Source organism: Homo sapiens, chromosome 6, assembly GCF_000001405.40.
Source record: "Homo sapiens chromosome 6, GRCh38.p14 Primary Assembly".
NCBI lineage: Eukaryota > Metazoa > Chordata > Mammalia > Primates > Hominidae > Homo > Homo sapiens.
Genome location: NC_000006.12, coordinates 18941013 through 19229370, shown reverse-complemented (window position 1 = coordinate 19229370; position 288358 = coordinate 18941013). Strand labels below are relative to the sequence as shown.

At 37.4% G+C, this 288358-nt stretch overlaps 2 long non-coding RNA genes and 1 pseudogene across 2 annotated transcripts; 1 reads left to right on the top strand and 2 right to left on the bottom strand.

Moving 5' to 3' along the window:
• The first annotated feature begins 48890 nt into the window (after positions 1-48890).
• LOC101928519 (uncharacterized) lies at positions 48891-160828 on the top strand. The gene is made up of 11 exons (NR_110860.1): positions 48891-49219; positions 50906-50971; positions 53449-53538; positions 77586-77745; positions 83685-83760; positions 102728-102934; positions 129630-129780; positions 130963-131079; positions 141300-141443; positions 143000-143210; positions 160248-160828. It is a non-coding gene; the product is annotated as an uncharacterized LOC101928519 (long non-coding RNA).
• On the bottom strand, positions 85176-85718 carry RPL21P61 (ribosomal protein L21 pseudogene 61; annotated as a pseudogene).
• On the bottom strand, positions 133098-252258 carry LOC105374958 (uncharacterized). Its single transcript, XR_001744010.1, has 5 exons — positions 252193-252258; positions 208581-208750; positions 203584-203745; positions 142459-142523; positions 133098-133286 (listed from the first exon to the last, which is right to left on the bottom strand). It is a non-coding gene; the product is annotated as an uncharacterized LOC105374958 (long non-coding RNA).
• Positions 252259-288358: the final 36100 nt, after the last annotated feature.

Sequence of the window (288358 nt, the reverse complement as noted above, 5' to 3'; positions counted from 1 at the left end):
ATATAAAGTAATAGATTATTATGTACAAATAGCAAGGAGTTAGAATATATAATGGGAAAATATTTAAAACAGCAAAACAATACCTCTAGAAATACACGTAATAAAAGTGTAGAAACCAACATGAAGAAAAATTAAAACACTTCCCAAATGTGAAAACAAAGATGGGCTTTTTAGTAAATGATGTTGGTATTACACATCTGGAAAAAAAAAATGGTGGAATCTACACCTCACACTAAACATCAGGAATAATTCCAAATAAACACATTTCTTTATTAAAATTAAGAAAAGTTTTTAAAATAGTAGGAAAAATAGGAAAATCCATACATAAATCTGAAGTGGGGGATTCCCTTTTAACCAACAACTCAAAACCTAAATGATAAAAGATGACATAAGAAAACAGAAAAGAAACTTCTTCAAGCAAAAATGAAAAAGAAAAACCAACACAACAATAACATAATGAATAAAGAGACGAATATACATGGGGCAGGGAATAATTGCAATTTCTACCACAGACACAGGAATACTTTTTCCTAATATATAAATAGCTTCCCCAAATTAACAGTAAAAGATAATTGTATAGAAAAAAAAAAAAAGAAATAGATTGAATGGACAGCTCAAACATATAAAAAAAGATGAGGTTCACTTTTAATACAGTAAAACCACGTAGATATACCATTCTTCATCTATCAGGTTAATTCAGATACCACAGTTTAGAAGGCCCCTTTGGTGATGCTGAGGGACATAGGCATTGTCCTACAGTGCTGATAGAAGCATGCATTGCCAGGGAGCTTTCCCACCACTGTCCTGGGAGATATTGATCACCTCAGCCCTCTGGCAGCTAGATGGATCCCGATCAATTTACAGCTCCTACGCTTCTTGCCTTTGGCCATAAGTCATCTTTTATACAGCTCTAAATCTTTTCAAGTTTATCCCATGGGTTATTTGATGGTTGCATTTCCTATGAGTTTTATGATGTGAAAAAGCTTGGGAAAACCTGTAATAGTCAATTTGATATTACCTATCAAAATTATGAATTTGTATAACTTTTGACCCATTTCCAATTTGGGAATTAATCCTGCAGCTATACCTGCACATGTGTTAAATGAAATATATTCAAGGTTATCCCGCATGTCAGAATTTGTAACAGCGAAATACTGGAAGCAACTCAAATGTCCATTAAGAGTTTAATAAAGATTAGAAAAATTAGGATCATTCAAACAATGGAACACTATGAAGTGACACTTTAAAAAAATCCTGTGCTAGTCTGGATAGATTCCAAGTAAACTATTAATTTTTCAAAAAGGAGAGAGAACAGTATATATAATATGATAACTTTGGTCAAAAAATGGGGAGAAATAATACATATTCACATTTGCTTGCATAGTATTAGTAAGTGAAGGATACATAATTAGAAGGACTTTCCTGGGGTCAGGCAATGTGGGCTGTGAACTGGTAAATGGGGATAAGAGGTAGGATCAAGACATTTTGCTGAATATATCTCTATTTTTCAATTGTTTTAGTTTTTGAACAATATAAATGTGTCACCATACCAAAACTATTAAAACAAACAAAATGCAGCAGCATTTATTTTCAAAACAAGGAATTAGGACAAGTGGTAGAATTGGTGATAAAACCTTTTATGTCAAATGTCAGATACAAAAAAATACATACTGAATCCCTACAAGATACCCTGGTCAGGAGGTGGTAAGTGTGGTAAGTGCTCCTAAACAATTGTCTTTTCCCGCTTCCACTGGAGATGTCACACCCCACTCTGATTGTTGGTCACATCCTACTCTGATGCTTTAAGGAGACGAGAGAGCAGCTTCTTATCTGGCTGATTCACTTTCCCCCCAGTCACATTCGAAGTAGCCACAGATGGGTGGTACTCTTGACTTTTAATGAAAGCTAGCACCAATTCCTTTAGAGCAAGAAGTCGAGCCAAATCATGATACTAAGGCAATAGGGTGTGAAGATCCCAGACTCTGGGGGAGTCTGCTGGGGTTGAGTCCAGCTTCTACCTTTAGAGACTTTTTTACCTTGCTGTTTAATCTCCTCATCAGGAAAAAAGAAATTATAATATTACCTACCTCAGAGTGCTCATTAGAGTTAATCCATAGAGAGTGTTCAGAAGGGTGTGTGCCAGTTAGAAGGGGCTCTGTGTTAGTTATTATCCTTTTCGTAATGCAATTCTTGCAACTATCAATAATGTCTTACACTATTAGACCACAGACACTTGGTGCGTGATTTTTTTTTTTTTTTTTTTTTTTTTTTTACAATATTTAACCATAAGTTTATTTCAGCTAGGTTTGAAAGTTTACTTTTACTAGGGGAAAATATTCCTTCCCTCCTGTTTTGCTTGGTGATTGATGTGCATCTTCTCTCTCTCTCTCTTTTTTTATTATTATTATACTTTAAGTTTTAGAGTACATGTGCACAATGTACAGGTCTGTTACATATGTATACATGTGCCATGTTGGTGTGCTGCACCCATTAACTCGTCATTTAGCATTAGGTATATCTCCTAATGCTTTCCCTCCCCCCTCCCTCCACCCGACAACAGTCCCCAGAGTGTGATGTTCCCCTTCCTGTGTCCATGTGTTGTCATTGTTCAATTCCCACCTATGAGTGAGAACATGCGGTGTTTGGTTTTTTGTCCTTGCGACAGTTTGCTGAGAATGATGGTTTCCAGCTTCATCCATGTCCCTACAAAGGACATGAACTCTTCATTTTTTATGGCTGCGTAGTATTCCATGATGTATATGTGCCACATTTTCTTAATCCAGTCTATCGTTGTTGGACATTTGGGTTGGTTCCAAGTCTTTGCTATTGTGAATAGTGCCGCAATAAACATACATGTGCATGTGTCTTTATAGCAGCATGATTTATAATCCTTTGGGTATATACCCAGTAATGGGATGGCTGGGTCAAATGGTATTTCTAGTTCTAGATCCCTGAGGAATCGCCACACTGACTTCCACAATGGTTAAACTAGTTTACAGTCCGACCAACAGTATAAAAGTGTTCCTGTTTCTCCACATCCTCTCCAGCACCTGTTTCCTGACTTTTTAATGATTGCCGTTCTAACTGGTGTGAGATGGTATCTCATTGCAGTTTTGATTTGCATTTCTCTGATGGCCAGTGATGATGAGCATTTTTTCATGGGTTTTTTGGCTGCATAAATGTCTTTTTTGAGAAGTGTCTGTTCATATCCTTCACCCACTTTTTGATGGGGTTGTTTTTTTCTTGTAAATTTGTTTGAGTTCATTGTAGAATCTGGATATTAGCCCTTTGTGAGATGAGTAGGTTGCAAAAATTTTCTCCCATTTTGTAGGTTGCCTGTTCACTGTGACAGTAGTTTCTTTTGCTGTGCAGAAGCTCTTTAGTTTAATTAGATCCCATTTGTCAATTTTGGCTTTTGTTGCCTTTGCTTTTGGTGTTTTAGACATGAAGTCCTTGCCCATGCATATGTCCTGAATGGTTTTGCCTAGGTTTTCTTCTAGGGTTTTTATGGTTTTCAGTCTAACATGTAAGTCCTGGATCCATCTTGAATTAATTTTTGTATAAGGTGTAAGGAAGGGAACCAGTTTCAGCTTTCTACATATGGCTAGCCAGTTTTCCCAGCACCATTTATTAAATAGGGAATCCTTTCCCCATTTCTTGTTTTTGTCAGGTTTGTCAAAGATCAGATGGTTGTAGATATGTGGCAGTATTTCTGAGAGCTCTGTTCTGTTCCATTGGTCTATATCTGTTTTGGTACCAGTACCATGCTGTTTTGGTTACTGTAGCCTTGTAGTATAGTTTGAAGTCAGGTAGCGTGATGCCTCCGGCTTTGTTCTTTTGGCTTAGGATTGACTTGCTGATGCAGGCTCTTTTTTGGTTCCATATGAACTTTAAAGTAGTTTTTTCCAATCCTGTGAAGAAAGTCATTGGTAGCTTGATGGGGATGGCATTGAATCTATAAATTACCTTGGGCAGTATGGCCATTTTCACAATATTGATTCTTCCTATCCATGAGCATGGAATGTTCTTCCATTTGTTTGTATCGTCTTTTATTTCATTGAGCAGTGGTTTGTAGTTCCCCTTGAAGAGGTCCGTCACATCCCTTGTAAGTTGGATTCCTAGGTATTTTATTCCTTTGAAGCAATTGTGAATGGGAGTTCACTCATGATTTGGCTCTCTGTTTGTCTGTTATTGGTGTATAAGAATGCTTGTGATTTTTGTACATTGATTTTGTATCCTGAGACTTTGCTGAAGTTGCTTATCAGCTTATGGAGATTTTGGGCTGAGACGATGGGGTTTTCTAGATACACAATCATGTCATCTGCAAACAGGAACAATTTGACTTCCTCTTTTCCTAATTGAATACCCTTTATTTCCTTCTCCTGCCTAATTGCCCTGGCCAGAACTTCCAACACTATGTTGAATAGGAGTGGTGAGAGAGGGCATCCCTGTCTTGTGCCAGTTTTCAAAGGGAATGCTTCCAGTTTTTGCCCATTAAGTATGATATTGGCTGTGGGTTTGTCATAGATAGCTCTTATTATTTTGAGATACGTCCCATCAATACCTAATTTATTGAGAGTTTTTAGCATGAAGGGTTGTTGAATTTTGTCAAAGGCTTTTTCTGCATCTATTGAGATATTCATGTGGTTTTTGTCTTTGGTTCTGTTTATATGCTGGATTACATTTATTGATTTGCGTATGTTGAACCAGCCTTGCATCCCAGGGATGAAGCCCACTTGATCATAGTGGATAAGCTTTTTGATGTGCTGTTGGATTTGGTTTGCCAGTATTTTATTGAGGATTTTTGCATCAATGTTCATCAAGGATATTGGTCTAAAATTCTCTTTTTTGGTTGTGTCTCTGCCAGGCTTTGGTATCAGGATGATGCTGGCCTCATAAAGTGAGTTAGGGAGGATTCCCTCTTTTTCTATTGATTGGAATAGTTTCAGAAGGAATGGTACAAGCTCCTCCTTGTACCTCTGGTAGAATTTGGCTGTGAATCCATCTGGTTCTGGACTTTTTTGGTTGGTAAGCTATTGATTATTGCCACAATTTAAGATCCTGTTATTGGTCTATTCAGAGATTCAACTTCTTCCTGGTTTAGTCTTGGGAGGGTGTATGTGTTGAGGAATTTATCCATTTCTTCTAGATTTTCTAGTTTATTTGCGTAGAGGTGTTTGTAGTATTCTCTGATGGTAGTTTGTATTTCTGTGGGATCGGTGGTGATATCCCCTTTATCATTTTTTATTGCATCTATTTGATTCTTCTCTCTTTTCTTCTTTATTAGTCTTGCTAGTGGTCTATTGATTTTGTTGATCTTTTCAAAAAACCAGCTCCTGGATTCATTAATTTTTTGAAGGGTTTTTTGTGTCTCTATTTCCTTCAGTTCTGTTCTGATTTTAGTTATTTCTTGCCTTCTGCTAGCTTTTTAATGTGTTTGCTCTTGCTTTTCTAGTTCTTTTAATTGTGACATTAGGGTGTCAATTTTGGATCTTTCCTGCTTTCTCTTGTGGGCATTTAGTGCTATAAATTTCCCTCTACACACTGCTTTGAATGTGTCCCAGAGATTCTGGTATGTTGTGTCTTTGTTCTCATTGGTTTCAAAGAACATCTTTATTTCTGCCTTCATTTCTTTATGTACCCAGTAGTCATTCTGGAGCAGGTTGTTCAGTTTCCATGTAGTTGAGCGGTTTTGAGTGTCTCTTAGTCCTGAGTTCTAGTTTGATTGCACTGTGGTCTGAGAGACAGTTTGTTATAATTTCTCTTGTTTTACATTTGCTGAGGAGTGCTTTACTTCCAACTATGTGGTCAATTTTGGAATAGGTGTGGTGTGGTGCTGAAAAAAATGTATATTCTGTTGATTTGGTGTGAAGAGTTCTGTAGTTGTCTATTAGGTCTGCTTGGTGCAGAGCTGAGTTCAATTCCTGGGTATCCTTTTTAACTTTCTGTCTCATGGATCTGTGTAATGTTGACATTGGGGTGTTAAAGTCTCCCATTATTATTGTTGGGAGTCTAAGTCTCTTTGTAAGTCACTAAGGACTTGCTTTATGAATCTGGGTGCTCCTGTATTGGATGCATATATATTTAGGATAGTTAGATTTTCTTGTTGAATTGATCCCTCTACCATAATGTAATGGCCTTCTTTGTCTCTTTTGATCTTTGTTGGTTTAAAGTCTGTTTTATCAGAGACTAGGATTACAACCCCTGCCTTTTTTTGTTTTCCATTTGCTTAGTAGATCTTCCTCCATCCCTTTATTTTGAGCCTATGTGTGTCTCTGCACGTGAGATGGGTTTCCTGAATACAGTACACTGATGGATTTTGTCCCTTGATCCAATTTGCCAGTCTGTGTCTTTTAATTGGAGCATTTAGTCCATTTACATTTAAAGTTAATATTGTTATGTGTGTATTTGGTCCTGTCATTATGATGTTAGCTGGTTATTTTGCTCGTTAGTTGATGCAGTTTCTTCCTAGCATTGATGGTCTTTACATTTTGGCATGTTTTTGTAGTGGCTGGTACCGGTTGTTCCTTTCCATGTTTAGTGCTTCCTTCAGTAGCTCTTTTAGGGCAGGCCTGGTGGTGACAAAATCTCTCAGCATTTGCTTGTCTCTAAAGGATTTTATTTCTCCTTCACTTATGAAGCTTAGTTTGGCTGGATATGAAATTCTGGGTTGAAAATTCTTTTCTTTAAGAATGTTGAATATTGGTCCCCACTCTCTTCTGGCTTGTAGAGTTTCTGCTGAGAGATCTGCTTTAGTCTGATGGGCTTCCCTTTGTGGGTGACCTGACCTTTCTCTCTGGCTGCCCTTAACATTTTTTTCCTTCATTTCAACTTTGGTGAATCTGACAATTATGTGTCTTGGAGTTGCTCTTCTTGAGGAGTATCTTTGTGGCATTCTCTGTATTTCCTGAATCTGAATGTTGGCCTGCCTTGCTAGATTGGGGAAGTTCTCCTGGATAATATCCTGCAGAGTGTTTTCCAACTTGGTTCCATTCTCACCGTCACTTTCAGGTACACCAATCAGATGTAGATTTGGTCTTTTCACATAGTCCCATATTTCTTGGAGGCTTTGTTCCTGTCTTGTTATTCTTTTTTCTCTAAACTTCCCTTCTTGCTCATTTCATTCATTTCGTCTTCCATCACTGATACCCTTTCTTCCAGTTGATTGCATCGGCTCCTGAGGCTTCTGCATTCTTCACGTAGTTCTCGAGCCTTGGCTTACAGCTCCATCAGCTCCTTTAAGGACTTCTTTGCGTTGGTTATTCTAGTTATCCATTCGTCTAATTTTTTTTTCACAGTTTTTAAGTTCTTTGTCATTGGTTTGAATTTTCTCCTGTAGCTCGGAGTAGTTTGATCGTCTGAAGCTTTCTTCTCTCAGCTCGTCAAAGTCATTCTCCGTCCAGCTTTGTTCCGTTACTGGTGAGGAGCTGCGTTCCTTTGGAGGAGGAGAGGCACTCTGCTTTTTAGAGTTTCCAGTTTTTCTTCTCTGTTTTTTCCCCATCTTTGTGGTTTTATCTACTTTTGGTCTTTGATGATGGTGACGTACAGAAGGGTTTTTGGTGTGGATGTCCTTTCTGTTTGTTAGTTTTCCTTCTAACAGACAGGACCCTCAGCTGCAGGTCTGTTGAAGTTTGCTAGAGGTCCACTCCAGACCCTGTTTGCCTGGGTATCAGCAGCAGTGGCTGCAGAACAGCGGTGGCTGTAGAACAGCGGATCTTGGTGAACCGCAAATGCTGCTGCCTGATCGTTCCTCTGGAAGTTTTGTCTCAGAGGAGTACCTGGCCATGTGCGGTGTCAGTCCGCCCCTACTGGGGGGTGCCTCCCAGTTAGGCTGCTCGGGGGTCAAGGACCCACTTGAAGAGGCAGTCTGCCCATTCTCAGATCTCCAGCTGCGTGCTGGGAGACCCACCACTCTCTTCAAAGCTGTCAGACAGGGACATTTAAGTCTGCAGAGGTTACTGCTGTCTTTTTGTTTGTCTGTGCCCTGCCCCCAGAGGTGCCTACCGAGGCAGGCAGGCCTCCTTGAGCTGTGGTGGGCTCCACCCAGTTGGAGCTTCCCGGCTGCTTTGTTTACCTAATCAAGCCTGGGCAATGGCAGGCGCCCCTCCTGCAGCCTGGCTGCTGCCTTGCAGTTTGATCTCAGACTGCTTTGCTACCAATCAGTGAGACTCCGTGGGCATAGGACCCTCTGAGCCAGGTGCGGAATAAAATCTCCTGGTGTGCCATTTTTTAAGCCCGTTAGAAAAGCGCAGTATTAGGGTGGGAGTGACACGATTTTCCAGGTGCTGTCTGTCACCCCTTTCTTTGACTAGGAAAGGGAACTCCCTGACCCCTTGCGCTTCTCGAGTGAGGCAATGCCTTGGCCTGCTTCGGCTTGCACACGGTGCGCTGCACCCACTGTCCTGCTCTCACTGTCTGGCACTCTCTAGTGAGATGAACCCAGTACCTCAGATGGAAATGCAGAAATCACCCGTCTTCTGTGTTGCTCACGCTGGGAGCTGTAGACTGGAGCTGTTCCTATTCGGCCATCTTGGCTCCACCCTATCTCCGGTGCGTGACTTCTTTACCCTGCACTGTTCCTGGAGTTTTGTTGCATATAGCCCACCACTTTTTAAGTTGAACAACAATATCAAAGTTTTCTGACATCTGTTTAGTTCTCTAATTAAAAGGCCAGTGAAAAGGAAGTCTTAAGGTCACAGATTGTCTCCTAGTGCTGAATTACTACAGTGCAGTGACAAATATCACAAGCTTTGGAATCAGATAACTGGAGATTACATCCCAGCTCCATGAGTTACCTACATCTCTATGTCTCGGTTTCCTCACCTCTATTAGCTTAACACCCGGCTCACAGGGGCACTGGGAGAATAATGAGATGCTGCTTGTGCAGTGCTGTGCAAATAACTAGTAGGGGCTAATTAAGTAGATGCTATTTTTTTTCTTTCACTATGTTATCATGACCCACCTCAGAGACTTCTAGCGTGCAATAAATAAGAGGAGGAAAAAAAATGCAATCCAAAGACAAATTCCCAGAATTAATGAATAATATTGATGTGGAAGAAAGGCTGAGGTTAATTTTTTGGAAAACTTTCATCTCATCCATTGCCAGATTCCATTCCAGAGCTATAAAGGTCAAAATTGGTATCATTTTCTAACATCAGAGGTTCATTATACTCTCTCCAAACTCTATGAAACATCAATTGTGTTTTATTCCTTAGATCTTGGCTCTTAGAGGAATACTCTCGTTTTTATAAATAGTACAAGGTCACATGTTACAAAAGCCTTACAATTCACAGGGGATACTCTTGTGAGGGGCTGCAGCTGTCCCAGATTTTACTGATGAAAGCTTTGCTTCTTTCTCTCACCCCAATGCTATTTAGTGTTCATTTGATAAATTTTATTTTACTATAATAATAATTCAAATTAAGTTCAGAAATATAACCGTCTTGTTCGTTGCCTCTCTTGTTGTCTCCAAATCTCCTGGTAAAAGGCCTTTATACAATTTGCCAAAAGGCAGATATTCTTAAGCTGCCTTCCTGCTGTTTAAGTTCAGTTCCTCCAGATAAATGTAGAACTCATGATGAAAACTTTTTGAGTGGCCTATTAAGTGAAATTCTGCTGTCCTATCCACATCCCCGGAGTCCAGGCAATCCGATTATGGACTTCTGGACTATAAGGTGTTACTTTGTTTCAGTATCAATCTGTTCCAAGTCCTTGGGGAGACCACAGTGATGAGATGTTATCTCTAATGAACTTAATATTAAATAATCTACTGTACCAATGCAAGTCTCAAGTTATTAAATGTATCATGGTGGATAGACCATCTGTCATGGTATAAACTGTTTTGATCAAAAATATACGTGTGTGAGAGTTTATAACAAATTTCATAGCACAGTAGAAATAATTGTATCACAATGATAGAGATGCATAGTATATATGTAGTAGTTCCCCCTTATTCACTGGGGACACATTCTAGACCCATAGTGGATGCCTGAAATCATAGATAGTACCAAACCCTGTATATACTATGTTTTTCCTGTATATACTTACCTATGATAAAGTTTAATTTATAAATTTGGTTTAAAGTTTAATTTATAAATTTAACAATAACTAATAATAAAATAGAACAAGTCTAACAATATGCCAGCACCACTACTCTTGTGCTTAGGGGCCATTATTAAGTGAAATAAGGGTTACCAGAACAGAAGCAATGTGATTCCATGACACTCCCCTGGTAACTGAGATGGCTCCTAGGTGAGTAACAGGTGCAGAGCGTTTGTGGATATGCTGGACAAAGGGATGGTTCAAATCCCAGGTGGGATGGAGCAGATAGTATGAGATTTCTGTCATGCTCCTTAGAACGATGTGCAATTTAAAACCATATGAATTGTTTATTTCTGGAATTTTCCATTTTCTGACCACAGTTGACTGTGAGTAACTGAAACCACAGAAAGCAAAACCTTGGGTAAGAGGGGACTAGCGTATAAGTGTCATAGAAATATGCATTTGCATGTATATTGCTACAAATATATGTATATGTATAATTTCACCAGTCATCTAAAGGGATAATGACATCTCGTAGTGTAGGTATTACATATTGTCTTTACAAGTCCAAGCATAAAAATTGAAGAGGAAGATTAGTTAAAAGCTTAATTTTACTTGCCTCTCTCAGGATGTAAAAAATAATAATAATAAAATAACAATGTTATCAGATCCTGGATAACAGGCCTTCTTCACAGCGCCTTTAAAATTCTACTTCTTGACTAAGATAATGCCGCAGACAGACTTGCCGAACCAACTAATTGAATATATTAAGCAATATTAACATTAGTGATATCAGGAAGCTTGAAATGAAAGGCAGCTGAAATGTCATCTTTTCAACCAAATGTACCTTATATAAATAAGTTCTAACTTGGGTTTATTGACTCAACCCCCTGTTCTTATTGTTTCACTTATCAGGGAGTCTTGGAGGGATTTCATGTCAGGTAGAGTGAGTCATTGTGGTGACATGATAAGCCATGTATTCTGGGGTACAAATAATTGCCTCTTATTTAAATCACATGATATAATAATGTGGATTAAAATTGGTTCTGGTACCAGACTCATGAGCACTCAAACTGTGTTATTTTTATCTTGCCTTGTGCTCAATTTGGATTTTATTAAACTGAAAGCTGTCACCGTTTTTCTATAATCACACATCCTACTGCAGATGTTGTATAGTCCTTGAAAATAAAGACTGTGTTTTATACATCTTTATACTTCTTGTAGCACCTGTGTAGTGCTTTCTGTATGCAAGATTCCTAATAAATGCTTGATGAATGTATAAATGATTTATTTAGAAAATCTTTATCTAACTCATATAATTAAAGGAAAATTCTACCTAGTGCTATAACTTACTTGCAAATCAATATTTGTATTTTTTAAAAAGCATAAGATTCATGGAATAATTGGAGTCTGCTATTTTTTCATATGGCTTTGATGTAGATAATTCCCACAAGGCATACATGGAAAGATGAATTTAATTAATGTTTCTTTTTAGGTCAGATTTTCTAGAGGACTTTGCCAATGGTTAAGCATCAAATGCAAATGCTACATGATTCTTTCCTCTCAGTATTTTCCCTACTGGTCTTTATTTCGCTAAGTGGTAAATGTTCATTAGAATGTTATACTATAAAATTCAATTTTCATTTACTAGCACCACTGCAGTTTTGGGGAGGACGCAATTCACATTCTATCTTTCTCAGAACTTTAAACAAAACTTTGAGGCTATGTGTAACATTTCCCTGAAATCCACTGAAAACAAATAGACAAAGAGATGATGCCATTTTGAGTAATAACTGCTCTTAAGAAAGACAATCAATATCATCAATATCGACATAATGAGATAGGTTTGTTCAGTCCATTAGAACCTAAGAACCCTTAGGCCAAACCCATGGATTAATACTCAATGAATTGGTTCTACTTACTGTGGGGATCAGGCTTGTGCATACATGCTCTACCACTAACTTGATAAATCAGTGCTCATCATCACTGCCAACAAAACAACTCGATGCAAGCTCTACATTTGGTAAATCCATAGCCTCCACCTTATTACCTGTTTCTCAGTACCTATACCTGGTATGTAGGTATATCCAGGTATATCCAGCTATATCCAGGTATGTAGAATGCATCAAATTAACACAGGTACACAAGTCACACACTCATTTTCCTTTGCTCCCCATGCTGTACTGTTTGTTCTTCCTTATCCACTGCTCATTTCCACATCGTGGCCTTCATTCATTTTTTTTTGTGGGGTTTGAGTATTTCTTCTTTTGATTCCTTTTCCTTTCTTCACTCTCTTGTCCTGGCTAATTCCTACTCAACATTCAGATCTCACTTTAAATGTCATTTCTTCTTATTTTCTCTGATATTTTCCTTATTTATATTTGACAAGAATGCTTAAAACCATATGCATCTCCTCTGTAAAACCTCATCATTATGATAGAAATAATGGTGAGAGATTGGTTATAAATCATGTGTCTTCTCCACTAGAGTGGAAGCTCCATCACAGCAAGGACACTGTTTACTTATTTTCTCTTATATTCCCAACATATAATAAAAATTTAATTAGTATTTATTGAATAGATGAATATATATATAGATATAAAATACTTAATGCTGTTCTTATACTTTTAGGTTACTGTAGGAAATGTTGCAGTACTTAATATGCAATAATGAGAGTTTTGCTGAATGAGCACGTAATATTGTATTATGTAGCCATGGAAAAAAAGAGTTTCGAAATATGAGAAAAAAGCATAGACTGTGAAATTAAAAGAAAAAGAGCAGGATACATGATTGTACATACAATATGGCCTAATTGGTATCTACATAGAAAAACTTGGGAAGAAAATTCACTGAAATGCATAAAGCAGCATTTGGATGATGAGACTAGGGATATTTTATATTTTTAATACAGTTTTGTAGTTTCTATATTTTTTATAATTACCATAAATTGAGAAAATAAAGCTATTGGAAAAATAAACGTCTATATTATGTATTAATTCTTGGTTGAACATCTTTTTTCCAGACACTGGGCAAAAGCAAGCAGTGACAATAAAAATAGTCTGTCTGTTTGAATGTTACATCCTTATGGGAGGAAGTATACAAGAAACAGCAAACAAACAAATAAGAGAATGTCACATAGAAATAAGTGCTTTAAAGAAATAATACAGGTCATTGGGACAGAAAATGAGTGATGGCAGAATTTTAGACAGGGAGTTCATGGTGAGCTGTTCATGGCAAAAATAATAGCTAACAGTTTTTAAACAACTGCTCTGTACCAGCCAACCTAATTGTCCATTTAAACGCTTGACCTCATTTTTTTCTCACAATATTCCTAGAAGATAGGTGTTATTCTTATCCTATTTTAACACACAAGGAAGTAGAGGTTTAGAGATATCAATTAAGATTTAACAGCCAATTTGTGATCTACCTCAATGACAGTGTTTATCAGATTGTAATTATTTATTTCATTATCTGTCTTCACTATAATACTCTCTGTTTCATGACTGCTGGGGCAAAGTCTCAAAGTACTTTATATCTTAAGCACATATTCCAGAGACTGAAGCAGAATTGAATCTCAGCATATTTTTTGTTAGATGAGCAAATATATGAGTCAAAAAAGTTAAGACAAAGGAGAAAACTCATCATAAGAGAAAGGTAATATTATTCTGAAAATTTTTGAAAAAGTATACCTCATAAAGTGAGTGGAAAATTATTCTGTAATGTATCTGTTAATGTCTCAATATGATAGGGAAAAAATTTATATGAAATAATAATAGAAGTTCATAAAAAATAATAAATAGGCCAGGCGTGGTGGCTCACGCCGAGGCGGGCGGATCATGAGGTCAGGAGATCGAGACCATTCTGGTTAACACGATGAAACCCCGTCTCTACTAAAAATACAAAAAAATTAGCCAGGCATGGTGGCGGGCGCCTGTAGTCCCAGCTACTTGGGAGGCTGATGCAGGAGAATGGCGTGAACCCAGGCAGTGGAGTTTGCAGTGAGCCAAGATCGTGCCACTGCACTCCAGCCTGGGCGACAGAGCAAGACTCCATCTCAAAATAAAAATAAAAATAAAAATAATAAATAAATGAAACATTAAGGCAAATTATAGATTAAATTTTTAAAAGAGCTAGTTGATTTTTTTAAACTCTAATCTCATGACAGAGTAACTAGTTGATTTTATTAAAAACCTACACAGAAGTTTAAAAATATAGTAAGAAATTCAGAATCTTAACTAGAGGATTTCAAAGCTTTAATGAGGGAATTTAATATACCACTTTCAAACTTCATCAACCTAAGTACCTGAAATTATACAAGAGAATAGAACTTTTGAATATGTAACACAATTAATAAATTCAACATGATAGCATATAAGAACTTTATAAAAAAGAAAAGCTATAAAATTTGTAAGAGTTATCAAGAATGAAGCCATAATAAATGACGAGTCATATATTACTGTAAGAGGAGAGTGAATATTATAAAGATATCAATTCATCTGTATTAAATTTACAGGTTTAAATGTTATTCCAAATAAAACTTAAATATATTTAACTTTAGGGCTTTGAAAAAAATGACTTAAAGCCTTTCTGAAAAATAAAGTTTCAAGTAGATTAGAAAAAGCATCGCTAGAGAAGACATGAGGAGGGGATAATCATATTAGGTACTGCTATGCATTTGAACACTGTAACAATTTAATCAACAGAGCACAAAGACCAATGGAGGGAATAGAGAGAAGTATAACATGGTAGTTAAGGCCATGAATGTTGATTTATTAAAAACAAGATTTGGAGACTTCTTTTTTTCAGCTCCTTTACCTAAGCAGCTTGGAAATCATCACTCTTATCCTCACTGTCAGGCCTCTGAGCCCAAGCCTGCATGTATACATCCAGATGGCCTGAGGCAACAGAAGAACCACAAAAGAAGTGAAAATGGCCGGTTCCTGCCTTAACTGATGACATTACCTTGTGAAATTCCTTCTCCTGCACAATGAGTCTCAGAAGCTCCCCCACTGAGCACCTTGTGACTCCCGCCCCAGCCAGAGAATAACCCCCTTTAACTGTGATTTTTCCACTACCTATCCAAATCCTATAAAACTGACCCACCCCTATTTCCCTTTGCTGACTCTCTTTTCAGACTCAGCCCACTTGCACCCAAGTGAAATAAACAGCCTTGTTGCTCACACAAAGCCTGTTGGTGGACTCTCTCTGCACAGACGTGTGTGACACTTACAAGAAAAGAGCTGAACAAACTTAAAATCATGGACATTTCTTTAATTTATATATAATTGAGATCCCAGGGTAAACTGCCACCCTATAAAATCTACAGACAGGTGAATATGAGGTATCACATTCCAGATAAGCTAACCTTGGGCAAAAGCCACTGCAGCCATAAACTGGTAGAAACACTTAAATGTTAATGAATTGCTAGAGGCTGAGTCTGGATTAGCCTAAAGGTAAGAAATTCCTTGGGCACCTCACCTTAGGAGGACCACAACACTTTTACCTCTAAGAATCCCATCAGGTTCTCAAGGATTGAAGACTCATGAAAAATTCCCTCACGTCTAGCACAGGGAATGAGAAAAGTAATCATTTAAAATGCACCTAGAATGTTCTCCATAAGAAATATCTTCAAATATAGTTAACTTATCTTTGACAGAAGAACAAAAGCAAATCAATGAAGAAAAGATAATATTTTCAATAAATGGCACTGGAACAATTGGACAGCCATATGCAATGGCAACAGAATTTAGACATAGACCCTACACTTTTTACAAAAATGCCTTAAAATAGATTATAGAACTATTTATATAATACAAAACTATAACATTTCTAGAATATGACACAGAAAATATAGGTTACTTTGGATTCAGTGATGAGCTTTTAAATAAAACAAAAAACATGCATAAGAGAAAAATTGATGTTTGGCTTTATCAAAATTAAAAACTTCTCTGTGAAAGACACTGTTAAGAAAATGAAATGGCAAGCCACAGAATATGAGAAAATGTATGTAGAATACCTCACAAAAAACTTGTATCCAGAATATACAAAGAACACTTAAAAGTGAATAATAAGAAAATTAACAACTCAAAGATCTGAACAGACATCTTATCAAAAAAGATATACAGATGAAAATAAGCATATGAAAGATGCTCAACATTATATATCATCAGGGATTTGCAAATTAAAGCAACAAGAAGATACCAGTACATAACCATAAGAATGTTAAGTGCAAAAAACTAACAATACCAAATGCTGACAAGGATGTGGAGCAATAGGAACTCTCATTCATTGCTGGTGGGGATGAAAAATTATACAGCTACTGTCACTCGTGTCCGTGTAAAGAGACCACCAAACAGGCTTTGTGTGAGCAACAAGGCTGTTTATTTCACCTGGGTGCAGGCGGGCTGAGTCCCAAAACAGAGTCAGCAAAGTGTGGTGGGATTATCATTAGTTCTTATAGGTTTTGGGATAGGAGGTGGAGTTAGGAGTAATGTTTTGCAGGCAGGGGGTGGATCTCACAAAGTACATTCTCAAGGGTGGGGAGAATTACAAACAACCTTCTTAAGGGTGGGGGAGATTACAAAGAACCTTCTTAAGGGTGGGGGAGATTACAAAGTACATTGATCAGCTAGGGTGGGGCAGAAACAAATCACAATGGTGGAATGTCATCAATTAAGGCTATTTTCACTTCTTTTGTGGATCTTCAGTTGCTTCAGGCCATCTGGATGTATATGTGCAGGTCACAGGGGATATGATGGCTTAGCTTGGGCTCAGAGGCCTGACAGCTACTTTGGAAAATAGTTTGGCAGTCTTATAAAACTAAACATTGTCTTCCCATAAGATTCAACAATTGAGCTCCTTGGTATTTGCCTAAATGAGCTGAAAGCTGTCCACATAAAGTTTGCACATAACTGTTTATGGCAGTTTTATTCATAATTGTTCAAATTTGGAAGCAACCAAGATGTACCCCAGTAGGCAAGTAGGTAAATAACTGTGCTACATCCAAACAATAGAAATTTATTCAATGACTTAAAAAGAAATAAACTATCAAGCCATGACATGGGTAACATTAAATACATATTTTTAAGTGAAAAAAGTCAATCTTAACTATATGACATTATGAAAAAGGCAAAACTATGGAAGCATTAAAGAGATTTGTGGTTGTCATCATTTTGGGGGAAAGGTAAGAGAGACAGAATAGGTAGAATACAGACAATTTTCAGGACAGTAAAACTATCTTTCAGGACACTGTGATGGTGGGTATTTGGCATTGTGCATATGTCAAAAATGTTATAGAACTTTACAACACAAAGATTGAAACTTAATACAGGCAAATGAAAACAAAAATATCATTTAGGAGATCATGGGATCCCAGGAATGAATGAAGACTGACAACAGAATGCAACTGTGTTACAAGTGTATGAAACAGCCTCACTGAAAGGAGTGGGAGAAAAGGTGCTACCCTAAGTAACTGGAAATGAATAGAGTTTGTAAGACTTAAGAAAAAAGGAACTGGACAATATGAGGAGTAGCCTGCTCTACCATGGACTTCCCACAGACACTTGAGCTGGCATGAAGAGCTGCTTTGAGAGGTGGTACTCTAGCCTTTGTAGTACTCTAGCCTTTGTAGAGCCCAGACGGTTTGGTACAGAAATGTCTGCAGTGGAGCACTAGAGTGGACCAGGTATGCCCAGCCCCCAAGTCCTGCCATGTTCCTCCAGGAGACTTTGGCCAGAGGGAGACTGTTGGACCTGGACAGAGCAGGGCGGTCTTGCCCATGTAATGGAACCAATTTCATCTGAGTGTCCTCCTGGCTTCTGGCCTCTCCCAAGGCCCCAGCCAGGCCACACCCGCTGGCAAATGACGCCTAACTAGGGTGCTTCCTGGAGACCCTCATGATAGCTCTTTCACCAGCAGGTGGCGCCTGACCATTAGAGAGCTCCAGCAGAGCAGCACCCCCTCCCCATCCTCCCCCGCACAGTGTGCCCAACCCCACCCCCAGTGCAGACTCTTATACTGCTTAGCTGGCACGCACTCACCCATAACCCCCTCTCCCTGCCATGGCTTTGCTGGTGTGTGCACACAGATGAGCCTAGCATTCCCTCCCTTGCTGGTGTATATGAATGTACACAACCCAACACTGCTGCCAGCGTGACCACAATTCACTGTCCTCCCAACCCCCAAAACGTTGCTATTCAGCCATACTGCCATTGCTACCATAAACACGTGCATTGACAATGGTGATACACACAAACACACGCACAGTCACGCCACTGGCACTAACGAGTTCATGCACACCAGCAGCTCCACCTCACCACCGGTGCAAATGTGCACACAGATGCCAGCAGCTATGCCCCCACACCTGTGCCAACACTACCACCAGCATGAATGTGTGCATGGACACCAGAAATTCCTCCCAACCTCCATGCCACCACTGCAGTCATGTGCGTGGATACCAGTGGCCCTGCTCCCCCAGCACTGCCACCACTAATGGTGCAAACACATGAATGCTGGCAACTCCACCACCCCCCTCCCCCAGCAGTGTGAATGCACACACAGAGCTGGCAGATGTGGGGCAGCACCCCACCACTGCCAGGGCAACTGCAAGCATGGACACTGACAACCATGCCCCCACCTGTGCTCCACTGACAGCATCCGCACATGCAGGAAAGCTGCAGCCCCATTTCCACCAGTACCCCACCTGTATCAGTCTGTTCTCACATTGCTATAAAGAACTACCTGAGACTGGGTAATTTATAAAGAAAAGAAGTTTAATTGACTCACAGTTCTGCAGGCTGCACAGGAAGCATGGCTGGAAAGGTCTCAGGAGACTTATAATCACAGAGGAAGGCAAAGGGGAAGGAGTCATGTCTTACATGGCTGGAGAAGAAGGAAGAGAGAGAAGGGAGGTGCTACACATTTCTAAACAAACCCATCTTATGAGAACTCATTCACTCTCACAAGAATAGCAAGGGAAGTTGGCCTCCAGGATCCAATCACCTTCCACCAGGCCCCTCCTCCAACACTGGGGATTACAATTGAACATGAGATTTGGGTGGGGTCACAAAATCCAAGCCATATCACCACCCCAGCCAATGTGCATGCACCCCGCTTTGCTGCCACAGCTGCTGGCATACATCAGCGAACATGGATCCTGCTGCCACCACCCCAAAGAAGTCCTTTGGCCAGCAAAATGGCAGCACCTAAGCCCCTCCAGTGCAGTAGGTTCCTAACCTCCAGGAGCTAGAGAACAAAGCCAGGGGCTCAGTACCAGCTCCCCAGAGTTAGAGCACACACATCAGGAGTGCTGAGCTGTGCCCTGGAGCCCTAAAATCTTCCAGAAATGAACCCAGTCAACTGAACCTACCTTATACCACAATCAAACCCCCAAGATAATCAAAGATGATAAAGAAAAAAAAAAGTCAATCCATTCAGAGGAGAACAACTTCAAAGATGGGAGGAATATCACCTCACACAGATGAGAAAGAGCTAGCACAAGAACTCTGGCAACTCAAAAAGCCAGTGTCTTCTTACCTCCAAATAACTGTACTAGTTAACCAGCAATGATTTTTAACCAGACCAAAATGGCTGAAATGACAGAAATAGAATTGAGAATATGGATAGGAACAAAGACCACTGAAATCCAGGAGAAAGTTGAAACCCTATCCAAGGAATTTAAGAAATACAATAAAAATGATTTAAGAGATAAAAGAAAAAAATGGCCATTTTAGGAAAGAACAAAATGTATCTGACTGAACTATAAAAAACTCACTTCAAGAATTTCAGAGTACAATTGCAAGTATTAACAGCAGAATCGACCAAGCTGAGGAAAGAATCTCAGAGCTGGAAGACTGGTTCTTTGAAACAACTCATTAGGATTAAAAATAAATAAAGACAAATAAGAGAAATATGAGATTACATAAAGATACCAAATCTATGACTCACTGGTGTTCTTGAAAGAAAGGGAGAGAAAGCAAACAACTTGGAAAATATATTTGAGGATATCATTCATGAAAACTTCCCCAACCTAGCTAAAGAGCTTCCACACAGCAAAAGAAACCATCAACAGAGTGAACAGACAACCTACAGAATGGGAGGAAATATTCGCAAACTATGCTTCCAACAAAGGTCTAATATCCAGAACCTATAAGGAACTTTAACAAATCAACAAGCAAAAAACAACCCCATTAAAAAGTGGGTAAAGGACATGAACAGATAGTTTTCAAAAGAAAAGACACATGCAGCCAACAAACATATGAGAAAAATCTCAGTATCACTCATCGTTTGAGAAACATAAATCAAAGCTACAATGAGATACCATCTCACACCAGTCAGAATGGCTATTATCAAAAAGTCAAAAAATTACAGTTTCTGGTGAGGTTGCAAAGAAAAGGGAATGCTTATACACTGTTGGTGGGAATGTAAATTAGGTCAGCCATTGAGGAAAGCATTTTGGTGATTTCTTAACTCAAAACGGAATTACCATCCAATCCAGCAATCCTATTACTGGGTATATACCTAAAGGAATATAAATTATTCTACCATAACAACACATGCATGCCTATGTTCATCACAGCACTATTCAAAATAGCGAGTATGTGGAATCAACCTAAATTCCCATGAACAGTAGCCTGGTTGAAGAAAACATGGTACATATACTCCATGGAATACTACACAGCCATAAAAAGGAAAAAGATCATGTCCTTTGCAGAAACATTGATGCAGCTGGAGGCTATTATCCTAAGCGAACTAACACAGAAGCAGACAACCAAATATCACATGTTCTCACTTAGGAGTAGGAGCTAAACATCAAGTACACATGGACACAAAGAAGGGAACAACAGACACTGAGGCCTACTTGAGGGTGGAGCATGGGAGAAGGGTGAGAAGGGTGAGAATTGGAAAACTACCTACTAAGTATTATGCTTATTACCTCGGTTACAAAATAATCTGTACACCAAACTCCCATAACATGCAATTTACCTTTACAACAAACCTGCACACATACCTCTGAACCTAAAATAAAACTTAAAAAACATTATAGATTTACTAAAGAGAACAAATAGATTGAAATGCAGACTTCCGTATAGAGAAAATATTTGCCAATGAAAGATCACTTGACTATCCGTTATTTGGCAAGTTAACAGAGACTTTTATAAATGCAAATATGTAGTGCAAATAAAGGTATGAGGATACGGGCATCCTACATATTTTTCTTTGGAGTATACAGTAGTATATTTTGCTAAGCATCTTGGAGCTATATATTAAAAATTCAAAATTTCCTGTTTTCTCTAACAAAGGTTTATACAAAGAAATGAACAGTTGTTCTCATCTTATAAAAAACTGGAAACAATCTAAATATCCCCAAATAAAGAAATGGTTAAATGGTTTTTAGAATATTCATAATTTAGGGTGTTGAACAGCTGTTAAAATAGTATTTAGATTTTCTAAAACTCACTTTGTTTCTAATAAATAATATTTCCTCATTATAAAGAATTTAAGCAATTCAGGAAAAAGCTACAAATTTCCAAACCTCCCTCTACCCCACCATTAAGCCAAAACAAAACAGACTTTTAGGCATTATTCCAGGTATATAGATAGGCAAATAGACAAAAACAAACAAACAAACAAAAAACAAAGAAGATAACTAGATGCCTATTGGCATTATTTTTTATGTTTCTTTTTAAAAATAATTTCAACTTTCAATTATGCAGATATATGTACAAGCTTGTTACATAAGTATATTGTGTGACACTGGGGTTTGGGGTACAAATGGTCCCATCACCCACATAGTGAGCACAGTACCCAATAGGTAGTTTTTCAGCCGCTGTCCCCATCTGTCTCCACCATTCCCTACCCGTGTAGTCACCGGTGTTTATTGTTTTCATCTTTATGTTCATGTGTACCCAATGTTTAGCTCCCACTTATAAGTGAGAACATGTGATATTTGGTGTTTTTCTTCCTGTGTTAATTTGCTTAGGATAATGGCCTCCACCTGAATCCATATTGCTGGAAATGACATAATTTCATTCTATTTTACCGCTGTGTAGCATTCTATAGCATATATGTACCACATTTGCTTTATCCAATCCATTGTTGGCGGGCAAGCACCAGAGTATAATTTTCTTTTCTTTTCTATTTTTTTTTTTTTTTAGATGAGGTCTGACTTTGTCACCCAGGCAAGAGTCCCATGGCACAATCACAGCCCACTGCAGCCTTGACCTTCTGGGCTCAGATGATGTTCCCACCTCAGGTTCCCAAGTAGCTGGGACTACAGGCATGTACCACCACTCCTGGCTAAATTTTTTGAATATTTGTATGGACAGGGTTTTGCCATGTTGCCCAGACTGGTCCCAGTCTTATGGGCTCAAGTGATCCACCCACCTAAGCCTCCCAAAGTGCTGGGATTACAGGCATGAGCCACCGTGCCCGGGCATATTTTTGAAAAATGTTATTTTTGAAAAGTGACAGTACCAAGTGTTGGCCAGGATGCAGAGCAACTGGAATTCTGATATGTTGTACAAAATTGTACAAACACCTTGAGAAACAGTTCAGCAGTTTCTCAGTGAGTTAATTAACCAATACACATTTATTGTACAACCAGAAAACCCATTTAAAGGTGTTTATCAAAAAGAGGTAGAAATAAATAGATGTTTACACATAAACCAATGTGTGAATGTTCACAGCAACTTTTTTCATTGCCAAAAATCGGGAAGCAACCCAAATGTCCCTCAGATGGTAAGTGGATAGGTAGACAAATTATGGCATATCCATACAATGGAATAATATTTTGCAACAACAAAAAATCAAACGTGCATGCGGTAACTCAGGTGAATATCAAAAAAAGCACAGTGCTAAGTAAGGAAATTAGACTCAAATGCACAATATAATTATGTTTATATGACATCCAATAAAAGACAAAGCTATAAGGACAGAAAACTTCTCAGTGGTTTTCCAGCAGGATCAGGTTAGAGTGAGGATTGACTACAAAGGGGCCTTAGAAAAATTTCTGGAGTGATGGAAATATTTTATGTCTTTATCGTGGTGATAATTAAATGATGTTATTTGACAAACCCATAGAATTATATTTACCTAAAAACAAATTTTACTGTATGTAAGTTATACCCAATGAAACAAAGACAACAAAATATCAATGTACTATTTTGTTACTTAAAAAAATTATATAGTAAGTATTGAGAGAGAAGGCACTGAGAGTGGATGGAGGGAAGACACAGAAGCTGGGCTGATGGGAGAAAGCTGGCAAACCTGCATGGGGTTATTGCACACAGGGACTTGTTCCTGTCCCCCAGTGGCTCCTGGGAAATGGGTGTGTTGAACCGGCAAGGAGCAACCTGCTCCTGCCAGAGTCCTCTGGAACCCTGGCAGGAGGAGATCCCTCAACCACCACAAATACTCTTGTTGGCATGGACAGCTGCTTAGAAAAGTGGTAGGGGCAGCAAGCCAGCTGACATGAAGCCCAGAGATTCGGTGATGGAGCATCTATAGCAGAGCATGGCCAGAGATGGCCATCTCCCTAGGCTCAACTTGGTCCCACAGGAGACTTTAGCCCTAGGGAATCTGTTGGACCTGAACTCTTTGTTCTTGCCCAGCAGAGAGGGGCCAGTCCAACCTGAGCACCCTTTGGTCCGCTGGCTTCTCCCAGGTCCCCAGCCTGGCTATGCATGCTTGGAGGACAGTTTTGGATACCCTGGGAACTTACACCATAGCTTCCACTCTGGCAGACCATGCTTGACTGGTGGAGAGCTCCAGTGGGGCGGCCCTTGCAACCGCGCACCAGCCCACATGCCCCCTGTCCATACTGCAGCTTCTTCCTGGGACCAAGGAAACTTTCCACATTGCTTTGCTGGAGCATGTCTGCAGGCAAGTTTTGCATTCTTTGCCCTGACAGCAAGCGGTAATGAAGTCTGCCCCACCTCTCTCTGCCGACTGCCATTGCTGACAAAGCCTTGACAGGCACAGAGCCGGCCAGCCTTGCCCCAGCCAGTGCTCTGCCCTTGTGCTAACACTGTGCAGAGAACAGCAGATCCTCCACCGCCCCCAAGCAACCACTCCTGCTTGTGGGGCACAGAAAAAGCACCCAGACCTGCACTCACCAGTGTCCTGCCTACAAGCCAACACCACCTCCAGCATGACCATGCGCACAGTCACCAGGAGGAGCTCCCTCAACCCCCACCTAGCTGAGTGGCCTCCACCACTGTGGTGAATGCCTGCAGGGAGGCAGGTACCCTGGCACCCACTAGCAGTCTACCGCAGCTGATGCTGTGAGGATGAATTCCACTGTCACCGCACTACAAAATGCTTTGTCTGACACTGCCCTATGGGAGTGTAGTGACCAGTGGCCCAGAAGCACCTTGGGCCTGCCAGCACAGTGGATTTCTAACCTCAAGGAGCCAGAGGACAAAGTCATGGCCAAATACAAGTCCCTCAGATTTAGAACTTGCAGTCCAGAAGTTGGGAGCTGCGTGTTGGCCCCCTAAAATCTTCCAGAAAAAAAGCCATTTGGCAGAATCCACTTTATACCATAATCAAACCCTGAAGGTCATCAAATAAGATAAAAGAAAAAATTCCAAAGGTCAGCATCCTCAAAGATTGAAGGTAGATACACTCATAAACATAAGAAAGAATCAGTGCAAGAACCCTGACAACTCAAAAAGCCAGAGTGCCCTCTTTCTTTCAGATGACCACATTACCTCTCCAGCAAGGGTTCTAAACCAGGTTGAGATGGCTGAAAATAGAATTCAGAATATGGAGAGGAGCAATTGAGCTACAGAAGTACTCAATCCAAGCCAGCTAAAAACCAATCCAAGCAAGCTAAAAATTATGATAAAACAATGCATGAGCTGACAGACAAAATAGACAGTATAGAAAAGAACATAACTGACAGGACAGAGCTGAAAAACACACTACAAGAAGTTTAAAATGCATTCACAAGTATTAATAGCACAATAGACCAAATGGAGGAAAGAATCTCAGAGCTTGAAGACTGCCTTTCTGAAATAAGACTGCCAGACAAAAACAGGGAAACAAGAATGAAAAGGAAAAAATAAAACCTCTGAGAAATATAGGATTTTGTAAAGAGACCAAATCTACAACTCACTGGTGTCCCTGAAAGAGTTAGGGAGAATGGAACCAACTTGGAAAACATATTTCAGGATATCACCCATGAGAACTTCTCCAATCTAGCTAGAGAGGCCAACATTCAAATTCAGAAAATACAGAGAAACCTAGTAAGATACTCATGAGAAGATTATCCCCAAGACACATCATCATCAGATTCTCCAAGGTTGAAGTGAAATAAAAAATGTTAAAGGCAGCTTGAGAGAAAGGTCAAGTCACCTACAAAGGGAAGCCCATCAGACTAACAGTGGAACTCTCAGTAGAAACCCTACAAGCCAAAGAGATCAGGGGCCAACATTCAATATTCTTAAAGAAAAGAATTTCCAACACAGAATTTCATATCTTGCCAAACTAAGCCTCATAAGTGAAGGAGAAATAAGATCTTTTTCAGACAAGCAAATGCTGAGGGAATATGTTACCACCAGACCTGCCTTATGAAAGTTCCTGAAGGAAGAACTAAATATGGAAAGGAAAGACCATTCATCACTGGCCACTACAAAAACACAGCAAAGTACACAGACGAGTGACACTATGAAGTAATCACTAAACAACTGTGAAAAATATCCAGCTAATATCATAATGACAGGATCAAATCCATACATGTCAGTACTAACCTTGAATGTAAATAGGCTACATGACCCGATAAGAGACATAAAGTCGCATGTTGGATAAAGAACCAAGACCCATTCATATGCTGTCTTCAAGAGATTCATCTCACATGCAATGACACACATAGGTTCAAAATAAAGAGATGGAGAAAAATCTACCAAATAAATGGAAAACAGAAAAAAGCAGGGGTTGCAATTCTAGTTTCAGACAAAACAGACTTCAAACCAACAAAGATAAAAAAAGACAAAGAAGGGCATTACATAATGGTAAAGGGTTCAATTCAGGAAGGCCTAACTATCCTAAATATATATGCACCCAACACAGGAGCACTCAGATTCATAAAGCAAGTTCTTAGAGACCTTCAAAGAGACTTAGACTGCTCTGTAATACTAGTAGGAGACTTTAACACCCCACTGACAATTTTAGACAAATCATTAAGACAGAAAATTGACAAAGATATTCAGGGCCTGAACTCAGCACTGAATCAAATAGACTTGATAGACATCTACTAAACTCTCCACCCAAAAACAACAGAATATACATTCTTCTCATCACCACATGGCACATACTTTAAATTTGATCACATAATTAAATTTAAAACACTCCTTAGCAAATGCAAAATAACTGACATCATAACAAACAATTTCTCAGACAACAGTGCAATGAAATTAGAAATCAAGTCTAATAAATTCACTCCTAGCCATACGATTACATGGAAATCAATATGGTTTGGCTGTGTCCCCACCCAAATCTCATTTTGAATTGTAGCTCCCATAATTCCCACATGTTGTGGAAGGGACCTGGTGGGAAATAATTGAATCATGGGGATGGTTTCCTCCATACTGTTCTCATAATAGTGAATAACTTAAATGAGATCTGGTGGTTATATAAGGGGTTCCCCCTTTCACTTGGCTCTCATTCTCTCTTGCCTGCCACCATGTAATACATGCTTTTCACCTTCTGCCATGATTGTAATGCCTCCCCAGCCATGTGGAACTCTGAGTTCATTAAACCTCTTTTTCTTTATAAATTACTCAGTCTCATGTATGCCTTTATCAGCAGTGTGAAAACAGACTAATACAGTAAATTGGTACCAGCAGAGTGGGGCATTGCTGCAAAGATACACAAAAATGTAGAAGTGACTTTGGAACTGGATAACAGACAGAGGTTGGAACAGTTTGGAGGGCTCAGAAGATAGAAAAATGTGGAAAAGTTTGGAACTTCCTAGACTTGTTGAGTGGCTTTGACCAAAATGCTGATAGTGATATGGACAACAAGATTCAGGCTGAGGTAGTCTCAGATAGGTATGAGGAACTTGTTGGGAACTGGAGTAAAGGTCAGTCTTGCTATATAAAGAGACTGGTGACATTTTGCCCCTGCCCTAGAGATCTGTGGAATTTTGAACTTGAGAGAAATGATTTAGGGTATCTGGTGGGAGAAATTTCTCAGCAGCCAAGTGAGCAAGAGGAAGCAGAGCATAAAATGTTTGAAAAATTTGCAGCCCAATGATGTGATAGGAAAGAAAACCCCATATTCTGGGGAGAAATTCAAGCTGGCTGCAGGAATTTGTGTAAGTAATGAGAAGCCAAATATTAATTGTCAAGACAATGGGGAAAATGTCTCCAGGGCATGTCAGAGGCCTTCATGGCCGCCCTTCCCATCATGGGCCCAGAGGCATAGGAGGGAAAAATGGGCCATGGCTTCAGAGGGTGCAAGCCCAAAGCCTTGGGAGCTTCCAGGTGGTGTTGAGCCTGTGGGTGCACAGAAATCAAGAATTGAGGTTTGGAAACCTCCACCTAGATTTTAGAGGATGTATGAAAATACCTGGATGTCCAGGCAGAATTTTGCTACAGGGGTAGGACCATTAAAGATAACCTCTCCTAGGGCAGTGCAGAAGGGACATGTGGGGTTGAAGCCCCCACGCAGAGTCCCCACTGGGGGACTGCATAGTGGAGCTGTGAGAAGAGGGCTACTATCCTCCAGCCCCCAAAATGGTAGATCCACCAACAGCTTGAACCATGTGCCTGGAAAAGCTGCAGACACCTAACACCAGTCTATGAAAGCAGCCAGGAGGGAGGCTGTACCTTGCAAAGTTACAGGGGCAGAGCTGCCCAAGATCATGAGGTTCCACATCTTGCAGTAACCATAACCTGTATGTGAGACACAGAGCCAAAGGAGATCACTTTGGAACTTTAACATTTGATTGCCTCATTGAATTTCGGACTTGCATGGGGCCTTTAGCCCCTTCATTTTGGCCAATTTCTCCCATTTGAAATGGGAGTATTTATCCAATGCCTGTACCTCCATTGTATTTAGGAAGTAACTAACTTGCTTTTGATTTTACAGGCTCATAGGCGGAAGGCACTTGCCTTGTCTCAGATGAGACTTTGGACTGTGGACTTTTGAGTTAATGCTGAAATGAGTTAAGATTTGGAGAACTGTTGGGAAGGCATGATTGGTTTTGACATGTGAGGACATGAGATTTGGGAGGGGCAAGGGGGTGGAATGATATGATTTGGCTGTGTTCCCACCCAAATCTCATCTTGAATTGTAGCCCACATAATTCCCACATGTTATGGGAGGGACCTGGTGGGAGATAATTAAATCATGGGAGTGGTTTCCCACATATTGTTATCGTGGTAGTGAATAAGTCTCGTGAGATCTGATGGTTTTATAAGGGGTTTCCCCTTTCACTTGGCTCGCATACTGTCTTGCCTGCCACCATGTAAGATGTACCTTTCACCTTCTGCCATGATTCTAAGGCCTCCCCAGCCGTGTGGAACTGTGAGTCCATGAAACCTCTTTTTCTTTATAAATTACCCAGTCTTGGGTATGTCTTTATGAGCAGCATGAAAATGGACTAATACAGAAATCGAACAAGCTGCTCCTGAATAATTTTTGGGTAAATAATAAAATAAAGGTGGAAATCAAGAAGTTCTTTGAAATTAAGGGCAACAAAGATACAGCATATGAGAATCTCTGGGAGACAGCTAAGTCAGTGTTAAGAGGGAAATTTATAGCACTAAATGCCCACATCAGAAAGTTAGAAAGATCCCAAGTTAACAACCTAATATCACAACTAAAAGAACTACACAACCAAGAGCAAACAGATCCCAAAGCTAGCAAAAGACGAGAAATAATCAAAATTAAAGCTAAACTGAAGGAGATTGAGAATCAAAACACTATTCAAGAGATCAAGAAATGCAGAAGCTGTTCTTTTAAAAAAAATTACTAAAATAGATAGACCACTAGCTAGACTGAAAAAGAAGGAAATACAAGATTTTCAAATAAACACAATCAGAACTGATAAAGAGGATATTATCACTGACCTCACAGAAATAGAAAACAACCATCACATAATATTATAAACACCTCTATGTACATAAACTAGAAAATCTACAAGAAATTGATAAATTCCTGGACATACACACCCTCCCAAGACTGAACCAGGAAGAAATTTAATCCCTGAAGATACCAATAATGAGCTCTGAAATTGAGTCAGTAGTAAATAACCTGCCAATAAAAAATGCCCTGGACCAGATGGATTCATAGCCAAATTCCACCAGATGTACAAAGAAGAGCTGGTACCATTCCTGCTGAAACTATTCCAAAAAAGTGAGGAGGAAGAACTCCTCCCTACCTGATTCTATGAGGCCAGCATCATCCTGATACCAAAACCTGGCAGAGACACAACAAAAAAATAAAACTACAGGTTGATATCCTTGAGGGACATCAGTGCAAAAATTCTTAACAAAATATTCACAGACTGAATTCAGTAGCACATCAAAAAGCTTATCTACCATGATCAAGTAGGCTTTATCCCTGGGTTGTAAGGTTGGTTCAAAATATCCCCCTTAATAAATATGATTCAACATGTAAACAGAACTAAAGACACCAGATGATTATTTCAATAGACGCAGAAAAGGCTTTCAATAAAACTCAAAACTGCTTTATGTTAAAATTTCTCAATAAACTAGATATTAAAGGAACATATCTCAAAATAATCAGAGCCATCTATGACAAACCCACAGCCAATATCATATGGAATGGGCAAAAGCTGGAAGCATTCCCTTTGAAAACTGGCACAAGACAAGGATGCCCTCTCTCACCACTCCTATTCAACCTAGTATTGGAAGTCCTGGCCAGGGAAATCAGGCAACAGAAAGAAAGAAAGGGCATCCAGGTAGGAAGAAAGGAAGTCAAATGATCCCTCTTTGCAGATGGTGTGATCCTATATGTAGAAAATCCCATAGTCTTAGCCCAAAAGCTCCTTAAGCTGATAAACAACTTCAGCAAAGTCTCAGGATGCAAAATCAATGTGCAGGACACTGGCATTCCTATACACTAACAATAGTCAAGCCATGAGCCAGATCAGGAACACAATCACAGTCACAATTGTCCCCTAAAAAAATACTAAGGAATACAGCTAACCAAGGAAAACTAGAAAAAACAGTTTCAAAATTCTTATAGAACCAAAAAAGAGTCCAAATATCCAGGGCAATTCTAAGCAAAAAGAGCAAAGCTGGAAGCATCATGATACCCAGCCTCAAACTATATTACAGGGCTACAGTAATCAAAGCAGCATGGTACTGGAGCAAAAGCAGACACATAGACCAATGGAACAGACTAGAGAACCCAGAAATAATGCTGCACACTTACAACTATCTGATCTTCAACAAACGTGACAAAAACAAGCAATGGGGAAGGATTCCCTATTCAATAAATGGTGCTAGGATAACTGGCTAGCCATATACAGAAGATTGCAACTGGACTCCTTTTCTTACAACATATACTAAAATTAATTCAAGGTGGATTATAAAGACTTAAATGTAAAACCCACAGCTATAAAAATCCTGGAAAACAACCTAGACAATACCATTCTGAACATAGGAATAGGCAAAGATTTCATGATCAAGAAACCAAAAGCAACTCCAACACAGGCAAAAATTGACAAATGGGATCTAATTAAACTAAAGAGCTGCTGTACAGCAAAGGGAACTGTCAACAGAATGAACAGGCAAACTACAGAATGAGAGAAAAATTTTGCAAATTATGCATCTGACAAAGGTCTAATATCCAGTATCTATAAAGAATTTAAACAGATTTACAAAAACAACCCCATTAAAAAGTAGGCAAAGGACATGAACAGACACTTCTCAAAAGAAGACATATATGGGGCCAACAATCATGAAAAAAAACTCAACATCACTGATCATTAGAGCAATGCAAATCATCAAAACCACATGGAGATACCTCTGACACCAGTCAGAATGACTATTTTTTTTTTCTTTTTTTTTTTCCTTTTGAGATGAAGTCTCGCTCTTGTCGTCCAGGCTGGAGTGCAATGGTGCAATCTCAGCTCACTGCAACCTCCGCCTCCCAGGTTCAAGTCATTCTCCTGCGTCAGCTTCCTGAGTAGCTGGGATTACAGGTGCCTGCCACCACGTCCAGCTAATTTTTGTATTTTTAGTAGGGACGGGGTTTCACCATGTTGGTCAGGCTGGTCTCGAACTCCTGACCTCATGGTCTGCCTGCCTTGGCCTCCGAAAGTGCTGGGATTACAGGCGTGAGCCACTGTGCCCAGCCCAGAATGACTGTTATTTAAAAAGTGAAAAAATAACAGATGTGGCAAGGTTGTAGATTAAAACTTTTATACACTGTTGGTAAGAGTCTAAATTAGTCCAGTCATTGTGGAAGACAGTATGGCAGTTCCTCAGAGACCTAAAACAGAAATACCATTTGACTCCGCAATCCCATTACTTGGTATACACCCAAAGGAATATAAATCATTCTAGTATAAAGACACGTGCACACATACGTTCACTGCAGCACTATTCACAATAGCAAAGACATGAAATCAATCTAAATGCCCATCAATGGTAGACTTGATAAAGAAAATATGGTACATATACTCCATGAAATACTATGCAGCCATAAAAAAGATCATGTCCTTTGCAGTAACATGGATGGAGCTGGAGGCCATTATCCTTAGCAAACTAACACAGGAACAGAAAACCAAATACCACATGTTTTCACTTGTAAGTGGGAGCTAAACGATGAGAACACAAGGACACATAGAAGGGAACAACACACACTGGGGCCTACATGAGGGTAGGGGTTGGGAGGAGGGAGACAGTCAGGAAAAATAACTGGTGGATATTAGACTTACCACGTGAGTGATGAAATAATCTTTACAACAAACCCCTATGACACAAGTTTACCTATATAACAAACCTGCACATATACCCCTGAACTTAAGATTAAAGTTAAATAGAAAAATAAAATACTGTATAGTAAGTATAGTATTATATTTAATTTTATTAGGATTTAATTATAGAAGAAAGATAAATTGATGTGAATTTAAAAGCATGCTCAAATTCTCCTTCATTATCCTAGATCATGGATTTACCGTTTCTTAAAGAATAATTTTAGTTTAGAAAAATTTATGAAAAATTGTGAGAGACTGGAGTCAATACTGTTTTTAATCAATCTGTTTTCACTTGACACTGTACAGATTGACCTGCTGCTGTAACGATGAGAATATTAACATTTCTACCATTCTCCCCATTTTCCTCTCTTCTTGCTTCCTGGTTTTGTTAATTATTTGTTTTGTTTTATGCTGTTAATTTGTTAATTATGTGTTTTATGTCAAAGTTTCTTCTATTTACATTCTATTTCATGATAAACTGCACTCATTTTTAGTGTTAATTCTCTACTTAAGATTAATCCATGCATGCAACCCTCAAATTGTATCTGCTATATTCTTGTACTCTTAATTTCACAACTTGTTTGATTTTAGTTTTTCATTTTTTCTAACTCGACAATCAGCATATCAAAAATGGGCTGTGCGGTTGTAATTCATGAGTTTCCATAACATTTTAAAGTATCTGCCTATCGCCTTCAGACTAGAATTACATCATTGTGGAACTTAATTTTCTCTGCCACAATTTTCTTCATTTAGAGATTTGTTCATAAACCTCTGACTCCCATCATTCAGTGTGGCTGAGATTACTTTTTTCTTCTCTCTTGGAAGCTACTTAATTTTTGTGTTAGGATTTCAAGGGTATTCTTTATTTTTCCTGTAAGTTTCATACACCAAGATGTGTTTTGATGTATAGTGTGCTTAATATATAGTGTGCTCTGTCAATTTGCAAATGTAGTATTTTTTCATTTTAAGGAAATTTTTGAATACTTTTAATTGCTTTATCTTCTTAAGTTGCTAAATTTTTAAATTTACGACTGCCCAATATCTATATGTAGGCTCATTGTTTCTTTTTTTTTTCTTTTTTTTTTTTAAGACAGAGTCTTTCTGTACTGCCTAGGCTGGAGTGAAGTGGTACAATCTTAACTTACTGCAACCTCTGCCTCCAGGGCTCAAGAGATTCTCATGTCTCAGACTCCAAATTAGCTGAGATTATAGGCATGTGCCACCACGCCTGGCTAATTTTTGCATTTTTAGTAGAGATAGGGTTTCACCATATTGCCCAGGCTGTTCTTGAACTCCCGGCCTCAAGTGATCTGCCTGCCTCAGCCTCCCAAAGTGCTGGGATTACAGGCGTGAGCCACCGTGTCCAGCCTATATGTAGGATCATTCATCTGTCTTCCATTTCTATTAGTTTTTCTCTGTTGCTTTAATCTCTATATTTTTTCATGAGCTTTCACTGGGCTTATCCCAAACCATTTTCTCTTTGTAATTATCAATTGTGTATGCTGTGTGTTGTTTCCAATGTATTCTCCAATGATATTATTTATGTCCTCATTTTGTTTTCTTAGGCCTGTAACCTCCCTTCCTTTTGATTCTGGATTTATTAAATTTGTGTTCTTTAACACAAATTAAAGCTTTTAAAATAGTATAAAACATTCATAGGGAATTACATAATGTGAAGAAATCTGAGTTAATTTGCAGTCTATCTTAGAATACTTGGTTACTTATAAGGATCTCGTAAATGTTCAATAACAAGGTTCACCCCAACTAATTGAGAGGTGCACCCATTCACACAGTGGGATATCCACAGGGTTGAGATAGCTCACATGGATTGACGTGAGGCCCTGAGCTTTGACATCCTTCTGAAAGAGTCAATCCCTTGACTCCTTCCCACTTTTACTTGTTTTTCCCTAAGAGCTGTTGTCACCACTTCCTGGGAGGAGGAAGGAAGTCACAGATAAGGGTATCTTCTCAAAAGAGAATCTGTCTGGTTTGGGAGTATTGGTGAGAAAGCTGAGGTTTGAGTTGACTTGCCAGTGTAGTGCTTGTGGGTAAGGGTGGTGATTAAAGGAGCCAAGCTCTTTTGTACTGTGCCTTTCTCCCAAACTCGTAAATTTTTTTCCTTGATTTTTACTCCTTGACATTTATGGCTTTGGATCATCTTTTCATCATGAGTTGATGTAAAGGAAGTTTGTCTAAATAAACAGATTCTCACATTCTTACTTCCAAGACGTCACCATTGCACTGGATCCTGCTCTCCAGTCTGGGGGTGCCTGACTCTTTAAATACAAAGGCAAAATAAGGGAGCTGTGCAGTTCAGGTGCAAATCATTAACTCCAATGATAAACTATTAATACCTTTCTTCAACAAGTCTTTAAACCCAACACTAGAAATTTTCCTAACAACTCTATTCATTCAGTTTTTTTTTCATAAAGCTGGAGCGAGAGAGATCATTAGAAAATGATTTCCAATGTAATTTGGAGAGACACTCTGAGAAATATGCTTCATTGTACTGATACTTATAAACACTGGAAATAGTGAGCGCACTATGAGTAGTGCTCTTCCCTCCAAGAAGATGTCCTCACTTTATGTCCAGTTCACCACACCACAAGCACATTAGCCAGATGCTTTCTCAGATATAGTCTACTTTTATTGTTTTGACATGATTACTGACAAAGTACTTCTAGCTTTTAGTGTTGGGTCAAACCTAACACAGCCAGACCCATTCTTGCAGCTGTGTTTTCCCATAGTTGTGATGTTATATACTTGGGGAACGCTACATTAATACAGTCTTGTCACATAACTAGAGGTCACTGATTAATCTGCATAAAGATCCTATGGAAGTGCTGGAGCTTGAAGGTTAATCTTGCAGAAAATGAGAGAGCCCGTAAGATTAGTGGTCTCATATTGCACAGTGTAGGTACTCAATCTATAGTTTGGTAATTGATTTATTTTCCTTGTAGAACCCCACAAAGGCCTATGGCAAAACAAATAACAGGATCATTTCCCTTAATCTCACCCTAGTGTGCTTTTTTATTGGATTTAGAGAAATGAAAACAAGCCAACTTACTATTCTTGGAATAAAAAATTCACATTTTGGTTTGTTTTGCATATGTGACAAGCCAAATTTAAGAGGGCACTTATAATCAGATTTGAAGTCTGAAATAGATTTAGAGGAAGAATTATTTTGCCTACACCAATCATCCTTCTCCCCCAAACAGACTAACACAATAAAAACTGCAAATAATTGGTTGAAGTACTTTCCAGATTTCAAAGATGTAAGCAGAGTTTATTATCATCTTTAGAAAGTGTTCTTAAAATTAAATCTAATTTTGTCCAACTTCCTTCTTAGGTTATGGATTCCAGAGCTATGGAAAGGAGGGTTTTGTACCTTGTAAGCAGTAGGTCGTGAATATGCTAGTGTTGGTGAAGTGGGTTTTTAGCAATACTCTTTCCTGTCCTTCAGCCTCCTAGCCTCTTTATAACCACTTGATACCCTGCTGCTGGAATTACAAAGAGGAATTGCAGTGGTCAGCAAGATAAGGGAATGCAATTTTGGCCAGCCCCATACTGTTAACCAAGTTGAAAACGGATAGAAATGGGAGGAGAGAAGATAAGAAAAGAATTGCTTCTTCAAGGCCATTATATACAGGAATTTATCTAAGTTATGGGCTATATCCACCTGTTTCCTTGGAAAAATAAAACCTAATCTCTTTGCATTGTGCTTAGGCCTGCAAACTTCAAGAGAAAGAACTGCATCTTCCAAACAGAAAAGAGCCATGAAGGCAGGTGCTTCTCTTCACCAAATAGGAAAGGTCCAAAGTAAGCCCTAGTCTCTTGGCTGTGCCATGTTTGCTGACATCATGGTCTGTTTGTACCAGAGCAAGGCAGCATTCTGGTGGAGGTGACACAACATGAGATCTCTGAGCTGGGCCTTCATATGAACCTTAATGAGGAATAATAGGGTGAGTTGTTATTGCTATATAAAGAAAAGAATGCTTTTTCATTCACCTTAGAACTGTAGGGAGAAAAAAACTTTATGAAGACAAAAAGACTGAATACAAAAAAAGCAATTATCTTTTATTCATTTACATTCCATTTGATAAGAAAAAAATTATATGCTGTTGGGCTTGGTATCCTTTAAAACACTGAAAAATCAATCAATCAAATAAATTAGGTGCTTTGGAATTTTACAGTCAATGTCAAGAACATGCCATGAGGATTACATATGAATTCAGAGCTATTTTTTTTCTGAAGCATATTGCATTAAAAACATTTTGAAATGATTTGAAGCAATACAATACAACATAATACAAATAAATGTGGAAAGAGAAATAATAACTGGGCAGGGGCTTCATTTGGAAGGGGAAAACATCCATGCAAGGCTTGGTCCTGCTAAATTTCAAATGTGGTATCAGGGCTTGAGTTTTTAGAAGAAACATCAAATAGATTCAAGTCTGCTAAAGCCTGCAGGTGGCTTTGTTGTACAGTGTGGGGGAAAACCTTTGCTACATAGTTCTCAGTCTGAGAATTCATTATACACTCAATCATTCTCTCCTCCTCATCAGTTCTAAGGTTGGTTCCTGCATTAAAGCCCAGAGTCAATGTACCATGGACTTAGCTGTCATTGTGAATATAGTGTTTGTGCCCCTATGTTGTGTCTATCTTGCGATGCAACTACAAATAGTCCCTGACTTATCATGGTTTGACTTCAATTTTTCAAATTTAAGATGGGTTCATCAAGGCATTAAATGTATCTTCAACTTCTGATATTTTTGGCTTATGATAGGTTTATTGTAATGTGACTCCATCGTAAACAGGGAACCATCTGAATTCATTTGTATACTGATTGTCATTGGTTGACATTTTCATACATATTTAACTCGCACATTTATCACTTTCTGTTATCAGATCTTTAGCATCTAAAGATATTCATTAGATATCACATTTTTTTGTACTCTTCTAATGGCAAAGTGCAACATATATAAAGCAGAAGGTCTTTGTGATGCTGAAATATTTCACAGCTTTTCAAGAATAAACAAAAAGAATTTGGTGTAATTTTAGTGGAAATGGTATTTTAATCATACTCTAATATTTGTTAAAAATATGTTAACCCCTGTATATTACACATGAAAATTCTCTTTATTCTATATAGCATCATTTATTTATGATGTATAGTTTCTTTCTGGTAATATAGTTTATTTTATATTCACATGTTATCTACTTATTTACTATAGTCTTGTCTTAGTTTTGAATGTCATCTGGCAAACAATATCATGCATACTTGAAAAGAGATTCTAGGTTCTATAAGGACAGAGCACAGATGTTCCCTATGTTAATGAAAGTGGGGCCATTTTGGTTGTGGAAATATAAACTTCAGAAAAATAGAAAGGCAAAGACAGGAAGTCATAGTAGGGAAAGGAGGATAAGAACATCGTGGTTGAAGCCAAGAAGATGAGGACGATAATGAACATTCCCTAGAAGCAAGGATGTAGGATTGGCAAAGGATTTTAAAGAACAAGTAGCTTTCTTGATTGTTCTGCCATGTGGCAACATTGTGTAGCCCTAGGCCTTCAGTAATACCTGCTGCACGCTCATCTTTAGGCCAGTGGTACTTGGAGAATTGAAGGCATTTTCCAGTGATAAGATAGATCACGGCTTTTTCCAGTGATAAGACAGAGAGTTGGAAGGGAAGAAAGTGTTGAAGAAGTCAGTTGTGGAGACCAAGAACAGAAGCAGAATGCAAAACCAGGTAATTAGGAGAAATATAACTTCTCCACATAATTCTCAGTGATAGTAGCTGGGATGCTGGGTGTCCCATTTTATGTGAGTTTGAGATTTAAGCCAATATTTCTTACATTTTAAAGTACTTAAAAGTCTTGAGAGAACCCAAAAAGGTGATATGTAGGTTACATTATGTTATTGCAAAAGTCTAAGGAAAATTACATTCACAGGCATTAGTACAGACTTATCAATGCAGGGAGAGATTATTGTAACTAAAATGAGGCCTCAATGTACTGATCATACTAATCTGAATACAAGGCAAAGTGGGTCAGAAGGCACTGAACCCAGAGACTCTGGGAAAGAAGATTGAAGTCGGTAGTGAAACGAAAGGGAGGAGTTGTTTGTGAGGCTTCTGGGACCAATTTGTTCCTGTAAATGTTATTATGTGTTCAGCATAACTCGAAGATGTGGGAGAATTGCACCTTCTTTTTATTATTCTTCAGCCAAAACTTAAAGCACTAGTTACATGAGGGTGCGAAATAATTATTTTATGATTAAACTATGTTCATGTTAGCAAACTGCAATGGTTTGACTTTGGTGAGTCCTGCTCACCTGATAGTAGTAGCCATGCAACAGAGGAGAAGTTACTAAGCAATGTGAGCCTTAGTTTCCTCATATGCAAAATGGTATATTAACAGGCAACCCAACCAACTGTTGCTAGGATTAAATGTGAAGAGTACCTAATCAAGAGTATGGTTTAACAGTGATGTGCAATACATTTTATTAATCCCCCTTCCCTTTTCTGCAGAAGTCATCACCAAAAATTCTAAGGAAGAAGATTAGGTTAGTATCCATAGTCTCGCAGGAAATAGCTGGCTATGTCATCATTAACTCATATGGTATCAATCACAAAAGCTGGGGATGGGATGTGAGGCCAATTTAGATATGGGAGATTTAAAAAGAGTAATGATAGCGAGTGGTCAGCATGTTCTAGAATATGGCTTGACATTGGGGGTGGAAAGTCAAGAAAAGCTTGAGAGACCTTCAGGCCAAATCATCAAAGACTGTAGATCTAATGATCAGAAGTCCTAGCAAGGTGGGCACTGTGCAAATTGCTATCAGACAGGGGCTATGGGTGTTTTCTTAGGATACAGAGATTGAATGCTTAGTAAAGAAAAAAGTTGAACACATTTTGCCTTGGCAAGTCTGGTAGGAAGCTCCAGTGCCTGAAATGTATATCTCATTAGAGACTCCTCTGCTAAAAGCAGCTTTCAATCAGTTAATCAACGGAAGAAATGCATGTGGATGCTTTTTTGAGTCATTATCAGGACCAAATTTTATTATTTATCAAGACTACCTTAAGTAACCATTAGTATTGCAATGATTTTTCTTAAATCTTCAGAATTACTTTCCAAAATCATCTGTACCTGTTCCCTTATATCTGCCTCATGCCATAGTCTAGACTAAAACTGGGTTATTATGGCTCTACAAGAAGAGTGTTGTATCAAGAGTGGAACAACTCTGGTCTTCCCTTTTCACTTCACTTTCAAACTTTCTAAGCTTCTACCTGCATTGTTCCAGAAGCTTTTGGATTAGGCTTTTGGTCCTATTATTGAGATATGCCTGCCTTTGACAAGCCTCAATTTCATTGCCAATGTTATGGGATTTCTAGAGAACCAAATGGCAATAATGCACTGGCAAGTGCCTTCAAAAGTAAGAGTATTATGCAAATGGAAGGCACTTGATATGGTAGAGCTTTGAGGGCAAAATAGGTAAGTGTAACAGTGATAGTGATAGGTAAGTATTCCTTCCAGAGGCAAAAGAAAGGCCTAAGTTTCTTCTTCAGCATCTTTCTCCTTCTTTAGTTTCTGAATCTCCTTTCTGCTCTTGTGTTTACACATAAATTTGGCCATCATTAGCCCAAGATTTGTCCAGGACCCTCTGCTAGGGATGCATGTTGGTTGGTTTTGTTTTTCTCTACTTCAGTGCATGGGTAGGAAGGAATGGCGACTGTTTGAAAAACATTACTTCTCTGTAATGGCCAGTGCACTGCAGTCAGGCATCATCTTTCTTTTGATGCTCTTGGTAACTACTGAGCGTCTAGAAAGGGTGACATACATGATTGATTTTCAAGGAATCCCCAACCTGTATACAAAGAAGTATTTGACTACTTTAGAGGAAGGACTTTAGAAGCCAATGCCAACTCTTCAAAAATTTACTACCAGACCATCAACTGGAAGGTGTCCCAGATAGCATCAGAGCACCGAGATGTTGAACCAACATTGTCCTCCAAGAGGGTGGTAGAATATTACAATGTGCTCATAAAAATAAATGGTTAAATTAAACCTATGGGCAGTGACTAAAATAACTACTTCCATTATATAAATTCACCTATCGTGGGCAGATGCACCATGGCTCCTTCAAAGAGCTATTATGACCCCTGTGGACTTCAGTGTCTGAAGATAACAGGTTCTCAGAAATTTCTGACAAATTAATAATCTAACAAGTGAAAATGTTTGTATAACTTGGATCAATGGTTCCCCATTTCCCAGCGTTAGTTTAAAGGGATATTATGCTTTTGAACTATAAAAATCATGACATCCTTTTAAAGTTATCTACATATCTTACTCAATAATTAGAAAAAGCACTGAACCTGCAGTCAGAGAGAAACACAAGTCTTAAACTCTGACCTGCCTCTACTGAGACTTCAATTTCTTTATCTGCAAATTGAAATACTTGAACATTCTACTCTTCTGTATATCATATAATCTGATGCAAATACGTACAAACAAACAGATCCTGACTGATGGTCAAGGGAAAATTGGAGTCTGTTGACGGTACAGCCCAGAATTAGGTGCCAAGTTTAAAGGTATGATTCCAGTCCGTGACAGTCTCTGTAATGCGGAAGAATCTTGGAGCAAATTATGTAAACTGTTACAAGGTTGTCTTCTCTCAACCTGGTGGTAGCCTTTTATTCAACCTTCAAACATTCCTAGTACAATTTCTATATTCTGTTATTGGAGCCTGAAGGCAGCACTTATACATCCCACTGCTTCTGGCTTTCCTAAATTAAAGAGAAGTAGGGCGTGGTTTGGCTGAGATAAGGAAATGAAGAGGAGTTGAAGTTCCCTAGGGAGGAACAATGGCTGCTGTGGTGAAGATTACCAGATTAAGGAAAAAGAAATCAGAGCAGAGAAGAGAGACAGCAGTAGCTGGAGGACTACCTATGAGATTAAAGAGTGACTAAATCTGTGGCTCAGACTTTTAAAGAAATTCTATAATCCTTTCCCACCTTCCTCTCCTCCATTCCCATCCTGATCCCAACCGAAAACACTTGGAAAGGACTCATTTGGCAAACTGGCAAGGGATATTTGGGCTGCAATGGTCAGAGCATACTGGAATCTGAAATCTGCAAGGCGGAATCAGTGGAGTCATGGGATGGAGTGGGAATAGGATGCCACAGAAAGATGCTCAATCCTTGTGTTGCAGATCCTGTTTGAGAGACTCATATACTTTGCCACTTACCTCCTTTCAAAAATTATCATTTTCCTAAGTAGTAAATGTTTGCAAATATACTTAAAATAATATGACATCCCTATATTCTCCATCCAAATTCAACACATTACTATTAATGCTAATATTTTGTAATCTTGATAAACATGTTTTAAAAAATATAAAAATAAAATCTTACACACCCCATTGAAATGCCCCTCTGCATCCATCTGATTATGTTTCCTTCTCTTCCTTCTCTCTCCTCTGAAAGGCAGAGAAGTTGTCCATCTGTCAGAAGCACAGAGTCTGAGGGGGGTCAAAGGTAGCCAAATGGTGACCTGCAGGAGAGATGCCTTGACCATGGCCAAGGTTGTGGTGAGGAACCTCCAGGATAGGGAGTCTCTGGAGAACCCATAAGTGTGTCCTGGGAAAGAAAAGAAGCAATTGCACATCTGCCACATCCAGATTATGCCAATGTCCGGATCACAGTGAGACCAGAAAAGTGACACCATTTTTACCCTTACTTTTCTCCCTCCCTTTCTCCAAGATAGCACAAGTCTTTTAAATTAGGTCTCAACAGAAAACAGATGGCACTCTCAAAACAGCATAATTTGAGGAGGGTTTATTTATAAAATGACAGCTTACAAAGATGTGAGTATGGGGGAACCACCAGAGATAGCACAGTAACCGAGGGCTGGTCACAGCTGGGTAGTTCACCTTTAGGCCCAGAGATGAGGGAAGAGTGCAGTTACTAGAACTCAGAATAAACTGTTAGCCGGACATAGCCATCTGGAGGCAACCACTTGGAGAGGATGCCAGGAGAATAAACCCACGAACATCACTTTCCTAACTCCACCTGATTCCCTGCTGTGGCACCATCATGAAGCCAGAAGGCACTGGAACTCATTTACATAAATCTATACAGGTCAGCCATACATTTACATGCCAATACCATATTAGCAGCGTTACAAAGTTTTGCTCTGTGATATTTCACATTCCTTTCTAGATACTGTGCAAATTCTATTATAGCCTCTTTGACCCAAGAATTATTTACAAATAAAATTTATAAATGTTCAAATATGTAACTTTGTGGCTATCTTTAATAGTTTAATACCAATTTCATGGCATAATCCAAAAACATGGTCTCTACTATATAATTTTTTGTTATTTGTTGAGTCTTTTGCGACCCAGTACATGATTAATTAAAAACTGTTCAAGGTATGGTGGATAAGATTGTATAATCTTAGTGATTAGAGAGTTCAATATATATCCATTTATCTAGCTTATTGCTTTGTTGTTCAAATCTTGTATATTCTTACTTCTTTTTTTTCTTTTAAAAAAATTATTTTAGAGAGGAGATCTCACTCTGTCACCCAGGCTGGAGTATAGTGGCACAATCATAGCTCACTGCAGCCTCAAATTCCTGGGATCAAGCAGTCATCCCACCTCAGCCTCTCCAGTATCTGAGACTACAGCATGTAACACTATGAGGCTAAGTTTTTTATTTTTTTGTGGAGAAGATGTTTTGTATGTTGCCCAGGCTGGTCTCCAACTCCTGGCTTCAAGTGATCCTCCTACCTCAGCCTCCCAAAGTGTTTGGATTACAAGCATGAGCCACTATGCTCACCCATTTTTTTTTCTTTTTTTTTTTAGAATTTTTAGTTTTATTTGTTTCCTAATTTTTTTGTGTGAATTTGAGTCAACAGTTTTCACTTTGCATTTATTAGTTTCTCATTACAATTTTATTAATCTTTGATTTATATAAAGTTAGATTGCTATGTGCCAAAAATAACTTACATTTGCTACATAACTCTTACAATTTATTTCCATTATTATGTAATGATTATCTTTTCCTTATGTGATTTTTTTTTTCTAGAGACTTTTTTTATCTGCTATTAACATGGCTAAGCAAGCTTTATTTTTGACAATATTTTCTCAGATGTATTTTTTATCCTTTAATTTTCAAAGCATTTGTGTACTTATATCCTAAGTGTCTCATAGCATATAGCTGGATTTTATTTTATATTTTGGTCACTGGCCAAAACAACAAGCAATTTAAATCTATTTAATTTTATTGAGACTACTATATATTTGGGATGTTTAAATATTTTCCTTTGCTTTACTCTTACGCATTTTATTGGATTGACTGAACTATATTTCCTTCCTTCCTTCCTTTCACTCTTTTTGTACTGAGATAAAGTTATGCATATATGTATTCTCTTTCAATTTTCTTATGGCATTTTAAATTTAAAAGTGTTTAAAGTTAAATAATTTATCTTTAATACTCCTACAAAAACAATGACATTAGAATGCCTTAAACCTTCCATTTTCCATTTTATGATTACTATTTTTGGGTTTTATTTGTACCATACCAAAATTATTTATGTTAATTATTATGGCTTTTTAGAACCAATGCTTCCTTAGTTTGTCTCTCAGTTTCTTTGGACACTCTAGGTTCTTGATTTCATTGCCTCCTTTCATTTGAACTTTTCTCCAAATGATATTTATATTTCTGTGGTTTTTATAACAAAGGTTTGTGGATGATAAATTATCTCAATTTATTTTCCAACTTTTTTTTTTTACTTTTTGTAATAGTTTGGCTGGTGTTAAAATTTAAGTTTATAGTTATTTCTCTCAGTTTTTTGATAAATCTCATTATGCCTTTTGACTTCTTTGTTGCAAATTTGTGTTTATTATAAGGGACCTGCCACATTTCTCTGGTTGCTTTTAAAATTTCTTAAGATTTTGGTTCCTTTAGTTTTATTACTGTCTAAATGCAGAATTGTTTTTTAGCCTTTCTCAGTGTGCTTCTTCAATTTGAGAACTCATGATGTTTTTCAATGCCAAACAAATCTCAGCCATTAATGTTTTGAATAATGTGTTTGCACCATTTTTTTCCAACCACTTTTTCTGGAAAACCTATTCTTTGTATTTTAGTTATTCTCATTCTATCATCTGTATCTTTTGAGCCCTCTTTGCTGTTTATGATTATGATTATTATTAATGTTAGCTATAGTATTCTGTGTAATTTCCTCATATCTATCATCCATTTCATTAATTCTCTCTGCAATTGTCTTTCTCTTCTTTATACTTCCCATTGATTTTTATTTCAATGACTAGTAGTTCTACTTGGATATTTTATAAATCCACTTTTTCTCCATAAAATCATATTCTTCCATTATGTTTTTTATTTTCTCTTTAACCATCAAGTTCAATAGACTCATTTTCTTATTTCTTTTAGATATTCCAAGATCACAGTTCTAATTTTTCTACTTGTTTCTGCTGTCTCTTTTTCATGGAGATTTTCTATGTTAGCCTCATTCACTCTGGATTGGACCCTTATACTGGTATTTTGCTGCAGAAGCCTGAACAGATTATGACAAAGTGGAGAATTTCTAAAACAGAGATATGAATAAAATGATGCCAGAACACAGAAACATCTGGCTCGGCATTTTTTTTTTTTTTTAGAGGGGCGAATTGAACTTTAAAGTCCTGTTAATGATTTGCTTGATTTCAAACTGGTATTAAAGATACAACCAGGCCGGGTGCAGTGGCTCACGCCTGTAATCCCAGCACTTTGGGAGGCCGAGGCAGGCGGATCACGAGGTCAGGAGATCGAGACCATCCTGGCTAACACGGTGAAACCCCATCTCTACTAAAACTACAAAAAAATTAGCTGGGCGTGGTGGCGGGCGCCTGTAGTGCCAGCTGCTCAGGAGGCTGAGGCAGGAGAATGGGGTGAGCCCGGGAGGCGGAGCTTGCAGTGAGCCAAGATCACGCCACTGCACTCCAGCCTGGGTGACAGAGTGAGACTCCGTCTCAAAAAAAAGATAGAACCAGTTAATTGGGTTTTTCTTGCATTGCTATAAAGAAATACGTGAGCCTGGGTAATTTATAAACAAAAGAGGTTTAATTGGCTCGCAGTTCTGCAGGCTGTACAAGCATGGTGCCCACATTTGCTCAACTTCTGGGGAGGCTTCAAGGAGCTTTTACTTATGGTGGAAGGCAAAGTGGGAGCAGGTACATCACATGGCCAGAGTAGGAGCAAGAGAGAGAGTAGGTGGGGGGATACCACATACTTCACTTTCTAACACAAAATCTCCTGCCTTTTAAAGCAGAAATGGTAGCAGCAGCTTCAATATAAGGGTTACATCATGAGTGGTGGGAGAGTTGTCCTAGATAGAGTGCTGGATTACATTTCAGAGTCAACATTAATTAAATAATCTTCAAAGGCTCTTGCATCCCTCACTCCCATTTCCATTTGAAAATATATATATTTCTCTAAGCCTGAGCTTTCTCTTGCCACTAATTTCCCAGCACCTATGACAGAGAGCTCAATGGTTAAATGAAAGTGAATTGTAAACCAGAATTTGGGATTCCAGGACGTCCAAGGGCATAGAAAATGGCAGAAAAGAAGGCCTGCTAGGATGAGAATTTAATTCTAGAGTCGAGGCTTGGTAGTTTTAGACTTGATGGGAGGGAAGGAGATACTATCTGGGACAGTTTATAGCCTTACAAAACGAGGACTTCACGTGGAAAGCGTCTAGGAAACAGCCGCCAGGCCTCCTGCTGTTCCCTCCTGTTGATGAGCAGAGACACTTTTCAGAGACCTCACCTTAATTTCCTGCCCAGTTGGCAGCCTTTGAATTTTTCAATAAGTTTTATGTTAAATAAAGTTGTTTTCTTCCTCTTAAAAATGACAATTTTCTCATGTATGTGTTTTTGATCTGGAAAATGCTTAGAAAGCCATTAATTATTTTATATTATATTAGTTTGAAATGAAAAACAGAAAGAAGAGGCACGCAGATCTGCTACACTGATGATGTTTTGTAGCTAATTTGATTTATTGGATAGGAAGAAATGTCAGGAAAAATCTAAAGTCTTCACTTCAGCAGATATTGTCTGATGGCTCCTATTAATCTACCACCCTTACCATTTCAGAAAATAATGCATGTTTAGGGGAAAATATATATATATGTATATATATATATGCCTTAGGAGCCTGTGGCTATCTGTGTGGCTTGGCCAAGTTGGCCCAATAGTTCAACTTCACTTGACTGTCAGGTTTCAAAAACCTATTTATTGGTGCTGTTTCTTACAGTCTTAAAAAAATTTAATTAGCTGGGCATAGTGGCACGTCCCTGTAGTCTCAGCTACTCAGGAGGCTGAGGCAGGAGAATCACTTGAACCCGGGAGGCGGAGGTTGCAGTAAGCTGAGATTGTGCCACTGCACTGCAGCCTGGCAACAGAGCAAGACTCTGTCTCAAAAAAAAGAAAAAGCAAAAAAAAAAAAAAAAAAAATTTAGTTTTCTTAATGTTTCCAATTCAGCGAATAATTTACTTGTTGACAGCTATGGGTGTGGATCAAAGAAAAAAAAGTTTTTCAGAAGGACAAAATATGACACTGAAGGAGAAATGGAAGGCGTCATTTTTGTGCCCCTTACAGTCAGCTTGACATATATGTGTTGACATCTTCCACCCAGATCTCTCTCCTTTACTCTGGATTTGTATATTAAGCCACTTACTGTACACTCCATCTGCTGCTTGCACATTTGCCTTCAACTCCATACATCCAGAATTGAATTTACTGTCTCACTAACTTACTTCTTCCTCATCTGCCTTTTCTTCCTATATTCCTTAAATGAGTGAATGGCAACACCATTTAACCAAGTGCTAAAGCTAAAAACTTGGGCAACATGTTGACTTTTGTGTTGTTCTTTCTAAACCCCAAACCATAATATGATAATTTGATATCATTTCTTGGGTACCTCCTACATGGTAGGCTCTGTAGTAGGTACCATCTCAATTAATGTTAAAAACAATCCTCTGTGCAACCTATTATTGGTCCATTTTCCAGATAAGGAAGTTGAGGCACAGAGAAGTTAAATAGCATGCTCATGGTGACACAGGCAATAAGTGGCAGAGCCATATGCACTACTTTCAGCTTCCTCAACGTATCTCAAGTGGTTGCCTAGAAGTTTTCTTCTCTGTTTGACTTACTTTTTTTTTTTTTTTTTTTTGAGATGGAGTTTCACTCTTGTTGCCCAGGCTGGAGTGCAATGGCACAATATCAGCTCACTGCAACCTCCGCCTCTGGGGTTCAAGTGATTCTCCTGCCTCAGCCTCCTGAGTAGCTGGGATTATAGGCATGTGCCATCACGCCAGACTAATTTTGTATTTTTAGTAGAGACAGGGTTTCTCCATGTTGGTCAGACTGGTCTTGAACTCCTGACCTCAGGTGATCCACCTGCCTCAGCCTCCCAAAGTGCTGGGATTACAGGCATGAGGCACCACGCACAGTCGACTTACTGTTTCTCATCTTTCCGATGGGACTCAACTTAAAATGTACTTCTTCCAGGATCTCGGTCTTCCAAGTCTGGTCTGGATACCTTCCCCATCCCCAGCCCCTACATCTCATCCCCATGATCATCCTTGTCACACTCTATTTTAGCTTTGTTTAATTGTTGGCATCCACCATTATACTGTGAGTCTTGTAAGAATGAAGACTGAGCTATTTCCCTTACCATTAAATCCCTAGGCCATAGCATATAGCCCATGCTAAGTATTGGTTTAGTGAATGAATGTGAGAGTGGAAGACTAAGAAACATAAATTCTGTTGATTTCTAAATTACTGCCTATGGCCAGCCCTTTGATAGTTTCCTTTTTCTAGAACTCTTCTGTATCCTCAGAGCTGTTCCGTCTTAGCTCTCATGCATTCAACTCATTGCCAGGTTCTGGAGGCTGCTGACTTGCAGAGAGCAAATCCAAGTATTTACCAAGTTTGTTTAACAAAGCAGAATGTTTTGCTTTTTTATGTTCTATCATAAAATCTTGGAAGAGACATGACTTTCTTGTTTATCCTTTCTTCATGGTGTCATTTTATAGGATTATATAGTGTCAATGTTCAAATGGAACTTAGAAACCATTTGATTAAATCCCTCAGAGGAAAGAGAATCCCAGAAAGATATGGCAATTTACCCAAAATGCTGTTGCTAGCAAACAGTAGCCTATTTCTACTTTATTTACTCAGCTTCTCACTATTATTTTGCCTTTTGGGGGTCAGGTTGATCTCCAGCCAGGTTGGGTGGGTGGCTATACCTGAGAGCCTGGGCTCTACCGACTTGTCTCTGGAGGCACTCAAGAGGGCTCAGTGCTATGCCTCACTTCTTCAAGGTCATCCAAGACTGATTGTAAGGCAGTCTTGTTATCTGGTGTTGTAACCTCAGAGCAGCCTGCAGCATGACCAGTCACACACTGAACAGAACAACAGCCAATTCTGTCACCCGTCCAAGGATTTGTAGCTCAGCCACGACATCTGGGGAAAGTGTTTACAGAGTCCAGAGCTGGACTCACTGAAACCATGTACTCACATCTGGAGTCTAGACAGCGTGGCTCTCTCATCTGGGCTCACAGCCTTTTCACACCTCCTGCGCTTCTCTCTGACTCCTTCTTTATCCCGTTTTTCACTTTGCCAAAGCTTGTTCCCTCCCGCCATGTGCCTCTGTCTCGATTGTTTTCTTCTTTCATTTTTTTTTCTTTTTTCAAATCACATTGGGCTTAAGCTTTTCCAGATACTCCTGACAAACTTCTTAGAAACAGGTTTTCCCAACAATGAGGAGATTGTAGAGGCATGACGTCATCGTAGACAATGTCCTAGCAACGTTCTGATACAACGTTTTCTACTAACCAGCTGCATGACCTTAAAAAAGATATATCACTGGGGCTTTATTTTTCTTACCTTTAAAATGAAAAAGTTAGACTACATTTGGCGTAGTCCAAAAGTATGTTTTTTTAAAAAAGCAACAAAATCCTTTCTTCAAACAAAATTGTATAAGGAACATCAATATGGGGGAAAAATGAAGAAAAGCTTTTCTGATTAACATGCGGGAGGGGGCAGAATAACTTTTTCACCTTCAAGAATCCCTAATGAATGCTGGGAGCAATAGAGCTCCTGGCATGCACAACTGGAAAATCTTTGGCCTGGATGATCTTTGAAGTCTTTTCTATTTGGTAGGTATGGCTGAAACAATAATGCTTATCATCTATACTCTTTGTACCCTACATTCCTCAGCACCTTGCAGCTAGGTTTTGCAATGTAAATAGTTCTGGCCAATGTGGGCAGACATGATTTGTCATTATTGAATTGAGACAGTGAAAACTCATGTGATTCTTGTAAGATACAATAAATCTTTCTGAGTTTATATTCAAAGAGTTTAGCCAGTTAACTTCCTTATCCTTTGTTCTCAAACTCAACTTTCTTATTCTTCCTTGCCCCTAGTTACCATAAACAGCCTACCCGCTTCCCATCAGCTCTAATCAATAACTCACATCTGTTCCCTTGGTTACCTGTACCCATTGTTCCCCCGAAACTGCATGTCTCACATGCACCACCTCTGTACCTCACGTCCCCCTTCCCTTCTATATTTAGGAAAATATGTACAAGTAGCCAATCGGGTCAGCTCAGATTGTGCGGTCCAACCCCAGCCCATGGGGGAGTCACACAGAGATAGGGACTGCATTAAGGATAAAAAACCCCTGGTCTTCTTTGTTCTCTGTGCTCTTGCAATCTTGATTAATGCAGGTAGCACCCTTCTGCAGAAGTAAATTGCCTTGCTGAGAGAATTAAACTTTTGCCTGAGTGCTGGTTTTACTTTGTGTCACTGAGCATTTATTCCTAGAGCATTTTTATATCCAACATTCTTCATACTTCTTTCCCTTACTGCGGTGACAAAAGAGGCTGCCTCTTGCATGAGGTGTAGCTATGAGAAGATGAACTCTCTGTTAGCCTGGGTCCTTGAATGACAATGTGGAGCAGAGATGTTTATGGTGCCACTATGTAGACATACAGTATGATTGAAAAATAACCCTTTGTTGTGGGTAAGGCATTGGGATTTGGAGATTAATTTGCATGCTGAAATGAAGCCAGCCTATGTTGACTAAGGAGAAAGGTAAGAAGAATAAAATTAGGAGAACAAGATCGAACTTTCCTTCAAGTTAGGGCTTATTGAGCCATCTGTGCATTGTGGAACTATCTCTTTCTACTGGGTTATATGATTAGACAAACCAGACATTTCCCATACTGGTTTATTTAAATGAAATTCAATCAAAAAAGAGTCTCCTGAATAATAAATAGAAATGCTTTGAATATAATTCTTCAAATCTATAAAACAATTTTTAAACAAAATCCTTTCCCCAAGTAGGGGTCCATACATTTCTACAGAATCCTATACCTTGGAGATAGAATGTTAGAGCTATCAGGGCATCTTTGGAGAAGAGGGCATCAGAACAGGCTGGAGCAGAGGCTGCTTTCATATTGTAACGCAGGACTTCCTTCCTGAGGGTTTTCTGTGTTTCTTCCCACAAGGGCACTGTGCTAACTGAGGATCATTATTAGTAGGTACAAATACTCCAGCTCCTACCTGGGGATTAGTGGGAAGTAGAGGTAACTCTGAGTCGCATATTCTACAATGAATCCTGCAGGATTAAGCTCCAGTTACTCAAAGGGTTAATTGGCATATAACTGGCTGCCTTTCTTTTCCTGTTCCACTCCCTTTTTCCTTACTGTTTCCCACCGCCCCCCCTCCCCCGTGGTATCACATATCAATAAACCACTGCACATGAACCCTTATCCCATGATTTTGAGGGAACCCAAACCAAGACAAAAGCCATTTAGCCCAGTCATTCTGTCTTCCATAGGTCCAACCAGTCTCCTCCAGGAAATTTCTAAATGACATGAATTCATTGGATAAGTGATAATATCAGGTACTTGGATGGGCTTTTTTTAATGGACATCACAAAAGAGTTGAGAGTTTCTAATCAGTATTCAATTAAATCCACTATGGAATTGTAGCAGTGCCTCCTACTGGGTTTTGCTGTTAAGAGATTGCTAAAACTCATCTCCCACTTATTAAAACAAAAGTCTTAAACGAATGCATCTTGTTTTTATGCTGAATCTCCCATTTCCATTTGTTCACAAGTGCAAGAGTATTGTCACATGACCATTGCCCCTAAGGTATTCCTGGTTTATTGGGTAAAGGTTGATCAATGTTCTTGGGAGAGTGTTGGACTGTAGAACAGAAAATGCTAATGGATACAAAGAAAAGAGATTGGTGCTTCAAGGGGTGTAATGTCAAATACATTTGTGTATTGGAAGCATTTGAGGGAGTGAAATGGGAGAAATGATGCTGATGATCTCAGACTATAATATCTGATTTCAGGAGCGGCACAGCAAAAAGAACAAATTACAAGGTATGGCCACAGAAGGAAGTGGCTAAAACGAAGTGAGAACTATGGAGGAAAGATGGCAGAGAAGTATATAGCCTTCAGAGTAGGGTTGTATTTCTAATCCCTGTTAGTAATGAACTTCATGTTTCTAAATGTGCACTTAGTCTTTATATTTATTGATTTCTCAAAAAAATGTTACCACTCTCTCTTTTCTTTTCTTTTTTTTTCTGCCAATACACCCACTCCTCATCTTGGCTCCTTGTCTCCATAACTTTAGGAGTCTCATTTCCCTCTTTTCTCTTCTCATATTCTTTGCAAATATCTCTTTTTAAAATGTTGGTGCTCCATGGGTGTAAGTCCTACATTCTCAGTAGTTCTCGGTCAGCCTTTTTCTCTGGATGATTATATCTATTCTCATGGTATTAATTCCCATCTGTATGCTGACAAGTCCCAAACCAATATCTCTAGCCCAGACTTATTTTCTGAGCTCCTTCAGTTGGATACCTCAGGGGCACCTCAAACTCAATGTGTTCGAAGCAGAATTTTTCACAACTCCAACCTCCCACCTAAAACCCACAAAACACTTTCTATTTGACTTTTCTCTATCTTAATAAATGGCAACACTGGGATCCAAGCTTAATGAAGCCAGAGACTTTTATATGTTTTGTCTACTGAAATATCCCCCATAGAATGGTGCCTAAAAAAAGTATTTATTAAAAACTATTTGAATGAATGAATGCTTGACTCTTCCATCCTCTATAAAATCAACTAAAAAGTCCAGTTTAGCTCTGGCTGCTTAGTTGCTTGCCAAATTTCTGTCCACCTCATCACAGTGCAAAAATATAGGAGAAGTCCAATAATAGGAGATAAGTTTATCACATCATTATTAGTAGCAACTAAATTTCATATTGATATATATGACTTTAGATTAGGGAATAATTCATACTCTGTGACTGAAAAATGTAAATATTATGGAAAAGGGAATAATATATAATAGTGCATTTTTCAAAGGAGCATTGACTATTTCAAATATAGGATATTTTTAGTACATACATATATAACTATATATATGTTTAATGTACAAAGAAGTGACTAGAAAAAATATAGCAAAATATTAATACTGATTTTCCTTAGAATAATGGTTTTTTAAAAAATTTTTTTCTTTATACGCTTGGCTCTTTACCAAGTTGTCTACAAATATGCATGCTTCACTTTTATAACCAGAAAAAAAATCAAAATATTTATATGTAATAAAATCAAGGTTAAGCATTTGGTTCTTGTCCTTTTTTGGGGTGGGGTGGGCTGGGGACAGGATCTCACACTGTCACCCAGGCTGAAGTGCAGTAGCATGATTATGGCTCACTGCAGCCTTGACCTCCCCGGGCTCAAGTGAACCTCCTACCTCAGCCTCCCGAGTAGCTGGGACTACAGGTATGTGCCACCATGCCTGGCTAATTTTTTGTATTTTTTATAGAAATGGAGTTTTACCATATTGCCCAGGCTGGTCTTGAACTCCTGGGGTCAAGCAATCTGTCTGCCTCAGCCTCCCAAAGTGTTGGGGTTAAAAACATGAGCCACTGCATCCAGCCTCTCTTTTTTTCATATTTTAAATTTTTTCACAGTTTTATTATTCAGTTAATTTTACTGAAAATATTTTCTTTTGATTTCTAATAATGAAGTCAAATGTTTATTTTTTAATAGAACTGCAAAAAAAAATAAAATGGGTTTATGTCCTGTGTCTCATTATTTTTTAAGTACTAATATACAATGGAATATAACATTCTTTTTATTTTATGTAACTACTTACAAAAGATCTGGGCCCTAGAGGCTTCTGTAAAGAATACAGAGTCAATAGAACAATATTGTTTTTTATATTAATGAAGGTATGGGTAAAATACCCTCATCCGGAGTTTTAATTGCCATTTATAAGCTTTATGGTTCTTCGGCAAGTAAATCTATAAATTGCAAAGCAGTAGTACCCATCACAATAAGAACACATTTCTCTCTCTCCACAGATATAGAAATATGACTAAATGTGCTATTATGAATGAGGATTGTTATATACATATAACCTGCTCCGAGAAAGGACTTTTTGAAAGAGAAAGGTAAAAACATGATTATGAAAAATTTAGAAAGATTATAAATATTCCTATGTCTACAAAATATGAGTGTCCATAGCATCTTTAAATGTGACCCATGTTAAACATACATTTTGTTGTGAACTGAGAAAAGTTTATATCGTCATTTCAAATAGCTTGGATTTTAGAGAAGAACAGCACCTAGGAAGCAAAAGACCATCCTTTGTTTCATCAGGGTTCAATATTAATTCAAAAAAGTGAATGGATTCCTTTCTTGTTCTCTTCCCCAACCACCTACCAATTTAGCTATATATCTCAAGCAAGCAGAGTTTTACATAAGCCTGTTCATTGCTTCCATCATGCTTTCCAACAAACATTCAATCACTCTCCTCTCCTATTTTGGGATAAGCAGTTGTGAAATTTTGCTGAAAATTTCTTACTGTGCCTTTGAGATTAATTCCCTCTGTTAACTGAATACGGATGGAAATAATTAACCTTCCACTCGGTTTTAATAGAAAAAAAAGTAGAATTTCAGTAGCACTAACTTACTTTATAGGCTATTACTTCTATTGTCTCCATCCCATCTCTTCCCACATGTGACCATCTGGTTGGCTGAATGCAGCTGTTCATTTATGTCATTTGCGTGACTACAGGTCCAAAGAGCATAATAGGAGGTGAAGGAAATCATGCACATGTGGGAAGGGGAGAGCTGAGTTATGGATCCCAGGAGTTCTCATTTTGGATAATTTCAGAAAATGCATAGCATATCACTGCTGGGTGATGTGATTGTTAAATTGTTGTTCTGGCCTCAGAAATAGAGCCTGGGTGCAGCTATTGGTGTTTGGGAAAAGAAACATGTTTATGGTATTATATGTTCAAATGACAAGTGAGATTTAATATGCAGGAATACAATATCTCCTGCCTTTACTGCCCACCTACTCTGACCATGGGAAATGAAATGTATACAATATGGTGCTCGACGTTGAGCATCAGGTACATAATCCCACCTTCTAGGGACTCTTAAGAATGTCTCTGCCCTGATTTTTTTTTTTTTTTGAGATTGAGTCTCGCTCTGTCACCCAGACTGGAGTGCAATGGCGTGATCTCAGCTCACTGCAACCTCCCCCTCCAGGGTTCAAGCCATTCTTCTGCCTCAGCCTCCCAAGTAGCTGGGACTACAGGCATGTGCCACCATGCCCGACTAATTTTTGTATTTTTAGTAGAGACAGGGTTGTACCCCATGTTGGCCAGGCTGGTCTCAAACTCCTGATCTCAAGTGATCTGCCTTCCTCAGCCTCCCAGAGTGCTGGGATTACAGGTGTGAGCCACTGCGCCTGGCCTGCCTGTCATTCTATACCATAAGGACAGACTCTGGAGTTCAAACCCAGAAATCTGTGTTTTAACAAACTCTTCAGAAAATTCTGACACATACTCAAGTTTGAGAACCACTGGCAAAATCCTTCAGCCATTTATTCCAGGTGATGTTTCTTTCTACTATTTTAGATCCAACTATGTTGTTTTTTGATATGTGTTGTTTTTACTCTTTCATTCCTTTTTTTTTTCCAGGTATCCAACGATTTTTATTGGACAATTGAATTATTTCTAACAATTGTTTTTCTACCCTGAATAACCTCCCCCCTTGAACTTTTTTCCAGGGGTGGGGATCACTTATTTTTATATTTTTTTCATTGATATATTATATTATAGTTGTACATCTTTTTGGATATATGTGGTATTTTGATATCTGTATACAATGTGCAATGATCAATTCAGGGTAATTGGGGCATCTATCACCTCAAGCATTTATCTTTTTTTTCGGTTGAGAACGTTGCAATATTTATTTTCTAGCTATTTTGAAACATACATTAAATTATAAACTATAATTGTTCTATTGTAGTATCAAATACTAGAATTTGCTCTTTTCATTTAACTTTGTTTGACCTTTTAATCTATTTTAAACATCCCTTACATCATGGCCTCTTACTTCAACCCCCTAGAAACTCCCCAGTGTCAATTGGATAAAGTCCAATTGTCCTGTCCTGTTCTATAACACTCCACATGGTACAAGCTTCTGAAAGTAACTTATGAACTTATTTTTTTTCTTTCTTCACAATTTAATTCTCTGGTGAAATTTGTTTTCTTAATGTCTATACCATTCCTTGCACATATTTTTCATCTATGCTTTTGTTTATCCTCTTCTTCCAGGTCTAGATCATTCTTTTTTTAACCCTTCTTGTGTTTTCTTTTCTTTCTTTTTTTTTTTTTTTTTTTTTTTTTTGAGACAGAGTTTCGCTCTGTCGCCCAGGCTGGAGTGCAGTGGCGCCATCTCGGCTCACTGCAAGCTCCGCCTCCCAGGTTCACGCCATTCTCCTGCCTCAGCCTCCCGAGTAGCAAGTAGCTGGGACTACAGGCGGCTGGGACTACAGGCGCCTGCCACCATGCCCGGCTAATTTTTTTTTGTATTTTATTAGAGACGGGGTTTCACCGTGTTAGCTAGGATGGTCTCGATCTCCTGACCTCGTGATCCGCCTGCCTTGGCCTCCCAAAGTGCTGGGATTACAGGCGTGAGCCACTGCGCCTGGCCCCTTCTTGTATTTTCAAATCCCAATCACTTCTCAGTTTTCACTTCTTTCAGGAAGACTTTCCCATCACCTCATGTACTTACTTACTTACTCATATACTTACTTACTGTTCATTCCTCTCCTCTGACCACTACGTGTACCCTATCTTGTATTATGTCCCCAGGGACAAAAAAATTTGATTTGGACATCTTTGTGTCTTTTCATCCAATAGCTTATAAGGCAGACTGAAGTGTTCATAAACTGTAGTGGTCTTTGAATAATAACTCCAAAGTTTTGAAAAATAGGTAGAATGCTTATCTTCAGTGAAGCTGTTATTTAGATTTGACATATTAGTATTTACATCTTGGTCACGATTCACTATCCTAACTGGAAATTACTCTGGTGTTTTGGGATGAAGGTAACTGTGCAATGAGAGGTCATTCTTCTGTAGAAGCAGAGGAGCTCCGATGGCCAGTGGCAGTGAATAGCTCTGAGGATGGAATTATTGAACCAAGATAAGGAAAACTGGCACTGGCTTCAGTTTCTTTCAGTGTCAGAGAGTTGCAAGTCTTCTAGTGTCACAAAGATAATGTTCTGGTTTTCTGTCAGTGATACAAAAAGAACAAGGTGGGGATGTGGGAGGAGGAAGAAAATCCATCTCTCTGCTTGCCTTTGCTACTACAGCAGAAAAGTATTTTGGAAAATGAGAAAATTACATCAACTATGTAAGTCAAATGATAAACAAAGTCCTTGTTGTAAATTCCAGATAAAGTTCTGATTTGCTATATGAGGTTGGTCAAGTAACGTTATGCTCTGATACTCAGAGACTTCATCTCTCAAATGAAGATTCGAATCCCTTTTCCTTGGGATTGTAAAAATTCAAGGAGATAATGGCTGTTCCTGGATCAGAAGTTGGTCAATTAAATCCTTGCCATTCTGGGGCTAGTACTGGGACAAGGTGTGAAGTGTGGGGTGTTCATCGTACCAAGGAAAATGACTGCCTTTATTTCCTATGTCCTGCATCCCCCTTCTACTATTGGAGCTTTCAGGCCCAAAGGAACTATGAAGAGAAGAAAGTCAAATGCTCAAGCAGATATGAGGGAAATAGCATGGCTATACCTTTATTAGGAAAAATAGATGTTATCCTTGGGTTTCCCTGGATACAGAAATATAAACGTCCATTTACTTGTGGAAACTATGCTTGCATAGTATCTCTAGATTTCCCGAGTTCCTGCCATGTGCCAGGCAACATGCTAGATGCACTCACATAGATCACTTCAACCGGGTCACAGCTCCATGATGTAAGTAGCCCAAAGAAGAAGAAAAATTCAAAGAAGGATATGTTGATTTCCCAATGACCAGATAGAGAGATTTTTTACTCCGAAGATGTTGTTCTTTCTACTCTCCGAGGACGCCATTCTGAAGCCAGCATGATCTAAGAAGCCACACAGAAGAGGAGGTAAACTTATACTAACTATAAAAGTTTTGATCCAAGTGGCAGCTGCATTATTAAAGCCCCTGAGTTCCCTATTTTACTTGGGATAATCTACACAAAGCCATATCAGTTAAGAATATTGAAGGGTGGAAATGAATAAGAATGTAGCATGTCCATGCCTAGCATAAAGCTGCATACAATTTTTAAGTAATGGAGCATCCACTCCCATCTGATCTAGATTCAAGACTCACTGGCACAGATTTATCAGTCTCACAAAACACTGGTTATTTTGTGCCTTCACTACTCCATTAGGTGTGCAGTTGTCTTGGGGCATCAGAGGTGAGTCCTTAAATAGTGGTTGGTCAACTAACAGGGAAGCATGAGAATGAGTATGAGACAGGTTCCCTACTCCATGCACTGGTCCTAAGCACTTAACATGGAGTCCCTCCTGCATGCTTCATTTGGTTCACGGACTCCAGCATGACTCTGACCTTAGAACGTCATCAGATATCCTGAACCATTTATTTGTTCTTTTTCCTGCCTTGTCCTCATGGTCCTGCCAACCCTTGATATTTGTTTAAGGTTCTCATTAAAAGACATCCTTCATGCCTTTTCTCCTGCAAAGGAGCAGATTATCCTTTCTAGAAGAGATTGATGGCCTATTTTAGAAAGACCCAGTTGCTAGAAATATAGAGTGAGTTCTTTGTCCAGCTTGGAGAACAGGTGGGGCAAATCCCTGTTATTTGCTGTTGATGTTTCACCCCTCAAAAGCCTAACAAAAAGGTTTCTTGCTATAGCAATGAAAAATAAAATACAAGTGAAATTCTCAAGGCACTCCATAAGATAAGCCTTTGGCAGCATTCCCTCCTAAATTTATATTTCAACAGAGGTTATTTTTCCATATTAAAATGAACACAGGGAAATTATGAGAAGGAAGAGGAGAGGAAAAGATGGAAGAATTAGTAAAATGAATCCAAAAGGAGAAATTTACATCTCAGATTAGCAGTATATCTCTGAAATTTTGTTCTGTCAGTGCATAATTTATCTGTGCACTAATGAAGGTAAATACTTGCTACTCTAATCCTAAAATCTCAGTGTTTTAACATAGTAAAAGCAAATTTTTCCAACACATTAGCATCTCATGCATATCAGCCTTTGGAGGCTAGTAGAGGGGCTGTACTCTGTTTCACACAGTCATTTGGGAACCTAGCTCTAGCTTGTAGCTTGCCATCTTTAAGAACTCCGGTTCTCCAATTATATTCTTTGCTTTGGGCAAAATGAAAGAAAAGCACAAGTGGAGACTATTTCAGGAAGCTTCTAGGGGTCAGGACTAAAAGGGGCATACTTTCTCCAACATTCCACGGGTCAAAATTCAGACACATGGCTTCATCTGTCTGTAATGGAAGCTATAAATACAGCTGAGTTGTGTAAACACGAATTTTAAGAAGCAGGATTTGGAGAAAACCAGCATTGTTTGATAACAATTTGGGACCAGAGCTAGGAATGGCTTTCCCCACTAGTAGTATTTCTGGCTAAGAGAGGAGTGTCCAACCAAGCTTTGGGAGTCTCTTGTTAGCCTTTTTAAACATTTAAACTGCATGTGGTAAAAGTAAATTTGACCTTCTTTTGTACTGTGTACAAATTCACAAAATATACTAGTAATTAATTTTTTGAATGTAGGTGAAGAGGTTTTATGTACTAGTTTAAATTTTAAATTGATGCTGCCATGAAAACATTTCATAGGTGTCTGTATTTCTGCTGGCTTAAAATTTAAAATATATTTAAAAAATTATAATCTGTAATGTACCTGAAATAAAATTTTGAGCAGAAAATAACCCCAAAATTGGCGTGTTATTTTCTTCCAAAAGCTTTCCCTTAAGTAGAAATAGAAAGGGTTGCTGAAGGATTAGCATGGCAAGTAAAAAAAATTCTTTCAGCAAAACATACATTCTTCTATTAAAACACACATAATGGCACATACTTAATAATTGATTATAGATCAACATTTGGGTAATAGAGTTGTTGTAATTTCCCCACACTCCTCTATGTTGCCATTACAATGCACTGAAATAAAAAACATTATTAACACCAAGATAAATTACATGTGCATAGAGATATATAAGTCAGAGTTTAACTAGAAAAATACAAACCAGTTCCGGTACCTACACTTAGAGAATTGGTTATACAGGTGATGGAGGAATTTAAAATGCAAATAAGACACAATAGAGTAATCTAAGATATTTAAACAGCAGGAAACCACTCCTAGTATGAGGCTGGAGAGATAAAGGAAGGAGGTAGTGTTCCCTGGCATAGGGGCTGGGGTTACTGAGTGGAAGCCGGAAGCATAGCAGACGTGTCCTGCTGGAAGTGGCAATGCGGAGATTATGAAGGTGCTGGATATGAAAGATATGAAGGAGCTGGCCCTGTAGAGAGTACAAAACCAGTGTCTAAAAGTCTGCTGGCAGAGAAGAAGAGAAAGAAATACTGGGTTTCTTCGCTCCTTACCCCTCACCTCCCACAAGCTTCTGCCTGTGTCTACCATTGACCAAACACAGCCAAAGTGTGGCTGATAGAAAGGAAAATCCTTGGTACCTGCTCTTCCTCTGATAACACAGAAGAACAGAGAGTAAAGAGCAATGCCTCCGAAACAAGTACACCCAGGATCATCAAATGCAATGAATGCACCAAGGCAGATCATCATATGTGCTTTATATTCACCATTGATTTCTCTTATTCAGAGCAAATGAATGATGGCCTCTCTCCATGTAGCTTCTTCGAGAGTACCTACAAGTTCAGAATAATTCCAAAGCCTTCGAGTCATGTCTTTGAGTAAAACTAATGTTTGGTTTTAATAAATTGCTACCTAAGTTTCCAAAACACATGTTGGAAGTTTGACTTTTAGAATTGTGTTCTTGCTAGAAAAAAATTTAAAAAAAAACTAAAATAGTTGGGAAAATGCATCTAGAATTCACACCTAGAAGATCCTCTCCAAAAATATCCAAGAGATGAACATAGGAAGGAGATTGTGTACCTTGAGAATCTGAGTGGCAAATACTTTAAACTAAATGTCAAACTGACAGAACAGGTTGATAAACCCTGGGAATTCATTCCCCAGTCAACAAGCAAGAATTACACAAATAAATTCCCACACTTCCTACACTTCTCTAAAAATCTATAACCTTTCTTAGGAGTTAGTTCAAAATAATGTAAATAACCTCAAATATAAATAATTTGAGACACGCTGCTTTTTGAAAGGTGATAGAAATGAAACTAAAGTAGCAGAAATAAAAAGAGTTGGGCACAGGGAGAATCTCAGGGCAGTAATGAAAATGGCATATTTTCAACCCAGTAGTGCTAAACCTTATTAAAGAAATGTCTGGAAACATGTAAAATGCTTTAATCGTCCATAAAAATAATGAGAGTTCCAACAACTTTAGCCGAATGGATGTCACCAGAACTCTCTAAGGCTGGTGTCTAACGTGTATTTTGTCTGTGAAAAGCTATTATTATTTTTTTTTTTCAGAATGAATTACAGTCTAATAGAAAGAGCCAGAATTATGTAGCCCAAACAACCTAATATGAGGCTGACTTAGGTATCTACTAAATGTATGGCCTTGGAACAAAGCATTTTATCACAAGAACCCTCAGTGATTTCTTGAGTGAAAAGGAGATATTACTTCTCTTATGGTTTGTGATAGGAATTAGCAATAATGTTGTTAATGTTGGTTGTGATTATTATCTTATTTGAGCATTTGTGCATAACACAAATTGACAAGGTAGCTTCCTTTAATATTATCACTTTTCTCTTCTCATCAAGAAAGAGATTATAACTTCTTGGAGACTCCTTAAAAATGCAAACATCCTTGAGAGGAGTTACTTCTTTAAATAGTATCTGTGAATATGGTGGTTATTTTTAATACCCTTGCAAAGCTCAGTTGACAGTCACCAAAGAGCAAAATTGGGGCAGGTAGTTGGGTGGAAGGAGGACTTACAGAAAGCTTTAATTCACATTGAACATGAAATTGAGTACCTTGTTTTTGGATCCAGCTGACGATCAAGAGAAGCTCACTGTTTTACATATTAGCCTCTAACTCTGTTCTTCCTTTAGACCTAATTGAAATGCTTGTCAAAAATGCCGGCAACTAGACACCATGCCTAGGATGTTAGAGCCCAGGAATCTGTATATTTATTAGGCAAGACAATTGACTCTGATTTATGTAGCCTGAAACCTCACTTTGAAAAATCACTGCTTTACAGAAAATATGAGAAGTTGCCAGGGAGGAGGGATTGAGAGTGGTGAGTGGTCATCCCACACAGACTGCAGCTCCTTAAAAGTTTTCCTAAGCTTCTTGATTCTGCCTTATTTTGTTGCCAAACAAACAAGAATAGGCTGAGAGTAACCCAGAGGGTTTTATGGCTTGATGCCATAGCTTTGAGTTCAGGAAATCCTTTAAATGCCAGACCCTGTTGTTGAGGAGAGGGGAGTGGTATCTATGATTACGTATTTAGAATTGCATTTTGGCATGATTAAAAAAAATAGTCGTTGCAAAGTATAGTGAATTTATCAATGCAGGTAGAGGGCCAAGAACCCACATTACCAGGGAATGGACAGTCCTCATTCTGGCAGAGATGGAGGGTGGGCAGAGTAGTATGACCCTGACTCACATTTCAGAATAGTAATTGTGCTTCTCCTTTGCCACTTGACCTTGACCTTTTCTTGCCATGTTTTATTTTCTGTCTTCTGTCCACTATGTTTTCTACTCACCACATCTACCACCCTTTCTTCTTACTCATCAATGATTTGAGGTGGCCTGTGGCTAAAAAGGGCACTCGCCTACCCTATATATCCCAGCCCAAATGTTAAAGAAGTGACTTACTCCCAGGTTCTATAACGATTCTATAATGAGTAATAATGACAAAAATCATCATTGCTTTATTAATACTCCTGCCACTACTAGGAATATAAAAAGTAAATGCAAAGGTATGCAAGAAAAATGAAAATTAATTTTTAAAAATATTCTTATGGTTATCTATGTTATTTCCATTAAAAATACTTTAAAAACATATAGTTTCATTGTTACAACAGTATTTTTCAGGGCCAAGATGATGAACCATCAGTAAATTCATTCCAGATTCAAAAGGAGAACCCACTAGTAGTTTGCTCCTCCTCCTGTAACATCTTACTGTGACAGAAATAAACTCAAATTGCCAAATCGCAGAGTAAATATGCAAGCTTCCTTTGCTGGTAGAAGTCTGTGAAATGTGTTCCTCGGGCTCTTTGGATTTCTGAACATGAAATTGAGTACCTTGTTCTTGGATCCAGCTGACGATCAAGAGAAGCTCACTGTTTTACATCCTTTAGACCTAGGTGATTTATGAAGCTGATAGCAGAACTTTAGAATGAGGAAAGGGCCAAGGCTGAAGTCTTTATTTAATCTGATTTCATGGAAAGTCCCCTTTTTCTTTTGGATCATAGGTGCTGTGAAGTATAAAACTTGAGCTGTATGTCAGTTTCAGTTGAGGCAGTTTAATAATTTTACATACCATGATCAGTTTCACAACTGATTCTCTTCCTTGTTCCAAATCTGGAGAAATGATAAATTTACTGACTCTGGATCTCAGTAAATAAGAAGCAAATATAGAAAATACACCCTGAGGCATGGACTCTTCTATTAAATATATGATACTATTTGTTAAAATCCTTAAATATGGCTATTGATTTTTAAAAATTAATTGCCTTTTTTAAGAACAAATTTAGATTTACAGAAAAATTTAGATTATAGTACAGAGAGTTCCCATATTCCGTCCCCTCTCCTGCACACAGTTTCCACAGTTAACATCTTGCTTTGGAGCAGTGTATTTGTTACAATTTGTAAACCAGTATTAATACATTATTATTAACTGAAGTCTACAGTTTATTGTAAGGTTTACTCTGTGTTTTACAGTTCTATGAGTTTTGACAAATGCATAAAGACATGCATCCACTATTACAGTATCATACAGAACAGCTTATCACCCTAAAAATCTATCGTATGTCACCTACTCATTCCTCTCCACTTCCCTCTTCCTGTTTCCCTCCTGGCAACCACTGATCTTTTCATTATTCCAGAGTTTTGGCTTTTCCAGAATATCAGGCAGTTGGAATCATATAGTATGCAGTCTTTTTTGACTGGCTTATTTCATTTAGTAATGTGTATTTAAGTTTCCTCCCTGTCTTCTCATGGCCTTTTCATTTTTCACTGACTATTTTATTGTATGGATGTACCACAGTTTATTTATTTATTTTTCTACTGAAGAACATCTTAAATGCTTACAGTATTTGGAGACTACTCATAAAACTACTATAAACATTTATGAGCAGGTTCTTTTTTTTTTTTTTTGGACATAAGTTTTCAGCTTGAGTAAATCCTTGGAAGCGTAACTGCTGGATTGTATAGTAAGACTATGTAAGCTTTGTAGAAAGCTGCCAAACTGTCTTCCAAGGTGGCTCTACCATTTTTCATTCCTGCCAGCAATAAATGAGAGTTTCTGTTGTTTCACAACTTCACCATCATTTGGTGGTGGTGTTTTTGGGATTTTACTCGTTCAAATAGGTGTGCAGTGGTATCTTATTTTAATTTGCAATTCCCTGAAGACATGATGTTGAACACCTTTTAGTACACTTATTTGCCAGGCTATCTATATATATCTTCTTTGGTGAGGTGTTAGTTGAGATCTTTGGCCCATTTTTAAAATTTGACTGTTTATTTTCTTACTGCTGAGTTGTAAGGGTTCTTTGTATATTTTGAACACAAGTTCTTTATCAATTACGTGTTCTACAAATATTTTCTCCCAATGTGTGTTTTTCTTCTCATTTCCTTAACAGTGTCTTTTGCAGGGAAGAAGTTTTTATTTTTAATAAAGTCAATGTATCAGCTTTTTATTTCATGGATTCTGCTTTTGGTGTTATATTTAAAAGCTCATCACCAAACCCATGGTCACCTAGATTTCTTCTGTTATCTTTTGGTATTTTTAAAGTTTTGCAGTTTGCATTTGGATCTATGATCCATTTTCAGTAAACTGTGGAATATCTGAAATCTGTGTCTAGATTATTGTTTTATATGGAATGTCCAATTGTTCTAGAACCGTTTGTTAAATGACTATCTCTTATCCATTGAACTGCCTTTGCTCTTTTGTTAACTATGAAAGATTTGTTGAAATACTAAATTTCCCGACTCTGATTCTGAGTACGAAAGTAATTGGTTAAACCAAATACAGAAAATCTATACTGAAACATGCCTTAGCATATTAAATATTTGGTAATGTTTGTTAAGATCCTTAAACTCAAACACAGCCATTAACTTTCCTGTTTCATCAGAGACATAAATATTTCACTGTGGCTTGAGTTCTAATAATGAAGCAATCATTTATTGAGTGTGAGATGCTAAGCTCTCTCTCTCTATATATATTCATTTAATCCTCACAAAACCCATATGAGGTTTTATCAATATCCACATGGATCATATCATAGAATGGTGGCTTACAGAAGTTAAATACCTTGCCCATGGTCATCCGGCTGGTATATGGCAAAGCCAGGATGGGAAGTCACCAGGTGATTCCAGGAGCAAAGATCTTAAGCATCTTTTGATATTTTCTTCATGTTCTCCTTTAAAACTTAAGAGTTCTCACCTCGATTGGCTTCCACTTCAGGATTGTGGTGAAATGACTGCTGCAGTTCTGGGTCTCACATCTCTTCCAGGAAATTTAAAAAAGAAAATCAATGGAACTTTTTCTTAGAGAACCTCTTATACTTCCCCTTTCATTTTGGTTGTTTGTGCATTCCTAAAACAACTCCAGTGAGCTGGGGAGTGATGAAAGGTGATTGACTTTGCCATATATTGTTGATCAATTGCGGTTGAGGGAATTTAAATTATCTGTAGAAATATAAGGCCCCTTGAGCTGGGGATGGTCAGGTTTCCTTGCATGGGTTGGTGATGATGAGAAGACACCTATTTGGAAATGAGCTAGGCTCTGAGTAGAAAGCCAAGAATTTCCCTTACACCTGTTTGTATACTTTCCTAATCACATTGCACCTTCCAGCCTCATCTCCTGTGTACTTTCCTTAACTTCACGTAAATTGGATGATCACTGTTCCTAATTATGCTCTTGATAAGCCCCCTCTGTGCCTTTGCTACTTTGTAGAGGCATTATACTTTTGAGTCAAAGACAGCTGGTTTCAAATTCTAGCTCTATTCACCCAGAGTGAGTAACTTACCCTCCCCCATCCTCGGTTTACTCCATTGCAAAAATAGAAATAATAGCTATCTCATAGAGTTACAACAACTATAAATTAAAAGAAGAACTTATCACAATGTCTGTGGTGAGGAAAAATAATGATTCCTTGAAATAGCTCCTTGCTAATACCTCCTTGCTAATAGCACACAATTGTCTTCTGGCTTCATCTCCATCTTATCTTTGTCAAGACTTGAAAAACAACCAATGTATGAGAAGAGGGAAATATGGTAGTAAAAGCTTTTTTTTCTAAAAGTTTCATTTTATACATTGGAAAAATAAACTTCCATAAAGTATGTTCAGAATCCTTGCCATGAACATGGGGCAAGGAAAGGAGTCAGCCTCTTATGTTACCTTCTGTTCCTCACAAAAGTGACTCCTGTTGCCTGCAAAGCCTGAATGTCCCTCCCCTGCCATTGACATCTGGCTGATTCCTTTATTTCTTCATACAAATGTCACCTCTTCAGAGAAGATACTGCTGATCCTTCAATCTTTCAAGCTCATTAAGTCTTCTGTTATTGGTTCAGACAACACTCAGTCCTTCTCCTCTTGTAGCCCTCGCCACATGTATGATTATAGGTTCTCTTTGTCTTCTTTCCTGACTTGTGATCTCTCGAGGACCCAGATGGCTTTATCTGCTTCACTGCCATAGCCTAGTGCCTAGTATGGTCCCTGGCACACACACAGGCACTTAAACATAGCTCTTAGTGAAGTGAATGAACAATTGGAAACTGGCCTGAAAGGTGACAATTCTCAGAATCCAGAAAGCTAGATAGACTTATTCGTTTGCTGCATATGCCTGGAAAAGAGTAAGAAAAATCAGCAGAAATAAAATATTTCTAAAACAACACATAGATCTACTTATTGCTTTGTGGGAGTGTTAAAGGTCCAAACTGTTCTGTGAAAAGTAAAATGATAACTACATTGGGTAAGTTTTGTTTCCAGTTGACAGACACATTCTTGTATAAGTGTCATATCATTCTTATTGAATCAAATAATATTTTATACACGCAAAAAAATGGAGCAATAAGAAAATGGAGTATAAGAAAAAATGGAGGTAGACATGGTAAAAAAAAAAGTAATTAAAATTAAAATAAAGGATGTGAGGCAAAATTCCCTGAAATATCTTTAAAATCCCACAGAATATTAAAAAGAAAATGTTTAGAATGACTTAAACACAAATAAGATGTCTGATCTCATTAATATGTTAGTCACATTAGACAATGATTTTTTGTGTGTATATTGAAAAATAATGCATAAGATTTGTTGATTTATTTTCACTGGTTCCTGAAATACAGCATTGAAATTAAACACTTCAGATAACAACTTAAATGTTCCAAACACAGTTCATGGCAAACTTGGAAAAAACCAAATATAGTACAGTGTACCGCTGCATGAATTCTGGCATTTTTCAATTCTCCTTGAAATGGGAAGGAATATACATACTCTAAGGTGATTATCATCAAGAGATCCATGAAAGGTGATTAGTATAAAGTTTGTATTTTAAAAAGTTGAAGCCTGGGAGAAATGTATTTAGAGAATATTGATGATGGGAGGAGAATGGTGTAGAATACAGGATTGGAATTCAGATTTTCCTAGGTTTAAGTTCTAATTTCCAGTCAGCTATTTAACTGCTATTTAATCACTTTGACATTGTTTTTAAAACTACTTGATAAGGATAATAATTATAATAAAAACTCCTGTTATTTTTATTTGACTCAGAAGAATATACACCAACCATCTGACACATAAATAATGGCACAATAAATAGTGAGTTTAATTTTATTGTGTAGAATAAGAAGCCACTTCTTGTCAACAAGACAATAGGCTGCTTCCCTAACATGAAATCAAGTTCATTTCAACACTGAAGTTGAAACCACCAACAATTACAAATACTCAGGTCAAGAGCAATATGTTTGGCCAATGTCATACAAAGAAACAGCCCTTGTCTATTACAAATTGCATTTATCATAAATCTTGCTGACAACTTTGGTAAGACAGCCTCAAAAGGAAAATATTTGCAAAACTAGGAAATGCTCTGAGGGCTCAAAGGAGAAAAAGACACTACTGCCAGCAAAAATACCTGTAAGAAAGCTTTGTTCTCAGTTGAACTTTTTTTTTTCTGTCAATCTAAAAATCACCAGTTTCCTCCACCAAATGCAAAAACCAGTAGAGGAAACAGAACTGATGGATGAGTTCAAAGCCAGATTTCTTTAAGCCTGTGATGGCAGGTAGAGTCAGGGATAAAGATTGCTTCTTCAAGTGATATGATTTCTTGAACTTAATTTCACAGTCTATCAGTTACCTGAGAGACATTATTTTCTTCAGCTTGGTCAAGTCAAAAGCAAGATTTCACAGATATAAATAAAGAGAGGAAGTAATGTCTTCTTTCAGGGGAATATTATCCCCTAGAGACACGAAGCAACTTCTTATAGCTGTTTGTACCTCTGATGTTTCCCGAAAGGTTGGTTAAACCATGGAATACTTTTAATAGCTCCAGCTTCCTCATGTAGAAAAAAAAAGCCCAATAATATCTTAAATGTACAAATAAAGGACATTGCACCAGTGGATAAAATGTCACCGTAAGATTTACAATATTGGTGGTATTGTGTTATTGTTCTTAGGTATATTTTAATGCCTTTAACATACTTCTCTTGGATGATTTGGAAAACAGATCCTTTTAGCTAATAGGAACAAAATCAAAACAAATAATTTTCAGAAGCCTTCAGTGGTAGATTTGTGGATTGCATAGTATAAGAAGACTAGTGGAGGAAATTTTGATGTATTTACGTATTAATTCATTTTTATGTATTTATGTCTTCCCTTGTTCCACAGATGATTTAAGTTGCCTAAAAACAACACAATGTGATTTTTAAAAATTAAAAATAACTAAGTGAGGAAATGAGGGCAAATAAAAGAAAGAAAGAAAAGATAGACTGACAATTAGTACAAAAGCTACTGGCCATGTGGTTTGGTGTGTGTGTTGTTTTGTCTATGATGCAGAAATAATTTTCAGTGAAACAGTTGCTCAAATGGCTATGGGCCAACAGAGATTTTACTTTTCAAAGACTGAGAAGAAATAAAGTGGTCCTGACCTGTTTCCCCTGGAAAGTACTTCTTGGACCCCACCATGATGGTAGGTGGCCCAGTCTATTTGGCTGAAGTTCCTGCATTTGACAGCCTGTATAGCCACAGCTTAATCACTGGTGAAACTTTGACAGAGGAAAAAGGGTACTCTAGGTATAATGAAAGTTAAACTTTTTTCTCTGTTATTTTGTATACCCTGCATATGGTCATTACAGATAATGCTTGCCAGAAAAGCTTCACGAGCCTCCCAAGGCAAAATCATATCAGAAGGAAATAGCCTCAGCAAGAATGTAAATAGCAGCTTTTATTGTAGATAGGACCACTTGAATCTACAGAGAGGATTTCCAAGGTCATGACTGTGTAGCTTTTCTCTCTCTCTAGTTCTTACCCAGGGATCGTCTATGTCAAGAATGACAACTAGATTTTCATACTGAGTTACAACTTAGCTCAATTGTTAATTGGTAGTTGATAGCTAACACTGTACGTTGAGCAAGATTCTGTGCCTGAATCCGGCCCCAGTGGGAAAGACTAATGTGATCAATTAATGATATTGGCCAAGAGAGTGGGAATAAGAGTGGTGGCAAGTGCTTTGAGCACATCTGGTTTCAAGAGTTTTCTGTTTTTTTTAATTCTGATTATACCCCAGATTTGTAGGAAATTGACCTTATGGTACCTATATTTCTTTCCTAAGACCTTTTTAGAAAGGGTAATGATGAGTCAAGAGTTTTCTCGACTCTATATAAGGAAAGACTGATGACTTTCCTCCATTCTGTGATTGCTTCCATGTGTATTTGTTGTTGTGAACAAAGTACCAATATGAACAACAGCATATTTCATATATTGAAAAAATTATCCAATTTAGACAGAATTGATCTGGATTGCAGATGAAGAGCGAGAAATGGGATCCATATCCAGGGTTATATGTTTTCTGTCATTACATTACAGATCTTTTTCATTATATTAATTTGCTATTAAGCCAGAAATAGGCAGTTATGAACATCTTTTGCTTCTAGTGTGTAGGTGGTTTCCAATTTTAGACTCTTCCTATTATGGATGGTAGAATGATTTCAAGTCCAACATAAGTCATGTTTGTCTTCTAAGATTCTGGAGGTATTACTTAATCCTCTAGGAATATGAAAAGTATTGTGGACATTATCATGATTGAAAGGGTAAACACAGATGTGTGTTGCCAGTGAATTTTTGAGCATGAATAGTGTGAGAACATCATCGATGGAATTCCAAGAACTTAAAATGCTGTGGGAAACTGGCTCCCAAAAAGTTACACAACATCTGACATGCAATTATCCTTCCACTAATCATTTCACTAAGAGTCAGTAGTGTTCATGAGGCTAGTTGTTTGCTTAAAAATGTTTAGAGGAGAACATTTAAAACTATAATGAAATGGTAACTGTAGACTGAAATTTGTAGCTGAAGATAATGATAGAATCTGGGCAGTTACCATTATTTTCATATACAAATGTGTATAGTGTATTGATCCATGACTGGAGTCATCTGTGATGTTGTAAAAGATCATAAAACTTGCTTAGAGAGCTAAGGCTTCCCAAAATTGGTAGGTGAATTTCTTTTTACTGATGTTGAATGTATTTACATTTTTATTATTGGAATAGTAATCTGTTTGGTAGGAAGCGAGCAGGTGTCTCTGAAGAGATATCACAGTGGGAAATGTTTATGGAATTTCCATACTTGGTTTCCACCCAATAGTACATATCTCATAACATTTCAGCTAAATTAGCACATTCATTTTTGTGCTATATGGGGGGTGGGAAAGAACTAACCTTTTCTAGTTTTTGAAAATTAATCAGACATTTTTAGCTTTCATTTTCTTTTGAAATAAGAAATAAAAGTTGCAAATATGAACTTCCACCTTGGCAGGATTAAAAACTCATTCAGGCATGAAGAAAATCAATATCAAGTCAGGAGAAAAAGGAAATGAGAAGCCTCAATTATGAAGGTTTGAAATAAAACTCCCGTGCACAATGAGTCCTATCTTTTCAAGGTCATCCCTGGTAGCTGCTGATCCCTACAAAGACATGAACTTATGAATCAGGAAGTATAGTACAGCGTGGTTGAGGAAACGCTCTCCGAGGGAGAGCTTCTACATGACTGCTGTGCTTTCAGAGAATCTCATAGCCATCACTGATACCTCTAAGGCGGTATTTAGAAGATGAAAGCTTGACCTGGTACTTGAGAAAAGTCACCTGACCAGGAATATGCATTATGTTATATGAATAAGAAGTAAATTTTTATTGTGTTAAGGCATTCAGTTTGGAACTTATTAGTTTCAGCTGCTAGCATCATTTTAAATAACATGGACAATTCTTCTTATCATCTCCAGAAATTTTTCCAAAGTGTCTCAAAATAATAACAAATTGAGTAAAACGATATTCTTGCTAGGTAAAGCCAGCTTTCAAGCAAGTATTCTAGACCCCAAATCCCTCCTGTAGAGAAATTATAGACGAGCCTCCAATTCCCCCACCTGTCACGTACTTCCACTAAAGGGTTCACAGGAAAGAATATACCCACCACAAAGGTGCCATATAGAATGGGTTTCCTAGCAAATAGGACCTGGAGATATTGTTATATAATAAGAAATATATATGTGGATTCTGCCCCAGATTCCTGACACACAGAGCTCCTAAAACCCTTGTGTATAGGGGTGCTAGGATAATTTTTTGTTCTAATGTTAGGTCTTTGACCCAGGTTCCTGACACAGAGCTCCTAAGACCTTTGTAATTTTCTGAGTGATAGGAGCATCTGGCACAGAGCTCCTACATTCCTTGGAATTTCCTGGGTGAGAGGAGTATCTTTTGTTTTCTGGCTGCCAGGAAACCAACAATGTGATTAGAAGATTGGAACCTTCAGCTCCTGTCCCCCAATCCCTGGACCTCTGAGGAGAGGAGAGGGGCTGAAGGTTGAGTTGCTCACCAATGCCAGTGACTTAATCAATCATATCTATGTAATTATGCCTCCATAAAATCCCAAAATGACTAATTTCAAAGAACTTCTCGGTTAGTGAAAACATTTGCATGCCAGAAGGCGCTCGCACTCCAACTCAGCAGGTATGGAAAATCCTACACTCAAAGCTCTTCCAGACCTTGCCCTGTGTATCTCTTCATCTGGCTGTTCATCTGTATTCTTTATTATATCCTTTATTAATAAACTGGTAAACATAAAATGTTTCTCTGAGTTCTATGAGACACCACAGCAAATCAATTGAACTCAAAGGAGGGGACCATGGAGACTCCAATTTATAGCCAGTTGGTCAGAAGCATAGGTCACAAACTGGGGCATACAACTGGCATCTTAAGTTTGGGCAGTTTTTTGGGACTGAGCCCTCAATCTGTGGGATCTGATGCAATCTCCAGGTAGCTGTGACAGTGTTGAATTAAAATGGAAGACACCCAGCTGGTGTCCATTGCTTGGTGTGTGGGAAACACTCCACAGGCACCTGGTTACAGAAGTGTTAAGTGGGTGTGTGAGTAGAAAAAACACTATGTTTTTTCCTATCCATATTATATTCCCAACTCAATTTTAGGTACTGCTTTTAGTTTTCTAATAAGCGAACAAAACAATGAGCACCTTAACACTGAGCGCTACCTTAGGAAGGCTTAACTGACTTACAGGCCTAAGAAAGTCAAGATGCTTTATCTAAGGTAACAGGTTGTATATTAAGGTTCCTGGATATTTTGTTTATTTGCCTTTTTTGCATGGAGCATCAAAGCAATAAACAATTTTATGTCAGGCTAATAGTGTGGCTGGAACATGAAATTTATAGAAGTAGTAAAAGTAATGATTTATATTCTAAACCGAAAGGGTAATCACGTGATCTAAGACTGGCAGAATCAAAAGTCAAAACTGCTGTCAGTCATCTGGAAGTTTTCAAATATTCAGACATTTGGCAGTAAGTAAACAAAAGGTTTGAGTAAGTGACAATTTTTTCTTTAGCTTTTGAGAAAATTATTTTGGTATATACATTAAATATTAATTGAGATAATATATTTCACATATGCATTTTAAATTGTATAGTAATGTAGTACTACCACTATTTTAAAACCTTCGGTTATAGCTTTGGTAAGGTAGCTATTCAAAATACACTTTAAATTTTTTATTGCCTGATAGATTCTGCCCATATAAAATATCCTTCCGGAGATATGACAATAGAGTAATTTTACTGAAACATTTCCTATTTAATTTTTCCAAGAATATTCTGAACAACCATATGGAAATGTGAATTTTTCAACTAAGTAATGATTTTCTGCAGTCATTGCAAGCAAAATAGAAAAATGCAACTGTGAATCTAGACTCAGAGGTTAAAAACAAATCAGGCAGAGTCCTAAACAAATTAAGGCTGCCCTGGTTCAAGCTCTGGCATTAGTGTTCCATATGAATTTTGCTAAAACACTTGCAAGTATTAGAATTTGAGGTCAACATCTGTGGACAGGTTACATTTTCTTTAAATCCAAGATATTTTTAATTGCTCTGGGCCTGTATTATTAATAAGATCCATTGAAAGAAAAGATAGAATCCTTGAATTTATATTCTTTTTATTTTATGAGATTCCTAGACCAGAATCGTAGGATTATTATGGTAGGGGAGAATTGGGAGGTTAACTTAACGGGGTTATAGCCTTTGCATCACATAAATTATAGTACCAATAAATAGTTAACAAATATCAACCATTGGTCTTAGATGCTATTGCAGAATTCTTTTTACAGAAAGAAAACAAATTCCATATTTATGAAAAAGCTTGGCCGGGCGCGGTGGCTCACGCCTGTAATCCCAGCACTTTGGGAGGCCGAGGCGGGTGGATCATGAGGTCAGGAGATCGAGACCATCCTGGCTAACAAGGTGAAACCCCGTCTCTACTAAAAATACAAAAAATTAGCCGGGCGCGGTGGCGGGCGCCTGTAGTCCCAGCTACTGGGGAGGCTGAGGCAGGAGAATGGCGTTGAACCCGGGAAGCGGAGCTTGCAGTGAGCCGAGATTGCGCCACTGCAGTCCGCAGTCCAGCCTGGGCGACAGAGCGAGACTCCGTCTCAAAAAAAAAAAAAAAAAAAAAAAAAAAAAAAAAAAAAAAAAAGCTTACAATCTAGTTAAGTTTTGAAAAGCCAACACCTTAAGGATTGATATAAACAAAATATTAAAAAGTAAGTGTTACAGGAACGCCAAAGAAGACTGGCATTAATGGGTAATATTAACTCCAAAAAAGCTGAGTATTTGAGGTTGATCTTAAAGAGTATGATGGGTATAAATTAGTGAAGAGTAGGGAAATAGAGTTCCAGAATACAGCAGGGTAAGAACAGGGTAGAAACACTAGTGAAAATTTGCATTTACACACGTTTTCTTGTAGGTGAGAGTTTATCTCGAGAATGCAGCATCTAGGAATTGTGCTTTTTGTGCCTCTTTCAGCAGATTTTTTAGTTCATAATGTTCCTCTGGCCCTGGTTGTAAGATATTTATGCTCGACTGTGTTCATTGTTTTTTGTGAACTTATAAAAATTGCTTTTTTATTAGTCTATAAAAGCCATGTTTGGAGACAGCCTAAAATAAAAATTAATGCAACTTATCACCCTACAGCATGGAACAAGTGCCTGTTTCAGTCTCTTATTTAAGCACCACAGATGCGTTGAAACCTAATAAAAATTGTTCCCTGGCACATCAACCCTAATCAGAGAGTAAGAAGCTAAAAATCTGTGAATCGCCTACAACCAAAGGGAAGTCTTTTGAGAGCTGCATTGTTAAAACTCTGAGAACAGGCATGTTATGTCTAGAGGCATAAAATCTGGGCTTTGTGAAGAAGCAAATGTTTATCACTTAGTAAATACTCTTCCTCCTTCATCACCTTGACTTTTTAAAACAATTAGTCCTTTTAATTGTGTTATGGCTCTCTTTGGCTTTGAAATATATCTTGCTGGACAGAAAAGGAGGCTGCATTCTTTATGGTCCTGAAATAATAATTGCAAGTAGTAAGACATATGAGATGTCCTAGTTTAAGGCATGTTCAATAACTATCTCCCTATATCCATGAGGGTGAGGGTAATAGGAAATACATAAAAACGAGCCAGTTTGGAAAATCATAACAATAACAGCAATAATGATTATTATTATATTACAAACACAAACACAGCACACAGCCCTGTGGATGTGATTGTTTTCCAGTGGATAGCTTGGGCCTCCCAGTTCACTTCTGAATGTGCCCAGGGATGCTGTGCAGATGGCCAGTACTTGCAGTGTGAGCCAGCTCACTGGTACACAGAAAGCTGGAGTTTGAGAGGAGAGAGCAAAATACAAAGTGTGTGTCCTAGACTCTCCCATCTAGCCTTCTCATGAGATAGGCCAACAGCCTTCAACAGGTGATGCTTCCTTCAGTAGCCCCACCTCCCTTGGCTTCTGCCCCTGACCTGGCTCAGGAGTCTTCATGGGAACAGTGTGCCCTTGTCTTCATCAAAAGCAGCCCTGCAGGGAGGAGGCTCGGAAGGAACTGGTAAGAAAATAGCACTCTAATGCTTTTTCCTCAGGTGCTCTCCAGATACATTCTCAAGGACATATTCATCTGTGAATGCGGATTTTTATTCCTATGCCTCATTCTGTTGGAGCTGTAGAAAACTAAACTCTATCTGGTTAGTCTTTAGGAAAAGTATGCTGGCCCTCCCAGATGTGATAAGAAGCCAGTTAAAATGATCTGGGCATTAAGGCAGCCACAGTGGAAGAATTCTAGCTAAATAGATACCATCTGTACCCCCAGAGCAAGCACATCACATCCAGCTCCTGACCCGATTATCTCTGAGCTATGGCTCCTGTGGCTCGGTCCGCAAGTCCATGCCTGGGGTTCCCAGAACACAGACCAACTGGTTGTGCAATGAAGACTTTATGAGAAACTTTGTTTTCTCTTTTCCTAAGGGCCTGAAATCAGCAAGCCAAAAAGCATTTTATCCTAATATAGAAAAGAATTAGACAGCAGATGCTTCTTCACAGCAGCCTGTGTGCTGGGGATAGAAAAAAAAATGGCGTAGCCTTCTCTCTGGCAAGAGTTAGGACTGAATCATCATGGGAATGTTTGTGGTAAAATTACATTTTTCCTTTAGATAGTGGAATTATTATCACTGGGCTATAGACAGCTAGTCCAGAGTGACTTTGATGAGACATACTCTTTTTCACCACATAAAGAGTGTATCTTTGGCTCCAAGGGAACAAAATATCCGAGAATATCGTCATGGGAGGAGAGCAGATGGGAGACCCTGGAAAAAGGTTGGCTGAGATCAAGAAGGGTGGAGAGCCAGCAAAATAATGAAGAAGATTTGTTTTCTTTTTGAACTAAGGATGGGGATTCGGTCATGTCTCCATAATCGTGTGAACACAAAAGGTCATCCCAATGAACAATGTTCCCAGTGGCCTCCATGAAGCAAACTACAAAATCAATTCTATATCATCTAACCAAAGACCACCACTAGGGACTAGGATGCCTTCTTAGGCTTGATGAGTGAAAATACAATTTTGTCTAGAGGCTTATTCAGATCAGGAAGGAAAAGGAGAAAAGAGAATTATTGAGGAAGTTCCTCCAATATTGGAAAATATTGGATTTCCCCCCCCCCCCTTTTTTTTTTGACAGGGCCTCACTCTTGCCCAGGCTGGACTGCAGTGGCATGATCTGGGCTCACTGCAACCTCCGCTTCCCAGGTTCAAATGATTCTCATACCTCAGCCTCCTGAGTAGCTGGGACTATAGGCGCTTGCCATCACACCTGGCTAATTTTTGTATTTTTTGGTAGAGATGGGGTTTCACCATGTTGGTCAGACCGGTCTCGAACTCCTGGACTCAAGTGATCCTCCTGCCTTGGCCTCCCGAAGTACTGGGATTACAGATGTGAGCCACCATGCCTGGTGATTTTTTGCATTGCTAATGCTTTAGATTTTCATCTATACCTGGCAGTTGCCTAGATATCCAGCTTGACTCCTTGCTGCTAGTGTCTTCTCTCATTTAATCAGTTCTTCCAGTTGGCCTTTGTTTTATCTTTCTAAAAGATTAAATTTCCCTCGGCAATCCCTTCCCTTTGCTAGCTCCTCATGAAATATCAAAGTCTAGCTTCTTCAACCTGAACATCATCTATAAAATATGGATACTCCCTGCCTCCTCCAATCCTACCTCCCAACAGTCCTCTGATCCAAGATGACTTTCTTCTCACTATTCCTGGAAGATATCTCCTCTTGCATTTCTATGTATTCAGTTGATTATGTTGTTCTCATCAAAAATGGGCACCTCCTTATATACATCTGCTTATCCAAATCTGTCCACTCCCCAAGCCCCTCCTTCAAGATCATCTTCAGTGCTCCTCCAGATGTGTCTTGCGTATCTCTGAATTTCTATAGCATCTAATGCTTATACTTTTGTAATTTTAGCACTCCATTTAGGCTTATTCAGATTTTTTTCCAACATTATTATGTATTTGTATAGAATGTCTTCTCCATTGAAAGAAAAATCTCCTCTGTGACACGGACTGTGTCACGGACATTTTAATATCCCTCATAATACTTCAAACAGTTTAATACAAACATTTAAAATCTTTTTGTTCCCAAATCAGTCTACACGTAGCCTTTAAACCTCATTGTCAGCCTTTGGGAATGGGAAAATAAGTCCAAATGAGGCAATCCATTGGAAGCTCTTTTAATTCATCATGCTTCTATCTCTCCTCTCCCCACTAGGTTAAGAGATCAGAGTAACTTTTGAGCTAATGAGGACACTAGGTGACATCAAGCCCAAACACTTTCTGAACAAGTGGCTGGTCCTGAGAGGTGATCGAGGTCACACAACTATAAGATATAAGCAGGAACTGAAAAATCACATCTCCAGACTCATCACTTGGTATGTTTTCTCTCCTTTTGTTATATTGCTCCCCATCCTAGCTTGTCTATGGCTGGTGGGCCAGAAAATATTGGTTAATTCAATTTTAGAAAAAAAAAAAACCCAAAACTAAAGAAATGAAAACAATGCGGGAGGGAAAACAAAATGTAGGGTTGCTGTGAACAGGCTTTTAGCTTTTCAGTTAGGTTTTCAATGCTTCAGGAATCCAGGGCATGGCTGTCGATTATGGCTGTGCTTTTGTTCACTTTGATTCTGTTTTGATATTTTCTTTTTGACATTTTAGAAGTTGCTTTTGGATTGAACTAACCACATTGCTTCCACCACCAATTATGATTAATTGTCAAAAAAGAGCCACATTATGCCCTCCATACTGTTAGGTTGCTGCTTCTTTGTTCCAGATAATTCTACCTGAGATAAAGCAAAAATCACAATGCTGGACCTAATGAAAATATTGATGAAATAGTCAAAGTGACAAATGCATAAAATGTAAAAAAAAAAGAGTAGAAATTTGATGCACTTTAGAAATACTCTAAGAATCACTACATTTATGTTTTAGGATGCCAAGAGGTATTTCTAGAAGGACTAAAATTAACATATCAGTATGGTTTTATAGAATTCTAAAACAAGATTTAAAAGTACTTAATTTAGCTGTTTATCAAGGTGTTGGTCATTAAATTCCTTGATTCTCTGTTTCCCCATCAGATGAGAATTATACAACTCACATATTTGCTTTTATTATTAGAAATATATAAAAGTATGTGAAAATGTGTTTACATATTGAATATATTTTTTGTGGACTTAAAGAAGGGTTGTTTCCTGGGCTGAGACTTATTTTACTGGTTGTGTTATATTGATTTTCCATGTGCATTTGCTAGGAAGAAAATAGTATTAGGATTTTTATTTTTTAAATGTGAGGCTTACCAATCAGGCTACAAGATGGATGAATTCAACCACACAGCATATAATTTTTTATTCTTTATGCTTCTATGTTATCTTCCCTCCATTTCTCTCCATGTCCCACATTCCATCACCCCATTCTGATCACTGTCAATCACTGCACTGTTTTTTCCTTGCTCTGATCTCCTAACCAGATAGATCCACAACTGACAGGAACTTATCAGGAGAGACACAACAACTCACAACATACAAGCCATATATGAACCTGACAGCCCCTATTAGGGGTGGATGCGCACAGGATAATGATAGAGCAGTTGACAAATAACTAGCGGTTTGGCTCATTTACACTGAAGAGTTTTGCATGCTGGGGTAGTTATGTGCCCATTTATTGCACCTTCATAGGCAGTACAAATCCGATTTAGTCCACTTAACCCTTTACTGTGATTTTTGCTGAGAATGCACTTACATAGTCTCACAGTAAAAGAGATACTCAGAACTGAGCAAAAAACAAAATCAAAAACTCACTTTCTAATTTTCTTTCTCATAACTACCTTTAGGATCACTACAGATCAAATATAACTAGTGTTTCTGCAGAGCAACATTCTTTTTTCATATATGCAAAGATAATTCTGTTAACATAATAGTTACTTATAATCTAAGTAGGTCTCCGTTTCTGCTTTCAGCTTGGTGTAGTTTATAGCAGACCAGTGATAAGATCCAGGAAAAATAAATAAAACAAACATGTAGAAAATTGAAATTTAAAAATAATATGTACTATGTACAATAGCTCAAAAATTATCAAATACTTAGGAAAGACATACAAGACCTCTGCACTGAAAATTAAACACAGTATTCAGACACACTTAAAAACTTGTAAATAGAAGCATATTCCATGTTTATAGACTGAAGACTCAATATTTTATTTTTTAATTAAATTCTAAAAATATTCTCATATTTTTGAATTGAATTTTTGAATTGAATTGAATTACAATTTTGAATTGTAAAGTGTACGTTTTATGAACTATGTCCCAGTTCTGGCCATAGCGTCTTACTGATTTCAGCTGCTGATGACAACCTGCTCCCCAGAGAGGGCCATTTTATATCTTAATGGTGTCAAAATGAGGGTTTCTTCATTTGCAGTTCTGTAAAACCTACAGTCAGATGGGTAGGGTGGCAGGATCTGGTATATGCAGTAATCATATTCAAGATTAATGGCCAGGCGCGGTGGCTCACGCCTGTAATCCCAGCACTTTGGAAGGCCGAGGCGGGCAGATCACGAGGTCAGGAGATTGAGACCATCCTGGCTAACACGGTGAAATCCCGTCTCTACTAAAAATACAAAAAATTAGCCGGGCGTGGTGGCAGGTGCCTGTAGTCCCTGCTACTCAGGAGGCTGAGGCAGGAGAATGGCGTGAACCCGGGAGGCGGAGCTTGCAGTGAGCCGAGATGGCGCCACTGCACTCCAGCCTGGGCGACAGAGCGAGACTCCGTCTCAAAAAAAAAAAAAAAAAAAAAAAAAAAAAGATTAACATACTAGGGGTTGCTAAGTTGTCTGTAACCAATCATAGAAAGGGTGTGTACAGTAACACATGTAGAATGATTAATAACAGTGTAGTGAGTTAAGTAGTGTCCACTCCAAATTCATGAGACACAATTTTTTCAAGTTTTTCTAGTATTTCCAAACTAACATATATGGTTACTACAATTCCTATCAAGATGCCAATAGGTTTTGCTGCTGTTGTTGCTATTGTTGGGTTGTTGCAATGGTGGGGTAGGGGTGTGAAGATTGTCAGGCGTATTTTAACATATACATTCAAATGACAGGCTACCTTGTGGAAATACAAAGTTGGAGGACTAACACCGTCAGATATCAAGATTTGTTCCGAAGTTTCATAATTAAGACAGTGAGGTGTTGGTTCAATGACAGACCAATAGAACAGAATAGAGAATCCAGAAATGGATTCACAAATATATAGTCTCCTGGGGCATAACCAAGTGTAACTGCAATGCAGTGAAGGAAAATATTTTATTTTCAATAAATGATGTCAGTTGAGATGTATATTTATAGAGGAAGAATTAAATCATAATTTGAGGTGGCTCATAGATCTAAATGTAAAAGGCAAAACTCTAGGACCTCTAGAAGAAAAGAGAATATTTTCATGAAACTTGGGGAGAGAATGATTTTTAAAACAGGACTGAAAAAGCACTAATTATAAATAAAAGTTTGATTAAGATTAAAACAGTTTCATTAAAACACACCATTAGGAGAGTGGTAAGGCAAGCTACAGAGAGGGAGAAGACATTAGCAATGAATACACACACACAGACACACACACACACACACACACACACATATACACACACACATACAAAAGACTTATATTGGGGATACATAACAAACTCCTACCTATCAGTAACAAAAGGATATGTCAGTAGAAAAATAAGGTAAGGATTTCAACAAGCACTTCTCTAAGAAGCACATCCAAATGGCCAATAAGAATATGAAAAATATCTACCTTCATTAGTTGTCAAGGAAATTCTGACTAAAATATAAAACTCCTACGATACAACCAAATTGGCTACAATAACAAAGACTGACAATATCAACAGATTGTAAGCGTGTAGGGAAACTAGAAGCCTCACCCACTTCTAATGGGTGTGAAAATTGGTACAGCTGTTTGAAAAAGTTTGGCAGTCTCCATTAATATATATAGTATGCATAGTTTATTACCTAAATGTTTGTGCTCAACAGAAATGCATATGCATGTGTTCCCAAAATACTATTTGTAAGAGCACAAATATTAATAGATATTTAATATATTGTTGATACCTGCAATAAGATACTACACAGCAATGAGAACTGCTATCACATGAATGACATGAATAATTGCTGCACACACTACTGAGTGAAAGAAACCAGACATAGAAGAGTACACACTATATAATTCGATATATGTAAATTTCGAATACTGGCTAAACTAAACCATGTTGTTAGAAGTCATGACAGTGATTACTTTTTGGGGAATTGTGACTGGGCAGGGCATGGGGCTTCTTGGGTGCTAATGTTCCATTTCTTAGTCTGATAGTTAAAGGGGTGTGTTTGCTTTGTTCAAATACATCAAACTGAGCACTTAAGATTTTTACACTTTTCTACATGCATATTATATTTCATTAACAGCTTTCTCAAAAACAATCCAGATCACCTATTCCTTCTGCTTCTACTAATCATGTGAAGTCACTTAATGCAATTACGATTGCTCTCTAAAATTGCTCTGTAGTATCAGTGCAGTATGTAGAACCTGGTCTAAAATAATCAGGAAATTCCAACTTTAAAGATTTCATGTTGTCTTTTAAAAATCAACACACATACAATCAAGTTGTCAAGGACCCAGCTTGTCCACTGGAGATAGGAGATTCAGGCCAAGAAGAGAATTTTAATATAGTCATGCATTATCTATAACTTGTAGGTTGAATAAAGATAAGAATTAGAGTGGACTTAACTGAAAATAGCCTTGCGATAAAAACAAGTCACTTTATTTCAATGACACTCACTTCCACTGTGATTTTTATCTTGTGCTTATTTAGTTCCTAGGCCCAAACCAAGCCTTCTTGGTGTTTTTTTTTTTTCCTTTTCTTTTCATTCTTTTTTTTTTTTTTTTTTTTTTTTTTTGATTCTTCAGCTCTGCAAAGTCAATGTAACCTATGGAAATGGAATTGCCCTTTTGCACAATGTCACTGAAGACATAGTAGAGAAGGAAAGCAAGTGTGAAGCCAAAGTATTTGTGAAGTCTGAATTACCTGTTTTGAACTTGAATTTCAAAAACATTGTTTCAAGTGAATGTGATGTTATTTTGATTTACTATATTAGAAACAGCCCTTTCTTAGTTCAGTCTTGCAAGCTACTCACATAAATTAAAGCAGGATCTCATGAGGGCTGATGAGAGAGAGAGAGAGAAGACAGGTAGCTTCGTACAGGCAAGCTGAAGTATATGTTTTAAGTAAGACTTTGAGGGGACATTATTCAGTTTAATTATTAGGAATTCATGTTCACAAAAGGCAAAGCTACAAGTGTGTGGCTGGTTTATCAGAATAGGAAAGCAAAGGATTATATGGATTGAGAAAGCCAGAGAATTCAAAGATAAATAGAAAGTTATGGTTCAGGTCACATGTTATATATAGACTAGAAGCTGAAACCCAAAGAAGTTCAATTACTTGTCCAAGTTCATATAACTAGTTGGGGGTGAAACCAGGGCTATAAAAGAGATCTCTTATTTGTGATCCAATTCTTACACCACAATACTGTGCTTCCTTTTGAAGATTAGATTTTTATATCTGTAGCTTAATACACTTTAATCATATATCTTAAAATTTCCTTCTAAGTGATTGTTAGGTAAATACGTTTATTTTCAAAAGTAGCAGTATTGCCTCAGGAGGTCACCAGGAGCTTTTATTGCAGTTTTCATTGTCAGTTCTTCTGGGCTCCAGCTGAAAGCAACAGTCTCCAGACTCCTTTGCAACCCAAATTCAGAATGTGTTAAAATCCCTGGAGATCGCCTTGCCATGGGGCCCTAAAGAATTCATGTAGTCACTAACAAGAGTCCAGAAATAAATTTAGTGGCTAAAATATGGTACCTTGAGTCCCCACATAATGTGAGGCTGTGGGTTCTCTGCTAAAAATGGGGTCTCCAATGTTTGGCTCTGGAAGCTTTAGCGTGAGGAAGACCAGGGCTTGGAGGACATCTGAAGCCCTCTTGACTTTAAAAAAAATTTTTTTCCCTCTTGAATTTTAAATAGAGCTGAGCTGTGAGAATCCTTTTAAAGTTTTTGACAATTTCCTAAAATATAGTATGCACATTGCCATTGCCAGGTGATATGAGTAGAGCTCATTTCACCCAAGTCTTACATTGAAAACCAGAAAGCTAAAAGAAAACATAACTCTTTTTTTCAATTAAAAATACCAATTTGACAGATATTTTACTCACAATAGCCTGGTAACAACCTACCCAAATGGCATGTAGTCATGCATTTTCTTTCTCTCCAAGGACTAGCTATGTCTCATGATTTTCACATATATTATACAGAAGAAGAGGAAATGCTCAAAGATGATGCTTAGCTCAAGTGAGTACTCTTAATGAATGAGTGGAAGGGGAGGACCATTAAGACAACTGAAACAAGAAGAGAAGCAGGTCAGTGTGGGAGAGGGGTCCATAGACACAGCTGGTACATCATGCATCTATCCATCCAGTTAATATTTATAAAATAAACTCCATTTTCTTTCAAGAAACTCACTGTGTTACAGCAGAAATAGGTCAAAAAGGAAACAAAGAAACAGATAATTATTTACAGGTACATATCCTGGTGGATTTTTCCAGCAGACAGGTTGAAAGTACTAGCTTGGGGATGAAATAAAAATTTACAGATGTTTGTATGGGAGAGGGTAAACAAGGAGTATAATAATTCTTACAAATGGCACCAGAATTCTTTTTAAGGTGGGAATTATGTTTGTTGGGAAATAAAACTTAATTGCTTGGGGGAAAAAATCGAGGTCCTTGTTATTGGTTGGCTCCAAGGTCTCCAAGAATAGAGCTAAGCTGTTCTGTTAGATAAAAGGGTGGTATGTGTGTTTGACTGGGTGGGGAGGAGGGGAGTGCAGGATGGGGAAGACAAGAAGATTCTAGAGCACTTCTAAGAGTGGGCTCTGCAGAATTCTAGGGGTTCCTGATACTCTTTTAAAGGACCTGAGAAGTCTAAACTATTTATAAGATAATACTTTGGTGTTACTTGTTTTTACTTACGACATTGGCATTTGTACTATTGGTACAAATGCAATGGTTGGTAAAACTGCTGGTGCCTGTATGAATGAAGGTAGTGGCACTAAAAGATATTTTGTAAAGCTAATTTAATTTAAAAACATCTTTTGGCCTTGTGCAGTGGCTCACACCTGTAATCCCAGCACTTTGGGAGGCTGAAGTGGGAGAATCATTTGAGCCCAGTAGTTTGAGACTAGCCTGGGCAACATAATGAGATCCCGTCTCTACAAAAAATTTCTAAAAATTAGCAGCACATGGTGGTGCATGCCTGCAGTCCCAGCTACTCAAGAGGCTGAGGTGGGAAGATTGTTTGAGCCCAGGAAGTAGAAGCTTCAGTGATCCGTGATTATGTCACTGCACTCCAGCCTGGGAAACAGAGTAAGGTTCTGTCTCAACAGAGTCTTTCGTAAGGCAGTAAACATTGTAAATTTTATCAAATCTTTTTTTAAAAATTTTTGTAAATTATTTTATTTCTTCCTTGATGATTTAGAGGTACTATGTTCAAACCAGTACAAATATTTCATACATAATACCTGGCCATTTTCTAACCAGTTGAGTAATTTGTTGCACAATAAGCTACGTCACGTCTTTCAGCAAGAAATACATTAAATTTGAATAGTAAAGACATTACATATGAATTACAGCGCAATTAAAATTTGCTTTAAATATTGCTTTGGGGGAGAGGACACCACACTTCTACTCAATGAAGGGAAACATTTTTACAGTCCAGAGGTCTTTTATTTTTTTAACACGTACGAGGCCATGAATTCATAGGGAAGAGGTTCCAGCAGCTCAGGCTCCTTCCCATTGGTTCTCACACAGTGTGCTTCTCTGGGTGGAGCAGGCTGGCGCTTCAATTGAACCCAGGTACCTTTCTCTTCGGCGTCTTTCTTTATCTTATCATTTTCCTTCACGCGTTTCAGGAAGCCATCTCAGCTCTTAGAGTGCTTAATGTGCTCAATACGCACGTTAATCCTCTTGGCGAGAATCTTGCCCTTAACAACAACGTAAGAGCGTGCTGGGGAACATTGTAGGCTCTTCCAGTTTTGCCATGGTAACACTTGCGGGCATTCCTTTTTCAACAGTATGCATTCCCTTGATGCCTACAATGTCACCTTTCTTATAGATTCGCATATATGTGGCCAAAGGAACAACTCCGTGTTTTCTAAAAGGTCTGGAGAACATATATCGCGTGCCTCTCCTCCTTCCCTTTGTGTTCGTCATTTTGGCGAATTACTGGAAGATGGCGGTTCTGGCCAAAAGGAACCATCAAATCTTAATTCTTGAGTTTATATCTCCCTTTCCAAGTATATATCTGGGTATGGTCATATTTTCTTCACAAACTTCAGCAAAAACGATTATAACAGGTAGAATGCAGAAACAGATATGAGAATCAGCCATCTTCTATTATGCCAAACATTAAAAAGGTTTGCAAAAATAAAAACAAGGCCATAGTTCATACGTTGTGGAGCAGGTATGCCACCCGGTACAGTAGCCACAGCCACAAGTGACCATTCACATTTAAATTAACTAAGATTACAGTAAATATCTAACTCTCAGTCATACTAGCTCACTTCAAGGGCTCAGTGGCCACATCAGCACAGATTACCTTTCCATTTTCACAGAAAGTTCTACGGGCAGCATTGTTATAGAGTATATATATAAAGGTAACTTTTTATTCTGTGTTTCTAGACAAAAATGAAGTTTTTAAGAAAAAAGTGAATACTTTCATTGTAATGTGTAAAAATAAGCATTTTTCAATAAAACTTGTCTCTGTTCTGCTTTTCAAGCTCACTTCTTTTGGGCACTTGGAATCTCCAATTCCCACTGTCAGAGTTATTTCAGATCAAGGATCAGAGGAAGTAAGCATATTTATTTATTCCACAGCCCAGAAGGTGTCAACCTCAGGCTCTTCCCAAGCAATAAGGTCATCTTCAGTCAAAAGTCCCTGAATTCAAGTGGCCCTGTTGTCAGTGAAGCTGTTCTGTTGTCAGAAGGGAGAGAGAGAAGGCAAAAAATTCTTTCTAGCATGAATTCAGGTTACCTTCTCAAACCTTCTGAATGGCACATTTGCCCCCAAAGTCACAGTTCCCCCTTCTGTGTCCAAGTCTGCAATACTTATGACACACATTTCGAATAATATGGCTCTACCTCAGAGATTTAAGATTGCTAGAAACTGGGACAAGAGAATGCTGGTTAGCAGATGCCAGTGCTTTACTTTCCCAATATTTTCTCTTCCTGTGATAACAACCATCATCATTCTTTTTTTAGGAGACAGAAACCCATGCACAGAAATTTGTGTGCTGTTATTCGCAAGGTAACGATATTTGAGTGTTTACTCTCACGCTGGTGTTAATTAGTTCACAGCATATTTAAGTCTGGGAACAAGGCAAGTCAGCTAACATCTCCGAAGGACATCTTTTACACAGCTACATTATGTTCTGACAAAACTCAAGCAGCATTGCCAAGACACCAATGGTGCCTGGTAAACACGGTTTTGGCAGAGTGCAGAGGGATTTTTCTCTACTGGCAACCAGGCAAATCCAGGTTTACAAATGTGCCACTCTTGGTTAATTAGTGACAGTGCTGGCTTTTAATTTAATTTAAAGCAATGTGAGAAAAAAATAAGGAAAAAAAAGTGGGTAAGCAAGCACACTAGTCTCACTGCTGGAGAAATGAAGTTACATAAGCATGAACGATCCAGGCCCGCGAAGAGCTTGATGGATGTGGTTGCTTCTGAAACACAAGAACATCTGGCTACACTGCACAGCTGAGGGGGAAAATAAAGAAGGGTCCAAATTCACGGACACATTTCTGTCAGAGACATCGGTAAACAGATGGCACTGGTTCCAAATAAAGTCCCATAGATATGCTGAGAGGTTTTGAAAACTCATGCGCCCATAAAGGCATTCTTTTTACCCCTTTATTTCCAGCTCAGTAACTTGTCATTAGCTCCTTCCCTATGCACTATCTTCAGAGCAGCGACATTTCTGAAGGCAGAGGCAGTAGCTGTCTGAAGAGGTTCTGTACTGTACTGTATTCTCAACCAAGTCTGACGGATGTGATGAGGAAGAACCATATACCACGATCTAGGGTTTCAGTCTAGGTGGGAACCGTACTGCTGCAAGAACCAAAATGCTCCAGATAAATGAAGGGCTAATAGATAGTAATGGCCAGCATTTATTGAACACTGAGTATCAGACATTGCTTGTATTATCTCATGTAATCGTCATTAGTTTTATATAGTGGCTACTATTATAATTTAAATTTTAAGGATGAAGTTCAGATACATTGGATACCTGAAGTTATCTAAGTAGTCAGCAGCAAGCTTAAAATTCATACTCTGGTCCCTGCTGGCAAAATAATAGGTTCCTAATTACTTCTCTGCCCTGCTTATGAATATTTTGGGAGAAATCATGTACTTTTCATTTGAGGCAGACAAGTCTCAGGCAATCAGAAGGTAAGATGCATCATTCAAAGCAGTAAGTTGCTGTAGTCTTTTGAACAGGGAATCATATATTGTTTAGCAAATATGTCTAGAATCTGAAATTTAAGAGATTTTTGCTTCTTTCTGTGATCTGCTTCTGGTCCAGAAACCTCTTACACATGGAGAGGGAAGGACAGAGTGCAGCAGCTGAGACTCCTTGGAAAGCCAGCAGAAGCCTGTGTCTGCTGGAGGACCTGCAAGCCTCCCATTATTATAACCGGAACCCCACGGGTTTTGCCCATTGCCCCCACTCAGCTGAAACCAATCAGGAACAGAGTTAGTACTCCTAGGAACAGAACATATCGAAGTTCACTTGTTGCCTTTGCTGTTCTAATAGGCAATCACGAATACCCACAAACATCAATGTCATCCATGAAGACGAGATACAATAGAAATTAAAAGCATTGGCTGGGCACAGTGGCTTATGTCTGTAATCCCAGCACTTTGGGAGGCCAAGGTGGGCGGATCACGAGGTCAAGAGATTGAGACCATCCTGGCCAGCATGGTGAAACCCTGTCTCTACTAAAAATACAAAAATTAGCCAGGCGCGGTGGCGTGCGCCTGTAGTCCCAGCTGCTTGGCAGGCTGAGGCAGGAGAATCGCTTGAACCTGGGAGGTGGAGGTTGCAGTGAACTGAGATTGTGCCACTGCCCTCCAGCCTGGTGACAGAGCGAGACTCTGTCTCAAAAAAGTAAAATAAAATAAAAGCACAAATATATACAGACTTAAACACCTTGAACACAATGATCTGCAGAGAATCTATGCAAACCTACAGTTCTGAAAATCAGACCAGATGCAGGCAACTGGTGATACTGAAGCAATGCATTTTTCATTAAGCATGACTCTAATGATGTAACTTTTTCATCAACCAAAGAGAATCTGGTAATAAGGCCATCTGCAGAAAAAGACATAAAAAGGCAAAGTAGTGACTGTATTATTGCATTACTTGTGCCATACAATTTATGAGACCCAGACTTGTGGTCCAAACTGATAGTGGAAATTACATAAGGCAAACGAGGATTTTGCATATTTTCTGATTTTCTGACTTCTGAAGCAGTGCAAAAATCCATATAATAATTTGGTTCTGTTTTGACTGTTTGCATCTACATTGGTTCACTGAAGTGGTAGAAGGTGGAGAATTAAGACTCATTTTTCAGTTGACAAAATTGAATTTTAGAACTAAAAGAAAAAAATACTTTTCTTTCAAGGCTCACATTGTTATACATGTAATAATACATGTGAGGATAACAAAATGCTTTATGAATTTATGTGGTATGAACTCAGAATACTGGTTATATAGTTTTAGTATGTTTATAATTTGTTGCTTCTATCTCTGTCTTCAGATTGGGCCCAGGAGTGATTGCTGATTACTGTATAGCCCATAGTGAGCTTGATGTTGGTCTAAACCCACTTGGGTGAAAGATTATTATGGGCACCCCTTACTGCACTAATACCAGGGAAACGACATCTGCAGGGAAGTCTGACACTGGGAAAAGGGCACTCTTTTGGAATGTGAGAAGTTCATTAGCTGCAAAACATCTTAGCTCAAAATTAACCCTAGTCTGTGGAAGGGTTCTAGATGGGGTGTGACAATACCAACAGTGATAATGATAACTGATAACATTTATTGGGTGCTTGTGTATGTTCAAGGCAATGTGCTCAACCCTTTATGGACATTGTGACTTCATCACAACAACTCTATTCAAGTAGTTCTGTAATTATTCTTTATCATCTGAGAAAGCTGAGGCCCAGAGAGGTTAAAACTTGCTCAAGAACAAACATTGCCAAAAACTAAGTCAGAAAATGATAGCTTCTAGATTCAAATTCTAATGCATCTGGTGCCAGAGCCCCTAAATTTAACTCTTATTTTTGCTGAGTGTATGGGAGATCTGGAAGCAGAGCAAACATATCATTTAACATCTTCTCAGGGACGTATTTGAAAGTGGAAGGAGGCACTATTGATAATTACACCAGGACAGCACGAAGCAGGATGTAAAACCATTCTACCTAAGAAGAGAACTGACATGAGACGTGCACCTGCCTGAGAGAGGAAATGACAAGTCTGGATGCACTTGGACATTAACATATGTCAACTGCTCCCAGATTTTAATATAAAAATTTTCAAAAGAGAGACTCCCATCACCAGATAGGCAGTTCCTCTTATCTGTTTGAGATGAATATGTGCTCAAAAAGTTAGCCTCTGTTTGCCTTTGCCTAGTATTTTTTAATACCTTTCTTTTAGTTTCATGTTATGCTGTCACAAGCATTTTTAAACATCAAGGACATTTTGCTGTTAAGTATTTGTTGCCTTTCTAGTTTAGGCTGGCATTCAAGTGAGCTGTTTTATGTAGACACTAAGGCAGAATTGCAAAATCCTTGCACCCAAATGACCATTTTCAAATGGTTTGGTTTTTAAAGTCTTGGCTGTAGTGAAAATATGCTCACAGCACTTGGTTTAAACTCTTAGGGATTCCAGTATACAGGAAACTGACTTTGGGAGAAATATTAAATATAGGATTATCAATTCTGTCTGTCCTTCTCACACATTGCCTTCCCCAAGGCAATATACATGTAACAGTAGCATTTCTTTTTAAGCAAGGCTCTAGTATCATGAAACTGCTATCACATCTGACACTATGGGCCACTTCCTTCTTTTCCTGAAACTTTGCTCTGATGATTTTCTGGCACTTTCCTCCTTCCCTCTTTCCTACTCCTCCTCTGTCATTTCTGCCTTCTTTCTCAGCCCCTCTGAATGTTGCCACTGTCCCTGGGTCTCACTACTGGCTTCCTGCTTCCGTTTCTCTCAATACAATTTGTCATTTGACAATCTCATTGATTTCATGGATTCAATAAATACTTTCAGGTAATACAAGACTCCCAAATCTATATTTCTAGCTCTAGCATTCTCTCCCAAACCCTAACACTCTATCTGTCTAAAATTCTCTATCAGGATTTCAGGATATTTCCTTCTGACATCTCAAATTCAATGCGTGCATCCGAAGCAGGTCTCACACCTCTCTTCTCTCAGCAGCCCCCACCAGTGTCCCATCTATCCCAGGCATGCCTCTTCCTTTGAGTTTCCTCTTTGCACAGGAAACAACTTACCTAGCCTCACAATCTTTGCATCCCTTTTTTTTTCCTCATACAAAATAATCCAAAATAAAATCAGTTGACACATTCTCTCAGGTCTACCATTCCAATACCTCTCAAATATAATATATCACTTTCTCTATTTTTGTCTAGCCAAAGTTGCACAGAACATTACTATCTTTCACCTGAAATATGCTAAGTGTTCTCTCCTATTCTTAATTCCTCCTTTCCATTCATGCTGTGTGGTAGCAAGATTCAACCGCTTTAAAAAAACCAGATTGGAGTATGCCATTTTTTTCTTCAAATTTCTATGCATGCAAAATATCCTATTCTGTTCACATTTCTCAGGCTGGCATCTAAGATTCAGTATAGATTTGACCCCACTTCATGATTCAGATCTTAGTTGACATGACATTTCTTCTGTGAGTCCCTCTCTGAGCCCATGGGTTGTGTAGCCCTGATCTGAGCTCTCCCAGCACCATCATAACCTGCATCGTGCTTTATCGCAAACACTCATTTACCTACTTATCTTCCCTTAGTCTTTCAAGTGTCTACAAGGACGGAGAGAACAGAATGCTTAGTCACCGTTATATTCCCAGTCCTGGCCTATGGGGGGAATTCAGTAAACATTTGTCAAATTAACAAATGAATGAATCTACTCACAGTAAACAAATAAATGGACCTATTCACTCTAAAGCTCTGTGGCTCTGGACAAAGTGACTCATTCTCCCCAGTTTAGCCTTTTATCTGTCTCAATGTGGTCCTTAGCTAGTCCTACCCACCAGTCTCCACATGACTAAACTCAACCTACTTTGACAGAAGTATAAGTGAAAATGCCCCTCTCTACTATGAAGTCGTCTTTGAGTCTCCCATAAGTGACCTGTTCCACTTCAAAACTCTTACAGTATTTTCTGTGTACCTCTTTTATGGTAGTGAGTTCTTTCCACTTCACAGCATGCATATTTTAATTCCCCAGTAGATCTGTAAGCTCTCTGAAGACAGAACCTTTGTTTGATTTGTTTTTAATCACCCTAAGTACCTAGTGTAATGCCTTTTAAAAAGAAGCTCAAAAGATCAATATTTATAGATCTAATGAATCAATGCATGGTTTCAATGACCTAATGAATTTCTTATATCCACAAATAAGACACTCTCTTACTTCAAACCATCAAATCAGTATTTCTCAGAACTGTTTTATACATTTTTATTGAAACAGATTCTCCATTAGAAAAAAGTGATGTCCCCTCCCTCAGTGATTTTGAGACTCGCACTTAGCTCCACAGTAAAGACCTTGTACACACAGTTGATTTCTCTGTGTGTGCATGTGTGTATGCATGCTGTCTGTATGCAAGTGTGTATACATTTTCAAAATATAAACTACAGGCAAAAAGTACAATGATCACAGATGTACAGTTTGGTAAATTTTTATATAGTGAGTATATCCATGTAACCAGCGCTCAAATAAAGAAACAGAAACAGCACACAGAAACTCCCTCATACTCCCTTGCAGTCATTAAGTTTCCAAAGACAACCATCATCTTGACTTCTAATCATATTAATTATGTTTTTCTGCTTTTAAGCTATATGTAGATGAAATACTAAAATATGTACATTTTTGTGCACGGTCCAACATTTCATTTACAAGATTCATCCATGTTGTTGTATGCAGTTGTAGTTTGTTCATGTTCATTGATGTACAGAATTTCATTGTATCAAGATTCCATAGTTGCTTTGTCCATTCTATAGTGGATGAACGTTTTGATTGTCTCCAGTTTGGGGCTATATGGGTAATGCTGCTATGAACATTTATGTTCTTTTTGTGAACACATTCATGTGTTTCAATAGGGCATATATTTAAGAGTGGAAAAATTGAATCAAAGCATGTATAGACCAGACTTTAGAAGATACTTCTAAACAGTTTTCCAAAATGACTGTTTTGATTTATACTCAACTACAGTGTATGAGAATTCCAGTTGTTCTGTAGCTTCATCAATGCATGACAAGGTCAATTATTAATTTCATTATTCTGGTGATATGGCATGATATCATATTGTGGTTTTAATGAGCTTTTCTCTGAGAAATGAAATTGAACATCTCACATTATTGGTTATTTGCATATCTTCTGTGGCATTCAACTTTCTTTGCCCATGAGGTTTTTTCTAAAATCATTTTTTATGGGTTTGTAAGAGTTCATTTTTACATATTTTAATATTAACTTCTTAGTTAGATACAGGTATTGCAAATATCTCCTCCCAGTTTGTGGCTTGCTGTGCATTCTCTTAAAGGAGTGGACTTGTTTTTCTGCTTCACTGATATTCAAGTTCAAGGACCATACCATATAAGTGTGATTAAAGAAACATTCTTTAGCTTGACAGATCTTACTTTAAGCAAAAGCTGCCTCTCCGTGCTGCCTAAGTTAGATGATAAGGAATATGTGTCAGCCTCCATGGCAGCTGGCAAGTGTCCTAAAAGTGCTTGTTCTCTAATCCCTGTGGGAGTCAATTTTTCTGGGTTCCACAGAATCACATAACACATAGAGGATGAAGTGAACTGAAGGGGCACCTGATATAGTACATCTAAACTGGGTTCCTCTGAGTTCTAGGGTCCCTTACATGTGAAGTTTAGGACTGAGAACGGAGAATGGGATATGGGGCTTTATGCCCCTTTTCAATTTATACAGCTACACATTTGTTTGATTCATTTAAGAGGGTTGCATGAGATTTCATTTGACAAAATTGGAACCCATGCTTGAAAACCTAAATCTTATTCAACTATCTAACATGGTGTCTGTCGAACAGTGCATTTCCATGTTTAGTTGATGGGTTAAATTGAGTTGCATTTAATTGATGAGAAAACTGAGCTCTGGAGAAGTTAAACAACATAGTAACTTTATACAGTGTATCTGGCATCTCCCATCCACTACATCAGTTCACCCATTGCTTTGGCCACTTCCATGCTCTGACGACTTCCATGCTGGCTTTGTCTAGGTTTGCACAGGCACAACAGGCAAAGCCCTACATGAAGCCCATACTACATACCTCATGGTTCCTGTTCAGGGACTTCTCTGATGGCTTGTATTGAATACCTCATGGAAATGAAACAAGAGAGTTCCCTGATTTCTCTTGCAGGACGTGTGACGGGGTGTCATTGCTTGGTCACCCTGCAGTTCATGCCCCCAGGGGAGCAGGCAGATGGGCAGGTGCAGAGGCCAACCTGAGTGCTTTGGGGCTCTGGCCCCATGGTAGCATCTAGAGGTGGGTGTCTGCAACTCCCGAAGCCCAAGTGGGCATGTGTTACCAACCTCTTTTAGATTTGCCATCTGCAGATGGCATATGTATTAATCAACTCAATAGATCCTCTGCCTTATCGCAAGGGCAGGGGGCCAGTGTGACAGTCTTCTGTATCCCGAGTCCTTGCCCAGTGTACCAGAAGAATTGGATCACACACTGGAAGGATGTGTGCAAAGTTTTATTGAGTGGTGGAGGCGGCTGTCAGTGAGATGGATGGGGAGCCAGAACCGGGGGATGGAGTGGGAAAGTGGGCTTCCCCTGGAATCAGGCCACCCAGTGGCCAGACTGTTCTCTGACTTCCCCTGGCTGAACTCCCCCTTGGCCTCCAGGCATCCCTCCTCTTCTCTGTTTCTCTGCCATGTTGTTCCACTGTCTGGTCTGCTGGTCCCAACGTTCAGCCACTTGTGTGTGTGCCTGCTAAGGTCTCATGGTGGGCCAAAAGTCAACTTTTGGGGTGCAAAAACAGAAATGCCTGTCCTCATTTAGGTCCACAGGTCTTCAGGCTTGAGGGTGGGGCCTTTGCCGGGGAACCACTCACTTCTACCCAGTATTTCCCTGTCTCCTGTCTATATCAGAAACACATCTAGTACTCACCTATGCATAAGCCAGAAATGTATGGGAGTTAACATGTACAGGTATCAGGTGACAGCAGGTAAATGCTTCACTCTTTTATACGTGGGTGGATAGTACGAGACCTATTTCATAAAGCTCCTGAAGAGATCTAGTGGGATGGAATTCTAGTTATCCTCTCTGGTTGCTAGCTTAATAATGCTTCCTTGAATTGGCTTTTTTTTTTTTTTTCCTATTTCATTATCTCTTCCCTGTGTACTTGGTCCCTGCCACAGCACTCTCCAGTAAACAACCTCAACAACCTCACATGAGACATGGTCTCAGTCTGCTTTCAGAGACCCAGACTAAGACACATACCTATTAAGTTAGGAGAAGACCCAAATATTGGACTTTAGCTCTATAGATTTAAAATGCATTTTCTGCTCCTCTGGCCCAGAAGGTGTGAGCTTTGCAAAAAATTATAATGTTCTTATTTTATTATCTCTCTAAGGAACATCACACCTAGTAGTAGAATTAAGCAAACAAAAACCAGTGTCACTGGTTACTACTCACTTTTCCCCCCATGAGAGAATGCAATAACCAGTGTCTGGAAAACTTAGAAACACATGTAATATCCATGTGTATGTATACATAATATCCACCAAATGCTTTTCAGTAGAGATGATGCTATGGAAAAAGAATATATTACAGCACAAAGTGCAGATTTGGACTGCTACCATTGTGGGATTAAACCTTAAATATTCAGTCTGTGGTTAACTATGATAATTAGAGCAGAATGTACTTATTAACACAGACAAAAAAGGAATACTAAACTGAGAAGATATGAAGAACTCTTTACTGGACGTCCAAATACCACAGAGATAATCAGGAATAGACATCAATGAACATGAACCTGACTGAAAACCCAATCTGCCACATCACATGGCCAAACCATCATTATTTCAGAGAAGAGTACTCTAAAAACAAACACTTACTGTGCCCCTAACTTGTGCCAGACACTGTCTTAGTGTTTCCCTCATATACTATCACCCCCCACAGGCATCCTTTACAATGATATGAGTAATAACATAATTATAAGAATAGTAGCTCTCTATCCTCTTTTATTACATATATAGATACCAAGCACTATTTTAAACATTTAAAACCATATGTTATTTAATATTCATGGCGACCTTATGAGGTAAGCACCCTTATTACTGCTACTTTTCAGATGACAAAATTAAGGCTTACAAGACTTGCTGTCCCGTGCCTGGTGAGGGAGAGAAACAGATAATGGGCCCAGGTCTGTAACTTGAAACCTGGAGTTCTTACATTCAGATTACTTCTAGAACTTCAACGACTTTTACTTCTCACATGGACATCCAGGTATTAGTCAGCCCTGTCTCAGATCTTTCATTCTAACATATTTCAGTCACAAATCTTTGCTGCAAAAGTGTGTTCCTCATCTCCCCGATCACCTAATTGTGGGTCAGTTTTGCTATCTATTGCCCTACATTTCCTAGGAATCTCAGCTATTCTCTGGGCCACCCTATCCTCTGAGATATCACTCTCATCATTAGTACTTGGTGAAAATCTGCTCATTAACATGGGCAAATGGATTTTCTTTTCAAAAAATTTTTTAATTTTATTATTATTATACTTTAAGTTTTAGGGTACATGTGCACAATGTGCATGTTTGTTACATATGTATACATGTGCCATGTTGGTGTGCTGCACCCATTAACTCGTCATTTAGCGTTAGGTATATCTCCTAATGCTATCCCTCCCCCCTCCCCCACCCCACAACAGTCCCCAGAGTGTGATGTTCCCCTTCCTGTGTCCATGTGTTCTCATTGTTCAATTCCCACCTATGAGTGAGAACATGCAGTGTTTGGTTTTTTGTCCTTGCGATAGTTTGCTGAGAATGATGGTTTCCAGTTTCATCCACATCCCTACAAAGGACATGAACTCTTCATTTTTTATGGCTGCATAGTATTCCATGGTATATATGTGCCACATTTTCTTAATCCAGTCTGTCATTGTTGGACATTTGGGTTGGTTCCAAGTCTTTGCTATTGTGAATAGTGCCTCAATAAACATACATGTGCATGTGTCTTTATAGCAGCATGATTTATAATCCTTTGGGTATATACCCAGTAATGGGATGGCTGGGTCAAATGGTATTTCTAGTTCTAGATCCCTGAGGAATCTCCACACTGACTTCCACAATGGTTGAACTAGTTCACAGTCCCACCAACAGTGTAAAAGTGTTCCTATTTCTCCACATCCTCTCCAGCACCTCTTGTTTCCTGACTTTTTAATGATTGCCATTGTAACTGGTGTGAGGTGGTATCTCATTGTGGTTTTGATTTGCATTTCTCTGATGGCCAGTGATGATGAGCATTTTTTCATGTGTTTTTTGGCTACATAAATGTCTTCTTTTGAGAAGTGTCTGTTCATATCCTTTGCCCACTTTTTGATGGGGTTGTTTGTTTTTTTCTTGTAAATTTGTTTGAGTTCACTGTAGATTCTGGATATTGGCCCTTTGTGAGAGGAGTAGGCTGCAAAAATTTTCTCCCATTTTGTAGGTTGCCTGTTCACTCTGATGGTAGTTTCTTTTGCTGTGCAGAAGCTCTTTAGTTTAATTAGATCCCATTTCTCAATTTTGTCTTTTGTTGCCATTGCTTTTGGTGTTTTAGATATGAAGTCCTTGCCCATGCCTATGTCCTGAATGGTATTGCCTAGGTTTTCTTCTAGGGTTTTTATGATTTTAGGTCTAACATATAAGTCTTTAATCCATCTTCCATTAATTTTTGTATAAGGTGTAAGGAAGGTTTCCAGTTTCAGCTTTCTACATATGACCAGCCAGTTTTCCCAGCACCATTTATTAAATAGGGAATCCTTTCCCCATTGCTTGCTTTTCTCAGGTTTGTCAAAGATCAGATGGTTATAGATATGTGGCAGTATTTCTGAGAGCTCTGTTCTGTTCCATTGATCTATATCTCTGTTTTGGTACCAATACCATGCTGTTTTGGTTACTGTAGACTTGTAGTATAGTTTGAAGTCAGGTAGCGTGATGCCTCCAGCTTTGTTCTTTTGGCTTAGGATTGACTTGGCGATGCAGGCTCTTTTTTGGTTCCATATGAACTTTAAAGTAGTTTTTTCCAATCCTGTGAAGAAAGTCATTGGTAGCTTCATGGGGATGGCATTGAATCTATAAATTACCTTGGGCAGTATGGCCATTTTCATGATATTGATTCTTCCTACCCATGAGCATGGAATGTTCTTCCATTTGTTTGTATCCTCTTTTATTTCATTGAGCAGTGGTTTGTAGTTCTCCTTGAAGAGGTCCTTCACATCCCTTGTAAGTTGGATTCCTAGGTATTTTATTCTCTTTGAAGCAATTGTGAATGGGAGTTCACTCATGATTTGGCTCTCTGTTTGTGTGTTATTGGTGTATAAGAATGCTTGTGATTTTTGTACATTGATTTTGTATCCTGAGACTTTGCTGAAGTTGCTCATCAGCTTAAGGAGATTTTGGGCTGAGATGATGGGGTTTTCTAGATATACAATCATGTCTTCTGCAAACAGGGACAATTTGACTTCCTCTTTTCCTAATTGAATACCCTTTATTTCCTTCTCCTGCCTGATTGCCCTGGCCAGAACTTCCAACACTATGTTGAATAGGAGTGGTGAGAGAGGGCATCCCTGTCTTGTGCCAGTTTTCAAAGGGAATGCTTCCAGTTTTTGCCCATTCAGTATGATATTGGCTGTGGGTTTGTCATAGATAGCTCTTATTATTTTGAGATACGTCCCATCAATACCTAATTTATTGAGAGTTTTTAGCATGAAGGTTGTTGAATTTTGTCAAAGGCCTTTTCTGCATCTATTGAGATAATCATGTGGTTTTTGTCTTTGGTTCTGTTTATATGCTGGATTACATTTATTGATTTGTGTATGTTGAACCAGGCTTGCATCCCAGGGATGAAGGCCACTTGATCATGGTGGATAAGCTTTTTGATGTGCTGCTGGATTCGGTTTGCCAGTATTTTACTGAGGATTTTTGCATCAATGTTCATCAAGGATATTGGTCTAAAATTCTCTTTTTTTGTTGTGTCTCTGCCAGGCTTTGGTATCAGGATGATGCTAGCCTCATAAAATGAGTTAGGGAGGATTCCCTCTTTTTCTATTGATCGGAATAGTTTCAGAAGGAATGGTACCAGCTCCTCCTTGTACCTCTGGTAGAATTCGGCTATGAATCCATCTGGTCCTGGGCTTTTTTTGGTTGGTAAGCTATTGATTATTGCCACAATTTCAGAGCCTGTTATTGGTCTATTCAGAGATTCAACTTCTTCCTGGTTTAGTCTTGGGAGGGTGTATGTGTCAAGGAATTTATCCATTTCTTCTAGATTTTCTAGTTTATTGGGCAAATGGATTTTCATTCATCCTGCACAGCTAGGCTTTGAAACGTAGGCCTTTTTTTAAGGAGATTTCTTCATCCTAGAGAAACCTAATATTTACACTTGCAATCCTTTATCATTTATTTGTGCTTTAGGTCTCTCAGAATCTGCTTCCATTTTTAAGATTGCTATTGTGATGTATCATAAATAATCTCTGATGCAAAAGTTCCCTTATTTGCCAAGTAGCCATTCTCAATAATGTTATTGAGGTTATGTTCCATAGTTTTAAAAATACTCTATTTTAGGAGTCACTTCCAAGTCCCAAAGTCTCCTCTTTCTGCAAGCATATGACAGAGACACATTAAGGCACATTCTTTTATATATCACCTTTCCTAGAGCAACAAAATGCCATGATTTTTAAAATAAACTTTCTATTTTAGACTAGTTTTATGTTTACAGAAAAATGTTAAAGAGAGAACAGAGAGTTCCCACATACCCAGTACCAGAAAGATCACAGAAGTTAAAACGCTATTTACATCACATCATATGAAATGTACATACTATCAATATGACTTACCGCTGTTGATGTTGACCTTGGCCCTTTAGCTTAGACAGTGTTTCTTAGGCTTCACCTGTTAGTAAAGTCAAATATAGTATGGCACATTTGTTACGTTAATGAACCAATATTGATACTTTGATATTAACTTAAGTCCATACTTAATACAGATTTAGTTTTGTCCTTTTGCTATTCCAAAATCTCAATATCTCATACAGGCTACCACATTACATTTAATCATTTAATTGTCATGTTTTCTTTTTTTTCTTTTTCCTTTCTTTTCTTTTTTTTCTTTTTTGAGACAGAGTCTCACTCTGCCACCCAGGTTGGAATGCAATGGCATGTTCTCAGTTCATTGTAACTTACGCCTCCCAGGTTCAAGCAATTCTCCTGCCTCAGCCTCTTAAGTAGCTGGGATTACAGGGGTCCACCACCATGCCTAGCTAACTTTTTTGTGTTTTTAGTAGAGGTGGGGTTTCGCCACGTTGGTCAGACTGCTCTGGAACTCCTGACCTCGTGATCCGCCCACCTTGGCCTCCCAAAGTGCTGGGATTACAGGCGAGAGCCACCGCGCCTGGCAAATTGTCGTGTTTTCTTAGGCTCCTCTTGGCTGCTATAGTTTCTCAGACTTACATTTTTTTGATGACCTTGACAGTTTTGAGGAGTACCTGTCTGGATATTTTGTTAAATGTCCCTCAATTGGGATTTGGCTGGTGTTTCTTTTTCATGATTAGCTTAGGGTTATACATTTTAGAGAGGAAGATCACAGAAGTAAAGAGTCATTTTCATCACATCATATCAAATGTACAGACAAGCAAAATGACTTATCACTATTGATGTTGACCTTGATCATCTGTCCAAGTAGCGTTTGTCAGGTTTCTCCATTATAACATAACTGTTTTTCCCCTTTTCCATACTGTACTCTTTGGAAGGAAGTAACTGTGCATAGCCCACACTTAAGGAGTGAACAGCTATGCTCCCCTTCATGTAGGGTGGAGTATCTAAATAATTTACTTGAAATTCTTCTACATGGGTGATTTGTCTTTTCTCCCCCATTTATTGATTTATTGAATCATTTGTATCCACTCACAGACATAATACTTATTTAATACCTTGGGCTATAAATACTGCGTTTCTTATGCTCCCATTGTTCCAGGTTGACCATTGAGAGCTCCTTCTGTTGTCCTTGTAATATAACTTCATCATTATGGGTTTTTAGTTTGTTTGTTTGTTTGTTTTGCTTTTAGTACTTCTTCATTTCTGAGCAACAAAGTGCCATGATGCTTGAGGTCATTTTGTATATTTCCAGCCCCGGTGCTCAAATCAGCCATTTCTCCAAGTCCTGCTTACCTTTACTAGAGAATGGTATTAGACACCAAGATCTTGGTGCTAGGTGTGCTTGTCACTAACTCGTTTGTTTGCCTCAACTGACGGAAAAGGAAAATACATGTCTGTATACTTACCCCTATATATATACATATTTATAAATATTACTATTCATAACCATCTGTTTATTAAGCTAAACATGAGTTGATACTGAATTATCCAAATCTAACCTATTACCACATGGATCATTCTAGCTTCCTCCCCTTGCTTATCTATAGATTTCTACTCCAGCAGTGAGAAACTTGGCTACCACCATCTGCCATCCATTTACTTCACTGTTCAGTGTCAGTGTACATGTATAGCAATAACAGAATAAATAACCCATACTCCCATGCAAAACAACTTTATCATCTAAAGTATAGAGCATTGCCATGTTTTTTAAATGTATGTATGAAAAAATAATTCTTTTATTTATTTTTTATTTTTTTGAGACGGAGTCTCGCTCTGCTGCCCAGGCTAGAGTGCAGTGGTGCGATCTCAGCTCACTTCAAGCTCCGCCTCCCGGGTTCACGCCATTCTCCTGCCTCAGCCTCCTGAGTAGCTGGGACTACAGGCACCCGCCACCATGCCTGCCTAATTTTTTGTAATGAAAAAATAATTCTAAGGGGCTCTCTCCATTTTTTTACCGTTGATTTCTAAATTTTGTTCACTTTACAAGTGAAACAAAAACTACACACCAGAAAAAAAAAAACAAACAGAAATTATCTAGAAAAAGTCTTAGGAAAGAGTAAAACTGAAGCCCACAAATACAAATAGAGTTGGTACCTCAGGACTATGAGAGGAGTGAGTGCAATTTCAGATACGACTTTAACAACCCCAGCACAGGGAGCTGTGTTGCTGTCTTTGAGTACAGCACAAAGCTATCTTTGATTGACAGGCTATCTGAAAGCTGGTGGCAGGCAACAATAGCCCTTTACTTTCTTTCTTCAGTACCCCGACTTGAGAAACAACTCCAGGCTCACCTTTATCTTTGCTAAGTGAATGCAGAGGATAAAACGAGAAATTCTTTTTTTAAAAAGAAAAAAAAAGCTTTAGTTTTTAAAGCCATTTTGAGTTCACAGCAAAAACTGTATACAGAGTACACAGAGTTCCCCCATACAGCCTGCCCTCACACAAGCACAGCCTCTCCTACTATCAACATCTTGTATCACAGTCACACATTTGTTATAATTGATAAACCTACACTGACACATTGCTGTCACCCCAAATCCATAGTTTACATTAGGGTTCACTCTTGGTGTTGTACATTCTAGGGATTTTACAACTGTATAATGGCATGTACTCACCTATTCAGTATCATACAGAGCAGCTTTACTGGCCAAAAAATCCTCTGCGTCCTGCCTATGCCTCCCTTTCTCCTGCTTAATCCCTGGCAAACAGTCACCTTTTTACTACCTTCACAGTTTTATCTTTTCCAGAATGTCATATAATTGGAATTATATAGCATTTGGCTTTTTTAAGATTGGCTTCTTTCTCTTAGTAATATGCATTTACATTTCTTCCATGTGTTTTTATAGCTTATTTCCTTTTTGCAATAAATAATATTCCATCATCTGGATGTACCACAGTTTATTTATCCATTCACTACTGAAGATCGTCTTGCTTCCAAGTTTTGACAGTTACCAGTAAAGCTGCTGTAAACATCTATGTGCAGGTTTTTGTGTAGATATAAGTGTTCAGTTCATTTGGGTAAATACCAAGGAGCACAACTGCTGGATTATATGGTAAGTTTGTTTCATTTTATAAAGAAACTGCCAAACTGTCTTCCAGAGTGGCTGTACCTTTTTGTATTCCCACCTGTAATGAATGAGAGTTCCTGTTGCTCCACCTCTATCCTAAGTGTTGTCAGTGTTTTGGATTTTAGTTCTTCTATGTGTGTGGTGATAATTCATTGTTTTTTTTTTTTTAATTTGCATGATGTTTTAATGCCATGATGTTGAACATCTTTTTATATGCTTATTGCCATCTGTATATCTTTTTTGGTAAAGTGTCTGTTTATATCTTTGGCCCATTGTCTTTTGGTTGTTTGTTTCTTATTGTTGAGATTTAAGAGTTCTTTGTACAATTTGGATAAGTCTATTATCAGATATGTCTTTTGCAAATAGTTTCTCCCAATTTCAAGCTTGTCTTTTCATTCTCTTAACAGTGTCTTTTGCAGAACAGATTTTTTTTTTATTTCAATGAAGTCTAACCTTTGTTATTTCTTTAATGAATCACTTACTTGATGTTATATCTAAAACATCATTTCTAAACCAAGGTCATCTTGGTTTTCTCCTACGTTATCTTCCAGGAGTTTTATTGCTTTGCATTTTACATTTAGGTTATAGTTCATTTTTAGGTAATTTTTGTGAAGGTATAAGGTTTGTAACTGTATTCACTATTTGCCATGTGGATGTTGAGTTGTTCCAGTACCATTTGTTGGGAAGACTAGCTTTTCTCCATTGTTTTGCCTTTGCTAGTTTGTCAAAGATCAGTTGACTATATTTATGTGGATCTATTTTGGAGCTCTCTATTCTGTCCCGTAGGCCTATTTGTTTATTTTTTTGCCAGTGCCAAACTGCCTTGATTACTGTAGCTTTGTCTTGAAGTTGGATAGTGCCAGTCTCCCAACTTTGTTCTCCTTCCATATAGGCTCTGTTTTAGGCCAATTCCTTCTGAATATAGTGCAAAGGCATTTAACCATATTCTCTTTTTCTCTTTCTAGCTTTTCACGTTTCCTACAGTATTTGTCTTGGGAATAACTGACAAAATGGTATTCTGCCTTTTTTTTCTCTCAGCCTCAAGAAATTTGATATTAGAGACATTTCTCTGTTAATTCTTCTGATAGGAAGAAGCTGGTCTAACAAGGTGGGTGAGACAAAGAGACCTAGAGAGACAGAGAGATAGAGAGACCGACTTCCTGGATGCTCCTGTAGTGATTCCAGATACTTTCTTCCTGGAAGATGCCAGGCAAATGAGCTCCACTGAGCATGCGTCTTTCTTAGGCCAGACCCTCTCCTGTGACCACTAGGAATTAGATAAATAGTTGTAAACGCTGACTGGTGAAAAGTGCTTTTTGCTACATAAAGTTCAAAAATAAGGAAATATTGCAAAAAGAAGATTCCACAAAATCTGAAGTATATTTTCCTAATGTTGGTCACATAGGAAAAAATGAAAATGTAGTTTTAAAAAAACTATAAATATAATGTGTATATTGTTCTAATTAGAAAAAATGTCCTTCAAATATTTAGTAGTATTTGAAATAGACATTTTTTTTTTCATTTTACTTTAAGTTCTGGGATACATGTGCAGAATGCGCAGGTTTGTTACATAGGTACACATGTGCCATGGTGGTTTGCTGCACCTATCAACTCATCATCTAGGTTTTAAGTCCCACATGCATTAGGTATTTGTCCTAATGCTCTCCCTCCCCTTGCCCACCACCCCCAACAGGCCCCGGTGTGTGATGTTCCCTTTCCTGTGTCCATGTGTTCTCATTGTTCAGCTCCCACTTATAAGTGAGAACATGTGGTGTTTGGTTTTCTGTTCCTGTGTTAGTTTGCTGGGAATGATGGTTTCCAGCTTCATCCATGTCCCTGCAAAGGACATGAACTCATTCTTTTTTATGGCTGCATTGTATTCCACAAAATAGGCTTTAAAAAAATTTACAATGCTTGAGGCTAAAGTAGGTACTTCAAGACTGCCTTGTTACATCAATGAGATCCATTTAATAATCATATTTTAGAATACTTTAGTGAAAATATAATTTTTATTGTCATCAAATTTTTAAATATTCAACACAAGCAATTTTCATTTTTGTTAATTTTCCTAGTAAAAGTGGATACTTCAGACATATGCTTTCTTTCAATCATGGAAGCACATTCAAATTGTTTTGTTTTAGTAACATAGAATTAAGAAAGTTACTCGTATTTCATTTAAAATGAATAGTGCATTTCTGAATGCAAAGAGCTATCAATAAGAAAGGTAAGAAATGTGCTTAATTTTCTAGAATACCTGAAACAGCACAGGTATATTTACAAGGTCTCCACTAAGAATCTTGTAAGTAATATTGTTACAGGTTTTAGAAATGAAATCTTCATTTGGAAAAAGTGTCCTTAGAAAGTATTTATTTATAAGTAATGAAGAGGACTAGATAGAATCATTCTTGAAGAGCAGTAATCCACAAAACAAAACTACTTGGTACTATTTTTAAAATTGGTATAACATGCATTTTCTATTCAATAGGAGATGATTATTATTTGGAAAGTTTTGCCTCCCAGCACTTTCTGAGTCATTATCATTACATATATAAGTGTACCTTACAGAAGAAGAGAGTTCACATGATAGTTGTCATTGCTTATGTACTATTCTTGTTTCTTGTTTTTGGCCTAGTCCTTGGTCTTACCAAATTTGTTTGAAGCAACTTACTCTGGAATGCATCCTGGAAAAGTGTCTAATCCAATATTGCTCTATAGCACTACTCTTCTCTCTCAGATTAATCAAACACACCTTCACACTCTACCACAGATTTTACACAATAATAGGATTATCTTGCAATTTATCATTCAAATGGGGGCAATTTTGAACATGAAAAGGATGTGTTAAGTATTACTTTGGGACAACAGCCACGAACTGGACATGTCATATAAATGGAATATACAACATGTAGTCTTACGTTTCTGGTTTCTTTCACTTAGCATAATGCTGTCAAGGTTCATCCATATATCAGTACTTCTTTCCTTTTTCGTGCTGAGTAACATTTCATTGTATGACTAAGCGTTTTGTTTCTCCAGTCATCAGTTGTTACACACTTGGGTTGTTTCTACATTTTGGCTGTTATAAGTAATCCAGCTACGTACCAAGTGTACATATTTTTGTGCAAAGCTGTGTTTTCAATCCTGATGGTACATACTGAGGAGTATAATTCCTGAATCTTATGATCATTCTACATTTAACTTTCTGAGAAACTGCAAAAAATGTTTTCCACAGTGGCTGTATGATTTTACATGTCCACAGGCAATGTATGAGAGTTCTAACATATTTTCAGGGTCCCCAACATTTGTTCATTTGTTTAAACTATAACCTTCTCAGTAAGTATAAATTGGCATTGCATTTTGGGTTGAATTTGCATTTTCCTAATGTCCAATGATATTGAACACCTTTTCATAAGCTTATCCACCATTTGTATATTTTTATAGAAATGTCTACTCACGCCTTTTGCTCATTGTTAAAAACTTGTTTAAATTTATTTTTATTATTGAGTTGTAAGAATTCTGTATATATTCAGGATATTTGACCTTTATCAGATATATGATTTGCAAATACTTTCTTCCAGTTTTACCATTTTCACTTGCTTGATAGTATCCATTAAAGTAGAAAAAGTTTAACTTTTATTTCCTGGGTCATTTTTAAATGGTATTTTCTTAGTGGTGCCCTGGGGATTACCATGACAACTTCATTTATAACAATGTATTTTGGATTAACACCAACCTAATTTCAATAGTATACAAAAGCTTTGCTTCTATAAAGTTCTATTTCCTGTCTCTTTCATGCTGTTATTTTCACAAATTTCATCTTTTTACATTGTGTGTCCATCAACTTAGACTTACAATTTTTGATTTATGCAGTTGTCTTTTAAATCAGATACAAGAAAAAAAAGGGTTACGAACAGAATATACATTTTACTGTCATTTATGTTTACCTATGTCAGTATCTCTACTAGTGTTCTTTATTTTCTTTACGTGTATTCAAGTTACTGTCTCGTGTTCTTTCTCTTCAGCCTGAAGGACTCTTTTCAATGTTTCCTAGAGGGCAGGTCTGCTAGTAGCAAACTCTCTTCATGTTTGTTTATCTGGCAATGTCTTAATTTCTCTATTTTAAAAGAATTATTTTGCCAGATATGGTGTTCTTGATTGACACGGTTTTTGTCTCTCAGAGCTTTGAATATGTCATCCCATTTTCTTCTAGTCTCCATGGTTTCTGATGAGAAATCTGCTGTTAATTTTATTAAGCATCTCTGACATGTAATGAATCCTTTTTCTCATGCTACTTCCAATTTCCAAAATCTTTTAAAATTATCATCATGATGTCTTCTTTGAATCCATTATTTATTTGTATGTTGCTTAGTGTCTAAATATTTTGAGATATTATAGTTGTCCCCTTTTATTTCTACATTTGTTGTAAAAACCCCAAAAGCTAGTTTTGAGTACGATTTGCACAGTAAGCCAAACACTGACATATCACTGTTTAGGAGCAGAGAAAGGTTTATTTGATTTGGCTAAAGCATGAGAAGAGGAGAGGCAGACTCTCAAATCCAACATGGCTTTGAACATAACTGGTGACTTTTATGAATAAGGTAAGTATGCAGGAAGTGAGGTCCCCAGTGATCAAAGCTGCTTGCATCCCTCAGCTAATCAAACTTCTGAATGCCATCAAGGAGGTCAGCATGACCTAAGAATTACTGTTCTCTGAAAAACAAGTTCATTAATCAAGTAGGCAACTCCCAAGGGTCAGGATGTAAAGTTAATCAATTATTAGTGACTACTCTCTCTCTATGGAAATGACTAAGTGCAAGCAATCATGCATGGAAGAAGAAAAGGACAAAGAGAAGGAAAATAAGTAGAGCAAACACCTTAAGATTTTTAAAATATAGGCTCTGTTACACTTTAATTTTACTTGGCACAGAAAACATACTATGTATGGCTCTAATACTATAGAATTTCTTCAGAATCACTTTATGGTCTGGTATATAATCTATTTTTAGTAATGTTCCATGTACAATTGAAAAGAATATGTATTTTGCAGTTCCACTGCACAGTATTCTATATGTTTAAATGAAGTCAAGTATATTAATCACGTTGCCTAATCATCTGTATCATCTATATCTTTACTAATTTTGGCCTGTTAATTTTATCAGTAACTGGGAGTTGTCAGTAAAATCTTCTCCTATTTGCCTGCTTCTTTGATTTCTCTAAGAGATTTTCTTTATATATTTGGAGGCTGTATTATTGGGTAAATATAAATTTAGAATCTCATTTCTTTGTTTTAAATTCCTTATTAAATGATTGAATTTTTATCTCTATAATATCTACTGCTTTAACTTCTAATTTATCTAATATTAGCATAACTATATAACATTTAGTGTTTTGTATGGCATGTTTTTTCTGTTCTTTTACTTTCAATCTTTATGCCAGTATACTTAAAATATGTATTAAAGGTAATAAAAACTATTTTACCCCAAAATTTATCTTTTGATATATATTTGAAATGGCTGCCTCGAGGCTAGCAGACTGAGGTAGGGGAAATTTGCACCCCTAGAGAATCTTCATTAATGCAGCCATGCCATCCATTTCTATGCCTCTCTTGGATCTAGGAGAGATTGAGAGTCTGACACCTTCAAAAATCTGAAAAGAAACATTTACCATCTATTCTCTATGAGGGAGGCTTCATCTATATAACAAGTCCAACTTTGCTAGCCAAACCTCTTCCTTTCTCCCTCTCATGATCTGTCTTTCCAGTAAACCTGATTTACCCACATAACCTGTTTGGGTCCATGCTCTGAGTCCACATTTTTTTCAGTGGCCTCAGGATGGTATATAAGCTTCTGTATCTTATTTTTGGGTTGAGTCTTCATTCTGAAGACTCCCATGTAAACACATTAAATAAATTCGTATGCCTTTTCTCCTGTTAATCGACCTCATGTCAGGGATTTTTCAGTGAACCTTTAGGGGACCAATAGTCTATGGCTCCCACAGTTTCTTATAAGCAACCTATCATTGTTATTTTTATGCAGTCATTTCCTTTGTCTTTTAATTTAAATATGCTATTTACTTTTAATATAATCATTGATACATATATTTGAGTTTATATCATTTTACTGTTATCTAGCCCATTTTTCTCCTATATTAACTTATCAAGATTACCTCATTTTCTCTTTGCCCATTTTCCTCTTCTGTTAACTTACCAAGTGTGATGCCTGCAGCTTTGTTCTTCTTCAACATTGCTTTAGCTATTTGGGATTTTTTGTGGTTCCATAAAATTTTCAGGATTTTTTTTATTTATGTGAAAACTTTGGTTTTCTCATACAAGGTAAGAATTTTAGAACAGTTTATTTTCTCTTATCTATCTTCTGACTTCTGTGCTTATTTTTTGTATTTTAATTCAATGTGCATTTTAAATCCCAGGAGACATTATTTTATTATAGTTTTATACAATCTATATATACATATATGTATATGTGTATATACATATATGTGTATATACGTATATGTATATATAGATTGTATAAAACTAAAATAATGTCTCCTGGGATTTGTATGTGTATATATGTATATGTATATGTATATATATACAATCTATATATTTATTATATATTATATATACAATCTATATACACATATACATATACATATATACATACATATATACACATATACGTATATGTGTGTATATACGTATATGTATATATATAGATTGTATAAAACTATAATAAAATTCCATTGATAGGAATTTCACTGAATCTGTGCATTGCCTTGGGCAGTATGAACATTTTGACAATATTGATTCTCTCAGTCTATAAACATGAAATGTCTTTCCATTTATGTGTATTTTTTATTTTTTCATCAATGTTTTATAGTTTTCAGTGTGTAGATTTTTCACCTCCTTGGTTAAATTTCTTTCTAAGGATTTTACTATTTTGGATGCTGTTGTAAATGTGATTGTGTAGTTTGTTGTTAGTGTAGAGAAACACTAGTAATTTTTATATATTAATTTTCTATCCTGAATTAATTTATTAGTTCCAATACTTCTTTGATAGAGTACTTAGGGTTTTCTATATATATATATAATATGCCATCTGCAAACAGAGACAATTTTACCTCTTCCTTTCCAATTTGGAAGCCTTTTATTTCTTTCTTTTGCCTAATTTCTATGGCTGGGACTTCTAGTACCCTATTGGAAAAAAAAAAGGGGTGAAAGTGGGCATTCTTACCTATGTACTGATGGTAAGGGAAAAGCTTTCAGCTTTTCACCATGAATGGTAATGTTACCTCTGGTCTTGTCATATACAGCCTTTATTGTACTGAGGTACATTCCTTGCAGATCTAATTTGTTGAGTGTTTTTTATCATGAAGAATGTTGAATTTTGGCAAATGCCTTTCCTGCATCTGTTGAGATAGTCACATGATTTTTATCCTTAATGTTGTTAATGTAGTGTATGAAATTTGTTAATTTGCATATGTTGAATCTTTCTTGCATTTCAGGAATAAATCTCACTTGATCATGGCGAATGATTCTTTTATGGGTTGTTGATTTCAGTTTGTTAATATTTTATTTAGCATTTTTACATATATGTTTATCAAGAATGCTGGCTTGTAATTTTTATTTCATATTATGACCTCGTCTGGCTTTGCTATCAGGGTAATGCTGGCCTCACAAATTAAGTTTTGGGAGTATTACTTTCACTTCAATTTTTGGGAAGTTTGAGAATAATTGGTATTAATTATTCCTTAAATGTTGGGTAGAATTCAGCAGCAAAGCCATCCTGTCCTGTGCTTTTCTTTGATGAAAGACTTTTTATTACTGATTCAATCTTCTTACTTATTATTGGTTTGTTCAGATTTTCTATTTCATAATGATTCAGTCATGGTAGACTGTATGTATGCAGGAATGTGTCATTTTTTTCTAGATTATCCAGTTTGTTGGTATACAATTGTTCAGAGTAGTTTCTAATAATCCTTTGTATTTCTGTAGTATCAGTTATAAGTGTCATCTTTTTTTCTTTAAAAATATTTTAAGTTCTGGAATACATGTGCAGGACATGCAGGTTTGTTACATAGGTAAACGTGTGCCATGGTGGTTTGCTGCACCAGTCAACCCATCTCTTAGGTGTTAAGCTCAGCATGCATTAGTTTTTTATCCTGACACTCTCCCTCTCCCTGCCTCCACCTCCCAACAGGCCCCAGTATGTGTTGTTCCCCTCCCTGTGTCCATGTATTCTCACTGTTCAGCTCCCACTTATAAGTGAGAACAAACAGTGTTTGGTTCTCTGTTCCTGTGTTAGTTTGCTGTGGATGATGGCTTCCAGCTCCATCCACGTCCCTGAAAAGGACATGCTCTCATTTCTTTTTATGGATGTATAGTATTCCATGGTGTATATGTACCACATTTTCTTTATCCAGTCTATCATTGATGGGCATTTGGGTTAATTCCATGTTTTTGCTATTGTGAATAGTGCTGCAATGAACATAGTCATGCATGTAGAATGGTTTATATTCCTTTGCGAATATACCCAGTAATGGGATTGCTGGGCCAAATGGTATTTCTGGTTCTAGATCTTTGAGGAATCGCCACACTGTCTTCCACAATGGTTGAACTAATTTGCATTCCCATAAACAGTGTAAAGGAGTTCCTATTTCTTCACAGCCTTGCCGGCATCTGTTGTTTCTTGACTTTTTAATAATCACCATTCTGACTGGCATGAGATGGTATCTCATTGTGGTTTTGATTTGCATTTCTCTAATAATCAGTGATGTTGAGCTTTTTTTTCATGTTTTTTGGCCACATAAATGTCTTCTTTTGAGAAGTGTCTGTTCATGTCCTTTGCCCACTTTTTAATGGGGTTGGTTTTTTCTTGTAAATTTGTTTTAAGTTCCTTGTAGATTCTGGATATTAGACCTTTGTTAAATGGATAGATTGCAAAACTTTTCTTTGATTCTCCCATGTCTGTTCACTCTGATGATAGTTTCTTTTGCTGTGCAGAAGCTCTTTAGTTTAATTAGATCCCATTTTTCAATTTTTGCTTTTGTTGCAATTGCTTTTCATGTTTTTGTTATAAAATCTCTGCTCCTGACTATGTCCTAAATGGTATTGCCTAGATTTTCTTCTAGGGTTTTTATAGTTTTGGGTTTTACATTTAAGTCTTTAATCCATCTTGAGTTGATTTTTGTATAAGGTATAAGAAAGGGGTCCAGTTTCAATTTCCTGCATATGGCTAGCCAGTTCTCCCAGCACCACTTATCAGATAGGGAACCCTTTCCCCATTGCTTGTTTTTGTCAGGTTTGCTGAAGATAAGATAGTTGTAGATGTGTGGTCTTATTTCTGAGTTCTCTATTTTATTCCATTTTTCTATGTGTCTGTGTTTTTATGAGTACCATGCTGTTTTGGTTACTGTAGCCTTGTAGTATAGCTTGAGGTTGAGTAGCATGATGCCTCCAACTTTGTTCTTTTGCTTAGGATTGTCTTGACTAGTAGTGTATCATCTTTCATTTCTAATCTTATTTATTTGAATCTTCTCTCTTTTTCCTATTCTAGCTAAGAGTTTCTCAATTTTATCTTTTCATAAGCAAACCCAGTTTTGTTAATCTTTTTTAATACTTTTCTAGTCTCAGTTTCATTTATTTCTGCTCTGCTCATTTATTTCTTTGTTTTTTTCCTTCCTCCTTCTAATTTTGGTTTTAGTTTTTTCTTCTTTTTCTGATTCCCTGTAGTGTAATGTTAGGCTTTTTATTTAAAGTCTTTCTTTTTTATTAATGTAGGCATTTGTTGCTATAAACTTTCCTCTTAGAACTGCTTTTGCTTCATTCCATAAGTTTTGGTATGTTATGTTTCCATTTTCATTGTCTGTAGATATTTTTAAGTTTCCTTCTGAGGCCTTCTTTGACCCATTGGTTGTTCATGAGTGTGTTGTTTAATTCCCATGTGTTTGTGAATTTTCAAATATTTTATATTATTCATTTATAGTTTTATAGCATTGTGATTGGAAAATATACTTGATGTGATTTCAATATTCTTAGAAATGTATTCAAACTTGTTTGTGGCCTAACACATAATCTATCCTAGAGAATGTACCATGTGTGATTGAGAAAAATGTGTATCTGCTGCAGTTGGATAAAATGTTCTATAAATTTTTAGGTCCATTTGGTTTAATGTGAAGGTCACATCCAATTTTTTATTAATTTAATTCTGAATGATCTGTCCACTGTTGAAAGTGGGGTATTGGTAGAAATGATGTTAGCAAAATGGTGGAACAGGAATTCTTCAGCTAAACTACTCCCCCAACTCCAGCCCACACCTGTGCTATACACACACACCCACACACAGAAATCCAACTAACAAATATTCTCAGGCAAAAATACTTTTGTGAATATCCCAAACTCAGGAGTGAGGCTGAGATATCCCTTGGGAAACTAGAACTGAAAAATGCTGCATTCAAAAGATAAGAAGAATGGTTCTCTTGGGCGATGTCACCCTTCCCATAACCCAGGACAGCACTACACACAGAGGATGTGACAAAATCCATGGTTTTTACAGTGGAAGAAGTGAGTTGAAGGTGGACATTCAGCTCACCACCTTTCTGGGACCCTTTGCAAGGGGCCTATTTCTGTCTTGCCCTATAGGAAACATTGACATTACCAGCAGGAATAGATCACCTGAGGTCAATTAGAAACAAAATGCAAGGGTGGGGCTCACAGCAACCAAAGTACAGATCTTGGCTGTTGGTCTGTATTCTAGATGGCAGAGGCACCAAAACGTAGAGACTAGCTCACAGAATCATGTGGCAGAAAGCATGTTCCATAGGTTTGCCAGACTTGAGTCCCTAATCAACTCCCTCACATAGCCCCGGTGCTCTTGTTAAGCCTTATCCAGGCCAGAAGGCAACAGCAGGTCAGTGGTTATTCATGGAGGGAACATCCGGTCCCACCCACTCACGGCTGTTGAGTGGCAACTCTACATATTCTTGGTACTCTGCTTAAGCCCACTTTACACTGAGAGGCAAGCCCAAGTCCATGCATATCTGTGGAACATAACCTCTGGCCCTACCCACCCAGTGTGGGCCAAACAGCAAGCCCAGAGATGTTACCCAGCCTCAGTGCCCTGCACACAGCATTTCTCAACTTCAGATTCCAGACAATATTGCCCAGCCATGGAGACAATATTCATCCCTGCCCAATCAGAAATATTTACAGGACCTAGCCAGCAGCTGTGTGATGGCATAGTCCAGCCAGTGGTATCACCAGAACATGGAGCACAGCCAACAATACCACATGATCTCAGAGCACAAGAAGTAACCCAGCCCAACTAGAGAACCTAACACCAAGGTTTGCCTGTACAGGGTTGCTACCAGTTAGCCCATCCAAAATCCCAAGCTTGACTAAAGGGTAAAGGTCTGTAAATTCCAAAGAACACCTGCAAATGATGAAAGAGGTGGCCATCTTCTCAAATGTGCAAGCATTATGTAAGGACATAAGGATTATGAAAAATCAGGGAAATGTGACACCATCAAAAGAAATGAATAAAGTTCTAATAATCAACTCTATAAAAAATGGAGATCTATGAAAAGACTAACAATTCAAAATCCAAGGGAAATCCAAGAAAATATGGACAAAAATTAAATAAAATATACAAGGCAACTTATGAACAAAATGGTAAGTTTGACAAAGAAACAAAACAACAAAAAATTTGAAATCTTAGAGATAATAACTGAGCTGAAAAATTCAATAGAAAGTTTCAACAGGAGACATGATTAAGAATAAGGAAGAATCAGTGAGCTCTAAAATACATTTGAAATTATTCAATCATAGAAGCAGAAACAACAAAAAAAAAGAGACTAAGTAAAGAAGATCAATGGGAATTATGGAACACCATCAAGTGAATTAACCTTCGTAATAGCAATTCCTGAGGAAAATGAGAAAGACAGAGTCCTGAAAAACATATATAAGAAAATAATGGCTATCAATTTTCCAAATTTTGGGAAAGATGACACCACTTGGTTACAGAAAACTCAGAGATTACCAGTCAAATCTAACCCAAAGAGAAGTTTATGAAGACATGTCATATTAAATTATGAAAAATCAGGCAAAGAATGAATACTGAAAGCAGCAAGAGATAAAAGACATACCACAATCAAGAGAGTTCCAACATGGCTGTCAGCAGATTTGTCAGCAAAAACTCTGCAGTCCAGGAGAGAGTAGTATGACATATTCAATGTGCTAAAGCTAAAAAAAAAAAAAAAAAAAAAAAATCATCGATCAGAAATGAGGGGAAAACAACTTTCTCAGAGAAACAAAAGCTAAGGTAGTGTATCACCTCTAGGACTGCATTACAGAAATTGCTAAAGGAAGTTATTTAAGCTGAAGTGAAAGTCTGCTAATTAATAACATAAAACATATGAAAGTAAAATTCTCAATGGTACAAGTAATACATAGTCATATGCAGAATCTCTTGTACTGTGAGAGTGGTGTGTAAAGCAATTCTATCCCTACTAGGAGGGTTAAAAGATAAAACTATTTAAAAATAACTACAATAAATTTTTAAAATATAAAAATTACAAAAAAAGATAAATTTTGATATCAAAATCACGAATGGTGGGAGGGAGAAAAGGAAAGTGTAGAAATTTTGTACACTATTAAAATGAAGTTTTTATCAGCTTAAGCAGCCTGTTATAAGGTTAAGATATTTAATATAAGCTTCATTATAACTGCAAACCAAAAGCCTATAGCAATTTCACAAAATATATAAAGACAGGATTCAAGGCATATGGCCACAGAAAATCATCACACCACAAAGGAAGAAAGCAAGAGAGGAAGAAAGAAAGAAAAGACTTCAGCCGGGTGCAGTGGCTCATGCCTATAATCCCAGCACTTTGGGATGCCAAGGCGGGCAGATCACTGGAGCCCAGGAGTTCGACACCTGCCTGAGCAACATGGCAAACCCCATCTCTACCAAAAATACAAAAATTAGCCGGGTGTGGTGGTGCACACCTGTAATCCCAGGTACTTGAGTGGCTAAGGCAGGAGGATTGCTTGAACGTGGAGGTAGAGGTTGCAGTGAGCTGAGATCACACCAGTGGACTCCAGCCTGGATGACACAGAGACCCTGAAGAAAGAAGGATGAGAGAAGAAAGAAAGAAAGAAAGAAAGAAGGAAAGAAAGAAAGAAAGAAAGAAAGAAAGAAAGAAAGAAAGAAAGAGAGAGAGAGAAAGGAAAGAAAAGAAAGAAAGGGAAAGAAAAGAAAAGGAAAGGAAAGGAAGAAGGAAGCAAGGAAAAAGAAAAAGAGAAGGAAGAAGGAAGAAGAAAGAGGGAGGGAGGGAAGGAAGGAAAGAAAGGAAGGAAGGGAAAGGAAAGGAAGAAAGGAAGGGAAAAGAAAGGAAAGCAAGAAGGAAGGAAGGAAGGAAAGAAGGAAGGAAGGAAAAGAAACCACAAAACAATCAGAAGCATATTACCAACTGGCAGTAGCAAGTCCTCACCTTTAATAATTACTTTATATTTAAATGGGTTAAATTATCTAATAAAAATACAGAGTGGCTGAATGGAGTAAAAAACAAGATCTAATCATATGTTGCCTAAAAAGAGACTCAATTTTCTAGTAAGGATGCACAAAGACCGAAAGTAAAGGGATAGAAAAAGATAGTCCATGCAAATGGAAACCATAAAAGAGCAAGGATAGGTACACTTATATCAGACAAAACTCACCTTAAGTCAAAATTTTAAAAAGAGACAAAGAAGGTCACTAAATATGATAAAGGGAATAATACACCAAGAGGACATAACAATTATAAGTATATATGGACCCAACATCACAGCACCTAAATATATAAAGCTACTATTAAATAATCTGAAGAGAGAGATTACAATACTATAACAGTAGAGGGACCTCAAAATTCTACTTTTAACAATGGAAATATCATCTAGACAGAAAACTCAATAAAAAAAATTAAACTTGCATGAATTTTACAACAAATGAACCAAACAATCATAAACAAATCTTTTTATCCAACAGCAGTAGAATACATATTCTTCTCAAATGGACATGAAACATTCTGCAGATTGATCATATGCTACACCACACACACACACAAATCTTAACAAATTTAAAAGGTTTAAAATTATATTATGAATCTTTCTGGATCTCAAAAGGAATAACTCCCAAACTTATTTCATGAGGCCAACCTTAGCCTGATGGCAAAGCCAGACAAGGTCATAAAAAGAAACAAAAATTATAAGCTAGTATTCTTGATGAACATAAATACAAAAATCTTAAATAAAATAAGACATTAACAAATTGAAGTCAACGACCTATAAAAGAATCATTCATCACGATCAAGTGGGATTTATTCCTGGGATGCAAGGACAGTTCAATATATACAAGTCCATATGTGTGATATACCTCATTAACAAAATGAAAAACAAAAATTACATAATAATTACATAATTAAAAAATCTCAATAGATGCAGAAAAAGCATTTGACAAATTTTATCACCCTTTCATGATAAAAATTCTCAATAGATTTAGTATAGAGGGAATGTACTTCAATACAATAAAGGATATAAATGGCAAACCCATTGTTGTTATCATTTTCAATGAAAATTTGAAAGCTTTTCCTGTAAGATCAGCACCAAGCCAAGAATACCACTGTCACTGCTTCTCTTCAAAAGCGTACTTGAAGTCCTAGCCAGAGCAATTAGAAAAGAAAGCAAATAAAAGGCATCCAAATAGAAGAGGAAGAAATGAAATTATTTCTATTTGCTGACAACATGATTTTATATAGAGAAAATCCTACAGACTCCACAAAAAAACTGTTAGAACTGATAAAAATACAATAAAGTTGCAGGACACAAAATAAACATATAAAAATCAGTAGTTTTTCTATATACTAAAAATGAGCTATTTGAAAGGAAATTAAGGGAAAAAATCTAATTTACAATAGCAACAAAAAATTATTTTATTATTTTATTTTCAGTTCTGGGGTACATGTGTACAGGATGTGCAGGTTTGTTACATTGGTAAATGTGTACCATGTTGGTTTGCTGCACCTATCAACCCATCACCTAGGTATTAAGTCCAGCACGCATTAGCTCTTTTCCCTAATGCTCTACCCCCTTCCTTCCCCCAACAGGCCCCAGTGTGTGTTGTTCCCCTCCCTGTGTCCATGTATTCTCATTGTTCAGCTCCCACTTATAAATGAGAAGATGCAATATTTGGTTCTCTGTTCCTGTGTTAGTTTGCTGAGGAAAATGGCTTCCAGCTTTATCCATTTCCCTGCAAAGGACATGATCACATTTCTTTTTGTGGCTGCATAGTATTCCACAGTGTATATGTACCGTATTTTCTTTATCCAGTCTATCATTGATGAGCATTTGGGTTGATTTCATGTCTTTGCTATTGTGGATATGCTGCAATGAACATGTGTCTTTATAATAGAATGATTTTTATTCCTTTGTATATATACCCAGTAATGAAATTGCTGGGCCAAATGGTATTTCTGGTTCTAGATCTTTGAGGAATCACCACACGGTCTTCCACAATGGTTGAACTAATTTACATTCCCACCAATAGTGTAAAAGAGTTCCTATTTCTCCACAGCTTTGCCAGCATCTATTGTTTCTTGACTTTTTTTTTTCTTTTCTAGATAGAGTCTCACTCTGTTGCCCAGGCTGGAGTGCAGTGGTGGGATTTCAGCTCACTGCAACCTCCACCTCCTGGATTTAAGCAATTCTCTTGCCTCAGCCTCTCAAGTAGTTGGGACTACAGGCATGCACCACCACGCCCAGCTAATTTTTTTGTTTTTAGTAGAGACAGGGTTTCACTATGTTGGCCAGGCTGGTTTCAAACTCCTGGCCTCAGTCAATCCACCTGCCTTGGGCTCCCAAAGTGCTGGGATTACAGACGTAAGCCACTGCACCTGGCTGCTTCTTGACTCTTTAATAATCGCCATGCTGACTGGTGTGAGATAGTATCTCAGTGTGGTTTTGATTTGCATTTCTCTAATAATCAGTGATGTTGAGCTTTCCTTCATATGTTTGTTGGCCATATAAATGTCTTCTTTTGAGAAGTGTCTGTTCATGTCCTTTGTCCATTTTTTAATGGGTTTTTCTTTTTCTTGTAAATTTGTGTGAGTACCTTGTAGATGCTGAATATCAGACCTTTGTCACATGGATAGATGGCAAAAATTTTCTCCCATTCTGTAGGTTGTGTGATCATTCTGATGATAGTTTCTTTCGCTGTGCAGAAGCTCTTTAGTTTAATAAGATCCCATTTTTCAATTTTTGCTTTTGTTGCAATTGATTTTGGCAATTTAATCATAAAATCTTTGCCCATAACTATGTCCTGAATGGTATTGCCTAGACTTTCTTCTGGAGTTTTTACAATTTTGGGTTTTACATTTAGCTCTTTAATCCATCTTGAGTTAATTTTTATATAAGGTATATGGAAGGGGTCCAGTTTCAATTTTCTGCATATGGCTAGCCAGTTCTCCCAGCACTGCTTATCAAATAGGGAGTCCTTTCCCCATTGCTTGTTTTCATCAAGTTTGTTGAAGATCAGATGTAGCAACAAAAATTTAAATACTTAGAAGTAAATGTAACCAAGGAGATAAAAGTCCTCTATACTGAAAATTATGAAAGAGCTATGACAGAAATTGAAATGAATACAAATAAAGATATAACATGATCAAGAATAGTAAGAATTTATATTGCTGAAATGTCCATATTACCCAAAAAATCCACAGATTCAATGCAATTTCCATCAAAATTCTCATATATTTTTCACAGAAATGGAAAAATCAATTCCTAAATTTATATAGGACCACAAATGATTCTGAATACACAAAACAATGTTGAACAAAGAACAAAACAAAAAAATAAAAACTAAGCTGGAGATATCACACTCCCTGATTTTAGAACATATTATAAAGTGACTATAATCACAATAGCATGACACTGTCATAAAACAGACACATTACCCAATGAAACAAAATAAGAGCCCAAAAATCCATGCATCTATGGTCAATGGATTTTTGACAACGGTGTCAAGAACACACAATGCAGAAAGCACAGTCTCCTCAATGGTGTTGAGAAAATTGCAAATCTACATGCAGAAGAATGAAATTGGATCATTTTCTAGCACCATATAAAAATCAACTCAAAATGAATTAAAGTCTTAAATATAAGATCTGAAACTATAAAACTACTAGAAGAAAACATAAGGGGAAAGTTCTAAGACAATGGCTTTGGAAATGAGTTTTTGGAAAGCACCCCCAAAGCACAAGCAACAAAAGCAAAAGACACACACACACACATACACACGTGCATGCACACACACACACACACACACACACACAACTGGGACAGCATCAAACTAAAAAGCTTCTGAAGAGCAAAGGAAGCAACAATGTGAAGAGACAACAAACAGAATGGAAGAAAATATTTGCAAACCATACATCTGATAAGGCTTTAAAATTCAAAATATACAAGGAACTCAAAGAACTAAATAGCAAGAAAACAAATAACCCTGTTTAAAAATAAGCAGAACCTGGAGAGACATTTCTCAAAAGAAGGCATACAAATGGCCAACATGTACATGAAAAAGTGCTCAGCATTACTAATCCACAGAAAAATGCAAATTAAAACCATAATAAGATATGACCTCACAACTATTAGAATGGCTTTTATCAAAAAGAGGAATGATAACTTTTGGTAAGGATGCAGAGAAAGGGGAGTTTTTGTACATTGATGATAGGAATGTAAAGTTGTTGCAGTCATTATAGAAAATGGTATGTAGGTCTCTCAAAAAACTAAAAATAGAACTATGGGCCAGTAATCTCACTTTTGAGTATATATTAAAGAAATCTGAAGTCAATATATCAAAGAGGTTTCTGCCTTCCCAGGGTTCTTGCAGCATTATTCACATTAACCAAGATATAGAACAAAACTAGATGTCCATGGAAAAATGAATAAATAAAATGTACGTGTGTGTGTGTGTGTGTGTATATATATATATATCTACACACACACACACATATACCCGTGCTAAATGTTCATGGACACATGAATGAAGAAAACCATATGTTCTTTACTAATTTGTCCATGGACATTTAGCTTTGTGGTGTGTGTATATGTATATATACCTATGTATACATATACATATATGTACATATATACATATACATACACATATATGCACTTCGGTATATATCTGGTGAGTGTATATATGTGTATATATGTACATCTATACACACATGGACACATATGTATATGAGTGTATGTGTATATGTACAAATATGTGCACACATATATCCACACAAAGTATATCCATATATACACATATGTACCTATATGCACATACCAGATATACATATATATATAATGGAATACTACTCAGCCTTTAAAAAAGAATGAAGTTCTGTCATTTAAAACAATATGGAGAAACCCAGAAGACAATAGTCTAAGTGAAATAAGCCAGCTGCAGAAAAACCAATACTGTATGATCTTACTTTAATGTGGAATCTAAAAAAGTTGAAATCACAGAAGTAGAAAGCAGAATGATGGTTACCATAGGCTGTGGATGGGGTGGGGTGGGAGGGAGGAAATGAGGAATTGCTGATCTAAGGGTACAGAGTTTCAGACAGAACAATTTTTGAGATCTATTGTATAGCAGTGACTATAGCACATAATAATCGATTGTACATTTCAAAATAACTAAGACAGTAAATTTCAAATGTCTCACCATAAAAATGATGAGTAAGCAAGGTGAAGAATATGTTAACTAGCTTGATTTAAGCATTCCACATTGTATACATCTATCAAGAAATTAATTACATTTTACCCCACAAAGTATACAATGATTTCTCAATGAAACTCATATTAATAATAATAACAGAAAGTAGAATATTAAAGTATCCTACTATTATTTTATTATTGTCTATTTCTCCTTTCAGATCTGTTATATATTTTCATGCTTTATGTTTGATGCATATATACTTACAATGGGTAACCTCCTGAGGAATTGATCACTTTATTATAAAATGACCTTTGTCCATTTTTACAGTTTTTGACTTAAATGTCTATTTTGTCTGATGTGAGTATGCCTGTCCCTGCTCTCTTTTGATTTCCATTTGCATGGAATATCTTCTTCCATCTTTTCAATTTTGGTCTTCGTGTGTTCTTACTAGTAAAGTGAGTCATTTGCAGGCAGCTTATGGTTGGATTTTCTTTTTACATCCATTCATTCACTCTGTGTCTTTTAATTGGAGAACTTAATCTATTTAAATTTAAGAAAACTATGGATAGGTAAGAACTTACTATTGCCATTTTGATAATTGTTTTCTGGTTGTTTTGTAAATTGTTTGTTTCTTTTTTCCTCTCTTGTTGTTTTCCTTTCATGATTTTCTACAGTGGTATACTTGAAATTTTTCTCCTTATTTTTTGTGTATCTAATGTATGTTTTTGCCTTCTGGTTGCTAGGAGGGTTACTAAAATATCTTACAGTTTATATGATTATAACAGGTTATTTTAATTGGTAACAACTTAACTTTGAATTTGACTGTATGCTTATCTTTACCAGTGAATTTTATACTTTTATATGTTTTCATGTTAATTTTTCATTGGAGCTTGAAGAATTCCCTTTATTATTTCTTGTAAGGCAGGCCGAATGGTGATAATTTCCCTTAGCTTTTGTTTCTCCAGGAAAGTCTCTATCTTTCCTTCATGTTTGGAGGACAACTTTGCCAGGTAAAGTATTGTATTCTTGGTTGACACTTTCTTTCTTTCAGTACTTTAAATGTATCATCCTCTTCTCCCTGGCATGTAAGGTTTCTGTTGAGAAATATACTGATAGTCTTACGGAGGTTCCCTTGTGCATCATAAGCCTCTATTCTCTTGCTGTTTTCATAATTTCATCTTTTACTTTGAGTTTGATTATAACATATATTGGTAAAGTCTTCTTTGGATTGAAACTGCTCATTATAGGAATGCAAGTCAAAACCACAATGAGATACCATCTCGTGAATTAGAATGGCAATGATTAAAAAGTCAGGAAACAACAGATGCTGGAGAAGATGTGTAGAAATAGAAATGCTTTTACACTGTTGGTGGGAGTGTAAATTAATTCAACCATTTTGGAAGACAGTGTGGCAATTCCTCAAGAATCTAGAACCAGAAATGCCATTTAACCCAGCAGTCCTATTACTGGGTATATACCCAAAGGATTATAAATCATTCTACTATAAAGACACATGCACACGTATGTTTATTGTGGCACTATTCACAATAGCAAAGACTTGGAAACAACCCAAATGCCCATCAGTGATAGACTGGATAAAGAAAATGTGGCACATATACACCATGGAATACTATGCAGCCATAAAAATGGATGAGTTCGTGTCCATTGCAGGGACATGGATGAAGCTGGAAACTATCATTCTCAGCAAACTAACACAGGAACAGAAAACTAAACACATGTTCTCACTCATAAGTGGGAGTTGAACAATGAGAACACATGGACTCAGAGAGGGGAGCATCACACACTGGAGCCTGTCGGGGGAGGGGAGGGCTAGGTGAGGGATAGCATTAGTAGAAATACCTAATGTAGATGACGGGTTGATGGGTGCAGGAAACCATCATGGCATGTGTATACCTATGTAACAAACCTGCACGTTCTGCACATGTATCCCAGAACTTAAAGTATAATTTAAAAAATAATTAATTAATTAAAAAAAGAAATATTACTGAATCTGTAAATTGTTTTGGACAGTATGGACACATTAATGATATTGAGTCTTCCTATCCATGAGCTTGGGATGTTTTTCCATTTGTTTGTGTCTTGATTTTTTTGAGCAGTGTTTTGTAATTCTCATTGTAGAGATCTTTCATCTCCCTGGTTGGCTGTATTCCTAGAGTTTTTTGTGTGTGTATGTGTGTGGAAATTGTGAATGGAATTGCCTTCCTGATTTGGATCTCAACTCGGCTGTTGTTTGTGTGTAGGAGTGTTAGTGAGTTTTGTACATTGATTTTGGATACTGAAACTTTCCTGCAGTTGTTTATCAGCTTAAGGAGCTTTTTGTCCTAGACTATGGGGTTTTCTAGATATAGAATCATGTCATCTGCAAAGAGGGATAGTTTGACTTCCTCTCTTCCTATTTGGATGCCTCTTATTTCCTTCTCTTTCCTGATTGTTCTGGCTAGGACTTCCAATACTATGTTAAAGAGGAGTGGTGAGAGAGGGTAATCTTGTCTTATGCCAGATTTCAAGGGGACTGCTTCCAGCTTTTGCGCATTCAGTATAATGTTGGCTGTGGGTTTGCCATAGACGGCTCTTATTATTTTGAGGTATGTTCCTTCAATACCTAATTTACTGAGAGTTTTTAACAAGAAGGGATGTTAAATTTTATCAAAAGCCTTTTTAACATCTATTGAGATAATCATGTAGTTTTTGTCTTTAGTTCTGTTTATGTGATGAATCACATTTGTTGAATTGTTGATTTTAAAAATCAATAAATGTGCATCCCAGGGATGAAGCCTATCTGTTTATGGTGGAATAGCTCTTTGATGTACTGCTGGATTTGGCTGTGTATCCATCTGCTCCTCGGCCTTTTTTATGTGTCAACTATTTATTACTGATTTAATTTTGGAGCTCATTATTGGTCTGTTTGGGAATCAATTTCTTCCTGGTTCAGTCTTGAGAGGGTGTATATGTCCAAGAATTTATCAATCTCACCTAGGTTTTCTAGTTTGTGTAAATAAATTTTCTACCCCTTTATCTTTTTCTGTTGTTCCCTTTGGACTCTCATATAATGTGTATATCAGTTTGCTTTAGGATGTCCCATAAATCCCAAAGTATTTTTTTCACTAATTTTTATTCTTTTTGTTTTTCTGACTGGATAATTTGAAATGGATGATCTGTCTTCAAGTTTGCTTATTCTTTCTACTACTTCATTGTGCTGTTTCAATCTCTTTAATTTTTCAGTAGAGTTATTTTATTCTTCTGCTCTAGAATTTCTGCCCTTTTATGATTTATATCTCTCTTGAATTTCTACTTTTGTTAATACATAATTTTCCTGATTTTATTAATTGTGCTTTTTTTGTTGTCTTTTAGCTCACTGAGTTTTTAAAAGACAATTATTTTGACCTCTTTGTCAGGCAATTCATATCCACATTTTTTTGGAGTCAGCTGTTCAGCTATTTTGTTACTCTGATGGTGTCATGTTTCTTTGATTTTTTTATGTTCCTAGAAGCTTTGTGTTACTGTCTTCCTTTCATGTTTCTTGAAGACTTTCATTGCTGCAGTTGAAGGAGCAATCACATCCTCCACTCTAGCTAACTAGCTTATAAAACAAACAAACAAAAAACAAAACAAAACAAAACTTTTATCAGTCAGCCTGGCTAGAGATTCTGGAGGAGGGGGGTCTCTCAGGCCTTTTTCTTCTTCTTCTTTTTTTTTTTTTTTTTGAGACAGAATCTCACTCTGTTGTCCAGGCTGGAGTGCAGTGGCACGATCTTGGCTCACTGAAAGCTCCACCTCCTGGGTTCAAGCAATTCTTCTGCCTCAGCCTCCCTAGTAGCTGGGACTATAGGCGCGTGCCACCACCCCCTTAGCTTAGCTAATTTTTGTATTTTTAGTAGAGATGGGGTTTCATCATGTTGACTAGGATGGTCTCAATCTCTTGACCTCATATTTCCACCCACCTCGACCTCCCAAAGTGCTGGGATTACAGGCATGAGCCACTATGCCCGGACTCTCAGACCTTTATATGAATGTGCCTTTCCCATTTCTCTTGTTCTTTCTCAGTGGTGGTGGTGGTGGGGAGGTGTCTTAGAATTATGTGCTTTCTCTCAGTCCCACAAAGCAGGCTGGACTCTGAGAGCCTTTTGTTTATTTTCCTTAGGGCAGTGACCTGAAGGTTCTTGGCTGTGCACTTTCTCCTGATCCATCAGAGCTGTCTGCTAATTTATGTGTCCTATGTGTGAAAGCTCACATGCAATCTGTGGTGGTTCATGTGTGCTCTCCATGGAGGGAGCACATACATGTTGATGTCTATGGTGTGCTCAGGATGCCAGCCACATCAAGTGGTGCATGCAGAGTGCTGAGGATATATGTCAGCTTGTTGGATGTTCACAGTTGAGACACCCCATGAGACTCGCGTTTGGAGATCCAGGCAGAGTCTTCAACCCAGCCAGTAGGATCTGCAGCTTGTTGAGATTTGTGTGCCAGCTGCCACTAAGCCTCTCCTCTTGTCCCTGCTCCTAGCTGCCCCTAGATGTTTTTGCTATGCTTATTCCCTGTGTTTTGGGTGGGGTGAAACACAAGTGAGCCTCCTGGATGGCATCCCAGAAGGCTGGGGAAGCCAGGCACTCATTTGATCTCCCTTTTTCCCACTAGGAGAAATCACAGGCTGAGTGAATCTCTTTGCATTGAGCTATGCTGCGCTTGGGGAGGGATAATATGGGTAAAGTGAAGCTATTCTTACTCCCCTTAGTGTATTTATTCTTCAGTTTTTTTTTGTTTGTTTTGTTTTTGCTTCATGGAGGTGCTGGAACATTTTAACTAAATGACTGGGCTACCATAAAAGCATTGCTATCATGTGTAGTTGTTAAAATCAGTGTTTCTGGGTGGGGGTTGGGGGTGGAGGGAGAGTTGAAGGCTGAAACTTCCCCTTCTATCATCTTGACATCCCAAATAGGACCTTCACTGCAAGAAATTGGTTTCTGTCTTTCTTTTTATAATTTGTATTGTTTATCTTTTAAACATTAATTCAACAATCATCTCTCTGTTCTCTGTGTCTTAAGTGGCCTTCCCAAGTTACTTTTATCATGCCATATAGTTTATTTACTTTGCAGCATATGTGACAATGAAAATTATTTTTTGTTTTCATTGCTGTTTATTTCTTCATTATTTATTTCTGCCATTGTAATAAGGTCTTGGAAATTTTATCTATGTTGTTATTTTTGTAGCCCCCAGAACAATACGTGGCCCAGAGTAGGTGCTCTCTGAATAATTATTGAATAAATAAAATTTTCAAAGGATTCTAAAGTTTTCTTCAAAGCTCCAAAAAGTTCTAATTAGTCTATTATTTTGCTGAAATAAAATCTAATTTCTCAAATATTAGCATTTGTAATAAAAATGATGTATTCTTCAGCTTTATGTTTTGATTATATATGTAGTATAGCCAATTACATTTTATTGCAAGTCTAAAGCAGTTCTGTTATATCCCAGATCAAATAGGCTTTATGAGCCTTCCAGGGAGCTTAAACTGTATTTATTACATTGTTTCTGCATGAAAATGTGATTTTGTGATTGAAGTAACAATAATTTTTACTTTCCAACAAACTTTTACTTTGTTTACTTTTTGTTAAAAAAGTAATTTTTTACATTGATAACAGTTGACCTTTGAGTTCTGAGCAAGCATTAAACCTTTGGGTTGTAAACCACGTTTGCATTAAAAGCACACTAATACTCATGCAGCAACTATACTAAGTCTTTTTTTCAGAAGTGAGTAGGAATGTAAATGTCAAATTGGTAACTGTAGAACTATATATGAAACAAAGAAGGTATATGATATATAACTTCTGCCTTTGTTAGGTATTTGTTTCTGCTGTGGTCACTGGATTTGAGTGCAGTACCCCACAGTATTGGATAGTCATTAAGACAGTCCTTACATGGGTCTCTATAAAAACACCATTGAATAAGAAAATACTTATTGGTGCATATTTACCTATTGTTTAGAAAAAAGTTGGAATGGGTTGCATCCCACTCACTTTCTTAAAACTCATCTGAGAGATAATGTAGAAAAGGTATTACCTTCTACACCAAAATGTTTTGTTTGTATTATGTATTCATATTTTTCTTTGATATTTATTTAACTTCTTTTTGTGAGATTAATAGAGGCCATATTCTTTACTATTTAGCCAAACTATTTTTTACTTCCTTAAGTAATTATTTCATTTAAGAGGTTTAATTTTTTAAAAAATGAATAAGACTTTAACATATTTTTCTGGCCAGGAGTTAATATATAATTTACTGAAACACGAGTAATATCCAAATTTCTGTATTAATAGTCAGGAGCTCAAAGTGTTATTCCAATAGAAAATTATACATATTTGGTAGCTGTTATGGAAGAATTTAAAATACTTCTATGTCCATATATCAGCAAAACTATACATGTTTCTCTTAAATGAATTTTATTTTCCTGAAGTTTAGAAAAATAACTTCATCCTTAAAAATGTTGGAAAAGAAAGAAAATGAGTTAAAAATGTGTTGTGATATTTGAATGTTGCAAACTAAGATCTCTGTGTGTGTTTGTATATTCCTCATATTCTTGAAATACAGTTTTTGTCTTCTAAGGCTAACATTAGGCATGAAAAACTTCCCATAACAGGCTGCGTTGGTCAATGTGTCCCTGGAAGAAGGTATTTTGTATCTCAGAGGTAGCATAAGCACCATTAGATGTGGCGTTGCCATGGTAACTGCTCTCTTTTTTTAAATTGAATGGCATGGTAAGTAGTCTTATAAAACCCGCCAACCCATAACTTGCTGGTGCCCCAAGGCAGCTTTAACTTACTTAAGCGCCTTCTCTTTGTCTTTATATTTTTAATCTAAGGGATTCAGGTGTTTGACTATACCAGTTTTATGAGTCTAATATGCTTTGGAACTTAAATCCTTGGTTTGTTGACCACAGATTATTTCTAAACAGGAGCTCAATGCAGTTATCATATCAAGGAAAGAATACAAAATTTCCAGTGCAAAAAGATGAAAAGCAAACTTGTACATAAGGCCATGTCTATAAAACACAAACTGAGTAAGATGCCAATATTTGATCATCTGATTTCACCAGAACCTAACTACACATGGCAAAGCGCAAATAAATCATTATAGAAATGAGATCCACAAAAATACTGTGCTAAAATATGTCTTGGGCAACAAGTACAAATAGCTTAGTTTAAATATAAATTCTCCTGGGATGCAAGAGTCCTTTTTATTTTTTTGTTTGGACTCAAGACACACCTCTTCAAATATTTATACCCTGCTGCAGAGATGTTGCATGGAGTCAAATAAAATCTATTGTAAATTCCTCTTCCTCTACTTTGTTTCCTAGAGACACTAATTCTTTTGACTATTTTGCTAGTCATTTATGTTTAAACTGTTAATAAATCTATTTAAATTAAAAATTGAATATATAAGAATTGATAGTGCTCTGTAGGAAAATAGGGCTCTTATAATGTGTCCTATTTGTGGAAAAGAGGGCATTGTAATATTGATGAAAAGATTATTCCAACCATATTAATTTAGTATCAATAAATATTATCTTCCTACTGAGTAGCACTGTCATTTTCCAAAAGACTGTGTGGGTAAGTACAATTAGAAATAACTGTAAGTTTATAATGGGTACTAATGCTTAAGCATACCAAAGAAACCCAAGTTGAGAGTTTAGAATTTACGTTGCCCAGCTTCCTGAAAACATGTTTTTATATATTCTTTCAGTGCTTATAATTTTCTTTTTAAGAGAGGGTCTCACTCTGTCACCCAGGCCAGAGTGCAATGGTGCAGTCATAGCTCACTGCAGCCTCAAACTCCCAGGCTCAGGTGATATGCCCACCTCAACCTCCCAAGTAGCTGGGACCATAGGTGTGTGACACTACGGTTGGCTAATTTTTGTTATTTTTTTGTAGAGACAGGATCTCCCTATATTGTCTAGGCTGGTATAGAACTGGGCTCAAGTGATCCACCTACCTCGACCTCAGAAAGTGGCTTTTAAATTTTGAGGCAACTCAAATATGGATGATGATTGTTTTCTCAAATTTGCTAGCATCTTTTTATAAGGTGAATAATTTAATTTACATATAGACAATTAATAAAGACCATAGTAAAGTGGGTAATTATGGCAGCTTACTTTGCAGGAAATTCCTCTACCTAAGTCAGAAAAAGCCCACAGGAAATAAAGGTAGTGGGACAAGGAGTTAAGTATGACAATAAAATGTATCCACAGTATTTTTTTGGAAGAATCACAACTCATTGAAATCAGAGTAAAGAGAACTCCAGGGGAGAGATGTTGGGAGACACTCCTCCTTGGGTATCTTTTGTTCCTGTTTTCTTGCTGAATATGCAAAGAATTCAAGTCTCTAACGACTCTTACCTGGTCATTTTTCAGTGTTGTGTTTGTAGCAAGCAACCTTGAGGGATAAGATAATGTGTTCCTCTGGAACAAAGAGCAGGCTTGCTTACTGCTTGCTATAAAAACAGCAGGTTTCCAATCTAAGTGTTCCTTGGCTGTAAGACAAAGCCACTGCATCAACCTGGACTCTATGTTTCACCCCTATGGGACATGGGGATCAAGGGGGAACTGATGCAAAGACGCTGGTGCTTGTGTTGCTTGCTTTGCCATGATTAATAAAGTCCTTTGTCTCTGATTCAGGAGTCTTGTGTCTTCTACTAGCATTCCTGAAGCAGCAACAGGCTTACTTATTAACTTATAAGTAGGGTAAAATCCCTGACCAGATAGGAGAAAGCTGCATTAGCTTACTCCATCATCCTTTTGGGGATGGAATTAATGGACCACCAAAACTGCAACCTGATTCTTGCCAGAAAAGAGAGCTATGATTTAATTAATCTAAATCTGAAGCCATTACCTTGGTAGATGTTCCATGAACAAGTGAAACGTTTTTTAGAAGCACATTCAAAAGTTGTGTGAGTGGGAGAGGGATAATTTACTCAGAGGTATGTATTATTAGTCCCTTAAATAAGATGAGGGCTTTTTGTTCCCTTCCCAGTAGCAGAAAACTTTTAAACTAACATTATTCTGAACATTTGGAATAAAATTTTGCACCTTTGACCACTTATGTATTTACATGGTATAAAGTAATTTTGAATCCATTATAAGCAGAATCTTGGCATGATCTACAGATTTCTAGCAAAAGTGGCATTTGGGTCCTAACACTGACCTAATAACTGAGTTGTTAGGCAACTCAATTATCAAGTTAAAATGTCAAATCTATCCCTTCACAGATACCTGCTTGGGCATAACTATTTGTATTCAACTGGTAACAGACTAACTTCACTTTTGATCCTATCGGAGTAGACAGTCTGGAATGTGGTGATACTCTGTAGCTATCAAATCTGCAGGTGAGAGAAATAATATTTATGAAGATAATCTGAAGAACATGCAGTCCATCTATTTCTCTAAACAGTTATTTCTCAACCTTTTGCTTTTCAAATTGCTCACTTATGGAGCATTTTTAGACATTTTTCTCCTTATCACCTTCCTGCTCCTAGAGAAACTTGAATATCAGAGATAAGTGGTATATATATTTATGTACTGTGGCTTTTTAGAAGTCTACAAGCTATTTTAATATCTAAGATTTTCTGGCCTCCTAAGAACAAATAATCATCTGCTTTTGGATGGTATTGCCCATGTTGAGAATTCATGCTCCAAGCGCTCTGAAATCTATCCCTGGACTGATGGAATATTTCTCTGCCTACACTCCAGAGTAGGCAGACTCCCAGCAATTTCTTTTTTGCTTAACTGTCCTGTACTTTGGATTAATATGTATATTTAGTGATGCTATAAGAAATAGCACCAATAAACTACTGTAAGGCTACTGATAAATTGCTAATTGGAGGCAACATAGCATAGTGATTACAAGTTCTACCTGACTACTTGAATTTAATCTTGACATTACCACTTACTAGCTATGTAACCTTGGACCTATTATATATCATCTCTCTAAGTCTCAATTTGCTCATATGTAAAATGAGAATAATAATAGTACTCACACCATAGGATGATAAGAATTAAGGATAAAACAAACATAAACTGCCTGACCCAGAATAAATGTTCAGCAATATTAGCTCTTAGATATACATACAGTAATGCAGGGTGCTCTCCACAAATATTCTAAACGGAATGTTTTTTAGCCAGGAGTAGTGGCTTGTATCTGTAATCTCAACATTTTGGGAGGCTGAGGTGGAAGGATCACTTGATGCCAGAAGTTTGAGACCAGCCTGAACAACATAGTGAGACCCTGTCTCTCCAAAAAAAATAAAAAATAAAAAATAAAAGCTTAGAACTTAGCCTGGTGTGGTGCGGTGTATATACTGCCTGTAGTCCCAGCTACTCAAGAGGCTGAGTTGGGTGGATTGCTTGAGCCCAGGAGATTGAGGCTACAAGGCTACAGTGAGCCATGATCACACCACTGAACTCCAGCCTGGATAATAGAGCAAGCCCTATTTCAAAAACAAAAACAAAAACAAAAAAACCTAAAATCAAAAATAATGTTTTCACTTGTCATACTGAGTATGTTTACAGTGTCATACATAGTTGAGTAATAGATTTTATGTTAGGAACACTAGAAATAGACATTGAGGCTAGTGATTTATCAGTTTTCTTTCTTTGTACCATCTGAAAGTTTTAAGTCCAATTTGTCTCCTTCCGTTAGCAAGTATATAGTAATTCGTAGCATATATCATAGCATATATATATTTACTTCTGATATCTAATTATGTCCTTACTCTCATTTCCCTTTCTTGTTTACCAGATGTACAGGCCTGGATTTGAGTCCTTTATTCATTACTCATTAACTGGTTAGGTTAATCTTAGTGGGGTCCTTTTTTGTTTTTGTTTTTTTTGAGACAGAGTCTCGCTCTGTCGCCCAGGCTGGAGTGCAGTGGCACGATCTCGGCTCACTGCAAGCTCCGCCTCCCGGGTTCACGCCATTCTCCTGCCTCAGCCTCCCAAGTAGCTGGGACTACAGGCGCCCACCACCATGCCTGGCTGATTTTGTTTGTTTGTTTTTGTATTTTTAGTAGAGACGGGGTTTCACCGCGTTAGGCAGGATGGTCTCGATCTCCTGACCTCGTGATCCGCCCACCTCGGCCTCCCAATGTGCTGGGATTACAGGCGTGAGCCACTGTGCCCAGCCTCTTAGTTGTGTTCTTAAGCCTCTTTAACATCCCACTTATATAAAATAGGGTCAATAGTAGGACCTAATTAATAGGATTGTTTTGAGAAAAGTACACAGTACCTAAAAAGTAATAAGAATTCAATATATGCTAGTTACTTTTACTATTTATGTTATTTTGTCATATTTAAAAAATCTGTAAACCACTGTAAATATTTTTTTCTGTAAAAAAAAAAGAATAAATAAAAATATACTTAGAATGTTGCCATGACAGCAGTGTCTTTTCTACCAGGGTTTGGGTCTTCAGGTATTTCCTCATACTATTACTTAAGCCTTCTTGACTAGGAAAGGAAAATGAAGTTCACCCAGCACCGCTCTGGTCATCTCTGTAGACTCATCTTCAAGTCCCTAGTTGGGACACTGGCTTATGGTCTGTGGATGAATGAGAATGAGAATGAGAATTTTGCAAGTATGATGACTGCTTTAGTAGGTCAAGCCCTGGAACTAAATTTAGATCTTTAGACACTTTCCTTGAAGGTCAATGAAGCTTTGCTCATGATGCTAAGCAAAGTAACTTGTACATCCTCATGCCTGTCTCACATCTGCTAATAAAAATAGTTGTCTTTTTTAGTAGCTGACATCTAGGGCTTGTACTAATATATTTAACAATCCTCAGCCTAGATGACAGTCCTAGCTTCTTTACTTCACTTCTGTGGCCTTGAGCAGGTTATTTTATCTCCTAGGTTTGTCTTCCATAAAATGGAGATAATATTCAGACGTGCTATTGAGAAAGAAGTGAACTTATATATAAATATGTAAAGCTTGTGCCATGCCTATTGTAGATACTTTGTCAATGTAAATTTGATTCGTTTGCCTTTTCTTGGTAGGGGATCAGGGTTTTCAGGTTGATTGTCAGGTTAAGAATAGAAAAAGTAAAGCATTTCTTACTTTAAGTCCCTTATAGTGCTCATTTAGCCTGGTAAAAATAGACCTCAACACAAAGCACAAGGGCAGAATCCTCTCAACACAATAAAGAATTTCTTGCTTTTCTTTTTCAGAGGAGTTTGGCTGCACATGGATGAAATTAATGGGGGTAGATATGAATGGAGGAAGGGGAAGGGGATGTTTTTTTTTTCTCCTCCTTTAGTGTTGGTGTCACGGGGAATGCAATTTCTGAGACCCTGCGTGGTAGTCATAATTCTAAAATGATTCTCAAGGACCCATTCTTGTACAATTCCCTCCCTTTAACTGTAAGAGGAACCCTTGGATATGAAAGGACATCACTTCTGTTAAGTTACACAGCAAAAAAGATCTTGCAGATGTAATTTGGGATGCTAATGAGTTGACTCTAAGTTAATCAAAAGGGAGATGATTTGGATGGGCCCAACCTAATCACAGGAGCCCCTTAAATCTGGGTCTAGAGGTCAAAGACAAAGTTAAAGACTTGAAACATGACAGGATTTGACTTGGCACAACAACTGGAATAGAAAGGGGGCCATATGGTAAGGGTGGCCTCTAGGAGCTGAGAGCAGCCCCCCACTGACAGCTAGCAAAGTAACCAGGACCTCAGTTTTATAACTGCAAGAAACTGAATTCTGCCAAAAACGATAATGAATTTAGAAGTCAGTTTTTCCCCAGAGTCTCCAGCCAAGAACTCAGTCTGGTTGACACCATCATTTCAGACTTATGAGACCCTGAGCAGAGAAACCAGCCTTGCCACGTCCAGACTTCTTACCTATGGAAACTGTGAGATAATAAATTTGTACTGTATTAACTTGATAGGTTTGTGGTAATTTATTGCACAGAAAATAGAAAACTAATGTGCCCTGGTGCACTATATATTTACTCCTGATAATAGTTTTTCTATTAAATAAATAAATATGGCAAAAACTTAAATAGTAAAAGTAACTAGCATTTATTGAATTCTTATTACTTGTTAGGTACTGTGTACTTTCCTCAAAACAATCCTATTAATTAGGTCCTACTATTGACCCTATTTTATATAAGTGGGATGTTAAGGAGGCTTAAGAACTCAACTAAGATTAACCAGTTAATGAGTAATGAATGAAGGACTCAAATCCAGGTCTGTACATCCATGCTAAATAAGAAAGGGAAATGAGAGTAAGGACATAATTAGATATCAGGAGGAAATATATATGCTATGAGTGAATAGTTTTTATTATATTTATTGTATTTCTTTTAATAGTTTTTCTATTAAAAGAACCGTGATATAGTACGTTTTGCTTGTGCTTTAAGTCTTACCCTCAATTGCTTAGCTTATAATAGCTTACAGAGAAGCCCAAGGAAGCACCTGGGAAGAGCCTGAAACTCCATTCCACCTGTTTCAGCAGTAGCTTCATCGCTGTTAGACATTATCCTCTTGAGCTACCAGCCCTTCAGATTTAGCAACTTTATCCTACATACAGCTTGGGAATGAGGTCGTGGTAGCTCCTCATTGGCGTGGCCCTAATTCATGATTCAAACATATCAGGGTTTTCTGCAGTAGTCAGTTCAAAAGTGTGATTCTGTATGATTCATAACATGCTCATTTATTTCTTTTGGGTCTTTTAATGTTCTTATTCCTTCATTATTATTATTTGAATCCTCCTAGATTCCAAAGTCCTGGGATGAAGGACTTTTTTCTTCCTTTTGATCTTCTACAATACTTATTATTGTTTGCAAACTAGATAGTCAAATATTGATTAAAAGAACCATGATATAATAAGTTTTGCTTGTGCGTTAAGTCCTACTCTCAATTAGTAAGCATTTTCTGATCTAGCATTCACCTGAAAGATAGAAAGGAGATGGAATCTTATTAATAATAAACCACCAGAACGGAGCCAAATGACACAACAGGAGTGGAAGCTCTTCTTTCTGGCAGAGAAGAGGAAGTCCATATGCTCAGAACTGCCAAGGAGTGAGAGCAGAAATGGGCTAGGGTAGTTATCAAGGAATTAATTCACATACTGTCTATGAAACAACTGAGCCACTAATGTCTTGGCACCCCAGACCCACTTCCCCGTGTGAATCACAGCCATTTTAATCCTGTGATACAAGCAGAGAGCTGCTATTAAGGAAATGCAACAGTCTGCCAGAGGAGAACTAGAAATATAGGTGCTGATACATGAAAAAGTACAGCAGAGTCTAATGTAAACCTTCCAACAGACAAGATATTTTAAACGAAATACAGATCTGACCAAGAGGGGAAAATGATATGTTCCCAGAGTAATGGATGACATCTACATGCCAGAGTAAGTCCATCCATATTGGCTGGACCCTAAACAAACTGACTGGGCCCTTTTGATACATACTAAAGTCAGTCATGCTACAATGCACACTTTACCCATGTAGACAAAGCTTGCAGTCATCCCACTATTTCAAGGGAGAATAATAGAAAAACAGACCACAAGTTGCAGAGGCAAACCACATCAGTTACCTGCTAATATAAGTTCAACTGATATTAGGTTCTAAACTGGAAGCCAGCCATGGTGGTTCACATCTGTAATCCCAGCACTTTGGGAGGCCAAGGCGGGAGGATCACTTGAGTGCACATGAGTTCAAGACCAGCCTGGGCAACATAGCAAGACCCTGTCTATAAAAGTTTTGGGTTTTTGTTGTTGTTTTTAAATTAGCCAGGTATGGTGGTACACACTTGTAGTCCTAGCTACTTGGGAAGCTGAGATGGGACGATCACTTGAGCCCGGGAGTTTGAGGCTGCAGGGAGCTGTGATCAGTCCACTGTACTCCAGCCTGGGTGACACTCCAGCTTGTCTCTAAAAAATAAATAAAATAAAGAACCCTTCTAAACCATGTACTGTGTGATATTCATTGTAAGTGAATACCAAAAGATGGGAGCTATTTGTGAATGTTGGAACTAAGAAGGCCTAACAGATGCAGATGGAGTCATAGTATGAGCTCAAGTACAAAGATGGAAACAGCATGGCACATTGGAGACAGACTCATCCACCATATCCAAATTACTTAGTGGTTCATGAACAACTGTGAGTGGATAATCAAGAATCACCAGATACATGTGTAGAAGCAGCAACAAGGGGCCTTATAAAAAGAAACTTGATTCTGTAAAGAAATAGGTAATCAGGAAGAAAAGAAAACTTAAACATGATCATTTCAGTATTCTCAGAGAGATTTGAGAAGCCATTATATCCAGAATTGAATAAGATAAAAGAACCAGAACCGGTTCTTAGAAATGCATAAGATTGTCAAAATAAAACATTGAATAGGATAATTGAATAATAACTTGGACACAAATTGTTAAAGTTGGTGATATGAACTATTCATAAATATCTCTCCCTACCCTTATATATAAGAATGTAAAGAAAAAGACAAAGAAATTTTTAAAATGGGTGAAAATATTGAGCTGTGAATAATATTTATTAAAATAAAGTGTTCAGAAAAAAGGTAAAACATATTTGAAGATGTAACAGGAAAATTTCTTTGGGCAGAGTAAAGATTCACATCTTCAGATTTGAAAGGAGCTGTAAAGTATCTGTTTATTTCTTTATTCAACAATTATTTGAGCTCAGTATTATTTAGAATTTTGTGGTTATGAAAGTATCAAAAAGGGCTAGGTGCAGTGGCTCCTGCCTGTAATCCCAGCCCTTTGGGAGGCCGAGGCAGGCAGATCACGAGGTCAAGAGATCGAGACCATTCAGGTCAACATGGTGAAACCCCGTCTCTACTAAAAATTCAAAAATTAGCTAGCGTGGTGGCGGGCACCTGTAGTCCCAGCTACTTGGGAGGCTGAAGTAGGAGAATCACTTGAACCCTGGAGGCGGAGGTTGCAGTGAGCTGAGATTGTACCACTGCACTCCAGCCTGGTGACAGAACAAGTCTCCAAAAAAACAAAACAACAACAAAAAAAAAAAAAAAAAAAAGAAAAAGAAAAAAAGAAAAGAAAAAGAAAAGGAATTGTGTGAAAAATACGTGGTAGGCAGTGTTTTAAAATGCCTCCCAGGAATCCCACCCACTGTGTACATGCCCTATGGCATCTCTTCTTCTTAAATATAGAGAGGGTCCCCAATTCCCATACTAGGTTACGTTACATGGCAAAGATAAGGGATGTTTTCAGATAGAATTAATGTCCCCAATCAGTTTGACTTTGAGTTAATTGAAAGGGAGATTCTTCTAGGTGTGCCTGACCTCATCAAGCAAGCCCTTTAAAAAGCCTTCTTGGGCTCAGAGACGGGAAGAAGAGATTCTCTTTCTATGGCTGGCTTTGAAAAAGCAAGCTTCCATAAATTCTACAGCTTCAAGGAAGTGAATTCTGCCAAAAACGTGAGAAAGTGCGGAAGTCGATGCTTCCCTAGCCGTTTGAGAATGCAGCTTAGTAAACACCTTGATTTTAACCTTGCGAGACTCTGTGCTATGGATTCAGCTGGCCTTTCCTGGACTTCTGACCTTCACAAACTGTGATATAATAAATGAGTATTATTTTAAACAGTTAAATTTGTGGTAATTTGTTAAGCTGTAATAGAAATTTAATGTATCTACATAAATTATGGTGAAACTTCAGAACACTGTGTGTAAAAAAAAATTTCTTACAGCTTTCAAAGAAAATTTTTAAAGTTATAAAAATCAAAATAACTTTAAACTTTTCATTAACAACACCATATTCTAGAAAACAATGTAACAACTCCCTCCATGTTCTGAGAGAAAATGATTTGGAGCCAAACAATTAATAAAGTCAGAGTGAAATAAAGACATTTTCTGACATGTAGACTGTGAAAGTTCACTGTCCATATGGCATGATTTTGAGAAAGTGATAGAATATTTTTTTAAAGAATGAATTTGGCTTTCACTCTTGAAATAATCTCCTTACAGGGGTACATATGAATATGTGCCAGATATCTCACTTGGATCTGGATGACATATTTGCAATATCTTAGTATTTTAAATGCTGTTTATTGTTTTTTACATTTTTTACTGAGGTAGAATATATGTGGTCAAATGAGTGTCAAGTTCACTAATCTTTATGAGGTTTGATCAAGTTTTAAAGATGTACACACCTAAGTAATAACTACCAAGATGAAAATATATAACATTTCCAGCACCCAAAAGTAGTCTTTATGCGCCTTTCCTGTCACATCCTTCCATTCTCAAAATGGTAATCACCATTCACACTTCCTTCTCCATTCATTAGTTTTGCCAGTTCTTAAACTTCATCTAAATGTAATCCAATGGTGTGTATTATTTTGTGTCTAACTTCTGCCATTGTGAGAGTCATCCTTGTCATTGTGTTTACCAGTAGTTCATTTTCTTTTCATTGCTGTGTAATATTTCTTTACATGATATAATTTAGCCATTTTTGTTGTTGGACATTGGACTTGGTTTTGGTTCTTGGTTGTAATAAATGAATCTGTTATGGACATCCTTCCACAATATTTTGGTGGATGTGTGCACTCATTTGTGTCTGGGCAAATACCTAGGAATGGGATTGCTAGGACATAGGGTAGTAGATGTTTTTATTGTTTTTAACATTTACACTCAATTTGCAGAGGAAATATTGAAGGCTCATATATAGTTATAAGCTAATAAAAATAAGAAAATTATTGGCAATTTGAAAGCAATGTTAAGACTGAGAAGTAAGATCTATAGGGAAAGAAGTAAGACTCCAGCTTATTTCTTTACATCCACTAAGCTGTAACCAGGGTGAACTTTCAGAAGCCTTATTCTGATCATGATTTGATCAGAATTAAGTGACTTTCCCTTGATCTTAGGATAAAGGCAAAACTCCTTTATAAACCCTGCAAAGCTTCAAATGGCCAGTCGATATTTATCTTTTCTTTCTTATATCTCTGCAGTTCTTAACTTTCTCCATTTGAGTCCCACTGACACTCACCATTACTTCTCTGCCACAGGGTCTTTGCACAAGCTGTTCCTCTGCTTAGAAAGCCTTTGTTACAATTTTCCACATAGATAAATCCTACTCATTGGTCAGATTTCTTATCAAGGGTGGTCTCTTCCGAGAAACTATCCCTGACCTCCTTAATATAAATTCTCATAACTTATCTCATAATGATTTTATTTTGGGCCACACTTATTATAATTTATTTTGTTTTGTTATTATTGATCACCCTTTTCATTAAGTGGTGATTTTCACTATGGCAGGGTTTATGTCTGTTTTTACTCATTTTATTGCTAGAACCTAGTGCAGCATTTTGTCAATGTGGACACTCAATATTATTCAGCAGAAGAAAGAATCTTTTATGATTTTCAATGTTGAAATCTCAAATTGAAGGAGTAGTATCATTTAAAATTATGAAGGCAATCACTTGAAAAACTGAAAATACTGTAAATCAGAATGAAAACAGAAGAAGACTCTAGTAAGGGAACTAAATTCCTCCTTTGTAGAATGGAGTGTGCATAAGCTATCTAAAGCCCAGTACTTATAGTGACAAACACTAGAACTAAAATTAGAAATATTTAAATGTAATTGTCTCTGGGAAATGAGACTGAGGCTGAGGAATGGAGATTGGGAAGGTGAATTTCTAAGTTTTACCCTTATTTTTAATTTATTTTATTACATTTATTATAACATATATCAGAAAGATGAAACTCAAGGTCACAATACATGCCCAGTTTTAGAAAACTTTGGAAGACTGGAAGACCTAATTTGTATATCTGCTCCTGTGCCACAGACTGGGTATAAGGTATGGCACATGTAAATAGGTATTTGAGATTGCTGACAAAATTACTAGATATATGATAAGCTCAAGGCTTTTGGGATAAAGTTATGCCAATGGGAGCCACAAACTCATTTGAAGACTATCAATGGTAACAACATATTTTGGGAATTGACTTGTAAAAGGTTGAAGTTCACTGGAATTAGTTCAAGCAGTCAGGGATTAGTACAAAATTTTAACACCCTGGGTGGTCACAGCACAGGTGGTAGCAATACCAAACCAAATTAATCACATACAATGACAGAGTATCATAGAGGGGAACAAAATGTTAATCACTATATAGGTTTCAGATATAAGATCTCAAGAACTGAACTGGAGCAAATATTTCTAACCCAATTGGTGAATTCAAGCTAAGGATTAGTACTATCAGGAGAAAAATTAGTAGTAGGATGTGGGGACATGGGGTCAGGATGATCCGAATTAATTCCGGTACACTGTAACATACTGCTTCAGTGACTCCCTTTAGAAACCAGGACCTTGCCTTCTGGGCTGTATCACTGAACATCTCCAGTATGTAGTCTGTCCTCCAAGTTCCAACACAAAGCTAATTCCTTTTTTGAAGCTTTTCTGTTTCCCACAGCCAGAAACAGTTCCTCTCTCCCTTATCTCCCGAAGCATTTTTTCCAACTTTCTTACTGCATTTAGCACTTTATACTATGTATTCTGGTTCTGTATGTGCATCCCTTACTTCTTCCATTAATCTGAGAGGTCATAAAAATTACATAATTTGCATTTACCACAGGGCTTGGCCATGGACTTGCATATCATTGCTGAGAGAAGTCTCAACAGCAGCTTAAGTACTATTGAAGACCTCAAGATGACAAATTTTCTCCATCACTTCTAAGGCTGAATTGTCATATCCAATGTGCTTTATGACTATGCTTTGGTGAGTGTCACAGAATTTAGAATTTGTACTATATATATGCACTAAATATATACTATTATTTCCATTATATTATTTAAGGGAGTGGAGAAGGTTTTTGTCAGTGTTAACAAGCACTGGGCATCTTCCTATATCAAATATACGTGTTAGAATAGCAGAGGTTGGTTTTCATTAATAAGAACTGAGAAGATATTTGAATATTTGTTTTTAATAATTATAATGATTTGTGCAAGCTGCATAGCTTAAGCTAATTTCTAAGATTACATCGCTTAAATTCTTATAGAAGTTATAATATTCTCCTACAAAGACAAACTAACACTCTACATATTCATTGTCTATAAACCTAAAATAGTAATGAAATGTCTTAGGAAATAGAGACAAAATTCATGCTACATTCAAAGCAAAACATTTTCTGTGATTTTAAGCATGTGCAAAGAGATTCTTAGCAGCCTGTACATTGAAGTTGTGATTTCTAAGTTATGTTCCAAGGAATTCCTTTTCTTATTTTCTCCCAGGGCTATCTTTGTTTTTTGTATTATTATGGATTAGATTTGTTTGGAACATAAAAAAACAGAATTGATCTTCCCTCCTTGAATAATGCAGAAGATAATATATGTAGGAAACTTCTTCCAAATCATGTCTGAGTATATACCTTTGAATTTTACTTGAAAACATGTCATTCCATTCAAAACTCTGAATTAAGATGCACTATTTTTTGCTGAAGGCTATTTTAAATTAGGCTAATAAATTGCTACTCTCTGCCTTGCATGATAATGCATTACATTATCTATTGATGTACATGTATTGTTTGACTCTAATGGTGTGGAAATTAAATGTTAGACATGAGCCAGATGTTCCTATAGATGAATATGAAGTATGACTCTGGCATAGTTATGTCTAATCAGGACAGAGAGGAAGAATGCAATAACCAAACGATAATAATAACCACCCAAGAATGCCCTGATATTGGTCTCCAGTAAGAACTCACACCATGCAAGCCTAGATCCTTAGTCCCTACCTTTGAGGAGTGTTCTAAATGTCAGCAGTATTTGCACCTGTTCATGAGGAAAGCGATGTTCTTTCCTAAAATACAGAATAAAATAAAGTTGTGAATATACCACTATTTGGAGGGGTGTCCAGAGACAGTAAATATATGTCATCTTTACTTAGCAAACATGAGCAGCTTAATTTGGCACCTCCACAGGACCATGAGATTCCACGGGTCATTCCTCTGCTCTGCGCAGTTCACAGCAGGGTGGGAGGAATATGTGACTTGGGGGAAGGGAAATGGCAAACAAATAGGCCTTACGGTGAATTTTAATGAAGATTCCCTGCTGGCTTTAGCCCCATTGGGAAAAAGAAAAAAAGAAAGAAAAAGAAACCCATAATCTCCTATTTGAGGTTAAGTTACAAATGGGATAATGATTCAAATAGTAGCAACATCTCACAAGAATGAGGTGGGGTTAGGAGGGTATATAGGATGTTTGCTACTGCTGCTGCTTCTACTAGTGCTAACTAGATTACTAATAATATGTAGCTATATCTTTGAAAATAATCAGAGAGATGGTGATAGAAGACAAATACATCGCATCATCATCCACTCAGTGAGAAATGGCTTTTGCAGATTTGTGCTGATGGATCTAAGGTGTGCACCTCTGGAGGCTTTGAGGTGGCTATACTTCAGTTGTGGATAAAGAGGTGAAGAAGGACATCTATGGTGATGCTCAGTAATATCTGCGAAGAACTGTGGAGACAGACAAATAGTCAAAGGTGAGGTCAGTGCTTGCAAGTATCTTCTTTTAAAAGAGTTGCCGAATACCAAGAGGAACATCATGGGAAAAATGCAACATGAAGAAAGAGGAGAATTTATCACTGCAAGAGTTATTTCAGCTGCAAGTGTTGCTATCAATTTTTTCCCTCTCTAGTGGTTCATTTGAAATATGGGATAGTGAGGGATTCATTGCTTTGTGCATTGGAGGTTTGTTTGTGTGTTCATTTTCATTAACAGTCATATTTCCTTTCTGATTTATGTGAATTCTTTTTTTTCTTTGTTTGGCATTGTTTCTGATTTTTAGCCCTATAAACACTGATTTCTCAGGAGTAACCTAATTTCTATCTTTTTCTTTTTTATTTCCATATTATGTCACTTTACAAAAACAAAAAATTGGTGTCTTGAAAATCTTTTCCTTATTAATCATAAAGGTAAAGTAGAGTTTCTCTCTAATGTGGGTTTTGCACTCAGATGAATGTTATACCTTCTGGATCTCTCTCTCAAGCTATGTGTAAGCAGAAACCTATTGTTTTTCCATTTAACAGTATGATTGATTACATATTTAATTCATTCCTGTTGTCATCAGTTCCAGGCAAATTAAAAGTGTGTATTTCTGCCTGTCAGGATAATGGAGGCACTGGAAATAACTTTCTAGAACCCTCATATTTTGGATAAAATTGCTTTCATTCTCCTTAGCGCTGGAAGTTTCCTCTTATCATCTAATCAAATCCACTGTCATCATAGAAGTAGATTATTTGCAGAATTTCCCTTGATAGGTTGATGTTGGCATTTTTTGTGCCGGGTTATTTTGCCAAATTAAAAAAATGGATACTTTCTGTGTTAAGCACAAACTCCGTCTTGCTCTTGGATTGGCCATTTCTTCTAGACTCACACTCCTTCAGCACTGGCAGAGTAAGTGGATGGTGGGCCCAGGACAAAAGGCAAAAGGAGGCCACTTTGCCCAGCATTTGCCTCCTCAAAGAGAGTCACTGGCAGAATCTAGACTAATTCACTAGTTATTTTATTGGGGTTGAAGGCTGAAGCCCTAATTGCCCTTGTGCTCTAGACAATTACTTCCTTTGAGGTCCTGAAGGAGAAGATGACCATGGCAGGATAGGATGGGAACCCAGGATCCTGAGTGATGTTCGGATATTAAGTATTGTATAGCTAGAGTAGTATTTGAGTAAAGAACATAAATTTGAGAGTTAGGCTCAAAATGGAGTCACATCGTTATCACTTACTAGCTGTGTGGTCATGGTCAAGTTGTTTATACTCAGTCAACCTCAGCTTTCTCATCTGTCCAATATATGTGATTATAGTTACTACTTTATAGCAGTGGTGTATTAAATGAGATACTCTATATAAAAATGTTCAGCTCAGGGCCCAGTACAAGGTACACCCTCAATACACATTATCTGCTATTAGTAGAACATTAATAATAATCATAATACCATTAGTGAAAGTTAGAAAGAAGGATTAATTTTAAAAATTCAGTCAGACACTTGGGCTGTTTGGGACAGTCAGATAAAATCAAGCATCGACAAACTCCCTCTTCTACTTTATTTTCCATGTCAGATTTATCATGATCCCTGTGAAATAGGCACCACATGTTTTATTAGGTGATCATGACCATTCAGTATTTACTTTGGGTTTAGTTGGAACAGACTTAATATTTTTGGAAAATTAATTTTTATTTTTCAACCCCACTGTAACTGGTCAGTACCTTTCAGTTAAATCAATAAAATTAATCAGGTATGTAATCTAATGATATAGAGGCTGCATGATAAATACAAGCATTTTTCCTAAATCCAACAAATCTTGGTAAATTGCAGTCTTGCAATGTAATTGGGAAATTGAGGGTAACATATGAAATAATAGTGCAAAAATAAAAACTATGCCATGTACAAGAACTTTGCCTTTAAGACTATTTTGGGATGTACCTTTCCAACTATGTCTTGTTTTTTTGTTACTGTTTTTCTATGAGAATTCTGGACCTGTTGTAATTGCTTACTTTCTTATCAAACACTGTTTGCTTAGATTTGCCCAGAAATTATTATATTTGAAGTCTGTCTTTATGTCAACCCAGAATATAAAACTTCCATTTGACCTGTGACATCACTATTATTTTAAGGACTTAGGTTTGGCAGCTTGCCCATAATTTTTCTAACTTTTGACCTTGGCCTCCATTTTTAGCTTTGCTGTTCTTAATTTCACACTGACAATTCCAAAAGACATTGCCCAACATATTGGTATTGGCATGGCATTTATATTATGTTTTACAGTTTATCAAGGGTTCTCTCATGTAATCGGTTTAGTCAAATGTATGATAAGGCACTGAATTATGTAGTGTATAAAGGGCAGGAGTTTTAAGAGTACAGATAAAACAAATCAGTATATGATGGAGTAGGGAAGATTTTATAAAATGGGGAGAATGGAACTGGGCATTGAAAGTGGGGTGAGATAGTGTTTATATTTCATAACATCTAACTTTATTAATTTTCTTTTAATTTAGTTTTTATATAACATATGAACATATGTTCCTTATATAACATTCAAAGAAAACAAAATATATACAGTCTTCCCTTAAAAATCTTCCCAATACTGTACCCTTCTTCAGAAGTAGCTACTGTTAAGAGTTCAACATACATCACTTTAGTTCTTAAGCATTTTCACACATAAATGTGTACATGGATAAGCAAACATTTTAAATAGATGGGCCTATATTCTATTTTATCCTACAACCTTATTTTCTCCATTGACAGTATCACTTGATAATTTTTTTCTTATGCATTTTTGTATGCCATAATTATTTTTCAGGTACCATAAAATTTACTCTTAAGTTAAACACTCAGTGGGTTTCAGCACTTTCACAAAGTTGTGCAGCCATCAATAATACTAATTACAGAACATTGTCATCAACCAAAAACAAACAAGGAAACTTCTTTATTATTCTTCCCTTCCCCAAACCTCAGGTAAACACTAATCTAATTCTGCGTGTAAGAATTCGCTTGCTATTGGCATTTTACATGAGTAGAATCTGTGGCCTTTGGCATCTGCCTTTTCTCACATAGCATGTGTTCAAGGCCTATCCACGTTGTAGCATATATCAGTAATTCATTCATTTTTATGGCTGAATAATACACCATTGTGTATATATACCAAATTTTGTTTATCCATTTACAATTAATGGACATTTGTGTTGTTTCTACTTTTTAGGTATTATGAATAATGCTGCTATGACTATTCATGTACAAGTGTTGATATGGATACATTTTATGTACATTTGTTTTCATCTCTCTTGCATATGTGCCTAGGATTGGAATTGTTGGGTCACATTGTAGAACCCGGTTTCAGGCATGGTAACACTAGCTTTAAGAAACTGCCATACTGTTTCTCAATGTGGCTACACCATTTTACAGTCCCATCAGATATACTGGAAGATAACCACACATCCTTGTTATTGTCTGTTTTTCTGATAATAGCCTCTAGTGGGGGTGAAGCAGCACCTCATTGTGGTTTTGGTTTACATTTGGAATAATGATGTTGAGCATCTGTTCATGTGCTTATGGGAATGTGTGTATCATCATCGGAGAAATGTCTCTTCACACCCTTTGTCCGTTTTGTTGTTGAGTTATAAGAGTTCTTTATTCTGGATACTAGATCCTTATCTGGTATACAACTTGCAAAGAGGTTGTCTTTTCACTTTCTTGATAATGTCCTTTGATGTACATTTTTACATTGTTTAGTGAAGTCTAACATTTTTTGTTTTTACTTGTACTTTTGATATTATATGTAAGAAACCATTGCCTAACTCAAGGTCATGAAGATTTGTGCATATCTTTTCTCATAAGAGTTTAGAGTCTAAGCTATTGCTTTTAGATTTTTCATCCATTCTGATTTAACTTTGGCAGAAGGCGTGAGATAATTTTAGAATCGGCTTGCAACTTTCTGGAAATAAATCAGCTGGGATTTTGATAGGAATTGTGTTGAATGTGTAGATCAATTTGAGTATTGCCATCTTAACAATATTCTTTCATTCTATGAACATAAGGTTTTTAAAATTTATTTAGTCTTTGTTAGTTTGCTACTTTCAATGATGTTTTACAGTATTTGGTGCGTAAGTCTTACACTTCTTACACTTTTAAAATTATATTATTAATATATTCTCTTTGACACTATTGTAAATGAAATTGTTTTCTTAATTTTATTTTCAGATTGTTCATTACCAGTGTATAGAAATACAATTGGCTTTGGTGTGTTAATTTTGTATATTGCACCCTTGTACAACTTGTTTTTAGCTGTTTTTGTTTTCTTTTGTTCTGTTTTTGTGAAATCCTTGAGATTTTTAAATAGAAAAAAAAAGTCATAGAGATTGTTTTACTCTTTTCTTCCTAATCTATATATCTGTGTTTTATAGTCTTGCTTAAATGCCCTGACTAGGACCTCACTTACAATATTAGATAAAAGTAGCAAGAACAGACATCCTCGTTTTGCTCCTGACCATAGGGAGCATGTAGGTAGGTTTATCATAAATATGCTTTATCTGATTGAGGAAGTTATTTTATATTCCTAGTTTGTTAAGGGTTTTTATCACAGAAATGTGTTACATTTTGTCACATGATTTTCTTGCATTCATTGAGATAAAAATGTATTTTTTGTTATTTATTGTATTCATATAAGATATTACCTTGATGGGTTTTCGTATGTTGAAACAATTACGAGTTCTTGGGATAAAACGAACATGGTCATTGCGTACAATTCATTGTAAATGCTGCTGTATTTGGTTTGCTAGCATTTTGTTGAAGATCTACAGTCATAAAATATATTGGCCTGTAGTGTTTTTTTTTTCCCTTGTGATGTCTGCATCTGATTTTGATAGCAGGGTAATACTGACATCATGGAATGAGTTGGGAAGTGTTTCCTCCCCTTCAGATTTGCTTATGGGCTCTTTATTTTTTCAGAAGAGTTTGTGAAAGATTGGTATAAATTCTTCTTTAAGCCTTTGGTAGAATTCACTGATGACAACTGGTCCTGAAATTTTATTTGTGAGAAGTTTTTTGATTACGAATTCAATCACCTTACTTGTTCTAGGCCTCCTCATTGGAAAAAAAAATTAGGTCAGTTTTGGTAGTTTGTGTCATTCTCAGAATTTGTCCATTTCATCTAGAATATTGAATTTGTTGGCATACAGTAAATTTTGTATATAGATGTAACTCATTCTTCTAAATTTCTTGGTGATATTCTGTGGCATGGATATGCCTTAATTTGTTTAGCTGTAAACAGTTTTTCTCCTGATTTTCCCTATTATGGGCAGTGTTACAAGTAACAAAAAACAAATTGGTCTCATATATTTGAGCATTTTTTTGGCTAGTGATTTATTCTCAGACTTTTATCTTTCTCTTATAATATATATGCAATATTGATGTTTTAGGCATTCTGTTTCTTTAGCTTTTCAGGCTATTATGTTTAATCACATAATTTTCTCACTTTCATGTCACATAGAAGAGGCAATATTAAGTGTTCTCCAAATTCTGTTTTATTTTCCACTTCTTAAACACACAGGAATACTGTACTCCCTCCATTCTCTTGCAGTTAGACCAGGGCGACGTGACTATTTCTGGTGAACAGGCTACCCACACTGGGGTTTTTCACTTTTAGTCCAGTGGAAAAAATAAGCAAGAACGAGTCCTCTATATCAGCAATCCCCAAACTTTTTGATACCAGGGACTGGTTTCAAGGAAGGCAAGTTTTCCACAGTAATGGTTTCACGATGAAACTTGATGTTCCACTTCAGATCATCAAGCATTAGATGCTCATAAGGAGCATGCAACCTAGATTCGGCGCATGTGTGCAGTTCACAATAGGGTTCACGCTCCAGGAGAATCCAATGTTCCTGCTGATCTGACAGGAGGTGGAGTTCAGGTGGTAATGCTTGATGGCTCGCTTGCTCACCTCCTGCTGTGCAGCCCAGTTCCTAACAGGCCACAGACCGGTACTGGCCTGCAGCTCAGGGGTTGGGGATCCCTGCTCTCCATTCTTTCTTCCTTTGTTTGGATGATTGTTGGGATCGCCTAATAAGATGGCAGAGTTACAAGATGGTGGCTGTCTGGCTCTTTGAGCAACGGCTTTGGAAGAGCTTTTTTTTTTTTTTTTTCTGAGACGGAGTCTCGCTCTGTCGCCCAGGCTGGAGTGCAGTGGCACCATCTCGGCTCACTGCAAGCTCCACCTTCCGGGTTCACGCCATTCTCCTGCCTCAGCCTCCCGAGTAGCTGGGACTACAGGTGCCCGCCACCACGCCCAGCTTATTTTGTGTGTGTGTGTTTTTAGTAGAGAAGGGGTTTCACCGTGTTAGCCAGGATGGTCTCGATCTCCTGACCTTGTGATCTGCCCGCCTCGGCCTCCCAAAGTGCTGGGATTACAGGCTTGAGCCACCGCACCCGGCCGGAAGAGCTTCTTATACCAGGAGGAGCTTCCTGACTTATCAGGCTTTGTTGTACTGATATTGAGACTCTGGGATAATTTGCTACCATCACAGGACCTCGCTAATCCTGACTGATAGAGATAAGTATCCATTTACTCCTGTAATCCTTACCAGCCTTCATTCATTTTGCTTTCTTCTTCCGTCTTTCCCTAGACAATCTCCTCCCGCTGTGTACAGCAACTATGTGGTGAACTATTTGTTCTATTTGTTAAACAAAAGAAGTGATGGCTAGAAGATAGAATAGGTGGGGCTTAAAAATTATGGTGGGAAAAGGAAACTTAACATTTTTCTTGGAAGTAACAAAGAAGCTCAAATCTCAGCTACTTAGGATTGTCTCAGAAGTCTGACTAAAGCTGATTTTCTTTGCCCTTCACTATGTAGTAGGAGACTTGTGTTTTTTAAAATATTTGCTTTTTTTGGATACATAAGAGTTACACACATTTATGGGGTACATGTGGTATTTTGATACAAGCATACAATGTGTAATGATTAAATCCAGGAAACTGAAGTATCCATTATCTTAAACATTTATCATTTCTGTGTGTTGGAAACATTCCAAATTTTCTTTGCTATTTTTAAATAGTCAATAAGTTGTTATTATTGACTATAGTCACCCTACTGTGCTATCAAACACTAGGTAGTATTCCTTCTATCCCCTGCCCTCACAAACCTTTTAGCTACCAGAGGTAGCCACCAGTCTATCCACTACTTTTATGAGATCTATGTTTTTAGCTCCCAGTTATGAGTAAGAACATGTGATATTTGTCTCTCTGTGCCTGGCTTATTTCACTTAACATAATGTCCTCCAGTTCAGTCCATGTCACTGTAAATGATAGGATTTCATTCTTTTCTTTATGGATGAATAATATTCCATTGCCTATGTATATACACCACATTTTCTTTTTATCCATTAATCCATCGATGGACCCTTAGGTTGATTCCATATCTTGACTATTGTGAATAGCGCTGCAAAAATAAAGAGGGGGTTGTTTAGATATCTCTTCAATATACTGATTTCCATTCTTTTGGATATATACCCAGCAATAGGATTGCTAGATCATATGGTAGTTATATTTTTAGTTTTGGAGGAGCCTCTATATTATTTTTCATAGTGGCTGTGCTAATTTACATTCCCACTAACAGTGTGCAAATGTTCCCCTTTCTCTACATCTTTGGTAGCATTTATTTTATCTATTTTGATAACACATTTTAACTGGGGTGAGATGGTATCTGATTTTGATTTTGATTTCCTTGATGATGTTGAGCATTTTTTCATATACCTGTTGGCCATTTGTCTTCTTTTGAGAAATGCCTGTTAAGGTCTTTTGCCCATTTTTAATCAGATTATTTGGAAGGTTTTTTTTGTTGTTGTTTTTTTTTTGTTTTTTTGTTTTTGCTATTGAGTTTTGAGTTACTTATATATTCTGATTAGTAGTCCATTTTTGGATAGTTTGCAAATATTCTTTACTAATTTTGTATATGGTGGGAGATGGGGCCTAATTCTTCTAATTCAACCTAATTCTGTAGGTGGTTTCTTCACTCTGTTGGTTGCTTCCTTTGCTGTACAGAAGCTTTTTAGCTTGATATGATCCCATTTGTCAATTTTGTAATTGGTGAGATAGGAATCTAATCTTATTGTTCTGCATATGGATATCCAGTTTTCTCAGCACCGTTTATAGAAAATACTGTCCTTTCCTTAATGTATATTTTTAACAACTTTGTCAAAAATGACTTGGCTGTAAATGCAAGGAATTATTTATGGGTTCTCTATTCTGTTTTATTGGTCTATATGTCTGTTTTTATGCCAGTGCTATGTTTTGGTTACCATAGATTTGTAGTATATTTCAAAGTATAGTATTGTGATGTTTCCTGCTTTGTTCTTTTTGCTCAGGATTGCTTTGGCTATTTGGGGTCTTTTCTGGTTCCACGTGAATTTTAGGATTGTTTTTTCTATTTCCGTGAAGAATGTCATTGGTATGTGACAGGGATTGCATTGAATCTGTAGGTTGCTTTGAGTAGTATGAACATTTAAATAGTATTAATTCTTCTAATCCATAACATGAGATATCTTTCTTTTTTGTGCATTTTCTTCAATTTCTTTCATCAGTGTTTAGTAGTTTTTATTGTAGAGATAAAAACTTTAGTCAAGTTTATTTCTAGGTATTTTTTGTGGCTATCGTAAAAAGGATTGCTTTCTTGATTTCTTTTCCACATCCTTCACTGTTGGCGTATAGAAATGCTAATGATTCTTGTATCCTGCAAATTTACTGAATTAATTTATCAGTTCTACCAGTTTTTTTGGTAAAGTCTTTAAGTTTCTCTAAATATAAAGACACAAACAAGGACAACTTAAATTCTTCCTTTCCAGTTTAAATGCCCTTTATTTCTTTTTCCTGTCTAATTGCCCTGGCTAGGACTTCTGGTACCATGTTGAATAAAAGTGGTAAAAGTGGGCATCCTTGTCTTGTTCCAGATCTTAGAGGAAATGCCTTCAGCCTTTCCCCATTCAGTATGACATGAACCGTGGGTTTGTTTTATATGACTTTTGTCAAGTTGAGGTATGTTTCCTTTATACCCAGTTTGCTGCAAGTAATTTTATGAAAGGATGTTAAATTTTATGTTTTTCCAACATTGATTGAAATGATTTTTGTCCTTCATTCTGTTATGTGATGTATCCTTCATTCTATTATGTGATGTATTATGTTGATTGAATTGTGTATGTTGAAACGTCATTCTGTCCCTGAGATGAATCTCATTTAGTTGTGTTAATGATCTTTTTTTTTTTTTTTTTTTTTTTTTTTTTTTTTTTTTGTGAGACGGAGTCTCGCTCTATCGCCCAGGCTGGAGTGCAGTGGCGCGATCTCGGCTCAGTGTAAACTCCGCCTCCCAGGTTCACGCCATTCTCCTGTCTCAGCTTCCTGAGTAGCTGGGACTGTAGGCATCCGCCACCACGCCCGGCTAAGTTTTTGTTTTTCTAGTAGAGACAGAGTTTCACTGTGTTAGCCAGGATGGTCTCGATCTCCTGACCTCGTGATCCACCTGCCTTGGCCTCCCAAAGTGCTAGGATTACAGGTGTGAGCCACTGAGCCTGGCCTTAATGATCTTTTTAATGTGTTGGTAAAGTTGGTTTGTTAGTTTTTTGAGGAGTTTTGCATCTATGTTGATCAGGGATATTGGCCTGTAGTTTTTGTTGTTGTCGAGTCTCTGTCTGGTTTTTGGTATCAGGGTAATAATAGCCATCTAGAACGAGTTTGGAAGTATTCCTTCCTCTTCAGTGTTTTGAAGAGGTTGAGTAGGATCGGTATTGTTTTTTCTTTAAATGTTTCATAGAATTCAACAGGGAAGCCATCAGTTCCTCACCTTTTCTTTGATGGGAGACTTTTTATTACTACTTCTATTTCATTACTCATTATTGGTCTGTGCAGGTTTTCTATTTGTTTATGGAACAACCTTCATAGGTTGTATGTGTCTAGACTAAATTTATCCATTTCTATTATGTTTTCTAACTTATTGGCATATAGATGCTCGTCACAGTCTATAACGGTTCTTTGCATTTCTGTGCTATCAGTTGTCTTCTTTTTGTCTCCAATTTTATTAGTTCTTCTCTTTTTCTTCTTAGTCTGGCTAAAACTTTCCAAATTTTCTTTCTTTTCAAAAACCCAACTTATTTTGTTGATCTATTTTTTAGTCTCAATTTTATTTATTTCTGTTTTGACATTATTTCTTGTCTTCTACTAATTTTAGGTTGGTTTAGGTTTAGCTCTTTAAGGTGTGCCATTAATTGTTTATTTGAAGTCTTCCTACTTTATGATGTAGTCATTTATAATGAAAAACTTCCCACTTAGTACTGCTTTTGCTGTATTCCACAGGTTTTGGTTTGTTTTCTTTCCATTTTTATTTGTTTCAATAAAATTTTAAATTTTCTTCTTAATTTCTTTGTTGACCCATTAATGGTTCAAGAACAAGTTGTTTAATTTTCATGTATTTTTATAGTTTCCAAAGTTCTTCTTGTTATTGATTTAGAGTATTATTCTACTTTAGTCAAAAAAAAAACTTGATATGATTTTGATATTTCTGAATTTGTTAAGACTTGTTTTGCGGCCTAACTTATAGTCGATCCTGGAGAATGTTCCATGTGCTGATGAGAAGAATATGTTTTCTGCATCTATTTGGTGAAATGTTCTATAAATATCAGTTAAGTTGATTTAGCCTAGCATGTAGCTTAATTCCAATATTTCTTTGCTGATTTTCTGACTGGATGATCTGTCCATTGCTGAAACTGGGTTGTTGAAGTCCTCTGCTATCATTGTATTGTAGTCTGTCTTTAATACTCGCTTTAAATGTCTGGGTGATGTATTAGTCTGTTCTTGCATTGCTATAAAGAAATACCTGAGACTGAGTGGGTTATAAAGAAAAGAGGCTTAATTGGCTAATGGTTCTGCAGCCTCTGCAGGAAGCATGGCTGGGGAGGCCTCAGGAAACTTACAATCGTGGCAGAAGGCAAAGGGAAACGAGCACATCTTATGTGGCCAGAACAGAAGGAAGAGAGAAAAAAATGAAGGAGGTAACACACACTTTTAAACATTCAGATCTCATGAGAACTCACTGGCTATACAGTACCAAAGGTGATGTCACTAAACCATTCATAAGAACTCCAACCCCGTGATCTAATCACCTCCCACCAGGTTCCACCTCCAACACTGGGATTACAATTGCACATGAGATTTGTGTGAGGACACAAGTTTAAACCATAACAAGTGCTTTAATTTTGGTTGCATATATAATACAATTGGTTGCATATATATTTAATACAATTAAATACAGTTGTTATATTCTCTTGCTGAAGTGACTTTTTAATCATTATATAATGACCTTTGTCTCTTCTTACAGTTTTTGACTTGAAATGTACTTTAAATATAGCTACTTTTGTTCTTTTTTGGTTTCAATTTGCACAAAATATCTTTTTCCATCTTTACTTATTTATTTTTCATCCATTTTTACTTTCAGTCCACATGTCTTTATAGGTAAAAAGTGAGTTTCTTGTAGAGAGCACATAGTTGTGTCTTATTTCTTTATTCAGCTACTTCATGTCTTTTAACTGGAGAATGTAGTCAATTTATATTCAGTGTCATTATTGACAGGTAAGGACTTACTAATGCCATTTTGCTAGTTGTTTTCCAGTTTTGTAAACCTTCTCTTTCTTTCTTACTGGCTTTGTGGATAAATGATTTTCTCTGGCAGTATGTTTTAATTCATTTTTACTTTTTAGTGTGTCTGTTAGACTTTTGCTTTGTGGTTATAATAATGGTTGAAACAAACATATCAGAATTGTAACAAGTTATTTTAAACTGATGACAACTTAACTTTGATCCCAAAGAAGAAAAGACAGAAGCAAAGAAAAATTAAAATACTCCACAGTTTAACTCCATCCCCCTAGTTTTTGACTTTTTGTTGTGTCTATATATCTTCTTATAATTCCTATCTCTTAACAAACCTGTGTAGTTATTATTTCTTATAGATTTGCCTCTTGGTCTTTATACTAAATATATGCATGGCTTACACACTGCATTGGCAGTATTAGATAATTCTGTGTACTTAACTTTTACCAGTGACTTTTCTACCTTTAGGTGATTTCTTGCTGCATGATAGCATCCTTTTTTTCAGTTGGAAAACTCCCTTTAACATTTCTTATAAGACAGGTATGGTGATGATTAATTCCCTCAGGTTTTGTTCGTCTGGGAAAGTTTTTATTTCTCCTTTGTGTCTGAAAAATAGCTATGCTGGGTACAGTTTCCTTAGTTGGAGCTTTTATTTCCTTTAGCACTTTGGATATGTCATTCCCATTCCCTCCAGGCCTGTAAGGTTTCCTCTGAGAAGTCTATTGCTAGATGTATCAGACCTTAGATGTTATTTGCTTTTATCTTGCTGCTTTTAGGATCCTTTGTTTTTGACTTTTGGGAGTTGATTATATGCCTTGGGATAGTCTTATATGGATTGTGTCTTCTTTGATGTTCTGTGAACTTCTGGTACCTGGATATTAATAATTTTCTATAGGTTTGGAAAGTACTTTGTTATTATTTATTTGAATAAGTTTTCTACCCTGATCTCATTATCTACATCCTCTTTTTGGACAATAACTCTTAAATTTGCCTTTTTGAGACTATTTTTTAGATCTTGTAAGCATACTTTATTCTTTTTAATTATTTTTTATTATCTTCCTATTTTTTAAATAGCTCATCTTTGAGTTCACTAGTTCCTTATTCTGCTTAATTCTGTTAAGACTGTGTTACATTTTTTAGTTTATCTATTGAATTTTTCTGCTCCAGTATTTAAATTTCTTAGATAGATTTATGAATTCCTTCTCTGTGTTATCTTGAAGTTTGCCAAGCTGCCTCAAAATATTTATTTTGAATTCCCTATCTGAGAGGTTATATATCTCTGTCACTCGAGGGTTGTTCACTGGTGCCTTATTTAGTCTGTTTGGTGAGGCAATATTTTCCTGGATGTCCTTCATGCTTATGAACATTTGTCCTTATTTGGGCATTGAAGAGTTAGGTATTTGTTCTAGTCTTCACAGTCTGGCCTTGTTTGTTTGGGACTCAGTTTCCTCCTCCTTGGGTGATGAAGTCTCCTCGGGCCCAGGGCTTGTCTTAATGGCATCAACAGAATTCTGCCCTGTGCTATGTTCTAACTGTGACAGGGTGGGACTGAGTTCCAATGCCAAGTTCCAAACTCACTTTGCTCTGCCTCCTCCAAGCACAGAGTTTCTCTCTTGGCTGTACTGCTGGGAGTGGAGGTAGGGGTAGTGTAGGGAACATCAGAGACTGTCCTTCCTACCCTCTTCAATGTGTCCTTGTTATTATGCTAAACCCAGGTACTCTGATCACTCACCTGATATTTTTGGTTCTTATGAAGGTGCTTTTTGCATGGATAATTGTTTGATTTTATGTTCCTGCAGAGGATGAGGGAGGGAATTTCTGAAGGGTTCTAGTCGGCCATCTTGCTCCACCTCCTTCAATAGGAGTCTTATCTTTGTAGCTTGGTCTTCCCAATAATTTTCTATGGACTTTTAATAATTTTGTCAAAAATTAATTTACCAAAATAATTTTGAAGCAATAATATGACAATTTTAAGTGATAATGCATATTCAACCTAAACTAAATTAAGCCAAACTAAAAACTGGGAAAAAGTTATTAAAAAATTGCATCTAGCAATTTTAATTTGACATGATTTTAATGAAAGCAATAAATTACTTGAAATAGAAATCATTACCATTAATATTCCATATAGATTATTTAAACAACTTTTCTACATATGTGGAGAGGGAAATAAAAATTTAGACAAAATTTTGTAGATGAGAAAGAAAACGACAACATAATTTCTAAGTAATATGCTTGGATAAATGCTGTTTTAAAATAGAAGCTAGTAATTTTAATTTGACATGAATATAATGAAAAATGCAACTAAGGTGAATGAAAAAATTGTAGGACTTCATATTGTCTTCATCATATCAGGTAATAGGTACCAAAATGTCCCTCTAAATTAAAAAAAAATTAATCAATAACTTGTATTCAGCATAGATTTATTTAAATTACATATATTAATTTCAGTAATCATCATTAACTCCTCTGAAAGATGATATAATTAAGAACCTCTATTTCTCTTTTCTTCTGAGTTTGTTGCTTTTATAATATTTAATTTATGATGGTTTTATTATATATCTGTTCTACTCTGCAATAATAATTACCTCAGTTGTTTTATCTTAGGTCATACTTAAATGAAGTAAGTGTTCAGCCACCTGTTATATAACCATGGTTTCCTAATTTCTCTATTCTTTATTATGATTTATCTCTTCATTGGTTGCATTTAATCTCCAAGTAGGGATTTTTAAGTTTCATTGTTGTAAAATTTCATTAAACCTGTTATTTAATGTATAGAAATGCCTTTCTGTTGTATTTATAACTGAAGAGCAATTTGCTATATATAATGGAAACTTTGTTACATTGTTTCTGAAACTCAATATTTATTCTGAGGCCAATCAGATTTCCCACTTGTTATGTAACTTGCTATTTTTTTTTCTGAAACTAAGTGTTTTATCTTGATTTTCCCAGACTCATCAATTTCTGAATGCTTTTATTTTTGAAATTTAATAACTAAATATGTCTTATAGTATTAGCTTTTTATTAACTTTTCTTGGCATTTGCCCTATTAACTGAAATATTTAGTCATTCACTTTACTTTAGGTAAGTTTCCCTCTTTTATATCCCTCATTATTTTCTGTTCTATTTGTTGGTGTCTTTACTTCAGCAGTATCAATAGCCCTATGGTGGATGCACTATAGTTTATATACCTATTGTCTAATTATTTAAACCTATTGTCTATAACTAAATAAATCATTATCTCCATGATGACTTCTGTTTCCTGCTGCTTCTAATTTATACTGTTTGTTTTGTATCAGTTTTTTCTTTTCCTTATAATATTCCTTTTCTCATAATTCTGATCTTTTATTACATTATTGTTTTCCTTGTTTTACTAAATCTATGTCCTTATTGGATTATTCAATAAATGCAAAACACCAGCAAAGGAATTTTAGTTCCTCGGATTGTATATTCTTTCAAATTGGATTATCTGTGTTATGTTTTAAAATCAATGCCTTTCTCCATTTATATATTAATATATTTTTATTTGGGGGCTGTAATATATTTTCATCACTCTCAAACCATTTTTTTCCTCTTGTACCTTTGTTAATATCTTATATTTACTAGGAAATGGTGTATGTGGTTTCTCCTTGACATCACTCTTACCTTATCTGGGATTATTTATCTTCCCCCTGTGTACTAGAAGGTACAGAGAACAGACAGAAGAGAGTGGGAAGCACAGCTGGGACTGATTGCAGTCTTTGAGGAGGTCCTGGGTTTACTCTTCTTGCTGAGATCCCACCAGATGTTCTTCATTGGACTCCATTACACCAAGCTTGGCATGAATTCAAGTCTTTTGGGCTTTGGCTTACTCCCCTAATTTAGCACTGTGTGCTGGAGCAAGAGAATCTATGGCCCTTCCTGCTTCTGCCAAGGTCCAGATGTGATTTGTAGAGCATCCACTAAGTGTTTTATCTTGATTTTCCCAGACCCATCAATTCATCCCTTCAAACCACTCCTTTCAAGTTACAGAGCATTCAGATTCAGGATTTGTGTCACTTCTTATATCCTCAGTTATCCTCAGTGCCACTTCTGGAGGTGGAATAAGAGTTGGGAATTCTGTTGACCTGGCCATGACACCAGAATTTTCTGTTACTTCACTGGTCATCATTTTTGAGGTTATAATCCTTCCCCATTTCTTCCTGCTGATGGGAAAATTGGCAGGGTTGTTTTTGTTTTGCTTTTGTTTATTGGAGGAGGAAGATTCTGTACCATAACTTTACAGACAGCACCACCATCCCACAGATAAATAACTATTTATTTTCAAATGTATTTGTGAGATATGCATCTTAAGAGATTAGAGCAAAGATACTAATGTATAAAAATAAGCAAGCAAGTGCATGAAACACCTAACTTCGATGGCTTGGACTATCAAATATTAACACTTATCAACATTTAGTGTCCATTTTGTACAAAATACTAGGCCTGGTGCTATGAGAGACATAAAGTTGCATAAGTTGGGACAGGAAAATGGAAAGAGGCAAATATGCTTAGACAATTTTATAAGGAAGAATTAATTACTTCCAATAACAAATCACAGACAAAATGTAAAGGTGAGTTAAAGGGGGGAGACAGTATATCCAGTTAAGGGAATATCAAAATGCATAATGGAAAACATGACATTTATAATGTATTCCAAAGATGGTCAGGGATGGGGGCAAGTACATTTAAAGAAAAGAAAGTAAAAGGATAAGCATTAGATATGAAGGTAGAAGAGCATAGAGTGTAGCTAGCAAAGAACAAGCTATATAATATGCAAATAATTTTACACACATTGGAGCAGTGAAAAAAGCTGAAAGTGGAGTATGTAGATGTAGTGTACTTAACTGAATGTCGGAGTGACTTAACTCTGTAAGGTAACGGAGAATAAAAACCACAAGTAGTTAATAAGCAAGAGTACAACATGAATAGACTAGTGAGGATAAACATTAATCTGGCAGCAGGACAGAGGTTGAATCCTGGGAAAGTGGAAAAAATGCTACACTGGGTGTCATGAGATTTAGTCTCTTGGTCCAGCTTTGCCACACTACCCATATGTGTGAGATTAAGTGAATCATTTGACCCCTTTTGGTCCCACTGAGCTCTCTGTAAAATAAAGATGGTGAACTTGGCTTCTAATATTTATTCTAGCTCTAAATAGCATAGGTCTATATATTATAATGATGAAAACATGGGAAATATGGAAACTCTTTAGTATATAGCATAAGTTTGGCAAAAAATACATGGAAAAATAAATTACAATTGAAGTGTTTATAGAAAAAATATTTTATATGCAAGGGAATTTACAAAGGTAGAGTCAAGAAGTCAAAGAAATTGTATGAAAAGATGACTCCAAGTTTCTGATTTGGGCTTATTAGGAGAATACAGATGACTTTCAGAAGAAGTGTGAACATCAAGCTGAGGAGCTTTTTTGAAGAGCAGGATCTTTCTATCAACATGGGATAGTGGAAGATTAAAGTAGTGATGACTACATATAGAAATACAAAGTTGAAGTGAGAGACGCAAGTCTGATACTGCAAAAGAAAAATGTAAGAAACTTAGGACTCAACTTTATCAATGAGTTCGTTCAACTATAGAAATGCACTAGGGACTGAATGGTGTCCCCCCAAAATTTATATGTCAAAGCTCTAATCCTCAATATGATGATCTCCAGAGATGGAACTTTGGGGTGGTAATTGGGTTTAGATGAGGTTATGAGGATGGGGTCCTCATGAAGGGATTAGTGCCCTTATAAGGAGAGGCCAGAGTGCTCACTTGTTCGCATATGCTCTTGTATTCTCTCTCTCTCCTCAACCCCCACCATGTGAGGACACAACAAGAAGATGGTTGTCTACAAGCCAGGAAGAGAACCTTCACAAGGAACCAAATCAGCGGGCACCGTGATCACGAGACTCCCAGCCTCCAGAACTGTGAGAAATAAATGTCTGCTGTTGAAGCCATCCAGTCCACAGTATTTTGTTACAGCAGCCTGAGCAGATTAAAATAAAGAAATGTAACTTGTGAGATAGACAGAAAGGTAAGAAAGAGAAAATGCAACATAAAGTCTATGCTTAAAGGAGCGCTTATTAGTAGTTAAGATGAGCTAGGCAAAATATAAATGGTAGAGAAATGAAAGATGACAACACTCATAACTTGCTCATTCATGCAACAGATACGTGCAGAGTATCTATTGAAGGACCCTGCACTGGTACTTAGGAATCAAACTTAAATCCCACCTTCAAATCTGACAGAGATAAGACATAGACAGACTGTTTTTTATTTGGGTAAATTATTCATACCCATTAAAAGATCTGTAGATAAATGCCTTTGGATTTCTAAGAGGGGAGATATTATTTTCAACTGGGAGAAACACAGGAATATCATTTTATGTACTAAGTAGCATTTGGTGTAGAGCTTATAGAGAAATAGAATGTTCACATGGAGAGAATGCTGTATGGGGAACTCCAGATGGAATAATTGGTATTAGCTCTGGTCCCAGAGTAGTGACTATCTTTGCAGGAAACCTCAGGTGTAATCTTATGGACCTCTGGAAAGACTGTAACAAAATAACTATTTATGGAGATGACTGGCAAAGTTAAGGACACGGACAAGGGACATGAGGGGCCTAGGGACAGGCAACAGTGAGAAGTCACTCCTAGGAAAGAGTGTTCAGGGAGCCAGTGAAGAGTGTAGCCATGTAGAAAGAATGGCCTGACAGAGCATTCATCCTAGAGGGATGCAGCTGCTGCAAGAGCCATGATGCTGATGCAGGAGGAGAAGAGGGAGACAGAAGGAGACAGGAAGAGACAGGAGGAAAAGCCTCAGCCTCTCCCTTCCCACTCTCCAACCTCCCTGCTTGAACGCTCACCAGCTGATCCCAACAAGAAACACAGTCAGTAGGAACAGCTCTGGAGCACAGCTTGAGGTAGAAAATGGAGCAGGGTAGGGACCAAGTGGAAAATAATTGCCATAGCTACTGAGACAGGAGAGAAGAAAATGTGTATATGAGAAAACAGTTTGTTTTGGCTAGAATAAATGATGCATGAGGGCAAAAAGCCAGAGTGTGCTTATAAAAGTAAGTGGTAGCTGAAACTCATCAGAATAATGACAAAATAAAGGGAAACGAAAAGACGTATGAATCTGGTGCTTAACTCATCAGGGATGTTTGGCGCCTTTCCTGGAAATTACAGATAAAAGCAACAGGAGTGGAGAGAAATGACATCAGAACATAAGAGGTACCACAAAATATGAGTTAGTTTTTAGAAATGTGAATGTAGCAGTGGCCAAGAAGAGGCAGTAGAGAGAAAGCAGTACTCTGATTCCTCCATCTCACTCAATGAGGTGAACAGGAAGAATGCCATTTATTTTCTCGGACAAAGGCAGCATAGTCTTTAGACACTTGCTTGGATCAGGAGGGACAGGCTACTTCCATGATTTGGGTCATTGTGAGGGAAGTAGTTAAGAAAAAAAAAAGAAGGACAGGAGATAAGGGAACTATTTGCGGGACTAGTAGAAAGAAGGCAGCAGTGAGAGCAGGGACAGGTGGAACAGAGCTAAAGAGGAAAGAGAGAAGGAAAAGGGATGGCAGGGGATGGTGATTTTTAATGGCAGGATCAGAGAGTCACGTTGTCGGAAAGTTGAACAAATATATATTAGCCCCTGTGGGAATTCTAGAGAGGAAAACCAGCCATGAGACCTTTCTAAGTATATACTCTTAAGAGAAATATTGATGTAGTATTCAACCTCAGAGGTTAAGGAATAGTGGGTTTCAGGAAGGACCTGGAGGGTGGTCAGCTGCACACGTAGAGGTGTGCTGCAGCCAGCTTGTACCAGCTCCTGAGAATCAATTGTGCACATCTCTTTCCAACTCTGGGCTCTGTGGCTTCACATAAACACCAAAATATGTCATGGTAGGTGTAGTTCTACCCATAGAAACTGGCAAATGCTACAGATGAGGGTTCCCTTCTCACAAAGTCAACTATCAACCCCAGAGCCTCTTATTAAACCTTTACCAGCACACCACTGATCTGCTGCAGCTTCAATTTGAGGACAGGTTGTTGCAATGAGCACTGAGGAAGGTGTTGCATGAGAACATGTTCATGAAAGAAGCAGCACCCTCTGCCAAAGATCACCGGGTGAGTGTGTGCTGAGCAGGTGCAGGCATGGTCCTCCTTAAAAGACTGGAATCAGAGGCTGCTCATTGATTAGAACTACATTTTGATCAAGCTGAGAGAATTCCAGGTGATACAACCTGGAATAAGCTAAGCAAATAAAAATAAGTCATCAACAACCTGTCAGGCATGCGGAATTCAGTGAATAGAAAATTAACCCATTCCTCTGAACTAAGCAATGCTTGATTTAGCTTCAGTGAGCCTTACAAGTGGAAGCTGGCACTTTCTTCCTGTTTGTTTGTATCTACTGCAAGAAGTAAAAATACATACCACCTACCTGAAGCCTGTCATGGTACTTGTGTTTCTGTAGGAATATTTTCTACAACATCTTAAGTTACTGCTAGAAATTGCCAGCAATTGTGTCTGTGTTTTCCCATTTTTGAAAGAAATTAATACTCTCAATGCCTTAGAGTTGCTCCTTCCCACCTTCTGATGCCTTGTCCTGGGCTTAGTGGATGTAAATTAACTCTGCTGCTGAATAAAGAAATTTTATTCTAGGAATACAGTGCTGAATACAAAAAGAGAGTCATCAATTTTGTCTTTCTTTTCATTTTCTCTCCTCGACCCTTTAACTATTCTTCTAATTTTTTTCTCTAGCTGATGTGTTTTCCATGTCTGTCACATACACAGGGTTTCTTAGGGACTAGAAATGCATAAGAAGCTTAACAAGGGGTGATTTACCTGCTTAATGTTATTCACATAGCACAGTCATTCATCATCAATTCAATAATGTTTGTTAATCACCTGTGATGTGAGGGACACCGTTCTAGACATATTATATCCCACAGAGCAACATCTCATAAGGTATATGCTAAAACAGAGAGAAGATACAGACTTCAGGCAGGTCCATTCTGCTCTGATTTGGGTTTGAAATCAACAGCTCCATATTTGTTTTCATTTTTAATATAAATTTCATTGTGTGTAGTTAGTATACAACGCGATGTTATGGGATACATATATATAGTAAAAAGACTATTATAGCAAAGCAAAGTAACCTGTTTGTAACTGTATTAGTCTGAATACTCTTGAATATTGACCATGTGAATGTCTTTCACTTAATTATTTTTATTTTCTTAGCCTTACATCTTGGGAAATATTAAGTTCTCAGAGTGGAAGCAGTTCAGATGAGCCATACTGTAGGAAATACACTGAGATTACTATAAAGGATACTTGCAGGAGAGCTCTGTGCATTTCCTCCCTCAGTGTCAGACAAATACACATATCAAGTTGGGGCAGTGATACAATTAAAATGTTAGTTGAAGGATGCCTACAGGGCCCAGGCACAAAAGTGTCAGCTCCTTTGTCAGTCACCTGCCTGACATCCCTACCGTCAGCCTCTCCTTCTTCCTTTTACAACAAAAGCCTTTCTTAAAAATGTAAGTAATATTTACCACTTATAAAATTTTAGTTTCAGCTGTGCAAGGTAGCCCTCACCTGTAATCCCAGCATTTTGGGAGGCTGAGGTGAGAGGGTCGCTTGAGACCATCAGTTTGAGACCAGCCTCGGCAACTTGGTGAAATCCTTTCTCTATGCACATGCACGCGCGCGCACACACACACACACACACACACATTAGCTAGGCATGGTATGAGCACCTGTAGTCCCTGCTACTAGGGAGGCTGAGGTGGAAGAATTGGTTGAGCCCAGGAGTTTAAAGTTGCAGTGAGCCATGATCACACCACTGCACTCCAGCCTGGGCAACAGAGTGAGACCTTGTCTCTAAAAAACAAACAAATCAAAATTTAGTTTCTTAAAGAACATCTTAATAGGGCTCTGAGCCATTTTTCAAGTCACATGTATGTTTTCACAGGAAATAGGGCAGGGGGATAGGAAATAACTGAAGGACAGACTGTATAGAGGAATATCCACAGGGGAAGACAGAAGTTAGCAAAAGAGCATGGTGTGGAGGATGGTCTAACTGAGAAAGAGGGCATTACTAGAATATAAGATCTGCTGCAGTTAGAAGAGACCCAAAATAACATTGTGGCAAATGGAGACAACTTTATCTCTGTTGTTTAATGGCCCAGAGAGACATGGGCAGGGCTAGCATTGTGAATTGGCTCCATGGGGTCATCTGGGGACCCAGGCTCCTTCTACCTTGTTGCTCCACATCCCTGAAGTGTTACTTTCCCTCCAGGTCTCACTACTACAGGCTGAAAATTCCCAAGTTTATTACACCTGTGCTTTCGATCAAGTCTGCTCTGCCAAGCCCCATTGCCACTCTACTTGGTCACATCCCTGGTACAGCCTTCTTGTCACTACTAGATACCCAATAGGTGGCAACACTGGCATTGATGGATCCTACTGGGCTCTGACAGGCTCTAATGCCCACTGACTGTTTGTTTTGCTAAATCTGTAGGGTTATCTGTGGTTAGGTAGGGGAAAATGCTTCTTTCTCTTCTGGTTACACCATGGTCTAGAGTTTCCAAAGTAAGATTGTTTATCCAGTGTTCTGTAAATTTTTCTCAGAAAAAAACTAAATAAAATAATTTCAGCTTTAATGGACAGTCCCTATTCTCCACTGCTCTAATCCAAGAGGAGCTAAGTTGTAAGATACACATGGAAAATAACAATCACGCTGTATTCAGAATCACTTCCCCTAACTTACAACTATATCTCTATTATAGTAAGCTCATTTACTTAGGCTCCCCATTCCCCCAAACAAGATCTCCTGTCCTCATCCTACCCCTCTAAATATCTTCTGTTAGACCTTCCCCACCAGTTCACTGGCATGCTCTGATCACTTATATTTAAAGTGAAGTTCAGCTAGACACAGCATTGGCACAAGGAAATAAGTTGGGGCATAATACTTTGAAAATCGTAACACATGAGAAACAGAACAATGCATCAGTTTGTTCATTGGGAGCCCCTCATAGCATGAGGTATACTATTCAAGACAGTAAAAGTGTCTCAAGTTGTGACATTTGTATTATTCAAAGTAGCCAACTATTGGGTATAGCATCCTGCTTGAGTGTTGGGTCTATTGATTGAAAGTTCTATTATAATTCTAAAGTGGATTTAATCTACCATGTTGTAAATGTCAGTAAATATTAATTTTGAAACAAAAATGTCATTTTTTAACAATACAGCAATAGTACTCCTTAGTATTTACACAAAAGAGTTAAAAACTGCAATAAGATACTGTCTCACACCAGTCGGAATGGTGATTTTTAAAAATTCAGGAAACAACAGATGCTGGCAAGGCTGTCAAGAAATAGGAACGCTTTTACACTGTTGGTAGAAGTGTAAATTAGTTCAACCATTGTGGAAGACAGTGTGGCGATTCCTCAAGGATCTAGAACCAGAAATACCGTTTGACCCAGCAACCCATTACTGGGTACATACCCAAAAGATTATAAATCATTCCACTATAAAAACACATACACACGTATGTTTATTGCAGCACTATTTACAATAGCAAAGACTTAGAACCAACCCAAATGCCCATCAATGACAGACTGGATAAAGAAAATGTGGCAAATATACACCACGGAATACTATGCAGCCATAAAAAAGAATGAGTTCATGTCCTTTGCAGGGACATGGATGAAGCTGGAAGCCATTATTCTCAGCAAACTAACACAGGAACAGAAAACCAAACACCGCATGTTCTCACTCATAAGTGGGAGTTGAACAATGAGAACACGAGGACACAGGGAGGGGAACAACACATACCAGGACCTGTCGGCGGGTAGGGGGCAAGGGGATGGAGAGCATTAGGACAAATACCTAATGCATGCAGGGCTTCAAACCTAGATGACAGGTTGAAAGGTGCAGGAAACCACCATGGCACATGTATACCTATGTAACAAACCGGCACGTTCTTCTGTACATGTATCCCAGAACTTAAAGTAAAACTAAAAAAAAAAACAACTTATGTCCAAACAAAAACTTCCACACGATGTTTTAGTTCCATTCATAATTGCCAAAAAGTAACCAAGATGTCCTTCAGTGGGTGAATGAGTAAATAAACTGTAGTACATGCAGACAACAAAATATTATTCAGTGTTTGAAAAATGAGTTACCAAGGTACAAAAAGACATGCAAGAAACTTAAATGTATATTACTAAGTGAAAGAAGCTAATTGACAAAGACTACATATTGCATGATTCCAACTAGATAACATTCTGAAAAAGGCAAAACTATGGAGACGGTTAAAAGATCAGTGGTTTCCAGGGATTAGAGAGAAGGAAGGGATGAATAGCTGAGCACGGAGGATTTCTAGAGCAGTGAACCTACTGTGTATGATACAACAATGTTAGACACGCCATTACACATTTTTCCATACCCACAGAATGCACAACACAAAAAGTGAACCCTGATGTAAACCAACTATGGACTCTGGATGATTATGATGTGTCAATACAGGTTCATCAATTGAAACAAATGTAGTACTCTGGTGGATATTGATAATGGGGGAGGCTATGCATTTGTGTGGGGAGAGAGTATATGGGAAATCTCTGTACTTTGCACTTAAGTTTGCTGTGAACCCAAAACGAGTCTAAAAAGTCAAGTCTACTTTAAATGAGGGAAAATGTAGTTCATCTGAAACAACTGTTAATATCCTCAGTGCAATCCAGATTCCAACAACACAAATACAGCCCTAAAGTCCATCTGTGGACGTTTCTATTCCCAATTTATAAACACCAATATTTTGTCAATAATAAATTATATGGATGTAGGTAAAAATTTTGTAAAAGTTTCCTGAGTAATTTAGAGAAAACAAGAAAAGCTTCACACCCTTCCTTTTGGGGGATTACAGGAATATATCCCATATGTTCCAAACCTGAGATATTAAATAAAAATAACAATCTGGATGAGAGCCTGCCTCTAGGGAGCACAGGGGAGACTTGATTAAGTGTTGGAACATGCCAATGTATGGCAGCAATATGAAATGCATTATATCATTTTAAACTCTAACTTTTAAGGAGACATTATCATTCTCACTTTATTAAAATTTTGCATGAGGCAAGGTCAGGATTTGATGTTACAAACACATTTTATTTTGTAGTCTCATTCTCCAGGTACTCAAATTCCCTGGTTGTAAAAAGAGACAGCATTTTTATCCAGCTTATTTGTCAGGATTATATGAAAAAAACTGAACTTGGCCAGTGGCCTTGAATAGGAGACAAAACTGTAGAAATAGTCCTATGAACTAGAAGTAGGAGAGACTATAAATGTGGCGAACTGGAGTTGAAGAATCCTCAGAAAGGAAAGCAGCATTACAGAACCAAGAGAAGATAAGAAAGGCAGCTATGGCCGGGCATTCTGGCTCACGCATGTAATGCCAGCACTTCGGGATGCCAAGACATGAAGATTGCTTATGGCCAGGAGTTCAAGACCAGCCTAGGCAATATAGTGAGACCTGTCCCTACTAAAAAAAAAAAAAAAAAAAAGGAAACAAAAGGAAAAAAATGCAGTCATATTCTCAACTGGGAGGAGAAGGTTGAAGTAGGCTAGAGATGGACATATATACATATATTATATATACATCATACACATATACATACACATATATATCTTTATCTCATAAATATATGATAAAGATGAAGTTGGGCCAGAAGTGGAGGCTTCCACCAGTTGTGGGCCAGTGACAGGGGTTGGGGAGTAGTGGTGATTGCAAACCATGAGCAGAAGGAAGGAGGGGGTAGGAATACAAAACAATTTTTTATGTTTATTTTTCACTCCTGAGTCTCAGCTCCAGCTTGAAACTGATCTCACTCTCATCAATTGGTATCTTAATATGGAAAGTGGCATAATTAAAGCAGAAACTCTAACAAGCTTGCTTCTGAGGCTTTGAGCCTAAAATATTGGGGTGACTCTAACATTGGAAACCTGATCACTTGCTCAACACCAAGATCAGGGTCTTTCCAATCAGCCATGTCACTGTCATGGAGTAGGAACATAAAATAGTGATTTTCAATAATTTAGGAAAGTTCAAACTAAACTAACATTAACTTTTCATTGCCTCTCCTTCCCCTCTTCCTCTGGCTGAGTTACACGTTTCTGGTTCCCATCTTTTTGTTCCACTCCATGTATGAGAATTGCCCTAAGTTGCAGTGGTTCTCAAGCCTCACTACATATTAGGCTCACCCAGGCAGGTTTTAGAACTGAAAAGACTGGCCCTACTCCAGAAAAACAGAACCCAAACCTAGGAGATGGGGAAAGCCTGAGCAATGGTATGTTTACAGCACTCCCCAGGTGACTCTAATATGCAGCCAGGGTGCTAAGCATCTTTCTATCTGAACCGTTCAAGGGAAAACAAAGGGCAGGATATTATTTATTTAATTCTTGACCAGGTTTCCAATTCTTATATATGAGCTAGGGTCTTTGTTGTGAGACAATTTGTCTGTCAATAAAATTACCTTTCAAATGTTTTGAAGACTGGGATTTCTTGTTCTTAGCACAAAGAACAGCATATGCCATTATCAAAGTACCAACAGGAATCTGGATTTAAACCAATCTGGCATTTTTCCTTTATATCTTTTTTTTTGTCAATTCATTATCATATTCTCTAAGAGAAACAGCAAGAAGTGAGCATTTCCTCAGGGTAATCACTTGAATATGAGTGCCAATAATTTCATTCTACAAAAACCAGATACTCAACTAGATATTGCTAAGAAGAAAAATAAAATATATTAAATTCATAAGGACAACTTCCAAATACTGAACCTTTAACATTATCTCCGATTATAGGTTGTTGTCATATCTAGGGTGTAACCAGCAATGTCAAAAAGCTATAGAATCCTGGAAAGTGCTCCAGCACTAGAAAATGACAAAATGAAAAACTTACAAAGAAATTCCTGTTCCTAGAAATACAATACCTTGTTAAAAATAAAAATCATTAATTTTTGGAGGGGAGGTGTGTTCCAGGACTCTGTCTTATGACTAAAGTACTTGTTAATTGGATAAAAGTAAAAAGAATATTAAATCTCAGTATTTGATGGCAGAAGCCAAGGATGTTTCCCTAGATACAGTCTCCGTTTCTCTTCCCCCTGGGCATCCTGCCATAGGGATTGCTGAGGATGTACATTTGTGATGATATGCACATCTGGTAAAATGACATACGTGTGACCTTCAGTATTTTCAACGTGCGTGCAGCTTGTAGATTGCCTTTGGTGTTGACTTTCCTTCATCTAGCATTTGCAAGAAATTTCCATAGTTTCTAGGTCACTTCATGGAGCTTTTCACAATCTCTAATTTTAATTTTTAGACAGATATACAAATGTATTCATCATAGAAAAAAGTCCAGAAATCTCACCTGCTATAGAAAGATTTAAGAAAATTAAATTTAAATGTACTCAACTTGTTCATAAGACTCCAGCAGTTATTCCCCACTGATAACTTTTGTCTACTTGCCTGGGTTCACTGTCCCTGAGAACTATATCCCCACCTAGTTTCACATGTAAGGAGCTTGGAAGTTACCACTCTGTCCTAATAACATGGAGAAAGCAGAACAAACTGAAAATATCAACAACGCTTCTTGAATCTGTAAGAGAGGTGAGACACAGGGCGAAGCATTGCCCCCAAGATTGGAGAGATAGGTGAATGCAGGAAGTCACAGCTTACTGGAGCAGAGACTCACAAGCAGAAACCTCTGCAGGAATCAGTACCAGGGAAGGAAAAATCTGAACTGTAATTGACAAATTGCTAGAGGCCCCGTGCAGGCAACTCTAAGACTTAAAAACTCTAGAAAGCACCCAGTCATAGGGGGACCCTCCCAATTTTGTGAGATTTACCTCCAGGATCTTGTCCAGGTTCCCGCAGTAAACAGGGGAGAAAACAAATCCCTTCGGGCTTTTCTCAAAGGTAGGGGTATTTATGTAAGCATATTACTTTAAAATTACCTTTTTCTCTCTCATCTACATATTTTGTTTCAATTTTATTTATTTCCCTCTCAATATATAGAGAGAGATTGCATAAATAATCTATAGGGAATATTAGTGATAGAGATTTCTATTTAATTTATTGCTTTAAATAAAATCATGTCAAATTAAAATTACTAGATGCAATTTTAATATTTTCTTTCCAACTCTTAGGTTCAGGGTACTTGTGCATGTTTTAATTTTTTAATTTTTGTGGATTCATAGTAGGTGTACATATTTATAGGTTATGTGAGATATTTTGATACAGGCATGCAGTGCATGATAACACTAGGATAAATGGGGTATCCATCACCTCAAGCATTCATCCTTTGTGTTATAAACAATCTAACTATACACTTTGTTATTTTTAAATGTACAATTATTTTTTACTATAATCACCTTGTTGTGCTAGCAAATATTAGATCTTATTCATTCTTTATAATTTTTTTTTGCACTCATTAACCATCTGCACTTCCCTCCCACCACACCCCCACTACTCTTCCCAGACTCTGGTAACCGTCCTTCTACTCTTTATCTCCATGAGTTCAATTATTTTAATTTTTAGCTCCCATAAATAAGTGAGAATGTGTGAAGTATGTCTTTCTATGCCTGGCTTATTTCCCTTAACATAATGACCTCCAATTTCATCCATGTTTTTGCAAATGGTGGGATCTTCTTTTTTTATGGCTGAATAGTACTATATTGGGTATATGTACCACATTTCCTTTATTCATCTGTTGAAGGACACTTAGGTTGCTTTTAAATCTCATTAAATAGGTAAATTATGTGTTGCAGGAAATTGGTGCACAGATTATTTTGCCACCCAGGTAATAAGCATAAGACCTGATAGGTAGTTTTTTGACCCTCACCATCCTCCCACCCTCTACCCCCGAGTAGGCCCTAGTGTTTATTGTTCTCTTCTTTGTGTCCACGTGTATTCAATTTTTTGCTCCCATTTATAAGTGAGAATATGCAGTATTTGGTTTTCTGATGCTCTGTTAGCTCACATGGGATAATGGCCTCCACCTCCATCCATGATACTGCAAAGGGCATGATTTGAGGTGTTTTTTTATGTCTACATAGTATTCCATGTTATAAATGTACCATATTTTCATTATCCAGTCCACCATTGATGGGCGTTTAGGTTGATTCCATGTCTTTGATATTGTGAATAGTGCTACAATGAACATACACATGCATGTGACCTATCACAGAACAATTTATATTCCTTGGGGTATATACTGACTAATGGGATTGCTGGGTCAAATAGTAGTTCTATTTTAAGTCCTTTGAGACATCTCCAAACTGTTTTCCACAGTGGCTGAACTAATTTACATTTCTACTAGCAGTGTATAAGCATTCCTTTTTCTCTGCAACCTCACCAATATCTGTTATTTTTTGACTTTTTAATAATAGCCATTCGTACTGGTGTGAGATGGTATCTTACTGTGGTTTTGATTTGTATTTCTCTGATTATTAGTAATGATGAACTTGTTTTCATATATTTGTCTGCCACTTACATGTCTTCTTTTGAGACGTGTCTGTTCATATCCTTTGACCATTTTTTAATGGGGTTGGTTTTTGCTTGCTGATTGGTTAAGTTCTTTATAGAAGCTGGATATTAGACCTTTGTCAGATATATGGTTTGTAGATATTTTTTCGGATTCTGAGGTTGTCTGTTTACTCTGTTGATGGTTTCTTCCGCTGTACAGAAGCTCTTTAATTAGCTCCCACTTGTCAATATCTGTTGTGTTGCAACTATTTGGAGGGACTTAGTCAAAATTTCTTTGCTAGGGCTGATGCCGAGAAAGGTATTTCCTAGGTTTTCTTTTAAGCTTTTTATAGTTTGAGGTCTTACATTTACATCTTTAATCTATCTTAAGTTATTCTTTGTATATGGTGAAAAGTAAGGGTTTAATTTCATTCTTCTGCATATGGCTAGCTAGTTATCCCAGTACCATTTATTGAATAGGTAGTCCTTTCCCCATTGCTTGTTTTTGTTAGCCCTGTTGAAGATCAGATGGTTGTAGATGTGTGGCTTTATTTCTGAGATTTCTGTTCTGTTCCATTGGTCTATGCATCTGTTTTTGTACCAGTATCAGGCTGTTTTGGTTGACGTATCTTTATAGTGTCATGGAGTATAGCAGGCATGGCTGAGGAAGCCTTAGGAAACTTACAATTATGGAGGAAGGTGAAGGGGAAGCAAGCACATCTTCACAAGCTGGCAGGAGAAAGAGGAGAGAGTGAAGAAGGAAGTGCTATACGCTTTCAAGCAACCGGATCTTGTAAGAACTCACTCTCATGACAACAGCAAGGGGTAAATCCACTCCCATGATCCCATCACCTCCCACCAGGTCCCTCCTCCAACATTGGGGATTACAATTCAACATGAGACTTAGATGGCAACAAAGAGCCAAACCTTATCAGGTAGTGTGATGCCTCTGGCTTTGTTCTTTTTGCTTAGGATTGCCTTGGCTAGTTGGGCTCTTTTTGGTTCCATATAAATTTAAAAATACTTTTTTATAATTCTGTTAATAATTATTTTGGCAGTTTGATAGGAATAGTGTTGAGCCTCTAAATAGTTTTGGGCTCTATGGCCATTTTAATAATATTGACTCTCCTACTCCATGAGCATGGGGTGTTTTCTGATTTATTTGTGTCATCTTTGATTTCTCTGAACAGTGTTTTATAGTTCTCATTGTAGAAATTTTTCACCTCATTGGTTAGATGTATTTCTAGCTATTTCATTTTCTTTGTGGCTATTGTAAACGGGATTGTGTTCTTCATTTGACTCTTAGCCTTGATGTTACTGGCGTACAGAAATGCCACCAATTTCTGCATATAGGTTTTGCATTCTAAAACCTTGCTAAAATCTTTTATTAGTTCTAGTAGCCTTTTGGCAGAGTCTTTAGGGTTGCCTAAGTATAGAATCATGTGATCGGCCAAAAGAGATAATTTGACTTTTACTTTTCTATTTGGATGCCTTTTATTTCTTTCTCCTGCCTGATTGCTCTGGTTAGGACTTCCAGTAATATGTTGAATAGGAGTGGTGAAAGTGAGCATCCTTGCCTTGTTCCAGTTTTCAAGGGGAATACTTCCAACTTTTGCCCATTCAGTATGATGTTGGCTGTGGGTTTGTCATAGATGGCTCTTATTATTTTGAGGTATGCTCCTTCGATAGCTAGTCTGTGGAGGGTTTTTATCATGAAGGAAGGATTTTGGATATTATTAATCATTTTTTCTGCATCTGTTGAGATGATCATATGATATTTAATGCTGTTTATGTGGTGCATCACATTAATTTGTGTATGTTGAACCAACCTTGTATCCCATGAATAAAGCCTAGTTGATCATGTTGAATTAACTTTTTGATGGGCTGCTAGATGCAGTTTGCTAATGTTTTTTGAGGATTTTTTCATCTGTATTCATCAGGAATATTGGCATGAATTTTTCTTTCTTCATTGTGTCTCTGTCAGATTTAGGTATTAGGCTGATGCTGGTTTCATAGAATAAGTTAGGGAGGAATCCCTCCTCTTTGATTTTTTGGAATAGTTTCAGTAGGATTGGCACCAGTTCTTTGTACATCTGGTAGAATTCAGCTGTGCATCCATCTGGTCTAGGACTTATTTTGTTTGTAGGTTGTTTATTACTGCTTCAATTATAGAGCTCGATATTGGTCTATTCAGGATTTCAATCTCTTCCTGATTCAATCTTAAGAGATTGTGTGTTTCCAGGAATTTGTCCATTTCCTCTAGATTTTCTAAATTGTGTGTATAAATTTGTTTATAGTATTCTCTAAAGAGCTTTTTTATTTCTGTGGGATAGCTTTTAATATCATCATTGTAATTTCTGATTGTACTTATTTGGATCTTCTCTTTTTTCTTTGCTAGTCTAACTAGCACTCTATCAATCTTGTTAATTTTTTAAATAATCCACTTTTGGTTTCACTGATCTTTTGTATGGATTTTTACATCTAAATTTTCATAAATTTTTCTCTAATTTTAGTTATTTATCTTCTACTAGGTTTGGGGTTTGTTTGTTCCTTTTATTTCTAGTTCTTTTAAGTGCAAAGTTAGATTGTCAATTTGAGGTATTTCTAACTTCCTGATGAAGGCATTTATGGCTATAAACTTTCCTCTTAACACTGCTATAGCTGCATCCCAGAGATTTTGGTAAGTTCTGTCCCTATTTTTGTCAATTTCAAATAATTTTTTTATTTCCATCTTAATTTCAATGTTCTCTCAAGAATTATTTAGGAACAAGTTGTTTAATTTCCATATGTTTGTATAGTTTTGAAAGGTCTTTTTGATATTTACTTCTATTTTTATTGCACTATGGTCCAAAAATGTGCTTAGTATGTTTTCCCTATTTTTTCCCTATTTTTTTGTTGTTGAGTGTTGCCTTATCACTGAGTATCTGATCAATCTTAGAATATGTTCCATGTGCAGATGAGAAAGATCTATTCTATAGTTGTTGGGTGGAATGTTCTGTAGATGTCTCTTATGTCCAGTTGGTCAAGTGTTGAGTTTAAGTCCAGAGTTTCTTTGTTAGTTTTCTGCCTTGGTGATCTATCTAATGCTGTCAGTGGGGAGTTAAAATCTTCACTATTATTGTGTGGTTGCCTACGTTTTTCCATAGGGAAAGAAGAACTTGTTTTTTAAATGTAGGTGCTCCAATGTTGGGGGCATATATATTTAGGATAATTCAGTCTTCTTGTCAGATTGCAACCTTTATCGTTATGTAATGCCCTTCATTGTCCTTCATTTTTATTGATTTAAAATCTGTTTCATCTGATGTAAGAATTGTGACTCTTGCTCTTTTTTGTTTTTCATTGCATGGTAGATTTTTTTTTTGGCCATCTTTTACTTTGAGGCTGTTGGTGTTGTTACATGTGAGATTGGTCTCTTGAAGACAACAGATGATTTGGTCTGATGTTTTTATCCAGTCTGTCTTTTACGTGGGGCATTTAGCCCATTGACATTCAAGGTTAGTATAGATATGTGTGAATTTGATCCTTTCATCCTGTTGTTAGCTGTTTTTTACATAGACTTGATTGTATCCTTGCTTTATATTTATGCCTGTGAGCTATGTACCTAAGTATGTTTTTGTGGTGGCCAATAATGGTCTTTTGTTTCCCTGTTTAGCACTCCCTTAAGGACCTCTTGTAAGACTGGTCTAGTTGAAAGGTATCAACTTAGCATTTGCTTGTCTGGAAAAGGACTTTACTTCTTCACTTATGAAACTTAGTTTGGCAGAATATAAAAATTCTTGGTTGAAATTTCTTTCCTTTAAGGATGTTAAAAATAGTACACCATTCTCTTCTGGCTTGAAAGGCTTCTACTGAGAGGTCTGCTGCTACCTTGAAGGGGTTCCCTCTTTATGTAAATTGGCCCTTCTCTCTAGATGCATTTAAGATTTTTTCTTTTACATTGACCTCTGTGAATCAGACTATGTGCCTTAGAGATAGATAGTCATCTTACACAGTATCTAGCTGGGGTTCTCTGTATCTCTTAGATTTGCATGTATAATCTCTCTAGTGAGATTAAGAAAATTTTTGTGGACTATGTCCTTGATATAGTTTGGATATTTATCCCTGCCCAAATCTCATGTTGAAATGTAATCCTCAATGTTGGTGGTAGGGCCAGGCAGGAAGGTGATTGGATCATGGGGGTGGATTTCTCATGAATGGTTTAGCACCTTCTCCTTGGTGCTGTCTTTGTAATAGTGAGTGAGTTCTTGCAAGATCTGGTTGTTTAAAAGTGTGTGGCACCTCCTCCTCTCTCTCTTGCTCCTGCTCCCCAGTGTGAGATGTCTGCTCCCCCTATACCTTTCACCATAATTGGGAGCTTCCTGAGGTCTCCCCAGAAGCAGATACCTGTGTTATGCTTTGTGTACAACCTGCACAACTGTGAGCCAATTAAACATCTTTTCTTTATAAATTACCCAGTCTCAGGTATTTCTTTATAGCAAAGCAAGAATGACCTAATTACAGTCCTCAAATATAGTTTCTAAGTTGCATATTCTCTCTCCTTCTGTCTTAGGAATGCCAGTGAGTCATAGATTTGGTATCTTTACATAATCCCGTATTTCTCAGAGGTTTTGCTCATTTTTAAAAATTCTTTTTTCTTTCCTGTCTGAGTTGATTTGAAGAACCAGTCTTCAAACTCTTGAGATTCTTTCCTCAGCTTTATCTATTCTAATATTAATATTTCTGATTGTATTATGAAATGCTTATAGTGAGTTTTTCAGCTCTAGAAGTTTAGTTTGGTTCTTTCTTTAAATGGCTATTTAATCTCTCAGCTCTTGGATTATTTTACTGGACTCTGGATTTGGTTTTAACTTTATCCTCAATCTTGATGAATTTCCTTGCCATCCAAATCCTGGATGCTGTCTGCCACTTCAGTTACTTTAAAGTGGTTAATAACCTTTGTTGGGGAATTAATGGATTCATTTGGAGGTAAGGGGACACTCTAGTTTTTTGAATTACCAGAGTTCTTGCACTGATTCTCATCTGGGTGGTTGGTGTTCCTTTTTTTTTTTTTCTTATTCTTTTTATTTATTTATTTATTTATTTTACTATTATACTTTAAGTTTTAGGGTACATGTGCACATTGTGCAGGTTAGTTACATACGTATACATGTGCCATGCTGGTGTGCTGCACCCACTAACTCGTCATCTAGCATTAGTGTTCCTTTAACTCTGGTGTAAGTTAGGTATAAGCAGTTGGCTTTGTTTCTGTTGTTTTCATAGGGCAAGGGCTCTGTACAGGACCTTTATGTGTGGATGAATTCTTGCATTTGGGTTCACAGGTATACATATTAGCGGCAATCTTTATGGTATTGTCTTTTGGGCTGCAATCCAGTAGATGTCACTTAAGAGTAATGGTCGGTAGCTAGGTTAATACCCACGCTCACAGCTCTTTTGTATTTTCTGACATTCAAAGTGTGCTCTGTGGTTGAGGTGGGGCATAGCCTCCTCACCAGGTTCATTCCTGGGACTTGGGGGAGCCATTCTGATCACTGGCAATGCATCCACATTGCTTTTGTTAGATGTTCTGGGCTGTGGGGCTCTCTCAGGCAGAGGCTGCAGCAGGGAGATAAGCCACACCATTTCTAGACTGGCCTTGTAGAGGAAGGCATGCCCCACTCCTGCCCTGGCCCAGGAACCCATGCATCTTGCCCTTCTCAATGCTCTGAGGGTCGGGGTTCTCCCCTGCAATATCTCCATATTCCCCAGCTGAACACCACAGCTCTTGGGACACCAGAACATCCCACAGCTTGGGGTCGGGTTCCAGCTGCACAGGGGGATCTTATGTGCTCCCAGGTCACCAGGAAAGTACTCAGGTACAGAAATGCACTCAGTATGGCATGCAAGGACAGCACTGTGCACCTGCTCCTGCAGTTGACTAGCCCTGGGAAGGGCTGGTGGGCAGGGGAGCTTGCATCTTCCCATTGGAACAGATGCATCCTAGGTCCAATGGGGAGCTAGCCCTGCTGCCTCCTGGCTTAGAGGTCAGTTGAGACTTACAGCTCCTGGAAAGGGATGCGGAGCCCTGGGGGATGGGCGTCCATGGCCACTCTCTGGCGAAGCTGCCCAGCTCACAAAAGCTTCCCAGCTCTATGTCATCTGAAGGCCTGTCTCTGTTTCTGTGGAGAGGCAGATCCCTATGCCTGCTCACATAATCACAGGGGATGCAGTCACCCGTAGCTAGGATCTAAGAGGTCCACAGTGAGAGTGAGCCATCCTTCAGTTCCCTCACTAATCCTTTTCCCATGAACCATTCAGGGCCAGAAACTACTCCTAGTACTCCTAGTACCCCACTCAAGGGTCTAAACTTCCTTCCTCTTTAGCTTAAGCTTCAATATTGTTTCTACATCCACTCTTGGCATTTTCTATCTGAAGATACACCCAAGTTATGGTGGTTTACTCAATAATTTGGTCTCCTTGGTGGGAGTAGCACTTCCTGGTTGTATCTAGTAGGCCATCTTGTCCCACCTCCCTAGGCACATTATTTTCAAACTACAGAAAACCGAAGATGAAGGAAAAGCCCTGAAAACGTCAGGATAAAAACACTTTACCTTTAGAGGAGCAAGGAAAATAATTATATATGACTTTTCCTCAGAAATAATACATGTAAGAAGAGAGTGGAAGAGATTTTTAAAGTGTTGAGAAAAAAAATGCCACTGACCTAGAATTCTGCACTCTGCAAAATTATCCTCCCAAACTGAAGATGTAGTAAGACTTTCTCAGAAAAACAAAAATTGAGGAATTTGTTGCCAGTAGAACTGCCATGTAAGAAATGTTAAAAGAAGTTCCTTAGAGAGAAGGAAAATACTATAGTTCAGAACTCATGTTTACATAAAGAAGAGTATTAAAAAAAGAATAAGTGAAGATAAAATAGAAATTTTTGTTTTTCTTATTCTTAATTGATTAGACAACAGTTTGTTCAAAATTCATAATAACAGCAATGTATTTGATTATTGTCCTTGTCCATTTTCTGCAGCTATAACAGAATATCAAAGACTAGGTAATGTGTAATGAACAGAAATTTATTTCTCACAGTTCTGGATGCTGAGAAGTCTAAGACCAAGGCACCAGCATCTGGCAAGGCCCTTTCTTCCTGACTTCTAGAGGGGAGGAACACTGTGTCCTCACATGATATAAGGTGGAAGGGCAAGAGAGGAAGTATACTCCCTCTTCCACCTTGAGCCTTTTTATGAGTCCTAATCTCATCTATGGGAGCTCTGACTTTATTACTTAATTACCTCTTAAAGACCCCACCTTTTGATCCTATTACATTGCAGATTAGGTGATTAGGTTTCAAGCTATGAATTTTGGAGAGGATGTAAAAATCCAAACCATAATAATTATGTGTGCTTATTTATATATAATATATAGTTGTAAGCATACACTACAAACTCTAGGGCAACCACTAAAAATAAAAATAGAAGTATAACTGATATGCTAAGAAAGGAGATAAAATGGCATCATGTAAAATGCTCGATTAAAACCACATATAGCAGAAAAAAGGACAAAAATAAGAACAAGAAAAAGAACTAGAGAACTGTTCCAAGTAAATCTTAATCTAAATATCTAAATATCAATAATCACTTTGAATGTCAATGGTCTAAATGATCTACTTAAAGAAAAAAGATTGTCAGAATGAATTAAAAACAAGACCCAACCATATGTTGTCTACAAGATACCCACTTTAAATATAAAGACACACATAGATTAAAAGTAAATGGATGGAGAAAGATATACCATGCTACACACACACACACACACACACACACACACACACACACACACACACACACACCAGAACAGACTTCAAAGCAAGGAGAGTTATCAGAGATAAAAAGAAGCGTTACATTACAATAAAGCAGTCAATGCTACAAGAAGACATAACAATTCTTAATGTGACAACAGACAGTCGAACTGAGTGAAGCAAAATCTCATACAGCTGCAAGAAGGAAAAGGTGAACTCATTATTATAGTTGGAGACATCAACACCCCCATCAGAAATAGAGAAATCCAGCAGGCAGAAAGGCAGCAAGGATATATTTGAATTCAACAATACCATCAATCAGCTGGATATAATCAACTTCATGCAACAATAGCAGAAAACACATTTTTCTGAAGCTCACATAGAGCATTTACCAAGGTAGACCACATTGTGGGCCATAAAACATACCTTAACACATATTAAAAAATAAAAATCATGTAAGTTCTGCTCTCAGACCAAAATACACTTAAACTAGAGATTACTGAAAAAATAAATGAAAAATCCCAAATACATGAAGATTAAACAACATACTTCTAAATAACACATGAATTAAATAAGAAATCTCAAGACACATTTAAAAATACTTTGAACTAAATGAAAATGGAAAACACAGATTGAAATTTGTGGGATGTACGAAAGCAAAGCTTACAGGGAAATTTATAGCATTGAATGCATACATTAGAAAAGAAGAAAAATCTAAAATCAACAATACAAGTTTCTACCTTAGCAAACTAGAAAAGGAAAAGCAAATGAAATCCAAAGTAACAAGAAGGAAAGCAGTAATAAAAATTAAAGCAGAAATCAGTGAAATAAAAAACCTGAAATCAGTAGGGTAAAGCAATAAAACCCAAAGCTGTTTCTTTGAAAAGATCAATAAAATTAATAAGCCTCTTCCATGCCTAATATGCAAAAAGAGAAAGGATATAAATTACATCAGAAATGAAACAGAGAACAATACTACAGATCCTGTAAATATTAAATGGATAATAAAGGAATAGTATAAATACCTCTATGCTCTCAAGTTTGGTAATCTAAATGAAGTGAATCAATTCCCTGAAAGATACAATTTGCCAAAAATTCCACAAGAAGTAATAGACAATCTGAATTATCATCTATTAAAAATTTGAGTTTCAAATTTTAAAATTTCTAAAACACAAAGCATCAGGCCCAGATGTAGTCACTGGTAAATTCTACCACATGTTTAAGGGAGAAATTATTTCAGTTCTCTACAATCTCCTTCAGGGGATAGCAGCAGAGGCGATACTTCCTAACTCATTCTATGAGGCAAGAGTAACCCTAATACTAAAACCAGGAAAAAGTGTTAAAAGTAAGGAAAACTACAAACCAATATCTCTCATGAAGATAGATGTAAAAATTCTCAAAAAAAAAAAAAAACCCAGCAAATCAAATCCAACAATGTATAAAAAGAAGTATACACCATCAGCAAGTGAGATGTATCCCAGGTATTCAAGACTGGATAAACATTTAAAAATCAATCAATGTAATCTATCACATTAACATTATAAAAAAGAAAAATCACATGATCATATCCATAGATGCAGAAAAAAAGAATTTTAAAAAATCCAATACTCATTCATGATAAAAATTCTGGAATGTCTTTAACTTGATAAATTTTTTTAAAAATCTACAAAAACCTATAGCTAACATCTTAATGATGAGAAGCCTGAAGCTTTTCCAATGATTTAAAAATTAGGAGGAAGGCAAGGATGTCTTCTCTCACTACTACTTTTGAGCATCATATTGGAAGTACTAGCTAATGCAATAACACAAGAAAAGGAAGTAAAAAATATACAGACAGGAAAGGAAAATAAAACTGTTTTGTTTGCAGATGACATAATCATTTATGAAGAAAATCTTTAAAAATTGATGAAACAAAAACACTATTACACAATTATGGCAAAGTTGTAGGATATAAGATTCATATACAAAAGTCAATTGCTTTCCTATATACCAGCAATGAACAAGTGAAATTCTAGATCCAAAACACTATGCCATTTACATTAGCATCCCCCAAAATAAAATAGTTAATTATAAATCTAATAATATATGTATAAGATCTATATGCAAAAAACAATGAAATTGTGATCAATGAAATCAAGAAAGAACTAAATAAATGGAGAGCTATTCCATGTTCATAGTTAGGAAGACTCAGTATTTTCAAGATGTCAGTTACTCCCAAATTGATATATAGATTCAATGCAGGCTGGGCACGGTGGCTCACGCCTGTAATCCCAGCACTTTGGGAGGCTGGGGCAGGCGGATTATGAGGTCATGAGATCAATACCATCCTGGCTAACACAGTGAAACCCCGTCTCTACTAAAAAATACAAAAAAAAAAAAAAAAATAGCCAGGCATGGTGGTGGGTGCCTGTAGTCCCAGCTACTCAGGAGGCTGAGGTAGGGGAATGGCGTGAACCAGGGAGGCGGAGCTTGCAGTGAGCTCAAATAGTGCCACTGCACTCCAGCCTGGGTGACAGAGCAAGACTCCATCTCAAAAAAAAAAGAAGAAAAAAATAGAAAAAATAGATTCAATGCAATCCTAACAAAAATCCCAATAAGTTATTGTGTAGATATCAACAAAATGATTCTAATGTTTTTATGGAGAGGCAAAAACCCATAATTCCTGATGCAAAATTGAAGAAGAACAAAGTTTGAGAACTGACACTACATGACTTCAGGACTTACCATGAATCTATAGAAACCAAGATAATGTCATATTAGTTAAAGAATAAAGAAATAGATCAAAAGAAGAGAACTGAGATCCCAGAAATAGACCCACATCAAGATAGGCAACCAATAGTCTTTCAGTGAATGGTGCTAGAACTGGAGAGCCACATGCAAAACAGTGAGCTAGACAAAGACCACACACACTTTACAAAAATTAACTCAAAATGCATCATAGACCTCAGTGAAAAAAAGAAAAACTATAAAACTCCTAGAAGATAGCATCAAAGAAAATATAAAAAACTTTGGGTATGGTAATGACTTTTTGAATAAAACACCAGTCACAAATAATGAGATAAAAATTGAGAAGCTACACTTAAAAAACCCCCAGAAACTTCTGGTTTGTTAAATACAATGACAAGAGAATAAGAAGACAAGCCACAGACTGGGAGAAAATATTTGCAAAAAGACACAAATCATAAAGGACTATTACATAGTCCTATTAGTACTACTATATAGGTCTTTATCACATGAGTCTTTTTGCAAATACTTTTATATCAAAATAATATATTAATATATAAAATAATATATATCAAATATATCAAATAATATATCAAAATACAACTATATTTTGATACAATATATCAAAATACAACTATATTTTGATACAATATATCAAAATACAACTATATTTTGATACAATATATCAAAATACAACTATATTTTGATACAATATATCAAAATACAACTATTTTGATATATCTATTAAAAATTTGAGTTTCTAATTTAAAAATTTTTAAAACACAAAGCATCAGCCCCAAAATACAACTATTTTGATATATTATTTATATATATCAAATATATTAGAAACTTAAAAACTCAACAATAAGAAAATAACCTGATTTAAACAATAAACCAAAGACTGCAACACGCATCTGAAAGAAGATATACAGGTGACAAATCAGCATATGAAAATATGTTCCACTTCCTATGTCATCAGGAAAATACAAATTAAAACAATAATGAGATAGCAATACACACGCATTAGAATGGCCAAAATCTGTAACACAGACAAAACCAAATGCTGACAAGAATGTGGAACAACAGGTACTGTCAATCATTGCTGGTGGGAATACAAAATAGTACTGCAGCTTTGGAAAACAGAAGTTTCTTACCAAACTAAACATATTCTTACCATATGATCTAGCAATTACTCTCCATGGTATTTACTCAAAGGAGATGAAAACTTATGCCCACACATAAACTTGTGGACTAAACTGTTACTCAGGTGTTTACAGCAGTTTTATTCATGATTACCAAAACTTGGAAGTGACCAAAATGTCCTTTAGTAGGTGAATAGATAAACTGTGGTACATCCAGACCATGGAATATTATTCAGTGTTAAAAGGAAATTAGTTATCAAGCCATGAAAAGACATAGAGGAAACTTAAATGCATATAATTAAGTGAAAGAAGACAATATGAAAAGGATACATACTTATTATTCCAATTATATGACATTCTGGAAAAGGCAAAGCTATGGGGACAGTAAAAAGATGAGTGGTTGCCAGGGGTTGGGGAGGGGGGCATGAATAGACAGAGCACACAGTATTTTTAGGGGAGTGAAACTATTCTATATGATACTATAATGGTGGATATATGTCATTATATGTTTTGTCAAACCCATAGATTATACTATGGTAAACTATGGACTCTGGGTGATAATGATGTGTCAATGGAGGATTATTAATGCTAACTAATGTACCACTCAGAAGGGGGATGTTGATAATAAGGCAGACTATGCATGTGAAGGGGCAAGGGTCATATGGAAAATCTCTGTACATTTCTCCTAATTTTGCTGTGAGCTTTAAATATTCTAAAAACATAGTCTTTAAATAAATGAAAAATAAAGGAACAAAAGAAAAAGGGAGGGAGGGAGGGAGGGAGGGACTGTGTCCTCTTTTATCATAAAAAGTGTAGGGCAAGTAGATGCTTCTATAGCAGAGAAGGACTTTGGGCTCATGAATTACATGCTCCATTATGGTTGGCTCAGTAAAGATCCTTTGCAAGACGGAAAAATATTTAAACCTTGGTCCTCCTTGTGAAATACCAGACAGAGAAAAAACAAATTCGAAAAGATGTGTATTTTCTTTTTGTGAAACATACAGCAATTTCTAAAATATTTGCAAACATTTAGCTCTCATCTGCAGTATAAGCATACTACTACCCACTTAGGGATTAGAAGCAAAAGTATTCGGCATCTGGAATATATGATAGAAGAGACTTAGTAAATGTGGCTTATTAACCTCTTCTCTTTATTTCTCAGAAATGTAAGTGAACACTACACAGGACTTTCGAGGAGCAGAATTTTGAAGCTATATCTTAATATCTTATTATATTTTTCCCTCAAGCACTGAAGAAGTACAGGATGAAGCCAGTTCTTTGAATCTGAAAAGCAAAATCAGATCCCTGTATTTTTTTAAGTTGGGATGTGTAATCTGGTGCTTCTGGGTTGTTTTTATCTAGGATCATGATGACCTGTTATGAGTGTGCTTTAGCAACCTTGAAAATGGATAACATCAAAATGCAATTTACTGTACAAAAACGGCATGAAACAATGCATCTTTCAAATATGCTTTGAAATGCTGATTATGATGGTGTCACAAAAATTAACAGTAAATTACAAAATAAGTACATGATAGCATAGCAGTGCATTGTTAAATGAAAATGGGTAGGGGAGAGAATGAAAACATAATAGGCATCTTCTTTCTAAATTTCTTATTGCCAAATCTTAAATGAAACAAGAGGCATAATCACAAGTACATTAGGAGCACAGCCCAGAAATTGTTTAGGACAACGTGCTTTTAAAGGTTGAAGGTCATGTCACTTTCTCCATTTTGGCCTGTTACACTCATGAAGACAAAGGTAAGTATGTTTCTAGTTAATAGAGTAGCCACAAAATCAATATAGAGAAATAGTAAATACATAGTGCAAATGTTACTCGAAGGAAATACTATCAAGGAAAAGACACTTTCAGAAAAAGAGAGGACTTTAGAAGCAATTTTGTTCAACTGTATTTTTATTGGTGAGGAAAATGAAGTTCTGAGATGTAAAGGACATAGGGTGTTTTGTGTGTGTGTGTGTGTGTGTGTTTTCAGTGTAGAATTGAACCCAGGCCCTGTAAGATGTTAGTGTTTCTCTTACCTTTTACATCCTATTGGATCTAAGAGCGTGAATTGAAAGGATTTAAGTATAGCTACAATTTCCTTTCTATAATAGGGCTCGTAGAAAGTCAGGTGGACTTTACAAAATAAGTGAAAGGCAATTTTCAGCAATGAAAAGGTTTTGATTCTAAACTGTCTCTATTTAATAATCTGTAATTCTGCTCACATCAAAAAGAATGTCAGAAGAGAATTAGAGATGGGTTTTTCACATGGGGCTTAAGTGGATGTGGTTTGATAGAAAACAATCATTTTATTTTCTAATTAAGTTTATACAATTTGGCAACCATATCCATTTCCCAAAAAGAATTTCCTGTGGATTCTACAAACTGGAAGTCAGAAATAATACTGCTCAAAAGTCTCTCCTTCCTTTCCAAACTCCAGTTTAAATTTGTCTTCTTGACACGAAAATCCAAGCAAAGCTTTGCCCAAGCCTGAAAAAGCTTTATATGAGGTTCCAGGGAAAAACAAGGCAAAATAATACAAATAGCACCTCTGACAGCAGAGACCAGAGCTCTGCTCTCTGTGATTTTCCTGGCTGTTCAGTAAAGGTCTTGATGCCTGGTGATAAATAGACTGCATGTGTACAGTAGAAGATAAAAATGATCTCCGTTGGCCCTTTCCCAGCTACAGATGCCATTGCTTTGACCTTAAGCATCGTATTCCAGCCCCAGTTTGCTGAAATGCTCCAAGGCAAAATACTCTGTATCATTCTGCCTCAGTGTGGCGAGAGGCTCCTGGGCCTGGGAATGTGCTCATATTTGGTGATGTCTTCCTGCGTCACTAAAGCAATCAGATGGATCCAGATTGAAAAGACAATAAGGGCTGAACAAAAGCCGAGAGGGCAAACAGATGGGTAATGATCCCCTCTTCTATCATTCGTGTCTATAGAGAATTATTCAGCAAAATTGAACTCTCTGATGAACAGAGCCCAAGATAGCTTTATGCAATGAAAATAATGGGATTCTTCCTTTCTATTTGCTTCTGTGCTCTGAGAGAAATGGTAAAATGATATTCTTATTCATGGTAGTAGAAAAAAAAAAAGGATCTACTGATGTTTGTCACAGTCAGTAGTGTGATACGAGAGAGTGAGAACTTTTTCAGTCAGGCTCCCTTTATCATGAATCAGGATGTATGTGGGAGATCTGTCGACACCTCTGTCAGTTCCCAGAGCCCCCGATCTGGGATAGATAGCGCCTGGGGAAAGAAACGGAACATCTGCTCTTCTAAGTTGACTCTGGAAATCAAGAGAGCCAAGTGGATAATAACTTCTCATTCAGTAAGTTTTGAAATAATTCAGTAAACTATGATTTGAAAACCTGTAGCGATGGACTTGGGAAAAGGAAGTCCCCCATATCTAAGGATGTGGAGGCTAGAAAGTGGGGAGGTGTTTGCTAAAATGAGAAGTTCATTGGTTACTTTCATATTTTATGTGCCCCCTTCATCCCAACTGCATGCCTCTGAAAGGGTGTTACAGGCACTGTGGGTACCAGTGGCAGTACCTCTGGTGAGGCATAAATCTAGTACTGCTTACCACTGCAGAGGTATCCCTAACCAAATGCTACTGCAGTCTTGCTGGGTGTAGGTTTTGTGGTCCTGTTTTCCCCTGAAACATAGCAGAAAACATCTTTTAAGCTTAGGTTCTGAGTTATCACGGTCTGTGTTTCCACCAAGGGAGAGTGAGTGACGAGCCACTTAGGAGAGATACCTATCAACCAGATAATCTAGAAGAAATTCTTTCAGACTAGATGAATAATATCTTTACCTTTGCTTTTGGGCTGCTGTTCAACAGAGGTTTAAAAAGGGTAACTGGGATAATGTCCTATTTTATCCCATGTCTGAAAAAAAAATCTATTTCTTATCAAGGATGTCTTTTATTAAAAATAACAGTAGCTACTACTTCTTGAGTTATTGAGTCTTAAGGATACATACAGATTGAGTATTCCTTATCTGAAATGCTTGGGACCAGAAGTGTTTTGGATTTGTACTTTTCTTCCGTATTTTAGAATATTTGTAGATATATGTCTTGGGAAAAGGACGTAAGTCTAAACACAAAATTCATTTATGGTTTTTATACTTTCTACACATAGCCTGAAGATAATTTTATACATTTGTATTAATTTTGTGCCTGAAACAAAATTGTGTTGAGTGCTTATGTGTAGAATTTTCCACCGTGGTATCATGTCACCACTTAAATAATATTGGATTTGGGAGCATTTTCAATATCAGATTTTTGGATTCTCACCCTGTATACATGTGTATGTGTGTGTGTGTGTGTGTGTACACACACACACACACACACACACACACACACAAACACAGTTAGAGATTAAGTGACTTGCTTAAGATAATGCAAGTAGTGAACTTTGGGGCCCGGGGCTGCCTGATTCCAGACCTCAAGGTCCTTGTACTAAAACCAAGCTAGCTTATCTCTGGCACTCAGTTGCAATTGATTCTACATTGCCTTCTACTCTTACCTTCGCATTTCCTTTACCATACTGTAAGTTCCTCAAAGGCAGAAGCTATATCCTGTATTTGTCACTCCCATAGAGCCAGCACCTAGCAAGTATCATTACCAGACTTCATGTGATGAAAGCCTGTTCCATACATAGAGTGATTATTTGTCAGTGTCATGAGACCTCAGACCTTCACTGGGTTTGAAAGATAGGTGGAAATAGCCACTCACAGATTACTGAGGTCCTTGCATGCCATATGGGGCTGAGAAAGCTGTTCATTGCATATCCATATGTGCCCTACATTTTCCAGCCCTCAGCTGCCTTTGGAACACGACAGTGCTGAGGAATGGACTCTGAGCAGAAATGACATATGTCACATCTAGGCCATGGCAACTAAGAATCAATTTCCCTTCTCCATTCTTCTCTTCACACACAGGGTGACATGAGATGATAGTATCACAAGATAAACTCAGCCCGAATTTCTCAGTGATCAAATAGATGAGAACTCTTTCATCAGAATGTGCTAGAGAAAGAAACACGCTTTTGTTTCCAAACCATTGAGATTTGGGGGTTTATATGTTGCTGCCACAAACCCTGTCCTTTTCTTGTCAATATGCCATGCCATAAAGTTTGGACTTTTAAATATTAACCAAGTCAGCTCATTAGAAGCTTTCATGCAAGGCAGCAGCAATCTAAAGTATCTTAACTATCAAATTAGCTCTTTTTAAGTCATGCCTTCATATTTTCTTTCCTCCTAGCATTTTCCAGGGTCTTTTACTTTTCACTTATTCATTCAACAATTGATTGTTAATTACGTTATCTGACTACTACTTTGTGTCTGGTGTGGGACATTCAGGTCACTTAATTATTTGTTAAATATTGAAGTAAAGTATGTCATGTACCAGACACAGTTCTAGGGTGCTTGTGAAACATTTAATCTAGAAATGCTAGAAGGCACTATCATCACCCTCATTTTATATATTAAGGAAACTGGGTCACAGAGAAATTAAGGAACTTGCTCAAGGTCAGAGTTGGTAGTAGGAAATATTGAAACTTGAAAACAGCCAGACTTGGCGTCAGCATCTAAGCTCTTAACCAAAAAATTGATGATAGTGTTATAGTTGAATCAATGCAGGGGATGGAGTCCTAACAGATCATCATGGCCAACCTGGTCCTTGCCCATGGGCCTTACTGAAGCTGCTGCTTCCCTCCTATTTTATCACAAACATCAGCTTGGCTTTAAGACCAGGAAGTTCTCAGGAAAATGCTGAGAGAACTCTCAGGGAATTTATCCCATCTCTACATTCCTTTAGTATCTTCTTTACCTTTCCATCAAGTCACTGCTTATCCCATATCTTTATTTATTTAGTTAGTTATATACAAGATTTATTCATATTAGTATGCCCACAGCATTTATTTCACAACATGAATATGCAGAGTAAATGTTTTACAGATGATGTAAATGAAGAATGAGTAAACTAATTAATACAAGTTAAGCCATAATCCACTGCTAAAATTTAAGCACTTTTGGATATTTCTGTCTACCCTACCCTATAAATGGCAGGGTAGACAATACATAGCAGTAAATATATTTTTTTTTCTGCTTGACTATAAAGCCTAACTATATAACACTTTCAGTGAGTGTTATTTAATATCTTGTGTTGTTGTTTCCAACTGTGGAGGGATCTTTTACTGTTCTAGTACTGAGAAAATAATAATAGAGGGCATATATTGAGCATTTACTGTGAGTTAGGCAGTTGCTATGGACTGAATGCTTATTTCCCAAAATTCATGTATTGAAGCCCTAATTCCCAATATGACGACATTAGGAGGTGGGGCCTTCAGGAGGTAATTAGGTCATGAGGATGGAGCCCTCATGAATGGGATTCCTGTCTCTTAAAGAGATATGAGAGAGAGGATCTTTCTCTTTCTCTACCATGTAAGAATACAGCAAGAAGTCACCCATCTGCAAACCTGGAAGCAGGTCTTCACAAGGAAACGAATCAGCCAAGTGTTAGTTTGTTCTCACACTGCTATAAAGAAATCTAGACTGGGTAATTTATAAAGAAAAGAGGCTTAATTGGCTCCTGGTTCTGGAGGTTACACAGGAAGCACAGTTGTTTCAGCTTCTGCGGAGGCCTCAGGAACTTTCCAATCATGGTGGAAGGCAAAGGGGAAGCAGACCTGTCTTACACAGCTGGAGCAGGAGCAAGAGAGAAGGAGGGGCATGCTACACCGTTTTAAACAACCACATCTTGTGAGAACTCTATCACGAGAACAGCACTAGGAGGATGGTGCTAAACCAGTCATGAGAAACCACCTGCCGCCATGATCCAATCACCTCCCACCATGCCCCACCTCCAACACTGGGGATTACAATTCAACATGAGATTTGCATGGGGACACAGATCCAAACCATGTCAAGCTAGTAGCTTGATCTTGGATTTCACTGCCTCAAAAATGGAAAATAAATGTTGTTTATGCCACCCTGTCTATGGTATTTGTTATAGCAGCCTAAACTAGGACAGCAGTCTTGTAAGGACTTTATGAATAAAAATGTATTTAATCTTCATAATAGCTTGATGAGTCATAGTCAATCAATTCTCATTATTCACAGTACTTATGTTCTGTACAAACAATGAATTGGACTGCTGCTCCTAGAAAAAATAAATGGTCAGGTTCCTTTGAGCCCCTGGTGACAGCATTTTCATCAACTGAACATCTATACAACCCTGTTTTATGTGTGCTTGTGTTTAAAGACACCTCATGTAACATATAATGTTGTTTTATTTACATTAAACTCATGGCCAACAGCACTATAACTCCTGCCTGAATAAAACTTATCTAACACATGTATTTTCTCCATAAAACACACCACAGCCTTCTTGCACACAGAAACACTAGACAGACAGCACTTTGGCACTACACTTAGGGCCATTTTAGAAGGTGAAATCACCAACAGAAATGCACAAAAATGTGAAAATGTTGCGTCACCTAGACTGTGGAAAGGACACGTGTTTACAGCATGTGAGCTGAAACCAGAAAGCAGAGCATCGCCTTGTTTGACCTCAGCTGGGAGCATGTATATCAGGTGAATAAAATTTTTCACAGCTCTGTGCATGTCTTCAAATAACCATGAAAGTGCCGCAAGTATTGATTTTGGAGTTATAAATAAATTGTAGTGAGCAGACAAATCTGCAAATATGAAATCTGTGAATAACAAGTGTTAAAGATGAAATATTTGTGCCCTGAATTGATAGGTAGGTCCCCTATCCCACAGTGTGGATGTATTTGGAGATGGGGCGTGTAAGGAAGTAACTAATGTTAAATAAAGTCCTAAGTGTGGGGTCCTGATCAGACACGACTAATTTCCTTATAAGGAAGAGACACTGGAGAGTTTTCTCTTTCTGCACCTCATGCTCTGAAGAAAGGACATATAAGGACACAGTGAGAAGGTGGCCATCTGTAAGACAAGAAAAGAGCCCTCACCTAAAGCCAGATTAGCCAGAACCTTGATCTTGGACTTCCCAGCCTCCAGAATTTTGAAAAAATACATTTCTGTTGTTTAAGCCACACAGTCTAGTATTTTGTTATGGTGGCCCAAAGCAGATGAAAACAGTAAGTACTGGTTGTACTATTGTAATTCCACTTTAAGAATAAGGAAACTTGGGCAAAGGGATGATACGTAACTAACACCTGACTTTCCTATCTACTGCTTAACGGACCTGGTTTCAAACCCATGCAGTCTGATTCCAGATGATATATTTTAAGTGCCAGAACACTATGCTAGACTACCTCCTTGAACTAGACCATGTGATGAGGCTGCCCTTCCCTTTTGCTCTAAATTGGTCTGTGAAATCATCAGGTTGAGCTCTGAAGCACACCTCTTCCTTTCCTGACAAAGCAGATTCTCTTTGTATCTCTCCAACTCCTCGATAGCTCAAGATATAAAAAGAGAACACCAACATGACACATTCTTTTTTAAAGCTGAACACCGCTTCCCCCAGCTGCCAACCAGCAGAGAGTCAATCTTCTCCTGGAAATTTCCTCCCGTTGACCATGTTGTATCCATTAACTAGGGAGAAAGTTTTCCCAGTACACTGTCCATATTACTGCATTGTCATAATTGAAACCATTAGGTTACATTCTTTCCATATGTGAGAGTGTAGCCAATGTGCCTCACTTGGTGATACTTCAGTTCCTTGGTTCTTAATGTGTTTTGGGTAATGGACCACTCTAATAATCTGAGGAAAGTTATGGACATATTGCCCCAGAAAAAAAAATGCACATGCAAAGTGATATAGGAGCTTTTGCATAAATTTCAGGGACTCAAAAACCAACAGAAGCCCACTCTCCCTTCCAAAAGCCCTTTCTCTAGTAATACTATTTCATTTACACAGAAAGGATAACAGCCTCTGTCTACAATCTATATAGTGATGACAACAGCAAATGGAAAATCTACGTTGGAAGACTTGGCATTTATGTGAAGCTGTGTTTCTGGCTACTGCAGAACCTCTTGTTACATTGTATCATGCTTATCTTCATGCTTAGCTTCATCAAGATGAAGCATTTCAATACTTCATCTTTATTCCCACAGTCCGTTAGCTGTTTCCAAGCCCTTCTCACTAAGAAACAGGGGCAAAGCACAACATGTACGTGAAAAGAAAGAAATGCTCTGCTTCCCTTTAGAGGGGCATTGGTTTCTGAACCTTGGGAAATGGGTGATGTTACCACACAGCCAGCCAAAGTTTCCAATGGCAACTGAAAGCAGAATAGCAAGAAACCAGTTCAACAGCTGACACCAAAATGCTTTTCCATATGTAAAGCCGTCTTAAACCCACAAGAGACACTGAGAATAAACTTTGTGCTTTCTTTTCTTTTTTGCTTAATACCAAATGGGTCAGGGAGAAGCGCTGGACGCTTTTAAAAATGTACTTATAATTTTGAATCCAAGCTGTGCAAGTACCCATTGGAGACAACTGTTCTCTCATGGCCTGCTTTGAATAAACAATCACAGCTCTGTGTGATATTACTTCTTAACCAGATTCTAGCATTGAGCTGTTGGCTCGCCATGGTTACTTGCATTCTAAACCAGTGGCTCCTTTTCCTTCCCCTTGGCTAAGATTTCTGCCTACTTGGCAGTGGCTCCCTCTCATTTGAACTTTTGCCCTCTTTTAATCTCCACCAAATTTTAGTCTAAAAGAACCTTTCACGGGCACCTTTTGTTACTCTGAGTTTCTTTCTCGTGTGAGAACCAGCTTAGGGAGCTGCTTACTGGAAAACACTCAAGGGCCTGTCTTCCTCCTCTGTGAAGCCAGCAGTGACAGGCTGTTTTGTGTATGTACTTTTCTCCCCCACTTTTTTTTTTTTTATTAAGGAAGCACAAGATGCAAGCTGTTTGCTGAAAACAAAATGTTTGCTTTCAAAAGCAAGGGAACACACACATATTTGCATATGTCCGTGTGGCTCCACTATTGTCTGACTCCAGGGCCACTCCTCTTTATTTCTCCAGCATATAGCTCTTTCAAAACTTATTTCAGATCAAAAGCCAAGCTAATGAAAAGTTTTAGTTCTTCCTAACTTCCCACACCAGTCACAATTCAGCAAGGCCTTCCAGGACCTCAACATCCATGGAGCCCAGTCCTCTTTCCAAAGAATAAACAACATTTCAACCCCTCCTCCCATTTGATGGTTAGACAATCTGCTTCCTATATAAATGGAGTCTGCCATTTTATTCAGAACCCCCGGCTTCATCCTGTTCATTCTCTGGATTCTCTCCTCAGCCTGGACTCATAGCCACTCAGCTTTGTGCTATTGTCCTCTCCTCACCCTAACTGTGCCTAACCACTAAGCTATATCAGTTCCTTTCCCAAAAGCAAATCCACTGTCTCTCTCTCTGCTTATTTTCCTGAGCCTCACAGCATGGGGATCTGTTCACCAGACAGCTGGAGTGTTGACTCCAGCTGGAACCCACCCTGATGCCTGGTAATTCAGTTCTGCAAATTCTCCTTTGCAAAATATTCTAGACCTCTCCTTTCTCTCTGCCACTCTCAATAATCTTCTTGCCTCTTGACTCAGAAGATAGGGGTTTACTGGCTCAAGCTACTAGTTTTTCCCACACTCACTCTTTTTTCACACCCTGGTAAATACTCAGAAGTTGCCATCCAGTCTTGGAGGGGAAGTGAAATTCCTCTTTCCCAAAGCCAATCCTATCTTTGTGAGCTCAGGCCTTCCAGATGCAAAGGGACTATGCTTTATATTTTCTTCACAGTCACAGCCATTTATTCCCAACCAACTCCTACTCTTCTGCCTTCAAACATACTTAAATGTTTGAAAAACAAAAACAAAACACTTCCGAGCAAGCTTTCTTGTTCCATATGCCCTTCTCACTACCATCCAACTTCTTCCCATCCTTATAACTCCACACTTGAATTGCCTGCATCTGTCACTTTTATTTCTTCATCTCACCTCGTCTACTCTCTTATCTCTCTTTTCTCACTTTCAGCTTCACCACCATTCTAAGAATTTTCTTATGAAGGCCATCAATAAAAATAAGGATGTTTCCTTCACCTTCAGTGTCTTTGTCTTCCATGCTGCAAATGGTCTACTTTTCATACAACTCTTGTTTTCTGTTCATCACATTCTCCTGATTTCCTTCTCCTTTTACGCCTACTGCTCCTTCAGCAGTTCCTCTCCCCAAGGCTCTGACCTTAACTCAGTTAAGTTTATCAAACATTTCTTGGACATTGACTCCAACAAAATGTGGAGTAACACTTTTTTTATTATCTGGAGATTTTAGCTCAAGCTTCAATTCTTTTCAAGTACACGTTGTGCTTTGCCCCTGTTTCTTAATGAGAAGGGCTTGCAAATAATCCTGAGGAGAATAGGAAATAGGCAGGGCTCTCAGGTACTTGGTTGCTAAAACATAGAAATACTTCTAGAGAACTGATAAGTAGCCACTTCCCTGAGCCCCACCATTCTACTGCCTTAGCCTCTTACCTGGAACCCCTTGATTTCCTAATGGCTCAGAAACTAAAAGATTAAATTCTAGATCATCAAGGCCTTTACAGAATACTGTTTCAACATTATGGTCTGAATCCATCTAATGACCTGCCATAGGAGCCATTAAACACACTCGCCATTAAACACATTGAGGACCACCACTGTCAATAAGTGCTTCTGTGTTCTAAAGAGCAGCCAGCAATCCTTCAAGTGTTTACTAAGGGGTGATCCAACTGGAACTTACTTCTCCCACTTACCTTTTCTATCTATCCAATGTAAGCAATGGACAGGAGTTCCTGAAAAGAGACGTAAGTTGGAAAGAATTATCTGCCTAGGGACAAGAGCTGTTACTAGGGGGAAATGCACATGAAGAAAAGGAAAGAGGGCTCTCCCCACCTAACCAAGTAAGGGGAGCTCTGAAAGAGACCTTTGTAGAGATTGTGGATGTCTGCAAAAGAAGAGACACCATATTGTCCTCTCCAATTGGATACTTTCAACTCGCAGACAGTTTTAGGTTTAGTCAGTACATCAGAGTTTGATGAGGGAGGCCTTGGGAGCACTTGACATTTAGGAGGAATTTATTTGTGTCCCCTGAAGTTTGACAGTGTACATAAAAATAGATACTGGTGTCTGCTGCCAAAGTGGAAAAAATCAGAAGATAAAAGGCTGGCTGGAGCTGTCTTCCATGGCAAGACAAGGAAGGGAGAGTGGAGCCTGGGGGCAGCAGACTACCCAGAGTCTGGCATGGAAATGAGGCATGAGTTTCCTTTAGTCCAAGTGAGCTTAGGCTGTCTCTATGGGATCCTACTTTAAAAAGTGCTGGGGGTGAGTGGATGCTAACAGGATGGATCCCTGTGGACAAAGACTGAAAGGATGTCACTCCAGGTCAGCTGGAAAGCACATTACCCATGTCATCAAATAATAACCTGGAACAATCTCAGTGAACAATGTTTAGAGATATTGGCTGAAGAACTCAAAAGGAAAATAAAGGGAGAAAAAAGAAAAGTTATCCATGACAGAGCAGTATTTAGAAGCCTGCTCTAATGGAGAACACACTAGGCATTTACTATCAGCCAAGAAAGAACTACAAAAAACAGCAGCTAAATAAAGGCTTGAAAGGCTAAGAAGGAAATCTGAAAGTTGAGAACATGGCCCCTCCCCTACTACAGGCCCAGAGCCATGGGTCTGGCTTGAGCTGTGAGAAGAAAGATATTCAAATCAAATCAGAAGTGAGACTGGAATTTTGGCTTAACCTTATCCAGAAATTTTACTTCCTGAAAGTGTTATATGTATCTAAACATTCTTATAATTGAACATTTCTAGGAAACTGTGGAATCGTCTCAGGAAATCAGATGAAGGAAAGAAAGATATGACCAGTCAGGTCAGAAAACAGGGATTAGAGAAAAATAAAGACATTTAATGTGTATATCCCTGCTCAATAACTAGTTATACATGTTTACAAATACCTAGTTTACTGATACACTTTTATTGTTAACTGCTGCTTTTTTGTTTATGTCTCTTCCAGTTGCAAGTGATGAAATCCTAACTCAAATAGGCTTAAGCAAAAGAGCTCACATAACAAAGATGTCTACAGGTATTTTAGATTCAGGAATAATCCAGGACCTCAAAATAATGTTATCAAGGCCCTGGCTTTCTTGTTATTTGAAATCCATTTGTCTCTGCTTGGCTTAATTTTGCATGCATATTCTTTCTCAGTTGTAGGCATGATGGATCATACCATGCCAGCTTAATAAATCTTGCACACATAAAAAAAGTGGGGTACCATAGCAGTAAATTTCCATTGAGTTCTCTAACTGACCTGTCTTGGATTCTGTCTTAACTCTAGAGCCTGTGGTATTCTAATTGGTGAAATGTACATCATATGCCCATTCCTGTGGTCAGAAAATTAGGGTCAGCCTCACATAAACCATGAGAAATGAGTTCCCCCAAAATAGGGGTTCTATTAAGAAGAGGGAATATTGAACAACCCAAAGATATTAAAACAAAGATAACAGAAATCCATTAGAATATCCTCATTTGTAGCTTCTTCCCGGTTATCACTCACTGTCTATTTCTCCTTTCAGTTCTGTCAGGTTATGCTTCATGTATTTTGGGGCCCTCTTATTAGGTGCACATGATTTTATTATCATAAAATGTCCTTTTTCTCTAGCAACAAATTTTGTTCTAAAGTCCATTTTGTCTGATATTAGCATAGCTAAAAAATGAGGTGAACAAGAAAGAAAACTAGATGATGGATTATATTTGGAGAGTGTTATTGAACAAATGAATATGATTTTGAGATTTGCGGTTTGGTTGTCAGGGTATGGCTATTCACTGAGATTGGGAAAGAGAAGGAACAATAGATGTGAACATTAAAGAGATGAGTTTTTTTGTAAAAAAATATTATTAGTTTCAAGATCTGTGAGAGAACCAAAAAGTCCTTGGTGGCTTCTTCAGAACTGTATTATTATCTGATTATTTTTATGTAATCCTATTTTGAAATTTCAAGCTTTATGTGGTCAAGACAATAGTCTACTTGCAATTTTCTCATGCTTTGTGCAGAGTTTAGCTCAGATTAGATGAAATGCTTTTAAATGGAAGGACTGATTTAGAAAACTTGATGTTGGGCAGGGCATGGTGGCTCATGTCTGTAATCCCAGCACTTTGGGAAGCCAAGGCGGGTGAATCATTTGAGGTCAGGAGTCCGAGACCAGCCTGGCCAACATGGTGAAACCCTGTCTCTACAAAAATTACCAAAATTAGCCAGGCGTGGTGGTGGGTGCCTATAATCCCAGCTACTTGGGAGGCTGAGGCAAGAGAATCAATTGAAACCAGGAGGCAGAGGTTTCAGTGAGCCAAGATCATGCCACTGCATTCCAGCCTGGGCAACAGACTGAGTAAGACTCTGTCTCAAAAAAAAAAAAAAAGAAAAAAGAAAAAAGAAAAAGAAAGAAAACTTGATGTCCTTATGAGTGTCTAGCCAGTGTGTACAAGATTTAGTTCCCTTAGCCTAATGGGTTGCTTTTTCTTTTGAATCATGGGTCATTGAACACTCTGCTTTCTTTCCTTAGAATGCCCTTCTCTTCTTTCCATATAATTCACTTGGCTAAGCCTACTTGTCTTTCAGTCCTCAGCTATCTCCTTCTACAGAAAGCCTTTTCTCATGACTTAAGATTTTCTGTGCAATTTCTTCCATTTACCCCAATGCAGTCCTTTTTGCACTGCATTGTTTAACAACCTATTCCATGAAGATATATATTGCTTCCAGTTTATTATCTTAGTTGATAGCATAATACATGGAAATTCAAAAAATTCTTTTTGAATTAACTATTAAACAGACATATTTAGCTATAAGGAAAGAACTATCTTTCTAATTGCTTATTTTACACTCCTATACCAGAATATCCGGGCACTGAATGTATTGACTTTTGGTCAAAACTTCGGAAAAGAAAACAGTTTCAGATAAAGAGGAATGGATATCTCCAAAGTAGATGTCCAGAGAAATATAAAAAGAATTTATTTATGGAACCTACATCAACTAAATCCTTTTCTGGAATTGAAATGCCATTCACCTCTCAAAGATGCCCAGGAATATGAACTAAGTTGGTTTTGATATGATTGGCTGATGGATGATGCCATTATCTGAGTTTGGTATCTTTGGGGCGCAGTTATCAATTACACAGCATATTTCATCAAAGCTAAGATAGCGTTCATTGTAAAATGCACCATTATTTTATGTACCTTCAAAATAGTAAAGGAAAACCCGATAAATAACAATTCTGTGACAGTAACTAAGAAATATTGATTGTAAGACACACTTCAATTTTAGAGACACTAAAATGTGAAAAAGATGTGTGTCTTGAACACAATTAAATATGTTAGATAACACATGAATTATAGAATGTGGAAGGACCTAAGACTTAATCTACTCTAGTCTTCACCAACTTATAAATAAACTAAGAACTAAAGATTTGTAAGTATACAGTAACACAAAAATTGGGGAAATCAATCAACCTTAAAAACCAGATGGGCTGGTTTGTTCCAGTGTCAACATTTTATAATTCTGTTCTAATATTAATACTAAAAAGAGACCTAGGAGAATATATGTCATCATCAAATGACAAATGTCTCCTTCCTATGTTAGAGATAGCTAATTTACCTCAACAAATATGTTACTTTAATTTTCTATACTCACATGCCTGAATCATAGCATCTCTTCCCAGTGAGTCAAGGGTTTGCCTAGAAAGAAAGACTTGAATCCAGGGTTTGATAGTCAGGCAAATACCCAATGAGATGTATACCCGATGGTACATGTAACTATTTTCCTGCCATTTAATAATATCTCATTTAGGCCAAGTGCGGTGGCTCATACCTGTAATCCCAGCACTTTGGGAGGCCGAGACAGGTGGATCACAAGGTCAGGGGTTTGAGACCAGCCCGACCAACATGGTGAAACCCTGCCTCTACTAAAAATACAAAAATTAGCTGGGCGTGGCAGTGTACGCCTGTAATCCCAGCTACTCAGGAGGCTGAGGCAGGGGAATCTCATGAATCCGGGAGGCGGAGGTTGCAGTGAGCTGAGATCACGCCATTGCATTCCAGCCTGGGCAACAGAGTGAGACTCTGTCTTAAAAAAAAAAAAAAAAAAAAAAAAAATCTCTCATTTAATCAAAGACCATTTCCATGGCATGAGATATTCAATAGTTCATTAGAAGAACAAATCAAACTTGCTATAATTATGAATTTTGAATTCACGATTTCTAATGGCAACTTTAGACTTAGCTTTCTTCAGTCAATTTTAGTTTCCTTGGCACATAATGCTCCAGGTTTTGTTTTAAAAAGCCACTTACTCCCTTTCTCTTTCCTTCATTTCCCCCTTCCCTTAACACCACAATTGAAAAACTCTCCCTCAATTCCACCTCCTCTCGAATTCCCCTACCTCTAGAACCTCAGGCCCTCCTTTCATTACTTTGCTAATAACAAAAGCATCTTCATTTTCTCTGGAACTCATGCAGAAGAAACATTTTAAGCTCAACTAAATAATTATCCACCTACTTTATATTTCCTAAAAGAAATCCTGATTGACTGAAAAATCACCAGGCTGTTGTCACCAGAATCCTTAATGTGAAACCTTCCTTACAATCTTTCTTCAACTTTCTGTTTTTGATGCGGGAAGCAGCAAAATTAAGGGAATTTGTGAATTTTATGAGAAAATGCCACCAGATAAATGAAGGTACATTTAATTGAACAAGTCATCAGAAATGCATTCAGTATATGAGTGACATGACAAAGGAAACCACAGAGTGTAAGAGGTGCATGGTTGTCTTTCAGTTTGTCACCAACCCTTAGAGTGGGCTGCAAGGTACGCTCAAGGGAATGCGCTCAAGGTCAAGATCACAGCACAGGCAACAGTTGAGAGCGTGGTGGGGGACAGGTGGAGGTGGGAGCAGCTTAAGAATGACTCACCCAGGCAAGTGAAGACAAAGCCTTTCTCAGCAGACCTAAATCCCAGTTGCTTCCTCACCTTCATTTTGCAAAAAATACCCTTTGCTTAGAAAGGATAAGAAGAAACCATGATTCCACTGAAGAAGTTCTCTGACAAAACAACCTCCAGATTGTCAATGGATTCTTCCTGCTTGTGAATACATAATATACAAATATTTATACATACATGTGCATGCATACAAAACCAGTATTTTAAATGAGTATAAAGTCCTTTCTGAAAGCAGGGCTGGCCCCTGAGCAAAATAGTAATTTAGCAAAGTTTGACTTGCTGTCTTCTCACTTCTTTTAATGCTACCTTTTTGCCCCTTATCTTACTCAAGAGTCTCATTCCTGTTGTCTCTGACAGCTTTAAGTGCCTCCCTGTTAATGTGCTAACTAATAACTAAGTGTTTTAGCCTATTCAAGTTATAACAAAACATCTTAAACTGGGTAATTTATAAGCGACAGAAATGTATTTCTCATAGTTCTAGAAGCTGGAAGTACAAGATGAAAATGCTAGCAGTTTTGGTGTCTGGTGAGGGCTCTCTGCTTTAATGATGGAGCCTTGGCCAGGTGTGGTGGCTCATGCTTGTGATCCCAGCACTTTGGGAGGCTAAGGCAGGAGGATTACTTGAGGCCAGGAGTTCGAGACCAGCCTGGGCAATATATCAAGATCCTATCTCTACAAAAAATAAAATGTAAAAAAATATATAGCCAGACATAATAGAACATGCCTGTAGCCCTAGCTCCTCAGGAGGCTGAGACAGGAGGATCCCTTGAGCCCAGGAGTTCAAGGCTGCAATGAGCTATGATAGCACCACTGCACTCCAGCCTGGGCAACAGAGTGAGACCTTGTTTCTAAATAAAGATAGTGCCTTGGTGCTACATGTTCACATGGCAGAAGGAGCAGGGGCACTCCCTTCAACGTTTTTCCTAAGGGCATTAATCCCATTCATGAGGGCAAAGCAGTCGTAACCTAATCACTCTCCAAAAGGTTCTACCTCTTAATGCTATAACATTGGGTATTAGGTTTCAATATATGAGGTTTATGGGGGACAGTATCATTCACACCACAGCAGCAAGTATTTGAAAAGTGCTGCTATATCTGAGGCCTTTTTAGAGAAAACGAGAGGGTCTTCAAGGCTGTGAGTAAGAAATGTGGACTTGATAACTGGCAATTTGGAAATAATTTTATTCTTTCTTGACCACCTCAGCAGCTTGATAGCTAGGAGGGGTCTATTTGATATATCTTTTTTTTTTTTTTTTTTTTTTTTTACTGGTAATGGACATTATCTATAGATATTTTAAAAATTGTGGGAGCTGGAAAAGATTTTGACAGTCATCTCAAACCATGTCTACATTTTATACATTTGGTAACTGAGATGTAGAGAGGCAAGAGAGTTATTGCCAGAGGCCATCCTCATTCCCATCATATTTCCAGGTCAGTAGTTTCCAGAAATTCTGCCTTGGGAAAACTGACACTGATTAGAGGTTTGAATTTTTGGCACTTAGCAAGCTAAATAATTTAGCATGTGTTATCTGAGAAGGCTGAAGATATAGGTCTAATTTGTGGACCCTCATGTTGAAGGGACATCTAAACCAGTTTGTTTTTGTCCATCAGTAGGTCAATGGTTGCTTAAAAGAAGGGTTTCAACTTCATCATATGGTGCCACAAGCCCTGGATAACATATATCAAATGCCCATGTATTGAAAAGAAGCTGTCTGCTCCATTCCTCTAGATGAGAAGGCCTTGGGAAAATCTTTTTGGCTATCTGCTTTTAGCACTATGGCTGACTAGGTGCTCTGAAAACCTCCTGTTACTATCTATTACATAGGACAAAGTCTTCAAAGCATTGTTTGCCTTTAAATTGGTGGAGATTTTCAAACCTTCTCCCCAAATTCCTGCCATATGAACTGCAGTGAAGAACTGGGATCAGAACAATCAGGGGTCAGGAGGAACAGGGTGACCTAAGGGTAGATCAGGAGAGTAGCAATGCTGTTGGTTACTAAGTCTTGAGCAAATATTAGAGAATCTGAGTCTAGAATTCTTGAACTGACCCAAGATAAACAGAAGTTTATTAATGACAGAAGCCATAGTCAGAAAGCATACCCAGACTGAAAGAAAGCCTTCTCAATTTTTGAGCTGCAGGATTTCCACCAAAGAGATCAAGTAATGTGCTCACAATCAAAGATCATTAGCAAAGTAGAAAGGAAGCTGTATTAGTTATCTATTGCAGAATAGCAAATTACTCTAAAACTTAAAGTTTTATGAAATGACTATAAATATTCATTATCCCTGCCATTTTCTGAGGGTCAGAATAGGAGAACCTAGAATTTGGGGAGTGGGTCAATGTTTTTCATAAGGGCACTGATCCCATTCATGAGGGCAAAGCACTCATAACCTAATCACTTTCCAAAAGGTTCTACCTCTTAATGCTATAACATTGGGTATTAGGTTTAAATGAGGGTTTCTCATAAACTTACGGTCATTTGAAGGCTTCATGAGTGCTGGAGGATCCAATTCCAAAAGTACCCACTCACCTGCGCTGTATTGGTGTTGGTTATTGATTGGCGACCTCAGTGCCTCTCTGTGTGGGCCTCCCATTAGGCCAGCTGAGTGTACTCCTGACATGGCAGCTGGTTTCCATCACAGTAATTGATCCAAGAGAGAGTAAGTCAGGAAGGAGCTATTCTTTTCATGTCCTAACCAGAAATGAAAATAGGGGCAAATTCCTTTGTAATCTTGGGGTAAAAAAGGTTAACCATAAAAAAAAATCCTATCATATTTTAATATTTAAATTAAGATTGTAGTATTTAACTTAAATTTTTATATTTTAATTAAAATTAAAAATTGTGTTCAGCAAATACACCATCAGAGAATAAGAAAAATAAATGGCAAACAAAGGGAGATATTTACAAGTCACTTAACAACAAAGGATTAATATATTCCAGAATACATACATAATTTCTACAAATCAATAACAGACAACCCAACGGAAAAACAGGCAAAAGCCAAAACACTGTTAAGAGAAAGAAGCATGGCCAAAACAGATATAATGAGGTGCTCAACCTAGCTAATAATCAAGGAAATACAAGTTATGACCATAATAAGATACAGTTTTACACCTATTTAATTATCTCAGATTAGAAGATCTGACAATACCCAGTATCAGAGAAGAAGTGAATCAATGGGAAAGCCAGTAGGCACTAAGTGGTTACAATCACTTTGGAAAACAACTGGGCTTTCTCTTGTGAAAGTGAATACTTACATGTTGTCTCTACCCAGCAGCTGTATTTCTAGGTAAGTGATTTTGACCCCTGGAATACCTTTGGCAACGTCTGGAGACATTTTTGGTTGTCACAACTTGGAGACACTACTGACATCTAGTGGGTAGAGGCCAGGGATGCTGTTAAACCTGTTACGATGCATAGGACGGTTTCCCACAACAAAGAGCTATCCGGCTCCACACATCAGTACTGCTGAGGTTGAGAAACTCTGTCCTAGGTATATGTGTCAGTGACACTTGCATAGATGTGCAATAGGAGATGTAGAAGAGTATACTCATGACAGCAACAGCTAACTGGAAGCCATAATTCTCCTTTAACAGGAGAATAGATAAATCAGTTGTGACATAGCTATTCCATGGAACACGCGATTGAACGATAGCTACAGACAACCATGATGCAAAGTGAAAAACAATAAATTTCATAAGAAGATATCCCATGTAATAAGTTTAATGAACTGCTCAAAAAGAAGCACAACTGAAAAAATCTGTTATTTAGGCCTACCAACAAGCAAATGACAAGAGTATAAAAGTAGAGTAAGCAATAATTACACAAAATTCAAAGTACTGGTTACTGTTTGTGCAAAATGAGGGGAATATTTCAGCATGGAAGCAGGGGATAAATACAGGGAAGCATTGCAACCATGTTCGAATATTTCGATTGGATGATAGGTTCACAGTTGCTCATTACACTATCACACTTTATAACTTACATCAGCAGTTCCCAACTTTTTGGCACCAGGGGCAGGTTTCATGGAAGACAATTTTTCCACAGAACAGGGATATTAGGGACAATTTGGGGATGCAAGGGTATTATTAATACATTTATTGTACACTTTATTTCTATTACAACACTTAATGAAATAATTATACAACTCACCATAATGTAAAATCAGTGGGAGCCCTGAGCTTGTTTTTTTCTGTTTGTTTTTGTTTTTTGCAACTAGACAGTCCCATCTGAGGGTGATGGGAGACAGTGACAGATCATCAGGCATTAGATTCTCATAAAGAGCAGGCAACCTAGATCCCTTGAATGTGCAGTTCACAGTAGGGTTCACGCACCTATGAGAATCTAATGCCACTGCTGATCTGACAGGAGGCGGAGCTCAGGTGTTAATTCAATCAATGGGAAGTGGCTGTAAATACAGATGAAGCTCTGCTCACCCACTGCTCACCTCCTGCTATGTCAGTTTCTAACAGCAACCAGTACCAGTACCAGTACCCATCCATGGCCTGGGAGTCGAGGACCCCTGACTTACATATACATATATATACATACATACAAACATACATATGTCACATATATTCTTTTGTACTATTGTATTAAAATTAAGTAAACAAAAATCATTAATCAGGCAGATGTGGAGAGGTAGATTGTACAATATAACCACACAAGGAACTACCTGAAATTACAGCAACCAACTTGCTTTTGTCCTTTTGGAGAGGAGATGCTGCTCTTTTTATGTTAGGACTAGGCTCAAAATCCTAATCCTAACATGAATGTATCTCATGAGTGTAATTTATCTCATGAGGTCTGTCCCAGTAGCTCACTAGAGTAGCAACCATCACATCAATATTGTTGACTTAAGCACCCCTTACCTTTAAGTTATGTTGGCAATAAACACAAAGAACACAAAGCAAATAAAGGATAGCATGGGGATTGTTAAGACATTTCTCTCTCTGTCTCTGTCTCTCTCTTTCTATACACTGTAGTCATACACTGGTAGGGGCATAATACCATATGTAACAACAGGGAGTAGGTGGATGATCTGCTGGATTTGTTTGTTTCTTCAAGAAGACCCTGATTCTCCTTAAAAGCCAAATTTTCACAATCACGTGCCTTTAAACCACAGGTTGGAAAACTGAGACAGCCCAAGTGATTTGGAGTGCCTGGGCCACCTACCAGTTTTAAACAAAATTGTAAAGATTTCCTGTCTTTTTCTTTCTTTCTTCTTATTCTAACCAGGCTTTCCAAGTGCCAGCCTACCTCTATTTCTGTTCTCAGACGACTTTCAAATAATCCCTGCTAGAGTGTTAATTGAAAAGCAAGGTATTAACTGATTATAGCTTAGTATGATCCCTCCTAGGGTGATTTTATTTTCATAGGGGACTCATAAAGGTTGGTGTGAGTAACAGGGAGTGAAGGCTCAGAGATGACCTTCAGGAGGCTATAGCTAACTCCAACACCTGACGGAGCAAATAAAAAATATTTGTTATGCAGCCTCTGAAAGGTTGGCAAAACCTTGCTTCAGGCCCTGTTTAAACACCCAGTCTCTGTCTACTACTTTTGGAACTGAACTGCAATAAAACCTCTTATTTTCCTGACCCAAGAGGAAATATTTTATAAATTATAGCGTAGAGAATTATTTGGCCAATATTTAGACCGGAAATACCCTGAAGAGTGAGAAAGGTAAGGAAAAGAACAGATTTGGAGAAAGCACAAAGGCCAAAGTCAATCAACAAAATGCTTAATAGTGTAAAGAGAAAAAACTTTTCAAGTGTCCAAGCATAAATGTCAAGAGTATTTCAATAAAACCCAAAAGGCTCGAAGTTGAAGCAGGTATGAGAAAAGGGGAATAGAGAAGATCCCCGAGGAGAATACAAGCATGTGGGGTGTGTATCTCCATTTACACAATAATTGTTCCATCACCTTCCTGTTTCACCGTACTTAATATTAGCAACTGCTTCGCCTGATAAGAAATGGTATCAGCCCTTTATAAAAGAGGTATCCCTGAGTCAGGATGTTTAAGCCAGCAAAAACTGGTCACAGCTGAATCCAAATCCAAATGTTCAATAGCTGTTCTTAAACTTTACTGTGCATAACTCACCTAACAATGTTCATGTAACATGAAGATTCCAGAATCACAGCTGAGGTGATTCCAATGCAGCAGTTCTGGGGCATGGCCCAGGAGTTTACAGTTTAGGAGCATGCCAGTTGATTCTAATGTAGGCAGTGGGCCACTGTGAAACAGGTTTCAGAAAGCCTAACCCAGGGTTTGTATTCAGTGCTTGCACCCCTCCTTCCATCTCTCAAACTGCCATTTGCTCCAGCAACATTCCTGGACAAACCAGCTTTGGGGAAGTTGAGACTGAGAGCTCCTCTCCTCATTGGCACCATGCATCTCTCACCTTCTGTTCCGAGTGCGTCACCTCCCATGCGGGCTGCTGCGTGCGACGCCTGCAGGAACCTACTCTGTGCTCACACAGGGGCAAAACTGGAAATGTGAGGAGGGCTAAAACTCCCAGGGGGATTGCTTGACCAATGGAGGCAGGAGCCAGTAGGTAAACATTCCCAAGTTGCCATTCCTCAGGACAATTTTCTGAAACTTATTCTGTATAATTCCCCCAGAGGGTCCTAGCAGGAATGAATTCCAGTTGCCCACAGGGATGGCCAGCTATATAACTCTTCTTCTCTTCCCAGTCCAAAAGTAAACCACTTATCCAAAAGTAAACTACTACATGGGAGCTCTTGCTGCAAACTCTGCCATCTGAGAAGAACACAGGCTCAGGGAAGGTTCACCTGAGAGACTGGCTCTGGAAACCAAGAAGGAGAGGGTGAAGGGGAGGGACAAAGAGCCCTTGGTATATTCTTCTCATGCAGCCTCACTCAGAGTAGCCCCATTTTGTCTGTTTTTTGCATTACACTTCTCCGTTTTAGTTTCCTTAAAAATAAAATTATGGAGATAAAAGGCATTTGAAAATAATCAGTCTAAGAAAAAGGCTCAAATCTTGGCAGCAAGAGCCCAAGATTTACCACTAGTACAACCTGAAATCAAGTACATAATATCCCCAGCATTCGTTTTCTTGTCTACATGACAGGGTTGTTGAGACAGTAACACACGATTATTATTAACTGATAATATAAAACTAATAGGAGTATGCCATGTGGCCCAGACCCAATCTCTCACTCCATGCAGTTGTCGTCAGGCTCGTTTGATTCCGTGATTTTGTTCACACTAATAAGCCACTGGACACAAGTCACACATATCCTAAAGTGGTTAGTTAGAAATCTTACGATGTTTGTGCAAAATTTGGCTTCATCTGTTGATGCTGCATCGATATGAGTTTGCTGTTAATACAAGTTTCAAGAAAGGAAAGGAAAGGAAATGGAAGGGAAAAGGAAGGAAAGGGAAGAAAAATTCTCACTAAACACGAAGCAAAATTATATGACTTCTACATCCTGTCTAGGATACAGGTGCCCATTTGGTCCACTCTTATTCTCTCTTTTCCTCCACAGTTTCTTTCCTGGGTTACCTGGTAGTCTGCTGCCATCCATGTACTTTCCTCACATTGACACTAGGCATTTTCCTGGATTCTTCCACAGGTTCTTCTGACGTGGAAGTGCAATATAAACATAAAAGCTTTGTTTGTTATAGCAGAAACTATGGATCCACAGACTTTTCCATTTGTTCCCAAATTTTGCTCTGTAAGAACAAAATAAAACAGAACCAAAATGAAGCTATTATGGCTCATGTATGATATCCATATATTCAAATAATTTTCATTGAGGTACAAGATGCATAGAAAAAGAGTACATAAATCATAAATGTACAGCTTGAGAAATTTTCACAAAATAAATCCTCTTGTGTAACTAGCACACAGGCCAAGAAGATTACAAGTACCCAATTACCCTCCCTATACCACTCTCAGTCATTACTTACACTCCAAAGAGAGCTGATATACTGACTTCTAATACCATCAATTTACTTTGCTGGTTTCTAAGGTTTGTATACATAGAATCACAATTTATACTCAAATGTATCTCGTTTCTTTAATTCAATATTGTAAGATTCATCCATATCATTACTTATAGTAGTAGTTCATTTTCATTGCTATGTGTAGCATTTACTTGTATAAATATAAGACAATGTATTCATTCTACTGTATTGAACATTTTAATTTTTCTAGATTTTGCCTATTTCAGAGTGCTGTTATGAGGATTCTTGAATGTCTTTTGCTACATCATGCTTACAGTGCTTTGGGGAAGGTACTTAAAGTGGAGTGCCTGGGTACACAGGTTTAACTATGTACTCAAATGCTTTCCAAAGGAATTGGAAATTAACAAGATCATTTAAAATGTATATGTTAATATGTACGGCTACATACACCCAAGACATTCTAGGAAAAAAACAAAACAAAACACCACTACCATCAAAGTGGAAAGACACTACCAAATATGACTTATTATGAAACTACACTAATCAAGACAGTGTGGTACTGTTGCAATAGTCAAATAATGGAATATAACATGGAGTCAAGAACTATCCTTTCTTCCTTCCTTCCTCCCTCTTTTCTGTCTTTTTCTTTCTTTCTTTCATTCTTTCTTTCCTTCTTTCTTTCCCTGTAGATGTCAATGTGTGTGTGTATACATTTGTATATTATATATAGATTTGATTTACAATAAAGATGACATTGTTGACTATTGTGGAAAGAATGGTCTTTTCAATACATGGTATGAGGTCAATATTATATCAATTTTGAAAAGAATAAATCTTAATCCCTGTCTCACACAATATACAAAATCAATTCCATGGTCTATCTGAGGTTTGCACTCTTTACCAGGTGTATACAGTTCATCAGAAAGAAATGAAGTTCCAAGGCTTAATCAGTTTCATATATCCTTTAATAAACTTTATTTTCATTCGTATTAAAATTCAAATTAGAACTCCTGATATTTTCTTTATTGAGACTAGTGGGGGTGCTTAATGGGTATTAAGAAAAATAGATAGAATGAACAATACCTACTATTTGATAGCACAACAGGGAGTCTATAGTCAATAATAACTGTACATTTTAAATAACTTAAAGAGTATAGTGGGATTGTTTGCAATTCAATGGATAAATGCTTGAGGGGATGAATACCCCATTCTTCATGATGTGTTTCTTTCACATTGCATGTCTGTATCAAAACATCTCATGTACCCCATAAATATATACACATATTATGTACCCATAAAAATTAAAAAAAATCCTTATGTATATTGTGGAAAACTGATTTTCTTCTCCCTTTTTCCCTTCTTTCCTTCCTTTTTCCCTTCTTCCTTTACTTTCCACCCTCCCACCATTTGTTTTTTCATTAATCTAACAACATACATCAGACATCAGTGGTTACAAATCAGCAGCCCACATGCCAACTATGACCTGAATAGTTATTTTAAAACACTTTGTGTTAAAAATAAATCCTGTTGCCAATATGATTGTGAGAATTTACATGAGATCAAATTACGGGGCATCTCTTGAAAATTTGGCAGATCTGGCAACCGCAGGCCAACAGTATTCCATAGCAACAGTCTGTTGGATTTTGTGAAACATTTGCCAGCTTAAGACAGGGCAACCCGCTCAGGTTTACCTTAATCCTCACTGGGCCTGTTTCACTCATGTATATTTATTACCTGCCTGACCCCTGTAGGAATTTTTATTCAAGGTTTCTGTTACCATAAATGTTTGAATAGTTAGACATAAAAACATGTTTCCAAAGAAATTATAGATGCATAAGTGTCAATATTGTTTTCTATTTATATACAGTTTTCAGTGTTCTACATATGGCAGCTAAAAAGATTCTTTCTTCTTCTTCTTTAGTTTTGGGCATAAATCCCTTCTTGTTTCCACAGGAACATTAGCTCAAATTTGCAGATACTGTGTGATACAGATAAAATTGTTGCATTTAAAACCATATGTCACACTGAACTGCTCAAGAGGCATCAAGCCTTTCTTACTTGCAGATCTTTAAAGATATAATTTTATGCTCAGTTAAGATGGAAAAGAGCATTAGGTTTGAAGATAAACCTATTTACTGTGGAAGCACTCACTAAATTATTTCACCAAATTACTAGGTAGAGAGACATTAGCAGAGCACGTTAAAAGTGAACTTTTTCAACTTACATATGTCTTCCTCCATGTTAATCAGCTGCCAGAGATTATCGTCTTGATAGTAGCTGGATACATAAGGATATGACAGACCTTGGCCCTATTTTTTTACACATTTGTATTTACTTTTTAAAAGTTGTAATAAGGATCTCAATTCTATAAGTGGCTATGAATCATTTAAAATTGTATGGGAACTCTTGCTCTATTTCAGGCCATCATTATATTATGGTGATCGGCATAAAACTCTATTACCATTTCACAGAGATAAAAAAAATCAACTTGAGTAATACAAAGTAAAGTAGTTCACAACTGTGAAAAGTCCTTCAGGAATAAGATGCATTTCAGTATTACTATTCTTCACTTCCATACATATAACTTGTGCATCCTTTTCAGACACAGAAGCACATAATGGAAGTATATGTCTTGTTTTAAGAAAATATGACCCCTAGGGCCCTGTTCTCTTAAGAAGTATTTAATACATCTCATGCAAATAGAGCGTTTAAATGACAAGCACACTGAATTCAGATCTCAGATATACAAAATTGCTTCATTCAGCTGTCTTATGTGTGTATATAAATGTACACACATATATTTTTCTTCTTCTTCAAGTGAATATTAAAAGCCAAGTATGAAATAAAGAGGATTGGAAGTGATCAGAGAGAATATCAATGAAAAATTTCCTGGCTCACAGGTGACCAGAACCCAGAACCCCGGTACCACTTAGCCAATATAAGTCTTGAAAACAATGACAATAACATTATGATAGTATACACAGAATATTTACACTAGTAGTAAATAAACAGAATGAATAGTCGGTTTGGGGCACGTACACACATATCCAACGTAAGGCCATTTCGTACTTAGGAGAACCTAAAGCTCAAATTGCTCCCATCACCATTCACTGGGACCTTATTTTCAGTTTCCAATTTTACTCAGATCTTCTCACTCCTACCTCCCACCTCTGATCCATTTCCTCCCCTCTACCCTGTCCCATGTGTTGATTTTGAGATCCACGGACCAAAAAGAAAACATGGCCTCTACTGTTCTCCCTCACATCTATATTTGCTTCTTCCATTGTCCCAGGTGTTGATTTTGAGATCCACGGACCAAAAAGAAAACATGGCCTCTACTGTCCTCCCTCACATCTATATTTGCTTCTTCCATTGTCCCAGTGCACTGAATGAGATGGAAAAAGGAAGGTGGTACTGAAGATGTAGAACTGTAGTTAGAAATAAAAAATCATAAGGAAGACAATTTTTATAAGCTTCTCACAGTACATTTTCAGCCACTATTCCTTCCTCTGACATAAACTTGGTTCTGAGCCTGTTCCTCCAAGTTCTCCAGTCCCTAAACATACTAAATGTTCTTTCTCCAGTGAATTCCTTCTCTCTCCAGCAGGACATCCACCTTGAAAATTAATCTTCCATACTCAATGGCCTTATTTCCTTCTCTAACACCCAAAAGGTCCCCATTAGCTACTATTTTTCTTGCTCTAAAAGTTTTCCCAAATCCTTGCTTTGCAATCTTTAGATGCCCAATCAATAGATATGTCACAAGTTTCAAACACAAAAGGTCATATGAAAGTTTCCTCTTATATTGGTCATACACTAATCCCAAATGAAATTCCTAATAAACCAGTTGTCATTCAACTCTTGCTTCCAGGTCATCAGTGTTGTTGAGTAATTTTGTAATAAAGTTTCAGAGTGGGCCTTTACAAGTTTATAAATGTCAGCTTTGTAAGAAAGCCTCTGACTTTACCCCAGTTTTTTCTGTCCTCTCAAGCCCCTTCAATTTTCTTGCTGTCAAACTTTAAATATGAGAGTGGTGTGTGTATGTGTATGTGTGTGTGTGTGTGTAAGATAGACAATAATTTGAATCCAGCCAGTTCTCTTTCCTGTATTCCCCAGATCAATATCTTCTTCCTTTTCAAATTCAACGTTGCCACTCGGGTTGTGCTCTTTATTGCATTTCCATCTCCATGGAGACCACACAAATCCAGTGTTTCTATCTTATACTTAATTCTCTTTGCTAATTTCTATGCTTCAGCTGGGAAATATATTCTGGCCTTTTTTATCCCTAGCAAGTTCTCTTTAAGTTTTCCTTTCTTTAACCATACAACTTTAAAAAAGTATATAATAGATATTAACCATTTCCTTCTTTCCCCTTCTCTTCTCTTCAACCTCCCAATCTTTCTTTCCACATCCATATCCCCAGCAGCACCACTGACTTTTATTAAAGCTCAAGCTTGTGGCACTATCTACTTACTGGATATCTTCAACTGGAGATTCTATAGGCACCTCTAATTTAATATGTCTGAAACCAGATTTATTATTTTCCATTTGCTAAAATAGTCTCTTTCTCTGCTATCTCTCAACCCACTTATAAATATCACTTAGAATGTTTTCTGTTTTTGATTCTTCATGTTCAATAAGGACTGAAAGAATTATAAAGCAGGGGGTTAGTGCTCAGTTGTCCATGTAGCTAACATATCTAGGTAACCACAATGCATCATTCATCAGACATTCAGGAATAACACAAGTATAGACAGTCTATTTTTATTTGGGTGCTTCATTTGTGTTCCTTGTTGTATCATCTTAATCAAGAAAAGGAACTTGTAATAGCTGTGGATTTCCCTTCTAGATGAAACTCATTTGTGTTCACATTTCCATTTCAGAAAAGAGGAAGGCAGCACCAATTTTAATTAAAAATCTCAAGATATAAATTCACCTAGCCAGATGTTATTCTACAGAATGTTCTTTCTTAAGATCATTATTTCCTAATTAACACACTGGGTATATGTTATATTTATCTAAATGGAGCTGGTGTTAAGAATGGGGTAAGACACATTCTTTTTGATAATCAATCTTATACAAGTATGACCCTCCTTCAGTAAACTACACCTATTTTAAGTGTACAGTTCAATGAGTTTTGGCAGCTGTATACATCTGTGTAACCACCTTCATAATAAAGGTATAGAACATTTTCATAAAACCAAAAAGTTTATCTGTGCCCCTTTGCATGAGGGGCCTTCATTCCTCCTTAACCCTAGGGAAAGTATTTACCTACATCTGTCACTTGCATTTTTTGGAATTTCATGTGAATTGAACCATAGCAATCAACTCTTCTGGGTCATTTGCACAGTATGATGTTTTTAGAGACCCACTTGTTGCGTGGATCTTGATTTTTGTTTCTGAGTAGTTTTCTCTCATGTGAATATACTACAATTTGTTTATTGTGATGCACTACTTGTTTCTACTTTGGGGCTGGAAGTTAATAAGTTTCAAGAACATTCATATACTTGTCTTTGTGTGTATACACGGCTCCATTTCTCTTGGGTAAATACCTAGGAATGAAGTGGTAGGGATATATATTAAGATAAGGAGCTTCCAAACTGTTTTCCAAAGTGGTTGAAATTGGCCGGGCATGGTGGCTCACGCCTGTAATCCCAGCACTTTGGGGAGGCCAAGGCAAGTGGATCACAAGATCAGGAGTTCAAGACCGGCCTGACCAACATGGTCTACTCTCATCTCTACTAAAAATACAAAATTAGCCAGGCGTGGTGGTGTGCACCTGTAATCCCAGCTACTCAGGAGGCTGAGGCAGGAGAATCGCTTGAACCTGGGAGGTGGAGGTTGCAGTGAGCCGAGAATGTGCCATTGCACTCCAGCCTGGGTGACAGAGTGAGACTCGGGCTCAAAAAAAAATTATATTCAAATATATATATATATATATATATATATATATATATATATATATATATGGTTGAAACATTTCACATTTCCATCAACAGTGCTACTTCAGTGAAGTTGGTGATTGTGTTTTTCAAGTCTTCAATATCCAACTGACATTTATAACTACTTGTTTTATTAACTACTGAGAAAGAAGTATTAAAATAGCCAGCTATAACAGAGAGTTTGTCTATTGCTAATTTCAGTTTGGTAATATTTTTCTCCTGGTATGTTTTGAGGTTCTGTTATTTGGTGCATACACATTTAAGGGTGTTATACCCTCTTGGTGAATTTACTCCGTGATGAAATGTCCCTTTTTATTTCTGATAATATTCCTTTATCTGATATGTGCTTTGATCAGTATTAGTATGGCCATTCTAATTTTCTCTTGATTTTTATCTGCATGTTATATTAAACGAAATATATTTTTATATTTGGAGTATATTCTTGTAGACAGTGTATAGCTGTGTTTGCTTTTTAACCCAGTCTAACAGCTAATGTTTTTTAATTAGACTGTTTAAATTCAATGCAATTTCTATATAGTTGGTATTATATAAATCCTCTTGATATTTTTCTATTTGTTTCATTTGTTCTTTATTCTTTTTTACTTCATTTTGTGTCTTCTTGTAGACTATTTTTATTTTCTGTATCTATAATAATGTCATTTTATTTTGTAATAGTCATTTGCATCTTTAATTGATGAGTCTGCCTTCAAATAATATACCACTTCAATAACACTATAAGAAACTTGAAAGAGTAGATTTATATTCCCCTCCTCCTTTTTGACTTCCAGTTATGTTGCTCTAGCTGGACTGTCTCCTATATCTCAGGACTCAGTTGAAACAACTGGAATGACTTAGCCCTATTTCATGTGCTCTATGCTTAGTCCCATGGTTTTGGCGATTTTCCAAAAAAGGAAGTGGAATTGTTTAAGTCTTCTTGAACCAACACACACTTTTACTTGCATTCTTTTGGCCAGTGCAAATCATAGGGTCAAACCATGTTTAAGGGTTGGAGAAAGAGATACGTTCCTCCACCCCTGCAGTCTCTTGATGAGGAAAGCTGTATGACATTGCAAAAAGTTTGGATATGAAAAGCAGTGGGAAGTTTGGGCTATTTTTACAATTAATCTACCATATAATCTTTACCTATGTAAAATGATCTTATTTTTGGAAACTGACTAATGACTCAGATTACAGTGATCTGAAGTTTTCTCTGCGAAGCTCCACTGATCATGATGACTCAGTCTAGCATATGGGCAATGGGAACGCTAGGGAATCTCATTAATCAGCCATCTATATCTGTCTCCTCAGGCCTCTGCCTATTACTGCCTCCATCTTCTTGTTTTTTGTTTTGCCAGATCCTGTAAATATGTCACAACTTATGATGAAGCAAATACCATTTCATGAAATCTATCCTGAGTGCCTTGGATAATATATTTTCATAGCACTTTGCACCATCACCCTTATGGCATTTATATTTTACCTTTCATTTTATTTGTTCTATTGTGTGATCCTCCCCTATGCCATATGATCTTTGAAGCCAAAATCATGTCCTTTATACTTTGCATCTTCTTCAAGATTAACTCATAGCCTTTTACATAATAGTTGCACCATTGAATAAGCTGAGTGAGAAATACATTATTGCGTACATGCCGTGGCTGCTTTTCTAATGTGCAGAAAGAAAGGCTTTAATGGTAATTTAAATCAAGACTCTAAATATTAATAGCAATCATTTATTGTATTCTGCATCCAAATACTGTTCTTAAAATGTTAAAAAACTTTAAGGAAAACTAGTAATTCTTCATTGTTGCCTACATCTTAACTTTAATCAATATTACAAAATTTCAGCCAATGCCTGCTCCGCTGCCTAATCAGTTTTGGGGAGGGAAAAAAAAAACAGGTCTTTGGAGAAAGAGCTTAAATTCAAATCTCTCACTGCTACTTCTCAAGTGTTATTCATCCTGAGATTCCTTCCAAAAGCTTACCAATATTAACTCAATATTAAAAGAACTAAGAGAGAGGGAGAGGGTCTGACACATAATAGGGACTTGTTCCTTGTTCACTTAATTCTCTTCTGTGTCTCAGAATGCAGGTCTGCTTTAATGGCAATTACTGTAGAACACAAGTGGGCTCTTGTACCTTTACAGAGGTGGGTTGGAAAGAAGATGAATATGAAGGAGAAAAGAGAGATTTGGTTTTTGTTTAACTTAAATATCTTTTCACTTCACTCTAGTTTATTGGAGAGAAGTCTTACAGGTATCAGAAGAGTTGAGCACCACCATGGAATAATATCCCACCATCTGCAAAAGGAAGTGGACTGCTCTTCCCCTTCAGCCTTTGCAATGAAGGGCAGCATCCTTGACACGATATACTGGAGAAAGTTTTACCCTTGCCTCCTCTCCTTTCAGAGAGGCTGATGATCCATGCCCAGTGCTCATAAATAGTCTGTTCACATCCTGCTTTCTGTTCCAATCTTTTCGTCTCTCCTTTTGGTTGTTACAACTGATCTATCTTTGAGATTTTTCACTCTTCAAATGTCCCAGAATTTCCTGCCTCCAAAATCATGAAGAGATATTTCAGATCTCAGAGTTCCTTATACCAATAATGCCACTTTGGGCTGCAGCAAATATGTAGTTTTCCCCACAGCACCACAAAAAAAAAAAAAAAATCTGAAGATATTAGAAAAGAGAGAAGGCTAGAGGACATTGGATAAAAAAGGGTGTGGTAGGCAAAACATTGCCCCTTTTCCCCCCAAATATTGTCCTCTAATTCCTGAAACCTGTGGATATGTTACCTTAATCTGCAAAGGCTCTTTTTCCAGGTAAGTTAAGGTCCCTGAGATGAAAAAGTTTTCCTGAATTGTACAGTTGGGCCCAACCTAATCCCTTGTCCTGGTTGAGGTGAGAGAGAGATGTGAGAATGGAAGAAATATCAGGGAGATGTATTGTTGTTGGCTTTGAAAATTGAGGAAGGGACCACTAGCCAAGAAATGAAGACATTCCCTAGAAGCTGAAAAATGAAAGGAATCAGATTCTGCCTCCAGAAAGGCATATAGCCCTGCCAACACCTTGATTTTAGATCGGTAAGAACCATGGTAGAGATCTGAACCTACAGACCATAAGATAATAAAATTGTGTTGTTTTACATCATTGCTTGTGGTAATTTGTTACAGCACAATAGGAAACTAACATAGTGGGAATGAATAGGGATAAGTAAAAGAGGCATTTTCTAAGAATGTCCAGCTGTTTCCAGATGAACACTTGAGCATCCTTTACCCCAGACTTAAAAGTATTATTTTTAAAGCCTTTGAATATATAAGCATTCTTGGAGAATGAAATTTTCTCTTCAAGGTAAAAGTATTTAACAAGAGGTTTTCTTTTCCCTCCATAATGTTGTGTGTCCGTGCCTATGCATATCTGAGATTAAAATAAAAAAATAGAATTAGAGAAACGGTTGGTATAGGTAGGTAATATCAGAAAGCCTCAAATCTCTATTGCTATCCTTGCCACAACAATCTGCCAATTGCCTGCTGGATGGAAGTTATGTTGCTATGTACTGAAGATACATAAAATTAAACATTTGGCCTCTGCTATCAATAAAATATTATATGATGTTTTGATTAACTTAATATTTTCCTGAACATTGCTTTTAGGAGGAACTCATAAATGACCTGAAAAAGTTTATCTTTTTCTATGTTTTACAGTGGTACCTGATTTTCCCCGTGGGCTCTGAAAAGCAATAAATCATCAAAGTAGAAATTTTATTCACTGACCTGTACCTACTAAGGCAAAATTTCTAAATGATACATTTTAGGATGATCTAACAGAAACTGGAACAGCAAAGGGATTGACACCAGCAGAAGGTCACAATCCCTTGAGTTCTGGTTAATGGAGACCATATTGTGCATTTATCATCAATTAAATGAGGGTATAGAAGGCCATTCACAAATGTTAGTTATGTAGAGATAGAGGAAATAAGGAGAAAAAAAACCTTATTGGACATATTAACGAAAACTGGCCCTTCAATGGAGCAGATGATCTGAGATCATCTATCTCTGATACTTTGTAGTGGTATGATATTGAGAAAATTCCTTAACTTCTATGAGCTTGCATTTTCTTAATTTTAAAAACATGTATAATAAAATTATGAATCACAGAAATTTTATCAGTGTTACATGAGTAAAAGATTTTAGAAGCACCTAGTGATACGTTTGGTACATATAATATTAATTAATCTTTTATTCAATCTTTCATTTGTTCAAAACCCACTTAGCATTTGCAAATACAGTGACATAATCCTTGAATATAATGACTCTGTATACCTAAGAACTGCTGATTTCCAAATTTCGAGATTTGCAAATGGATTCACCAATCTGCCAAGATCTGCACGAAATGTTTCAACAGAGCAATTATAAGTTAACTCTCTCTTTTGTTTCATGCTTCATTTTTAGATGTTTCATAACCAACTCCTTTGGAAAGAAAAAAAAGTAGCACATCAGCAATTTTTAAGCACGTTAGGATTTGAACAGCTGAATGACAGTATCTCCTGGAGGAAAGATTTTCTACTCACAGAACCTGAGATGAGAATCATCTGTCCCAGTTTTACAAATTAAAAAGGAAAAAAGAAACTCCAGTGCCTTTTCTGCCAGTATTTTCTGATGTTGAAATTCTGATACAAATATTCAAGTTCAATGCAATCCCATCATGAGCGTATGTGTATGAATGAATACGTATACATATATATGATAGACTCCTGACAATCAAAATAATGTTTTACAGGCAAGAATTCTTTAAATTAGAAAGCTACTAAAATGCATTTAACTTGCTTTGTGAGAAAGCTAACCCTTTGTCTGTAACTCCCAACCCTGGTTGCAAAATGCAATGACCTAGGCTGACTCTTTTTTTTTAATCCTATATCTAGAAGTTTCTCATTCTGATTTAATTGGTCTGGGATGACTACATTGGGATACAGACTACATTGGGATATTTATAAAGTTTCTCAGGTGATTTTTAACATGTACAAAGTTGAGAAACAATGCCCTACACCAGTGATTAGTGGCACATGGCCTTGGTAGTACATTACAGTCACCTGGGGGAGCTTTAAAAAATACTGATTCCCAGGGCATACCCCAGATTTATTAAATAATAAGAATAAGAGGGGAGAACCACAGTCATCAATATTTTTAAAACTCCCCAGCATAGGCTACCTGGGTTGAGAGACACTGCCTGTGCTCTGCCAGTGATATAATGATTATGATGTACATTAGACATCAGATGATTCATTATCCCGCCTATATCTCAACTCACTGCAGCTGGGACTCATATTAGACACCTCATCTTTGTTTCACATATAGAATTAACAAAATTAATTTCAGGTTCTATCATACCTTTACTAAGATGAACATTGTGTCAGTGATCAGAGAATTGCCTCTAGTGTTTCTGACATATTTGCTTTCACAATATTTTGAGAACTAATAGTCTACTCTGAGCAAATATTAATATCATTCCATGTGAGTAAATTTCGTCCTGGAATTGACTGTGGGCAATTCATGATTTCACGAGCACTGGGGTCTCTATTCCTTTGCTGGAAATTTTGATACCACCGATATATGTCACATTTTAGGCACATTTAACTGTGCAGCCGGTATTGGGTTAGACTATACCCTTCATGCTCATGACTCTTTAATATCTGCTAATTTCAGAAGATCTTTTGAATATCGTAGGGAAGTGTAGGTCCCTTTTACTTATCACCATTTTTCTAAAGCTCATCACGCTCCAACATTAGAGAAGTTTCAAGGAAGCTTCATCTTAATATTGACACCTTGATATGACCTGTCCCCAAAGAAGAACTGTCACGTTTGTGATCAGTATCTTCCCTCAAATAGCAATGGAAGCATTGGTCTGGAATTATTGAGTAATTTGACTTAGTGATAATTATGGTAGTCTACAGATACTAGAGATTATTATGCATTTATTACATGATCTTTGCTTAGAACTATTTTTACACGGTCTTTGTTGGCTCTCTTGTAAATCTGTTTCAGAGCAGGATCCTCAGGAAGCTGTATTTGAAATGAAGCTTTGTTAGATGAGAAATCAAATTCACAATCCTTCTGTGGTTTTGGTGCAAGAGCTCCATCTGGAAATGGACCAGCCCTTACTGCCTCAGCATATGTCCCAGGGACTACATTCTCCCAATAATTGAACACTTTGATTCCAAATGCAGCACAGTTTTCTCTCTTCATGCTGTTATTCACCTATCTCTGAGCATGCAAACTTCAGGAAGCCAAAGTGAGTGTAGAAAGATATTTATAATGAAGAAATAAAAAAATCCTTATCATAATTAGGTGATGCTGAAATATTCTTCTAGTTGGCATTCTGCCCAGGAGTTTAAAGGGTTTTTACTTAGTTCTGACTTTGCTTACCTGTAAACCAACCGAGTTCCCTCCATTTCCCTGCAGTTTGGCATTTTAGTGTTACAAACCATTATTCATTGGAAGTCATCAAAAGACAAGGGACCTTTTTCATTACAAAGCTCCTGGGTGGAATAAAATGGCTTACATTGTTGAAGGGAAAAGGGGGACAAGAAATGAGTATTTTCTTTCTAGAAAACACACACAAACACACACACACACACACACACACACACCTGTATATCTGCAATCCAGATGGCCATGGTGCCCTGGATGGGGAAGAAATAATCCACTTACTTCTTCTTTTGCTTTTTATATGGACTACCACGAATGGCCAATCCTGACCCTCAGGGACTGCTCTTTAAGTGTTCTTAAAATTGAAATAGAATTGGAAGTGTCAGTTTCTGGACCATGTCCATGTCACCACAGGTGGAAACACAATGGTTAAACTAGGATGGACAGGAACTAAGGAGTCAATCAACTTTGACCTGGATTGGCATCCAATATGGAGGATTTCCGTAATAATAACAGGACACAGTTCTCTTTAGGCTTCCCTTTATCCTTAGCTCTGATATATTAGATTCTTACATATTCTATGTTTTTAACTGAAACAGCCTGCTGCTAAAGCCTTCAGACTACTCTAATTCTGGAAGCCTAATTTCAGACTACTCTGCCTCCTCCCAGAGGGAACGAAAGCCAGGGAGAGATGCTAAAGCCATAATCCTCAAAGGATAGTTCTGCTTGCAGATCTAGGGCTTTCATTTAAAAGAATGACTCAAAAGGCCATTTCTAGGCTCGTGAATCTCAAAAGTCAATGTCGATGAGTATTATCTCAGACACTTGTAAGAAATGCGTACATTCAAGCCCCTTTTTTCTGATTCGGAAGTTCTGAGTTCAGGTTTGGGGCCAGGGGATCTGATATTTCACTGCATATGATCCTGATGTAGTCGTTCGGTGGAATACACAAGAGTCACTAAACTAAACTACAATAGACTTGGGAACGCAGAAATAGGAAGTTTCTTAGATTTTTCTTGAGATGTGGATTTTAAGGTATATTTGTTATATTTTCTCTTAGTTTATTTTAAATACCAGGTAACCCTGAGACACACTGAAACCTGAAAGTCATATAAAGTTATGTCTAATTTAGTGTGCCTGAGTACATAAATTGGTTCAGATTAGCTAATGAGGACACATTCATTCATTTGGCAAATAATAGTTAAACTTTTTTTTTTGAGATAATCTTGCTCTGTTACCCAGGCTAGAGTGCAGTGGCATGAACACAGCTCACTGCCGCCTTGAACCCCTGGGCTTAAGCAATCCTCCTGCCTCAGATTCTCAAGTAGTTGGGACCAGAGGCGTATGCCACCACACCCAGCTAATTTTTTTTCTCTTAATTTTTTTTTTCATGGAGAGAGGGTCTTGCCATGTTGCCCAGGCTGGTCTTGAACTCCTGGGCTCAAGCAATCCTCCTGCCTTGGCCTCCTAAAGTGTTGGGATCACAGGCATGAGCCACTGTGCCTGGCCTAGTTGAACTCTTGCTCAGCTAAGAATTGTGCAAGGTACTGGTGGCACAAAGGCAAATGAAATGCAGTTCTTGCCCCTTGAGGAGTTCATTTTAGTGGAAGAAACAGTGATATAAATTAATTAAATACAGTGATAGGAAAAGTGTTATCAGTGCTTGTAGGACAATATCATTTACTCTGCAAGGGAAGATTTAACAGAGACAATTGGAGTTGAGCTTTGTTTTCAACTATTTCTGGAAATTGCAAGACACAGAAGAGAAGAAAAATTTTGAGAAATAGGAAAAAAAATATCATGCAAAGGCAAGGAAGTAAGAAATAGCCTTTTGTATTCTAGACATGCTACAAAGTTCAAAGAGTTTAGAAAGATGCACAAATGATGGGGAATGGAGGGAAATAAGGTGGGCAGGAGAGAGCCTTGAGACTATACTACAATCTGCTATGACAAAATGAGGATCATTATGAGAGAAAATAGACACCTAAGTAAATGAAGGAATGCGCTATACTCATAGATTGAAAGACTCCATATTTTAAACATAAACATTTTTAATTGAAGCATAAATATAAAACAATCAGAATTAATATTTGATTAGTTTTGTGAAAGTAGGTAAACCCATCCTAAAATTTGTGTACAAATTATGAGGTCAAAAAATAGCCAAGATAGGCCGGGCACGGTGGTTCACGCCTGTAATCCTAGCACTTTGTGAGGCCAAGGCGGGTGGATCATCCGAGGTCAGGAGTTCACGACCAGCCTGGGCAACATGGTGAAACCCCATCTCTACTAAAAATACAAAAAATTAGCTGGGCGTGGTGGCGGGCACCTGTAATCCCAGCTACTTGTGAGGCTGAGGCAGGAGAATCGTTCGATCCTGGGAGGCGGAGGTTGCGGTGAGCTGAGATCAGGCCATTGCACTCCAGCCTGGGTGACAGAGCAAAACCCCGTCTCAGAAAAAAAAAAAAAAAAATAGTCAAGATAATTTTGAAGAAACAGAACAAAGTTAGAGGTCTTACTCTGAAATCTTGTGACTTACTTTAAAGCTATAATGATTCGGGCAGCATGGTATTATTATAAGGGTAGCTAAATAGATCAATGGAATAGAATAAATATTAATAAAGAATATTAGTAGAATAAAGAAATGCACTCAAATATGCAATAATCAGTTTATAAAGAGATACCACTATACCACAGTGAAAAAAAGATGGCCTTTTCTTCTTTTTTTTTTTTTTTTTTTTTTTGAGACAGCGTCTGGCTCTGTCGCCCAGGCTGGAGTGCAGTGGCGCGATCTCGGCTCACTGCAAGCTCCGCCTCCTGGGTTCACGCCATTCTCCTGCCTCAGCCTCTCAAGTAGCTGGGACTACAGGAGCCCGCCACCGCTCCCGGCTAATTTTTTGTATTTTTAGTAGAGACGGGGTTTCACTGTGTTAGCCAGGATGGTCTCGATTTCCTGACCTCATGATCCACCCGCCTCGGCCTCCCAAAGTGCTGGGATTACAGGCGTGAGCCACCACGCCCGGAAAGATGGCCTTTTCAATAAACAGCATTAGGTTCATTGAATATCTATATGGAAAAAACGTAAATTTTATCCATACCTCACCCCATGCACAAAAATTAATTCCAGATGGTCCATAGATCAAAAAGTTAAAGGTAATTTTCTTTTTGAGATAGGGTTTTGCTCTGTCACCCAGGCTGGAGTGTAGTGGTACGTTCTTGGCTCACTGCAACCTCAACCTCCTGGGCTCAGGCAATCTTCCCACTTCAGCCTCCCGAGTATCTGGGACTGCTGGCATGCATCACCACATCCAGTTAATTTTTTTGTATTTTTTATAGAGATAGGGTTTTGCCATTTTCCAAGGGTAGTCTTAAACTCCTGGGCTCAAGTGATCTGGTTGCCTCAGACTCCCAAAGTGCTGGAACTACAAGAGTGAGCCATAGTGCCCAGCCAGTTAAAGGTAAATTAATAACCATTCTAAAAAATCGCATCTAGGCAGAGGTTTTTTTTAAAGAAAAACTAACCAAAATGAAAAGCCTTGAAAAATTGGATCATATTGAAATGAAAAGCCTATGTTTATCAAAAGATTCATAAGAGTAATAAGGCAGGCCACAGAGTAAAAAATTCTTGCCATGCATATGTCGAGAATGGAATCATGTGTGAAATATGTAAAGAACTTCTACCAAAAAATCAAGTCAAAGCAACCAACCAACTTTTAAAAAATGTTTAAAATGTTTGAAAGGGCATTTCATCAAAAAACGTATTCAAATCATCAAAAAACATATAAAAATAGAACAAATCTCATTAGTCAGCCCAGAGTGTAATTTAAATCCAACGAATAAAACTATATGCTCACTAAATGCTAAGATTGAACATACTAATGACACAAACTGCTACTAAGATTTGAATTAAGAGACACTCCTATATACTGTTACAAGAAACCAAAAAACGCTATAACCACTTGGGAAAAGCATTTAGCAGTATTTGTAAATATGAACGTTTCTACAACCCAACAGTTGCCTTCCTAGGGACATAGCTAATAAAATTGCATATATATTTAACCCAAAGATGAGTAAAATATGTTCACAATGCACTCTTTACAGTAGCCTAAAACTGAAAAATTCAAATGTCTATCAATGGCAGACTGGATAAATTAACTGTAGTATATTCACACAATGGGAATAGTATGTAACAACAAGAATGAACAAAGTACTGCTATACGTAACATAAACATCAACTTTATAGTTGGACAAAAGAAAACTGACACAAGTGAATTATACCATTATTCCATTTATGTAAAGTTCAAAAACTGAAAAAGCTAATTGATAACAATAGAAGTCCTACGAGTGGTTACCTTTGGGAAGAGAAAAAGCAAGAGGCTTTGGGCAATGCTAGTGTTCTTTTTTTATGTGTGGTGGTTACACATTAAAAGTTACTAGTGTGTTCATTTTTTGAAAATTCACTGAACTGTACACTTATGATTCGTGCATACTTCTGTCATTTATAATTTAATAAAATTCACATTAAACATTTTTGCAGTAATTTAATTAGAATGAAGGAAGCATGTCATTTTCTCAGATGGGACATGGCTTTTTATAGCATTATGTTGAAAGGAAACATTTTTCTTGCTGTATTTTGTTTTCTCTTGGACATGTTTTTAAAAACAAATCTGGAAGTGATTTGCCTTTACAGAGAGAGAGATTATCACACAAGTGCAGAAAATAGATGATGAGAGCCTAAATTGTGTGGAGAGAGGGACATGAGGCAGACTAGAAGCAATGTTTCAGAGATAGAAATCACAGGATTGGAAGTTCAATTATCTGTGGGATGATGGAAGAGGAAGATAAAAGTCACCCTAAAGTTTCTAGCTTGATAGATTTGAATGATTATGCAGTTGGATCTAATGAGTCTTTTTTTTTAATGTTGGACATGTTTGTGGTGTTAGAGAGTCAGGACATATTTTTATGCAATTGAAAATATAGGTCTAGAACTTAGTGAAAAGAACAAGAGTAGAAATATAAATCTGGGTCTCTTCAAATGTGTTTTATGTCTTGAATGTACGTTTTATGGCTAAAGCCTTGAAAATAGATGCAATACCCACTTCATTATCCTGGGGAAATGTGCAGTATAAAGAAAGGGGAGAATAATTGACAGAGGTGGAAAGTGAAGTGAAGGAGATTTCAAGCAAGGAATCCATTTGCAATTCATCTTAACTACTTATATTTTAAGTATTCCCAACATGTCTCAATACTCAGCTGACCTAGGTAATTATTACACTCTCTTGTTGTCCTCTGGTATTTATTTTCTAAATATAAAAATTATTAAAAGCATTACAAATAGTACCTGGTGTTCCACAAAACTTAATTTATCACTCACTTCTGAACTGTAGTGTTACCAGAGAACAGTATTACATTGAATCTGTTATAATGTCAGTTATTTCAGGAATATTTTACAACTTAAGTAAAACTGATGTTAACTTATCATATTTACAGCCTCACAAGGGAATTTCAGAGGTCTGAATCAGATATTCGTAATAATTTCCTGAAAAATGAATATTTTTTAGAAGAACCATATTTTACATCAGCATTGATCATGAAATATTCCCAGGTTTGAATAAGATGGCCAACAAGTAATTATAAAACTATCTTAGTTGCTAAAAATATCATAGTTTCTTTTTATTCTATTGATCCATTTCAATTTACTGGCAATCACAACACATCCTCTGAATCCATACTAATAATTCCTATAGTGAGAGAAACACATTGTACTCCCTTTTGGTAAATCTATTGTTGTGATTATCTATTGTTATGTAGCCAATTACCTCCAAAACTTAGTAGCTTAAAACAGTCCATGTTTGATTATATGACACAGTTCTAGGGGTTAGGAATGCTGGCAGTGCCCAGCAGGGCAACTGTTCTGCTCCCTGTGGCATTAACTGAGGAGCATTAGTGGAATTCAGCTAGTGGCTGTACTACATAGAGGGCTGAAGATGATGCCACTCACATGTTTGGCATCTTGGCAGGGGTGGCTGGAGGTATGGGCTCAATGTGACCATCAACTGAAGCACCTGCAAGTAACCCCTCTCTCCATCACGGTGGTCTTAGAGTAATCGGACTTCTTACATGGTGTTTCAGGGTGCCCGGAGACAGCATTCTTAGAGAACAGAAGGGAACATTGCTAATTTCTTAAGGCCTGAGCCAGTACAGCATTGTTTTGGCAATTTTGTTAAACAGTCACAGAAACCATTCAGATTCAAGAGGAAGGGTGTAGACCTTAACTCTTGATGGGAGGAATATCAAATAATTTGAAGTTTTCTTTAATTCACTACACAAATGTAATAATAATTCATTTATGGTTCTGTTTACTAAATGTTTTGTGTATACTAACATAGATTTTAAAAATAAAAGCAAACCTAAAAATAGTCCAGTTTAATAAAGTACATTAATTAGTCTCTTTTTAAAAAGACAGATGATGTATACAGATCTGAACCTGGTAATATCTGGAATGAAAATTTCAGAATAAAAATGAAATAGAGAATTCTGAATATTTATAGATGGTATTAAATAATAGATATGGTGAAAGCAGAGAAAGACTGAAAATTAACTCAATTATTTTTGATGCCTTGATATACTGGAAATAAATTTAGACTCTTCCACTTAGAAAATAAGTATGATCCTTGATTCTTTTCTCTGGTAACCATTGAAAGTAATACATATTAAAATTTTTCTACCTGGTTACATTTCCATGTATTTGGTTTAAATGCATAAATGTCAGGAAAAAGAAACTCACTACAATTGAGTTCCTCTTGTATGCTAGGCTTTAAGTACACTATTTATATAACTAATTTAATCTTCAAACTAATCATAGAGTTAGATATTGTAACCCTCATTTTATAGATGAGGAGATTGAGGTTCAAATAAGTTATATATAAATAACACATACATGCTCTGATATTATATATAAAGTATGCTGTATTATGTGTATATATAATACATGTTCATAATATAATAGGTATATATGTGTGTTTGTAATACATAATATGCACATATTATATATATTTATCATTAGTCACATTATATATAGTATATATTATAATATTATATATGTTCATACGTATTTTGGGGTGGAGGTCCATTTTTCAGAACATTTGCCCTCTTTCTGTTTCTTAGGCTAGGAATTAAGCACCATGGTAGTCTGTGGGATGTAGCATCCTGCTCTGTATAGCGCAGCATGCCAAGATAGCTTTTAAATTATGACATGTTCTTATGTACATTGCAGGTAAGCTTTCTGAATATATCTTTTCTTTAAGCATAAACAAAATTGAATGCATATTAATTATGATCAGCAGTCTTTGCTGTACATACAACAGACAGGATATTTTCAAAGTGGGGTTTCAAAACAAAATCTGTACCACACCATAGTTTGAGTCCCAATACGCATTGTTTTTCTCCAGATGATCAACCACACTGGGCTGGCAGCTAAGAAAAGTGGAGAAGATCACCATGATGTGACTGCGCAGGGCAGGACTAGTGCTGGCGGGATGCACAGGTCTGGTTTTCAATCATCTTAATAGCACCCTACTGAGCCAGAGCACAAAGAACCTGATTGGTATTTGTCTGACGCTGATTAGAGATATTTGTGCAAGACCTTCATTTGCATTAATCTTTAGGAGAAGTGACCTGCCTAAAAGGAGAGGTTGGGGATTCTGGATTCAGACATGCTTCTATATATTGGGAAAGAATGTCATGGAAAATAAAAAAGAGATAAAGAAGAAAAGTAATTCTTTCTGGAGTAATGAGGTTCACTTCTCCTCTTACTATAGAAATGCTCCAAAGACTGTAAACATTTAGAGATAAGAATGAAAATTTGCTTCATTACTTATTTCAATTGGATAGAAGCCAAGTTGAGACTAAGAAATAGAAACCATTTCTCTGTACAGACAGCAGTCTTCTGAGAGCATCCACAGAAGAAAGGATGGGTCTGGATCTTAGTCACTAAATTGTGAACTCTTAACTAACTGAAACAATCTAAACTCATTTTACATGACCCAAAAGTCATAGTTTGGGTTCCCTCCAGAAGCATACACTTAGACAAGGATTCAGATCTACAGTGAGTTGAATGGCATTCTCCTCCAAAAGATACATCTGCTCAGAACCTGTGAATGTGACCTTATTTGGAAAAAGAACCTTTGAGATGTAATTAAGCTAAGGTTCTTGAAATGAGATTATCTTTAATTAGGGGACCTTAAGTCCAATGACAATTTCCCTTAGAAAATGGGGACAGAAGGATCTTTGACTATAGGAGAGGAGAAGGCAATGTGATGATGGAAGCAGAGATTGAAGTTATCCTGCCACAAGCCAAGCTATCTGTGAAGGCACTAGCAGCTGGGAGAGGTAAGCAACGATGCTCCTGTAAAGCTGGCAAAAGGAGTTCTGGCCTCTAGAACTGTAGGAGAATACATTTTTGTTATGTCAATTTCTCATGGCCACCACAGAAAACCAAAGTAAGGTCCAAGTAGTTTACTGATAAGGTAAAGGAAAACATGGGTTGGGGAATGGGAAAGTGAGACAGCAAAGAGGAGGCAAGCAATAAAGATGGTTATCTAGCTAGCAATGTAAGAAGATGGATGCTGGGGAAAGGCTGGGAGGTGGCATAAAATGCATGCATCAAAGTTAATGGATCTGAGGAGAAGGGAACTAGAGTATTTATACACTCATTCCAGTTAGCCATTGGCTGAGAGCTATTCTCTGGGGGTGTTATTTCTCCAGAACTTTCAGCTTTCCATATGAACAGCAAAGTTCACTCCAGCAGCAAGACAGTAAGCCCACAAAAAGAAGCACCGATACATCAGTGAGAGATCTTGCGATGGTGGTATGTTTCATTAATAACTCTGTTACCTTGGGTGAGGTATGGTAAGGCCATGCATAGATCAAGAGAGGCTAATTGGAAAGAGTTGTAGTTTTATGCCCACACAATTTTCTTGGGAGAACACAGATACCCACCAACCCCACTACCTCTAACATAAAACCACTCAGGGGAAGCAACAGGGTCAGTCCTGAGGCAGAGGAAGAAAGCAGAACTGTGGGCAAACATGCTGGTTTCCAAGGGAAGGAATAGGCAAGAGAGGGTAAATGAGTTTACAATTGGCTACTCTGAATAAGTTCAGCAAGCACTGGTGCATAGGGGCTGTCTTTAGTTGTTTGGTACCTGTCCCTGAGGTGCTTAGCAAAAGGGGATCATGGCCTGAGTCTCATGAAAATTCCATAATGGAGGTGACTGGGGTATAGACTTAATTTGGCTGATCAAGAAGAGGAATTCACTGACTTTTATGCAGGGCCTCAGAACTGGGTAAAGATGGCATTTAAAAAACTATACTAAAAATTATACAAGTCTGATGAAAGAAATCAAAGAATAAATGGAAGATATTTCATGCTCATGAATAGGAAGACTCCATGTTGTCAGTTCAGTTCTTCCCAACTTGATTTATAAATTCAATGCAATCCTAATCAAAATCCCAGCAAGTTATTTTGTGAATATCAATAAATTGATTCTAAAGTTTATATAGATAGGCAAAAGACCCAGAATACACAATATTGAAGGAGAAGAACAAAGTTGGAAGACTGACACTATCTGGCTTCAAGATGGACTATAAAGCTACAGTAATCAAGACAGTGTGACACTGGCAAAAGAACAGACAAATAGATCAACGGAGGAGAAGAGAGAGCCCAGAAATAGACCCACATAAATTTAGTCAACTGATCTTTGAAAAGGGAACAAACGCAATACAATGGAGAAGAGGTGATCTTTTCAACAAACGGTGCTGGACGAAGTGAACAATAACAGGCAAAAAATAAATGAATCTAGGCACAAACCTTCAACCTTCACAAAAATAAACTTGAAACAAATCACTAACCTAAATGTAAAATGCAAAACTCTAAAACTTCTGTAAGATAATATAGGAGAAAATCTAGGTGACCTTAGTATTGGGGATAACTTTCAAGATACGACACCAAAGTCATAATCCATGAAATAAAGAATTGATAAGCTGGAAATCATTAATATTAAAAATTCTAGAGATTATGGTGCAGGAGGGCACTCTACACTCCACATGCAGGGAGATTCTCCAGGCCTCAGGAGCACCCACTCTTCTGGATTAGGAATTTAGGCTGTCCTGCTCCCCCTGTGCAAGAACTTGGGGCTGAGGGAGTTTCCCAGCTTCACACCTAGGCATGCTTCTAAGTGCTTTATGGATGCCTACTGAATTATCCCTTAGAGCTGGTGCTGGTGCTGGTGCTTGTGCCTGCCATTAGAGGACCTGTAGGCAGACCTGCCTTATATGTCCCCACCCATTTTGCCCCTCGTCTCCTCAGGGCTGGGCAGAGAGCTCAGGCCACTGTGCACTTCATGGATTAGCCCATTGTCTGAAGTAACAGAGAGCTTCTCCCAGTAAACACGGATCAGGTGTATATTCAGCCACACTGGCCACAGCAAGCACTTACTCATAAGTGCCATCTACTGGCTTATAGGTCATACAACACAGCCCAATAAAGAACCTGCCAATAGAAGTACTTATGTCTATAGAAGCAAAACCAAAAGACCTTACTCAGCATTCTCTACAGTCTCAGCCCCTAGGGAGGAAGGGAAAGAGAGAGGAAAAGAAAAAATAATAAAAAGAAACAAAAGAGGAAGAAAAAAGAACAATAATATTATGTGGAAAGAAAGAAAAAGAAAAATTCCTATGTGCACAAAAATAATTACAAAAACTAGAAGTGTCAGTGTCTCCAGATGAGAAGGTACTAGTGCAAAAATTATGGCACTATGAAAAATCTGAATGTAGTGACACCACCAAAAGATCACATTTGCTCTCCAGCAATGATCCCTAACCAAAATGGAAACTCAAAAATGACAAAAAGGTAAAAAATTCAAAGCGTGGATTGCAAGGAAGCTGAATGAAATGCAAGGTAAGGTTGAAAATTAACAAGAAGAAACTTTTAAAGCAATCCGGGAAACACAGGAAGAGATCAACATTTTTAAAAGAAGTCAATCAGGGCTTCTGGAATTGAAAAATTTACCTAAGGAATTTCAAAATACAATTGAAGGCCAGGCGCAGTGGCTCACACCTGAAATCCCAACACTTTGGGAGGCTGAGGCACAGTCAGCCGAGTTCATGCCATTACACTCCAGCCTGGGCGACAGAGCGAGACTCTGTCTCAAAAAAAAAAAAAAAATACAATAGAAAATTCTATCAATAGACTGGACCGAGCAGAAGAAACAATTTCAGGACTCGAAGACTGGCCTTTCAAATGAACCCAGTCAGACAAAAATAAAGGAAAAGGAATTAAGAAAAATAAATGAAGTCTTCAAGAAATATGTGATTATATAAAGCAACCAAACCTACAAATTGTTGGGATTTCTGAGAGACATGAGAAAAAGTAAAAAACCGGGAAAATATATTTGAGAGAATAACTCAAGAAAATTTCCCTAATCATGATAAAGAGATAGACATCCAGATGCAAGAAATCCAGAGGACACCTGTCGCTCTAAAAAAAGAGCATCCCCAAGTCATTTATTCATCAGACTGTCCAAGGTCAATGCTAAAAAAAAAACCCCAAAACAAACAAACAAACAAAAAACTCTTAAAGGCAGCTAGAGAGAAGAGAACCCCATCAGGCTGATAGTGGACTTCTCAGCAGAAACTTTACAAGCCAGTAGAGATTAGATGTCTAGTTTCAGCATTCTTAATGAAAAGAAATTCCAACCAAGAATTTCATATCCTGTCAAAATATGCTTCATAAGTGGAGGAATAATATATTTTCCAGACAAGCAAAGACTAAGGGAATTTGTTACTATTAGACCAGCCTTACAAGAGATCTTTAAGACAGTTCTAAATATAAAAATAAAATATCTACTACCACAAAAACACCTTAAATACATAGCCCATACACCTTATAAAGCAATCACACAATAGAAACTGCAAAGCAACCAGCTAACAACTTCACAATATGATCAAAACATTACATATCAATATTAACTTTGAATGTAAATGGTTTAAACACCCCGCTTAAAAGGCATAGAGTGGCACGTCGGATACAAAAGTAAGACCCATCCATCTTCTGTCTTCAAGAGACACATCTCACATCTAATGACATCCATAGGCTCAAAGTAAAGGGCTAGAGAGAAATCTATCACACAAATAGAAAACTAAAAAGAGCAAAGGTCACTATTTTTATATCAGATAAAACAGACTTTGAACCAACAACAGTAAAAAAGGACAAGGAAGGGCATTACATAATGATAAAGGGTTCAATTCAATAAGAAGACCCAACTGTCCTAAATATATACTCACCCAACATAAGAGCACCCAGATTACAAAACAAGTACTTATAGGTCTACAAAAAGACATAGACAGCCAAACAATGATAACATGGGACTTCAACACTTACTGACAGTGTTAGAGCATTGAGGCAGAAAAATAACAAAGAATTCTAGACTTAAATTTGATACAATCAATTGGACATAATAGACACTTAATATTCTATACACCAACCACAGAGTATACATTTTTCTCGTCTGCACACAGAACATACTCTAAGGTCAACCACATGCTCAGTCATACAGCAAGTCTCCATAAATGCAAAAATATCAAAATCATACCAACCATACTCTTGAACCACAGTGGAATAAAAATAGAAATCAATACCAAGAAGACCTCTCAAAACCACACAATTACAGGAAAATTAAACAACTTGCTCTTGAATGACTTTTGGGTAAACAAAGAAATTGAAGCAGAAATGAAAAAAATCTTTGAAATCAGTGAAAACAGAGACACAATATCAAAATCTCTGGGATGCAGCAAAAGTGGTGTTAAGAGGAAAATTGATAGCTCTGAACACCTACCTCACAAAGTTAGAAAAATCTCAAATTAACAATCTGACATCACACCTATAGGAACTAGAAAATCAAGGACAAACTAACCTCAAATCTAGAGAAGAAAAGAACTAAACCAGGGCAGAACTGAACGAAATTGAGATCCAAAAATCCATATAAAGAATCAACAAAACCAAAAGTTTGTTTTCTGAAAGGATAAACAAGATCAATAGACTGCTAGCTAGATCAACAAAGAAAACAAGATAGAAGAGCCAAATAAGCACAATCAGAAATGACAAAGGTGACTTTACAAATAATCCCACAGAAAGACAAAGGATCATTAGAGATTATTATGAGCACCTCTATGCACACAATTAGAAAATCTAGAGGAAATGGATAAATTCCCGGAAACACAATCTTCCAAGATTGAATCAGGAAGAAATTGAAACCCTGAACAGAACAATATTGAATTCCAGAATTCCATTAGTGATTAAAAAAAAACTATCAACCTAATAAACCCCTGGACCAGATGGAAAGAGTGAACTTTAATGTAGACTGTAGACTATGGGTGATTATGATGTGACATGTAGGTTGTTTGTAACAAATGTACCACTCTGGTCCGAGGAATGTTGGTAATGGGGAAGGCTACACATATGTGGGGGCAGGGGATATATGGGAAATCTCTGTACCTTCCTCTAAATTTTGCTATGAATCTAAAACTGCTTTTAAAAAATAAAATCTATTAAAAGAAAAAAGACATTATAAGTAAGGGTAGGGAGATATGGGTTAGGTGACAAGGTTCACAATAGGAGGATCCCATCATAACACATACTACAGTGAAAATAAAATCAAATTCCCATTATAATTTGTAAATCCCTGGGAAGCACTTATAATCATTCATTAAAAATCCCTTCAAAGAGTGACTTAAGAAATTTGTAAATATTATTTATCTTTGTCCTTTATCCTCTTATCAAAATACGGGAAAATCCTTATTCGTGTATTCATTTATTCAGCTCGCAAATATTTATTGAGTGGCTACTTTATGCCAGGGACTAGATTCTGAGAATGCAATGAACAAAACAGACTAAATATCATTTCCTTGTAGAGCTTATATACTTTAGAGTAAGTGAGAGATGACAATAAGCCAGTAAATAAGTAAATATATACAGCATGGCAGACAGTGATTATTTATTGGTTTAAAAGTCTTCCCATCTGGTAAAACAATAACTACAAATTAAATGATATGAAAAACTTATTTCACCATCAAATAGCAACATCACAACTTCTAAGATGTTCTTTCATCATTGAAGTATTGTGGAAGCATCACTTGATACCAGTCTCTAGAATACTGCCGCATGCTGCTGGCCTTTACAAACACGGTTGTCTTGGAAAAGGATGCGTTCCTTTAAACCCAGAGAGCAGAGGTAACAGATCCTGTTTGAAATGGTTGCTAAGGGACCATTCTATATAAATTAATTAGTAAACATCAACCCAGGTTTCAAAGGGCTAAGGAGGTCTCTCACTTGAGAAGGAAAAATTATTCCCTAATGATTAGGAAAAGGCTATCACAGGGTATTTCATGCACACCAGCAGCACTGCACTGCTGCATATTTTTTTCTTTTTGTTTTGAGGCTTTCTCTTTACTTCGTCCTTTATTGTCTTCTGTAGTTTTATTTATTGTTTCTGAGATTTTCCTTTCTTTCTTTTTTTTTATTTATTATTATTATTTTTTGCATGGGGGAACAGGGAGAAAATCAGGGAAATCTGGAAAGGCAAGCAGGTCTTTGTGTCTTTTAAAAGGTGAGCAGAAGATAGCATGTCCTTCCTGCTGCAGGGCAGAGACTGAAGAGACACTGTTTATGAGGGTTTTTGACATTAAGTCAAAAATGTTCAAAAATGTTATTGAAGTTAAACACAGGCCCAGAAAGTGGTGTTGTTGTTTTTTATCAGAGATAAATTACGAGCGATTTCTGAAAATTTTCTGTGAGAAATAGGGTTAGGATAGAGAGTTTAATATATCGTTATGTTTATATTATTTAAATGTTGCTATAAATAGTTTTGCTGATTTGTAAATAGTTGGCTTAAAATGATGCTTGGATGTCTTCATAAAGGGTTTAATTTCCATAAAGAGTAAAATTTAGAAGAAGATGAGGTAAAACTTTGACTCAGGTATCTCACAGGACGTCTGACTGCTAGGGTCAAAAAGACCACGATAACATAATAGTTCATTTGATGACAAGTTAATTGAATTTCATGAATAATTATGAGAAAGAAAAAAAAGCAAGCTTCTGGTACTCTAGCCTTGTAAACATCATAAAACATTAAAATAAGAGCTAGGGAGAGCTGTGGAAAATGTAAAAATAATTTTTCTTTTAGAATTTATTTTTTAATGTTGTCATATTTTTAAATCATAAAACAATTTTATTTTGAAAGGTAAATGCTTGTAAGGCATTCTTATTCTAAGTATACTTGTGATACAAACTGACTCAAGCATAAATTATGACTAGTTAGAGCAGTACATTACTAACTTAATATCAAGAAGATACATATTTTTTCCTTTTTAAAGCTAATTCTCAATGAGATGAATAAGACAAAAAATAAACCTTTGTATGCCAAATGGAGTTCCAGCTACTCGGTCATAAGGAAAGACTTGCAAACTTGCAAATAAGAATTTTTTTTAAAAAAAAAGAAAGATGAAAAAATATCTTCATATTCTTATCTCCTGCTGTTCTACAAAATTTGCCCTCATTTTACTTATATAGTCCTTGCTTGTTTGGTAAAGAGGGAGCCCTGTGGGATTCCAAAGGTAACACAATAGAGGCAATGGACTGTTTCATTTCCCATATGCAAGTGATTACAGAAGGAATGGAAGAAGCTAGCACTAAAGAGGGATTTTTTAAAAGAATAAATGCCCAGTCAGTGTTATTTGAAAAGTATCTAGTTACAGGTCAAGTTACGTGTATTTATCATAGGTGGGAAGGTTAGATTTTCACTACATTAAGATGTAAAACTAGCATATCAGTGTGCACAGTGAGGTTTCTGAACTCAAAGGATAATATTAGATATTTTCCTATTCTGTCCTAGGAGCAAGCTTATACTATATATGGGGGAGGAAATCAACATATCTGAGCAGTATGGTCAGATAAGAAACATTCACGTGATGTTCATAATACAGCTAGTGTCTCCTGCTGGCTTTTGTGAAACAGTTTAAACAGACAAATACTAGACCAGGGGTGTCTAATCTTTTGGCTTCCCTAGACCCCATTGGAAGAATTGTCTTGGGCCACACATAAAATACACTAAAAAAAAATTCACAAAAAGATATAATGTTTTAAGAAAGTTTGTGAATTTGTGTTGGGCAGTATTGAGAGCTGCCCTGGGCCACATTGCAGCCCACGGGCCGCAGATTGGACAAGCTTGTTTGGCTTTTGCTTTCCAGTTTGTTTACTTCAATTCAATGAGTAGTTTCTATGAAACTATAGATGTTGTCTTGGCCTACACCAGAAGTTTCTCTGGAATGTAAGATGAATAAATGAATGTGTGAAAAATCAAATCAAGAAGATGGGAGGAGATTATTAAAGTAAAGAGATTCTTCCTGGTGCTGAACTTTGCCATGAACTTGGCTTGGTTTCTTTCTTTCTTTCCAAATTTTGAGTAAATGGGAACCATTCTAAATAGGCGAGTCATTGGGTGAGTTGTCATATGCAAAGGTTAGGCACTTTCCTACTCTAGCCCTTAGGCCTTCCCTTTGACTTGATTTAAGCTACATCCACAGTGTGTGGGGAGAATTTGCTTCTGAGCTGATGTTAGTGGGTCCAAAAAGTGAAGTTGTAGAAACAGAGAATGTAGGTAGGACGCATTTTTCTTTGCCAAGTTGCCTTCCACATGCATGGAAGGCCATGTTCAGCTTTTACCTCTCCAAGTGAAAACTGCTGTTCCCTGTCTGCCCACTTTCTAGTTGTGCATATTGCTTCCTCAAGAGAACGTTCGAGACCAGGCATGATGGCTCATGCCTGTAATCCCAGCACTTTAGGCAGCTGAGGCGGGAAGACTGCTTAAGCAAAGGAGATCAAGACCAGTCTGGGCAACATAATGAGACCTTGTCTCGATTAAAAAAAAAAAAGAGAGAGAGAGAGAGAGAAAGAGAGAGAGAGAACATTAGAAGTAGGGAAATACATGTGCAAAATGTCATACGTTTTGAAGTATTAAAATGTATGAAATTATTACATATTCATTTCAACCAATTTTATCTAGTTAAGAAAAACCGAAACCAAGAATGAAACAAGCATTTTTCATTGCAAAATCGGAATTTGGCAGATTTATTATCAAATAGGTGAGAGTACTATTTGCCACGATCTAAAGAGTACTGTGTATAGACATCCGCCCTGTATTTAGCTTAAGACTTCGGAGTTTGAAGAAAGTTCACAATTGTCCATTAGCAACCGCCGATACCTTGGCATGGGATGCCCACAACACCAATTTATCAAATGCATACCTGCCTCAAAACAATCTTTTCCTGGCAGATGCTTTAATTGCGCTCTGCAAGAGAGCCAGCTTGCCATCCCATGAGCAGGCACTCTTTGGAGGCTGACAGCCGATTGGCTCCCCCTAGGGGCAGACGAGCCTCCGCGGAGGGAAGGCACCGTGGCAGGTTGCCAGGAAACCAAGCCCTTGGTGCGGCTGATAGAAAAACACAGGAGCAGAGGGTCTCCTTTCTGTGCATTGTTTGGTTAGGCGGCTTCGTCTCTCTCTAGCACACCAGCTGAGTGCAGATCCTGTCTTAACACTCTAAAGCCAAGAAGTTCATCTCCACGAATCCCGACGGAGACACTTTCCTATATCACTTTCTCCTTCTCAGGGGCTGTCTCCCCTGATTTCCTTACACTCTTCATGTTTGCTTTTCATAGTTGCTCTTGCAAACGCGAGACAAAGCTGGAGGAGTGTGTTTGGGAAAATAGATGGCTGAGCTCCAGTAGTCAGGGAGCAATGTGACTTAACGAGGATATTTTATCCTTATGGCTTCATACCTGCAGAGCTCTTTTCCTTCTAAAAGCTCAAAGAACAATTCTGGTCTTGATTTTGCCTCAGCAAGATGCCATAACGTTTAAGAAAATACAACTTCAAAAGAAGACTCTGAAGAAAATCATAGAGTATTTTTGCGATTAGTATATTTATGCAGCATTATAAGATATATAAAGTTGTAGGTGTTGCTCCGCCAAATCTTTTATTACTTTGATTATACTTCGAATAGTCTTCATGTGCTTGAGAAAGGATTTTTTAAAATTATTTTCTTTACCACTTCGGCTTTATGTTCCAATATCTCTTTCTTAGTGAAGACTTCTCCAATTATATTATTTAAAAGTACAGCTCACTTCCCATAAGCACTTCCTGTTTCTGACCCTACTTACTTTTCCGTAATGCTTGTATCAGTCACAGTTCAACTAGGGAAGCAGGACCACTAAGAGTGGGATGAAACATGGGTGTATTATAGAAATAAGGCCTTACACAAAGAACAACTGGGGAACAAAGCCTCTAAGAAGGGAACTAGGAGGCTGGAGAAATGTCCTGAAGCAGCCCTCCTGAAGCACTGTTGCAGATGATGGACAAATAGGAGCTTTCCAAAAGAATACTGGTGGTGAGGCACATGGAGCTGGAATTGGGCAGCATAGGAGAGCTGGTAAAGTCAGCAGAAGGCTCTTGCCTCTGCTTCTATTGGTCGGCCTGAGATTGCCGTAGGTCAGCAGGACAGACAGGAGAAAGAGCTGGACACAGAGCAAGGGGAGAGGAGGAGGCAGAAGGCTCTGGCACCTCTGCATCCGTCTTTCACAGCATGTAGCCATGATGATGTGCAGATAGCACGGCTGCTGCTTCATTTCCAACCTCCAAACCTTGCGAAAATTCCTCTTTGGCCAATTCCACCCAGGAACCATACGAGGAAAGGGATGCTGGGAAACATGGTTCCAGCTTAGGCAGTTGGACACAGTACAAACCTACAAGTGTTTAACCCCTTTCCCCATCTGACATACTGTATACAATTATATAGATTTGTATCCCTGTATGTGCACATACACACGCACACAATTCTAAATTCTATGAGTACAGGGATTTTTATCTGTTTTACATACCTCAGTGTCTTGGCACATAGTAAATATTTACTATGCTTGGCACATAGTAAATATTTAATGAATATTTATTGTCTGAAGTTTTGATTGCTAGCCTTTGAATTTTACCTGTGGACAAAACCTGAGTCAGGATCGTTAATTTTGACAAAAATTGACAAATACAGTTGACAAAACCTAGATCCAGGAAATGAAAAAGTGACCAATTCCAAGAACATGAGTAAGCTGCCAAGCCAGAATTGGAGACAGCAGTGTTTGCTAGTGCATAAGACACTGTCCAGTTAACATGTCCCTCTCCTGTGAGAAATTCGACTCAGTCTACTTCCAGCGGTGGCCTCATTTCTGTTTTTAAGCTCAGGAAAGCTTACATGTGGTTTGCTTAAAAGAAAAGCCAAAGTGGATGGATCCAGTTTGCCAGCTTTACCCAAGTGAAACCAGGAATTAAGCTGTAGAGATGCATTTTTCAGCATCAAGGGCCACCCAGGTCTTAGAAATTCATATTGTTAAATGTCTTGAGAAGACCCCAATTTCTACAGCCTAAGTGGGACACACTTTCTCATCTTATACATTTCCAGGGCCAGATTTTATTAATAACTGGCTGAATCTTAACAGACATAGTTCCTACCCCTATATATGTCCACTATTAGACTGTCTAGTGGCCTTATACCCATTAAGGGGATCATATTTTGAAACCTACAATTTGATTACTTATAAAGGATTTAGAAATCTATCTAATTAAAAGACCTGAGAGAACCACAAATTGAGGCATGTAACCTGATATAAAAGCTTGATTCACTATGGCCCCTGTGTAGCCTGTGTATCAGCTGGAATAATTTTCATTGCAAATAAAACAATACAATGTGGCATAAGCAATAGAGGAAACTTATTAGTTCACATAACTGAAAACCTCAGCCTTCAGGCTGGGACTGATCAGAGCTCCAAATGCATTTCTTTTGTTTTCTTGTCTGTGTCTCTTCCATCCCTTACCCTCTGACTAGCTTCACAAGATGACTGCCTGCAGCACCTGAAGCTGTGTGTTTCCTCAGTCGTGTGCATGGGGAACAAAAGGGCATGTTTCGACACTATTAAACAAAAGTCCAAGGATTATGTTAATAATAGTACCACTACATTAATCCTTGTGTCCAAAGAAATATCATGAGACTGACTGGCTTAGGTCAGGGTTATATAAAGCTATTGCAGTGGGGTGATGGGAGGGATTACCCTGATATTCCAGTACAGGCCCCATGGGCACTGTATTGGCCTGCCAAAGCTGCTGTAACAAGGTACCATAGACCAGGTGGGTACCTTAAACAATGGAAATTTATTTTCTCACAGTTTCAGAGTCTAGAAGGCCAAGATCAAGGCATCGGCAGGCCTGGTTTCTCCTGAGGACTCTTTCCTTGGCATGCAGATGATACTTTCCTACTGTGCCCTCACCTGGCCTTTCCTCTAATTAAAAGACCCAAAAGAACCACAAATTGAGGCATATAACCTGATATCAAAGCTTGATTCACTATGGCCCCTATAATATATAAACTGTACATCAGTTACAGTGATTTTCATTCCAGATAAAACAATACAATGTGGCTTAAGTAATAGAAGAAACTTCTTAGTTCACATAATTGAAAACTTCAGCCTGCAGGCAGGGACTAATGAGAGCTCCAAATGCATTTTTTTCTGTTTTCTTGTCTGTCTATAAGGACTTAGTCCCTCCCTCTTCTTATAAGGACATTAGTCATATTGGATTGGGTTCCCATCTCACCACCTTATTTAACTTTAATTACCTCTTTAAAGGTCCCATATCCGAATATAGTCACATTGGAGGTTAGGGCTTTAACATATGAATTTGGAGGACAGAACTCAGCCCGTAACAGCAGCTGAGAATTGGAACAATCTCTTTCAAATAACTTGACTACAAAAGTACAGGGGAGAAAGGTATTGGGGAATCAACCAAAATGTTCATGAAAATCCAAAAAAATCTTAAACCCTTAAAAGTTCCCTTTACCCATCAAATTAATGATGATTTTTAAAAACATCATTAACGGTGTATTGAATTTCCCCAGGGCAAACTGCTACTAAATGTGGGTCTCCTGGGCCTTATTGTTTTGTCTAAGCAAATATTTTCAGAAGCGTATTCTAAGGAGTGCTAGTCTCATGACATACTGAAAAAAACTCCTGTTTAAATAAATAATGATAAATCCTACATAATGCATTTATCAAGATCTCAACTCACAAATTAGCACATTTAAAGGCCCCAAGAAATCCTAGAGTTTTTAAAAAAAATGTTTACTTTTATATAATACAGGACTTCGTCAACTTTTTGACAACATAGAATTTTCCCCGAATATGACATATTAAAACTCCCATGGAATACATTTTACAAAATGCTCTTCTCTGGAAATGTTACATCTTCTTATTCAAAGTAGGAGGAGATAAATGGCAGGAACAAACATTCAGGCTGAATGATAGAATTGGCATAGGTTTTAGAATGAAGGCTGTTGTACTATACGTTAGTCTAACGTAGCTTTGCTTTTTTCACTGAAAGTTTCCTGTTCTGGGAAAGGAAGCTAATACATTTCGGTGCTAGTCTTTGGCTGTAACAGAAGGGTTGCTAGCTTCAGAGAAATCACGCTAATAGAGCACCTGAATGCATGTGGTCATAGCCTGTTTGCACCTGTTGCAGCCACAGGCTGAGAAAGAAACAGGAACAAGACACATTAAGATTCGGGAATAATGAAGTGTCTACGCCAAGAAGATTGTACAATACAAACTCTGCAATGCAGGAAAATAAAGAACCAGTGACCAGAGGAAAAAATCAGTGGCAGAAGCTCAGAGACAAGAAAGGCCCAGAGCCTCAATTTGCAATGACTGCACAGGCTTGTGTGCCAATAGCTCAACTCCACCCCCTTGCTCTTGGGACACTCTTTCCAATTTTAAACACTTGGACACCATAAGGAGTGGCTGCTTCCAACATATAACCCAAGACATCTGTTAAAGCAAAGTAAAACAGAAAAACCTGAAGGTAATTTGGAGCCTTCCAAACACCTGTGAGTCAGACAACACACAAACCTCCCCTTCTTTAAAAGCACAGATGAGCTTGAACCTTCTGGGCATTTTAGCAGTTTACCATCTGTACCAATAACCCTTTTCTGCAGTTCAGAGAGTCTTCTAGGAGGATGTAAAATCCAGGAACCAAGATAAGGAAACATGTTTACACCTGCTACATCTGTTCAATCTTTTCCAGGCTCTGCTTCACACTGGACTTTCTGTGCAGGCATGCTTTTGAAATCATTCTTGTCCATTTAAGTTTCACATATGCTCCCTAAAAGCATAGCAGAAGAATATAGAAACCAGCTTCAAGAGCTCCGTGGTCCAAGGTTGCATTTCCAGGGAATACTATCTCCATTTTCCTTTTATCTTCAATAATCATGGAACCTAGGTCACCTTGAATAAGGTAAAATACTGCTCTAGTGGTAGGTGATGAAATCACAAAAAATGGGGAGGACATTAAATCAGTTCTGTTGGAAAGTAAAACCTTTAGACAAGCTAATTACAGTGAAGCCATTCATAAAATAATAGGTTAAAAAAGAACGATGATAACCAAACCACCTAGACAAACAACACAGTCATTCATCTTACCTCCAAGAAAAACATAACCCCAACCAGCTATTTGCCCTGCTCCCAGTAGAGGCAGACACACCTGAATGTGCTATGAAGAGACAAGCCTTAGGGGAGAAACAGTGTGATTTGGACAAATCATTCTATAACAGCGAAACCTTTCGATGTGTTCAACGGCTGCAGAAAGCACACCACAGGTGAGAGACCAGAAAGTGCCCAAGGGGTTTCATACAAAAAACTATATTTAGGTATAGGCCACAGTCTACGTAGAAAACCTTCAAAGGGCTGGGAACAGTGGCTCGTGCCTGTAATCCTAGCACTTTGGGAGGCCAAGGCGGGTGGATCACCTGAGGTCAGGAGATCGAGACCAGCCTGGCCAACATGGTGAAACCCTGTCTCTACTAAAAATACAAAATAATTAGCCAGGTGTGGTAGCACACACCTGTAACCCCAGCTACTTGGGAGGCTGAGGCAGAATTGCTTCAACCCAGGAGACAGAGGTTTCAGTGAGCTGAGAACATGCCACTGCACTCCAGCCTGGGCAACAGAGTGAGACTCCGTCTCAAAAAAAAAACAAAACAAAACAAAAGAAAACCTTCAAAGAATCTTCAAAGATGGGTTGGAGGGTAGAAACCAAAAGGATAATTATATTACAACACTGGGACATTACCTCTGACCTGTTCAGCGCATTTAGACCATGATATTCAAGGAAAATGACTGATACTTATACTATATAATAAGAATAATACCAGCGTTCATATTGAGAAATTTGGGGAGGCTAGGATCAACAGGTGGCATGTAAGTTGACAAGAGACCCTATTTAAGAGCAAACATAATTCTGTTAAAGTTTATTTTATTGGGATCTATTTATTTGCCCATTCAAAAATGAAATTGACTCTAAAACAGCAAGTGTTAAAACTAAATAATCTAACCCAGTGTTTCCAACCCTCCTTCCCCAATTTTAAAATAAAACAATTAAAACAAAGAAGACCTAAGTGATTGGTCCAGGGTATCAGAGACAATGGCAAAGCTCAAACAAGAATACACTTCTCTGCCTTTAAGTCCCCAGCTTATTTAGAGATTTCTACTAGTTATAGTCCTAAAAGGATCTAGGGTCTTCCCCACCTATAACATACTCTGACCATATCACAGACAAGTCTTGTAGCTGGAAATCTTTCAGTTCCTAAAATTGTCTTAAATGATTCCAAAGATTAATACTTCTATATGTTCATTGAAGAATAAACCTACTTCTCTGGAAGGTATTATATCATTTTGCCTAATAAAACTTACAGTTTGTGCTTCCCTCCCTTTCTGAAAGAAAGGAAGGTCATAGAGAAGAGAAAAATTTGTGATTCACGCAACTAAATACAGGATGAAGGGGCAGTTTATCCCAAGTCAGCCAATACTGCATATGTAGAATCAGTATATGCTGCAACTTGCTTTCTGGGACCCTAGAGCAAATCTATGGAAAAACCATGCCCAATGGCAACAGTTTGTATTATATTTATATTTCTTCTGGTGTACTGGGATTTCAAATCTATTATCATGGAAATATATTTCACCACAAAACATTGCTATACAGATCTGAGAAGAATTGGATTACCTTCCCTGAAATGATACAACTAAAAGCTCTGATACTAATCCTTATTGGCAGCCAGCACTACACAGTGACCAGGTAGTGGGTCTATGACAGATGTGAGATTCAAACCTGGGTCATCACCCTCCCAAGCTAGCATTCATTTTCCTACATCTGGCTTTATAATAACATAGTATTCTAGCAGGCAACAGAGCAACATTATTTGATACTGACTGCTGATTTGGGACTAGACTTGTTTGTATTCCTATCATCTTTAAATCAATTTATAAAAGTGAAAACCATTTTAGCCATGGGTTAACTGAAAAGCGAGAAGGCAAAGACGAAAGCTTCTGAAGTGAAACTTGGAACAGACAGATCTCTTGTGACTTTTCAGGCTGTTGGCAGCACCTATGGTGGTAATACCAATATGTCACTCCACATCCATGCACATCTTGCCTCCGATATAGTGCGCCAACACTGTGATTGAATTTAAGAAAACTTAGAGGCGCGGCGCGGTGCCTCATGCCTGTAATCCCAGCATTTTGGGAGGCCGAGATGGGTGGATCACGAGGTCAGGAGATCGAGACCATCCTGGCTTACACGGTGAAACCCCATCTCTACTAAAAATACAAAAAAATTAGCTGGGCATGGTGGCGGGTGCCTGTAGTCCCAGCTACTCAGGAGGCTGAGGCAGGAGAATGGTGTGAACCTGGGAGGCGGAGCTTGCAGTGAGCTGAGATCGCACCACTGCACTCCAGCCTGGGCGACAGAGCGAGACACCCTCTCAAAAAAAAAAAAAAAAAAAAAAAAAAAAAAAAAAGAAAGAAAGAAAGAAAGAAAACTTAGAGTAGTTTGTACATAGTTGCAAGAAGTAGACTTTCCCTTTCAAAGTATGATTTTCAAAGAACTCCAGAAAGCCCAAAGACTCAAAAATATTTCCTCCTCACCTCTCCACCTCTTGACTTTGGGATGAAACATTATTTCCTACAAAGTTGTTGTTAAAATTGAAATATTTAACCCGGGTGGAGTAAAATTATATTAAGCAAAACATGATATCATCTAAAACTTTGAAACATTAATAAATAAAACTGTCTGAAGCACTTCAGCTTTTTGTGGCTCACCCCTAGCCCTACTCCACTCCTCTCACTAAAGATAGAAGGTCAAGTTTAAGGGTCCCACGGATTTAAGGTTTAAATTTCCAACTTTAACACCTCTAATGAGGATTTTCTACTCCAGGTCAATAGCTTCTCACAGTCCTTTCTTGAACACTCATTCTTCTCAACCCCTTTCTCTACACTTATGATGCTCTTTCTTCCTGCATAATTTGTCCCCATCATCTCTATCTTTAAGTTTTAATTTGACCTTTTCTAGCAGCCTGAGCTCTTGGAATGTCTCTCTTCTCTGAATCCTGGCTATTTCTGGATCATGCACTGCTGAACATAAACACAATCTGTTTTCCATTGCTCTTTAATATTTTGCTCCCCAAGCAGACTTTCTTCATAACTTTTGTCTACCTTTTCTAACATAGAATATGAGGTCTGAGTGTCCAGAGGGCAATTTTATGACTCTGAGTATTAGGAGAGGGAGGAGATAGAAACATTGATATCTTCAATAGCATTCACTAAGCACCTACTATGCACAGAGCACTTGTTAAGTGTGAACTGCTGAAGATAAACTAGATTCTCCATGAGCCTTATCCCCAAGGAATTTATTGACTAGTGGAGGAGACAGAAAAAGCAAAGATGCCAGGGCTGAGAAAAGTGTGAACACCAATCCTTTTCCTAGGCTTTCTTTTCCTTTGCAGCCACTGTGACTTCCATATTGCATGTGAGTTTAGTCATTAGCCAGATATGAAGTCTCTAGCATCAATGGTAGTATACATCCATTTACATTACCATCCTCAAACACTTTTCTTACTGATGAGAACATCAGAAATCCTTTAGTACGATTTGATAATTACGTGAATTGAGTGCCTGTTATGTGCCAGGCATGGGGCCAATTCTCTTGTCACTGATTTGTGAAACCACAAAGGATGATTTATGGTACAGTGACTCTATTATTTTAGAAAATCGTACAAATGAAACAGCTCAATCAATATTAAATTGTGTTTTTTTCCTCCCCCTCTATCTATACTCAGATCTCAAGGTCAGATAATGTTTTGTCTCAAAGAGTCAGGGGAGAATTCCTTGAGAGTTTCCTTCATTGTCCTCAATAACTCTTTAAGATTCAGATTGTCCAGCCCTTTCAGAATGAGATGGGCTGCAGCTACTCATGACTTACTCTGATTGCATCTTTCTGAGGGGGGCCAGGGGCTTCAAGACATGGTAGAAAAAGCTTGATCTATGTCTCAGACATAAATGGGCTCAAATTTTTATTCTGTAATTCTGTGAGACCGCTGACCTTTGAGCAAATTAGAAAATGGCACTTCCTTTCTCCGTAATAACAGCCCCACGCCAGAGATCATCCCTGGGCAGGCAGAGCACAAACGTATGGCAGACCCAATTTGCCTCTCCTCACTACCAGATGCTGTTGTGCAGTATACAACAATACATGGCAATGCTGACCACTCTTTTTGGTCATTATTTAAGCTTATTTAGCTTCAGTTTCCTAATCTGTAAAATAGGGATAACGACATATCCCTCTGAGACTGTGAAGGGTAAGGAGATGATTTGCCGAAAGTGACTGATACATGGTTGGCACTCAACAAATATTCCCCAAACTCACTCCTTAACTGTACTGACATTTCAATAGGCTGGTTCACACAAAAGCCTGGCTTTCTAAGGCTGTTTACCTTGCCTCTGAGCCCTAGTATGCATGATTTTCAAATCTCAGCTTTTTACCTATGGAATGAGAATTCTCTTATCTTTACATGCTTTCAAAATATTTTGAGAATTTTGAATACTTGAATAGATGTAAAGCACAGTCATACAGAAACCTATACTTTTATATACACACATCTATATAATTATATGTTCCCTTTAAATCAATCATACTGATATTAGCTAATATTAATTGTCTCATTAGGAATCCTGTTAGCCAGAGCTAGAGTCAAGGATCCTTGAGAAATCTAATTGACTCAAGTTAATTGTAATTTTTCCTAGGGGTTTTATTACGATAATTCCTAAGTTGATTATAATATTCTACATTTTTGCACAACACTGAGATTCTTCAAATGAATTATACTTATATGATGACAAAATGTTTGATGATAAAGACAAAGCCTATTATGTTTCATTTGGATCATTCTCTCTATCTTCTATGTTTACCCCAGCTCTTTTCTCACTTTCTATTTTTCTTTGTTTTCTCTGTGTATGTTTTTTTAAATTATCACTTTGTTAGCTGGATCTGTGTTATAAGTGTCTTGTTCTCCTAGTCCATCTCAGTGAAAGGTAGCATAGCCAGGCAGAAAGGATGTGTGTTCTAGAATCACAAGGTCCTAAATAGAAGCTCTAGCTTTTTCACTTACTGTATGATCTTTGAAAAACACAATTTGTATTAACTTCTGTTTTCTCTGCTCTAACGGTGCAGTACTCTACATATACAAGGTAATGTTCAATATGAGAGGTAGAAATTTAGCCATTTAACATCCAGTAAAATTTGGGGGGATATATCTATTCATATAGCATACAGTATGGATTCAAAAAGACTTTTTTGTAAGTAATTGTAGTTTTTAAATTTAGTTTTGACAAAAGCTGTTTTGTTTCTTTTATTTACTCATTTAAATGAAAAATGTGAACTTGAAAGAATGTTCTTCCAGAAAGATCATTCAAGCGCCATCTCTTCCTCCATCTATTAGCCGAATGACATTAGACAAATCATTTAATTTCCTGAATCTGTTTCCTAACTTGTGAAATCAAAGAGTCAGAAAAGATCACCTCTAAGGTGTTCCAGCTCTGAAAACTTTAATTGTAATTTTCCTTTACTGGGTTAAAATATTAATCACTCTTTAATAATGACATGTTCCAATCATGATCTACAACAGCTTATCCACAAATTCCACTTGATAACACATACTTAGAAAAAAATTACATCCTTAAAAATCTTTTGTGGATTTTTTAATATTAATACTTATCTTGTATTTTAGCCATCATGTACATGTTTGAAACATGCATGCTTTATAATACATGTATCATCTAAAGGGCTACCAACTAAATAACTTCCCAGTGGATGTATGGATATCTAATATTCCACAGCCAGAGCCCAAAGAAAATCCTCAGTTACTGATATTCCACAAAAACTGTGAGGCCTGTGCCTATTGTGTTTTATTTTCTTCCAGTTTTATGCCAGTCTCTAAATCCTATGCTCTCATTTTGTACTTAGTTTCTTTGATTTAGAGCCAGATATAAAGTAGGAGATATAGAATTTGTAACTACATTCTTGACTCAATTATCAAAATTCACTGCACAAAATGGACTTATATTCCTCTACGCATATCTTTCCAAAGCTTCTCCAAAGCCTTAGCATTTGAAATAATTTTATATTTCAGATTCCATTTGGATAATTGTTGGATGGTAATGACAGGTCATATGTTTAATGCACTTTCCAGATTGAAAGTCATTTAAATATCTATATCTTAGGGCCAACAATTTCCAAAGGTAATCACCTTAGTTTGCTACATTTCACTTGCATGTGTTACAGGCAGAAGGTGACACTGTTTTGAAAATTGGCAATGAAGAACATAAATACCATTTTACATGTATCATTCTTAGTTCCCTAAAGGAAAATGTGTGTGGTTGTATAGATATGAATTACATGCATGCTGTATATGGTCTACAGATTTTTTTTGTGATTTAATATTGAATAAAACATATTAGCATCTACGTAAGTGCTGAGGCCTAATGAAAATTGAGCAATTAATTGGGAAATTAGATTAATCATCAACATGTTAAAACTGACTTTTCCAAAGGTGACAGGATGTAGTACAAAGGTTATGTGCTGGACAAACAGGCAGATATCAGTTTGAATCCCAGTTTCTAATCATTTAAATTTTAGAAAGTTATTTAACTGATTTAACAATTTTTCACATTGAAAATATGGATAATAATGTCTATTCCCTAAGACTATTTCAAAATGTGATAAAATGTAAATGCAGGTGGTCCGAGGACTTCATAATGAGGACCACTTTATTAAAAATTTTAGCTCCCCAAAGACAAAATTCAAAGTTATATCCTAGGAATTAAGGGTCATTCTAGTTAATTTATCTAATAACTGTTTCCTGATATAACTGTCTAGTATCCTAACAGGGGTGTGAGGCATTGTGAGTTGCTAGGCAACGTAGGAAAGCAAATAAAGCTTCAGTTTGCCTGGGTAGGAATGTAAGTCAGCTACAGAGGCAGATCCCAAAGAAGGAATCTGTAGAGAGTTTTTAGTCTTACTCAGCCTTTACAATCATATTACCATTGAAGGAAAATTGGTACTATTATGTTCCCCACCTCCATGTTTTACAAACTAAGCCTTAGAAAGTTTCCTGAAGACAGATATTCTATGGTGGTAGGTAGTGAGATTTTCTAATTTCAGGATGGTATTGTTTAGTGACAAAAGGATGATAAGTAGTAAATATTTCTTAACTGTGGAAATGCCTATAACACACTTAGTGGTTATCTAATCTGTGGGTTCATCAAAGGGCCATGCTTTATTTATTTTTACACTTTACTCTTACCCCAGAATCTGGAATGTGTATGGCACTTAATAAACATTTCTTGACTGAAGAACTATGTTTTTATAATGTAAAATATGGATAATAGTCCTAGCTGGCTTTACATAAATATTGGGCAGTAGATAGTGAAGTTTCCTTTTTTCAGTAGAACTGAAACAATCAAAGAAATGTTATTTTAGTAAATGTTGATCTCTTTTCATTCTTTCTCCCTGGACATTCTCTGAAATCTCTGTCAATGGAATTTGTTTACTCCAAATCACATCTTTGTTGCCTTTGAGTATTACCATGTTTGAATGTTTACCACTCAAATCCAGCATAAAAGTGTCTTCTTTTTTAGGTAAGATCAGGCAAAGAGGTACTGAATGAATAACACTTGATTGGGAATGGTAAATAACCATGCAATTAAACTGTAAACACTGTGTGTGGTGATTTTAATGTAATTTGAGGACTTGTAAATTATATGGTCATAAAATGGCACTTGGGCTTATGCTTTACAAAAATATCCATGTTTGTATGAGATTAATTAGCGCAGTTTGCATAAAGACATTGAGTAAAGCACTTTCTGAACATTCTCATTTGTAAGGTTTTCTTATTTATAAGGCTTTCTTTTTATTTCTTTCTGTGGTCTTGAAGAAATTATTATCATTGTCCACAGATTTCTGTAGCTGCAAATTAATCTGGACACCAGTAAAGAGTTGATGGGTTTCAGTTCTGCTTAAAAAATAGATTTTTAGTTCTTAAAATGGGTTGGTCATTTTACAGGCTGATTATATCGTTACTTCTTTGGTTCAATTCATGGATCATCAGATGCCCAAATAGGGCTTTTTCACTGTTGGGAGAGTTTATATGCATTATGTTATGAATCACACATACTGCAGCCCAAGGGAAATAACTGTAGCAGAGTGGCTATTAAGTGCTGTTACCACTGCTTTCCACTCATTGCAAGTTTTGCCTAGCAAGGGTCTCCTTTTGGTGTGTGTGATGGTAACAGTAGGAGACCCAAGGTAATCTTACCATCTGAGGCAGCTCTTGTGTTTTTCCATCTCCAGGAAACTTTCACTTTGCAAACTCAGACTCAAGTTACCATGGCACTACTGGGAATTCTCATAGATTATGTTATGATGAAATAATGACGGTGGTGAGGATGATGGTGTAAAATTTGTGATGACTATTTTCCAGGTGCTCTGCTGAGTGTTTTATATTCTTTACCTCATATAATCCTTACAACACCACCGCTGATTTTTAAAAATTATCACTTTATACATGAGAAAACTGAAATGTAGAGAGTCTAAATGATTTGTGCAAGGTCCCACAGCTTGTTTGTCTAGCTCCAAAATCTTTGCTCTTAACGCTTTTTTTTTTTTTTTTTTTTTTTTTTTGGAGATGAACTCTCACCCTGTCACCCAGGCTGGAGTGCAATGCTGTGATCTCGGCTCACTGCAACCTCCACCTCCCGGATTCAAGCAATTCTCCTTCCTCAGCCTCCCTAGTAGCTGGAATTGTAGGCACATGCCACCATGCCTGGCTAATTTTTTGTATCTTTAGTAGACACATGGTTTCACCATGTTGGCCGAGCTGGTCCCAAACCCCTGACCTCATGATCTGCCTGCCTCGGCCTCCCAATGTGCTGAGATTATAGGCATGAGCCACTGTGCCTGGCCAATTTTTTTGATATATTGCTTCAGCATAGATGAGGGCTACGCATTCCTTGAAACTTTATGTACAGCTAAGTTTCAGGTCTTTTTGCATGTGATGCCTTATGTGTTAGGCAGATTCATTTTTTAGTCAGCAATTGAGATAGCTAAGAGACCAGAAGGCTTGACTACTGCATGTCTCACATGGAAGAGCTAACATTCCTGATTTGTAGGACAGTTGTGAAATTGGTCTCTCCGTAACTTATGTAGATCTTGGCTATATCAGAAATATTCCAAGCTGTTGTAAGAAGTCTAGTTACTCACCTTTGGGAGAGTTGTGGGGAAATAGTATGTGCCATTATGAGACAGTCTGGTATGCCACCACAAACCACCGCCAGAGGTCCAGGACATAGGGAAAGACATTTGATGGGAGAGGAGAGGTATGCAGTGGAGTGGTGGCTGGAACACCTGCTCTTACTTTCTGGAAACATGATCCTAAATGAGCATGTGGTCATGAAACACAAAGACAGGTGAGGAAAAAAGTATTGGCCATGATCCTTGCTTTGGCATGTTGGAAATCTGGTCATTTCATCCAAATATTCTATTTGCCATCATGATGACTACCTTGTAAGCTTGATCTAAAGCAGACATTAGCTTCAAATGCCCGATTATTAATGCATGGCAAAAAAATATGACATACAGTGCCAGATTTCCATGGACAAAAATAATCACTCAACTCATTACAGCAAACAATTAAGACTAGCCAGATATATATTAAAGGGAAACCAGAGAGCTTAAGTGTGCTATAGATTTGCCATTTCATTCAAGTAGTCAGCATGTGGAACATCTACTAGGTGTCAGATATGGTGTCAATGGCTGAGGATACAAAGAGGAATATAATATAGACTCAAATTTTGTCAATAGAGAGATGCATATTAACTTTGGTTCAGAAGTAACTATTACTCATAATATTGTATGATTGTAAATTTCAATGAATTGAGAACAGTCTGAACATAATTTTTTAGCGCAGGTGGGAGTAATTATAAATGGTTATTTTGATTTGGACAGCAACATTACCCACTCCTTCTCTGATCAAACTTCTGTACAAGATTCAACATGTTTTCACCTCCCATATATTATCAGATATTAACTCCAGCTGCTTTCTTTTCTGTGCCACATTTAAAAACACCCTTTCTTTTTAAGGCTTTATCACCCCATCCTTTATCTAGACCTCATTGACCTCGTTCTATCAAACGGCAGCTGAAAAATTATTATGTGCAAAATTTCAATGTTTTCTCCAGCTTCATAATTGTGAATATTCCAAAGAAGAGTTCTGCTCTTTCCTCTGGCTTTTCATCAGTGAATGTGTTACTCTTTTCCTTTCTTTAAATTCCAAAGAAAAGTATCATTTTTCAATATGGTACAAACATTTAGCTTTTGCTCACTGAAGCAAAATTTTCAAGTATTTGATTCTTCCTCAGATTATTGTACTCCCAGGTAAATTAAATGTCAGCATGAGGGATAGCTTCACCCACTTCTGTAGCTGGCTTTATTCAATCCAAATAAGTCATAAGGGAACAGCCAGCAAAGCACAGCTTTCTATCACATTCCAAAGGCTTTCCCCCTGTGAGTATGCCAAGTCCAACCAGAAATTCTGAAGAAAGCTAAGAATTCTAAATACTCAGTGGATTTCAGACATGGGATCGAATAAAATCCAACCTCTAGGTGTTTCATAAAGGGAACCTCCTATTCTGGATGGCACCAAACGGAGTAAGACGTTGTTAAAGAAAAATAAAACTTCATTTATCATATAATGAAGCTAAGTGACACATTCTTTGACTCTTAAAAATTAAAGAGAAAAGCAAAAGAACCAAAACCCTGGAAACATAATGGGATTTTTTTTTAATGGAGGAATAGGAACGAGGAATTCTTTTCTCTTAAATTGTCACAGGGAGCTTCCTTTTAGGAACTGTCATCCCTTTCTTACCATTCTTTCCACCCCTTACCATAAGATCAACTGCCAGCTAGAGTACCCCCAGCTGGGTCCCCCTGAGAATCCAGGTAATACACCTACCCATTCCAGCCCCGCTGTGCCGGGGCTCAGTTTGGACTTGTTAGTACCAGAGCCAACATCAGGATCCCTTTGTGTGGGTAGAAGCTCAGATCACCTCCAGGTGTGTGCAAGATTAGCCCATCAATAGAATATAAATAGAGCTGCTCATCAATCCTCCCCATGGTTTTCCTTCAGTCTCATGCTCCTGGGGGATGGATTAGAGAGAAATTATATCATCTGCAGTTTTCGAGGTTCATTTTTAAGAAAGTCAGGTTTTCAGTGGAACGTGGTCTGCCTGGAGCAAGGCTCCTGGATTTGTCGCAGCCACAGGCGGCTGCACAGAGGAGCACATGCTGGAAAGAAAGGGCACCTCAACCAGACAACAAGCCTGAGCCCTGGGGAGGCTGCAAGTCCTTCCCGGGTCATTCTCTAACCTGGTCTCCTTCATGGCTCATTACTTAGGGCCAGAGAGTTTGAAACTAAGTGAATTAGAAGCAGGTAATGGGCCCTCACTTAGAAATACTCTAAAAAAAAAAAAACTGATGAAGTAATACATTCTTTTACATATAGTTACTGCCTGAAAAAATGTGACGATAAAGATAAATAGAACAATATCAAAAGTCTCCTCACTGAAAGCCAAAGTATAATATACTCAAATCTGGGTATTTTTTGACATAAATGACTTACTTTTTTTATCCACCAATTTGTAGACTTATAACCCACATATCTTCACACAAATTTCAGAATATCAGAAACTCTAGGACTCACTATAAAATCCTAGAATGTTAGATCCTGAAGGGTCTTTTGGGTTTACCTATCCACAGATGAAGAAGCTGATGTCTGGAACCAAAATGACCCATATTCGGAGATTCTCTTCCTACTAGCATAGGCTCTTGGAACTTTGGTATGAAGAGAAATTCCAAGGTTTGGGAGGAAAGCAGTATGTTTTGAAACTGACTTTGTTCAAAACACTTAGTGTAATTCAATGATCCATGAAGGAGAGCCGTATCTGGGAACAGAACCAAGTTCTCCCATCAAACAAACTGGAGATGCAATCTGGTCTGTTGACACTAAAGGAATATACCACTTTTTCCACTGTGAGCAAAATTAGACTATTTTTGAAGCAAAATTAGACTCTCAGGCAGCATGATCTAGTCAGAATAGACTCAGATTCTTACCAGCTGCTGCTTGTGTTATTGCCATCCCTGGGCCAATAAGAGCATACTGCTGAATTTGAAATGCTCCATGTCCGTCTCTGGACTGCTATTTTGGCCACTCTGAGGATAGATAGCTGATTTTGAAAATGCTTTACATCAAAATGAATCTCACATTAGTATGCACTTCAAGTTCATAACTATGTTACCCTAAGTAGCTTTTTAATATTTTATTATAATTAGTGTATGTAGATTTGTGCTCCTCTAAAAACTAAACTTTTCTTTTTATTAACCCCAGCTGTTCTGATTCTGTAACAAAACGAATGCATCAGGGAAAGTAATAAACCAATCAACCAACCAGTATTTATTGAGTACCTATTGATGGTCACACCGGAGCTGACCAAGATCAGGAGCTTCTGTATCTCCAAGTAGTTTTTTTAAAAACTACCACTGCATCAGTGAATCACAAGGGGTGGAACAAATGAGCTCTGTGAGACCAGGTACTGGGTCTCCACAGGAGCTTGGGATATTTCAGCCCCTCAATGAATATTTGATGAATGAATGAAATAGCTGAGATTTGGCTCCTAATTTTCCTCTGTATGTGCTGTTTTAGTAATGGGCCAGTTAGAATATTATGAGACTCAAAGGCCATCTGTATCCCTGTAGCTCAAAATTTAGACTAGAAGCAAGCCTGAACTTCGAGTTGTGTAACACCTCCCCCTAGTCTCCACTGTGGTCCTCTTTGATTCTTCCATCTTACCATTTCATGCCTGAAGGAAGGTAAAATGGATTTTTGTGATTTCTGCCAGATTATAACTCTCCCCTTGAGGTCCCATATGGGCCCCTGAAGCCTCGTTTTGACCCATCTGAGATATTGTCCACCTTCAACTGAAATGGTGTGAAAGTGGGTTTAGTACAAAGATGTTGAGCCATCAATAGTTACTATCCTAGACTCTATAAATGGGTTCCAAGGACCATGGGAACATCCTAAGTTTCAAGTTCATTGTTTTTCCTGAAATGAGAATCCATGGCTTTCACTAGATTTTCATGTACAATATTCAAAACCACTATCCTACAAATTAGTGTATGCAACCGACATGAACTATGTGCCTTGAAGACAGCTAGTCCCTTCAGGAGAAAAGTCAAGATGCTACGTCCTGACCTGCTGTGCTTACTATATGGATGGAAAGTTAAGACTAAGTTTTAAAACCTAGTTCATGTGTATCATTTTCCCCCCATCCAAAAGAGTCACCAAGCTTCTCTTTACATTGTGATCTTTTATTTCTGGAATATGACCCAAGTTATAAAGATATATTTCAATATACTTCATTAGGAGGCCATCTGATAAAGTCAAAGATGGTGCCTATCTTGATCTTTGCCTGATAGATAAGAGGCACTCAATAATTACTTATTGACTGACAAAAAGCACAGGAGGTACATCTGTATTTTTATGGTTGCTTCTAACTTGCACCTAAAGATGCCTTTACAAAGTTCTAGGACTACTTATATTTTCTGCAAAGATTTAATATTGAAATATGGAAATAATCCACTGAATTTCACAATTATAGATGGGGAATTTTTCACATTATACAAGGTTGTCTAAAAGCAATGGTGCTGTCTTTCAATAACTTATGAAATAAATATACATAAAAACAAAGGACAAAAATAAAAGATGGGGAATGATCAAGAAATATTACTGCAGAGGGGGCTTTGGAAGACATTAGAATATACCCCTTCTAAACAATATAGCTCTATTGTTTATAAATATGTGCAGTCCATCAGAGCCAGGTTTTTACCATTCCCCTAAACTTGTCTAATTTTGAATGCCACAATATAGGAAGACACAGAAGACTTTGAGAAACAACATAAAGCAAGCCATAAAGATAATTATTCAAAGCCTAAACAAAAAAAATATTGGGCCATGAAAAAGAAAAATGAATAGGGCATTAATAACAAATCTTCAAATATATCAAGATTCTCACTTAGAGATTGGTACAAGTCTACTCTCCACTTCCAATAATCAGCAAAGTATAGACAGACTAAAAAGTAGCATGAGGCAGTTAAATGAGACATACATAAAGGTTACCAGACAGCATGAGATCCTGAAATATCTGATCCTAAATGAGATTGGGCAAGTTCCTTTCCTAAAGCACTTTAGAAAACAAGACAGATTCTTTGCAGGACTGAATGGATGATCTCTCATCTCCTCCTTCACCCTAATGGGTTTTTAATCTAATAGAAACAAACAAACAAGGAATTAAATACTCTTCCAGTCGACGGAGAATTTCCCATTTTGGCCTCACTACTATGTTCCTTCAGAACACATGGCAATAGTTGAAAGGATTTAGTACAAAAATCTGCTGGTCATACAGAGAGAGACCCAGTATGCATCAGCAGTGAAAATCTGATTTCTTATTTCTAAAACGTGGCCGAAAAGCTCATCTGGTTTTCTGTGTGTGTGATCGTTGCCTTCCCAAGACTGAAAGCTCACTGTAGCAAAAAGCAATTAATTGAATGATGAGTCCGTGCTAACATGCCTGTGTGTGCGGATAATAGAGATAACTTAATATACATCTAATGCCACTATTAATTTATCATCTCCACCATTTAATTTTTGAAATACAATCATTCCTGAATAAAGAACCAAACACTTGAGAAAATATTTTCTAACAATTTTATGAAAGAACAAGTTAATTGCACCTGAAATTATTTAATTAGTTAACATAACTTTATTCCACATGCTATAAGCCTTTTAATACATTTTGATCACTTAAGGACTGCATTTACAACGATCTCTTTCAGTAAAGTGTAAGGTCCTTTACCAGTACCATCATGATGATCATGTATTTTCTTATTTTAAGCCAAGTGGGAATTTCACAGAATTTAGTATTTAGAGCCTTTGTTACGGAAAATGTTTAAACCAGCTTCATCTTTCAAGTAAAACTACCTCATCATTAAATCCTCAGTAAAGAAAGAGGCACATACAGTATTTGGTAAAATTGCAATGTACGCCTTTCACTAAGGGATTACGCCTTTCACTAAGGGATTGGAGAGTTTGGTGATCACATGGCCTCAGTAGGTCCTTTTCTTAGGCCTCAGATAAATTCTTATCATCCCGGTCTATGACTTATAGATTGTTAGAGAGAGGTTGTGTAGAAGGTATCAAAAGTGCCTTTTCCTTTGGATGGGAAGACCAAGGCTTGGGAATTTTGTCTTCCTCCAGGCTCGCAGCCTCCCTTGACATTCCTCCCTTAAACATTCAAATTGTATCATTTTCCCAACTTGAAAACCAACAAAGTAAGTGTGTGGCCTCTCTAACCCAAAAATTAATTTTTAAATAGGTTTTATTTACTTATTCATTTTTAAAACCATGACCCTATATTTTAAAAATTCAGTGTTACAGTTATTTATTCCTATTGTTGGATTTTCTGGATAAGTGTATACATTTTTTATAATTCTTTTGTTGATACATAATATTTGTACATATTCATGGGATACATGGATATAGTGATACATGCATAGAATATGTAATGATCAAGTCAGGTATTTAGGATATCTGTCATCTGAAGCTTTCATCATTTGTGTCAGGAACATTCCAAGCCCTCTTTAAATATACAATACATTGTTTTTAACTATAGTTACCCTACTGTGCTTTTGAACATTAGAACTTAACCCATATATCTAACTGTATATGTGTAGCTATTAGCCAACTTTTCATCCCCTCCTCCTTGCCATCCTCCACACCCTTCCCAGCCTCTGGTAACTAATCATTTTACTCTCCATCTCCATGAAATCAACTTTTTAAGCTCCCATATATGAGTGAGAACATGCAATTTTGTCATATGATAGTTCTAGTTTTAATTGGACTACCATTCTATGATAGTTCTATTTTTAATTTTTTGGGAACCTCCATACTGTCTTTATAATGGCTATGCTAATTTACATTCCAATCAACAATGCTTAAGAATTCCCTTTTCTCTGCATCTTCACCAGCATCTGTTATTTTCTGTGTTTGATAATAGCCCTAATAACTGGGGTGAGATGATAGCTCATTGTGGTTTTGATTTGCATCTCCCTGATGATTAATGATGTTGAGCCTTTTTTTCATATGTTTGTTGGCCATTTCTATTTCTTCTTTGAGAAATATCTTTTCAGATCCTTTGCCCACTTTAGTGAGATTATTATTATTGCTGTTGAATTGTTTGAGTTCCTTGTATATTCCATCCCTGTCTGATGAATAGTTTGCAAATATTTCCTCCCATTCTGCAGGTTGTTTCTTTACTGTTGATTGTTTCCTTTAATCTGAAGGAAACAACTTTGAATTTAATGGAACTGTGTTTAACTCACTATTGATTATCTAATGTGTCTGGCTCTGTTCTATTTGCTGCAGTGGATGCAGAAAAAAATAAAGTAGTATCATGGAGAATTATACTCAGTCCTACAATTTAAAAAATAACCTTTTTAAAAGGAGTTTTAGATTTATGGAAAAATTGAGTGGAAAGTACAGAGTTCCTCTAAACCAACTCCCAAGTTTTTTTCTATTATCAGCATCTATTTTTGTGGTACAGTTGTTAAAACTGATGAGCTGATATTGATAATTACTAAATACAGTCTATCTAGGGTTGATTCTTGGTGTTGTATATTATACATTGTATAGGCAAATGTATAATGGCACTATCCACCATTATGGTATTATATATAATAGTTTCACTTCCCTAAAAATAAATCTCCTGTTTTCCATCTATTCATTCTCCCTCAACCCTGGCAACCACCTTACCTTTTTACTCTCTCTACAGATTTGCTGGCTGTACATTTTTATCACTTGGTTTTCCCAACTCATTTATACCCCCTACCCCAATTCCCTCCCTCCACTGGCTCCCTTCCTATTCCATTAATATTCCCTAGCCAAATATTATAATCACTTCCTTACATATACCCTTGACCCCCTTACCTCCCTTGCCGTCACTCTTTTCATCACACTCAATAAAATTACAGTTCTCTGCCTAGTTATGCTGACAGCCCTGTGGCTGTCCACACTGACTGATAAATTCATGACCACGAATTTCAAGAGAGCCTCTATACTTCCAGTTAAGCACACTATATGCCTGGTCCACTCACTTTGTCACTTTCCCACTGGATTATTTTAGACACTTTCAGTTTCCTCAGTCTCCCACTACATCATCTTCTGTTCTGCCTTTATCCGATGATGTTGCTTCCTTCTTAATTAGAAATCCTTGAAGCAATCCGAAGAACTTCTCTCACTAAGCAGCATTTGTATTTGAAGACTGTATGTTCCTGCCAGTTAAAGTAGATGAACTAGCTTTATCCAAACTCAATCCCTCCACAACATATTAGATCCCATCCTTCTTTCCTTCTCAAGGACAGTCTTCCAGCTAGTCTCCCCCCTCTCTCTTCCACATTATCAAATATTTTTCTCTCTCATAGGTTATTTTCATTGATATACAAATCTATCCTCATCATAAAACAATAAACAACATTCAGGACATAGGCATGGGCAAGGACTTCATGTCTAAAACACCAAAAGCAATGGCAACAAAAGCCAAATTTGACAAATGGGATCTCATTAAACTAAAGAGCTTCTGCACAGCAAAAGAAACTACCATCAGAGTGAACAGGCAACCTACAAAATGGGAGAAAATTTTCGCAACCTACTCATCTGACAAAGGGCTAATATCCAGAATCTACAATGAACTCAAACAAATTTACAAGAAAAAAACAACCCCATCAAAAAGTGGGCAAAGGACATGAACAGACACTTCTCAGAAGAAGACATTTATGCAGCCAAAAAACACATGAAAAAATGCTCACCATCACTGGCCATCAGAGAAATGCAAATCAAAATCACAATGAGATACCATCTCACACCAGTTAGAATGGCGATCATTAAAAAGTCAGGAAACAACAGGTGCTGGAGAGGATGTGGAGAAATAGGAACACTTTACACTGTTGGTGGGACTGTAAACTAGTTCAACCATTGTGGAAGTCAGTGTGGCGATTCCTCAGGGATCTAGAACTAGAAATACCATTTGACCCAGCCATCCCATTACTGGGTATATACCCAAAGGACTATAAATCATGCTGCTATAAAGACACATGCACACATATGTTTATTGCGGCTCTATTCACAATAGCAAAGACTTGGAACCAACCCAAATGTCCAACAATGATAGACTGGATTAAGAAAATGTGGCACATATACACCATGGAATACTATGCAGCCATAAAAAATGATGAGTTCATGACCTTTGTAGGGACATGGATGAAATTGGAAATCATCATTCTCAGTAAACTATCACAAGAACAAAAAACCAAACACCGCATATTCTCACTCATAGGCGGGAATTGAATAATGAGAACACATGGACACAGGAAGGGGAACATAAAACTCTGGGGACTGTTATGGGGTGGGGAGAGGGGGGAGGGATAGCATTAGGAGATATACCTAATGCTAAATGACAAGTTAATGGGTGCAGCACACCAGCATGGCACATGTATACATATGTAACTAACCTGCACATTGTGCACATGTACCCTAAAACTTAAAGTATAATAATAATAAAATAAAATAAAATAAATAAATACATACATATATACTTAAAAAAAATTAAAAATAAAAATTTAAAAAAATCAACAACTTTTCTTCACCATGGCTGTGATAACGGATTTTATGTGTTAAACTGGTTTGGCCATGATACCTAGCTTTTGGTGAAACACCAGTCTAGATGTTATTATGAAGGTATTTTATATATAGTTAACACTCAAATTGGTAGAATTTGGGTAAAGCAGATTACCCTACATAATGTGGGTGGGCCTCATATAATCAGTTGAGAGCCTTAAGAGCAAAGATTGAGGTCCCCTGAGGAAGATGAATTCTGCCCCTAGACTGTCTTCAGGCTCCAGCTGCAATATCCACTGTCCCCTGGGTTTCCAGCCTGCCAGTATGCCTGCAGATTTCAAAACTTCTAGAAATCCTTATCTATTCTTGTTGGCTCCAAGTTTTTCTTCCCATTCTGTCTTCTATCTACTCCAATTAAGCTCTCCTCCCCACCATTTCATTAAACTCTTCTCATCAAGGTTTCCCATAACTTTATTACTAAGGTAGCTGACCAATCCTTGTCTTCCTTGATGTATTTTACGCAGTTCATCTATCTGTTACTTTTTCTTCTCTTCACTTCTAGGACCACACACTCTCCTGAATCTAATTTTACCTTATGGCCACCCCATTTTAGTGTCCTTTATCTCTCTTTAACCTCTTAATGTTGGCCTTCCTTCAGGCTCACTTCTTGTTCCTCTTGTCCCCTCATTCTCATGGTCATGTCACTCAGTTCCATGGCATTAAGTTGGATCTCTATGACGGCCCTTCCCAAATGTCTATGCACAGTTCAAATGTCTACAGACTCCAGAACCGTATCCTCAACTGCCTATTCAACATCTTCATTTGGCTAGAACAGTCATCTCCAGTGAAACAAGTTCCAAAGAACACCCAGTCTTATGCTCCACATTCAAAACCAGCTCTACTTTCAAGCCCTTTCCATCTCAACTGATAGCAGCTTCATTCTTCTAGTCGCTCAAGAAAAATCCTTAGAGCCACTCTTGCCTGACCTTTCTCTCACACTCCCGTATTCAGTCTAGCAGAAAATCCTGCTGGCACTATCTTCAAAATGTATTTACTTCGTACCACCTCCCCTGCTATCCTCCTGATTCTTGCTACCATTATATCTTACCTGTATGATTGCAAAGGCCTCCTAACAGGTCTCCCTTGCTCACCGCTGCCTAGTCTTATAACAGTCACAGGGAACCTTTCAACAGTTGTGTCAGATTTCTTCACTCAAAACTGTGTGCTGGTTCCTCACTTCAGAATAAACACCTCCTTGCTTGCTTGAAATGACCCATGGGGCACTCCGCAATCTGGTCCACCACACCTCTCTACCCTCCTCTCCTAATGCTCCTCTCACTCCCTTGATTCAAGTCATGGTAGCCTCCTGATATGGTTTGGCTGTGTCCCCGCCCAAATCTCATATTGAATTGTATCTCCCAGAATTCCCATATGTTGTGGGAGGGACCCAGGGGGAGGTAATTGAATCATGGGGGCCGGTCTTTCCTGTGCTATTCTCATGATAGTGAATAAGTCTCATGAGATCTGATGGGTTTATCAGGGGTTACCACTTTTGCTTCCTCCTCATTCTCTCTTGCCACTGACCTGTAAGAAGTGCCTTTCACCCTCTGCTGTGATTCTGAGACCTTCCCCAGCCACGTACAGCTATAAGTCCAATTAAACCTCTTTCGTTTGTAAATTGCCCAATCTCGAGTATGTCTTTATCAGCAGCGTGAAAATGGACTAATACACCTCCTTACTGGTCATCTCACATATCAGGTATGCTTCTGCCTTAGGGCCTGTATTCATTTTCTATGGCTGCCATAACAAATTATTACAAAATTTTGCCTTGAAACAATAGAAATGTGTTACCTTGCAATTCTGTGGGTCAGAAGTCGAACATGAGTCTCACTGGGCTAAAATCAAGGTATTTCCTTTTGAAGGCTCTAGGAGAGAATCCATGTCCTTGCCATTTCCAGTTTCCAGAGACATCCACATTCTCTGGCTCACATCTTATTCCTCTGTCTTCAAAGCCAGTAGTATTACATCTCCATGCCTTCCTTCTGTGGTCACACTTTCCTCCAACCTCCTTTTCTGCCTTTCTCTTCTACTTTTAAGGACGCTTGTGATTACACTGGGCTCACCTGGATAATCCAGGCTTATTTCTCTATCTTAAAGTCAGCTGTTTAGCAACCCTAATTTATCTGCAACATCAATTTCCCTTTGCTGTGTAACTTAACATATTCACAAGTTCTGCAGATTAAGATGTCTAATCTGGCAGTGGGAGATGTGGCAGTGTGTATTATTCTTACTACTATACAGCCTTTGCTCTAATTGTGCCCTCTGACTGGAATGTTTCTACTCTTGGTTATTTCTCTCATCCTCTTTAGGTCTTTGATGAAAGGCTTACTTTCTCAATGAGGCCTATTTTGACTATCTATTTAATCCTGCAACATGACCCCAGCCCCACCATGAGCACATCTGATTCCATTTTCACTTTGTCTTGGCTGAATTTCCTTAGAAGCAGAATCTGAGACCGAGGCTCCTGTGCAAGTGATTTAATGAGGAAGTGTTTTCAGGTGAAACTTGAAGGAGAGAGAGAATCAGGATATGGTGGGGAAAGAAGCTAGACAAAGATGTGGGTTCACTTGGAGAATGCTGGCCTGAGTCCGTAGGAGGTCTAGCCTAGCATGCAAACGGTACCTCAGAGTTGTCCCACATTGAGCACAATGACAACTCCATATCAGTCAATTATTACCTGCAGGCCAGCCCCTCCCCACCATCCCACCCCAGTCCTGAGGTGAGAGGCTGCATAACTTCCTAGGCGTCTTTTCTCAAGGCAGCACCACTGGCTGCACACAGTACCCTGGAGAAGGGTAGAACCAATACTCAGAGCAGCTGGGGGATGGAGGCACCAACCCAGTAGAGGGAATGGAGCTGAACTTCTTGCCCACACCCATCCAAATATAGTACGTCCCTGAAAGGAGGGTGCAATCCTTTGGGGGACACCTGTCTGATGGGCTGAGGTGCAGACACACAAGAAGGGGAGATTGACTTCCCCACCTCTGGATGTCGCAGGGTGCCTCTGTAGGGTGGCTGGTGGGACACAAAACCTGGCAGCTGGTGAGTCTTGTGCTGTCACATGCCGAGTCATGGGTCAGGGCCCTGGGCATATGTGAGGACCTGCACTCAGCCAGCATGTAGCCCTGTTCCCAAGGAACATGACATTAAATACAAAAAGACAAGAAAAAGACAGGCCAGGAGAGATACCACAGAAGAAAGAGATATGTTGCACACTTTGGTACCTTTAAGGGCACTAAAATGCCCTTTATCTCCTGCTCTTTGAACAAGAGGTCCTGCATTTTTGTTTTGCATAGGACCAGGCAACTATATAGCTGGCCCTGGTTTCAACTTCCTGAATTACTTCACATTCCGGTCAGACTTGTTCATATTATCTCAAATCACATTGCTAGGCACATTAAGTTATCATGTAGACTCTTCTTTCACACTTGTCCCATCTCTTAGGTTGCCTCTGCAGTTGAGGAATATCAGCTTTTATTTATCCTTTATGCTCAGATGGTAACCTTGCTTCTGTGTTATTTGGCATACTTCTCCATCAGTCTTGTGCACCTGCCTTGTGTTATAGTCATCCCTGCATGTGCCTTTGAATGTCCTCAGCATCTAATCAGGACATGCACACAGAGTGGGTCTGCAGTAAATGTGGTTAAATGTTCAATGTATAAATGAATCAATCAAGAAAGCCTGAGGTGGTTTTTTGGCCTTATCTAGGCAGGCCCCTGCTTCAGAAATATATTTCTTAGGTTCACATCATGACGCCAGAAGTAGATGGACAATTTCTGATGAGTTCAGTCTGCGATCCCAGACTTGGTTGCTTTGTCATCAAGGAGGCAATGTGCCCTCGCATCTCTCACCAGCTTCCAATCAATGGGCCTCACACAGGAACAGACACCAAGCCCAGAGAAACTGGGCACTGTCTCTCCTTGATAAAGAGTTCTTGTTTATTCACCCAAGCACTTTAGTTTTGCATTCATAAGACAAAGCAGCAAGTAGGAGCTTGTTGGGAAAAGAATAAGAGCTGCCAGAAGTGAGAGAGGGGGGTTCATTCAGTTGTCACTTGCAGCCCATTCCTTGTCTGAAGCATCTTTTACCTCCTAATTGTCTCCCTCCCCTTTCTTGTGTCTGCCTCACACAGACTGAACACTCCCAGACAGCTTTACAAATTGGCTGTGGAATTGTTAAGCAGTAAAAATTCCATTGAGTCTGAAAAATATACACTTCTCCTGCCCATGTTTATTAATCAGTTGCTATTTTATGCCTCTCCTTGTCCACCTTATTACGCTCAATGCTGCCCTAGGCCATATTGAGAAGGAGGCAGTTAGTCTTTGTCCTTTGCTCTCTGCATCCTTGGTTATGTAGTCTTTTTGTTATTTTAAAAGACTTCTCCTAATTTCCTTTTCAGGGGTCTATGTTTTCCTGAGTCTCTGTCAGATTTATATCCTCATTCACACTAGGTTATGATTGACATCATATATCATGTTTCCTAGGAGCATTTGCATCTTAAAATACCTTTCCTAGAGAGGGCAACGCTCAACCTGAAGAAGTCAGATCTCCAGTTGTGTAATTTTAGATGCTGCAGAAGGGGGATGGATGTCATTTCAGGGCAAGGGGATTCCTAGCAGCCCTCAAATCATACTCAGAAGGAAGCTATTCACTATAGATCGTGTAATTATTAGCCCTAATGATTCTCCTCCTCTTGTCACTGAACTAAGTGAGATTTATTCCTTTCTGCAGCAAACAAACATTTACCATCCACTGCTAACATAGTTGGCCCCAGGAGCTCAAATGGAAAGTGAACAGGAAAGATATTCATACTATTTAAGTTGTCTTACTGGCTTTCTACATCCAAGTTCTGGAAACGTTTGCTTCTTTTTGACAGCTTTCCAGAGGAACAGTCAAAGCCTTTAAGGACTTATGGATTGCATCTTTCACATTCTTTCCCAGCCAGTAGCAGGGAAACCTCACCGTGGCATTCCTATGATGAAAGTTGTTCAATGGCACCCATATCCTACAAAATAAAAGCTTAACACCTTAGCACAGAGCATGACTTTCCCACCTGCCCAGCCTCCTGTTCTCCTAAATAATTCCTCCTCCCATCCCTGCTTAAAGCCTCCTTCCTAAAGCCTGTACATATACTGGTGCTGCAGTAACACTCAAATTCTTAAAGCCCCGGGAACAGGTCTATTTTCTTGGGTGTCTATGCATTTTCCTAGGCTGTTTCCTCTCAAAATGCCCACTGCCTGGTAAAATCTTCTTAATGCTTTAAGTCTCAGGAATGCTTTCATTCCCTTAACCTACAGTCTCATACACCCACGTGTCTATTATAGCATTAAGTAGATCACTTTGTAGCTATCTGCTTGTCTGTCCAACTGTTTACAAGATGGTAATCTCGGGTTTTATGATTCTGTATTCTTAGTACCTAGCACAGAGCCTGGCACATAGCTGGTATTAAAAACTTAAATGACAGGCCAGGTGTGGTGGCTCACGCCTCTAATCCTAGCACTTTGGAAGGCCAAGGTGGGCAGATCACCTGAGGTCAGGAGTTCGAAACCAGCCTGACCAACATGGAGAAACCCTGTCTCTACCAAAAATAGAAAATTAGCTGCGTGTGGTGGCGCATGCCTGTAATCCCAGCTACTCGGGAGGTTGAGGCAGGAGAATCGCTTGGACCCGGGAGGCGGAGGTTGCGGTGAGCCAAGATCATGCCATTGCACTGCAGCCTGGGCAATGAGAGCAAAACTCCATCTCAAAACAAAAACAAAAACAAAAACAAAAACAAAAACAATTTAACTGATGAACCATCATCTGAACAAAATTAAAACTTTGAAAATACTACATGGCTACTTTTATTTCATAAGTGGAATGAGAACTTCCCTTTTAGAACATTATCATACAAATTAACAAACTACAGCCTGTGGCCAAACCTGGCCACCACTTATTTTTGTAAGTAAAATTTTATTGAAATACAACCATACACATTTATTTATGTATGGTTGGTGGCTGCTTTTGCACTATCACATGCAACAGAAACCCTACGGGCCACAAAGCTTAAACTCTTTACTAGTTGTATTATTTGATACTTCAAAAAGTTTCCCAACAGTTGCCTTTGGGGAGAGAGAGAAAAAGGGAGCTAACGAGTTGAGTTGTATCTACAATGAAGGAAAAAAAGGACTCAGGAGAAGAAATAAGCAATAAAGTGTGGTGATATCCTTCAATTTGCTCTAAAGGGAGGTCCAATTTTCAAGTGCCCTCACAGACTGGAAACATAGGACTCCTGAGCACAGACAGGAAAAGTGAGAATGAATTTGCCACAGGAGCCTGGAACACAAGGGTGTTGTTGTCAACTGTTTGCCAAGGCAGACAGAAGGGCAAAGACGATCCCAAGAAGTTAGTAAAAGCACTAATGCCTAATAATAATTGTAGCAGAGAGCTTTTTAGGTGCCCCATTAAAGAGAGTGCTTTGTCCTAATAAATACCAGGATGAGAGTCTGTTCTCAGAGCCCCCTTCCTGCACTTTATTCTTAATGAGCCTTGTAATGAGTGCACCGTCTTTATTTCCTTGAGAGACTCATCACTCCCTATCTTAGCCTGTTATTTAAATATATGGCATGGTGTGGAAAGCTTTAAAAAAGAAAAAGCCCAAGAAATCTTCTCTGTGCCTTTTTCAATTGCCTATGTCACCCCTGCAGGACAGAGGAGGGTGTGTAAACTGTATTCATAAGATAACAGGTTCCTCTACTTTTAATAAGGCAAAACTCATAAAAGCAGAGAAGTACTACTAAACTCCAGGTTTGTTTCTAGATATATTAGAAAAAAAACCAAAACACTTAAATAGCAATGGCTTCCCTGCACTGTTCTTTCACCCTTAAAAAAATACCAGCTCTTGGCTTCTCAAAACAAAAGGAATCAGACGTCAGTAGGTTTACCTTTGAGCTCAGGATTTCTTATTTTATTTTATTTTATTTTATTTCATTTCATATTTCATTGTCACTTTTCTCCTTCTACTATTTAGTAAATGAAAATTACCACAGAAAGAAGAGAATTACCCACAACTCTTCAGTTAAGAATCATTCTGGGTTATCAACCTGTCCAGATAGATGAGGATTTAATATTATTTTTCAATGGCAAAGTATTAAACTACGTTCTTGCCACAACCATAAAGTCATTATCTCACCTACCTTTAAAAAAGAGGGGGTGTGAAGTACGTGGTAATTTCTTAATATCACTTAATATCATCAAATATCCAGTCACTGTTTAAATTTCCTTAATTGTCTCATAATTGTTGGTTAGAATCAATGTGTGTCTGAGTCTCTTCCACTTATAGATTTTCCCTTAATCTTATTTTATCCATTGTAATTTATTTGTTAAGGAAACTGAGTTTTCATCCTGTAGAATTATTAGCATTGGGAATTTTGCTGATTGTATTCTTTTGACATCCTTTAATGTGCTATCCTGTATTTTCTGTAGTTAAAACTAGAAGCTTGTGATGTTAAAAAAAAAATGTCCTTTTGCTTCAGAGATGCATGCTGATGAAATGATATAATTTCTAGGCTTTCCAGCAAACTGAAACAGTCAGAGGTAGGGCTATAGAGAGAAGGGCTGTAGGTGAAACAATATTGTATATGTTGATAATTGTTGAAGCTGGGAGATGGGCACATGGGCTTTTCTTATATTTTGTACTTTGGTATATGTTTAAATTTTTCTATAATTAAAAAGCTAATATATACTTTAGTCATTTTAGATTAAAATTTCTGAAAGACATCATGCATGTTTTATCCTTGCTAAACATTTGATCTTTTCTTGATAACACTCAGTCCTCATTCTAAACACTACAGTATCAGAAAGTAAATAGCTCAATAAACTAAAAGAACCTTCTCCTTATGCATTTCAGTATATGGAAGAAGTCACACTAAATTATCAGGTTTCATTTAAAACCCAGGTCTCTACCTATTGAAAAGAATTCTTTATGTCTATATTTTTGACTAATTAAAAATAACAAGAAATAAAACCGCTAATCTAGAAAAGTTTCTCAAATAGGAATCACCACCCTTAAGAAGTGTATGAGGTTTTTATGAAAATCCATTAGAAGCAGATCCATTTCCACTAGCTCCACCTTCAGTCTTAAGATCATCTAGATCTGCTTATTATTATTATTATTATTATTATTATTATTATTACTATTTGGTAGTAACATGGTAAATGCAGAGCCAGCAAAAGATGGTGGGAAAAGGCTGAGACTTACCAAACCACAGACTTTGAGATACAATTGAGCTTTCATTTCTTCTCAGTCTGTGCCTGAGGGGAATAAAGGTCAGAATGACCCTCATAGAAAATTCCAGCTCCCATTCTGCCTCAGAAAAGGGGAAGGTACCATTGTTGGAGCTGGAAATGGGGGGTTACGTTGATTTGGGGTGACAAAAGTACACAGTATACTACCTTTCCTTTTAGGAACTTGTTAAAATGGTTCTAATAGAATTGTATCCCTTTGTAAATAAGCCTGAGAATTAGCAATTGTTTTTGTTCTCCACCATTTCAGCCCCAAGGCAGCCATGGAATTGCCCATTGATTGAGAAATATATGATGCCCGCTCCCAGGCTCGGAATACCCATGTATCACAGACTGAATCTTACACTCATTAGCTACTTCTGTGGGATAATATTTTCCCTGACTCCTTCCTTGTCTGTTAATGCCTAGACAGCCTCGGTTCAGATCTCACTGGGCCCCCGCTTAATGCAGCTGCAAGTGCATCCATTGAAGGATGACTTAGTGCTCAGTCTGAAGCTCTGATTTTGCACATAACCAGTCTTTTCATGACAAATGGCCATTCTGTCTCGAATCCCACAACCATGAATGACTCGAGAGATTCAGTCTTAAAATCAATCTTGGAACCCTGTCCTTGCCTTAATTATTTTAAGATTGCTGTGGAATGCCCATGTTGCTCATTCTTTTATTTTTGAATTTTGACTTTAGTATTTTTATATGTTATAAATATGTATATAATATATAAAATTATTTAACCATATAAAGATTATTAAAGGAATTGTGAAAAGCTATCACTAGTCCAACTTGCAATTAGACAATATCTTGGTTTCTTCCATAATTTATTCTTCAGCTCAGGTCTATCGTTCTGCCTCTCTAGAATATCCGACTTATCTACATTCGCCTAGTGAGCTCTACTTTCACTGCCCACTTTCTTGGGCTCGTGTCCTGCCTCCACCTCCTTTTGTCACTAGCAGTGGCCTTGCTGTCCCCCTCCTCCATAGGCTAGCCCATTAGCACCCCCCACATCAGTAGTAATTTTCACTTGCTTTTCAAATTATTTACAGAAACACATAAGTCGTGAATCTCCTAGAATCTGCTAGATTTTTCTGTGGTGATGGAAACATCAAATATAGTAGCCACTACCCACATGTGGCTATGGAGCACTTGAACCCTTAAACATGAATAGTGTGGTGGATGGATTTTGATAGGTTTCATCCCTGCAGGCAGAGGATGGGATCCTCTTAAAACCATTTCTAAAACTGTAAGTCTAAATATAAGTACCTTAAATATAAGTACCTTCAAAGGTACTTATATTCAGGGATTCTGTTTTTCTCTTGTTGTTTGAAAAATGGACCATATACAATTTCCCACATAGAGCTACATTAGATTGTTATCTTTTCACTAATCCATTTACCTAGTTACAGCTACTAAGAACATGAAATGAAACTTGTGTTCAGCAGCCCATAGAGAAAGCAGTAAGCAATCAGCTAGATGACACTCTACCCCAAATACATATAATTAACAACGAACTCAATGCCATAAATGAGAGGTTTCAGACAATGATCAGAACGTGAATCTGGGTTTGCCACACATATAAAATGTCTTTAGAGGATACCAACAGCCTGTAGGTCAGAAGCTCCAGGATGGGAAAAGCAGTCTTAGTAAGACAATGTAATGACTGTTGAGGAGACTAAATCCTCATAAGAAGAGGGCTCTTGAGAAGGCAAAACAAGCCATCCACAGAGAGTAGAAGAGTTAAAGTCAGGATTGCTATAATTCTTTCCATATAGTAGTATCTTTTCCTCAAACATTTATGTTAAGTCGTTCATAGAGCATTAATATTTTAGAGGAAGCTAAATATTATAGGAGACAGACAATGAGAGAAATGAATACCCCAGCAATGAATGCCTTATGTTAAAAGTGACCACATCGCTTCTCCTCTATGAAGCTTAAATTAATTATATACTAAATTGGGAAATTGAGACTCCTGGAGATACATTCCTCTGGAATTTTATGTGGCACTTCAAAGGCTTGAACTATTTATTAATAATTATACTCTACATCAAGCTATCTCAGAGTCAACCAATATAGCCCCTAGAATAAGAAGAACTAAGAAGCACAAGTCCTTGATATTTCATATGTTGTCCTCACACATGGTACTTCCTAGGCTCATTGGCTTATTCAGGTTCCATGCTTCTCATGACATTTTATAGCTTGATCTAAAAAGAAAAAGTTTTATAGACCTGACTAAAAAAATTAGTAATCTTAACAATTATTATCATCATCTCATTTTTATTGAGTGCTGTGCCAGGAGCTGTTCTAAACAGTTAACATTCATCAGACTTTTTTAATCCTCATGATAATCCTAGAAAACGATGGGTCTTATTATCCCAATTTACAAATAAGGAAATTAGGCACAAAGACTTTAATGTTTAACAATAAGGAAGCAGGTAAATACCAACTTAGAATTGAATACTATGCATCCATTAAAAATCATGCTTTATATAAATACTTAATCGATTGAAAAAAATTCATGATATATATAGGTAAGTACCAATAGTGGTAATTCAGAATAATCCTTTTTGATGGAAATGGGGAGAGAGAAGAAAAGATAGAGAAAGAAATGAGAAGGACAGTCACCAAAATTGTACATATTTTACCCCTAGATAGTGATTTTATTGCCCTTTTATGATTTGTATATTTTTCAAATTTTTTCAGTGAACATATATTACTTTAATCATCACAAAATGTAATAATTTTTTAAATACTCATCTGATTTTCTTCCTATATTTAATCAAAGTGCTGGTCATCATATTTATTCATACAACAAATATTTATGAAAGTCTTCTGTGCAAGGCATTGTTTTGGGCTCTCAAGGTACAGCAGTAAACAAGGCTGACAATTATCCTACATGTTTTCATTCAAGTGACAGAAAACATAAACCATTAAACAAAAACACAAATAAGTCATTTCAGAATGCAATAAATACTATAAAATAAAAAAGAACAGATGATGTGATAGAGAATAAGAGGTGTGTGCAGGGGGGAGAGGTGAGCAGTTAATTTCAAAAGGATGCTCTAAGTGGACATTACTTAGGAGACATTTGTGTTGAGGCCTGAAGTATGGAAAAGAACCATTCAATGAGACTGTGAAAGGGTGATGACAGAAAGAATGGTAATACAGTATTCCAAAGATGGCAACAAGCTCAGCAAATTCAGAATACAGACAGAGGCTCAGTGTGGCTAGAGTACAATGAAGAAGGAGAAGGGGCTGGGAAATAGGCAATGCCAGATCAAGGAAGTCTATGTAGGCCACAAAAAAAGTTGAATTATTATTTGCTTATTTATTAGGTATTTTTTTTACATCCACTCTAGCTGTTGTGTAAACAATGAGCTATGGGATCCAAGAATAGAAGACCACAGCCAATGAGGAAGCTATTGCTGTAATTTAGGCTAGAGATAATGACGACTTAGAAGGAGAGTAGCACTACAAAGAAAGAGAAGTGAACAGATTAAATAATATTTTCAAGATACAGCATAAACTTTGTGGTGTTTTAGATGTAGGGCATAAGTAAATAGTCAAGAAGAATGCATGGGATATAGGCTCAATTGATCAAGTAGATGGTGATATCATTTCCTAATATGAAAAAGTTTAGAAAGAGATTAGGTCATAGATGGAGATTGGAAGGAAGAATGACATTTTCGACACAAATGCATATGCCTAAGTAACCACCACAACAATCAACTATAGAGCATTTCCATCATGCAAAGAACTTCCTCTGTGCCCTTCCCAACCAAGTCCCTAATTGTGACCCTAAGCAATCACGGGTGCACTCTCATGGTAAATTATTGTCTTTTTTAGAATTTCTATGAATAAAATTTGTGTTTAGAGTTCTTCATTCTGTGTTTATTGTTGTTGCTGTTGTTTTTATAATTATCCATGTTGTTATGTATATCAATATTCTGTATGTTTTATCAGATACAAATTTTATTATAAAATATAGTTCTGTATTATAAATAAAACATAACTTGCTTACCTATTCATCTGTTGATGCATATTGAGTTATATTTACTTTGGTGGTATTATGAGTAAAGCTGTTATGAACATTCAGGTAAAAGACTTTAGTGTAGACACACGTTTTCATTTCTCTGGGGTTGATACCTAGGAGTAGAATTTCTGGGTCACATGGTAAGTGCATGCTTAAGTTTAAACTGCCTGAATGTTCCCAAAGAATTTATAAAATTTTACATTCTTACAAATAATATATGAGAGTTCCAGTTGCTCTCCATTCCTCACTAACTCTTGATGTTTCTATCTTTTTAAAGCTTTCTAGTGGTTGTATAGTATTATCCCATTGTTGTTAAAATCTGAATTTCCCTGGTGACTCAAAGCACATGTCTTCATTTGCTTAGGTCTTTCACTCAGCAATATTTTGTACTTTTCAGTATGTGGTCTTATACATATATATTTTAAATTTATTCCTAAATATTTTCTTTTTAATGCTGTTGTAATTGAAAATATTTTTAAATTTTATTTTTCATTTTTTTCTTGCTAGTATTCAAAATAAAATTAATTTTCACACTTTTTAAGGGAATATTCAAACAGCAACATTTCACAGTGAACTTCCATATATCATCACTGATTCTATTGCTATCATTGTAATTGGTTTATCACATATCTATCCATCTATCCGCTTATCTATCCATCTAATCCATATTCATTTTTATTCATTTCAAAATAAACTGTAGATATTATTTCTCTTTGTCTTTATTTATTTGTTTGTTTATTTTGTAGAAACGAGGCCTCACTATGTTGCCCAAGCTGGTCTTGGGCTTCTGACCTTAAGGAATCCTCCCATCTCAGCCACTACACCAGACCTCACTTTGTCTTTGTACTTCAACATGCATATCATCTACTGAATTCAATATATTTGATTTTGTTTCTATTTTGGTATAAACTGTACATTCAAAGAATTGCACAAATATTACATGTGCATTCACTGAGTTTTGACAAATGCATGTAACTGTATATCTGAAATTCCTATCAAGATATAGACCGTTATCATCAATCTAAAAACCCCCTTATTCCCTTTTGCAATATATTCTTCCCTTGCTGCTGAGAACATAAGGAGCAACCAACCTTTCTTTCTTTCTTTCTTTTTCTTTCTTTCTCCTTCCTTCCTTCCTTCCTTCTTTCCTTCCTTCCTTCTTTCCTTCCTTCCATCCTTCCTTCCTTCTTTCCTTCCTTCCCTTCCTTCTTTCCTTCTTCCTTCCCTCCCTCCCCCTCCCTCCCTTCCTTCCTTCCTTCTTTCCTTCCTTCCTTTCCTCCCTTCCATTCTTTCTTTTTTACATTATAAGATTGTTTGGAACATTTCACAATTTCATATAACTCTGATCAAACAGTTTATCAGTTGCATAAGACTTCTTTTACTTACCCTAACAGTTTTGAGATCATCCATATTACTTCATGTAACAGTAGTTTGTTCCTTTCTTTTGAATGAATAGTACTGTAAAATATGAACATACCACAGTTTGTTGGTTCATTCTTCTATAAGTAAGCTATGTCCAGTTTCTTGGCCATCATGAATAAAACTGCTGTGAAAATTCATGTGCAATTATTTGCCACATAATCATGATTTGGTCAATGACGGAGCATATATAATAGAGGTCCCAAGGACAAAAAACCAAACACTGCATGTTCTCACTCATAGGTGGGAATTGAACAATGAGAACACATGGACACAGGAAGGGGAACATCACACACCGGGGCCTGTTGTGGGGTGGGGGGAGGGGGAGGGATAGCATTAGGAGATATACATAATGTTAAATGATGAGTTAATGGGTGCAGTACGCCAACATGGCACATGTATACATATGTAACTAACCTGCACATTGTGCACATGTACCCTAAAACTTAAAGTATAATTTAAAAAAAGATTATAATGAAGCATATAGAAACCTGATATATGTCATTTGATATTGGCATTGCAGATCGAGTAGGGGAAATGATTAATATTCGGTAATGGTGCTGGGACATTTGGTTTTCCATATATATATGTGCCATCTAGATTTGTGTAAGTACACTCTGTTATTACAAAACAAAATTACTTAATGAAGCATTTCAAATGTTTAATGACACATTTCTCAGAACATATCCCCATCATTAAGTGACACATGGTTGTATTTGTTTTGTGAACATGTTTTAATTTCTTTTAGGTTGAAATCTAAAAGTAAAGTTACTTGGTCCTGAGGTAGGTATACTTATTTTGATAAGAAACCACCAGACTTTTATCTCCAGAGGCTGAACCATCTTACATCATAACCAACGATGTACAAAAGTTCTAGTTATTCCACATCCTCGATAGCATTTGGTTTTGTCCATTTTTAAAATGTTAGCAGGCATGTAATAACACATACTGTAGTTTTATTTTTTATTTCTCTAATAATTAATGACATAGAACAACTCTTTATGTGCTTATTGGTCCTTCATATATCTTCTTTTAGGAAGTATATGGACAAATCTTTTGCTCATTTTAATTGCATTGTCTTTTTTCTTCAAAATTTAGGAATTATTTATAAATCTTGGATCTCAGTGTCCCTTGTCCAATATATATTACAGGTGTTTTTCTCTGACTGTGCAGCTTATCTATTCATTTTAAAGGAGCTTTTTATTAGTAGGAATTTGTGACTAATATACCATATTTGACTACACAGTTATTTTGTTCTGTGACCTATCTAAATTACCTTTGCCTACTTTCAAGTCATGAAAAATCTTCTTATGTGTCTTCTAAAAGTCTTATGGTTTTATTCTTTACATGTAAGTCCATGATCTATTTCAAATTAAATTTTATGTATGGTGTGAGGTAAGGGTTGAAGCTTATTTTTTCTATATTATTCCAGCACTATTTATTGAAAAGGTTTTTTCTCCCAATTGGACTATATTGTTTTAGTGTCTCAAGTAATTGATTTATTTTAAATTTTACTTTCTTAATACATCATAATTTTATATATTTATGGGGTACACTGTGATGTTCTGATATATGTATACATTGTATAATGATCAAATCAGAGTAATTAGAATATCCATCACCTCAAATACTTGTCATTTTTTTGTGGTGAGAACATTCAAAATTGTCTCTTCTGGATATTTTGAAATATAAAATACATTATTAACTATAGTTACCCTACTGTGTGATAGAACACCAGAACTTATTACTGCTACCTAACTGTAACTTTGTATCCGTTGACCAACTTCTCCCCATCCTCCCCACCTTCCTGCTCTCCCCAGCCTCTGGTAACCTCTATTTAACTTTCTACTTGCACGAGATCAAAATTTTTAGATTACACATATGAGTGATATCGTGCAGTATTTGTCCTTTTGTGCTTGTCTTAATTCACTCCATATAATGTCCTCCAGGCTCATCCATGTTGCACAAATGACAGGATTTCATTAATTTTATTTATTATTTTTATTATTTTTTTGAGATGGAGTCTTGCTCTGTTGCCCAGGCTGGAGTGCAGTGACGCAATCTCCACTCAGCTTGGCCTCCCATAGTGTTAGGATTACAGGAGTGAGCCATTGTGCCCAGCCAGATTTTATTATTTTTTATGGCTGAATAGCATTCAATTGTGTGTGTGTGTGTGTGTGTGTGTGTGTGTGTGTGTGTCTATATATATATATATATATATATATATATATATATATATAACATTTTTTAAAAGATTCTTGATTTTTTTTAACTTTTATGTTAGGCTCAGGGGTACAGGTAAAGATCCATTATATAGGTAAACTCTGTGTCATGGGGCTCTGGGGTACAGATAATTTCATCACCCACGTAATAAGCATAGTACCCAATAGGTATTTTTTCTGATCCTCTCCTTCCTCCTACCCTCCACTCTCAAGTAGGCCCCAGATCTGTTGTTTCCCTCCTAGCATCCATGTGTTCTCACTGTTTAGCTCCTTTATAAAAATGAGAACATGTGGTATTTGGTTTTCTGTTCCTGTGTTATTTTGCTTAGGATAATGGCCTCCAGCTCTATCCATACAACTGCAAAGGATATTATTTTGTTCTTTTTATGGCTGCAAAGTATTCCCATGTATACTACATTTTTTAATCCATTCATTCATTGATGGATACCTAGGTTGATTCCATATCTTGGCTATTGTGAACAGTGCAGCAATAAACATGAGAGTGCAGATCTCTCATTGAAATACTGATTTCCTTTCCCTCAGATATATATATGCATCAGTGGAATTGTTGGATCATATGGTACTTATATTTTTAATTTTTTGAGGACCCTCCATATTATTGTCCATCACTAGATGGACAGTATGAATGTGCTAGTCCAATAATGGATGCACTAATTTACATTCCCACCAACAGAGTATGAGTTTCCCTTTCTCTACATCCTTGCCCAAATTTGTTACTTTTGGTCTCTTTGATAATAACCATTCTAACTGGGGTGAGATCATATCTCATTGTGGTTTTGATTTACAGTTCACTGATGCTTAGTAATAAAGATCAGAGCAGAAATAAACAAAATACAGATTAAAAATACTAAAGACCAATGAAATGAAGAGTTGGTTTTTTGAATAGATAAACAAAATAGACAAACCTTTAGCTAGACTAAGAAAAAAAGAGAGAAGACTGAAATAAAATCAGAGGTGAGAAAGGAAACCTCACAATTGACACCACACAAATACACAGGATCAGTAGAGACTACTATGAACAACTATACACCGAGAAATTGGAAAACTTAGAAGAAATGGATAAATTCCTACATACAGACAACCTCCCAAGACTGAACCATGATGAAATAGAAAACCTGAACAGACCAATAAGAAGTAACAAAATTGAATCAGTAATAAAAAGTCTTCCATCAAAAAATCCCAGTACAAATAAAATAAAAAGAATGAATAAGACCTTATACTTGATAGCACAAGAGGACTACAGTCAATACAAATTTAATTGGATGGGCATGGTGGCTTATGCCTGTAAGTAATCCTAACACTTTGGGAGTCTGAAGCAGGTGGATCACTTGAGGCCAGGAGTTCAAGACCAGCCTGGCCAACATAGTAAAGCTCCATCTCTACTAAAAATTATAAAAAATTAGCCAGGTGTCATGACAAATGCCTGTAATCCCAGCTACTCAGGAGACTGAGGCATGAGAATCTCTTGAACCCGGGAGGCAGACGTTGCAGTAAGCAAAGATAGCACCACTGCACTCCAGCCTGGGTGACAGAGCAAGACTCTGTCTCAAGTAAATAAATAAATAAAAGTAAATAGAATTTAATTGTACGTTCTAAAATAACTGAAAGAGCATAATTAGATTGTTTGTAAGACAAAGGATAAATGCTTGAAGGGATGAATACCCAATTTTCCCTGATATTATTGTGCATTGCATGTCTGTACCAAAATACCTCATGTACCCCATAAATATGTGTACCTAATACATACCCATAAAAATTAAACTAAAAAGAAAAAGCCAAGGATCCAAGACTTCACAGCTGAATTCTACCAAATATTTAAAGATGAACTAATACCAATTCTTTTCAAACTATTACAAAAATATTGGAGAGAATTCTTCCAAACTCCTTGCAAGAAGTAAGCATTACGATGATACCAAAACCAGAAAAAGACACAACAACAACAAAAAGCTCTAGGCTGATATCCCTGATGAACACAGATGCAAAAATTCTCAACAAAATACTAGCAAGCCCAATCCAACAGCACCTCAAAAAGATCATTCAAAATAATCAAGTGGGATTTATTCCTGCAATGCAAAAATGATTCAACATACACAAATCAATAAGCAAAATACATTATATTAACAGAATGAAGGACAAAAACCATATGATCATCTCAAGTAATTTTAGACCTCACTTCTAGTATAATCATTTAAAGCTATACATTTTTTTAAATCACTACATTAACTGCATCTCATAAATTTTGATATGTTGTTTTAATATTTATTATTTTTGGAATATTTTTAAATGCATATAATTTCCTATTTGACCCATAGATCACTTAAAATGTATTAATTTCTAAATGTTTGAAGGTTTCCTAGATAACTCATTTTTATTAATTTTTATTTTAATGCAATCAGTGTAAAAGGACATGCTCTTCATGATTTCAATTCTTTTAAATGTACTGAGTCTTTTTTCATGACCCCATAAATAGTACATCTTGGACAGTGTATCATGTATCATGTGCACTTAAAAAAATATGTTTTGTAGTTTCTTGTCAAGTTAGCTGATAGTGCTGTTCAGATCATGTAGGTCTTTACTGATTGTTTTGTCTAGTTGTCCTGTTAAGCACAAAGAGATAAGGGTATGGTTTCATCCTTTTGTAAATGGATATCCAGTTTTCTCAGTACTATTTATTGAAGAGACAGTCCTTTCCCTAATGTATGTTCTTGGTATCTTTGTCTAGTGCAGAGAATTGGGAGTTGAAATCTCCCCCTGAGGTCTGGTGGAAATCTTCATTTCTCCTTGCATTTCTGTCAATTTTTGCTTTCAATATTTTTAGGCTCTGTTATTAAGTAAATACATACATACGGTCATGACTTCTTCCTAATTCATTAGCCCTCATCATTATTAAATGCTTCTTTTTATCTTTTGGTAATATTCACTGTTTTGACATTTATTTTACTTGATATTAATATAGATATTCCAGTCTTCTTATATTTATTCTTGATATATTTTTCCCATGCACTTTCAGGCTATATATGACTTTATATTAAGTTGTATCTCTTGTTTGCAGCATAGAGTTGGTCTTACGTTGTATCTGTTCTATTTTTGTCTTTTAATTAGCATGCATAATTCGTTCATATTTTATGTAGTTTGTAATGTGATTAAAATTAGGTATACTACTTTATTTGTTTTCTGTGTGTTCATTCTTTTTGTCTTTCCAACCTTCCCTTCTTGTATTCTTGTATATTATCTTAATAACGACTACGAACTGTGGAAATTTCACAGAAGTTGTGTCTCGTTTGTGGACTTTTTTATAGGTGTGGAAATGCCAACGAAAACAATTACATTAGAGAGTTTTAGGGGACTATTAGAGCTCCTCTGGCCCAAGCCCTTTAGTTTTATAGATATGGAAACTAAGACCAGAGAAGTTAAGTGACTTTCCTTCAAGCACACAAGAAGTAATCTTTCTAAGCCAAGATGAGAGTACTGTCTATACCACCATCTCAATATACGCTGGGTAAAAAATTTTCATTTTGAGCCACCTAGCACTGAACATCCTTCCTCATTGCGTGAGTTGCGATGAGAGGCAAGACCCTAACATCTCTCACTGTGGAATTGGAGGGACCATACCATCCTCCTCACTCTAGGAGGATTTCAAAATTCTGATGTCTGGTTCATCTTGCAAAAGCAGAACATATGACACCACTGAGCCTCCAGTCCTATAGGGCAACAATCCAGTAGAAATGAGTAGCAGCCCCTGCCTTCTGTGGCAAAGACATGATTTACAGGTCACCAGAATCTCCATGCAGATACTTACCATTTACATGATTTGCCTAGCCTGGTAGGCATGTGAGTATGTGGCCCCTTGCTCTAGCCAAACAAGACTCCTTTCAGTTCTTTATATATATCATGCAGTTTCATGTCTTCATGGCTTTTTATACAATGTATCTTCTGCCTCCTTCACCTCCTGTGCCTTGAACACCTCATCATCCTTCATGAGTGTGACCAAACAGCATGTTCCCTTTGAAGCTCGTGCTGATTTCTGCAAGCAACGGTGATCATGGCATCCTTAGAGTCATGGCTGTATTCTGTAACTCACCTTCTATTTTATCACAACGATTTTTTTAAACACATGCCTCTTTCTATCCTGTGGCCCCACAGATGTCAGGGCCCACTCTGTGTATGTGTATGTGTGTACACAGGCATGCATATTTTCATCTCAGAATCTCAGGCACCAAGAAATAAATGATGGAGAACTTGTTAAGTCTCTCATATATTACTTTCTTTATAAAATATTAGTAACAGTTTTTACCTGCCTCACAGGAGTGTCTTAAGAATTGATTCACATTTACAAAGCACTCAGAAATCCTTGGATTTGAGATGCTGTAGAAGTGAGTGCATTATTATTATTATCAACCTGAGGCAGATAAATTGTAAGGAGAAAGCAGAGGATTGGGCTTGCTTGATATTTACAATAATATAGGTCTCTTTGCTGGGAATGCTATCTCCCCAGAAATGTATATTATGAATTACATTCCCTTTCCCTGGAAAACAGTTCTTAAAATCAGGCCAGTAACTCTGTGCTGGTTACATTTTGCTTCATCTTTGGATTTATCTACCTCAGGGCAACATATTATACAGCCTGCTCTGAAACACTTTGGATACCCTCAAGGTATATATAAGCCTAGAAGAAAACAAAAGGTAATTTTCTATTTTTATGAAGCAGCTGAATGAAATGTCACCCTGTTATACTAAATCATATAAAGCAAGCCTTCTGGATATTTAAAGTTAGAAATCTGAATTTGTTACATAGGTTTTGTTTTTTATCACAGCCAAGGTTTCAGGGGAAATGTGTCTGTGTCTTCCATACTTTCTCAACTCCCTTTTAAGCTGCCTAACCGGAGAATCTCAGCCCCATATATCCCTTGTAGGCAATGCCCTGAATTTTTCTCCCCTCCCATCAGCAGTTTTCTGATGCTTCACCACTGCTTCTTGTTCCATCTCATCCTGCTTCCTCCATCCTGAGGATGATCATATTCTGAGAAAATCATTTGTTCTTCATTGATAAATCCTGGCTCCTTCTTAATGCTCATCTCAAGACACACCTTCTTATATTGACGTAGTCAGTTTATTCCCCAGCTTAGCCAAACATTCCTTGTATCTCCATTGTACTCCATATATAATTCCATCAGAATACTTACTGTTATTAAATCTAGGGAGACAGGATCTCACTCTGTCAACCAGGCTGGAATGCAGTGGCTCAATCATAGCTCACTGTAGCCTTGAACTCCTGGGCGCAAGCAAAGCCTTCCAATTTGCTGGGACTAAATAAGTCTGCCACCATGCCTGGCTAATTCTTTTTTATTTTTTAATTTTAATTTTCATTTTCATTTTTTTCTGTAGAAAGGGGTCCTTGCTATGTTGCCCCGGCTGGTCTGGAACTGCTGGGCTTGAGCCATCCTCCTGCCTCCCAAAGTTCTAGGATTACAGGCATAAGCCACCACTCCTGGCCTTTTCTTATATTTTACACTTTGGTCTCCTCCTTCTACATCTAAACTTCTTTTAGTAAAGTACTACTAATTTCATCTGCTTATCGATGGGTTCTAATCTCGTTTTTACTACATAATGGTTATGGAACAACTTGTTTTTCAGGTGAATATAAATGCAAGGTTAATAGTAGGCAACCAATTAATATTTTACCTCCACAGGTATATTTTGACTTTAACAGTGATATGCTGATGGATGGTACACAGTGATCATAATCTTCGAAGGTTTTGTGTTGGAAGAGATTTTGCAGATTGATTGTCCCTAACATTCTCTCTCGAAATCCTGGTGTTATAAGATACTAATATGTTTTCTTAAAAGAGGTCTACAATTTGGGGGAAATCATGTATGAAACAAACCTAATCCCTTTTTGTATTATTTTTTAACTACAGGATTTCTGAGAGTCTTTCCCATATGTCACTGATGTCTAGGAGGAATACCTGAGTATTTTCCCAATTTTTTGAGAGCAGGCTCATTTTGTTTGCAGAGTACCTAACAAAATTAGTGTTCTTCAGAAAACACATTGGGAAAAACTAGTGAAGCCAATATCTTACATGTGACAGAAGAATATACTGATGATCAGAGAGAGCAAATGCAATTTCCAAAGTCGGGATCTTGCAATTTCTTCTTTAGCATTCTTTCTATTAAATAGTGATGACAAAATTCTCACCTTTTTGGGAGATCATTGCTTGGGGAGTTAGACATTTAAAAAAGAGAATTTAAGATAATTTATAATCTAGCAGGACCAGTTCTAGGCAATAAGGACACCGAGATATCTGTTTTAAGAAAGATGACTATTATGGGGAGGTTCTGCAGGTGATGGGAGGAGACAAGACATGGAGCCCAGGTGACAAATTTTGCACAAAGCTCAGGGGCACAGCCTGGTGAAGTAAGGGACTCCTTATAATATAACTTGGGAATGAAAGGGCCTTTTCTAACCACAACAAATGAACCATTATTTACTCTACCTCTGAGTAAGCCTTACTGATTATCTGTTTAATGAGAGACCATTGTGTACTTTGCCCAAGAAAAGTAAGTAGGTTTGGAGTTACTTAATACTAAGAAGAAAACAAGAGGAACAGGCAAATACATAGGGTCTATATTTACACCATAAAAAAAAGGTATAATGGAATCCAAAACCCCTAGTCATAATTTTCTTCTGTTCACTGGTGTAAGAGTCTTGGCCAGTACTCTTCAAAGTGTCCATTCTTAATAGTGGGTTCTAAATATTCTAAGATATAATGGGTTGTAAGCTTGATTTTCCAAAGTTAGCCTATAAATATGTTTAGTCTTCTTGTTCCTTTTATAATCATTTTGGACTCACCTTAGACTCTTTAGGATAAAATTGCTGCTTCCTACACCAGCTGTTATCTTTCCTTCCTTGGGTATAATTCAGAAAGAATCAAAGGGCAGAGTCCAGGTGAAACTAATTTAGGTATTAGCTAGAGGGAGCTACTTGTAGATCAATTTTACTCTGACAGATAAATTTGCCTTAGAGATCCAATTATATACAATATTAAGACTAGCATGAATCACCTATCACACTTGGAAACAGCTGCTAATTAAAGCACAGAGATACTAGAACATTCAGAGAACACATTGAAATAGAGTTTTTAAGGATGCAAAATGGAAAAAAAAGAGAAAGATTATTATTTATTTCCCAGAGATAAATTCCAGTAGTCACATTTCCGGGAAACTATTTCTGAATTCAGTGAGTCACAGTGAAATCCATTTTTACAGTTTTTGTTTCCCTGTTTTTTTTTTTATTGACTCCTGAGCTTCCTACGCAGTATTAAAATTGTAATATTCTAGCCAAGAACCTATGGAAGTGTTACTATTCTAGTAGAAAGAGAATGTAGAATAGTACCTAAAAGCATGGGTCCCAAAATCACTGTTTGATTTAAAATCTCAGTTCTACCAGTACTCAGTTATATAATTTGAGGTAAGTTACTTAAATAATCTTAGTCTCGGTTTTCTGCAAAAAACTGTAAAATGAAAATAAGCAGAGTAACTGCCTCAGCATGTTATGGAAAGGATTAAATATGTGAATGTTCATGGAGCAACAACAGAGTGGAAGAGAGTGCATACACACACCAATAACACACACATGTGATTAGTTTTAGTTTCCTCTTTTTCACTTAACTACTTGGAAAGAAAGGAAGATTTTTCACTGTATTACATATGTTACCTTTTGATCCGTTAAAAATTACTCTTCACTATTTGCTTAAATATAGCTGCAAATACCAATTTATAATGGCATTTAAAATTACATGAGAAATATGGATGGTGATATTTTATTTTTTAGGAAAAAAAAATCTAAAATAATGGAAATATATATCTGCACTGATTATAACTACTTTGCTGTGTCTAGCTTCCTTCACACCTGTGGTGATCAATGCCATGCAATGAATATTTAGGGCATATATTAATTCATTTGTTCAACAAACAGAAATTAAATGTTTTTAAGGTGTCTGCCACTTATCTAGGCACTGAGGTTTCAAATAAGTAATTTCACTTTCAAGTTATAGTTTTGCAGCTTCTTCATTAAAAAAATTGTTTTCTCTCTCTGTTTTCTAATAAAAATGGATTAATTTAACAGACCTGCTCCTTCAGCTTACTGTTATGAGAAGACTAAGACTTGGGTGCAGTGGCTCACACCTGTAATCCCAACACTTTGGGAGGCCGAGGCAGACGGATTACCCAAGGTCAGGAGTTCGAGACCAGCCTGGCCAACATGGAGAAACCCCATCTCTACCTAAAATACAAAAATTAGCTGGGTTTGGTGGCGGGTGCCTGTAATCCCAACTGCTCCAGAGGCTAAGGCAGGAAAATCCCTTGAACCCAGGAGGCAGAGGTTGCAGTGAGTCGAGATCAAACCACTGCACTCCAGCCTGGGTGACAGAGCGAGACTCTGTCTCAAAAAACAAACAAACAAACAAAAAACACTAAGACTCTGCGGTGCCTGTCATACATCCTTTTAGACCAAAGCTTCATGGAAATGTAATTATAGGGAGATGAGATGACAAGGTGCTTGCTTTATAGAAAGGTAAAAATATTCCAAGTAAATAATTAAGTGGGACATTCTTGAACAGAGTTTGTGATAGTTCTGGGATTAGAGAAAAATGAGAGGGAGACAGTTTCTTTCTGGAAAAATTATCAAAAGAAATGTTGTCAATAATTTTACATATCTGATGATAAATATGTTTGAATCAAATCATTTAGGTATGTGAACTTAGAAAGAGCTCTATAGAACTGTGACAAATGTTACAGCTCAATGTCTTCCTCATTGTTAAATGAAACCACCAGAATTACTGGGCTTAGAAGAATCATTGAGTCTGAACCCCGTTTTAGCTCCCAAGTGAGAAATCCTTAGCTATCTTGAAGTGAGATATGTGATGCAGGTGCTTAAACCTTCGTTAAAAATGAAATCGAAGGGAAACCAGGATTCCCATTGATTTTTATTAAGAGAAATAAAGCTTATTAAGGATCAGGACATTATCAAGCGAGATTCTCAAACATTAGTGAGTTTTTTTATGGATGCTTTTGGGAGTGCTGAAAGAAAATTTATGCAAGGTTGTGTTCAGAAGCTTCATGAGATCTCTTAAGAAGCCAAATCCAGAAAAACCAAAGGGATCCCTGAATACTTACAGAAGAAAGCCTCTTCTGACTTTTGGTTTGTATGTGTTTTCAAGCAGTTAGCTTACAGTTCATCTTTGTGTTAAAAAAACTGAATTTTGTCATGTCTGTTAACATCACAGGCTATTCAATAAATTTGGGTTCCTCATAACTCTTGTATTGCAGCCCTTTTTCATTATTGCAGCTCCTGTTTTGTATTAGATCTTCCCTCAGTGTAAACCTACACATTCAGTCTCGTACTGCTCAGAGTATCTAGTAAAACAGTAGAACAAATTTCTGCTCAGCTGCTCAGCAAGCCATAACATCATGGTCTCTTAGTGATATGGCCTCCAGGTTAGACTTGGGGTTAGGGGCTTTGAAAAAGGTGAAAGCAGAATTTGTCCTATCCTGTGGCGGATTCACTATGTACCCAAGCTTTCCAGAATCCAGAAACTCTGAAATGGGGAGTGGCTTAGAAATGCTCAGGAGGGAGGGAAAGATGCTGCCCAAAGTCTGGCTATATTCACCTTAG